The 278,705-nt window shown below is 37.3% G+C and overlaps 11 protein-coding genes across 12 annotated transcripts in view; 3 read left to right on the top strand and 8 right to left on the bottom strand.

The window, feature by feature from the left end:
* Positions 1-483: 483 nt before the first annotated feature.
* Positions 484-7,184, top strand: LOC125227755 (putative laccase-9). Its single transcript, XM_048132069.1, has 4 exons — positions 484-2,463; positions 3,321-3,533; positions 4,733-4,963; positions 5,498-7,184. The coding sequence occupies exons 1-4, from the start codon at positions 2,271-2,273 to the stop codon at positions 5,659-5,661; spliced, it is 801 nt and encodes a 266-aa protein (XP_047988026.1). The 5' UTR covers positions 484-2,270; the 3' UTR covers positions 5,662-7,184.
* A 3,726-nt stretch (positions 7,185-10,910) lies between these two features.
* Positions 10,911-25,237, top strand: LOC125228060 (lectizyme-like). Its single transcript, XM_048132507.1, has 5 exons — positions 10,911-10,959; positions 11,454-11,605; positions 19,940-20,106; positions 23,150-23,364; positions 24,694-25,237. The coding sequence occupies exons 1-5, from the start codon at positions 10,911-10,913 to the stop codon at positions 25,092-25,094; spliced, it is 984 nt and encodes a 327-aa protein (XP_047988464.1). The 3' UTR covers positions 25,095-25,237.
* Positions 25,238-25,802: 565 nt separating this feature from the next.
* LOC125228291 (laccase-2-like) lies at positions 25,803-47,282 on the bottom strand. Its single transcript, XM_048132788.1, is given in 10 exon segments — positions 25,803-26,058; positions 26,577-26,715; positions 28,248-28,448; positions 29,088-29,295; positions 32,999-33,150; positions 41,311-41,474; positions 42,733-42,943; positions 46,050-46,268; positions 46,271-46,399; positions 46,989-47,282. Coding segments are annotated over 10 exon segments (1,779 nt in total). The 5' UTR covers positions 47,113-47,282; the 3' UTR covers positions 25,803-25,826.
* Positions 47,283-52,322: 5,040 nt separating this feature from the next.
* On the bottom strand, positions 52,323-57,291 carry LOC125228059 (odorant receptor 10a-like). Its single transcript, XM_048132506.1, has 5 exons — positions 57,281-57,291; positions 56,752-56,864; positions 55,995-56,163; positions 55,087-55,301; positions 52,323-52,966 (listed from the first exon to the last, which is right to left on the bottom strand). Exons 1-5 carry the CDS (start codon positions 57,289-57,291, stop codon positions 52,323-52,325), a joined length of 1,152 nt encoding a protein of 383 aa, XP_047988463.1.
* A 453-nt stretch (positions 57,292-57,744) lies between these two features.
* Positions 57,745-60,880, bottom strand: LOC125228342. Its single transcript, XM_048132876.1, has 4 exons — positions 60,566-60,880; positions 59,601-59,769; positions 59,243-59,457; positions 57,745-58,388 (listed from the first exon to the last, which is right to left on the bottom strand). Exons 1-4 carry the CDS (start codon positions 60,696-60,698, stop codon positions 57,745-57,747), a joined length of 1,161 nt encoding a protein of 386 aa, XP_047988833.1. The 5' UTR covers positions 60,699-60,880.
* Positions 60,881-67,090: 6,210 nt separating this feature from the next.
* On the bottom strand, positions 67,091-269,818 carry LOC125227950 (adenosine receptor A2b-like). 2 transcript variants are annotated; one of them, XM_048132359.1, is made up of 3 exons: positions 269,229-269,818; positions 69,105-69,316; positions 67,091-68,136 (listed from the first exon to the last, which is right to left on the bottom strand). In XM_048132359.1, the coding sequence occupies exons 1-3, from the start codon at positions 269,653-269,655 to the stop codon at positions 67,438-67,440; spliced, it is 1,338 nt and encodes a 445-aa protein (XP_047988316.1). In that variant the 5' UTR covers positions 269,656-269,818; the 3' UTR covers positions 67,091-67,437. The 2 variants fall into 2 exon arrangements, with proteins under 2 accessions (XP_047988316.1, XP_047988317.1); XM_048132360.1 differs by lacking the exon at positions 269,229-269,818 and adding an exon at positions 98,585-99,236.
* LOC125227949 (hornerin-like) lies at positions 105,157-107,060 on the bottom strand. Its single transcript, XM_048132358.1, has 2 exons — positions 105,422-107,060; positions 105,157-105,291 (listed from the first exon to the last, which is right to left on the bottom strand). Exon 1 carries the CDS (start codon positions 106,950-106,952, stop codon positions 105,540-105,542), a length of 1,413 nt encoding a protein of 470 aa, XP_047988315.1. The 5' UTR covers positions 106,953-107,060; the 3' UTR covers positions 105,157-105,291; positions 105,422-105,539.
* Positions 108,308-110,895, top strand: LOC125227948. Its single transcript, XM_048132357.1, has 2 exons — positions 108,308-109,762; positions 110,005-110,895. The coding sequence occupies exons 1-2, from the start codon at positions 108,326-108,328 to the stop codon at positions 110,074-110,076; spliced, it is 1,509 nt and encodes a 502-aa protein (XP_047988314.1). The 5' UTR covers positions 108,308-108,325; the 3' UTR covers positions 110,077-110,895.
* On the bottom strand, positions 113,181-115,049 carry LOC125227951 (eukaryotic translation initiation factor 3 subunit D-like). The gene is made up of 2 exons (XM_048132362.1): positions 113,588-115,049; positions 113,181-113,259 (listed from the first exon to the last, which is right to left on the bottom strand). Exon 1 carries the CDS (start codon positions 114,735-114,737, stop codon positions 113,700-113,702), a length of 1,038 nt encoding a protein of 345 aa, XP_047988319.1. The 5' UTR covers positions 114,738-115,049; the 3' UTR covers positions 113,181-113,259; positions 113,588-113,699.
* Positions 269,819-274,684: 4,866 nt separating the features above from the next.
* Positions 274,685-277,373, bottom strand: LOC125228197 (kelch domain-containing protein 10 homolog). Its single transcript, XM_048132671.1, has 3 exons — positions 276,898-277,373; positions 276,527-276,738; positions 274,685-275,957 (listed from the first exon to the last, which is right to left on the bottom strand). The coding sequence occupies exons 1-3, from the start codon at positions 277,222-277,224 to the stop codon at positions 275,306-275,308; spliced, it is 1,191 nt and encodes a 396-aa protein (XP_047988628.1). The 5' UTR covers positions 277,225-277,373; the 3' UTR covers positions 274,685-275,305.
* Positions 277,374-278,546: 1,173 nt separating this feature from the next.
* LOC125228266 (RING finger protein 10) overlaps positions 278,547-278,705 on the bottom strand; it is a 6,601-nt gene continuing 6,442 nt past the window's right edge. Inside the window, exon 11 of the mRNA XM_048132764.1 lies at positions 278,547-278,705. This exon is cut by the window's right edge and continues 507 nt beyond it. The gene's annotated coding sequence lies outside the window, so the exon portion shown is untranslated.

Genomic DNA, 278,705 nt, shown 5'->3' with positions numbered 1-278,705 from the left:
ATTGCAAGTACCTATTGCAACTTATTTTGAACGAATGTCATATAATTATATACGAGTACATTAAGTACATACGTATGCTTGAAGTGGGAAGATGGTGAGCTTCACTCATTTGCAATTTTTTTTTATCCATCCCTTTTAAAATTCATTTTTACTGCCCATACATACATACATACAACCATGCCTTACAATCATGCCTGTATGCCATAAAGGGGTAGGTAGAGCACATGAAACTACTCAAGTTTCAGTGCCACTGCCCATGCTATTCTCGTTTCTCATGTATTATTATTTACAACAACATACAACAACATACAATCACGCCTGTATCCTATAAAGGGGAGGCAGAGCACATGAAACTACTAAAGCTTCAGGGCCACTCTTGGCAAATAAGGGGTTAAAAGAAAACGAAACTGTGGCATTGCAGTGACCGGTTGCCGGCCTACACCACAATTTAACCCATATCCCATAGTCGCCTTCTACGACACCCACGGGAAGAAAGGGGGTGGTGAAATTCTTAACCCGTCACCACACAGGCATTATTATTATTTTGTACACGTTAACTGAGTATGTGCTTTTATAACTTTCATACTCGATGGTTTGGCTGTTTTTATATTATCCTGATTTACTAAATACTTACGTTAGATTAGGATATTTAAACTTTATAATGTAAAAACCTTCCATTCCTTCAATTATGTATCTAATATACATACACAGTAACTAGATCCCAGACAGTATCGTCTGTGCAAGCTCGTTGCGAACTTGAAAACAGAAGTAGGAGCTGTTTGGTAACCACAAAAATAATAACACTGCGTTAGCGTTCCATTTTTAAGGATTCTGTCATAATGGAAAAAACGGAATGTCCGTCTGTCTGTCCTTATTTCCCAGTCATTTCGCAGCTAATTAAAAGAAGATGACCCAACAGGATTTGAATAGTTCCCAAGAATAGAACTGCATAACGGTCTAGGCATATTTTACAGTTTTTGAGCACATTCTCTCTTAATACAAATGCAAATATGTTTTCAGAATTATTTAATAGGTTTATGTATATACATTTCCTTGTGAAACGCTGTTAAGCTTAGATATTCCTACTTTTAGCCTAACAATTATGGACACAGGGTAGTGTTTTTGTATAAAAACATACACCTGTGGTGCGGCAGTTCGCGTCAATGAAAGTTTACATTTATCAACATCATCATCATCATATATATCATCACATATGTTCTATGTAATATTTACAGTGTGGGTTCTACTTATTTAAAATATTACAAAGTCTAATCGGGCTACTCTGAGTCACTTCCCATTTTTTTTTAAATAGTGATTATTTGATTTTTTGACTACCCTACTTTTGGATGTGATTCTGAATAATTTGCTCGATTAAAACTTAGTAGATACTCGTACTTGCTTTAGATATGAAGTGCATTATAAGTGGACGAAGTCATTTAGTTAAATAAATAAAAAAACTATATACCTAATAAAGTGTTCGTGTTTTTAATGCAGGTACAGAAATTTTTAGGTACAGAAATTTACTTTTTACTGGCTATCAGTTAAATCGGAGTGAATGATGTGTTCATAAACATCGGAGCACTACTCCGATATACCTGATGGTGAATTTTCTATGATTTTTTGTACCATCCTAATAACCTATAGTGGTACTTAGTATTGTATGTTCGAGTAATAATAAGTACATTTAGGTATATTAGTGTAAATATTTACCAATTAATATTACCTGTAGTTCGAAGTATTTAGTACCTAGTTCGTCTAACCCAGTTCCTCCTCTCTGTTCGTTATGCACTATCTATGTCTTCTTTTGTATGTTTTGTAAAAAAAATCTAAATTGTAGACAAATTTTTTTTAATTTTTTTCCAATAATCATTAATCCAATCTCCCTAAGATCAGTGTCATATTAGTATCATTATTACTCTTTTTTTTCTATGCTCTATTTAAGTACATGAAAAACATATTTTTAGCATTGAAAGTGCATAACGTGCCTTAGTTTTGGAAATGTGGACAATGAGTATTTGAGTAATGAGTATGTTGGTGTTTAGTAGAGACGAGTGCGATGCAACAGGTAGAAGCTTGTTTCTATTATCATAATTATGTTACTGCTTTTCTATTTATACTTTTTCTTTCTTTTCTTGCATGTAAATCGCTTAACGGTTTTATTTGACAAATTAAAAAAAAAACTTCTATACATCACTGATGTTTCAACGCTTGCTTTCTGAGAATTTTTAAAATGAAACATTTAAAAAAATTGTTGTATATGTTTCAAGGTAATGAATCCCCTGGACGCCATTTGCAACGTCCCCCGAAACGACGCAGTGTGTGTCAGCAACTTGAAATCGTCGAAACCTATCGACAAGGCCATTCTGCAAGAACGACCCGACGTCAAGATCTTTCTGCCGTTCCGGTTTCACTTCTACAAGCCCAAGGATCTGTTCAAGGAGAATAGTTACAAGAATTATTTAGGTAAGAGACACTCCACATGAAATCTGTTTTAGTTCATTTATAGTTCTTCTTATCGGTTGATCCGACCCTAGTGCATGTTTATCATTCAAGAAGATATGTTCAACCTTTGTTACTAATTGCTGGCTTAAATTAAACCTATTTTAAGTACTGTAGATACCTAGTATTTTATCCATTTACATTACATACTAAAGATAATTTATAGTCTATAGTTAGAGCAATTACACTGTTAAAAGTTGTACTATAAGCAGTTAAGAAGAAGAATCTCAGCGAGGATCTTCCTTCGTGGATAGCACAAACTATACTTAGCTTATTGACCTTGGAGGCTATTGCGATCGGAAAGGATGAGGCTTATTATATGACGTAAGAAGTCTCAAATTATAATATAAAACTATAACCCTGTTCGACGTATCCATGAAAGTAATCAATATCTACCTAATATATCATAGATTAAATATAAGAAGATCATACTATCGTATACATTAAAAACGCGACCGCCTAAAAACGCGCATACACTACACCACACATAGATGGCGCCTCAAGAAAAAGCCTTGTTGCCATCGATTATTTGTATATTAGCGTTAAGTGTTACTTTCGAGCCATACGTCATGTCAAAAGTGACACTTAACGCCATCTACAAGTATAATCTAAAGCTACAAGACATTTTTGTGGCGCCATCTATGTGTGGTGTAGTATGCACTTCTTAGGCGGCCGCATTTTAATGTATGGGACGGTATGATCCTCTTATATCTATTTAATCTATGCTAATATGAAAACTCATTGTGATGTGTTGTGATCGGCGCAGTATAACTGAGCTAATATTGAAATATTTATTTAACAAAGCACTTCTCAAATTCCAGTGGCACCTGGCGGAGATCACGTACTGAGCCTCGTCGACGAGATATCATTCAGCGCGCCGCCGGCGCCGCCTCTCTCGCAGATGCACGAGCTTTCCCCAGAACTGTTCTGCAACGGAGACAACCGACCCGCCAACTGCCCGGTCGACTGCAGATGCACGCATATGATTGATGTGCCCCTTAATTCTATTGTCGAGATTGTTCTTGTTGATGAAGGTAAACATTTTTTTTGCATCTTTGACAAATTCTGGAAGAAAGTTGGCTTCTTCTTGTTCACGCAAGAGACCTCAAATAAGTCACGTACCTACTCTAATGTCCTTTTTTTACGTTGGGGAAATGCTTTTCGTGCATCCCAGTCCGGACGAACGATGACGGACTAACCACTTTAAGACGAAACGAATTACGTCTCCGCCTTGGATGGAGTGCCGCAGGGTCACTATAAACATTCGACCAATGTACAATACTATAACCATAGTTGAATAAATTGTTCAAAACTTCACTAGCTTTGCTCCAAATATTTTAAAAATTCCACTTTGTCGCTTACCATAAAGATGAAATTTGAAATATGACCATCGTCAAAGAGCCCTCTTTCCTCTGACTTGACTTCATATTTTTCAGTAAGATAAGTTTATTTTACAAACCGTAACGTTAACTGGCAGCACAGAGAACCTCCTATAGAGTGGCAGTCTTGTATATTTGGTTCGCGATACGAGTCACCAGTGTTTGGGGTGCGAGGAGCGGGCGGGGAATGTGTTAAGCGCGCTGTGATTGGCCGTTTCAAGGACGGCGGGCAGTCGCGCCAGATGAAAAGGGACAGAAGTATGACTGTCCCTCTACTGACGCGTAAGTGGCCAATGTAAGTTGACCTATGCCGGCTCTGAATAAATTATAAATATGACTTATTTGTGGAATGTAATGCCGTCTGTTTTTAAATTTGAGCTTCTTGTTACCTTTCCACACCATTTCACACTACAGGTGGACATCTTTAAGGCATCAAAATACCCTTTTCCAATTTTTTTGTGCGAAAAACACGCGCTGCTTTCGGGTCTGTTACTTGGTCGATACTGATCGGGCACGGCGAGCGCCCGCGCTTATATCAGTGCAAATACTAGGAAGGCTGGCCACCGCGAGTCGTCTTGTAATAGATGTCTATAGGGGTTGGTCTGTGACTGGCAGTTTTACAAAACTTACCTTTTTATTCAGCGTTTCGCACTTAGTTTAACCACTCACATGCTTCCGAAGCTGATAGATAGATATATAGATAGAGCTACGAGCCTCCATACCTCTGAATTTCTGGCAGTAGCTGTGGCTACATAGAGTATTGAATTATTGATATGTTCGACAAATTTTGTGTCGAAGCAATTTAGAACGCCTTTTATGAAAATTCAAATTGATGTTCAACATAATTTTTCCAGTTCAATCACCCAATCTCTCTCACCCCTTCCACCTCCACGGGACAAGTTACAACGTCATCGGCATGGGTCGGTCTCCGGACAAGAACATCAAGAAGATCAACCTGAAGCACGCTCTGGACCTGGACAGGAAGGGTCTACTACATCGGCAGTACAATAGCCCGCCTCTTAAAGACACCTTAGCTGTGCCCAACAATGGCTACGTGGTGCTGAGGTTGAAAGCTGATAACCCTGGTGAGTTTTTGTTCTTATGAAGAATTTCAAGAAAATATCAACAGCTGTATAAGTAGAATTGAAATCATTTTCATTGAGTTCATGACTCAGTTTGAACTTTTCAAAGCAAAGGAATTACAGTTCATACCGGCATGGCCGGGCGCGGGCGGTCTAATCAGCCAGGCAAGCATCGGGTGCTTATACGCCTGCACGGGAAGCATGGTCGCGCGATAAATGATAAAACATCTGGCCGTCCCTATCGCACTTACTAATAGTGCGATAGGGACGGCCTGATGTTTTATCGTCTATCGCGCGACCAGCATGCTTATACGTGCAGGACGAGATACATAATTATTTACAAATACATCCGTTAATTCAGGATGTTAGTATAATTATTCTGAAGACGCCGGTTCGATTCCTGCCTTCACCTTGGGACAGGTCGTGGTATATTTCTACAGAGAACTGAACATTATCGTGCCTTGCCAAAATATGCGTTAAGACATAAAAATTCAACATTATCGTCATTATTAACAATAAATGTATGTTTCTTTTCAGGATATTGGCTATTCCACTGCCACTTCATATACCACATAGTGATCGGGATGAACTTAATATTGCATGTGGGGACGCAACGAGATTTGCCCCCCGTACCACCGAGCTTCCCTCGCTGCGGTAACCACCTTCCCGCCATCTCGCCTCCACTCTACCCCATACACTGATGTTCACCATCACAGGGCCCCTAGTGTAAACATTCGAAAACGTTACGTTCAAATGAAGAAGCTTAGATAAGATGTGTTTTCAAAATGCCCCGCTTGGTGCGCTATTCAAAATCCCATATAAAATAAGGCACCAAATTACGTCACGTTTTCGAATGAAGCTCAGACTAGCGGTACAGATACCCATTATACCATTCGATCTCACTGAATGTGAATGGATTCAGGAATCTCGTTTCCGAAAGCATTATTTTGAATGAGTACTGCCATATTTAATACTTGTACTTAGAGAAATATGAGGAAATGCGAAATAATATTATTGTTTGTTGATGCGTGAATGACGTTAGCTTTTAAAAGGAACGGTGCTGTTTCAAAGATTTTTGATAAATGTTTAATATGACCAAAGTTTCTTTTTCACATGTGATGTTTTATTACTCAACATGAAACATGTTAAATCATTTTTCATTTTCTGATTTGAAAAGTACTTCATTCACTTCGATTACCTATATGTATATCTCCTACCTATAAAATTATATCTCAATCTAATAATTTATTCGTTTTAAATTTTATTTAGAAGAGGAATTTTAAACACGTTTATAAATGTAATTACCTTAATCTTTTACCATCGTATTTTGCTCGACATTCGGATTTGTCAAGCTACTTTAGTCAATCTAGGTACTTTTTGTACTGACTAGCTGAAATAATATGACACATTCGTGCGGAAAATATAATGAGAAAGAATTTTATTATTCACTACAACCTACATTATTAGTGTTATCTATGTCTTGTCTAAATTCACACCAAGATTTTCTTTTAAAAAACCATTTGGTCGCCAAAGATCTTTACCGATATACCTACTGGTCTGTTTGAGATTTGATATTATGAATACTATTTGTTGTTGATTATTTTTTGTAAATAATTTACTCCCTGTTTTAGAATTTTAATGATTGTTTTTATAAGTGTAGATCTAAAATGTTAGTTAGTTACACTGATAAGTATAGTGCAATATAACAGTTCCAAATTGTAGAAATAATATTTAAAAACGCATTATCAATCAGTATGTTAATTACTTTTATTTTTAAAACTTTTTTGTTTTAAAGTTTCGAGACCATAAGAAGAACGTTACCCTTTATACCCTACTCGTAGATATTAAGCTTTGTACTTTGTTATTATTGCAAATTTTCGTGAATGAAAGAAATGTTGATATTGCTTGAAGTTGGAAGATGTCAAGCAATAAGAAGTAAGAATCATAAATTTGCAAGAAGTAGGTAAGTATCATATAACATCCCACTTAATTATTTCTAAATTATGGTGCGTATACGTTGAAATTGTATACAATATTGTTGTATGTTTTTATATACCTGGGCGTTTTCCAAAATAAATGTCAAATATCGAATTTCACCTGCTTTCACGATTCGGTCCTGTCGATAAAAAAACGTGTCCTCCTCATTTTTTTTCCTTTTACGTCACGATTTTAGTATGAACTTACTACGTGCGTGGCGTATTGTAAACTCGAATTTTGTATGGAAAATTTGGGACACATTTTCTTATCGTCGGGATCGAATCAGCTCGTGATTCTGAGAAGAATGAACCCAAACACGTCCAGATCTGGTGAAATTCGATATTCGAGATTTATTTTGGAAAACGCCCACCTAACTTTACCTTACGTGTCACAAACTTATAAAAAACCTTAAGCAAAAGTTTCTTTAGTTTCAGTCTTCAATAAGTAAATAATAAATTGTGATATTACAACTTTTATTTTTATTGTTGTAAAAGAATTCTAAAATATTGTTTTCTACTGAAGACTCAATATGAAATAATGATTAACATATATTACGAATCTTTTTGGAAAATGTTTTTATTACATTTTTATTTGTATTTTGCAAAATGTTGATTTATCTTTTCCGTTGCTTAGATATTCCAACTTCTAGCAAAAAAAAATTGACACAGGGTAGTATTTTTTATATAAAAATACATTTGATACACCTGTGGCGTGGCAGACTACTAAAATAAAGGCTTATAAATATATGTTGTTAACCTATTAAAGTATGAATTGAACCGCTTATACAATGTGTTACCAACAAGTGGGCTTTTTCAAACCTTTAATTTCATGAATAAATCGAATATTTCACTTTATAAACTTTCTAACAATATTTAATGCCAGCAATGTACAGCACAGTCAGTTGTCAATGAAAGCTAATAAAGTATGAGCGATGTAATAATGACATTAATCACTGTTACAAACTGCGTGTTTTAAAACATTGAATGTTAATTTCAATAACTATGATTTGATTGAATGTTAATTTCAATAACTATAATATGAATAGCAGTTAATTTCAATAACTATGATTTGATTCAATGTTAATTTCAATAACTATGATTTGCGTTAAAAGTTGCTAATCAATCATGTTATTATCAGTTTTAGTAAATTCCCGCATGGTGGTAACACACTGTCTAAAAGTATTGTAAGTTAATTGATGAAATATTTATAAAATCGTCTTTATTGACCAATTTAATGTTATCTTATTTAAGAGTAAGGATGATCTGTTTTGTTTCATTTTGAAATCTGAAACCTGTTAAGACGTCGGAAGGTGAAGTCATTTTATAATTAAATAAAAATATTAATAAAATATTAACGAATTTTATTACACTTCGATATTGAACATCATTACCAGAACCCGGCGAGCGGGTGGTCTAGTGGTCAGGACGTTAGCCGCGTAAACTGAAGACCCGGGTTCGATTCCCGGCTCGGCCACCAGTGGGCTTTGTCGTTTTTTGTTTCGTGTATGATATCTATTTCAGTTTATAATTTATATAGTAGTGTGACTACTTGAAACAACAAATCAAAAAATATTTAATAAAATAATTTGATTTGTTTCCTAGTCGGATCATTGGTTTTTGTCAAATATGTCACTGCAATGACACAATTTTGCTTTCTTTCCATCACTAAACTTGATCAGTGTCATGTGATCTACCTACCCTGTTTGGGAATAAAGGCGTGATTTCATGTATGTATGTAGGTGTAACAATTAGAATTTGTTACTTCTCAGTATCGAAAAGTACTCCTCTTATCGCTGTGCTAATATTATAAGCACCCGCATCCTGACTGCTTAGTTCGTCAGGCAGAAGCATGCAAAATAGAACATTATCATCGGCAGAGACGCTGAACTTATTGCTTTAAGAATTAGTATTTAGGTACTAGTATAAGGAATTAGTATTTAGGAGGCTAGCCAGTTTTTCGTACGATGTGAAAGTGCTAAGTATACGGCGAGAAAAAACTGTCAGTCCTCTGCCATGGCGATCGAAACGCAGAGTACTATCGGGTCGGTATCAAAACGACTGGATTCTCAAAACGACTAGAACCACATTAAGACTTGATCGCAAAATGACCACATCTGCAAAAAGCCTTTATCTCGTAATGACTTTCTAGTAAAACGACCACAAAGTATAAAGTCTGAATATCAGAACGGCTTACTATCAAAATTACTTGTTAGCAAAAATACCATCTCGTAGAAGGTATAGATCATAGAATGCCCTAATAGCAAAATAACTAGATCGCAAATGAACATAGTCTCAGAATGGCGTGGTAGCAATTAGTCTTGTTAGTGTAATAGCATGAAATGTATGATATCGTAATGAATAGGTACGTCTCGTGTTTCAACATTATAAAAGAGCCTGGAATCCGCTTTGGCACCTTATCCCAAGATTTTATTTCTGCTCTAGTTCTATGAAAGTGACTGTTGTTAACCATCATTTATAAAACTTAAAATATGTCCCTTTTCCTCTTTTCTCTTCCTGCAAAAACTCTACCTACTTATATTAGATACCTAAAACATAATCCAAGTACCTACCTATCATGGCACAGACACGTCATTCTAAGGTTCCAGCGGAAACCCACGCTCATCCTGTGGACAACTTGCTTCCATATTCTCCAAAACATTTCGGAGATCAAGTTAAATTTAAATATGCGTCAGCACTATGCGTTGTCAGTACTATGTTATGTTATGATATTTTTTCCTGTTATACTCAATTTAAGTTACCTATAATAAAGTTTTTTTTTTCTATTTGAAGTAAATATGTGTTTTATTGTACAAGTTTAGAAAAACCAGCAATTAAAAGAAAATAAAATATTGTCAGTATTTTCATTCAAAGTTTACTTAGTTATATAATAGTTCCCACAACCTAGACCTAGCTCACCCTGTGACCCTGCTCACGAAGCAAGATAAGTATTTATTTAATAAGTAGTACATATGGATGGATATTTTTGCTATTCTGATAACTAGCCGTTTTGATACCATAAATTGTAGTCGTTTCACTAGCAAGTTGTTTGAAGTTCTAGTTATTTTGCTATTAGGGCATCTTAAGATCTGTACCATATACGAGGTGATCTTTTCGCGAACAAGTAATTTTGATAGTAAGCCGTTCTGATTATTCAGACTTTATGCTTTGTGGTCGTTTTACTAGGAAGTCATTACGAGATAAAGGCTTTTTGCAGATGTGGTCGTTTTGCGATCATGTCTTTATGTGGTTCTGGTCGTTTTGAGAATCCAGTCGTTTTGATACCGACCCGTACTATCGTACAGTATGGTCACTCCCGCCCCCCACTGAAAGTGCCACCCACCTCCTCTCGGTTACCTCACAGTTACCGCCTGTCAAAAACGCGAACAGTCGACCTCTCATATTACGCATAGGTAGTACGCGTTCACCTACACGAGCTTAGACGCGCCTCTTTCAGATCGCTGCTGGTGTCCTAGAACTCCGAGGTGTGCTGGTGGTCTTGTCGGACGCGTAAACTGACAACACAGGTTCGTTTTCGGCCTCAACCGTTTGGTGGACTTGGTCATTTTTCTTCATAGACATAATATTTAATAAGATTGAAGGTAGGGAAAATTAATCTTAAGACTTAGTGAACAGTTACGCCGTGTCTTGCGTGGGCGACGGTTGCGCGACCATCGCGCGACCGTCACCGTCGCGTCTCATGCTTCCATATCGATAAGGTTTGATTTCGTATGCGTCGCATCGCCGTCGCGCGACCATCGCGCGACCGTCGCCCACGCAAGCCACGGCGTCAAAGTGCGATCACTTGAGGAACACAATCTAGGTGAACCTGAAATATTTTTTTAAATGGTTGTCCACCGCTGATGTTAATTTCAATGTTTACATTGATAGTAAGATTTCTGCATACAAAATGGTTCATTGCTATAAATATAACCATGTTGTTACACAATTGTGTGACAATAACCTTAGTCTTAAAGATGAAGTCGCACGTATTATTACTGCTGATGTTTTGTTCTGGCTTTAGAGGTAGGTCTTGATATAATATACATAATGTACGCTACTACTTACCTACTATTGATTTCGGCAACTTCGTTTATGTGACCTGGACTTTGGATTTGGCATTTTTCATTTGCCCACGCTTTCATTTGGCAAAGGCCTCCAGTTGCCCACGGCTGGAATTGAACCAGCACCCACTGCTATCGCAGGTGCCTGGGTGTGGTGTCCCAAATATAATTTCGATGTTTGCCAAGGTTTTGTTGTGTGTCTGTTCAAAAACAGACTTTTTGTAATTGTTCTCTTGTATTACAATAAATGGGGTGAATAGGGATGCCGAGGTGAATAGGGACGAGGCTTAAAACGTGATTTGCCCTCCAATTTCTTTAAAAAATACTACAGAAATTGCATCATTGAATTGTTATGATACACTTTGTGTAATTAGATATTTAGTGAATGTCCGATAAATCATATTTTAAGTCTCATCCTTATTCACCCCATTTGAGTGTACTCATTGATTTTCTCAGCACATAAAGCAGCGAATGAAAAGCCAGACGGTAAGCTGATTGGTGGGCTGAGCACTAAGCCTTCCAAGCACCCATACCTAGTCTCCATACAGACACGGTTCTTCAGGATTCGAGCGCATATATGCGGAGGGACATTACTTAGTGAAAGTTGGGTATGTAATACTTCCACGTACACTCAGTGTTATCATTTAATAATCACGGTGCACTATAAATTTAGTTAATAGACGGTCTCCATCTATTTAAAATTTGATTTTATTGTAATCTTCGGGATTTGGCGTCTAGTGCCAATTGTCATTTTGATAATATTTTACATTTAGAAAATACTTTAATTAAATCACAGGTGAATTTTAAATCAATTTTTTTGAACAAGCAGAAACGTCCGCTGACGATAGTTTTTATATTAATGGGAAAAAATTTAAAAATGTACGCTTCCGGCGGGTCTCGAACCCGCATCAGCCGCAGTCTAGGCGGCCGCTCTTAACCAATTGAGCTACGCTTGACCAAAGCATGAAACTTGGCACAGTTGTTCCTTATATCAAAATAAGCCAATTAAGATCGGGAGCCTTCGGGAGCCTCCCCCTGGGGCTCGGGAGGGGGGTCAAAGTACCGCTTCACCCGGCTTGCTTTGAAAAATTCTAACATACCCCGTTTAGTTCATAGGTCATGTTTGGTATCGTTTTCGAGTAAATCAATAACGTAGAATTCATTTTTGGTACTAAAATTATAATTTAATGGTAAATAAAATAAAAAAAATGAAAAGTTTGAAATTTTCATCTATGACTTACAAATTCAAGTCATCATAAATGTCAAACTGTTAGCTTTTTCTACAAATAAAAAATATGATATGAAAGCCTATTTAATATAGATTATGAATAATATAACTTTTACCCACCTTTACTAACGTTAAGTTTCATAAAAAAAACCTTTAAGCCGCGCGGCGTCGGGACGCCGCGAGCGTAATTTTAAAATGCCTTTATTTTAAAAAACTCTATTAGAACCCGTTTAGCTATTAGGTCATGTTTAGTATCATTTTCGAGTAAATAAATAACGTAGAATTTAGTTTTGGTACTAAAATTACCATTTAATGTTAAATGAAATAAAAAAAATAAAAAAAAATTCTGTGAGTTGCAAATTCAAGTCATCATAAATGTCAAACGGTTTGCTTTTTCTATAAATATAAAAATATGATATTAAAGCCTATTCACAAAGGATAGTACGCGTTCACTTTCATATATTTGATCGCCAGTATCAGAGGTGTGTTAATGCATAAATAGAAAAAGATTCATTATTATTGACTCCGGTGTCGACAACGGCAACACTCAGGTCGGACCACACGATCTAAAGACCGACTGTACCTGTTATTTATTCATTGTAGTGAATCCTGTAAGAAATTTAATTAATAGTATTTTATACAATCGTGATATAATACAAAACTTTTCAGTCGAGTACTATGTGTAGTACGGTACGAGAGTGAAAAGCTTAATTATATCACTATTGTATACAATACTTTTTCTACGAGTCATCACCTTCATCATCAATGGACGGAAATATCACCATTCATGCAAGTTAAAATTAATGTCAATAGAGTCGTTCACCGTTGTATCAACATCGAATTACCTATCAACCAATTGTTTGTAATAACCGTCTCTGATTGCCCGATAACGCGACAGATAAAAAAAATGTGTTTCAGATGCAGGAAAATTTGCCAGGTATCGCAAATTAGTATAGAAATTGTATGAAGTTCTATTTTTGAAATTATTATAGTTAACGAATGTCAATTATAATGAGCTTATTATAATTGAGTCGGAACTGCCATAGAGTATCCAACACTGAAAAGTTAGCACTAAGTTTAGTCTGTGGTGTCCTAATTAACAGATTACTCATACTCATACTATACATTCCCTTCACAGAGACATAGCTGGGTACATATGGAACTGCATAAGGAAGGCTCTACCCTCTTTATGCAGTTGCATCGGTTTTTGCAACCTGATTTACATTTACATCTTGTAACTTCTAAGCATATACTGGCCACTTCAGTGTTGCCTGACTGGGATGGAAGGAAGAAGGAGACGAATGGGTACCACACTACCCATTCGTCTCCTTCTTCCTTCCATCCCCAAGAAGACGGACTTGGCAAATTTTGGTGTGGCACCAACGCCTGACTCCAAACAAGAACGCCCTGAGTCCCATTTCTCAAAACTGAAAGTTACAAGTTACAAGCGGAAGTCTCTTTGCAACTTGTCATATTAGACATGGACAACCAGTTGAAAATGTAACTTGTAGCTTCGAGAAATGGGCCCCTGGTACACTGTGCGCAGTATATGCTGATGCAAGGCAGCCTCTGAAGGAGGTATGTTCTCCAATTGTCGATCTTTTCTGGTACCTAAAGAGGTAGGTACTTCGACCACTCATTCACCGTTACGCAACGACTTGGTCTGAAACAATATGTGCATTATCATTTTAGAGTCTACAACTATCAAATTACAACTTTTTGGTGGATCACGTAACCTTCAGTATTACCCACTTACGTTACGTATCATACAAAATTATTACAAACTTTAGTAGAATCTGATTTGCCTCTGATATTGCTCCATCTTGTAATAGTTTGACACCTTGGGTGGCCTGGCTAAGTTTCAAAATCAAAAGAAAACGTTTCTAGATTAGACATAGTATGGGATAGGTACGATAAACGCAGCTTGAAACGATCAACAAGGGAGAAACATGGCCACCCAAGGCTTCAAACTATTACGAGATGGAGCAATATCATAGATAGGCTAATCATATTCTACTAAAGTTTGTAATTATTTTGTATGATAGGTAAGTGTGTAATAGTGAAGGTGATCCACCAAAATGTTGTAATTTGATTAGTTGCAGAATCTGTTTAAATAAAATGACAATGCACATATTGTTTCAGATCAAGGTCCTTACGGAGCAGTGAATGAGTGCCGGAAGAACCTCTTTACTAGAAAAGATCGACACTTGGAGAACATACCTCCTTCCGAGGCTGCCTTACTTCATCATATACTGCCATTTGATTTGTCTAAGACTGGGGCTAAAGACATGCCAACCACACCCTTGCTGCCGACGCATTAGGACACCACGGACTCCACTGCCAGTCTAGTGCTGGCCGAATTTTGTGACACGCTGCACTTAACGATTTAATCCGCAAGGCTCTCGGCACACCGACAACCCTCGAACCTGTCGGCTTGTCAGCAGCAGACGGAAAGCGGCCTGATGGTTGCTCGCTTTTGCCTTGGTTTCTGGGACGACCCTTGGCGTGGGGCGTGACCTGTGTGGATACCTTGGCTCCGTCCAACGTCTAACGTTCGGCCCAGAAACCAGGGACTGCTGCTGCAAAACGCCCAGTTTAAACGCGCAAATATGCATTTTTAAAAGACAACTACATATTTGCGGCAATTGCATTTGAAACATTTGGACCATGGTCATCAGACACCAACCAGTTCGTGAAGGAAGTTTCCACCAAACTTGTCTGGGTGTTTGGTGACATAGGCATAGGCTTTTATATCATATTTTTTATTAAAAGAAAAAGCAAACAGTTGACATTTTTGTTGACTTGAATTTGCAAATCATAGATGAATATTTTTTTTTATTTATTTACCATTAAATTATAATTGTAGTGCCAAAAATAAATTCTTTGTTATTAATTTACTCGAAAACTATATCAAACATGACCTAATAGCTAAACCGGGTCTAATAGAGTTTTTAAAATAGAGGTATTTTAAAATTACGCTCACGGCGTCCCGACGCCGCGCGTTGTAAAGTAATTTTTTTGTGGAACTTAACGTTTGTGAAGGTGGATAAAGTTATATTTTTTATAATCTATATTAAATAGGCTTTCATATCATATTTTTTATTTTTAGAAAACGCAAACAGTTTGTCATTTATGATGACTTGAATTTGTAAATCATGGATGAAAATTTCAAATTTCGTCCCATTACTGCAAATACCGACTATGTGCAAAAAAGTGATTTTGAGATAATGCGATTTTAATGTTTGAAGGTACGATTTCATATGAAAACATGAAAAAACTTACTATTTGTATACAGCATTCTACAGCCCGTATTGTCTTGTTTAATACTTAATCGTAAAAAATATCCAGGCTGTATTTGATTGCCGATAAAACTACGATAAAAAAAAAATAGTAGCAAACTTAGTTGGTTTTTCCTGTAGAAATAAAAATTTGTATATTTCTCTTATTAATACATATAAAGCAGTGTTTCCCTTTGATTAAGCTTTGCTTTTCATACACTTTACTTATGATTTGCAAAAACAGAAAAAATATACAAAAGTTTTGAACTTATTTCAAAATATATTAAATATTCTCAATGACATAGGCGGTTTTAGCTGCAGGAAATATAGCTGCTCTAATTTTATGTTACAAAACTTCACTTATCATTGTTAATTAAAGTGGTACATTTGTAACAAAACGTTTTTTAACATTACTAACCATTAATTATACTTTATTTGAGGTTTTGAAGGGTTATTCTCAAAAAAAAATTTTTGAAAAAAATCCTCTTCAATCGGTTTTAGGAGATTTTTCACAAAATACTTTAACCGATTTCAGTAAAATTTAACAAGAAGTAACGCAATAGCATTCTCTTGAAATAACAAAAAGAATTTTACAAATCGGTTAATGCGTTTTTGGGTAATAGCATAATATGCATAGGTACTTACTACATACTAGTTCACTGTCTCGGCAATCCGAAGTCCGCCATAATTTATGTCCAAAATTTCACTATCTACACTGTTACATATAATATAGGTAAATAGTTTTTGTACGCTCAATAACCTGAAGTAATAGTTTATTTAAAGTTTTGTAGTAATCATTTACGCCAAAGTCATTAAAATGTAGGCATAGATGAGGTAATAAGTAAGAAAAAGTCATGTGTAACGGTAATTACATAGGTTTCTCGGGCGATTTAAAGAAATCATGTTTGCAATATTCTTACGCCCCCAGTTACATTTTCATCACACTTGCAATAAAAAGATAAAAAAGTATTTATGGTAGTCCAAAATACAAATTTAAACACTTTAAACAAAAGTTTTTTCTTTTACTTCTGATACGCCTGCGTGCGATTGCACACTTACTGCGCAAGAGTGATAAAAAGTTATTAAACAACATCTTCATCGCTGGTGGAATTCGATACAAACACATCCGTATCACGGCTGATAATGCTAGACTAACTAGGTATTAAGTGATTGGAAGCACTCGTGGTACTATTTAGTTATGATACCCTTGTCAAAAAGTCTGCGTAAGTCCATTTTCTTGAACGCAGAGATAGCTAGTTGTTTATCGAGATTTAGACCAAGATAGAAATATGGTATGATACGTTAAGAGGTTTGAGGTGGTTCTATTGAACTGGAGTTCAATTTGTGACGTTGATTTCCTTGCCTTGTGCTACATCCAGATCTCGACATGACTTAAGCCTGGTGCCCACTAAGCTCGCCGAGTCGAATCCCATTAATTCGCCTTCTGCATTTCTTATGAAACTACGTCCATTAGCGACGCGTCAAATCGGATTCATCGTTCATTGTAAATGTATGCAGGGCTCGATTCGACGCTGCTCGACTCCACCTAAGTGTCCTCAAGGCTTTATGCAGCCTTTGTGACAGAGATTTCATACCTAAAGAGTACCATGGGTGGTTTTAATCACTTACGCCGTGTCTTGCGTGGGCGACGGTCGTGCGACCGTCGCCGTCGCGTCTCATCGCATCGTCTACTTCCATATCGATAAGGTTTGATTTCGTATGCATCGCATCGCCGTCGCGCGACAATCGCGCGACCGTCGCCCACGCAAGCCACGGCGTTAATACTGCAGTTGGTGAAGTGGTACACAGTTGTGACATCTGAAGTCTACTCGTACCGTAGGTATGCCAGTAAGTAAAGTAAAGTAAAGTTTATTCATAATTAACTGTGTTATGTGTACATAAGATGGTATGATATACAGGAAATACAGTATCAACAGTTGCCCATTTCGAGCGTACAATATTCTTAAAAACTACTGACTATATTAGCTTACTACAATACAGTGACTTTGGCGCAGTGAATTTAGTGTCGTAGTAATTCCACTTCGAGTTGTTAAAACAACGATACATGTTATGCGATTACTCACAGACGTCTGAACCGATTTGTATTATTTTTAGTAATTCAAAGGTTAATTTAAGGTTATTTGCCAACCAGCTTAGGTTACCAAATTAAAATTAATATGAAATAACTTTGCACTAATGCAATCCACAAGATTCTGTGGACAAAATGCAACTCTCTCGTCCGTTTTCGAAGAACTAAGAGAGCCTTTACCAGTCGGTGAAGTGGCAAAGATTTGATTTAAATATAACACTGTAATTAGTAACGGTCATCGAAGTTATGAAACATAAAATTACACTAAATTGGATTCCTTCAGCTTTAACCGTTTGTGTTATTGTATTTTTAACCGATTTCAAAAAAAGGAGGAGGTTCTCAACGCACTTTTTGCTAATCACGAGAACATCATATGAAAAACGAAGCTTAATTTAAGACAAACAATGGTTTATATGTATAAAGAAGAGAAAAATGCAAACATTTATTTCTACAGGAAAAACCAACTAAGTAGGTATTCGACTGTTTCATTAAATCTTATTTGATCGCCAACTAAATACATTCTGAATATATATACGACAAAGTAGTAAACAAAAAAATATAGGTTTTAAAATGCCATACACATAACGTACATTTCTTCATGTTTTTATATAAAACGTGCCTTCAAACTTTAAAACCGCATTATCTCATAATCGCCTATTTACACATAGTCGGTATTTGCAGTAATAGACCGTTATCCTTTCCTTCGTCACATCACATGCAAAACCAATTATAGTCCCTATACAACTTTTTGGTAGAATGACATTGCTGATGTTTGTAAACAAACATCTTCTGGAAAAACATCTTAAAGACATTTGGTGTATTTAGCCTGACTTAAAATAAAGAATTTTGTTGATAGTTTTATTTGCAAAAATCAAATATGTACACATTAAACTTTTTTGTAGAACATAAGATGGCTACTTTAACAAAATGTTTAAATGCAAAAAAACACTATACACCATTAAAAGGTTCTACTTGGCGGATAAAGCATAAAAGTTTATATTAAATATTCATATCACATTCTGGCAGTTTATAATGCAACAAATTGACTATTAAGTAACTTTATGCGAAAGCTATCTTTTGAATGTAGCGTCGTATCAATACATGGGTTTTAACATATTGTAGCCCTTGAAAACCTTATTCTATAGGTGCTAAAAACTCGATTTCGTCAAAAAGTCACTTAGTCGGTATTTGCATTAATGGGACGATTTTTTAATTTTTTTAAATTTTACTTACCATTAAATTATAATTTTAGTACCAAAAATGAATTCTACGTTATTGATTAACTCGAAAACGATATCAAACATGACCTAATAGCTAAACGGGGTCTAATAGAGTTTCTAAAATAAAGGCATTTTAAAATTACGCTCGCGGCGTCCCGACGCCGCGCGTCTTAAAGTAATTTTTTTGTGGAACTTAACGTTAGTAAAGGTGGATAAAAGTTATATGTTTTATAATCTATATTAAATAGGCTATCATGTCATATTTTTTATTTATAGAAAAAGCAAACAGTTTGTCATTTATGATGACCTGAATTTGTAAATCATGGATGAAAATTTAATTTTTTTTACTTTTTTTTATTTTATTTACCATTAAATTATAATTTTAGTACTAAAAACTAATTCTACGTTATTGATTTACTCGAAAACGATACCAAACATGACCTATTAACTAAACGGGGTAAGTTAGAATTTTTCAAACCAAGCCGGGTGAAGCGGTACTTTGACCCCCCCTCCCGGGCCCCAGGGGGGAGGCTCCCGAAGGCTCCCGATCTTAATCGGCTTATTTTGATATAAGGAACAACTGTGCCAAGTTTCATGCTTTGGTCAAAAAATTTAAGGTTTTGCAATAAACTCCCCAGCTAGCAAGCCACCGCCGAACTTCGCAAATCTTTCCATTCCTTTCCTTATTATGAACACACACCTCTGGAGTGACCGCATCGGCTGATGCGGGTTCGAGTCCCGCCGGAAGCGTACATTTTTCCATTTTTTCCATTAATATAAAATTTAAGGTGAATTTTATTTGCTTATTTTGTAAAAGGTGGTTCGCAAGACATTTTTACATTTTGTCTGAAGCAGCACGCTTGAACGTTTGTTAAAGATCTTGCATGCGATTGTTGTTGTTTTTTTATTCGTATGGCTTAATTTTTCAGTCGTTTACAAAGGCATTCTAAGGTTCTGGATCATGTTGGCAGACGCGGGTTGTTGTCATTGTTGTTAGATTGTTGGATTTAGTCGACGACTTAATTAATTGTACTCTGTAGTTAGCAATGTATCAAATACTGTAAGTTCATGAACTATCTATGAATTAGGCCTAATATGTTGTTAAAGACCTATCAGTTATATTTAAGATTCTCTCAGCGGGGCACTGCGTGACAGAGTCCTTCATAGTGAAGTGGCTTCCAATGGATGCTGTAGCTGGATCGAATAATGCACACGAGATGCATGGTTTGGGCTTCGGTCCTGACGCGCAAATCGCCCCTGTTGACCGTCGTATAGCGCATCCTAATTATGCTGGGTATGTCATCTTTTCTCCTCATTTTAATGCTTTATCCAGTAGCACACTCAATGAAGCCTATTTCGCGGAAAAAAACTCGTGTATAAGCGAATTTTGGCATAGTTGTAAGCAATGGTGTTCTAATCCACATACTCAAAGTACTGATGGGTAGGGGAGAAGCTAACGGGTGGAGGGGGGTGTAAAGGTCCCTTTTTTTGTTTTTCGCGAATAACTCTTAAATTGTGGAACATAGCAAAAAATGTTCTGAAACACAAGTAATCATCATAAAATTCTCTACAAAAAAGTCTTATACACTTTTTATCTGGGATCAATAGTTCATGAGATATGGAAGGGAAAATATGGACAATAAAGGAATAAACTCATTTTTTTACGTACAATACGTTTATTCTTATAGAGACGTGGTAGCGTGTCAAGCCAAGTTCAAGTAACAAAAGTAGCAAGCAACACCGTGTGTAATATTACACGAACCATTTGGAGCCACATTTGACCTCCTTCTAACTCAAAAACTATTTCACATAAACGTGTTATAATGCAACGTAAAAAGACACCACCGCGCGTAGTAAAAATATGAGCTATAAGCGCTCCTCAATGAGCCCGGTACTAGCAGCCCGCCTTAGTGCGTTTTCACTTTATCCGATCCGATATCGGATGTTGGAAGGATTTCCAAGACGGCGCCTTAAATGTTCGGGATATCGATCCTACATCCGATATCGGATCGGGTAATGTGAAAACGCACTTACCCCGCGCGCGCGCAGCCCGCTCGTTCGCCCGCGCCAGGCCTTTATAAGCCACCGCGCGGCCGCCGCTCGCTCATCCCAGTCGTCCTCAAAACGTCGACGTAAAACCGCCCCACAAGGATGGGGCGCGACCAGATACCGCCAACAAACTCATACAGTTTGGCCCAGCGTGGTTTTTCTTTTTTCAATAAATTAAAAAAAAAAAAAAAAGATACAGCCCTCACAGCGCCCAGCGTGGAAGGGGCCACTCACACCCCAGCAGGGGTGTCGAACGACATCACAGCAGCGCTCGCTCAGTTTGTCTCTCGCAGCGATCCGATCACATTGACATGGGACGGAGTAGCTGACTTGACGAGCAAAGCATCGCGACCGCCCGGTATTGCTTTGATGGGATAAATAAAATTCCTAACTATCTTCCGTCTCTACTTCGATGGGAGTTCCGTTAGTGCATGCTCCCAAGCATACACCACAGACACAGGAGCAGGCAATTCCTGCTTTTCGGCAGCCGCATCGCACCCCACACCCGGTCTTGCATCGGCAAAATATAGTTTTGAGAATGGAGTCAAGTGCCACTGGGTCGTTGGTTGTCACTGGCTTTAATATGCCATCGTCTCTTCTAGTCCATCCCCATTCAGTAGGTGGTAAATAAATTGTACGTTAAATACTAAATATTTGACGCCTGCTTGAATATTGAATGCACGTGCTAAACTTATTTTAGGAAAATTTTACTTATTAAATCCGAAAAAAAATCCATGGCAATCATAATGATGATGATGACAATATTTTAGATGAAAAAGATAATTATGAATTATAATTTTAGAAATATACGAACTATTCTTATAGAAACGTGTTTATTCCTTTATTGTCCATCTTTTCCCTTCCATATCTCAGATAAAAAGTGTATAGGACTTTTTTGTAGAGAATTTTATGAAGATTACTTGTGTATCAAAATATTTTTTGCTATGTGCCAGAATTTAAGAGTTATTCGCGAAAAACTAAAAAACCGGCCAAGAGCGTGTCGGGCCACGCTCAGTGTAGGGTTCCGTAGTTTTCCGTATTTTTCTCAAAAACTACTGAACCTATGAAGTTCAAATCAATTTTCCTAGAAAGTCTTTATAAAGTTCTACTTTTGGGATTTTTTTCATATTTTTTAACCATATGGTTCAAAAGTTAGAGGGGAGGGGACGCACTTTTTTTTCCTTTAGGAGCGATTATTTCCGAAAATATTAATATTATCAAAAAACGATCTTAGTAAACCTTATTCATTTTTAAATATCTATCCAATAATATATCACACGTTGGGGTCAGAAAAAAATATCAGCCCCCACTTTACATGTAGGGGGTACCCTAATAAAACATTTTTTCCATTTTTTATTTTTGCACTTTGTCGGCGTGATTGATATACATATTGGCACCAAATTTCAGCTTTCTAGTGCTAACGGTTACTGAGATTATCCGCGGACGGACGGACGGACGGACGGACGGACGGACATGGCGAAACTATAAGGGTTCCTAGTGACTACGGAACCCTAAAAAGGGACCTTTACACCCCCCTCCACCCGATAGCTCCTCCTCTACCCATCAGTACTTTGAGTATGTGGATTAGAACACCATTCCCTACAACTGTGAAAAAATTCGCCTATACACGAATTATTTCCGCCGACGGACAGTTAAAAGTCTTCGTTAGGCGTGCTACAGTCCATCCGGCGTACTTCCAATTTTATCACTTATCTATGTAGATAAAGTATCCGTCACGCTTTGGCCTGTATGTCAGCGTGAGAGTGACAGATGAATCCACGTTGATAAGTGATAAAATTGGACGCATTAGCCTCGTATTATTAGCGACATTTTAAACGCCATTCGTCGTGCCCATAACGCCAATATATTATAATTATATTACGTTGTTTCCCTTCATAGGTCAAAGGCTTGAGAATATTTAGGCTCGGTTTTTCCAGTCTTTCATCTTTAAAACGTTTGAAACGGGTGGGAAATTTCATACCTATTTCATGTTGTTGGTGCAACTGGGCCTTTATCTAGGAATCTATTCTCATAAGCACTTGTGCCAAGAATTATTTCTGATTCAATAGCGTAAAATATTTGATCAAAGTGTAAAGTGTAGAGTCTGTGTGTAGTGTAGACTTTTGAAAACTTGAAAAAGACTGCTAACAAAAGTTTTCTAAAACAAAAATTCATATTATCATGCTCCACCATCAGTATAACATTGGGGTTTGGCCAGTTAGTGGGTACATCTAATCAGAGTTAAATACAGTTTTACTTTGCTTATAACCTTATCTATATTTTAACAGTGGCATCGGACCAAATGATATAGCAGTCCTTCACACTAGCAACCCATTCAAGTTTACAAAATTCATACAACCAGCAATGCTGCCTCTGATTTCGAAAGCAACGTACGAATCTCCACTGACGTTGACTGGGTGGGGTATATTGAAAACTACGTTCTTCTTTCCTGATCTGCCGAGGTATCTGCAAGAAGTCAATGTTACCTTCATTCCATACAAGGGTAAGTGAAAATTATACAAATTATACCTTGTACTTTTGGCACTTGAAAAAAGTGTAAACAAACCGGAGCCGTCAAATTTGACAGATCCAGGGATAGTGAACCTTTTAAGGCCAGAAACCTTTTCCTGTAAAATTTAGCTTAAAACCAATATTTCGTAAAAAGTCATAATTTTTCGTTGGTAAACTTCGGGAGATAAGGATTCTAACGATACCCCACTTGACCTAGTAACTTGACATTTACAGTTGGCCCCCCTTCCATTTTGGCCATTTTCTATAATTAATATTAATATATTTTTTAAAATAATAGTTTCAGCTTGTAGAGGTTTAAAATGTTCATAACTGTTCCAAATTTCAAATCGATAGCGTAAGTAGTTCTCGAGATATTTAGAAATGTGACAGACATACAGACAGACGGACAGAGCGTCGCCATAAGAGTTCCTTTTGTACCTTTTTGGTACGGAACCCTAAAAAACATAAATATAACAATCATCAACACAAATATCGAACTCGGAACAGATGATGATGATGATGATGATTGATAACAAGCAATGGCAAATGTTAGACATATAAAATTAAAAATCGCGTAAGTTGTACTACCTTTATATTTTAGTAGAGTTAGTGCGTTTTCACATTATCCGATCCGATATCGGATGTAGGACCGATATCCCATACATTACAGGCGCCATCTTGGATTTTTCCATCGAAATCCTTCCGACATCCGATATCGGATCGGATAATGTGAAACCGGAGTTACACCCAGATTAAAATGCAACCATAAGTTTTAAACCTCTGCAAAATTAGGTACTTTTTGGTTGATGATTACCTGAAGAAAATAATAATATTCATTAAATGTAATGACGATATTTTTATATTCGTGAAGGTGTATACGTTTCGTCAAATTAAACGAAATTACATGTTAGTGGAATGAAATGGAAAATAGTAGTGAGCTCAATTATTTTTAAATAGAGAAAAAAATTCAGGAACCAAACGTTACCTAATAAACAACCCTCAAATTTGACAGCTCAGGTTTGTTTACACTTTTTTCAAGTGCCAAAAGTACAAGGTATAGGTAGGTACATTGATTTGTGAAAAGCAAATACAATCATGCTCAAGAGATTCGCTGGTCCCTAAAATGTTTGGTGTTTGATAAGATAATCCAATTTATTACATTTAAAAGTCTACCTTGGATTGTGTAGATTATGTTATATATCCCAATAAAAAAAATCAATAATATCTCATAAATAAAATGTAATTGCTGTTAAAAAATGTTTTGTTTTTAAGTAAAGAAAGAACAAAAGGTGTAAGTAAATTATTCATATTCTTTTACCAGAATGCTACGAGGCTATAGAATCAATAAAAGACAAAGGTGAAACAAACCCCCTAGATGAAAAGTCCAACATCTGCACAGGACCCTTATCTGGCGGTGTCTCAGCCTGCAGCGGGGACTCCGGTGGACCTTTAATACAATTCATAAACGAATATGACAACATAATTAATGAAGATGAAGATGAAGATAATCTTACTGCGGAATTGAATGATAATTACCTGTTGAAGCTCCCTAATCGTAAAGGAGAAAAAAGGAAAAGTAAGGAAGAAACAGACACTAAAATAAGTCCAATGGTGGTCGGTGTTGTATCTTGGGGTTCAACACCTTGTGGTGATAAAGGCGCCCCAACAGTATACACTAAAGTAAATAACTTTTTAGATTTCATTAATACACATGTCATATAACATTTGTTTTATTTTATAAAATTAGTACAAAATAACTTATCACGATTACCCTACTTAAATCTACTAGGTGAAACCAAATTGGTAATAAAAAATTCTGGATGATTACGATCAACTTTTACTATGGGACTTATATGGAATTCGGCAGAAAAAAAAATCTGGTATCAAGTTCATTAATTAATATGTATACAAATTTGCAAGGGATCAGTACGGAGAAATAATGAATGACATCAAAATCAAAAGTTAGTTTCATAATTAGAATGGAGATGGAGATTTTATGTTTTCGAAGATGGGTCCCATCCCATAGGAAAAGTTGGCTGTAGTCATGAGTAGATCCAGAAAATATTATTTTGTATTAGCAATTTGATTTCACCCTGTACTTAGAATTGAATAGCAGTTCAGACCTTGCGATTAATGAATCATACGTACAATCCATGCACTTTTAAGTAGGTTGCTAATCTACTGTTATGTGAAGATTATTGCTGCCCTTAAGCATTACGAGCTATTGTTAAATGCACACCGAAACCTGAGCCAATAGATACACAGGTTTGGTTAAAATAGTCTCTAAATATACATTTTTAAAATCGCTCATATTCAAAAATGGCAAGATCAGTAAAACAGATTTGGTATTTATAAAACCTTATTCTAACGTACTCTTATTTACGATGCGACAGTTGAGTATCACTTTAACACTTTCAAAATGTTCCTGTATTTTAGTCAGTCTTATGAGTATTCTTAATTTAGAAGTACATCTGGTGGTCTGTAGTCTCCGCATTTAGGGAACGAGTCGAGGAGTGATTTCGGGAGTGACTCAGGGACGTTCACGACTATTGCTGCGGGTAAGGCGAGGCTGCAAGGCCGGCACTCGAGCAGCCAGCTGCCCCCTCTGTCCAGTTTTATCCGGACTATTGTGAAGCCCTTGTTTGGCACTGTCACTGTGTCTTTTAGTGGTGGCGTCTGGATATTCCTGCAAAATATAAATAAAAACTAAAGGATATAATAATAACTAGCTTTTGCCCGCAGCTCCCTACAAACTTCTGGCCCCCATTTTAGGGAAGTGGGGGTTTAGAAAGAGACAAAAGTAGCCTATGTCACTTCCATCCATTCAACTACCTCCACCTAAAAAATCACGTCAATTCATGGCTCCGTTTTTCCATGAAAGACGGACAAACAAACAGACACACACTTTCCCATTTATAATATTAGTATGGATTTACACGAAGTAGGATCAGAGTAATTTTGTGCAAGAGAAACACAAGCAGGGAATGTTTACACTATTTATCTCGACTACCTTTTTGGAGCAGTGAACTTACATAACAGTACAATATTTCAACTCATTTGTGTTTGATGCGCCCTTAAAATGTAACATTTGAACCAGAATTACCTGACATTAGGCAGCCCTAATTCAAGAGCGGTATTTCGACTACGTTATGTAGATTACATACTAGAAAGACAACTAGGGCATTGGACTTTCAATAATATTACCTCTGAATCTTCCCATCTCTATCAAGCTGCTCGAACATTTCCTTCAAAATTGGTTTTCCATCAGGTCCCTGCATGGTAGCTACTACCTGCATGCTGTGTCCATGCATATGTAATGTGTAAGACTCATTACTGCCAAAACCTGTAATCACAAACAAAAAAATAAACTTTCACGCAATAACGCGTAGGTATATAATTATCTCGATCATTCTAAAAATATATCTACGGTCATTACTGCGACCCATATTTTTTATTTAAATTGTATAAATAGGTTTGTTTTTTATCATGCAGAAACGTCTGCGAGCGATATTACATATTTTTAAATTAAAGGAAAAATGGAAAAATTCCATGGAAAATGGAATTTTTCCATTTTTTTTTTTTCATTTTTTTTTTCATTTTTCCTTTAATTTAAAAATTTGTATAAATAGGGTTTGTGGTATTTTGACGGCATTGCGGACAGATTATCAGATAATGATACTTCTATTAGTATGGCTTTTATTGTTTTTTTTTTTGCAATTTTGTTTAGCCTTTAGATCAATACCTAATTTAGGGCCAGTTGCATCAACCACATTTAACAGAAACATCATCGTCACGCAGCATGTCTATGAAACTTCCTATACAATAAAAATTTAACGAACGCTTTAACGGTGACAGAGGGTTTCCTGCAACCGGCCCTTAGTTTTTCCATCATCACATTTACATTGATTTATCGCGGTATTAAAATAAATAAATAAATTAGAAAATAAATTAGAAGTAGGGAATAAATCAGACTATTTTATTATCAAGTGGAAGGTTAATAAACATAAGAGCGGAAATATATTTACAACTAGAAAGTTTTCTCGATTAACTTGAACATGTGAAATTATTACGTCGTAAACAGAGTGAAAATATTTTCTCCTAACGAGCTAACCGATTACACATAATGTATGCCATAAAATCGTCAACAGTTTGGACGCCTAAATAAGCCATCATTGGAGTCGCCAAGCTGCAGAAATAATATCTGAACATTAACTAACCATATAAGGCCTTGGTAATGTAGGTTTAGTTCAGGTATCTGATAGCCATAGTGCCTAAATGTTCATCAGTCATCTAGGTAGTGCACTGAGAGAAATTTGCATTGTGAATTTAACAAGTTCGACTTGTTGCGGTTTATCCGTTTAAATCAGCCAAACGCATGTTTAAAACAATAATTATGTGTCAGGTTGTTTTTATAAAATCGACTTGTTGATTCAAATATATTGCCGATTCAAATGACAAGTAGCTTGTTGTTTGAACCAAAGAGCACGTAGGCGCTATTTAACCAAAAAACTTGTTGAACGAACATGAAAACTGGCTGTATTTTCTCTCAGTGTGGGAACATCTACAATAGAAACTGCGCGGAAAGAGTTGAAATAAATTGGATTCAATACATTTCACGACTCTTTTCTGCAGACTCTCATCCTCCTCCTTGCGTTATCCCGGCATTCACCACGGCTCATGGGAGCCTGGAGTCCGCTTTGACAACTAATCCCAAGTTTGACGAAGGCACTAGTTTTACACAAGCGACTGCCATTTGAGCTTCCAACCCGAAGGGTAACTAGGCCTCATTGGGATAAGTCCGGTTTCTCACGATGTTTTCCTCCACCGAAAAACAACTGGCAAATATCAAATTCATCCTCGCTATTTTACACGTACCTTCATTCAGCAACACTAGCTCCAATAATTCTCCTTGCTGAGCATTCAGTGCTAGCAAACACTGTGGATCCTTGCTCTGTTCCTTATCATCCATTGTGCATTTGATTTCTTTCTTGACAGCGTTTGGCCTCATTAGCAGAGGCACATTAGGATATAGGAAGTTCTTTTTGTTGATTTGTACTACACCTTTGTCTGCGAGCGCTGAAAATGTTAGCAAATTTTTGGAGGATGCATGACCAAATCCACTTAAACTGTGTGTTTCACCTTCGAAAGAATTCGAAACAAATCACTACCTAAGTATATTGTTCGACTTTAACTTCATGCAATTTAACAAAAATCTGTGGGATTATCCGGTCTCCTTATCTATTGTTAGGTAGGTATTTAATCCATCAATTTGGTACCGTACACACACGCAATTGGAATTTGGAAGGACTAGTTGCTAAGACTTGAAAATAATGTTTAACTTCTTAAATCTGCTTTCTCCCCAGTTTCTTCGTTGTATTCAAAAATGTTGTATAGCAAAGAAAATAATTACAGACTTTTTCGTCAAGTGACTATTAGACGTTAACTTACAACTAGGTCACATGCCACTGTTCTAAATAAATATAATTTATGTTCTTATCCTTTCACACAACTTTATAAATCACAGTTGTCAGGTCACCGACTAATTATACTCCTAGTTAGGTATAATGGACATAAATTGCAATTGCCTACCCAACCTGTCCCAAAAATGTGAAGATTATCTTTGACAAGCGTTAACACAAATGTCAAGATTTATAACAAACCATTACTCATTCTTACGTTTGCACGTCAGAAACAAAAATATAATTGTATACTTACATAACGAGGCTGGGAAAAATGGCTTCTTCGGTATTGCGTCACTGATGTATCGGAAGTCGTTATCAGTGTCTTTGAACTGCAATACTTGGCGGTCAATGCTTAAGATGACTGATCTGTCCACTATGCTGTTCGGCGCGTCTTGGATGGATTCCAGTTTTTGGCCGTAAATTTGAGTGACGGAATCCGAGTCCTTGGCAAATGTCTCCTTCTGAAAATAATGGTAAGATTAAAAGAAAGGATAAAACAAAGTTCTTTTACGTAGGTTGTATACAATTGTATTTAATTATTTTTGTAGTTTTTGGGCCGCTACTATACTAAACTTGTGGGTTCAACGTGTGATCAATAAAAACGTGAAACGTTTGATAAGACTAGAGATGGGTAACTACCCAGGTAAATACCCGACGGTGGGTATTTACCGGGTAAATACCCGATATTTACCTACCCGCGGGTAAATACGCGGGTATTTTCATTTTTCTTCCAAATTTGACGTTTTTAAATGGTGTTTGGGCTAAAATAGATTAATTTAAGTCAGTCTTTGTAATTGTACACATAATGATTATTCAAATTGGGAACGAAATAGGTTGCTATGAGATAAAATGTGATTTTAGTGTATCACTCCAACTATAAAAATCGTGTAATATCATTCTCTGACATACAGAAATAATTTCAAATGCTTTTAGTATAAATTATAAGTTTGATAAATTAAAACTGTAAATAAAAATATGTGAATAAAAATATTTTTAAAATCTCTTTTTCAAGCTCATAACTCATACATAGTATGTTTTATGACAAAAATGCATATAAACTGTTTTATAGGAAATTGTGTCTACTTTAGTTCGTACATACAATACTTTTCGATATTAATGATAGTTTCCATGAAATATGAAAAAAATATATTTTACCCCCCCTAACCCCACCATAACCCCCTCCAACCAGTACTAGGAAGTTTATCTTTATCGTATAAATACGACTAATTAATACAATCTAAAAAGCACACATAAAAAATATTTTTTAAATTATTTTTAAAAAATATACATTAAAACTTCTGTAAACTTAATTGTATATTTGACTGAACAGTTTTGTTTTAAATTGTGTATAAAAATTACAACCACTAACTTAATATTTATCTCCATTTTAACACAAATCAGCATGTCCAACATGAAATGAATCTACCCGTCAATTTGGGTAGATACGGGTAAATACCGGGTAGATAGGTATTTACCGGGTAAATACCTGGGTGGGTAGATTGGGTATTTACCCACGACCCATCTCTAGATAAGACTAAGAAAATTGCGCAGTAAGTACTCAGACAGCGATACATATCTAATAAATACTTAAATACATATAGAAAACATCCAGGCTTAGAAACAAAATATCTGTGCTCATCAGCAACACACAAATAAAGGCCCTTACTACTGCTCAAACAGCTAAGCATGCTAGGGTCACTAATTACATACTAAATAAGCCAGGCCGGTCTTCAAAACAAATGAATCAAACATAAACAATAGAAAATATTGGAAATTCGAGTCAACTGGATGTACAGATACACTCTAATATCGTAATACATATATGGTAGTCTATCACTATCACCACAGACACACATCATACTCCACCGTAATTCTATTATACAAGCAAACTCACGATTCTTGCGTAAATAATAGCGGCAAATTTGTACCCGTCTGACATAGTTCCTACAACTTCATTCTGCATCTGCACGCAGTTGAGTAAATCACATAAACGTGACCAAATTGTCGCCATTGTGCACAAGTCTGCAATATCTAAAGAAAACTATGGCGCCTTGGTCTCCAAACGAGTGTTTACATTGCCTGTACCTAAAGCAAACTCCAGTTTTGGCAGGCGCTTCGAGGATGTCTTTGGCTTCACTATTTACAACATAGTAGTTAATCGGTTAAATACAATAATTAACAGCTCTGTAATGGATGCGAAAAAATAAATATTTTCCTGGCTCTCTTCTTTATCATATAGCGAAACGGAGGCTCTACTTGTAAAATTAGTTTAAAATTAATATAAATTTTAATTTTAAGATTTTAACTTGCACACTTCTTTCTTCTTTTTTTTGTATTGTCACTTTGTGTTTTTTATTTTTATTTATACAGTAGTATAAGGCGGGTGTGTAATGATTGGTATAACTTTTTTTGGTATAATAACATTTGATATAACAACATTTCGTATATATTTAAAGGATGTAATCACTCGTTTGACATAATTAACATTTGGTATAACCACAAAATATATACTTTTATTTTGTATAATCATTATTTCGTATAACACTCTATTGATATACGACTAGTATAATATAACCAGCAAACAGTATAAAACATTTCATGAATTAATTTTATTCTTTTTTGAAGGGATCACAGTTCTAACCTAACCTAACCTACTTTTATTTATTTATTTATTTATTTAAACTTTATTGCACAAAATATACAAAAATGTACAAATGGCGGACTTAATGCCAAAAGGCATTCTCTACCAGTCAACCATAGGGCCAAACAGAGATTCAATACAAATGGTGCAGTGAGAAAACAAAAAGGTGATTTACTAAGAAGAAAAGCAAACTATATATATACATATACAGCATATACTACACATACTTTTACATAAATAGATATTTACAATAAATATTTTAAATATTACATATAATACATACAATGAAATACATATAATATTGATGGATTTTATTCGAATTCTTGTTTTAGCAAGTGCTTGCGTAACAAACGCTTAAATGAAAACTTACTTGGAGCTTGTCTGATATACAAAGGGAGTGAATTCCAAAGGCGACTAGCCTGAACGGCGAAAGAATTTGTCATAAAGCCAGTGCGATGCGGAGGTATGGTTAGTTTGAGAGTGCGGGATGTACGCAACTCGCATCCCAGGCGAGGAGCATCAAATGAGAATTTACTGTTTAGGTATCCAGGAGCAGAAGGCTCGAACAGGATGGAATATAGAATACAGAGGATTCGGAAAGATCTTCGGCGACGTATAGAAAGCCAATGGAGCTTCTTACGGTAAAAAGAGACATGATCGTATTTACGAAGTCCGAATATAAACTACTATACTTTTCTGATAGCAGTACATATGTTTGAGGGTCACAGTTCTAACTTAACCTAACCTATTTTTCTGGTAGCAGCGCGTTGTGTGTAGGGGTCACAGTTCTAACCTAATCTACTTTTCTGGTAAATGATGGATCTAATTTATTGTACAATTGTTTTTTATTCTAACTGTGCTTTAGAAAGAATTTGTGTTATACAATTTATTTATTATCGGAAATAAGCATTATACTCAAGGTATGTTATAATAAATGTTATTAGAAAAAATGATCATTATATGAAATAAGAATTATACAATTTGTTAGTATATTATTTGTCGTTATATAATACAATAATTATATCAAATGATCGTTATAACGACTAAAAATATATCAAAAAAAGTTATATCGATCGATACGCACCCGTATAAGGCATGGCACAGTACGATAAACTGGTCTCCCGTGATACAAGCCTGGCCTAGTGCGGGGACCTCTGCTAAATGCCAACTTTAGTCAGACTTCTCCGAATTGCTAATAACACTGAAAATTGGGCAGTTTCTTGTGCTCTGCGTATAATAAACGTAATTTATGTTTGTAAAAAATCTAATACCCGTGTATTGCCCGTGTGGTGACGGGTAAAAAATTTCACCTTTCTTCCCGTCGGTGTCGTAGAAGTCGACTGTGGGACGGGTTAAATTATGGCGTAGTCGAGAGGCTGGCAACCTGAAATGGCACAATTTTCGTTTTCTTGCAACCCCTTGTTTGCCAAGAGTGATAACTCTACTACTAGTTTTATGTACCCTGCCTACCCCTTTTATGGAAAACAGGCGTGATTGTATTTATGTATGTGTAAAAAATCTACCTCTCCATCGTGTAACATAGCAGTATAGTTGAATCCCTGGTGCAGCAGCATTGCTCTGGCGCTCACGTTATCGCAGGCGCCTTTTCCGCGCATGCGCACCCAGTTCCCACCCATCTCCTCGCTCGCGCGCACTATGACGTCCATACGCTCTCCTGAAATATTATCGACATTACTTAAAAATCGAAATAAAAATCGAAATCCGATATTTTATCGCATACATTACAATCTTGGATTGTTTCCATTGAAATGACATCCGATATCGGATCAGGCTTTAAACCTACTAGCTTTTGTCCGCGGTTTCGCTCGCGTTAAATTCGAAAGTTGCGGCTTAGAAATACACAAAAAGTAGCATATTATGTCACTCAAAAAATCACGTCAATTCGTCGCTCCATTTTGCCGTGAAAGACGGACAAACAAACAGACATACACACTTTCCCATTTACTATAGTAAGTACTAGTAAGTATGGATCTTCACTTTTATGCCCGAAGAAAGTAGAGTGTCGTTTAAAATAAGAAATAAAAACTTACACTTACATATAAAGCTAAAAATAAAAGACGTTCTACTAGTGGCATATCAAATATCTAGTCCATACTATACATACTATAATATTATAAATGGGAAAGTGTGTGTGTCTGTTTGTTTGTCCGTTTTTCACGCCAAAAGGGAGCGATGAATATACGTGATTTTTTAAATGGAAATAGTTGAAGGGATGGAGAGTGACATAGGCTACTTTTTGCCTCTTTTTAACCCCCTGTTTCCCTAAAATGGGGAAGTTTGTATGAAACATTCCGCAATTTTCGATTTAACGCGAGCAAAGCCGCGGGAAAAAGCTAGTACCTACACAAATAAATACATGTTTCAATAAAAACAATACCCATAAACTTAAGTACCTTATTAATGATAGAATTGCCGTTATGCAAGTAAATATCCGATAGGAAGTTCGTGTAGGTCACAATTATTTCTGCCTATTTTGCCTCACGCAACTTTGACGCAATACGGCACATGTAATTGACGTAATAGTATCATCAAACTTTACTCAAGGAAGCGTTCTTGGTCCGCTTCTCTTTTTGCTTTACGTTAACGACCTGCCTAGTGTCTCACCTGACAAATACATATTGTTTGCTGACGATACGTCGGTAATAATTAAAGCCAACCCAGGTGAATCACTTAAGGATAATATTAATACTACATTGGCGAAACTCCATCAGTGGCTATCTAAAAATAATCTTAAGTTAAATTTAGCTAAGACTAAAATTGTACAATTTAAAACACACAAGTCTAATCCGTCTCCAGTTGACATTGAATTTATGCAAGAAAATATAGAAGAAGTCGACACTACAACGTTTCTCGGATTAAGGCTAGAAAACGTGTTAACATATAAATCTCACGTAAAATACGTTTGTGACAAACTACACCGGTTCGTTTATGCATTAAGACGCTTAAAACAAATTGTTTCGCAGAAAGCAGCTATCACCGCATATTACGGTTATGTCTATTCGAGCCTTACCTATGGATTAATAATCTGGGGTAACTCAACCGAAATTGAAGATGCTTTTAAAGCTCAAAAGAAATGTGTTCGCGCTATTTGTAGTGGTGGACACAGGGAAAGCTGCAGGCAACACTTCAAAACATTAAACATTTTGCCCCTAGCTTGCATATATACTCGTATAAGGGAAATCTGTATTTTTGTAAAACAAAACTTGCAATTATTTAAATTACAATCTCAGGTCTCAAATCGTTCTTATAGGTATACTTATAAACTCGCAGCACCCTTTTATCGCCTAGTATGTAGCCAAAAAATGTATATTATATGTGCATTAGAATTTATAATAATCTACCGTTTGAATTTAAAGAACACTGTTTCCATGTCTTTAAGAAGAAAGTCACAGAATGGCTTCAGCAAAATTGCTTCTACAGCCTTAAGGAATATTTTAATTGTAACGCAATGTAATTATTTAATATTTAATTTAATATTGTATCATGTTTCAATCTTAATCTAAATTTGACATTAGTATATCCAGACATTAATAATTGACTTGTGTAGTAATTAATAATTCTTAATTTTGCAATACTTAAAATTCTGAAATCATGATAATATCTAGACATGTGTGTAATAATAGTGTAACAATCTTTTACTTGTTAGGACCTTGTATATTTGTATATTTATTAAGTTAGATTAAGCACACCTTCTTTGCATGCTTTGATAAGCAGAATGTACTATGGGACATAATGTATACTGTAAGAACTTGTTTTGTGTAAGTACTACATTCTTGCAAATGAATAAATGATTATTGATTATTGATTACTAAATTACAAACGATGTAATAAATGGCGGTATAAAAATAGCTTGGCTAGCCAAGCGTACAAATCGTACAATCGTTGACGATGCGTGGCGAACGAAACGCAAGTGAATCTCGCACCGATAGAAAGAGATAACTATGAAACTGTTCTGACTTCTTTTTCCAAATTCCGTATATTCCTTTCCTTTCCGCATGTATAATTTCCTACCCTTTTTAATCGACATTGGCTATGGGCAACACCGCCCTCAAGTTCATAAAAAAAAACTACAAAACCATACAGAGCGTCAAGGATTTAACGGTTGGCCTTCTGGCCAGGGCCAGCCAAATACACAAAGACACGATAATATATACACACGACACGATATAGGACCACTAGACAATCGGCAATGCGGCATCGCTTCATGGTCAGTATTCCAAAAATACGCACTAAGCGTTTCGCTTCAACATTTCTTTTGCGAACCGCCAAGGAGTGCAATGCCCTGCCTGAGTCTGTGTTTCCGCACGAGTACAATCCAGGTCTCTTTAAAGCAAGAGTAAATAGGTATCTCATAGGTAAGCGTGCTTCACCGTAGACCACATCATCACTTACCATTAGGTGTGATCGTGGTCAAACGTCTAGACCTATCCATACTAAATATATATATATATATATATCGTAATCGTAGCTAGCTGTCCCTATCGCTCTTCCGTATTGTCCCTACAGAGCCCAACTTCATTTCAATCGGCGTCTAGCGTCAACAATTGTCATTTTGGCTAGGCCCGCTGAGCCTGGCGTCCACTAAACTCGTTAATTCGCTTTCTGCATTTCTTATGAGACTGCGTCCATTACAGGCGGAATCTAGCGGCGTCGAATCGCATTCAAAATGTATAAGGACTCGATTCAACGCGGCTCGATTCCTTAGTGGACGCCAGGCTTTAGCCAAACATACTTATCAGCGTTGACGCTCCGAACGATACGCAACTGGCTCTGTCGCACAGGTCGCACTGATACGGGAGATCAATAGATATATATGGATACGATATAAAAATAGCGTCACCGATTGCAATCTCGGCTCTAGCCAATAGGTCTTTAAGACGATACAGGAGGGATCAATTCTTCATACAAACGCTCGCTGGTTTTAAAAGAAAGAGCAAAATTTTTTTCAAAAACCATTTTGATTTTTTTGATTTTTTTATTTTTAAAGACGCTAGAGCCCTACAAAAAATCCTAAAATCGGCGTTATTGATTATGGCGTAAAAAAGGTGTGGTCTTCAATATTGGTGACAATTTAATTAGCCAAAAAAAACTAAACGGTCTGAGACAGATTATTTCATTGTTATTCAGATTCTCAAATTTCGTTACGATTGATTAAGTTTTGAAAGAGGAAACAGTCGAGAGCGGAATCTCGATTTAAACTATTTTTTCGCAATATTTTTTAACTGAGTTGTTCTTAATGGACAATTTTTTTTCGATAAATCTAGTTGATAACATTATTTAGTAAGGTCAGTGCGGGCAAGACCGGCGATACTTTATTTAAAATAAAGTTTGAGTGGATAAAACTAGACTATTAAAGTAATCTGGAGTGATACGCATAGTCCTAATTATGGGCTAGCAAATTTAATATTCTACGCAGCTTTTATAATACTTTGGTGAATTAAAGTAAACTTATGTGATAAAAATCACTTTTTTTAAGGCTCGGCGGGTTGATTGTCCCCACACGCGTAGTACGGAAAGACCGTCTAGTGCTCGTTGTCGCGTAATTTCATATGGAAATAAGTATCGAAATGATGTTCATTGTTATATTCTGTAATAACAAGGAGTAATGTGATAGATATTAAAAAAATAACGTTGATATTTTCAACATATCAGCATTTATCTAGACTGACATATCAACGCACAGCCGAAACCGCTGGTCCTAGAGATGTCAAATTTGGCACATAGGTTCCTTATATAGTGTAGAGGAGCACTAAGAAAGGATTTTTCAAAATTCGCCTCCTAAGGGACTTAAATGGGGGTTCAAAGTTTGTATGGGGAAACAAGATTAGTTTGACTATTTTATTCGAAACTTAACAAGAAGATTCCTTAAGACATATGACTGAATACGTGTTTCAGGTTTTTTGAAAATTTAACCCCTAAAAGGGTGAAAAGGGGGTGATAAAGTCGAAAAATCAATATGGGTATCGTTTTTATGGTTTATCGGGTCGCTGATCACGATAAATACAACGTTTTTAAAATCTAACGAGGCGAAAGTGAAATACTTTCTCCCCTGGGTGGCTAGCCGAATGGCACAATCGCTCACGAAACGCTCACGAAACGAAGCGCTAGTAGATATCTATCTCTATCGCGCTTGCGTATTGGCGCGACAGAGCCAGCGGCGTATCGCTTTCGTTTGGCGTCGGAGAAATGCCATTCGGCTACGGGGCCTGGGTGGCTAGCCGAATGGCACAAACGCTCACGAAACGCTCACGAAACGAAGCGCTAGTAGATATCTATCTCTATCGCGCTTGCGTATTGGCGCGACAGAGCCAGCGGCGTATCGCTTTCGTTTGGCGTCGGAGAAATGCCATTCGGCTACGGGGCCTGTTGTGGTGCAATGGCGTTTAAATATCAAAAATATATACAACGTGTTTCCGGTAACACTCAAAACCTCAGACACCCCAACTGATTTTTTTTTTTTAAACTCATCTAGAGTATTCATCTTTTAATCTGATGGTTACTTTTTTTAAAATTGAATTTTTAATTTTCTGTACACCTCTACTTGACTTTTAGCTCTACACTCAATAAAATAATTGCTAACTTCCACCATAAACCATAAAACTATTTATTTGTGTACGTTACTGCAACGACATAAAGTTTAACGACATACGAGTTCAATTTGTTATGACTTATGATAAACATTAAGATTAAACTGACAAACAACGTCACACTCGTAGCGGAAAAAATAATCGTCCAAGTAACCAGCCAGTATTAATACCCCTAAATACTGAAAAAGGTAAACAACCTCTAGCAATGCGATATACACAATGTTGTCTTACGAGTACAATATAATAGGCACGTAAAAAATAACTAATAATACAAATTTAAATAAAAATATTACCCCCATCAAGATATAGCTCAATCGATTCTACTCTCGATTCTGAACAAACTGTTTTCAGGTTTTTAGTGTTAAGTGAAACACGGTGTATAAAAGAAGATATTGACTGACTGACTGACATATCAACGCACAGCCGAAAATTTGGCACGTAGGTTCCTTATATAGCGTAGAGGAGCACTAAGAAAGGATTTTTCAAAATTCGCCTCCTACGGGACTCAAATCGGTGTTCAAAGTTTGTATGGGGAAACAAGATTAGTTTGACTATTTTATACGAAACTTCACAGGAGGATTCCTAAAAACATATGACTAAATACATGTTTCAGGTTTTTTGAAAATTTGACCCCTAAAGGGGTGCAAAGGGGGTAAAGTCAAAAACACAATATGGGTATCGTTTTTATGGTTTATCGGGTCGCTGATTACGATAAATACAACGATTTTAAAATCTAATGAGGTGGAAAAGAAATTTTGTCCCCTGTCGTAGTGCAATAGGGTTAAAATATCCAAAATAGCCATAAGAGGAGCACTAAGAAAGGATTTTCACCTCCTAGCATGATCATTTGACAGGGGCAAGAACAGGGACAGGGACAGGGACAGGGACAGGGACAGGGACAGGGACAGGGACAGCGACAGCGACAGCGACAGCGACAGCGACAGCGACAGCGACAGCGACAGCGACAGCGACAGCGACAGCGACAGCGACAGCGACAGCGACAGCGACAGCGACAGCGACAGCGACAGCGACAGCGACAGCGACAGCGACAGCGACAGCGACAGCGACAGCGACAGCGACAGCGACAGCGACAGCGACAGCGACAGCGACAGCGACAGCGACAGCGACAGCGACAGCGACAGCGACAGCGACAGCGACAGCGACAGCGACAGCGACAGCGACAGCGACAGCGACAGCGACAGCGACAGCGACAGGGACAGGGACAGGGACAGGGATAGGGATGCAGTGTAAAATGCAGTGGGAAGGGATTAGTAAGTAGGCATCGGCGAGTATCCTGCATCCGTGATAACTATTATATTCTATGTGCTTGAAGAAGATCGTTGTTTGCTTGCCTTTTATAAATTTACGTTTGCAATAAGTATAAGCTAAAACGGGTAAAAGCTAGTCTATTTATAAGGCAAGACCGTCAGATGCCCCTTAAATGAGGTTGATAACCTTCTTTTTTCGGGTCCAGACAAAAGCAAAGCCGAAACTTATAATTAAAATTAACCTACAACACCCGTTTAAAAAGGTGCCTTACTATTATATGCCGGTCTTTCCGACTAGGCACAACGACGAGTTCAAGTTTTTCGTTAACTAGTACTAGTGTTCGTCCTAGGGATATCTATTGAAGACCAATGGATTAAGGATGAAAAACTGGTATGACATTCGGAGGTGTAAGAAGTGATAGATATATAAATATAAAAGTTATATTCAATAGACGGTTTTTCTGGGTAGACGATCTTTCCCACACTGACCTTATATTAATCTAGAATTCCCAAATCGAAAGGGGGGCTCCTTTCCATTTTAGCATTTTCGCTCCTGTAGCGTCTTAACATTGAAAGTGAAATGAAAACAAACGGAACCAGTTTCTCGATGACCTTAACTGTTGAATGAACCGAAGTAGCGCAGACGAACCTTTCTCTTGATGGACGCTAGTGAAAACCGACAACCGCAGACTTATCAACTTTCTCCGTGGATAGGCATAAATTATGCTTAATGAGCTAGTATTTTTAGTACCTAGTATTTTTAGTTAAACAACTATTATAATTTCATGAATTTATAAACATTTTTGGATGCTTATGTTTTCACGCTTTTACTCGCGGTAGGTACATTTATTTGTTTAATTACCTATGTCTAAAATACATCACTTAAAATTTGTAATATGGACTTTTATTGATATTGTAATATGGAGTGATCTATTAACTCAGTTGAAAGTTAATAAAATAAATAGAACTAGGCAAAAGACGTGTATATACACTATCAAAGGAAAAATATGGCAAATACAATATAAGGCAAAATCCATGAGTTTTTATAAACCTAATATTTCACATCTTGAGAAATCAATTCTCAAAATACCGTACCTACCGATTATAATTTCTAAAATAAGACTAGTAAAAAAGTAACATCACTGTTAATCCTATCAGACTCATTTTATAACTTTCACCGGACAATCTAAGTACAATAAACACAGGTAAATGTGACTTTTCAACTAAAAGGTACCACATTGTGCGTTGTCGATAAGTTCGTTTTCAAATTGAAGCTTTATGCAACTATAGCGCCTTATTGACAACCGACATTAAGTATCGGTAGTCGGTTGTCAGATACCGCTACCAATTAATTGTATGAAATGGCAACTGGTTTTTCTTTTAAAATACCAATGTCATGTACTTTTACTCGATATTGTACTTGACATCTTTGCGTTCAAGTGTTATTTTTGTCACCTGACGACCACGATATAAAATGTATAATTTACCTTTGCTTAATAATTTATTTTGATACGTAACTTTAATAAGTAAATTAAATTACAATTGTATGGTTCTCCGTAGTTTCATAATTTTGGCAGTATTAAAAATAATGATAGAAGACTATTTATTGAAAAATATAAAAGAAGAAACTGACTGACCGACTGACATAATTATTTATCGACGCACAGCCGAAACCGCTGATTCTAGAGATTTCAAATTTGCCATGTAGGTACTTAGAAAGGTGTTTTCAAAATTCACCTCCTATGGGGGTGAAATGGGGGGTCCAGAGTTTGAATTATTTTACTACGTGGGCGAAGCCTCGGGAAAAAGCTAATAGTTATTCAATAATTGAGTCCCTTATTAATTTTCTTATCTTTATATTTAAAGATTCAATGGTTGTATTGATTTTGAACATAAATAAGACAAATCAAAACAAATATAAACCAGTGTTTTATAAATTGCACTAAAAGATAAAGTTACCTGGATACAGCTGGACCCGGGAGGTCGACACAGGCTTGACTGGCATGCCGTCGGTTGCTATGACGACCATCTCGTGTTTATCGATGGTAACCACGATGGGGCATTCGATGGCTATCGCGTTGATCAGTCGCAGTCTATACGCGAAACTTGGGAGAACGAATATCCTGGAATAATGAACAACAATTTGTATTATTACTACAATATGGCAGATACATTAATAAAAGTTCAAATTACATTTTGTTTTCTACATGCGGTTATGTGTTAAACAGTCGATGTTTTCCCTAATAAGCTTCAAGACTTTGCGAGTTCGGTAATCTACAAAATGTTTGAATTTAGGTCGTGTTAGGTAAAACAAACATAACTTATATTATAGTACCCAGTATATACCCACAGTTCATCTTAACTCACCTTAAAAAGGTACAACATAGATTAATAATGATAAATAAATCGTCAATAACAAACTATACACGAAACTAGACTGTGTTTAATAATTTATTGAGTAAACGAGAGATAATAGAGTCAATACAAATGTTTTACAACAAAACAAACATAAAATTACTGTTAACATTGATTTCTCAATCTCTAGGAGGTCATTGGCAAAAGCAAAGCAATTATAATGATCATAATCACTACCTACTTCCGTTCGGATACCTGCGTGCGTAGCCGAATGCACAAACGTTCACGAAACGAAACGGTCGTAGATATCTATCTCTATCGCTCTTGCGTATTGGCGCGACAGAGCCAGACTGCCTTTCGCGGCGTTTCGTTTTCGTTTTGCATCGTAGAAATGCCATTCGGCTACAGGGCCTATAGTCAAATTATGAAGGCATCAGCCATTGAGAACGCCTTCACTTCACGCCGTGAAGTGAAGGCGTTCTCAATAGCTGAACGCGTGAAGTTCACGGTGTGTAATTAAATAACTGTTTAATAACCTTAACGTACTACTAACCACAAAACTGATAGTAATTTATCAATCTGGCGTACTAAACGACAGGTTCGGCAGTGGGCGATAAAGAGCTGATATGATGATGATGAATTTGTCAATCAGATAATAGACGAACAAGTCATAGAAGGAAAGCTATAAAAGTGATTTAACGATGATAAAAAAATCGTCGTTTAGGATGAAGGAATGATTATGTGAATTTATAACTGGATTAGTATTAAGAAGAATTGCTAAATTGTGAATTGAAAATATGTAAGTAGCTAATAGTAAGCTCATATGATTTAACGTAGTGTGCAGTTTTTAGTGTTTACATACATATTTTTGTCTCGTTTAAATATGCTGCGGTTAATATATGCAAAAACGTTTCAACCCACAAGCATTGAAACTCTTTGTTATTTAAAAGTAATCACAGTCGTTATTAAAACTTTTTCGCATAAACTCCATCCAATTCCTATATGTCCGTAAGTGGTTCTACTTACTTAAAATCTTCCTCCAATCCATTAACGAGCAAGGCACTGGGCTTCTGACTAGAGTTCTCCAGGTTGGCGGTCATGAGCTCCGGGAACTTGGCTGCCACGACCAGGGTGTTTTCCTGACTCCTGTCGAAGTCATACAGAGAGGAGTGGGCTTCTAAAGGCTGAGGCTGGTTCACTATCAACGCTCCGTATATGCCATCACTTTGGTGACGCACTGGAAATTAGGTAACAAATGTAAATAAATAGTCGATGGAATCAGGCGTTACTTTGCGGAAATCCATGTTAATCATAAACTACTTAGAACATTCCTTTGCTAATCCGCGATTAGATAACGTGCAAGTCAATCAGTGCTAATATCCTGTTATACTTACCTGCCTATTTTTTACATGCAATTAATTGTCCCACCCTCCCACCGCAAAAATAAATACGCAAATAAATGTAACAACCCACCACCAAAAATACAATAAATTTATAAATTGTTGCTGACTTGCACGTTATCTATTCGCGAATTAACAAAGGAATGTTCTAGTTTATGAGTAAACAAATAGGACTTGGAATATTCTCATACAAATTGTGTTCTACAACTTACAAATTCTATCATGTAGGGTCAAAAATGGTGACTTAATTAATACGACTATTAGAGCCTGTGTGGAAAAAGTCGTCGAATGCCTAAATTTATAGTTAAATACCCTCCACCCGTGCAGATTCACATCAATGGGTACTTAAATTCGCCATGCACTTTTGCAGCTGATAGTACATTACAGTAATCCAAGACAACTCTATTTAAATCTAAATCAGCCTTACAATAAGCATTATGCAATAGGGTCATGCAAATAAAAATGTTTTCAAAAAGTTTACTTAATTATTAAGTAAACTTTTTCTTAATCATAAGGATCATAACTAAAGACCATTGCAAAAGCAAATTCAAAAGTCTGCCTGAAACACTTTCAAATCCTAAATCACGACAAATTTAAAATCGCGTCTGGCATTGAAAAGATGTCATTATGCACTACATTTCTTAATACCTAGCTGCAGTGAGATTTGTAGCCACTGCAATGCACCGCAAATGGCAAAATAATCGCTCTCGTTGCCACAGATTCAAAACAAAAAGACGAAACAGATCGCTGAGGTCTACGGCAATGAACCGTCGGCTTGCTAAATGGTCAATGTTAACTTTTCAGCACAGACTGACATCTCCCGATGACCTTGAATTGATGTTGAATTGATATTGCTTAAACAGGTTTTTGTGAAAATCTATTTGTTTAAGCATTCGAATTATATACACGTTGTTTTTAACCCCGACGCAAAAACGACGGGGTGTTATAAGTTTCACGTCTCTGTCTGTCTGTCTGTTTGTTTGTATGTGTGTGTCTGTTTATGGCATCGTAGCTCCCGAACAGATGAACCGATTTTGATCTTTTGTTTGAAAGCCGAATGAGTGTTCTTAGCCATGTTTCATGAAAATCGGTCCACTACGTCGGGAGTTTTTACAAAAAAGGCTAGGTTATCAATTCATAATCTAGACGGAAATATATCTTATCAGCCAAGACACTACTAATTTTATAATTAATTTAATAAATAATATAATAAAATAAATAATAAAATAGCCTTTATTTCAGACGTTTTGTTACATTTCATTTTGTTGTTGACATACATGTACCTATTATACATACAACATACATACATACAATCACGCCTGTTTCCCAGAGGGGTAGGCAGAGATCACGGATTTCCATTTACTACGATCCTGACAAATCACTTTCGCTTCACACACTTTCATAACGTTTCTCATACACGCTCGTCGGTTTCGAGTACTTCTGACCTGGCCTTTTTGCAATATTTCCCCGATTTGAACAAGAAAAGTTCGCCTAGGTCTTCCACTTCCAACTGACCCTTCCACTCTTTTTTCATATACTTTCTTCGTTACTCTCCTCTCATCCCATTACTTACTTTATTACTTGCTTTGTACCTATTATATATTTTCTAATTTTGGTCTGTATGCCTTTTGCAGGCAAAGGCCTCCCCTAACTCTTTCCATTTGTCCCTGTCCTTTTTTATTGTAGTCCAGGAACTGCCTGCTGCACTCTTTATCTCATCTTCCCATCTTCTTCTTGGCCTGCCGCGTTTCCTCTTTTTGTATCTAGTGAACCAGTACATTATCGCTTTAGACCACTTTTCTTTCCCTCTTATTGTGTGACCTGCCCATTGCCATTTTAATTAATTTACATTCCAAATATTCTGTCATGTCCACCTTTCCATTAAGTTACACTTTCAGTCTATTTTTGTATCCGCTCACAGACAGCTTTCCTTTCTATTCAACGCCTCGGCGGCGCATGTCTTTATCTCGGATCAAATGCATTATAATTTATATAAATCACCTCGCACCAAGCAGCCGTCGTCTGAGATTTAGAAAAACTAGACACTTTCACTAAGTATGAAATCACTCAGCTACTTAAGTATAGATTCGTCGAGCGTAACTTCACATTTTTAAATTCAAGGGTAATGAACCTACCTATATACTACCTACTACCTTTTTGAAACATGGGACTGGTTTTCCAAGAAGTCGCGTTTTTCTTTTAATTATATAAATAATAGTACTCAACATTTTAGAGATTAATACATACTTAGCGTTAACCAAAATAGACTTAGGGTCCAGTTGCATCAACCACATTTGACAAACACATCATCGTCACGCAGCAGATGTCTATGGAACTTCCCATACAATCAAATTTAACGAACGCTTTAACGGTGACAGACGGTTTGATGCAACCGGCCCTTAGTAAACTTTTGTTCGATTAATGAATGAACACTTCAACTCTCCAAGTGTGATACTAAAACATTATTTATGTTTAAAATAAAATTAACCTAAATAAATCTAAAATTAAGCTTTAAAATAAAAATTAAACTAAAGAAATCTAAAATGAAACTAAAATAAATCTAAAACCGGCCCCTGTTACATAGTACCGAAGATGCTGGCAGCATTTCCTCGCTGGATTGTCAAGCTAATACGCTGAGCGAGAAAGCTGCCAGCTCTTCGGTCTTCAGTGGCGTCTCTTAGTCTCTTCGATAGGTCCTTGAAGAGACTCAGAGCGTCAGGGCCCCACGGACCAAGGGTCTCGACGCCGAATGGAATATAAGTGTAATACTTATATAATATTAAAACGGAACTCATATTAGAACAAAGTCTTCCCACACACAGGATCTGGTAGGTGCCTTCGCGGGCCCATGAAATAAGTACCTTGTATATTCATTTAGTTTGGTGCTAAGTAGAGTCAGATGCTCCCTAATTTGTAATAAATATGTATTTTTTAACAAATTACCTGAGTCCGCATGATAGAAGAAAGTCCCCGGAGAAGACGCTCTGAACGCATACTTGTACGATGATCCATAGCTAATAGGACACTGTGTAACCATCGGCACTCCATCCATGTACGGTGTTCCCTTCTGCTCCACCCCATGCCAATGTATCGCCATGTCCTGCCCGACCACCTTATTTTTAACTTCAACAACTACTATATCGTTCACGCAAACATGAATAGGGGCCCTGGAGTCATCCCGTTCACAGTCAACGCTGGTCTCCCATCTTCGAGAATCGTTGGTTCTATCTTAAACTCATAGTAACACCTTCGCGGTTTCACGTTGAATTTGCAAGGCCGATAGCATGATTTATCTGCAATGAAAATATAGTGTAAATGAGCGAGTAACCTTGTGAGTTGTGAGGTATGTAGTCTTGACCTTCGTCCATCTATGCCCAAGATCAGTTGTTGGGAAATGCGTTTTATAGGATTACGTTGAATACGATTTTCTTGAGCTCGTAGTATTTTATGTAGGTTCCTACTGAGTAGATTTGTAAATATTTATATTATTTAAAAAAATAATAAGATTTTAGTAGGTATCCAAAAGGCAAGATTTTTTTTGTTAATGTACTCGTATTGTTTATTGAAGGATTTGTTGAAAATTTCATTCATTAAGAACCTAAGCAGATCCTTTGGATAAACTCCCAAACTAGTTTTCGGCTCAATTCGAGTGTTCATATACGTCAGATATTAGGCTTAATTGTTTTCAAGTTTCGTATCAAATTACTTTTGTTTTACTATATAGCTCTATGTAGGTACGGTACGGTTTTGGCTAATAACGTATCTACAAGTTTGAATTGTGCCATAATCCACTTAAATCATTTCGAAAACTAACTCCAAACATTATTTTCTACAAAGCTCACTTAGCCATATTAGTTATTAATTATTATAACAAAATTTTACCTGCATTCTTCGTAGTATCCTCAAACAATATATTAGTACTCATAGGCACCAAACTGTCCAAAGACGCTTTCCCATTATCGCTTATATTGGCAACAACAAACAAAAAACAGACGAATATCTTCATTTTGACAGACCTTTCGGAACGCACTTTTACTTCGTAAGACCCAGGCCAATTCCGATTTTGAATTTGGAACTTGTTTTGAAAATCTGATTTCAAAATTGGAATATAATGTTGTTCTTGAACAAGTACACCGGGTTAGGAGGAAAACATTGCGACACGGCGCGACGCGTGCGCGGCCGGCGAGAGACTGGATGCAGGCAGAGGTTTCGTTTTCGGTGCATAGAGCCTTCGGTTTCTGTTGCAGAGATGTGTTCCGTTCTAAAAAGTAATTACCAAAATGAGTGCTAGCTCTTAGCTGAAATGTATATCCAAAATCATTTATACAAGTGCTTCATGGTTCAGAATTACATACATACATACAATCACGCCTGTATCCCATAATGGGGTAGGCAGAGCACATGAAACTACTAAAGCTTCAGAATTAGTAGGTAGTAAAAATACTTACATACTTAGTGCAGTCCGTTTTATCATAAATGTCATTGTGTAAGTAAATAGATACAGGACATTTGACACATATTGACATTTTGACACAGAATAACTGAGTCCAACGGTAAGCTCAAGAAGGTTTATGTTGTATGTAATCAGACAATATCCCTGATGCACAAATACTTAAATACTATAAAACACCCAATGCTTAGGAACAAATATTTTTGTTACCTCTATATTGTGATAAAACACAAATAAATGCCCTTTCCGAATTTAGTATCCCGGACAATCGACTAGCAGGGTCAGTAACCACTAGGGCAGACCGAACGTCAATACGTCATATAAGTAGTAAGTACAATCACGGAAGTATAACTAAAGCATGGAAGCCATGCTAAAATAAGAGCATGGTGACATGAATCTTACTCACAACACATTGTTACGTTTTGTTTATGAGCGAATGCGACAAAAATCCGGAACTTCTTTCGTTTTCCCGAAGGTGGTTACTAAACGATTGCCAAGTGGTTGCCTTTTGGTTGCCTTTTAGTAGTTACAATACGGCTAAATTAAATATGTGTTTAGCTTTCACAGGCGGTGTCCACCTTTGACAACTGTACATAGTCGTATTATATTAAGTCAAATATCTCGGCGGTCATCTGGCCGATTTTTAATTATATTGTGTTTATTCCTAATATATAGTTGATTAACCTGCTATGTTACTATTTGTGATGTGTCCAAGTTCCTTATGTGACTGTGGCCTGTGTGATTAAGGACTGTAATTCACGTACATGGTGAAAAGAAAACTGCCAAGAACATGTAACCTTTCATTAGTGAATTTCGTTCAATTAACGATAATATTATTTGTAGGATCTAAACGGAACATAAAAAACGACATTGATAGTTTATATATAACTAATGCCGTATTAAATTCTGCATAGTTTTATTCATGTTTTTTCGATATTTCTTCAAACTACTTTTAGGTTATGTTTATATCATAGTGATGTGTAAATTGTGTAATTTTTATCGACGTCAGGGATAATAACCCTATCGACATTCATTCAATAAAAAGGACATGAATGTTTATTGGTAGGCATCACGGACCTGGTAATGTAATAGGTCTAGCGAACTCAACCATGAATATTTTTTAGTTTTTCCAGATATTCTCATAGATGATTAAAAGAAACTAAAAATAGTTGAAACTATTGAAATAATAAATTATGTCACCTACACTGCCGTTTGTTTTATTTTCCATTTGATAGAGAATATGTTATTGAGGTATGTAGATTCTGAGTGGTGGACTTCACATAAGATAGATGCGAAATACCTAAAAGTATTTAACTTAGGTCTTTGCGTAAAGAGAGTAAAGAATGTATTGATTTCTCATATACTCGTATTTTTTACACATACTATTTAGGCCGATATTGCACTATCATAAAAATCACATGATCACAGACAACATGCCGTCCTTTTTCTTCGCGTCAAAGAAGAAGGGAGACATACACATCTATGATGAAATATATATGATAATGTGATATGGGCCTTAGTAAGAGAAGAATAATGAGCGGTTATGTATGTATTATGTAAGTACATGAACAAACCATTTATTTGCAATCCGTAGGTATGGTTAGATGGTTAGCCAAGAATACAGTATGAATATGTGACTTTCATGGTCAAAAAGCCATAATAATCCTAATGAAATATTTATAATAGATATTGTATGTTTTAGTTACTTTTATATGTATCAAGTTTATATTATTTTTAAGGTGAGAATATAAGTAAGTGTGTATTTTATCGATAATCGAATCGACAAAGTAGCATCCCTAGCAAAACAAGAACCTACTGACCACCTACCAAAAAGAGAAATAACTAGCATATATCCATCCCTTTTCAATACATTATCTAATTCATAAAGAAGTCAAGGATGAGTATATGCATTTCACAAGCTTTGTTATTAGGGAGGCTTGAGTACAATATTATAGTGAAATAAACAAGTTGCCGTTAGATGGCACTTATATCAAAATATTTTTCCCCTCACTAGCTCGGAAACACGTGTTTTGTCCTTTAATACCAGCGGGTAAAAACGCATTTTATCCACTAGTGGGTAAAGTAATTTGACCTTGAATAAAGTCAAATTAACTGCTTTAAAATTGCTAAAAGTAGGTGAATATAGTAATAAAGATGATTTACCACCTGTGGAACTACTGGAAGCAGTGATAAACGCATTTTTTGCGTTGTAGTTTCCTCGCTATAGTGAGGGGAAAAGTTTTGTGTTACACTCGGGTGCAAATGTATTTTACTTCTCGTGTGTTAAAAAACTCACAAGTTCAGGATTCTATTCTCGAACCACTCGCTTCGCTCGTGGTTCAACTATAGAACCCTTCCACTTGCTCGTTTTTCAATTCCACACTCGGCGTTAAAATACAACTTTGCCCCCTTGTATAACAAATAACTATTTATCAACTGGTAGGATTTTAATAAAATGTAGCGACAATAGAAATATGAGAAACATTGTAGCGAATCGCTACAGTAGTTAGTAGTTTAAGTACCTGTCTGTTATGATGATGATGAAGATGTGATCCTGTTATCCCTCACTAGCGACATTTTCTTCTAAGAGGCCTACCTCTTAGAAGAATCTGTCACCTTTCACGATCCTGGGCGACTGCTTTCAAATCCTTCCAGCCTAGTCCACTTGCGCCAGCCTCCTTCTCCACTGACGCCCTCCATGTGGTACAAGGCCGTCCCGACCGTCTACTGCCAGGTGATTGCCAGCAGAGACCCTGCTTGGCCACAGACAGACAACCCGTGCCCTAGCCATCGCCACTTCCGTGCGCATATTTCCTGGCCTATGGGTTTTTGTCCCGTCATCTGCCACAATCTAGCGTACATATGGCAGTACCTATCACCTATCTGTACGCACGATAAATAAGTAAGTAGTCTAGATTAAGTATAACAAAAGATCTCGCTAACCAAGCATAGTTTACACCACTACCGCGAAGTACCTACCTATTATTACTTTCCCTGTCTAACTTACATAATTTGCATGTATAACCTAACCGCTGTGTGAAGAGGATTAGTTTTCTTCCTGTTGCTTACAATTAGATAATGGAAAGTTGGTAATGTACAGGAAATCATTTCTGTTTGATCGCTGTCTACTTGCTAAGATAGCAAGTTTATAGTTTGTTATGGGCCTTATGACGTGGAACTCGTCTTGACTTAGCTTATAATAACATTTATTCAGGTGAGGCGTATCAAGTTTTTAAATAAGGGTGCTACACCTTGAGCCCCACAAGTTCAATATTGCTCTCGAAAATGGACGGCAAAATCCACTTTTTCGGTTAAAAACTAGAACACATTTGTAATTTTTTTTTTTAAGTTTAAAAAAAAAACTTTAGGTACAGTCTCGATTTCAGAACAAATATGTTGCATACAAATTCCATTATTTGTCGATGTTCAAACTTTTTTAGGTAATTTATGGGATAGGAGGCAAACGAGCAGACAGGTCGCCTGATGGTATGTGATCACTCCTGCCCATGGATACCCGAGACACCAAAAAGCAAGACCAATTACGCAAAAAAGAGAGACCAGTTAAGTATCCAAACTAAGTAAGATTAGGGTTTTCTTGTGACCCTTAAAAGCGAAAATAGGCAATCCATTTCGCGGGCTAGCGTCGACACGCTTACAAAACAAAAGAGATGGGTGTGCGCTCTTTTCTTGAAGGTCGTATCGGTCCGAAAATACCGCAGGCGACAATTCATTCCACAGTTAGCTGTGCGGGGCAGGAAGTTTCTGGAGAAATGCACAGTTGAGGACTGCCCGCCATCTAAATGATTGAGATGGAAATGTTGTCGCGTATGGAGATGGCGGAATGAAGCAGGTTGAAGTTACAAGCAAATTATTCCACTTACAGGCAAGGCATATAGCATTCAGACTCAAATAAGACACACGGGATTCATTTCTGCTGTCCACAAAAGTAGCAACGAACAGTTCTAAGGACGGGTCATTCTACTTATTGGTAACTTCCAAAATACCGTCGAAAACGGAAACTCTATTATTAAAATGAAGTGTGTCGCAATTCGTTCCGCACTTAGGCATTGGACCAAAATCATTTCAAAACACACGCAAACTGTATTTATGTTAAGGTCATCGTGAAACGTACATTGCGACACCGGAGACATTAACATTTTCAGTACAGTACAGACAAGTGCACTATATTTAGGCCTGATTCGGACGGCATGCGATTTAAGTTACATTGCAGGCTGTTGAGGTTGCATACAATGTTGCACAGCCATCAAATACCGCAATGTAATAAAATAAAACTTTTATGCGAGTTCTTGTACCGTCTTAATGTGCCCTTAGGCTTTGTTCCACTACAATATCATGAGTTTTGATAGGTTTAATGCGTTACTCGATATAGAAAACGCTCCGGCAAATGACATACATTGTATGGAAAAAATTAAGTGGGGTCAAACGATTACTTACTAGAACAAAAAACTAATAACGTATCAAACACAGGGTATCCACACAGATGTCTAAACTACGGAAAGATAGGTAATTTAACAGCCGCAGGCAGGTCGGTGGTGCATAGTAATTTGGGTGTGTGATCAAAGACAGAGTTTTTTTTTACAAATTCTTTTTTATTTCTTTATAATTCTTTATACTGGGTACTTCTTATAGACCTAATGTAAGTACCGAGTAAATACATATTAGTAGCCTTTATTTGAATAGTACACACTGTATAGGTAATACAGTACCTTCTACATTAAATCGGTAGGTATATATATCCACATTATCTACAATTTAAAAACAGTTACAAACTTATATATACCCTGAGACGTGCTCGCAAAAGTGCGCATGTTGACCGGAATCAAATCGGCCGCAAGCAAATCAACACTTTTCTGGGACTGCAGAATCATTATAAATATTGCTCTTTGCTCCTTAATATCCATCACTTCCCAGCCACAGCTGTACACAGCCCTAGAAAATACCTCCGCGGCATTCGTCAGCCGCTGCCCGAGGAAACAGTATAAGAAAAATACGAGGAAACAATACATGGCTATCGGCATAAAATTAAGATATTCCTCAGGTTTCAAAAAGAAAAAAAAGCAAATACACACCGCATTAGAACCAAAGTTAATTCCCATCGGTATACTGTATAGAACTCTAATGTCTTTTACTATATCTAAAATAAGAGTGTGCCGTTTTATAATAACACCAAGTCTTTCTTTTACAAAATCGTAGTTACTAGGATCTGTAAGCAAGGTATCAAATGTCATGATTTCATCGGAAAGCAGGTGGTACATGGCAGAGGTATGCGCTATGAGCAAAAGCATCATTGTCTGGAAGTTTAGTACAACGACAACAACCGTTAGTTCCTGAAGGGATGTAAGCGCTATACAGATTTCACGTTGAGGAAAAGACGTCAGATGCTTGAAACCTGAAAAAAAATGTAATCGTATGTAATTAATTATACTCATAAAAAACACCACACCAAATAATATTTGAAATGAATTGGCTTAAAAGGAACCATATTCTTTAAAATTATCCCTGTAATAATTACCCATATAGTAGTAGTAGTTATAGTAGTAGTAGCTCTTTATTGTACAAAAACACATTAAAAATAACATACATTGAGATGTGAAGTGCAAAGGCGAACTTACCCATATACCCATGACTCTAATAAGAATTTAGTTAGATTAGAACTGTTTGTTGAACATCTGCCATGCCCCGTAGAGTTCGTACCCAAACGGCTTCCATATCTCTAAATAGGCTGCTCATGCTCAATGATCATCTGACATTCTTTGATACATTTTGAGAACTAGCAATACTTTCCTAATTTAAAATAGCGTTCTTACCCACACACGGTGTCATTGAGAATGTGTTTTCGTTCAAGTCGGCGCGTTTTGGCAAATATGAAGTAAACTCGTTGGTACAATTGATAAAGTAGAATATAAACAAAATTCGTTTGATCATATATAAGGACTGCTTGTGTTTATCGACGAAAAGCCCGGCTTGGATAGTGCTCTTATCAGCCTCATTTGCCTTTCTCATTACATTTCTTAACAAATCCCTGAAAAAAAACGGTCTTGGAGGCAAGATTTAAGAAGTACCTAGTGTACAGTGAGCTAGAAAAGTGCATGGTGAATTTATCAATGAATTCATTCATGATTTATTCATGTAATTTTGCAGCTTAATATACCTGAGTTCAGTGCCCCATATTATAACCACATACTAATTGCATAGAAAAGTGATACTTATATTAGAGAACGTATTGTATTTGGTAGCAATCAATATTAATAAATCCATCATAAAAAAATATAATATAACAATTAGTCTGTTTTCGTTCCACTGCTGGACCCAGGTCCCAGGTAATAATACACACTAGTCCTAATAGGATTAGAGACTTCACATACATCTTTGTGTATGCAGATATAAAGAGGTTTCCTCGCGAGTTTTCCTCGGGTTACCTCTTTGCACCCCATCCCTTTTACCCTGAGCTCTTGCTTTACTGAACTGGATTTAGAACCCATGAATTCCGTTGGCTGAGTATGTTCCAGGGTACGTAGCCGAAGGGTACGTGGCACAAACGCTCACGAAACGAAACGCTCGATATCTATCTCTGTCGCTCGTGCGTATTGGCGCGACAGACCTTTCGCGGCGTTTCGTTTTCGTTTCGCGTCGCAGAAATGCCATTCGGCTACGGAACCAGGTCAGAGTATGATATTAGATCAAATACAAATAAATGCTATCCATCACCTATGAGTCAACCACCAGTAGCTATTATTCGCCGTAAGAAAAGAAAAAAAAGCAAATACATACCGCATTAGAACCAAAGTTAATTCCCATCGGTATACTGTATAGAACTCTGATGTCTTTTACTATATCTAAAATAAGACTGTGCCGTTTTATAATAACACCAAGTCTTTCTTTTACGAAATCGTAGTTACTAGGATCTGTAAGCAAGGTATCAAATGTCATGATTTCATCGGAAAGCAGGTGGTACATGGCAGAGGTATGCGCTATGAGCAAAAGCATCATTATCTGGAAGTTTAGTACAACGACAACAATCGTTAGTTCCTGAAGGGATGTAAGCGCTATACAGATTTCACGTTGAGGAAAAGACGTCAGATGCTTGAAACCTGAAAAAAAATGTAATCGTATGTAATTAATTATACTCATAAAAAACACCACACCAAATAATATTTGAAATGAATTGGCTTAAAAGGAACCATATTCTTTAAAATTATCCCTGTAATAATTACCCATATAGTAGTAGTAGTTATAGTAGTAGTAGCTCTTTATTGTACAAAAACACATTAAAAATAACATACATTGAGATGTGAAGTGCAAAGGCGAACTTACCCATATACCCATGACTCTAATAAGAATTTAGTTAGATTAGAACTGTTTGTTGAACATCTGCCATGCCCCGTAGAGTTCGTACCCAAACGGCTTCCATATCTCTAAATAGGCTGCTCATGCTCAATGATCATCTGACATTCTTTGATACATTTTGAGAACTAGCAATACTTTCCTAATTTAAAATAGCGTTCTTACCCACACACGGTGTCATTGAGAATGTGTTTTCGTTCAAGTCGGCGCGTTTTGGCAAATAGGAAGTAAACTCGTTGGTACAGTTGATAAAGTAGAATATAAACAAAATTCGTTTGATCATATATAAGGACTGCTTGTGTTTATCGACGAAAAGCCCGGCTTGGATAGTGCTCTTATCAGCCTCATTTGCCTTTCTTATTACATTTCTTAACAAATCCCTGAAAAAAAACGGTCTTGGAGGCAAGATGTAAGAAGTACTTAGTGTACAGTGAGCTGGAAAAGTGCATGGTGAATTTATCAAGGAATTCATTCATGATTTATTCATGTAATTTTCTAATTTTGCAGCACCTGCGCTCAGTGCCCAATATTATAACCACATACTAATTGCATAGAAAAGTGATACTTATATTAGAGAACGTACTGTATTTGGTAGCAATCAATATTAAATAAATCCATCATAAAAAAATATAATATAACAATTAGTCTGTTTTCGTTCCACTGCTGGACCCAGGTCCCAGGTAATAATACACACTAGTCCTATAGGATTAGAGACCACATACATTTTGTGTATGCAGATATAAAGAGGTTTCCTCGCGAGTTTTGCTCGGGTTACCTCTTTGCACCCCATCCCTTTTACCCTGAGCTCTTGCTTTACTGAACGACGGCAAGTGGATTTAGAACCCATGAATTCCGTTGGCTGAGTATGTTCCAGGGTACATAGCCGAAGGGTACGTGGCACAAACGCTCACGAAACGAAACGCTCGATATCTATCTCTGTCGCTCGTGCGTATTGGCGCGACAGACCTTTCGCGGCGTTTCGTTTTCGTTTCGCGTCGCAGAAATGCCATTCGGCTACGGAACCAGGTCAGAGTATGATATTAGATCAAATACAAATAAATGCTATCCATCACCTATGAGTCAACCACCAGTAGCTATTATTCGCCGTAAGCACCAAAATGGAGACGTTGACGTAACTTTTGATAAAGTCGCTAGCCACTCGCGCATGTTTAGCCTGAAACACCAGGCTACCCACGCCGTAAACATAGATGAGTAACGATAGATGTATTATCCAAAACGGAACTGAAAAAAACAGTTATATTAAAGATGCGTCACGCAAAGAATCTGTACTCGTAGTGGTTTCTTCCTGCATGATTGCATTTATTGCTCGTCGTTGACTTAAACCGTGGTCAGGCCCCGTAGCCGAATGGCATTTCTGCGACGCGAAACGCCACCGAAATGCCGGAGAAATGTAGTCTGGCTCTGTCGCGCCAATACGCAAGAGCGATAGAGATAGATAGCTACGAAAGAGATATTATCGTGAGCGTTTGTGCATTCGGCTACGCACACAGTAGTTGAAACGACCTATTTCGTTGAACGATTTCCACTTGTAACCACTATCCGAAAGCCTAACTCGAAATGATATTGAGCATGTAAGTAGCCAAATGCACAAAGGCTCACAATAATATCGTTCTCTAATCGCTCTTCTGTATTAGGTGGCCGATCTAAACTGCACTTTCGATAGCTAGAATCAACGGTTGTTATTTCATCTAGGCTGACTGATATCTCGCGGCTTTGAATTCCTAATCTATTATCTAAGTCTATTAGACGATTTGTTTAAACAAAATGGGTTCCCCCTATGCATACATGCCTATAGCAACTTCCACTTACCAGATATTTTCTTCCTGGTGATCTCAAATCCGACCAAACTGGGCAAGACCATAACGATGCTGACAAGGTTGTCGAAACTGTTGTCTCGCACCAGCTTCTTCAGCCGTTGGAATCTGTTCTAGTGCTCGCGCTAAAATTGTGCACTAGCCATGTTCTTCACCGTTGGAATCCTGTGCTCGGCTAAAATATAATGTTTACTAAGTAGATATGTCATAATAGCCGCAATATTTTTTTCTGTGCACGACACAACATAAGGATTGAGCACTTTAGTAAAGATTTCATCAGTTTCTTCGCTTCAGTTTCGCTATATACTCTTCAAATGCTTAACAACTCCACTAAAACATGTGATATTACCACTACCTACATAAATTAAGCATAATTTTTTCTTGTATTAGTAAGAAAGTCCTTTGAAACAGTAACTCTTGATAACTACCATTTCAATTTTATTATAGATTATTATAAAGTACCTATGTTTGTTTAATTAGTAGGCATCAACAAACATAATATAAATTATTCATTTCGTAAGTACTTATGCTTCATATAAACCTTGATTGGAAATTCTTAGAAAATTGTGGAAATGGTATGCATTAAAAACAAAACCTTACCTACAGTAGTTATTATTAGATTTTTGTTTTGTATATCATTGTTTTATTAACTTCGACGCAGATACGTTTCTAAATCCTATGCGTTGTACACAGAAAAAAACATTCAGTATTACTAATATGTACGAGTATATTACTGGCTGTCTTTGCAAGACTGTCAAGATTTTTAGTCGAACTACTAACCCAGCGATCAACTTTGCTATTTGCTGTTTCGCATTGATAGCAATTAAATACGATAAAATAATTCGATACGGTATTAAAGCAAAGGGTTCTGTTCGTTCTTTTATTAAGAGTCATGTAATTCATGTGTTTTTTATTTCGAGTTCTTTTTATGATAAACCTAGACCATTAATAATTATGGTCTAGAGACTTTTAATAATGCCTATTTTCTTTACAATTTAAAAACAGTGATAAATTTATACATAGCCTGGCAGGTGGTAGCAAAAGTACTCATGTTAACAGGAATTAAATCCGCAGCAAGCAAATCAACTTCTTTCTGAGACTGCAGCAGCATAGAAAAAATTGCCCTCCGTTCCTTTACGTGCATCATCTCCCAGCCACTGTTATAAACCGCCTGAGAGAACATCTCTGCGGCATTGGTCAGCCTCTGCCCAAGAAAACAGTACAAGAAGAACACAATGAAACAATACACGACTATCGGCATGAAACTAAAATATTCAGTAGGTTCTAAGAAGAAGAAAAAGCACATGCACACTGCATTTGAACCGAAGTTGATTCCCATTGGTATACTGTATAAGGCTCTCAGATCTTTTGTTATGTCCAAAATAAGCACGTGACGATATACAATGACAGACAGTCTTCGTTTCACGAAATCATAGTTTGCTGGATCGGCAAGCAGCGTACTGAATGTCATGATTTCCTCGGAAAGCAATCGATACAAGACAGAAGTATGCGCTATGAGGAGAAGCATCATTGACTGGAAACTGTGTGTAGTATTGAGAATAGTTATTTCTTGAATTGTTGCCAGTGCTATACAGACTTCACGTTGTGGAGACGACGTCAGTGGTTCAATGCCTAAAACAAAGTTTCTAAATATAACAGATTCGCAAGATCAAAGTGATCCCATAAGAGGTCTGTCAACAAAATGTTATACAGCAACAGAGTTCTAAATATCACAAAGAATTATATTATGTACACGTTAAACTTTCGTGATACATATTCAAATAGTTAATGAATCAACCGGCAGTACAACCATAGATTCTTTAATTATTTTAATTATATTCTGATACACTTTGCAAAGCTGGATCAAAGTGGATAGAAAGAGCCCAGAATAGAACAGAATGTCAAAAAATGAAGGAAAAGGAGAAGAAAAAATCTGATATATTTTTTTATAATTTTCAGCATCGATGCGGCTACCAATTATTAATTTAGTTTTACAGAGTTCATGCTGGCCCCATGGTTCAGCTCCAACTGAACACAAATCATAGAAATCTTTCTTGTAAAATAAATAATATAACAGCAAAACTCATTCTGAAAAAAAAAACTTATCATTTCACGATGTAGGGAACAAATCAAATTATTTTATTAAATATTTTTTGATTTGTTTTTTTTTTAAGTAGTACACTACTATACAGTGTGTGGCCCGGAACCAGGGATAATAATAAAAACAGAGGATCTATAGATCACCGGTAATTAAATTATAATGGTCTCACTTAATTAAAATCAGAATTTAACTTTCGCTTTTTTTCTTAAATACTTACTTTTATAAATTATAAATTGAAATAGATACCATACACTAAAGAAAAAGCGATCAAGCCCACTGGTGGCGAAGCCGGGAATCGAACCCGGGTCTCCAGCTAACGCGGCTGACGTGATAAACCGCTACACCACCCCGACCGCCGATTATCATTTCACGTTTAAATTCTTACCAACACATGGTGTCATTGCGAAGGTATCTGCGTTCAGATCAACACGTTTCGGCAAATACGATGTAAACTCGTTGATCGTATTGACGGAATAGAAAACAATCAGTATTCTCTTGATCATGGATAAGGAGCGCTCATATTTGTCGACGAATAATCCGGCTTGGATGGTGCTTGTGTCACTCTCTTTAGATTTTTTAAGTACACTTTTTAAAAGATCTCTGAAAATTAAAGTTCAAATGAAGAATGGTCAAGGAAGATTACAGCCTAACTCATTACACGGCCCAAAGTGTTCACGACCCGGCTCAATAAATGTTCATTTTTTTCATTGGCGGATGATTTACCTACCTAACGACATGGTTACCTTTTCTTTATCCACCAGTAGCTGTTGTTCACTATAAATACTAGGATGGAAACGTTGACGTAACTCTTTATGTAGTCGCTGGCCCCTTGCGCATAGTTGGCTTGGTAGACCACGATGCCCACGACATACACGTAGACAAGCAGCGATAGATGGATGATCCAGAAAGGGACTGTAATTGTATAAGCATTTGAAGTAGCGCTGAGATAAGGTAATTTATCTAGCAATAAAGCGTTTACTTTCAAGGCGAAGAGTCTCCTCTCTCAGGCGTTAGATTTTAAACGACTTTGTATGGCAGATCCTGCGCAACGTTGGCGTCAAAATATTATATTTAAATAAAACTTGCGCGTAAATAACTACCATCAGCTTTAGACTTATATTGACCCCTATAGACCGTGATTACTTTTTTGATTTTTGTCGAGCTCCCGATATTTCGACGCAGTTGCATGCATCATGATCACGGAAAACTCCCGGTCAATATAAGTCTAATGAAAATAACCGTGAATCATTTAAAACTGTAGATTACCATCAGCTTGATTTCTTTTTTTTTTAATTTATTTATATCATGAAGACAATTAAAAAATCTTAAGAACTAAGATGCGCCACAGAAACATAGCGTGGTGCAAATGCATTACTCCGCTCAACTGCACAGACACTTAGTAGGTACCTACACATATTATAGGTGAGTAAGTAATTGGTACTATGCCCCAATGGCTTATTCTAGGATTAGGCCAGTGCTAAATGTAATGATTACTAACAGCGATCGTTAGCCGGACTAGCAAAAATTTTAATTGTTTACCCTAACCGCAAATGCTGCTATGAGTGCTATGACCATCGACCATGACAAGACCACATCAAGTTGTAGCTTCTTTCGCTAAGCTACACTACGCTACTTGCCTCGTTGTCGGTTTGTCCGTTTTAACTACTATAAAGATTACAGAAACGAAATAAGTATATAAACATTTTACCGAATATATTTTTCCTGGTGATCTGATATCCAACTAAGCTTGGTCCGACCATGACCAGCCACAGCAGGTTATCGAAGCTGTTTTCCACCAGCCGATTTTTGATTCGACGAAGTTTGTTCCGGAGACTGACCATATTTGTGTCAGCCAGTTTACAAAATTTTTCTGCTAAAATTGAACTCTCAAATATGAAGAGAATGAGTGAAATCTCAAATTTTTGGACTTATGTCCAGACAGCAATTCTTTTCGCTGAGCTTTGCATACAAACTTCTATCCGGAGATGGTCACTCACTGTTCCTTGGAGCTGACTGTGGTGCTATGTGTACAACGTGGAGTCATCAGGAGACTACAACTACTCAGTTTATGCTTCGCCACAAATTCTTACTACAGGTACCAACAAAGTTATTACTTTAATTACTATAAATTATTTATTTAACAACTAAATAAGTAATTAAGTACTTACTGAATTGTTACAAGACATGTTAAAACTGCAGGTGTCAATATTCACATCGTAATAACGGATAAACAAAGTTTAAGTTATTTTATTACTTGTTGATTAGTTTCAATAGCTACCCTTACAGCAGTAAATAGAGACAATGTAAATCATATTTTTTTTTATTAGTCATAGTACTTGTGAGACGATTTTTGTTGTGCCCTTAGTACATAAATAATATTACAATAAAGGCCGGTTGCATCAAACCTTCTGTCACCGTCAAAGCGTTCGTTAAATTTGATTGTATGGGAAGTTCCATAGACTTCTGCTGCGTGACGATGATGTGTCTGTCAAATATGGTTAAAGTTTGACTTTGACACAAAGTTTGGAAAAAAAAAGCTTGAAAAACATGTCTAATGAGTAATGACGAATAACAAACAGTACGGGAGTAGAAGAAACAATACATTGAGTCGTTTGTTTACGATTTTATCGATCGGTGATGGGATTTAAATCCTAATATCTATCTCAATAAAACTTTCGACGGAACCCAAGTGAAAATACTATTCACATTTGTTCTAATTACACCCTCAAGTTACGGTGTAATTATACCTAGAAAAGGTATGTATTAATTAACTGTCATTAAAGTGTATCATCGCATTTTCTCCCGAGGGTGTTAGTTTATAACAATATAGGTGAAAAAAGGTCATACAAATTATTGACTACCAGATAACCAGACGTAACAACTTCTGCATTTTTAACTTATTGAATTTGATTTGCATACCCAAGCATTTACGGAGGAATACCATAGAGGGCATACTGTGCAACTTTTATTATGGAGCAGCCCAAAATTTTGAAAAACATTATTTGAAACAAAAATGTCTAGTGAACAGGTACTTTTATAGGCTTATTACCAAGGATAATTTATATAGGATTTACAATCTTCATACTAAGAATCGTACCTCATTTTTTTAACGCCACCTATTAAATACTAAAATAAAATAAAAATAAAATAAATAATTTTATTTACAAAAAATACTATCATAATTATACTGATGATGCCTCCATTTTTTTTTCAAAATGTGTATTAAAATAGAGAAATATGTCATTTGTTCTTATAAAAAATAAAAACGCAAAAATATGGGGAAAATATGATTTTGGCAACTTCCAGACTGCGAAGCAGCGCCATCTACGTTTAAGCTCAAATGGCTCATACATTTCAGGGGTACGCTGTTTTGTTATGGGCTTTGTCAGTCCCGTATTAAACGTCGTTGCTTATTACAAAGAAAGACTACTGTCGCCATCTTCCGGATTGGTATAAAAAAAAATAAACGGACTTCGGCATTGTTACTAGTATAACCATACGGAGTAAAGTGTACGGAAATGTACAGATGGCGCTTTACATGCAGTAATGGAATGTAAAGCTAGATGGCGCTGTCATCAGTGTTTATGACTTCATGTAAATGTAAACAAACAACTTACCCAATCACATGATTGAGAGTGAGGTCATTTGGGTTCTTTTTTTTTCAATAGGTAATCGGAAGACAATTACAAAATGACTTTGCCAGCTGTCTCGTTTATTATACGTAGTGTTGAAAACGTAGTGTTTATAACTAAATTCTTTTTCTGGTAATGATAAAACTACAGGTATTCACTACAACCACAGTATAATAAAGAGTACTATCGTACAGTATGGCCACTTCCGCTCCCCGCTGAAAGCGCCGCCCACCCCCTCTCGGTTACCTCACAGTTACCGCCTGTCAAAAACACGAACAGTCAACCTGTCATATGTCACTCATACAAGCATGGTAATACGCGTTCACCTACACGAGCTTAGAATGTGTGCTAGGAACAGTAGGAACGCGCCTCTTTTATATATTTGATCGCCAGTGTCCGATATGTGCTACAACACCGAATACGCGAATGAGAAAGTCGGCGCTATAAGGGCATTTTCAGAATTTGGGTCCCCCCAATTAGCGTAAGTTGTTAACAAAAATTAACTCGCTGTCAGTATTATGACGACAACTAAGCATAAAATCTGTATAAAAATTTCCTTTTTTTACATTTTGAATGGAGATTATCGCTTAAAGTTTATGTACCTAATTAGGTAACACAGAAACAATATTTTTATTGAAATTTCATGCTTATCGTCACAAAACTGACAATTAATTTTTGTTAACAACTTACGCTAATTGGGGGGTCTCAAATTCTGAAAACGCCCATAAACGCGAAATTGTTAAATCTTTCTGTTTAACTCCGAACTTGAATGGAGAAGATTACTTGGAGAAGATTGCAGTAGGCCTAGCACATGATGGCCGCGGGAGTATGTCGCCGCGAGATAGATCCACGTCTTCTTCTAACTGTATTAATGACATAAGGACGGGTAGTCTATCTCGCGGCGACATACTCCTGCGGCCATCATGTGCTAGGCCTACTGGAGAGAGTGACAGAAAAGGATCCCCACAATTGAAGAATATTTTCGCGGTTACAACTCAGGTTACTACTCTTAGGCACGATTTAAATGACCATTCGTAAACTTTATTGTAAGGAGATACGGTCTAATAACATTCATAAACATGACGCTGTACAATGAGCGACACGGACACGGTATAATCTTGCGCTTTCCCTTTTCAATTATCCATCGCCACTTTACTGTCTCCATGCATATCCATGAGGTAGTGGCTTCTTCCTTGTGCATTTTTTTTTAACTTAGCGACTATAATAGGTTATATAATAGTACATTACGATACAAGTGCGTAAAAATGGAAGTTCGAAACGAGTGGCGATAAATTAAAACACGACCGAAGGGAATGTTTAAATCGACACGAGTTACGAATTTCCTTTTCGCATGTGTATCGTACGACGTTTTTCAGTAAAGATGGCCCTCTGAAGTTTCGACCGACATAATTATAATGAACCACTTCTCGCACTAGTGCGTAAAAAAACACGTGCGAAAAGGAACATTGTAACTCGTGTCGATTTAAAACACTCCCTTCGTTCGTGTCGTCACTCACTTCCTTTTTTTCGCACTAGTATCGTAATGTAGGCGTAGGTAGGCGAATAAATGACATGGAAAAAATTACACAAAAATTTAACGAATATTTTGCTGATCACGTAACATCTAATACTAACAAGAATATTTTATCTGATAATTCCATTATTTCTAATTCTAAAATCAATTCTACCATGACATTTAAATCGCCAAATTCAATTTTTATGACACCAACAAATCCTTTTGACATTTTAAATATTATTAATTCATTGAAAAACACCAACAGCACCGGTCACGATGGCATATCATGTTAAATTGTAAAAACAGTAGCAACCATAATATCAACACCTTTAAGCTACATTGCGAACCTCTGTATTGAACAAGGTATATTTCCGGAAATGCTAAAACTTGCTGTAGTACAACCCCTTTTTAAAAAAGGCGATAGAGATAACATGGATAATTACCGGCCAATAGCACTTCTTTCAATATTTTCAAAAATATTTGAGAAGGTTATTTACAATCGATTGTATCAATATTTCGAGTCTCGTAATTTATTTGCAAACGAACAGAAAGGTTTCAGAAAAAACAAATGTATCAATATGGCCATTTTTGAGCTTTTGTAAAAAAATAATGAAAGAAATTGATGAAAAGAGACCTGTTGTTGCTTTGTATATGGACATGTCCAAAGCCTTCGACTTTGTTGATCATAATATTTTGCTAGAAAAATTATTTAACTATGGCATCCGCGGTAATGTTCACAATCTTATAAAATCTTATCTAATTGGTCGAAAGCAACTAGTTAAAATCAGCAAATTATGCTTCAAATCAAGGACTGAAATGTACGTGTCATCAAACTATAAAGATATTAAATATGGAGTACCTCAAGGCAGTGTGCTAGGTCCATTGCTTTTTCTTATTTATATAAACGACTTGCCGCAATGTATAGATCATCCCATGATTCTTTTTGCCGATGACAGCACAATTATATTTACCGGAAATGACCCACAATCACTAGAGGCAACTATAAACAAAGCCCTGGAGACGGTAATTGATTGGCTTAATATGAATAATTTACGAATTAACTTAACTAAAACTAATTACATGAAATTTAAGCAAAGAATTGACAAAATACCGAACCTCACTGTTTCATATAAAGACCACCTTATAGACGAGACAGATTTGACAAAATTTTTAGGATTAAGTTTAGATAATAAGTTGACATGGAAAGATCAGATTGACATTGTATGTAAAAAACTTAATTCACATTCTTATGCTTTATATAATCTAAGTAAAAAAGTAAATGAATCGGCAGTATTAACAGCTTATCAAGCTTATGTTACCTCAGCTTTGAGATATGGCGTCATATTTTGGGGTAACTCTACAGATCGACTAAGAGCTTTTAAAGCCCAGAAAAAATGTTTACGTTCGATGTGTAATTTACAAATAGATGATACATGCAAACCACATTTCATTAAATGTAATATTCTAACATTGCCTTGTCTGTATATCTTTGAATCAGCCGTCTATGTCAAAAATAATATAAGCCAATTCTCTGTTTCCAATAGCGCTCGGCGATGTAATCAAGTTTACACACGTTCAATATAACAAAAAATAAAACCGCCTTCAAAAAAAAAGCGTGTTACAAAACACGGAGAAACTAAAAAGCCAAAAATAATAAACCTTCGAATTCAGATTTCTTATCGGATTGCAATAATCTAAACATCCAAATTATAAACAAATCAATTATTTTTGTAGTCGGTACCAGACCTGTTCGTCGCCTTGCTATTTCCTGTTTGCCCTACCCAACCATACGCAGGCTGGTCCCGAGATCCCGACTCCAAAAATAATTGATTTGTTTATAATTTGGATGTTTAGATTATTGCAATCCGATAAGAAATCTGAATTCGAAGGTTTATTATTTTTGGCTTTTTAGTTTCTCCGTGTTTTGTAACACGCTTTTTTTTTGAAGGCGGTTTTATTTTTTGTTAAAAAGTTAATTTATTTGTTGATTTTTAGTGGTTCCTAGTGATATTATATGTATCAGTCCGAATATATGTACAGTAGTGAAAGAATTGTCCTTTAACTGCTAACCATTGAGGAGTTGACCTTCCATCATCAGCTCAGCCACATAAAATTATTACCATCAGGCGCAAATACTGGTGCACCTTTGAAAAATACACAAAAAACATTACATGTGCCTATAACATTTGAAGAGTTCCCTCGATTTCTCCAAGATCCCATCATCAGACCACGACTTGGTGCCAATGGGACCATCTCGGGGTTATACCCGTTCGATCAAAAAAAAAATTTTGAAAATCGGTCTACGATTCTCGGAGATATCGAGTAACATACATACAAAAAAAAAAAAAAAAAAAACACATTCAGTCGAATTGAGAACCTCCTCCTTTTTTGAAGTCGGTTAAAAAACGGCTCTTTTTGCGAAAAGTATTTTCGGTATGGCACCTAAGATTTACAATAAATTACCAAACAACATACTAGAATTAGGTGACATGGTAGATTTTAAAAAAAAGTCTATTTAAATTTTTGGCAAGGAAAGCCTACTATTCTATTAAAGAATTTCTCTCCGATTCTGAATTGTAGAATATCATTAAGATTAGGTTTAGTCTCAGGTCTTATTTGTTTAATATTTGCTGCATGCTCAATCGCCACAAAAAATATTTGTATGCCTACAGGCAAAGCATAGCGACACTGACACAACTCCATGTAAGATCTATATGTACCTATGTTTACAAATAAAATATTTATGATTTATGTACTATTTTGGTTGCGAGCACGCTACACTCAGTGATAGTGTCAGGAAAACATCAACCCACTGGATCTTAAACATACTTACAAATTACTAGGTACAGTCAATCAGTTGGAACCCTAGGCCACTCTACAACCATGTCAAAATGACAAGCAGTAAGAGATTTCTTACAATCTGACTTATAACGTCACTATGACATAGTTCTACAGTGGCCTAGGGTTCCAATTGGTTGACTGTACACTGTACACTCTGTACAGTGACCATTTTCAAACTGTGATATTGAGAACAAAACTATGAATGCCTTGTTGAGGAATAGAAATGAAATACAAATGATTAAACTTACTGCATGTTTAATTAACAAGCAACATTACAATTGACCGATTCTCTCAGGACAAGCATAACAGCAACATTAGATAATTAAATATAATGTCCATTCTTGCACTGCAACATATTTGCAATAACATCTACTCACATAGATTTTACGTTGTACTAGAAAAATCTCGTTTTAATATCTAAAAATATGACTTCAGCTAATAGTAAATTTCTTATAAATATAGATCATGTTGACAGCCGTAAAAGTAAATCTGCTCATAGCAGTCGTATTCTTTGGAATAGGTCGCCTTCGTGGCTTTAAAGCTTTGAGTTCAGGAGAAACTGTAGGCCGGGCGGTCCCGGCACGACTCGTGTCAGCTGTGGTCGGAGTTGACGCTGCGCACTCTGCGGAGGAGCTCCTCTACCCGTCTGTACGGGCTCTGACATCTCTCCTGATCGTTTTCTATGAGGTAAGGACTGCCTTCGCTTTCTCGGCCCTCTGGCGTGTGCCGCCCGCTGGAACTTTCAGCGACGGTCTTATTTAAAAACGGCTCCATATCTGCTGTCGCCGGAACTATCGCTTTGTTAGCTTGCTGCACCGCAGCTAACTCCGCTTCTTTCTGACGAAGCCAAACCGGTGAGTTCACATAAATTCTAGGCCTCTCTCTTAAAGCGTTGCATCTTTCTAACGCCGGTCGTCTAATTGGAACTGGTGGTCTGTACCCAGGTGGGATTGGTCCTCCTCGTCCTAGTATTGTACATATCAGTCCTTTCAACGCCGCTCGGAAGTCTTTGAGGTGGTATGCGTAAAGGAGTGGATTGATAGCGGAGTTGAGATGGGATAGAATAATGCAAAAGTCCGTGAGGAGATTTGGAATGTGGAGATCTGGTTTAAAGGCATTGATGGCGTTGATGGTGTAGAGGGGGATCCAGCAGACCATGAAGAAGAAGACGATGACGGCGAGGTTCTGCGTGGCCTTGACCTCGCGCTTCTGCGCCGCGCCGAGGACCCGCAGCATGGTCCCGCCCGTGACGCGCCCATTGGTTCCCTGCACCGTCATAACCTCGCTCAACTGAAACGAATTAAAGTCCCTATTAAATCCCTTTTATTAATATCAAATCAAACAAAAAATAAACAGATCTAACTATGATAGATACGTATCTACTAATAAATCTTAAGTTTAATTTTACCTGTTTCTGTATCACAAGCCATTCATTTGATTTGAAACGTTGCGTTAGATCAAAGTAAGTATAATATAAATGTTATACTTGAAATTGAAAACAAGTTTTTAGTTTCAAATTCAAATTACACCGTGTAAGAAGCGATACGGGTAATAACTGAGTCATACCAGTCAGTCAGAATTGAAGGAAAATATAAAGTTTAATACAGTTAATTCCCAAGATATGATTACAATTTTTAGTCATAGCTAAGGAAACGTAAACACTAATTACGTACATGATATTATATTATAATAAAAGATGTCTGTAGCGTCATCGTCAAAGATCGTGGTGAAATAAAGGAACAGCAGAATCCATCCATAACCTTAATTGACGAAATAATAGCAGACATCAGGATCCAAGGCCATATTAGGCCAACAGAGCCGATGAAGATTATAACTAGAATATAATTCACCTGTTTGACCACGACGCGGTAGATATGCGCGTAGAAGGCTGTCAGGAGTACACTAGGTGTCATGATCGTGGCAAAATACAGGAAGAGCAGAAAGTTGTAATCCATAACCTCGACGAATATCAGCCGACATCAGGATCCAAGCCCGCATTAGGCCAACAGAGCTGACGAAGATTATAACTAGAATATAATTCATCTGTTTGACCACGACGCGGTAGATATGCGCGTAGAAGGCTGCCAGGAGTACACAGGGCGTCATAATTGTGGCGAAGTACAGGAAGACCAGAAAGTTGTAATCCATAACCTCGACGAAGTAACAGCCGACATCAGGATCCAAGGCCGCATTAGGCCAACAGAGCTGACGATTTCTTATAACAGTTATAACTAGAATACGAGTATAATTTTATTCACCTGTTTGACCACGACGCGGTAGATGTGCGCGTAGAAGGCTGCCAGGAGTACACTAGGTGTCATGATTGTGGCGAAATACAGGAACAGCAGAAAGTTGTAATCCATAACCTCGACGAAATAACAGCCGACATCGGGGTCAACGGCCGCGTGCCAGCCCAGCAGCGGCAGGAAACCCACGCCGGCTCCGGCGACCCAGCACACGGAGATTATAACTGGAAAGAATGAAATTCTGGGTAAGAACTTGTATTCAAAGGGGTAAGTTATTTGATACTAGGAACAATATTCAAAGGAAAAGATTGCCTTTGTACAATTTGTTGAATTTTGGAAGTATTGTAATAAGAATAATTCCAAAATAACGACGCAATAAATAATGGTACATTTCTAGTAATTTCTCCCGACTCGAACCCCGACAGAAGGCCTGACTCTGTTAGAGATTTTTGTTAGCCAATCACTAATTATCATCTCTCAGCAAAGTATTTAGTTCCAAAGTTGGATATTGAATCATACCTACCTATATGCAGTGTAATCACAGACCAACCCCTAATCAAATTTTATAACTAGCAAATTACCATTCCAAATGCAGTTGTTTTGCCGTTTAATAAAGCAAACTCGTAAAATCTGATCGGTTTAGGATAACCTTGGCTATCGTACCCGAAACCAGTCCAACTGCGTTGTCGGACTTGTAGGTCTTGTTGGAATTGTTATTGAGGCTAAGCTCGTTAAAAACCATCTGTTGCAGGCAATTACTAGTGATTCCCAATACAGCGCAATGTAGACACAATACGTGCTCTTTCCAACCGTACAGTCAACCAATTAATAGTTATTTGTTATACAAGGGGGCAAAGTTGTATTTTAACGCCGAGTGTGGAATTGAAAAACGAGCAAGTGAAAGGATTCTATAGTTGAACCACGAGCGAAGCGAGTGGTTCGAGAATAGAATCCTGAACTTGCGAGTTTTTTAACACACGAGAAGTAAAATACATTTGCACCCGAGTGTAACACTAAACTTTTCCCCTCACTGTAGCGAGGAAACTACAACGCAAAAAATGCGTTTATCACTGCTTCCAGTAGTTCCACAAGTGGTAAATCATCTTTATTACTAGATTCACCTACTTTTATCAATTTTAAAACAGTAAATTTAACTTTATTCAAGGTCAAATTACTTTACCCACTATTGGATAAAATGCGTTTTTACCCGCTGATATTGAAGGACAAAACACGTGTTTCCGAGCTAGTGAGGGGAAAAATCCTAAATAGGGCCCTCTAGAACCCCGTCGTATTGACACCGTGCTTTATTTGCTATATAAGTCAGTGGCCTAGGATTCAGATTGGTTGACTGTACCTTTGAATGGGGTCCTTATAGAAACGGTTATTCATAAACAGGGTGTCCGGTAATTCATGGATAACCGTTTAAATGCGTAAATAAATACTAATAGAGCGCCTTAAACTGGACCAGAAAATCAACAAGTTTACCTCTAGTAAAAGTGATCTGGTTTTCCACACAGACAGAGGATATTTACTATTAAACAAACCTCATAAGCAATTTTCGGGACCAGTCTAAGCTGATCTATTGGTGGTTATAAGGTTATCCATTTATTACCGGCAGGGATGTAACGGATGTGGTTTTAACGGAACCGGAAGCGGAAGCGGAAGTTTGGAATTTAGTTTAACGGAAGCAGAAGCGGAACCGGAACCAGAAGCGGAAGTTATAGATGTTAAAAACGAAATGAAAAAATACCACATAGGTATAACATAAACCAAAACTACCTAAATTACCTAGAACTTTTAGGTGTTTACTGTTCAACCTGTAATCAGCAGTTTGTAATCAGCCTTTAGGCCCACTTAGGTTTTAAAAACGAAAAGAAAAGTTACCTGATATTTTATCTTAAGTATATCATTCATTACAATCCAAAAATTTAAATCACCTTGAACTTTAAGATGTTTAGTTGTTTAGGTAATCACTAAAAATCACATAAGAATCCTTTTAAACCTTTATTATGTCGTAAAAGGTTTTAGAAACGAAAAGAAAACTTACTCGTAGGTAGTACCTATAATACAATCCAAAACTAACCAGTAAAAATTATGCGTAATTGTTAGCACACAATTAAATTTTTAAATTAAATGGAGTGATTATAAAAGAAGTAAACTGTATTTAATAAACAAAAGCTTAGTAGCTTTATCTCCCGGCAGTTTGCTTCTAAGGGGATCGTAGATAAGCCCTGCACCACTGAATAGTTGTTCACTCGCTACTAACTAGGTGGACAGGACAAATATTGGCGCGCAATGGAATGAAGCGATTGATGTTTAGTATCGCAGCACGTGGCAAGCTGAGAGATGAGCGAATGACAGGTATAGACCTGTTGGTCTTTGATGTACGCCACTCATGTCCCACCGTCGCGCTAGGTTCCGACATCCGCTATAACTTCCGTTTGAAAAATAACAGAACCGGAACAGAAGCGGATGTGTAAAACAAAACGGAAGTTCCGCAGAAACGGAAGCAGAAGCAGAGCTCCGTTACATCCCTGATTACCGGACACTCTATATTACATGAATCGGATATGTCAGTGTTAAGAGACTATCTTTAGGTTCTGAAAATCCCAGCGGCTGAGATGGGCTGGTCACCTTGAAAGAATGCCATATATGAGGGCTCCTAAAATTATGCCCAGGTGGACACCACAGCAAAGGGCTAAACCTCGGGAAAAGTGGCTTGACTGTGTGGAAGAGGACCTTATGGGAATGAGGAAATTACCAACTGGAGAGATCGCGACAATTGGAGGAGGTCAAGACCCACAAAGGGTTGTAGCGCTATATCGGAAGTAAGAAGAAGTAAGTAATGTCAGTGTTAAATAATAGTTCTAGAGGTAGAAACTTTGATTTTTAATTTTCACTTTTACCCCCAAAAGTGGCCCCTATAATTAAATTTTCTTAATTTAAATTACATGTCCGTCTTTGGGTCACAGGTTTACATATGCGTGCCAATTTTCAAGTTAATCGGTTCAGCAGTTTCGTAGAAAATTTGCTGTGACAGTGGACAGACAGACGCACGAGTAATCCTATAAGGGTTCCGTTTTTCTGTTTTGAGGTACGGAACCCTAATAAAATAAGATTAGAAATAGGTAAGTATTCGTAGCGGCAGTTTACCAGCAAACTCATTTTGGCTGAAATGACTTTCTCTTAGATTAATCAATTTCGTCCGAGGGCAAAGAGACAGCAGTTTCAACCCAGAATTTATTTTGGCCTTAAAGCCTCCGCCACACGGGCGCGTTTCGAGAGCGTTGCGTCAGCTTAGCGGCACGCGAGCTGAACGCGCGCTGTTTCTGCGCGTTGGCAGAGCGCTCCGCCGGCGTCGCGCCGGCGCATCGCGAGCGGTCCGCCCTCGGAACGCTTGTGCAGTCACACATAACACAGCGCGCGTTGCGATCGGACGGATTTGCGGCATCATGAATTCGAACGTAGAAAGATAAATGCGAAAGTAACTCTGTCTGTCTGTCTGTCTGTCTGTCTGTCTGTCTGTTACACTTTCCCGCTTAAACCACGCAACCGATTTTGATGAAATTTGGAACAGACAATCTTTAGACCCTGAGACAGAACATAGGCTAATTTTTATTTCGAAAAAAAGGGATGAAGGGGTTGAAAAAGAGAGATAGCGATAGCGATAGGGATAGCGATAGCGATAGCGATAGCGGCACCTCTGGGTCGTCTTCCATCTGAAACTTATGACAGACTGTCTTAGAATAGTGTCTCTAGCACTTGAACAAGGGCATATCTCTCTACTCACGAGTAACTCCACATAAAATTCGACTCTACATAAAATTCGGCTCTACATAAAATTCGGCTCTACATAAATTCGGCTCTACATAAATTCGGCTCTACATAAATTCGGCTCTACATAAATTCGGCTCTACATATAATTCGGCTCTACATATAATTCGACTCTACATATAATTCGACTCTACATATAATTCGACTCTACATATAATTCGACTCTACATATAATTCTCTACATATAATTCGACTCTACATATAATTCGACTCTACATATAATTCGACTCTACATATAATTCGACTGCGATTGCGATTGCGATAGCGATAGCATCGCAATCGCTATCGCTATCGCTATCGCTGTCGCTGTCGCTGTCGCTGTCGCTGTCGCTGTCGCTGTCGCTGTCGCTGTCGCTGTCGCTATCGCTATCGCTATCGCTATCGCTATCGCTATCGCTATCGCTATCGCTATCCCTATCGCTATCCCTATCGCTCAGATCATGAGCGGATTGCGCGCGCATCGCGCGCTTCCCGCCAGCGTCCGGCGGGCGACACGCCGGCCGCCTGCCGGCGTCACGCCGGCCGCCTGCGGGCGTCACGCCGGCGTGTCGCTCCGCTGACGCGACGCCGACGCTCTCGAAACGCGCCCGTGTGGCGGAGGCTTAAAGTTTTTCCTAATCGTAACATCAAACATGATATAGGTGAAAAACTTAAGAAAGTCACCTGTTGTATGTGTGAGTGACGTGTTCGAATAGAACATAAATTTATGAAATTTTCACCAAACATGGCTATTATAAGGAATATTACAGGAAAAATAAAATCGTACACGTATCTTGAAAACTTTTTTTTTAATTTATAAAAAACCTTTCAGATTTACATTTTCAATTTCAACACCCTTGCGGGTGTTTATTGTACCTGTATTTTTTAACATAATAACAATGAAATTACCTGCTTTCAAATAGAGGCAAAATGGTTAAAATCGGTTTACGCAATAAACAATTATTCCATAAAAATCATCCTCCATACTAGCTCGCGCGCATTAGTTTACTCAATTTGCCGATAGATGTCGCTGTACGTTGAACGCTCATTTCCTACACCGCGTTTTTCCTGATATAATGAGGTCGGTTCAGGAGCGTCCTTGCGACATGTCGTAATAAGTCGTAAACTATTGAAGTCGAATAGTCTTGATTTTATTAGGACGTTGTCTAACAATAAAATTGTATATTAAAATATTACTTGTTATGTGGGAAATTGAGTCTTGAGGGATTTAGTCAAATCTGTAGAGTTCTATGAATAACATTTTGATGATTCAACTATTGAAAGTTTGTACGGAACCCTCGGTGAGCGAGTCCGACTCGCACTTGACCGGTTTTTTTAAATATGTGTTCTCTATTCGAACACGTCACTCACACATACAACAGGTGACTTTCTTAAGATTTTCACCTCTACTGAATATGTCCTTAAACAGAAACTCAGTATATTTATTTTATTAAGTACTAGCTTTTGCCCGCAGCTTCGCTCGAGTTAGAAACAGACAAAAAGTAGCTTATGTCACTCTCAATCGCTTCAACTCCATCTCCACTTAAAAAATCACGTCAATTCGTCGTTCCGTTTTGCCGTGAAAGATGGACAAACAAACAGACACACACACTTTCCCATTTATAACATTAAAGTACTAAGTACTAATGGATATCCAAAGGTATCCAAAGAGTAAAGTAATTAGAATATGTAAAACAACTATATTACCACGAAGATTCTCGGAATCGCAAATGACAAATGCGATATTCTACATTGTACGGGCAGGTGTGACGGCGACTATTGTCCTTGTGGTATGTACCTAGATATTAAGTAGCACACTTAAATAAACAGCAAACAAAAGTATTTTTCACGCTATGGTTGTTTGCTTACATAGCTGAATATGACTGTATTATCTACACGACATATTTTAAATAATATTATTCAGTCGTTCAATGATTAATATAACACTGAATCATACCACTGACTATCGAAAACAGTCCACGATATACTTATATACAGATATTATGTTTTTCAATGAAGAAAAAAATTGCATCTAAATCGAAATTCTTATAACTCCCTACACTACAAAATTAAACACAATAAATACCATTAAACTTATATCAGTCTTTCAGTCTTACTTCCTTAATCCTTATTCATAAACGTCCACTAAAGGTATCAACAGGATAAAGTTCGTTTGTGACTTTCTATCACACTAATACGTCGGAAAGGGACAAACGAACTTTATCGGCTTGATAACTTTACTGGACGTTTATGAATATGAATAAGGGGGCTAGTGTCTAAAATTTCCCTTGAAATATAAACTATCAAATGAAATCACCCAAATCCGATCCCTGCAGAAGGGTGTCCATAATGCTGGCTCTGGTGGTGTCAAGGAGCATTTTCTTTAAATCTTTAGACAAAGATTCATACTGTACTCATCATATGTGTCATCATAATGTACTGGCTGATTTCGGCCACGGCGCCTGCTAAGCACTACACACACATGGTGGCATTTATGAGTTCTCGAGTGGTAGGTGGCATTCTTAGAATTACCTAATAAGTGGACCCCAAACTCACATGTCCCTGCTAATAAAATGGCAGGTAAGAGCTACATAATAAGCTGACAGTAGTCGCCATTATCCCCACCACCAGTTTTACCCTTCCAGTTTTATCCCCTCACCACCGGGCGGTGGCGCCTACGGGCGCCGTTTGCCTCATTGGTTCTCAAATTATAACCAAAACAAAGTTGCAATAAGTGTACAATTTACTAAAAAGGTTGCAATAATTATTTTAATTATGTACATTTTAAATAAAAACAGGGACATATCAGTATACATTGGAGTGTATAGGTGTTGGATTTTGCAACCTGAATGGTGAAGGTGATAAAATACATTAGTGAGTTAAACCTACCCTCCATGGGTGTAATAAAAGTAAAGTGGTGTATTGCAACGGAGTACTTTAGCCACTGGCGGCCTAAAAACTATAGGCTTCAAATAAGGTACTTCGCTTAATATGCGTTTTATTGTAAGGTAAAACGCTGCTATTAAGCTTCCTACCGTTATTTGAAGCCTATTTTATTATATTTGAGACCTGTCTGTGACCGCCTGGTGGCCCGCATAACGCCAATGTGATTAATTCCTCATCATTAGTGAAACTGGTGGAAACAACTAGTGCACTTAATAATCTGCGTGTGTGGGTGAATCATTTCAATTCAACCAACTAAGTGGAATCTGCAGTGATACATGTTACTATTTTTGTGAATACTGTATTTTTAATAAATCAATGTGAATCAAGTTATAAGATTAAATCTTATTTCTAAAAGCGAGTTCATATTTTTATTTCATTTCACCCATCAAATCATAATTTTCGGTATTGTCTGTTTCTATTAATTTCAGGATCCTTTATCATTATGCATCGATCTACTTCGCTAAAAGAAAGTGAAATCTTGTTGAGGCATTACAAGCCACAATGCTATTTGTCTTTATCACAGCAAAGCATATATGTTAGATCTATAGATCTCAGTATAACTAAGGCATAATACTGTTTAGGTTACGTTACAGACACAAAGTTATCTTCATGGCTTATTCCTTTGTATTAATATTTATTTGAAAGTTCTTATAGTCTTTATGAGGAATCAAGTGCACTTATACAACATTTTACAAAAACAACGGGATCTCCCTTGAAGATATATAAAATCGACTACAATATTTCCTTACTTTGTTGTTAGCATATAATGGCTAAACAATGTCAAGTGTGTACGTACAAATTTGAACAAAGGTGATCATTGCGTGATGTCACAGTATGTACTTGTATTTCCAGGCCGATTTAAGTTGGCATATACGAACAAAAGACGAATTTCATGTGCCCACCTAAAGGTGAATAATAGTAGTATACAGAGTGCAGCTATTTAGGCAATAAATTATCTTTTAATTTATAAGATTTTCGTTTCAGTCCATTTTTAATATGTACCACCCTATAAGTGGTTTCATTTTGTTGTACATATACGTATTTGCAATTAGTTGGGTTGATATGGTAAGCAGCACTACCTTTGCTAATAAGTTGTAGTATAGCTAGAAAAACACTGGTTTTCACTTATCATTGTAATATTATACCAACTATATCTGCTGGATACCCATTATGGTAAGATAAATAAATAACTTGGACTGTAGGCCTAACTGAAGTTTTAGTTATATTTGGAACAAGACTAAAAATAGTTCCAAAATAGATTTTAGCATTGATTTGGCCCCATAAATTAGTTATGTCACAGGCGCGTAGCTCTAATATTAGTACATTTTATGTATTTTAGACGAGTAGCCAAGCAAGACACTAAATAATTCATAACTTATTTTTGTCAAAAACAAGGGAAGAATGTAGGCAGACTCGGCGATCAGTTCTTGTTGAACATTGGTAATATTCTTGCAGCAATAACCTTCGCGGTTATTTGCCTGAATGAAGCTCCCAGAATAATTAGTGTTTGATACTAAAAATCTTAAAGAGCCGTCTATTAGCGTTAGGAGCAGATTCAAGCTAATGAAGAGGTACATGTTGTATGTACATTCTTCTAACGTCACATTTAGGATTACGGTGCATCCCTTTTCTCGAAAAGAACTTTAGCCTCCTTCTTACCCAGAGAGCGGGTTTCTGTGGGATGTTAGACAAGTTGTCTAGGAAATCTAGAAGGTTCTTGATTTGGAATCGATATCAATAATTTGATTTAAAAGCCTTGTATAGCATGGCTTATTGTCGTTCGGACAGGTACCGTACAGATAAATTTTATTCATCTCTGATCATATCATACCCTATGTGGGTCATAGGTATTTACATACGGTAAACATCCAAATTGTTCTTATATATATTATACGTGGAAGGTTAAAGAATTCCAACGTTATATTCACATACAGCGGGGTACAACCTTATATATTATTATGTCCACAGAAGGAAGTGAAGTGTCTAACTCATAGGAAATTAATAAAGGGTTAAAGATCTGTCTTTGATGACGTGAATTTGATAGTCAACACAAATTGTCAGGTTTTTGCAAGCCAATTACTCAGTTCCAGTATAGATTACCACAATCTTAGATATAGGAACAATTTGGTTATTTACCACTTTTACCAGGCAAGCTGGATTACGAAGATTACACCCACTAATCCAACCTTTATTTAATAAGGAACTAGGCTCATCCCGTTCCACGTGACTTGTATTCAAAGTCATTGATTTGGTGCTGGCACAGAATATCGTCGCTGCGCGTGCAAAATTCGCTATGTGATTTTTAGCGATTTTTCGTTTTCAATGCCATTTTAAACCTTATTTCTAAATACATATGCTCCAAAAACAGCATCGAGCTCATTTCAGTATTACAGGTTTTATCAAAAGTAGATATGTGATGCCCATACATTGAATGTTCTTCCTATAATCGCTAACTGCAATAAATCACATAACTACATTATCTTCTTAATAACAGCAGTTTTGGAATTGCGCCTGCTATGTGAATTATGACACATAGCTATATTTTCGGAAATATTGTATAAAAAGATGTGTTAGATGTTTGTGCCCGATTTGTACAATCTCATACATAGCGATAATTTTGTACTATTTGTAGAAATCGTGGATGATTCCAGATCGTGTGTTTTGCGTCACATAGCAGGCTTTTCTTATAAAAATCTAGCCTACTCTCTTAAAACTTATACTTACTTACTTAAATAGTGTATGGTAGGTGGGTTTGTCGTCAAGTATAACCTCTATAAATGAGACAGAGAGTGTAGTTTCCCTTTTTATTGAGACTATGTCTGAAAATACTCACTCTGACCGAATAGTTATTTTTTAATATTTGTTAAAAATAAATCATTTCAAATTGATTTTTAAGATTAACTGTCAGAAATTTCTTAGTGTTTAGTATACTGACAAATTTCGTATAGGGTTCAGTGTGTGTAAACGTACTTATATTACAAAATATTGAAATAAGATAAATTTATGCTAAGTAACTCAAAAAAAAGAAAGTGATTTAACATTACCTTGAAGTGGTAAGACATCGTTTTGTATGAAATTTTGTGTGATAAGATCTATCTATGCTTTCTGGAAACATTTTAAAATAAATTAATGAAAATGAAATGTTTAATAAATGAAAAAACGCTGACTTGAGAAATCACATAAAGTTTTGAATGACAAAGATTTTTTATCTTTTTCGGATCAAAAGGGAAAAATGGAACCCTTATACAATTGTGTACTTTCTTGCCAATCCGTTTATCTATATGTCAATATTCTTTATTTCGGAAAAACCCTATACTCAAGTGTACTGTACTGTACCGTTCCTTGAAGCTGTAAAAAAGCCTCATTTTTAAGTAGGTAAATACAACATAAGTTAATTGAGTTGAAAAAAATACTACACTCTCAAGGAAGTCAAAATTAATAGGGTACTTCCGGTTGACCTAAACTATGAAATTTGGAAAATAAATCTTATTACACCATACATCAGGCCCCGTAGCCGAATGGCATTTCTCCGACGCCAAACGAAAGCGATACGCCGCTGGCTCTGTCGCGCCAATACGCAAGCGCGATAGAGATATCTACTAGCGCTTCGTTTCGTGAGCGTTTCGTGAGCGATTGTGCCATTCGGCTAGCCACCCAGTACATGATTATTTATATAGTTGTGAGAAAAAAAATAGTAAAATGTACACGTAACCTTCGGTGTTCGAGCCAGACTAGCATTATCCGGTTTTTTCAAGTTAAACATGCATAATGAAAACTTATTCAATACATAAATGTTTACATAATACCGCATTGAGCAACTTTGTAACTGAAATAACCACCATTCATAAAAAATAATGGAATAAATATATTATTATAGTTGTAATATATTGGTAGTAATATATTAATTTAATTGAGTTTTTTATTATGGTTAGTTAATACACAATTTAAGCGTATAGTTCTAATTCGTGGTTCTGAAATAATTCCAATAGTTATATAGTCATAGTTAATTCAAATCATATGATTAAATAACTATGTGACGATAAAGTGCACAAATTGTATTTTGTTCCTTAAGAATAAAATCTAGTTATGTGATTGTAAGACACATACCGGTTATTTACGACTCAAATTATAATCGCTATGTAACATATTTATGAAAAAATATTTTTTTAACCTTATAATAACTAAAATATAATTTCAAGTAATTTCTTAATGTATGCAAAAGTGAAAATACTTATTCCATAAAAATATTGATTTGTTTATGTTCAATAATTGCCGAAATAAACAGTTTTTTGTGTCTCCTGTAAAGTAGGTTAAAAACACATAGCGAAATTTGCACGCGCAGCGACGATATATAAAAGTACAAGTACAGAAGGCTCACTGTCAACAACCTGTCAATGGACTGCATACGACATTGAGTTCTATTGCGCAGCGACAAGGTCGTCAAACTTTATGAGCCGCGAACTCGCGGCCGCTGGAATGTATGGAAGAAATGCGGAGTGAGCCGCCCCTGGTGCTGGTTTCAGCGCTAGTGCGAGCTTCACGCTGCTAGCGGAGCCGGCAATACATATGTGGTTGAAAGGAGCCATTGACCGGTAAGTTCGCTTAGCTAGTCGCTGGCGGCTGAATAGGTTAGGTTAGATATTTCATGAATATGATGATTTGTATTTGAAATGTATATTTACTTAATAGCATGCGTTTTCGTGGTAGTAGCCCGATACGCAATAATACAGTATATGACTTGTGGTTGCTTTGCGGAAGCATACATTTATGTTATTGTAATATGGCCAGACGCTTAATTAACCACTTTGCGGGTCTTCCCTATACGCAGGGGCTATGCTAATATTCTGTCATTCCAATTTAAGTATATGTACTGCCGAAGCAAATACTACTTGCATTATCAAAGCACTTGTTTAGCGATATGTAACAGGCTAATACATATGTTTTATCATATCTTGCTTACCTACTTAAACCCTGCAAAAACAGTTTAAGAATGCTGTTTACATTAATTTAAGAATATCCGGTTCCTGATAGTTCTAGCAGAGAGCTGAGTTGTAAGTTTAACACGTCCTGCGGAGGCTATAGCCGTGACGGCCAAAATCTCTTCAGAGATTATGTTTCGTTGGCTGAATATTCACAATATATTCATAATATTCACACGCCTTACGCAGGCAAATTATGAATACTATGGAATGGCAGATAAAATTTTATAAAAAGGCAAGTTCTATGATCACGCTACATTGCGCAGGCCAGGACGGGCTTGCTATATTATTGGTAATTCATTACACTAGATAGATAGTCTCATAGGCTCCTTTCTTTTATTTCGTCTGCTAGTGTAGCAGTCAAATAACAAAAAATAACAAACAAAGGCCTTGCGCAGGCTTGTTATTTGTTGGGTAAGTAGAAATACTTCCACGTCTTGCGCAGACGGAAGTACGAGTAATTAAGATTAGATACATAGGCTTGGCGGAAACTTTCCTATTTACACGGATTTCCCGCTAACATTTGCCCAGCCTCGCAAATGGTCTCAATGGATATCCCAAGCAACAATGTTATTATAATGATGTCTCTTTACGCCTTGCGCAAGCGGAAATTATTAGCGTAGGTATTCGAATAAAAAACAAATTTCGGGTATTTTCTTTGTAACGGCAAATCTAGGATATGAGCTGATACAAATACTGCATAGTCAACACATCTGCTTGCGCAGCAGAATAATAATAAATTTATTGCACAACAACTTGTGTACTTAAATCAGCAGACAGCTACTTACTATTTATTTATAAATCCTATTTGGATAGAAGCAAAAGATCAATAGTGACTCTCCTGTATGTGGTAATTTACAACAGAGTAGGTACCTACTTTAAATAATAATGGTTATTCTGGTAAATCTCAGACCTCACACTATAGACATAGGGTGAAATACTTAGCCATTTTTTAGACATAGAAAAGCATGTATATCATCACATTACAATTTTATATCACATACGGGGGTTTCACTCAAAATCTTTTACTTTAGCTAGAGTAGCAAACTTCCAGTAAGTCTATTATTATTATTAGTACCGGAATTTTATTCAACGCCTACACTTAGAACGATGCACCAATAGTAGGCACTCTTTAATTAAGAATGAAGAAAATAACATAATAGACCGGACCCCAATAGGGAATCCAATATGACACTAGAACCTTTACAAGTTGATACAACAAGGTTTTAAACGTGTCCTCAAAATTTTGAAAGCAATCACTGTTACACGCCATAGCCTGCATAGTAATAATACTGGGGATATGCACGGAAAATATCAGGTCATAAAAATTTAAGCGTCCCTCACAAAATAGTAATCAAGTATCCTAATAGGATGCACTTTATCCTTGCGCAGGCTTGTGCAAAAAGTTTAATTACTTAGCAACCGTTAAGAACGTAAACTTTGCATCAAACAGACATTGCAAAATATGCTCATTCAGGAATGAGACCGCGACCATTTAACAACTTATAAATTATGACGACAAAGATGCGCCTTTCTTTTTATAACTAACGAACAATTTATGAAATCGTGGTCTAATTTAAACTGTCTCAATTCTCAATGACCTGATCCGTGCTTATGGCGAACCGATTCACTGTAAATAAAGTAAAACAAATGCTCGTCGCTTACTTACCGCGTAATATGAGAATTATATTGTAATGTAAAAATATTTTAGTTAGGTACCTATTAGGAAACAGTAGCGTAGTAATGGTAGCACAAATATCACTAAATATGTAGGTAGGTAGGATGCACTGATAATGATTTTGCCCCTGCACGTGTAAACAATACCTATCAACGGCATCAAATATGTGGTAAATTTATAACTATAGCGATTAACATCGACCACTAGCCATGGGAAGACCTAGCAACAAACCTGTTGAGTGGAGGGACAACCTTTTAAGAGGTCGTAAAACTCATGATGGATACATCTTTCAAAACGTGTCCCGGAAACGCAAAAAGATACGATAATCCGTCGTGCAAGCTCCTATTGTACTTATCGTTGTCAAAAATGTGGAAAATTATGACGATCATGAATTGGGTTTTGTTGCCAGTTCCTTATGCAAAAACGTGGAAAATTATGACTCATGGGGATTGGGGGTCATATTCGTTAGCTCAAGATCCCATGGGGGTCATTACCCTCCTGGAGCATAAGTTGTCCATACAAATGACCCCCCTGGGGCCTGGGCACTGACCACGCCCCCCCCTTCAGGGCAGGAAACCGGATCCGCCCTTGGCTAGTTCACAGATACCGTTAAAATCATCTGGAAAACTCGACTATATTCATGAAGTGCGACTATTATTTGACAAAAGGCAACACCAACAAGGTCAAGAATTGATTGATATTGATTTATTGATAGACGCTAAGTCCCATGGTTGTTGTTCTGTTGTGTTCCTGTCGGTGAGTAAGTCTGCCAGAGCTCAACGAGGGTGCGGTGTGCTGATGACGGGAGGACTTACGGAACTAACTTGTTCCGTCTATTGTCCTTTTAGTCGTCGGCAACCCGAACCCTCCTTAGAACTTGTACACTCCTTTTTGCTGTGTAATTAACACAGCAAAATGGAATGTACAAGTTTCTAATGGGGTGGCAACGCGCATGTGACACTGTTTGAGTTGCAGGCGTCCATAGGTTACGGTGACCGCTTTACATCAGGCGGGCCGTATGCTTGTTTGCCACCGAAAAAAAAAATCAACGTATTGCAGTTTGATTTATTAATTATTAATATAAAATGTAAATAATCTATCACGCCAAACCTCACAGACAGTAAAGGTTCAGATAAAAAGGTAAGCAGGTAAGTCTGTGGCCATGGGAAGCCCATTTATAATAGCAAAAAAAAGTTGTAACTACTTTTACTCTAAGGGTAGGTGGTTAGACATTATAGTTGTAATTGAAGGGTAGATAAGGTAGGAAAAGTGGTTGTTTGACACGCCCGTACAGCTTGGTGCTTGATGACGCATGGTGACAGACACAACTTGCGTGTTAATGAGACACACCTAACTTACTCACGAAAAAGTTATGATACCTAGACTGAAATTCAGTATTCCACAATGCATAGATACACCTTTGGATTTTCAAAATCTAAAATTAGACTTTATAGTCAAACCATCAAAACTTGAAAGAATTGAAATATTTTTTTTAGGTTAAATACTGCTAATTTCAGAATATCATCCGTAAGAGCGGTTTTGCACTGCGTCCAATCCGAATCCGTGTAAACCGGCCAAATGCGTGTCAGGCCACGCTCAATGTAGGGTTCCGTATGTTTCCCAAAAACTACTGAACCTATCAAGTTCAAAACAATTTTCCTAGAAAGTCTTTATAAAGTTCTACTTTTGTGATTTTTTTTCATATTTTTAAACATATGATACAAAAGTTAGAGGGAATATTTTCACTAACAAAAAACGATTGTAGTAAACCTTTATTCATTTTTAAATACATATCCAACAATATCACACGTTGGGTTTGGAATGAAAAAAAACAGTCCCCACTTTACATGTAGGAGGGGTACCCTAACAAAAAATTTTTTCCACTTTTTATTTTACCGCTTTGTCGGCGTGATAAATATACATATTGGTACCAAATTTCAGCTTTCTAGTGCTAACGGTCACTGAGATTATCCGCGGACGGACGGACAGACAGACATGGCGAAACTATAAGGGTTCCTAGTTGACTACGGAACCATAAAAATAAGATTTTTCATAGACGTAGAACTAAGTATTTGTATGTGAGTACTTTGCGTACCTACTCTCCGTCATTCTATCTAGTACGTAAACTGTCATACGAATAGTGCTATGGCTATGTCGGATCTTATTTTCAGGGATTCGGAGCACGAGTAGTGCAAAACCACTCTCAATAAGTCAATATGTCTCCTTACCCTAGATATTTTTACATCAGAATGACTAAATAGTCCCCAATTTAACCAATAAAACTGCAGATCCAACAGCCAACTAGCCTAGTTGGCGAGAATTAACCGAAAATTGTACATTGTGTCATTCTAGGACCACAATGTAATAAGAGCATTAAATTTAAAGTCCGGTCTTGAATCAAATGACAATTTAAAACTAGAGGAAGCGGATTCCGGCAGATGGTAAGCCAAGGGCAAAACTATAAGATTATAGATGACCAAGATCATGCAAGTTAATAGCACTACAACATATGACAGTATACCGTATGCGCGTCTTTAATGAATGATCTAAATAAACTCACGCCACTATTCCCAAAAGAGGTAGGCAGAGCACATGAAACTGTTCGGGTTTCAGTTCCTCCAGGCTTAGCAATTATGGGGCTGAAAGAAACATAAATTGTGATAATGCAGAAAATAGTTGCTAATAATAGCCCATAGTCCCGTCCCACATCACACTTTAAACTATTATCGCTCAGTCTCACACAGAGGATTCATGAGATCATGATTGTCAAAATGGAAGCAATGCGTACAATTTTTTAAAGACTGGATTAAACAGGGGAGCTCTTTAATTAAAGACTTAATCTTCTGCCTTTCGTTATTATTCTGTGACCACATTTAATAATTGTGTTGCCAATGAAGCTCATAATCAGCCGGGCCTTGAGTTCTGTTCTCGTGTAACAATTATTATGTGCGTAACGCTATGCGCTTAAAACTAGATGAGATAGATACTTTACTGGGATAATCATTTTCAGCAATTCAGAATTGAATTAAACTTGTTTTCTGTTTCAAACATATATTTTAAGAAAAATCTTTCACAAGGAAAAATTGCGCAAATAAAATCAACGTTATGTAACTTAAACTTCCAATCTGTTCAGTTTTGGAGTTTATCGGGGTTATGTGATGATAACATATGTACTTAGGTACTAATTTATGACTTCAATACATAAATTAGGACTGTTTACCCAGTGGCGGAGCGTCGATACAACTCGATTCCCAACGGGTTCCCTAAAATTCTCTAGTATCTGTAGAAGTCCATACAAAACAGATGCCAAAAACCCCTCCGGCTTTACCAACGAAAGTTTTCACGCCGCCAATGCTGTTTGCATAATTGATTGTAATTAATAACTGGTACACCACAGTATATTCCCGCTAAGTAGTTATTGTAAGCAGGGCCGGATTAAGGGTAGAGCGAGTGGAGCGGCCGCTCTAGGCGCCACATGGTAAGGGGGCGCCAAAATCGAGAATGTGAAAAAATCCATACAAAGAAATTATACATTGCGTGGGCGTGCACATATCACAAAATGGCGAGAGGAGTCGGGAATGAACCCAGTTATTGAAAATCTAGATTTGTAATTCAGATTAAGTGGAAAGTTGCACCACATTGCCAACATATACCAACACTCATAAGGGTGCTGTTGTTAGGGCGCCGTAAATGGAGGAGTCTCCCTTGACGAACCACATTTTTGTGCGGCCGAACGACAAAGTTACGTCGCTATCCAAATGCAAAAATATGAGTCTATCCGATAGTCCAAAGCGGAGTTCGATCCTCATAAAGTCAAAGGCGCAAATCGTCTCCGAGAGGTGCAACTTTGTGAGTCACAGGAGAAGATGAGCGAACTTCTAAGCACTAAGATCCCGAAGGGGGCTTAGTGGCAAAATACCGAAATGGGCATCCCGACGGTGACGATCGAGTCCGTAGTTAATCTCTTTATTTAGTCTTAGTATTATAAAAATAATAGTTATGGCGAACTATAAGGATTAAGGCCTAAAATTCGGGAACATAGGCGCCCTGTGAAGTCAAAATACCCCAAAATATGCCAACGACGCAGCTCGAGCAGGAGCTCAAAGCTTTAAAGTTCGCAAATTCCTCACTAGCGGGTTGAGTCTTAATAAATTGCGTCAATAGGAAAAAAAATCTTCGCTCGCGCTTATTATTTATATCAGTTTTCTTTTAGTTACTTAGGAAAATTTCCGCGCTCGCGTTTTCATTTCAAGTCTGCTTTCCTGACTTGGCCACTATAGTACTCCATTTTGTTTGTTATTTTATGTAGGTACATGATATCCACGTTCAGCCCCACGTATACTATGTATAACTCCTATTTTTAATTACCTAGCCGGAATTATTGTAAACAAAAGTGTGGCCGGTGCTATAAAAAATTTGCACCATTCGAGCTTTGAGTAATTATTACTTCATTCGAGGTATTAAAATTGCCGATATTTTACAGGTTTAATAAAAATCTTTACATATTCCACTACACAAATAATGACTCTTTTTAAACGAAAATAAATTGAAACACTAAACGTTTTGGTATATTTATTGAAATTAAAAAGCCATTTTTGTCGGGTAGTTTATATATTGCACTGGTATTACTGTGAACTGGAAATGTACCTGGGCGACCAAGTAGCGGGCCGCTAAACATTATTTTTTAGCAACTTTTGAGACTAGGTGGTAGTGATTTTTAATTACTAATGAAAACCGTCTTCTTCCAATGCGATGGTGGTAATAAGGTGGTTATAAATTAAATGATTGGTTTTGTGAGTATCTCATATGACAGGACATCGTCTATTTTGGACCGATTTCTATATTGACTTGCATGCATGGGATCATAACATAATATATACCCTGATCGAGTGCACGGGCCGGCGCTGATTGTAAATGGCGGTTATCGTTGTAAGGCCATAAAACCTACAGTTCATCGTTCCCAATAAGTCAACCGTTCAAAAACATAATACATGCTGCACGCTGATTTAACATTAATGCCGCTATAGAACTGTCCACAAATTAGCGTTATTACAATTTTTTCGCTTATTAGAAACTAATCTAACTTGTTCCGTCTATTGTCCTTTGAGTCGTCGGCAACCCGAACCCTCCTTAGAACTTGTACACTCCTTTTTGCTGTGTACTTAACACAGCAAAAGAGAATGTACAAGTTTCTTATGGGGTGGCAACGCGCTTGTGACACTATTTGTGTTGCATGCGTCCATAGGTTACGGTGACCGCTTTACATCAGGCGGGCCGTATGCTTGTTTGCCACCGACGTAGTATAAAAAAAAATCTCAATAAGTTATATCCCCACCTTATTTAGGGTGTCGTACCTCAAAAGGGAAAAGGAATTCTCTATAGGATCACCTTGTTGTCTGCCCGTCCGTCCGTCTATCTGATATGTTTGCCTTTATCTACCTACCTCTTATGTAGCATCTCTTTGTTTAGGGTTTCGTACCTCATAAGGGAAAAGTAACCTTTATAGAATCACTTGTTGCCCGTCCGTTCGTCTGTCTGCTGCTTTTATTTTCAGAAGTCAAGCATATTCTGGCCCCGTAGCCGAATGGCATTTCTCCGACGCCAAACGAAAGCGATACGCCGCTGGCTCTGTCGCGCCAATACGCAAGCGCGATAGAGATAGATATCTACTAGCGCTTCGTTTCGTGAGCGTTTCGTGAGCGATTGTGCCATTCGGCTAGCCACCCTGGTTTTAATAACATTATGAATTAGATTTGGAATGAATAAAAATACAATATATATTTTTACTCGTAATTCAGAAGTCACAAAACATAGCTAACAATGCCGTGATCACACTGAAAAAATTACTTCCAAGTAACAGACCGATCACCCTCCAGATTTGAGTGTTGATAGGAACCCTGAGCACGCAAGCGGCAGTGGCCATAGTACTACGAACTACGTAAATTCACCGCCAATAATATAGCACAAAAAGGCCGAAAAAATATCTGACACAATCGTATTTATAGAGCCACTAGCTTTTGCCACGCGGTTTCGCTGGCGTTAGAAATAGACAAAAAGTTGCATAATAATTATGTCACTCTCTATCCCTTCTACTATCTCCACTTAAAAATAACGTCATTTCGTCGCTCGGTTTCGACGTGAAAAGCGGACAAACAGAGACATACTCTTTCCCATTTATAATATTAGTTATTATGGATAACAGCGTCGGGTATTTAATAAATAAATAGATAAAAATAAAAATCATTTATTTCAGACACAAGGTCCATAAATGGTAAGCAGCCTTCTTTTTGTACGATATTATTGCCGGTGACTGTAAGCTAATATTCAATCTACATAATACGTTTCAGGCGTTTTATAGGTGTATGGTGCTTGTATGGCCGTTGGTCGGCTATAAATAGTACTACATTTCTATGACAAGGGTCAACGAATCAGGTCGCGAAACGAAGGCTGAATTAAATTAAACCCATGGTGACGTTAACATACGGCTAAAAGAAAGAATGGTGAATACCTGTTGGTGTTGAAACCAACTTTAAAAAGTAATTTTGACAAAATAATGGACAAATTTTGTACTTATAGGCAACAGGTATGATAGGTATGGATGAAATTCAAGAATAAATCTTTATTATGTGCAAAATACAAAATACAAAATACAAAATCATTTATTCAGCAAATAGGCCACGGGGGCACTTTTACATGTCAACATTACAGAGTATTCATTAAAGTTAAACAAATGAAATTAATAGAAATATTAACTAAAAATATTAATCATAAGCAAAGTAGCTATACACTGATATAGAATTAGAGATGTATAAAGTCTCTAAATGTCATATTATTACTAACTATAATCAATACATAAAGAAAGTGCAAACAGATACAAAGATAAAAGAAATCTATAATACTTCAATAGTTGTAAAAGACTGAATATTACAAGTAGTATAGATCATTTATTATTTAAAAGTAAAAACCTTTGTCAAATCTGTTTATTGAAATTTCTAAGATATTTATTATTTATTCATTTATTTAAATTTTATTGCACAATAATATTGTCTTCGGTTACCGCTATAGTTACTCATGAAATAAAACTACGGAACCCGTTGACCACGAATGTTGTTTTTAAGTGTTCGTAACTTCGGAGATGAATGGTAAGGTTTTTAAAAAGCGTATAAACCTCGTTCATAACTGCTGCACAAAATAAAATTAAAACCTCACAATGGTCAAGTGAGGTAAGAATGCAAGAATAAGTATCAACACTGGGTTAAGTACCCATTCTTTAAGGATAAAGCCAAGTCGCCGTCATAACAAGTGATTCTACCGCTGATCCAATCACAAAGCCTGTGTAAGGTAAAGTCAATTCCAATGAACGGGACAAACAAATGCTATTCGTGCCATTATTTGTACATTACCGTTGTGCATAATGGTCATTTACTGGTACTATCGTGCAAATTACTGCCGGCCTGGTCAAAGTGACAATAGTTGACGTTTCATGGCGACGAAACGCAGTCTGGCTCTGTCGCGCAACTATAGAAGAGCGATAATACTGCTACGAAACGCCTACGAAGCGTAAGTCGTTAGCTACTTTGGCTAAATAGGTACCCAGTGCATGCACACACGCAAACTACTTGTCGCTATATAAATTGTAGTGGGCACACGCTAATTATTAAACTCACTGTGGTTCAAGAGCGTAGTTTAGCGACAACAATGTCAAACCATTTGTGTTAGCCTTGAGTGCAAATAAGGAGCGAATTCGATTGTACTTTAACAGCAAGATGTAGTTGTTTAAACCAATATAAAAACTGTTTGATGCTCCAAAGTTTTTTCCGAGATGATTATCGGTATTACATAATGCTTACTGACATTCAAATAGGTAATGATTGGAGTGAAGTATAGGTATAAGGTACGGGGCAAATCTCGACTGGGAGACAATTGTGACTAATCCATTTTTTCCATTATTACACTATGATGTTGATTTCTACATGTATTCACTAAACACGCCTACCATATATAACCGGTGGACACTATTTAATAATGCAAGCATTGTAAAACATGGAAAAAATGGACCAGTTACATTTGACCCCCAGTCGAGATTTGCCCCGCTGTACCTTATGGTTAATTTGCGAAGTTGACATCTTGGGACGACCCCAGTCTGACAAGACGACCATTATGACCAATATGGTACGTTTTCAAGCAGATATATCGACAGAAATACTCGTCCATTTCATCACTTAACACTTTCGCTACCAAGAACCCGACTGTCGGGTACACCGCTCGTAGAAGCGTAGCCGATTACATGGGTTTCCCCGTATGTAGCGAAAATGTCGTAGCGCCGCGTAGAGCCCGGTTTCGAAAGTGTTAAAAACGCGATATATGTCTAGTCATTTATGTACATAACTACATAAACATAATTTTCTTTGAAAAAGGTCTTGCCTTTTGTACATTTCTTATTTTGTGTTAAGTTTAATTAAATATATCGTTACTAGTGCTCGACTGTATAAGACACTGGTGACTAAGTGCTTCATATTATAAAGTCATCTTTCAATAAACACTATCCTGACATCCTGAGGAAATTCAATTGGTTGCATGAGCAGATTCGCACTCAGAAACTCGGGTTTTAAAAAGTGACTCATGTAGTTTCCGAGAGATATGTTCATTGTTCATTATCAAAAAATCGGGAATCCCTGAAAATACTTACAAGTACTCTGTTGATCAGAATCATAATTTCACATAGTAATTAAAGAAGTATAAATAACATAACATGGTCACACTTGTAAACTCGGATTTTAAGGATTTTAAGAATCATTGACACCATTTTTTGTAACACAAATTATTCTTAGAACAAATTAAATTATTCTCATTTGAAAATATTTTAATTTGTTAACGGAGTACGCTGGTTCGATTCCAGCTCGGAACACTTGGAGGCCTTGGTCACTTTTTCTTTGTATATGACATTTATTTAATGTTTACACAAATTATTGTTTATTTACCTATCACTTTTGTCAATTATCTGATGCGAGTAGCAAGTGTAGGAACCCTTTGGTTTTAGGAGAAGACTGACAGATAAGTATTCGGCGTAGTGTATTTTTTTTTACATAACTTGGATATGGTGACAATTGTCGTCCTCCTATTTATGACCTTAATTATATTGAAACTGTCACCGTAACAAAGCTCTTTCTAATAACTTTATAGATTACTAGCATTTTCCCGTGGCTTCGCTCTCGTTAGAAAGAGATAAAAAGAAGCCTATGTCACTCTCCATCCCTTCAACTATCTCCACTTAAAAAAATCACGTCACGTCAATTCGTCGTTCCATTTTGCCGTGAAAGACGGACAAATAAACAGAAACACAGACACTTTCCTATTTATAATATCAGTATGGATGTTCGTTAGTATAAGAGACGTAGAATGTATGGGGCCCTATGCATTATGCGAATTTTCTCTTTCCGTACAAAATAGTACATTACGATACAAGTGCGTAAAAAAGGAAGTTCGAAACGAGTGGCGATAAATTAACGACCGAAGGGAGTGTTTTAAATCGACACGAGTTACGAATTTTCTTTTCGCACGTGTATCGTACGACGTTTTCAGTACATATGGCCATCCGAAGTTTCGACCTGACATATAATGAACCACTTCTCGCACTAGTGCGTGAAAAAATCACCATTTGTACTGAAAATTACTGTTATGCTTTATATGTCCAGCACGGGAAGCATGGTCGCGCGATAGACGATAAAATAGCAGGTCGTCCCTATCGCACTATTTGTAAGTGCGATAGGGACGGCCTGATATTTTATCGTCTATCGCGCGACCATGCTTCCCGTGCAGGACTTCTTAATTTTATTATCGAAGCATTCAAAACGCTGACCCCGACGCGTACTTCCCCGATAAGGTACCTTCGGGGCTGACCTTTCCTTACGAATAAATTAATGGTCTACGTCACACTGGATAACCCTGACTTATTTTAAGTTCACCAAATTGCAAAAAGGGCAACACCCCAAGATAATGAAAGTTATATTATATCCAGCGAGTATTTTTAGTGCAGCGTACCTAAACCGTAACATTTAACCAAGAACATTTTAATATATTTTATATGTTTGTATTATTTGTTTCAATTATTTCTAATTAATATGCTTTATTTATATGTATATAAGTGTAATAATTTCAAATACGATTTATATTGCTTGTGAATTAAATAAATGAAATGAAATGAAATACTGGACTGACAAAGCCCATACAAAAAAGCGTACCCCTGAAATGTATGGGGCTTTTAGGCTTAAAAGTAGATGGCGCTGTTTCGCAGCCTGAAAGTGGCCAAAATCATATTTTTCCCAAATATTTTTGCGTGTTTTTATTTTTCAAAAAGAACAAATGACACATTTCTTTATTTTAATATCATGATTTCACGTCAATACACATTTTGAAAAAAATTGTGGACATCATCAGTGTAGTTATGATAGTATTTAATAGGTGGCGCTAAAAAATCGAGGTACGATTCTTAGTATTAAGTATGTCAATCCTATATAAAATAATCCTTGATATAACGGAGCACGAAACTAATAAAAAAAATATAGTCCAGAAAACATACTGAGGTGCCTTTAACACAACTGTTTTTTTTTCTGATTCGAACTACAATAACGTGTAGTCTTCGATACATAGCTATCATTTGTATAATCACTTAGCCAGCCAACCGGTTTCAATAAAGCGTCGTGTCAACAAATTTAATGTTGTATGAGTGCGGCATCATCCAAATTTAATCATTGTTCATATTGAAGGATGTAGAACTATGTCATAGTGACGTTATAAATCAGATTGTAAGAAATCTCTTACTGCTTGTCATTTTGACATGGTTGTAGAGTGGCCTAGGGTTCCAATTGGTTGACTGTACCTAATTAGCTAATAGGCTACTTGCCTCCTAGTCAAATCAGCTTCTTTTTAAGAACGATCAAAACGAATTTGAACCAATTGCTAATATGGAATTTATATTAAATCGAATTCAGTGACGTCATAGTCAACTCAGTTACTTTATATCTTTCTACCTGACTTATCAAATAGAAATTGGATTTAAAAATAACTTCTGTCCATGTTTTTCTTATAATTATCTGATGCTTTATTTCGTGCAATTTATAAAATATTTTATTTTAACTACAGTCAAGTTCCCTATTACCATTACTTATTTAAGACAAAAACTAAATAAGGTATAGCGGGGCAAATCTCGACTGGGGGCAAATGTAACTGGTCCATTTTTTCCATGTTTTACAATGTTTGCTTTATTCAGTAGAGTGTCCACCGATTATATAGTGTTCAGTGGATACATGTAGAACTCAACATCATAGTGTAATAATGGAAAAAAATAATTAGTTATAATTGCTCCCCAGTCGAGATTTGCCCCGCTGTAGCTTAAAATTATACCTTTCATCATAGGTACCTAAATTTATCTTTTTGGAATAGGTAAAGGTCCAACGATTTTAAAGATTGTACAAGGAAAATGAGATTAAAACATACTCGCGTATGTACCTGAGACAAGGAAAACAGTAGTTTTAATGAAATCACTACAAAAAGGTATCTCTGCGGCTTGGCGGTCTTTAATAAATATTTTCCCGTTCTACTGACGCAAAATGACAAACTGACCGGGAAATGCTGCCATTCTCACTGTATACATACATAGTAAGTAAGCGTATGACTGTCCAACGTGCACGCAACTGTGCAGTACACTTCATACAGAGGTTTTCCCAGTAATACAATGCGTTCAACTTGTGACTAATCTGTTATCTCTCAGTTTTTAACCCCCGACGCAAAAACGACGGGGTGTTATAAGTTTGACGTGTCTGTCTGTCTGTCCGTCTGTCTGTCTGTCTGTCTGTCTGTTTGTCTGTCTGTGTGTGTGTCTGTCTGTGGCATCGTAGCTCCCGAACGGATGAACCGATTTAGATTTAGTTTTTTTTGTCTGAAAGCTGAGTTAGTCGGGAGTGTTCTTAGCCATGTTTCATGAAAATCGGTCCACTATGTCGCAGTCGGGGGTTTTTTCAAAATTTTAATTTTGTGGTTAGGTTAGGTTATATAGTAACAATATAAAACGGCCCCTACGTATTGTTGGCAAACCGGGATAAAAAAAATCTGGTGGCTAATTGTGTTTTTTTATACCACGTCGGTGGCAAACAGGTATACGGTCCGCCTGATGGAAAGCGGTCACCGTGACCTACGGACGCCCGCAACTCAAGGGGTGTCACGTGCGTCTTTTAAAATATATCTAAATTAAACCGACCATACGTTTTAGATCCAAATTAGCCGTTTACATTAAAACTTTAGTGACCAGACGCAATTAACCCTATTGACCTTAGTGCTTTACTCTCCGCATTGTTAGATCGACACATGTTGTAATGTGTAATTCACGATTTTTGATTTTTGACCTAATTTTAAATAAGGAACACTTTGAATTCCACATGTCCGAATACGAAACGTATCTTGACATGTTTACTCTTCTACAAGTGCACTGATAAGTGATAACATGCCTGAAACCGCTATCAAACGAAGTCACAGACCATATTCTAGTAAACAATAAACTTCGATTTCATCAATTCTTATCTAAAAAGTGATAAACAATAGTTGGAACCACAATACTGCGCAGAATGCGCATACGCATACTATTGTCCTTTTATACAAAAAAAACACAAAGCAGTAACGGTAAAAGGCACTTTTATTGAACAAAATACAAAATTTTTGGGTCCCATCGTAATCACATGTCATTATTCATTCATTACATTTGAACGGATGTTTCAACGAGATCAAACAAATGAGAGCATACATTTTCGCATAATATATTGAGTTTTGTGCCGACGTGACAATAGTATCTAAAGTACCAGTAAAGTGCTAAGTCGGTCAGATTAAAAGGTTAACATTTCGTGCTGAACCTTCATAAAAAAGTTGTAAAACACATAGGTGTGTGGGGAAAATCGATAAAAGGTACGTCTGCCTTTAAAACAATAACGCGTACATGAGCTAGGGCCCCCATGACACTAGATACCAGTCGAGGCAATTATCACAATTAGTCTTATTTCTACTTATTTTAATACAAATAATAATATTTACTCAGTGAAAAACATAGTTGCATTGTGGATTTGAATCCAGTGTGTTTTGGATGTTTATAATAAAAATGTGTGTACAGAGTGGTTGAGCATCAATTGGTCTTGAAATGTAGTAGGTACAAACAATTTCATAGTATGTGTTGATGCTGTAAATCTTCATACACGAATGAAAAAATGTTACAAGAGATTTAAGTACCTGTCACCACAATATACCATACTACAGTCTCTCGGTTTTAAACAACGATCGACTAAACGTCGTAAAATATCAAACATCGTATGTAACACGGCTCAATTGACCAAGTCTAATAAACGTAAAAAAATCCTAAGTTATGAGCAATTTCAAAAATGTTATTGCGGTCTTTGTCGCTTTATTTAATACATAACTATATCTTCGAAAAATAATATTTCTAACAAAACAATCAACATAATTAGATGACTTGATTCTACGTAAACTAAGAAACAGCCTTCTAAACATTTATTATTTTGCACAAATGTTGAATATGGTAAAAATGTGACATTTAAACATTTTACGTTTGAAGGAAGGATTGGTAGTATTTAAGTGCCATGAAGTAAGTACAAAAAGTTAAATACACTAAACTTATAAGTATGTATCTTTGACTGCACTTGCCTAAATGCTCTTGCCTGTAGGTACAAACATTAGGCATGTAGGTACATACTAGGGATAGGCATATAAGTAAGGCATTTGATTTAAGATAAATTTTTTTTGGCTTTGCGCACATGTATAAGATTTATCAAATAGACAAGTAACAAATTCGTGATATGTAAGTAATATCAGATCTTTGAAATTAATAAGCAACAAACACAGCACATATTAAAGCTAAAATAGTAAATGCCGGTACGTTTCGAGCAGCTGAATTAGGTTTTATTGATTTCTCTGCGTAAGTCTGTAGAAGTCCACATGGCACTTCATGCTTCATTCTAGAATTAGGCGTTTTCCTCACAACGTAACACTGCATTCCGGGAGTGACTCGGATCGGTGATCCCTTGACGTCCACAGCGTTGACGGCCGTAATGTTGGTGGTGGTGACGGTCACGGATGACGTCACAGTCCCACCGGCGGCTGGAGCCACATTAGTCACGTTGCCAGCCTCTGGTGCTGCTCCGGTCGAGACCAGAGTGCCGTTGGACGACAATACGTACGTATCCTGAGGAGTGTTATTAATGACGGTCGTATTTGTAACGGTAGTTGTAATAGTTTGGTTCTGCGAATTCTGCGGCTGTTGCTGTTTAGCCTGTTCGGCGTAAATAAAGCTACTTATCAGCTGACAGTCTATCTTAGTTTCATCGATGTCTCCGTTATCTTTCTTGATACCAAATAAGCATACTTCGCCGGGTTGTGCTCTGTAATTTTGGTAGTTGTTGTTGTTGTTGTTTGAGGATGAATGATGGCCTATGCCGTAGCCGGCAGCGCCACCAGCGAGGGCTCCAAGGTTGAACAATGCCAGACCAGTCAATAAAGAACTGTATTTGCTGCCAGAATCCTTATACTGGTAAACGTAAGTAGGGGGAGTTCCACGATACACGGGGTAGCTTATCGGTGGGCCGCCATGAGGCGAAGCGTAGTGTATTTGCTGCGGAGGATTGTAATGGTAGTGGTGATGAACGTTTGTAGTGCCACCGCTTGAACCGCCTCTGTTATTGTACCCGTGATTATTCGAGCCAGACAGGCCTGAACCAGAGTTGGGATAAGTGTGACCACCCGAGTTACCGCTTGGGTATTTATTTCCTCCGCTACTGGGGTAAGTGTGGCTTCCACCGCTACTGGGATAAGAGTGACTTCCTCCGCTACTGGGGTAAGAGTGACTTCCTCCGCCGCCGGGGTAGCCGTGACTCCCACCGCCACTTAATCCACCTGAAGACGGGTAGGTATGCCGTCCCCCACCACCTCCGGAGAGACCACCAGAACTGGGATAGGAATGTCTTCCGCCGCCTCCAAACCCGCCCGATCTGCTACCTCCTCCGCTGCCAAATCTTCCAGCTTGTATAAACTCTACATTATATAACACTAACACCGCACACAGAAACACAATTGAGTAACGAAACATGGCGTTATACGTTTTATTATTGCACAATGACACAAGTCCGCCTGCGCTCTAGCGCACCGCACTGAAGTTAGGAGCTGACTGGCGGCTGCACAAATAAACGCTCACTCGGTCGTGACGTGACACTCGCGCCTGCTGACTGAGGTATTGCGTGTTGCCACTCGGCAGATTACAAATACCCCAGGCCCCGTAGCCGAACGACATATCTGCGACGCGAAATGAAAACGAAACGCCGCGAAGGTAGTCTGGCTCTGTCGCGCCAATAAGCAAGAGCGATAGAGATAAATAGCTACTAAAGAGATATATTATCGTATGTGTTTGTGCATTCGGCTACGCACATAGTTGAGCGTACATAGGTACGCTCAACTATGTGCGTAGCCGTCAAACAAGTTTGTCAGTAAATAAGGACAAAGAAAACTATGTATAGGTATCCTTTTCTCTAGCACCCCCAAAGAAATAATGCATATAGTTTTCTTTGTTCTTATTTACTGACAGACTTGTTTGTCAGAGTTAAAATACAGTTGCTAGTTACCTTAGCCTTTATACACAACAACTTGAACGCAAAATTAGTAGACGGTACGTTCACTATTTCCAGTTAATAATGGTAAATCTTAAGTAATTACTTGAGTTACAAATTTATGAATCAGTAGTCGATTGTGAATATTTTAGATTATTATTTTTTAATTGAGTAGGTTATTTCATTTTGTACATAAATAGCATATTTGTCACAATTACCAGTCAGTTCGATACACTCCTTTGTCTGAAAATATAAAATGATTAACTTGAAATCCAGTTAGCTAAGATACTTAGTCTAGTAAGTAGTTGGTAGGGTTATCATTTCATTTTGGCTATTATTTATCGCCTTTAATTGACTCTCAAGCAAAGACTAACATTAGAGTTGCAAATTACCATCGCTGCGTAATAATGTTCAAATTACCCATAGTTGCAGGGATATTCAACAACTGGCAACACCTGGCGGTGTTTACCTGCGCCATCTCGACCGTTCGCGAAAGTATACAAATACACACACAGACACGTTTGAAACGCAAGATGCAACAGTTGCCTTGCACTGGGCGGGTTTATGAATGGGGACAGGATGGCAGCGAATTCCACGATTTTAGAGTACATAACATAGTGTTTTCGTTTTTTCTCGCACTGGTGCTCAATACGACGTACGGTTATTGTTGTTAACTTTTTGAAAGGGTATTTTATACAGCAACACTCTTTGATCAACGATTTTTATTCTTTTGCAATAAGGTTTATGATATGCGAGTTAAAACTGTTATTTGAACAACGAGAACGAATGAGCTGTCACTGCTATGCTATGAATCATCAAAGTGAGGCCAAGTCATGAAAAAACAAATGATTATCAATGAGAAAGGACCTACTATAACTATGTCATCATTCTCGCAGCCATAACGCTTTGCTAGTGAAGATTGTTAGGAGTAAAATATGGGTGGTTTTTCATCTCACCAATTTTTTTAAACCATATGGTAGCAAACAAGCATACAGCCCCTTGATGGTAAGCAATCACCGTAACCTATGAACGCTTGCAACTCCAGATCACTTGCGCGTCGCCGACCCTTTAGAAATCTACACTCCTTTTTTTTCCGTAGTCACTTTTTAAAAACTCCATACTGTAAACTTCCGGGAAAACCTCTGCAGGGAGCTCATTCCTCAGCCGGAGTGGTCGTGGGAGGAAATTCCTCTTAATTCGTTTTCACATTATTCGATCCGATATCGGATGTCGGAAGGGTTTCAAAGGCAAAAATCGAATATAGAATGGCGGCTTAAATGTATGGGATATCGGTCCTACATCCGATATCGGAACGGAAATGAATAAGTTCATTAGGTCTTTCAAAAATTCCAACAGAAATTTTGAAAGAGGCCATATAATAAAAAATAATAAATGGTGTCTTAGAAAAATTGACTATGGGTCAGTAGTATATTTGGTAAATCATCTGTTTTTATATAGGTTTTTTATTTAATTAGGGTTTTTTATGCCATAAGAGGCAAACGAGCAGACATGTCGTCGGATGGTAAGCGATCACTGTCGCCCATGGACACCCGAAACACCAGAAGGGTTAAGGGCGTGTTGCCGGCATTTAAGATGGGTGTACGATCTTTTCTTGAACGTTTGATGTCGTATTGGTTCAGAAATAGCACAGGTTAGTTCATTCCACAGTTCAGCCGTGTCAGGCAGAAAGTTTTTGGAACAACGTAGAGTCTAAAATAAAAAAAAAACATTTTGTATGGAGGGTCCAAATTTACAAAGTGCGGTAGCGACCTCTAAAATGTATTTCAAAATTCTGGATAAAAATTACATTGGTTTTTTAGGGGTAGATTTTACATTAAGCGGGTGTCCCGTAGAAAAATATAACATCGACGAAATAAGGACCACCCTAACGTAGACCTACTATTGAGCACTGCCAGCCATGTACCTAAGGGCCGGTTGTATCAAACCGTCTGTCACCGTTAAAGCATTCGTTAAATTTTATTGTATGGGAAGTTACATACGTCTGCTGCGTGACGATGATGTGTCTGTCAAATTTGGTTGATGCAACCTACCCTAAGTGATGGAGATGGAAAAGTTGTTGCGTAGGGCGATGGCAGAAAGAAGCGGCAGGGACTAATCCACTACAGTAGTGGATTAGTTACTTCGCATGACTTACACTGATAAGGGAAACTTAAAAAAATACAGGCATTGAAAAAAGAGGACAAATGTTATCTTTATCAACACGATCTTGAACTCATTTTAACGAAAAACGTATTAATATCTTACATTAAGTTATTTTGCGTCAATGTAGTCGTTACAAAAAAAAAGTGATTGAATAATCGACTAGTTTATTCCACATATCGTCACTACTTTTAAAAAATCTCGTATCTCACGCTGTTCCTCAAAGTTAAAACGCAGTAAGTCTATACATGCATTCCATACATACTTACTACAATTTTCTTTTCATTGACAGACGAAGATACAAGTTTTTTTAAAGTAGTGACGATATACTATTTATAAAGTTTTGCTAAACATATTTAATAATCCTGTTGTGTATTGTTTGCGTGGTGAGGTACTTTGAGTTTTAGTAGGTTCTTATCTTATAATGTTTAAACCAAACGGTTTAAACCGGACTCTGAATATATGTATGTTTATTGAATATGACTAAACGGTAACTTTACCAATGAAGAGGTGGTCGAAAAATAAAGTTAATAGCTTTTGTTTTTCTTATTTATCTGACTACAATTCTAACGTCCTTAAGGCCAACTTGCACCAGCACCAACCACTTGACTCAGGGTTAGTGGGCTATCTGTCAAATTCCATATAAAATGGTTAGTTAACCCTCGGGTTAACCCTCCATTTTCGTTGGTGCAAGTGGCCCTTAGGTGAAATATGCAAATTAAATAATTAACAAGTTAATTTTCATATGAACTAACTACAACACTGTTTAGTATCATATAAATGATTGTATCAAAATCTGCTAAGACTGGGATACTGATGGTTACCGCTTGAAGAATCACGAATAAAGCTGTTTGCACTGCCATCGCCATTTCCTCTAGGTATCAACGTTGCTTCTGTATTCGTCCTTTCTATATTGAAGTCAGATTTCGGTTTTATGTAAGACGCGTAAATCTCTAAAACGGCACACGGAATTTCTGCCCACCATGACGAACCGGAAGGGAAGCCTGACACCACTGCGAATCGCTCAGGCGCACATTGATAATAGACTCCAACGCAGATTTAATGGTATCATCCAATTTTAGAACATCATCCTCGTACAGCCAGGTAGGAGAAGTCCTTAGGATGTACAACATGCGTGGCATTCCTAAGCATCCGCAACAGGACAAGCGCTACATGCGCATTTCTGTAAACGCTCCTGAGCCCCAACAAAAGCCAATCTTTTCTCCTCAAGAGCACAGCTAATCCCTTCCGGAAAAATGGGTGCACCCAGCAAGCACAAGGATGACCTATCATTCTTTACCACAACTAAACAGACATTTACTAGCATTTCATTTCTTTAAGATGTTACTATCTTCATTCCAGATCATTCTTTTGACATAGCATTTCATTTCTGATGTTACTTCGATCGGACTTCCTTTAACGTCTATTGCTCGCAGGATCGATGTATTCCTTGTTGTTTCTGTCACAGATGGTGATAACGGCTCGACAGTCGTATTTGAAAAGTTAGATGTTGGTGGTACCAGAGTATTGTTACTATTAATAATTGACATGTTACCCGCTGACATCGTACTTTCACTTGAAAGTCCTGAAACCGAAACTCCGCCATTCTCATGGTTTGAAACATTAAACGTCGACAACTTGTACATATACATAATCATTTCCTCAGCTTTAGTTGTGTTGTCAAAAGTAGTGTTAGTTCCGGTAGTCGTGTTTATTGTATTTAATTTCTTAATATGTTCAGCGAAAACAATTCCACTTATCGCCTCCCGACAGTATATTTTAGTTTCTTCAAAATCTCCGTTATTTTTCTGGATACCAAAGGTACACTCTTCGCTCGGTAGTAAATAGGTGTTCGAGGGTAATAATGCAACACTGGAAACATTGCATATTGCATATAAATTAACTCCTTGGTCGAACAATGCCAATCCACATAACAAGGAACTGTATTTACTACCAGAGTCTTTGTATTTATATACAGCGAATGGTAAAGTACCACGGTAAACAGGATAGTTTATTTGTAACCCGGTTCGAGGCGATGCGTAAAGAATTTGTTGCGGAGGATAGTAACAATAGTTAGACCACGTCCCACAGCCCCGATTTGCTGTTTGTTGGTACCAATCACATATTTGCTTGCGGTTGTTGTACCTTGCGGGGCAGGGCCGACGTCTTCTACCACGTCGTTCGGGGCGCCTTCCTCGATGTATACAGTCATATGGGCTATATCTAGTAAATATATCTCGTTCAGAAGAACTACCCCAACTCCATAGATAGTTGTGCTCAGTGCCATCTCCACTCCTATTAAACGATGGACGTAAAGTTGTACGTTCCGCGTAAAGTTCAGAAATATTTTTAAAAGATTTGTCAGCGTACGCCTGTAATAACCCACAAGGGACTTTTTTCGTTATCGTAGAATATAAATTTTTCCTTTCAACGTAACATTCCATTCCGGGCTTTAATTCGATTGGAGGTCCTTTAACGTCAAATGCGTTGGCGATCGTTGTATTGGTGAGTGTGATATTCATGGATGACATTATAGTTTCACCGGCAGCTGGAGCTCCATTAGTTATATTTTCATCAGCCGATGATACCTGTAGCGGCATCAGAGTACCGTTTGGAGGCATTATGTGAGGAGAAATGTGCAACCTATCTTGAAATGACGTATTGGTCACAGCAGCAGAGTTGTGTATCTGATAATTCTGTTGTTGTTGTTTACCGAGTTCAGCCCTCATAAAGCTACTTATAAACTTACAGTCTATCCTGATTCTTTCACTGTCACCATTAACTTCCTGGATACTGAAGAAGCAAATTTCGTCAGGTTCGGCTTCGTAGTTAATATACTGTTTGTTGTCTACATATCCACTCGTTAAGGCTCCAAGGTTAAACAATCCTAGCCCAGCTAACAATATACCGTATCTGGTACCTGAAGACCTGAATTTGTATACGTATGTAGGTAATGTTCCGCGATACACTGGGTATGTCATCTGAGGGCCACCATGGGGTGAAACGTAGTATATTTTCGGAGGAGGATTATAATAGAGTTGCTGATTGTTTGTAGTTCCTGCGTAGAGTGTGTATACCGGATAGCCACTGCTGTTGACTCTGTTGCTAATTCCAACGAAGGGGTAGGAGTGAAGATTGCTCGAGTAAGAAACATTTTGAGTACTGGGGTAGCCGAGACTGCTGGGATAGTTATGCGAAGTTCCACCATTTAGCCCAGAGCTAGGGTAACTATGCTTTCCACCTCCACTGCCGTGCCATGTTGCGCCGAATCTTCCAGCTTCTATTGCGTTATATGAAACAGATAGCACTAACGTACAAAAATACACATTTTTGTAGCGAAACATGGCGAATAACCGCCTGCGCCTGAGAGCACCAAACTAGTGACCAAATAAATGTTCGCCAACGACACAGATTTGTCTTATCAAGCACAGATTTTGGAGCTGAGTAAGTTATTAAATATGGATGCGGACCTAGTTTATGTCGGCTGATTATATTATCTGCCTTTTGACACCAAATACGGGTTTTTATTTAAAAACAGGTGTATCCAGATATCAAATATACTTACTTTAGGTAAACTATTTTGAAAATGAGTGAAGAGGTAGGTAATAAATAATAATAAGAAAAAAGTCATTTAAGCAAAAACGCGCGATATTCGACCCCCAAGGGAATATAAAAAGGGAATGCAAGTTTGTAAGAGGAACAAGATTCATTCTAGGCTAGGGACAGTAGGGACTTGATACTTCATGAAAAGATAGTTACTAACTATCTTACAAGTATTACAAGTATAGTGGTTTCAGGCTTTTTGAAAATTCATACCTTAAGTGGGTTGAAAATAGAAATAAAGTTTTGTTTAAATTATGAAACTTGGAACATCCTAAAATGTTTAAATAAAATAAATTAAAAATAAATTCAGTGTTACTGGAATTTCCCTAGGGGGGTTGATTGGTGGATGAAAGTTTTATGGGGGGCTTTTACTTTAAATACGTATATGTATAACTATTCTAAATTAATTATAATTTGTAACGGTAATCAATGTTGGAAAATAATTCATGCAAAATCGTGAGCAACAGCTGGTAAAAGTCATAATTTGATGACGTTTAAAATTGTTATGCGTTATTATCTGTGGTATCAAATCGTATCCAACTTAACATGGACTGACTCTACGAGTATCACAAGAGTTAATGCTGCAACATGACATGATAGTTTAATGATAGTCGATCTTAAGGCAGCACTGCACAATGCACATAATATAAGTATCACATCAACATATTTAATGGGTATCTAACGAAAAAAGTATCTAGGCGGATTTGTTTACTTTTCTGGCTTGTTATTAGTCTTATAAGACTTTATTGGTTATCAAATCTTATACTTTTAAACGAGCAATTCTTGTATATTTATTTATTTATTTATATATAGTATATACCGAAGATCTCGGAAACCACTCTAACGATTTCGCCGAAATTTGTTATGTGGGGGTTTTCGGGGGTGAAAAATCGATCTAGCGTAGCCTTAGATCCCGGAAAACGCGAATTTTCGAGTTTTTATGAGTTTTTCTTTCGCGGTAGTAAACGTAAAATATGGTCGTTAATTTCGCCGCGCGCGCATAGATTCCGCTTAGCTCAGTCGTACGAGGTCGGTCTAATGTACGCAGATAGATCGTAGGTGTCAGGGTTTCGAATCCCGGCCAGAAATTAAATTTTTGTTTTTTGTCTTTTTTTTGTTTTTGTATTTATAAGAGTTTTTTTTATCTAAAGACGTGATATATTAAAATAGAACCGAGCGAAGCTCGGTCGCCCAGATATTTAGTACTTAAATAATAATCATATGACGCATATTTTTAAACATCTTTATTTGAAAATATGAAAAATATAATTGAGTGATATCAACTTAACGTATCACTTAACCTTTCAACTCATTTTGTAGATAAGATAGGAGTTTCGTGGTACCTATTTATTTATCATATTAAGGGCCAGTTGCACCAAACCGTCTGGCACCGTTAAAGCGTTCGTTAAATTTTATTGTATGAGAAATTCCATAGACGTCTGCTGCGTGACGATGATGTGTCTGTCAAATGTGGTTGGTGCAACTGGCCCTAAGTGTATTTAAGACAACTTATTTACATTATTAAGTTCTTATAATTATGCACGTAGCACGACATAGTTATATAACTTGTATATCTACATTTAAACTAAAATGTTATACATAGTTTAGTACATTACACAGCAATGAACAATGACATCCACCACGGTGGATTATGAAGAATCTGCTTCAATTTCTGTCTTTCAGGTAATATAGTGTTTTCCGACTTAGCGGGCTCCGGCATTCTCGAGTAACGCATCAAGGTGTTACAATCCACTTTATTAGTAGTACGGAGATCCCTAGTCCTAATCTCCACTTCGCACTCCATGTTCGACGGGTTTATAGGAGGTCCCTTCACTTTAAGAGGATCTGTCGCGTTGACAGTGAACGTGCAAGACGTGGAGTTGATCATTGTCACATTCGATGATACGGTCGCATTCACTGAGGTAGTATTCACAGGCGCAGTGCTGTTCACCGTAGTAGAGTTCGTCACACACGTTGTAGAATTAACTTGAGTTTGGGGAATTGAAACCTGCTTACCCTCATTAGTAAATGTCGAGACTATTTCGCAAGGAATTTTCAATACCTCAACCCTTCCGTTTTCCGTGATTCTCATGGTACAGACGGCTGCATTTTGAGGGGAATAGTTCCCATTCATATTTCCATTTGAATTGTAACGGTGTCTGTAATAGTCGTCATGGTAGTAGTGGTCGTCGTGATAATGGCTGTGGGAGCGCCCCAGGTTGTACAGCGCTAAACCTGTCAAAATGTCTCCGTAGCGGCTGCCGGAGTTTCTATATTCAGTCACATACACGTACTGTGGTGCTGAATAGTACGGATGGTATCCAGGAGTATGATAATTATTAGTGATGTGATTATTCACAACATGTGTTCCAGTATGATGCGGTGTGGCGTAATAGTTATTACCGTATTTGTTGTTGGTTTGTTTGTTTCCATAATTATTACTAGAACTTGAGGAAGAAGAGCCAGATCCCCACCAAGACCAACCAGATCCTGAAGATGAAGAGCTTCCAGATCCTGACAGGCCTGTTGACGACGATGGGTAGCTCGGCTTTTGTCCACTTCCTGACAATCCCGAATTAGACGTCGGATACCCATGACTACTGGACCCACCAGTTCCATATCCAGACAGCCCCCCTGATGAGGACGGGTAGCTAGGTTTGGACCCGGATCCATAGCCGGAGAGACCTCCAGACGACGAAGGATAACTCGGTTTGGAGTTCCATGATGACCAGCTGTTACTTCCTGATAGGCCTGAAGATGAGGACGGGTAGCTGGGTTTAGAGCCGGATCCATATCCGGAGAGGCCGCCAGACGATGGATAACTCGGTTTGGACCATGATGACCAACTCGACCCGGAGCTTGAAGACGACGACCCTCTCCCCCAACTTGAAGAGCTTCCTCCTCTGCTACCACCGCCTCTGCTGTATCCACCTCCTCCTCTTTTGGGAGAACCCGCCGCACTCTCAAAATAACACGCGAGCGATATAGAGAGCACTAGGCACAACAGAAATGTTCTGTTGGCCATGATCGGCCACTATTGTCCCAATTAAAAAGTACTGTTCCAATTAAAAGTAAGTAAATATTAATGCGCGCGCGCGTCCAGCCACTTGCCCGAGTTTGTTATAATCACTAACTTGTTTACGTACCTACAGCAACATGGCCCCGGCCTACCACGAACCATACACGACGTGTGTCCCCTGTCACACTTACGTACGAAGTTTCAAGTGCGACAGAGATACAATACGTCGAACGTGGTTCGCAGTAGGCCCTCGGCTATTCTGGGAACGGGTTCATGCGTTTCATTCCATCTCGCTTTACACATATCTTTCATTATCAGTCCGTGTTCAATTTTGAATCTTAATTCATTCCGTTTGAAATATTTTTACGTTTCGTCAGTATTATATGGAATTATGGGTGACTCACTGGTATCCCAAAACGCGATGTGGGCTTTCCTGTTGCAAACAAACGTTGCATACGAAGACGGTATTACCCATACAAACATAACAACACTTACATAATATAGAATACAAAGGCATGCATAAAATGTAGGACATTCGAAATTTATTTTTTTCCGCAAGCAGCAAATCGTTATCATGATGTTTTTAAATAAGTACATTTTAAATAAGTATTTAGCAGTGTTTAACTATAAGTAATACCTACTGTAACATATGTCTAATCATAAGTTTCACTGTATCAATAAACTATTTTCATTTTCATTTTCATTTTCATTTTCATTTTAAGTATAAGAATTTCATAAGGTATGCATAACGATTGTAAGGAGTAAACGTATATAGTTTGATTTTTCTCCATTCTCTCTATTCATTGTACTTAAGTTTTCTTCTCGTATGTAGGTATTTTTTTGTAATGCATGGATTGTGTTTTATGGAATTGTTATGTGCAAGCAAGACTAGTCTTCTGCATTATTCATTATTATTATAGGTACCTAGATTATTAGTCGTTCGTCGTTCCATATCATAGCCAGCCAATAGGCTAGTTTCCTACTAGTCAAATCAGCTTCTTTTTAAGAACTGCCAAAACGATTTGCTAATATGGAATTACTATGAAATACTGAGGAGTGACGTCACGGTCAATTCATTTACTTTATGTCTTTTTCTTTGACTTATTCAATAGAAATTATGTTTAAAAATAATTACTGTCCATATTTTTCGTCTAATTATGTGGTGCTTTATTTCGTGCATTTATTAAATATTTTATTTTAAGTAGGAAACTAGCTGTTTCCGAACGTGATTATTAGATATAAGTATTTCCGAACGTATCCTCGCTCTTGTTTATGTTTTTGCTCTATGCACATCGTGCGATTCTGTGGTCAGCCATTAAAAATCTGATTACATATAAAATAAAGATATTTTATTGCAGCAGTCTCAGCTCGTACAAGTCATGCAGCAGCAAATGCTCATGCTGCAAGAGCAAGTAAAAAATGTCACTTCTTCGGAGGTCAAAAGTCGCGTGTCCGTGCCCTGGCCGCAACCTTTAGAGGTAGATAATGGCGATCCTTACGAAAATCTTGTCTTCTTTAAGAGCCGATGGGAAGATTATTGCCTGGCTACGGGTATGAGTACCTGGCCTTCAGAAAAAGATGTCACAAAAGCGGGTCTTCTCCTGAGCGCTATAGGAAGTAAAGCCATGAAAAAATACATGGATTTTGGATTGTCTGAGGCGGAAAAGATGAGTGAAAATGCCATATTTGCTAAAATTGAAAAGACAATATTTCTTAAAACCAACATAATATACTCAAGGTATTTATTTAACATGAAAAACCAGAAGGCGGAAGAAAGCTTTGATGACTATTTACTGGCCCTAAAGAAACTAGCTAAGAGATGTAATTATAAGGAGTTTGAAGACGAAATTTTAAGAGACAGAATCGTGGTAGGAATAAAGGATGGTGAAGTCATAAAAGAGCTATTGAAAAAGCAAGACCTAACGTTAGAAACAGCCATAAATATTTGTCGTGCTTCTGAGGATGCTTCTGCTCAAGTTGCTGATTTACAGAAAGCAGAACCGGTCAACAAAATTACTAAGAACAATAAGCCTTTTAATAGTGACACACCTAAAAAGTGTAGATTTTGTGGAGGTGTTCATGTCTACCAAAAGAAATTATGCCCTGCCTGGGGACAGCGTTGTGAAGAATGTGGTGGCCGAAACCATTTTAAGAAGGTTTGCAAGAAGCGTGGAACTATAAAAGAAATACAAGAAGACTCAGATAGCAGTGTCATCATAGCTGAAGTAAGGTACAATGAAGAGTCAGGCCATGCTGAAGCACCACTTTTGTTTCATATTGGTGATAAAAAACATAAAATATACTGTGCTCTGGACACAGGAGCGGCAGTTAGTGTGATGGGGGCAGAATATTATAAAAGTTTAACAGGTCATAAGGACTTATCAGCTTTAACTCCGCCGTTGAGAAGTTTGAAAGCATTTAATGGTACTCCCATTATTAACTTGGGAAAAGCATCCTTTATAGTTACCAGGAAGAATAAAGATTACAAATTAAACTTTCACATTGTTAATGTTAAACATGAACCACTCTTGTCAGAGAAAGCTTGTTTAGCTCTGGGCATTATAAAATACTGTGATGAAGTATTAACAGAGTTGGACCGTTCTAAGGCAGAGCAAATTATGAAACAATATGAAGATGTCTTCGAGGGTTATGGCAGCCTTCCAGGGGAAGTTTCATTGGTGCTGGATGAATCGATTCCTGCCCATATTCAGCCTGCACGTCGAGTTCCAGTTGCTTTAAAAGAAAAATTAAGAACTGAACTGGCACAGCTAGAAGCCGACGGTATCATAGTAAAGGAGACACAGCACACTGATTGGGTAAATAACATATTAATTGTTAGTCGTGATTCAAAATTCAGATTATGCTTAGACCCTATTCCGTTAAACAAAGCATTAAAGAGGCCAAACTTTCAATTCACTACTCTAGATGAGATGTTGCCTGAGCTCAGTAAAGCAAAGGTTTTCAGCACTGTAGATGCTAAAAAAGGATTTTGGCAGTGCCGTCTTAATGAAAAAAGTAGTAAACTGACTACATTTTGGACCCCTTTTGGTCGTTACAGGTGGCTCCGTCTCCCATTCGGGCTCTCTTCATCGCCAGAGATCTTCCAGCAACAACTCACCAGTCTCCTTAAGGATTTAAAAGGCATTGAAATTATAGCAGATGATATCTTAATTTATGGCGTCGGAGAGACAGTTGAAGAAGCCAAAATGGATCATAATATCAAATTTGAAAAATTACTTATAAGATTAAGAGAAATAAATTGCAAGTTGAATAAAGATAAAGTAAATCTACTAAGAACATCAGTGAAATTTTATGGACATATGTTAACTAATGAAGGTTTGAAGGTGGACAAGTCAAAGGTTGATGCTATTAACAACATGCCTACTCCGACATCTAGTAAGGATGTTTTACGTTTTCTGGGAATGGTTGGATACCTCAGCAGATTTATAAATAATCTCAGCATTCAAGCTACACATCTTAGAAGGTTAACAAGAAAAGAGGTAGATTTTGTATGGACTGAGCAAGAAGAGAAAGAATTCAATATAATAAAAAAGAAGGTTAGTGATTTGCCTACATTGCAGTATTTTGATGTAAATAAAGAAGTTGTTTTAGAATGTGATGCTAGTGAATATGGATTGGGCGCTGCAATGTATCAGAACAACCAGGTAATAGCTTTTGCATCTAGATGTTTGACAAAGACAGAAAAGAAATATGCCCAAATAGAGAAGGAAATGTTGGCAGTGGTCTTTGCTTGCATCCGATTTAATCAATATGTAGCTGGAAACAGTAAAATTACTGTCAAGACAGATCACAGGCCATTAATTAATATTGCAAACAAACCTTTGATTGAAGCTCCAAAGAGACTGCAAATGATGCTTCTTACACTTCAGAAATATAATGTACAGTTACAATTCATTCAAGGAAAAGAAAACATAGTTGCGGATACTCTATCCAGGGTGGCTAGCCGAATGGCACAATCGCTCACGAAACGCTCACGAAACGAAGCGCTAGTAGATATCTATCTCTATCGCGCTTGCGTATTGGCGCGACAGAGCCAGCGGCGTATCGCTTTCGTTTGGCGTCGGAGAAATGCCATTCGGCTACGGGGCCAGAGCTCCAGTACATGATCTGTCTGACACTTATAATTTGGAAGATAAGATTAAGGAAAAGAAAGTTTATAAAATTATAAGTAAAATTTCAAATGTAAAATATTTAAAAATCACTGACAAGCTTTTGGAAAAAATTAAAGAAGAGTCAATAAAAGATAAAATTTGTCAGCAGTTAAGTAACTTTATTATTAATGGATTTCCCAGATACATATCAGACGTTCCTGCAGAGATCAAGATCTTTTACAAATTTAAACATGAACTGTCTACATCAGAGGGGCTTATCTTCAGAAACAACCAGGTTTTAATCCCAGAAGCATTAAGGCCAGAGATGATGCATAGAACGCATGTCAGTCACAATGGAGTTGCTAGTACACTTCGTTTGGCAAAGGGAAACATTTTCTGGCCGGGAATGTCAGGTGAAATAAAAGAATACATCGAGAAATGTATGTTTTGTATGTCACATGCTCCGTCTCAACAAAAACTGCCTCTTATGTGTCATGACATACCAACTTACCCTTTCCAATATGTATCCATGGATGTGTTTACAGTGGGAGATCTAAAGTATTTGATAACTGTAGATCATTACTCAGACTTCTTCGAATTGGATAAAATTTCTACTTTGACAGCTACTGAAATCATTTCCATCTGTAAGAAAAACTTTGCTCGTCATGGTATTCCACAGAGTGTGCACAGACAAAGCGACCAATTTTTCCAATGAATTATTTAAGAAGTTTGCAGATGTGTGGAACTTTGAGCATGTAACATCATCACCACATCATCCTGAGTCTAATGGAAAAGCTGAAGCCACAGTCAAAATTTCCAAGAAGTTAGTGCTTAACAGCTTAGAAACCAAGCAAGATTTATGGTACAGCCTACTACATCAACGTAATGTTCCTATAGAAAAAGACAACACCAGTCCCGCTCAAAAATTATTTTCTAGAAGAACACGGTCTGGACTGCCATGCTTGTTGAGACACTTAAAGCCAAAAGTAATTCCAGATGTTCCAGCAAACATAAAGCAGAAGAAAGAGAAGATAAAAAGAGAAAGTGATAAAAGATGTGCGGAGTTACCGGATTTGCAGGTGGGACAAAAAGTTGTTACTCAACTTCAACCGGAGACTGATAAAAGGTGGAGTTTTGGCACTATCAGTAAGAAAATAGATAAGAGATCTTACATTGTCCAGGTGAAGGATAAATCATACAGAAGAAGTAGAATTCACATAAGGCCTTACAGTGGCGACATCATTGAGTGCGGACAGACTAATCAGATACAGGAACCAGATCAGGCTATTGAGTGGCAGAGTACAACACCAGAGTTTTCGGGCGTTGAATTAGTTGAAGGTAATCAGAATTACAACCCGCCTTTACCCATTCAGCTACCAATCAGAGAACAGCCACCACCGATGGAACCTGAAGAGGCCGTGCGCCGCAGTGGGCGGACTAGGACACAACCAAGTCATCTAAGAGACTATGTTGTATCTTGTTTTGAGAAAGGGAGATGTTTCCGAACGTGATTATTAGATATAAGTATTTCCGAACGTATCCTGGCTCTTGTTTATGACGAAGGCGCGGTTTAATTTATTTATTTATTTATTTAAACTTTATTGCACAAATAAAACAAAAATGTACAAATGGCGAACTTAATGCCTAATGGCATTCTCTACCAGTCAACCATCGGGCCAAACAGAGACATGTAAAAATGGTGCAAGGAGAAAGAAAAATGACAATGACAATTATCGAAAACAACTGATTAACTTCATAAAAATACTTATATAATACATAAATATAAATATATGCAAACAAAAATAAATATACTTACTTATAATTGATATATATTCGCAAATATATACATGTATATATATATATATATATATATATATATATATATATATATATATATATATATATATATATATATATATATATTGATGGATTCTACTCGAACTCTTGTTTCAGCAGATACTGATGTAGTACCCGCTTGAAAGCTAACTTGCTTGGGGCTTGTTTAATGATTATGAATAGTATCTGCTGGCGTGTTATGCTTCCAATTTTATCACTTATTTAAAAAACAAAAAGTGCTAAGTTATATTTACCATAGTTTATTAATTTATTCCTTTCCTTTTTGCCCTGCATATCAAACCAAATAGTTCATTGCTAAACAAAACGGTTATTACTTATTATTCCAATATACTTGACAATATCATGTAAGTAATATTGTCTTCGGTTCCCGCGATAGTTACTCATGAAATAAAACTATGGAAACGGATTAAATCGCGTATAATGAATTTAAAATACATCCCGACGTTTCGAACTCTTTACAGCGTTCGTGGTCAACCTGCCTTAGAAATCTAGATTATTTGTGGTCATGGTTCGTTAATATTTCTTGTAAGTGGGTAGCTTTTGCACATTTTAATTTTTCCTCAGTCACCCGTTGACCACGAACGCTGTAAAGAGTTCGAAACGTCGGGATGTATTTTAAATTCATTATACGCGATTTAATCCGTTTCCATAGTTTTATTTCATGAATATCATGTAAGATTGAAACTACAGTGACTTACAAAATTTAACAAATTATATCTCCATACACCGTAAATATTTAAATAATGAAGGTGACGTCACTAGTAGACTCGAAAATCCAACTGAATCAAATAGCGAAAAAAAGAGCCGACCACCACGGCGGATGTTCCAACATTTCCTTCAGTTCTGATCGCGGGGGCATAATAATGGCATCCTTATTCTGAGGCACCGGCATCTTCGCATACTTCAACAGAATTTCACAGTCGACTTCATTGCTAATCACTTCTTCGCGAGTCCAGATCTCCACCGTACAATTCATACTAGTTGCGTTCAACGGCGAACCAGTCACTGACAAAGGATCAACAGATTTTATAGTAGATTTACAAATCATTTTGTTTGGCGCAACTGTGTTCGCTTCAGTCGTGTTCACATTGTCATCGGTATCCACATGCTCTTCTGATGTTAAATTAGCCACTGATGAATTAACACACACGACGGTTGTCGTATCACTAGCATAAGGTAATTTCCGCGTACCGTCAGCAAATGTCGTCACTATAGCACAGGGAATCTTTAACACTTCTTCTTTTTCGTCCTCTCTAACTCTCATAAGACAGGTTGCATCATCTTTATCTTCATTAGCCTTTTCTTCAGCTGAAGTTGAAGTGACAGCATGGTCCGCGTTTTTTGAAGCCGAATTGTTGCGTCTGTAGTAGCTGTCGTGATAGTAGTGATGGTAACCCACGTGTGAGCGCCCCATATTATACATTGTTAAGCCAATAAGGAGATTGTTAAATCGGCTACTCGACTGTCGGTATTGGTTCACGTATACGTACTGTGGGACCGTGTAATAGGAGGGCACTCTCGGTAGTCTCGGTACAGAAAACCTGTACGATCCGAATCTTTGTCCGTATCTGAAACCGGGTTGTTTGATGAGTCCGGAGAGGCCGTTGGAAGAAGGGTAGCCATGCGAGCCTCCGGGTCCAAAACCAGAATATCCATTAGACCCGGGATAAGTGTGTCGGGAAGAACTTTTCCCCCAAATGCTGCCGAATATACCGCCTCCTCCGCGACCGCCACCTCGACCACCCCCGCCTCTTCCACCACCTCTGCAATGTGCATTTGCAATAACAACGAACACGAAATACAACAATAACAAACGTTTCATAATATCCCGTTTGAAGGAGACGTGGTTCGTCTCCTTTGGCCCGGACGCTTATGCGCTGGAGCCCGGGTCGTAAAGGGGGCCCGATTATCGAGTAAGTGTCATCACGTGCAGAATGTTTCGTGCGCGTAGCAATCACCTGTTGACTATGATGGACAGGCGACTATTCGAATAGTAGTAGACCTCTGGACTGTAAAATTTAGGGCCAATTGTAATAAGAGTTGCCTTGACTCATATGCGGGACGGCAGACACTGCAGACAGTGAACGTCTTAATGCACTAAGGGTTTTACTAATTTAAAAAATATATATTATATACTGAAATAGATAGTTCTAGTTTTTGCAAAAAAAGAAACCGATGTGGCAAATAATAATTTCATAAATAAATCATCAAATAATTTGTTTTATTTATTACAAAATTTTCATCAAACTTTTGCGTTATGGTCAAAGTGACGATCAGAAATGGCCTGTCAGTAAGAACTTAAGAAGTCACTGGTCCGTAGAACTACTAGAACGGCCGTTTCCAAACTGAAAGTCTGCGGGTGCCATTAAAATATTGAACGCCAACGGCAATACCTATATCGCTCAGAAAAATAAATCTGTAATGAATGCAATTAAATAATTGTTCTTGGTCCATTCAATTGGATCTTAGGGTTTGTATGAATTAAATTGCTGTTTTCAATGGAATCATGTTTTATTTTATTATGTAACTAGGTGTAGGTACATAAGTAAGTACACATAAATTATTTTCTTTTAACTTAATACTATTATACATAATCAGCCTTTGCATTTCCGATGATGAAAATCATAGACTTATTATTAACATTCTTATCTACTTTTTGAATACCTACTTCTACAAATATTACACTTAATTAAATCAAATAACGACGAACGACAATGTTTATACAGGATGAAATAAAAAAAACCGTTCAAATTTTGCATATTGACTTTTGAGGTCATATTGAACGATTTTTATTATGGGACCAATGCTGAAATCGTGAAAAAAATTTGGCAGTTCCATAGAAATGAGTAGCATCATGAGTTCATGACAATCGGAATGTATAGATAAGCCTATTTTTTTTTTGCGATTTCAGTTATAGTCCCATATTAAAAGTTGTTCATTATGATCTCAAAATGCAAAGTTTAAACTGTCCTTTTTATTTCAACGTGTATATTTATAATTAATATAACGTTATAAATGCAAAACTTCTTTGTATTCTTTTATTCCTAAGTATTAGAATATTCTATAAAATGTATCCTATTGATCCTAAAAGCCAGCTTGCATAAAAACTGCACGTGGTAGGATGGTAGCATAATCAGTTTCATAATTGTCCTCAATTTACATTTGTACTCCTCTAAATCAACATGTTTTATAAAATATTGCTAGGTAGGATATAATTATTTCATTAAATACAGCGTGTGGTCTCCGAGTATAGTATCTGATAATACGAATCGTATATGATAATAATTTTGTTAAATAGTGTTATTAATTAACATTTAATATTTTTTAAATCTGACCAAGCGGCAATGTACGCCGTCCAACTTAATTTGACATGACATAAACGTCATGTCGAAATGACGATTAGGTAGGTACGCTAATTGATGTAGACGTAATACATTGCGTGCTGAATTATTATCTATGAAAAAAAGTCTCGTCTAATTTAAAAAAAACATGTATTAGACTCCTTAGGTCCGATACTAATCGTTATTAAGGTATGGAATACACACGCTGTATACAATCTAACATTTTGTCACACTACTTTATAACGGCACATAGACGTTTAGACGTATGTATAGGCACACGGCAATCAAAAAGTTATTCATTTTGTAGCGGCAGTCGGTTAATTTATAAATTTTATGACTAATCTATGCAAACGTTCACCTCTTATCTTTGAGTAATTATGTTAACTAGAGAGGGCACCTCAACTTGATTTTGTGTAACAACACTTAGAGCCGATCGGCAAAAACGCGCTTAGTCTGTGCCGAACGGCTGTGGTAGATTGACGTATCGCAATGAAAAATATTTCGTCTAAATAATGCCGTCATGTGTAGTGAGGTACTGTACAAACTGCTCAGGAAAATCTAACTAAAGCCAAGGAGTGACTTTTCATACGTAGGTTTACTGCATTTTTGTTTAAACACGCTTACTTTTTAAAAAATGTATCAATATAAACTCATGCCGAAGCGCCATGTTGCGGCGGCCATGTTTCGTTGAAACCAAAGAGTAAAAAATGCAACAAAAGCAGACGTGACAATATCGCAAGTTAGTTTAAGTTTCCTATCATACATTAAATTATATATATTTATCGACGCAAAAAAGGTTATTTAATTATTATTGTCAGAATTGCAGTTTTCCGACATGTCGGTCTATAACAGATTCTCAATGCGCGTGTCGAATTTCATGTGAGTGTGTAAATGTAAGTGCAGTACCTAACCTGCCTGAATGAATTTGGGTAGATAGACGGTCAAGCAAATTATGAGTGTAAAAACGCGCGAAATTCAAATTTTCTACGGGACGATAAACACGCGCCCATACATATTTACATGGATGTAGATAAAGTTATGTATGCGACTATACATAATTAGGCATTAAAACACTCATGTTATCTTATTAACGCAACAAAAACAACACTCATGTTTTAATGCCTACCATTATGCAAATGTCACATAAATAACTAATATCCAGTTGCGGCTACGTGTACACATGTACGCTTAGTCCTTATGTAGCTTTCTATGTGGGCATTTAAGAAAATTGGGACTCACAGAGTTAAGAAAAAGTTAAATCGCTGTCAGTTTTGCAACGATTAATTATCGCATTAAATTTAGCATGGAATTTCAATAAAAACATCGTTTTTGTTTTAATTATGTAAATTATACTAAGCTATAATCTAAATTCAGAACGTGAAAAAAGTTTAGTTTTAAATACAGATTTCAAGCTTGATTGTCGTTACAAAACTAACAGCGATTTATGTTTTTTGTTAACAACTCACGCTAAATGTAAACCCATGTCGCTTCTATACTACGACTTCTAATCTATGCACTCTATGCAGGGCTCATCATCGCGACCGAAAGGTCGTAAGCGCCGAGTAAAATCGTAGCGCTTGCGACGTTACGGAAGCAGGCCATTGGTTCGCACCCCGCCCCCTCGCCCCGCCTTCAGCTTGCAGGCTGTGACACGTTCGTTGTTTGCTATAGCTCCTCTATACGAAGTAATAATTACTCAATGTGTCAAGACTGCGCGTTATCGTGGATGAAACGAACTGTAATAAACTTAAAACGCACGAAGATAATTAAACTGCGATAAAAAGAGACATCCACCACGGTGGCTTGTTCAGCATAGTCTTCAGAGCTTCCCTTGGCGGTAACACATTGGTAGTTTTGTCTTCAGGAACAGACATTTTTGCATATTTCAGAAGAGCAGCACAATCTACAGAGTTCTGTATCACTTCTTGTTTAGTTCTGATTTCTACTGAGCATTCCATGTCGGTTGCCTCTGCTATTGGCGCTCCGGTTACTGACAAAGGATCCTTGATGTCCACCGTTTGATTAACACAAGGGTTAACGACTGTGTTATTGCTTGTCGTGTTATTTCCAAACAAAGAGCCGTTTAAATTGCTGTTGTTCACAGATGTTGAATTCATGTCCAATGTCATATTCATATTTACTGCGCTAGTACAATTATTAGTTACTGTTGTTTCCTTGGCGATATCGTTTGACGTATGATTTCCATTGTCGAAAGTAGACACTATAGCACATGGAATAGACAATACTTCTAATCTTCCGTTTTTCTTAATCTTCAACACACATTTGGCTTCTTCATTGGTACCACCGTTATTGTTATTTTGATTATAATTCGATCCGGTATTGTGGTGATAGTATCCTCCGGAACTTGTTCTCTGGTAATCATCATGGTAATAATGGTTATGATAATTATGAGAGCGTCCCAAGTTGTACATTGTGAGGCCGGTCAAAAGATCGCTGTACGGGCTTTGAGCTTGTCGGTATTGTGTGACATAAACATACTGCGGCGCCGTGTAGTATGTTGGTCGACTTGGTGTATACGAAGTGTGTGATGAGCTCCAATGTGAGCCTGAGCTTCCAGAACCGGATAATCCGTGCGAATTGGGGTAAGTGTGTGATCCACCCGATCCGTGTCCAGAGTATCCATTAGAGTTCGGGTAGCTGTGACTGCTGCTTGAGCTACCTGAGCTTTTGGAGCCTCCTGAGAACCACCCAGAAAACCATCCTCCTCCTCCATGGCTACTATGGCTTCCATGACTAGAATGGCTGCTGTGACTGCTATGACTGCTGTGACCATGACTCCCGCCATGGCCTCCGTGCCCGCCCCTACATTCTATTAGATTCACTGTTAACACCACCAACACAAAGCATAGGCATAATTTTACGTTATTCATTTATTATCTCGGAGCGAGACGTCTGGCGATCCTGAGTGCCGAATCGCGTGTACAGCGCCGGAGCCCGGAGCGGCCATTTAAAACTTGTTGATTATGAGCTTTAGTTGCTGTGTGTGTGAAAATGTGACGTAGTGTTTGTGGAATTTCCGCGGTAAAAACGTTCGTATAAACAGGAGCCTGTGACCCTTGCATATATGGTGAACTGTATAGTAATATTAGTAATAAACAGGAAAACAGCATTACTGAGAAAATTAAGATTCATTTAATATATTTAAAAACATACATTTCGTGTAGGTTTAGGTAATGATAAATTATTTGACAGTTGCTGAGTCAAATAAATATTATCAAATTATCATACATCTTTATTTAGCTTACTTACGACACAGTATAATAAAGAATGCTTACCTACGATAACATTTCTTACTTACAAAATACTATAAATGGGAAAGTGTGTGTGTCTGTTTGTTTGTCCGTCTTTCACGTCAAAACGGAGCGACGACGTATTGGCGTAATTTTTTAAGTGGGGATATTTAAAGGCATGGAGAGTGACATAGGTTACTTTGTGTCTTTTTCTAACCACCCATTTGCCTAAAAAGGGGGGTGATGGAAGTTTGTATGGAACATTCTGTAATTTTCGAACTTAATGCGAGCAAAGCCGGGGAAACCTGATAAATGATAATAAAATAATTCATTTTATTTGAGTAAAATATTAGTATTCCCTCCATTCAAAATCCTTTACCAGGGTCCTTAACCTATGAACAAACGCATGTTCATATTGTCGATTAGTGTAAGTCAAACCCATTTATAAAAGCATCATAACATTGATAGATACAGTAGTTAAAATAAAATTAGAAGTAACTAGTTTAATTACAGTTCCATCTTCTAAAATTTGTCATTAACAATTAACAAATTACTAGTGCTTAGAAATAACCCTTATGTAATTACAGACAATTGTCAGTATCAAATTATTAGTATTATTACTACAGAATCTACAGATACGGAATTTACGAAAGTAATAGGAAGGGGTTTTTTGATAATCATTTTGTTTTATTTATATTGGGGCTTATTTTCAATTTACCTCAATTTATTTTCTTAGTATGAAGTATGTAAATCTCAAATAAATAATCCTTGGGAGAAACTGATTGTCAAGATATATTATGTATTTTTTTTAGAATTAACAGATATTACATTGTCCGCATTATTTAGGTATGTATGTACCTACGGCTAAAATTTTTGTTTCAATTTTAAGTAAATGTTATCTAATTATATTTCTTATGTCCTATACTAACCACCGTTAGAATAATGATGACTCACATGCGTAAACAAAACAAGGAACTTAGTGCACGTTATCGTTAACATAACTTCATTAATAAATAATTACATGTATGTCAGGAGGTCTGTTTTGACAACCGATAAGAATATAATGAAATAATTATAATTAACATTGAGATTAATACGTTTCCTCAATTCCTCATTAGTGTTTGTCCAGCTGTCCGGATTGAGAGCGAACCATAACATAGGTACTTTACACACAGTATCAGCCAATAATAATTATGATACGATAGTACCTTTAACACCTCCATATGTGAGCGTGTACGGGAAAACGTCCCACTTTGTCGATTGCTATAAAGCCGCTTTGTCAGTGTATTCATATGTATAAAGATACAAGTAAATTTTGCCTTAATGGTAACCGACAAAGTGGGACGTTTTACTAAACAAACTCACATATGTGTTGTTTCAATAAAGTTTTTTTTTAAGTTGTGGTAGTGTTTCTTTGAAGTTAAGGAAAAACATTATGTACCGTAAAACGGGGTTACTTTGCTCCACCATGGGTAACTTTGCACCACCTTTAAATATGGTTAGATAGTAGGTACCTACATTTTTAGGGTTCCGTACCAAAAAGGTACAAACAGGAACCCTTATGGTGCGACTCTGTCCGTCTGTCTGTCCGTCTGTAATATTCATAAATATCTCGAGAACTACTAATGCTATCAACTTGAAATTTGGAATAGTTATGAACATTGTAAACCTCTACAAATAGAAAGTATTTTTTTTTTTAATTTATGAATTTTAATTGTAGAAAATGGCCAAAATGAATGGGGGGCAAACTGTAAATTTCAAGTTACTAGATCAAGTGGAATATCGTTAGAAAGAGCGCAAATTGAACGTAAATAAACTATATTTTATAATTTTTTTGTTGTGGAAAAAAAAGAATTTTGAAGGAAAATGTAAAAAAAAATACCGTTCCCCCCCCTTATCTCCGAAGTTTACCAACGAAAAATTATGAAAATTTTAGTAAACATTGGTTTTATGCTATATATTACAGGAAAAATATAATCGTGTTTGTATTTTGAATACTTTTTTTTTAATTCACAAAAAACTTTTCATATTTTTACTTTCAAGTTACCCACCCTTGCGAATGTATATCGTACTTCAAATTGATACAAGATGTTACGTAAACCGTCTTCTTTCCAATAAAGTAAAAACTGTTTAAATCGGTTAACATTATAAAGAATTATCCCTGAAAAACTAACATAGTATACAGGTCGCGCAAATTAGTTAGCGAATTCACGAAGAGATGGCGCTATACACAATAATGCTCATTAGTACCTATACTTTTGTCTTCTAGTCAAGTCATTAGAGTTATATGAAAACATGAGATTATTTTAACTAGGTAGTTTGAAAGAAAGTTTGTACGGGACCCTCGGAGGGCGAGTCCGACTCGCACTTGGCCGGTTTTTTTTTTATAAATTCAGTTCAGGAGCAATGTTACCCAGGTATAACAATGCTCCTAATTTATTTTTTGACATAGGGCTGATATTTTTATCATACCACAATTTAATAACATTGTCAGCTAGCATAGCTAAACGAAAGCGATTCCTTACCATCTTACTAGGAATATAATTATAATACGTTACTAGTTTAGTTATATAATTATATCACTGGATTAAACTTAGTCTAGGGATATAATTATAATACGTCTCTAGTTAAGTAATATAGTTATATTACTGGAGTAAGATGATAAGGAATCGCTTTCATTTAGCTATGTTACGGCATATAATTATATCCCTAGGGTTATAACTATACCTCCGCCGCGCCGCACCGCCACACTCCTGCCTACAATCATTTCACTAAACTGAATCCAGTCATATAACTATATGACTAAACTAGTAACGTATTATAGTTATATTCCTAGTAAGATAGCAATTAATCGCTTTCGTTTAACTATGTTACGACGTATAATTATATTCCTAGGGTTATAACTATATAACAGCTTTATCTATCTTACTGCGACATATACATATATGAATAAATATATTTCTCATTAAATTTTCTCAAAAATCAATGAGTAAAAAGTTTGGAGCAAATTCTGGAGCAAAGTAGCCCCGTTTTACGGTACTGATACAGAAGAAATCTGTTTCAGTACAAGGTACAGTACAAATCGGTCGATTTTTGAATTTCGAACGCTCGAATTCGCCATTCGAAAGTCTTTTTAAAACGACGAAATGCTATTTTCAGTACAGATGGTGTTTTTTTAACGCACTAATGCGAGAAGTGGTTCATTAGGTATATGCCAGGTCGAAACTTCGGAGGCTCATCTGTACTGAAAAACGTCGTACGATACACGTGCGAAAAGGAAATTCGTAACTCGTGTCGATTTAAAACACTCCTATCGGTCGTGTTTTAATTTATCGCCACTTGTTTCCAACTTCCTTTTTTACGCACTTGTATCGTAATGTATTATTTCGAGAAAGGACAGTTAGTAATTTAAAATCTAGTGGTAATGAATGACCACTCGTTTTCGATTCTGTTAGTGTAAAAGGTCCAAAAATGACACACACCACTTATAAAACACTTTACTTTATTACCACCAATAGTTACTTAACACTATGTATAACACTATGTATAACACTCACATATTGCTTGACTGGTTTGAGAACTGATTTGGAACTGATGACACCTTGTTCCTCGGACCTTATATATGAATGCTAAAAAATCTTAACACCGCGATTCAGACTTGCGTGCTCGGAACAAAGAGACATCTATTGAGTACATTTTAAATTAATTTTCAATAACCAAAATAATGTTAATTGTACATAAATGCACATATTTTCATACTCAGGTTATTTCTAATATTTTTAAAGTATTTTAGAGACATTTTTTACCTAAATAAACCAAATTAATATTACAAAATCGCTACCACTAATGCCATCTATTGGTGTACTGAACAAACTGTGAAATACATAAGAAATGTATGAAATAAAACTATACGGCGTCAACATACCGCCCACCAAGAACAAAGCAGTTTGTTCTTAACTCCGCCCACCATGGCATGATCTAACAGATAAATACAAAGGCAAGTGATTACATAAACACAACATTGACATGCCTATTACATTTAAGTACTGTTTTATTTTAAGGTTGGAAGTGTAATTTTTATATATTAAACATTAACTTTATCTAAAAAAAAAAACTTGTAGAATGTACTAGTTACACTTAACAAAATCTAACTTATTGTTTGAACCAAAGAGCGTAGGCGCTATTTTAACCAAAAAACTTGTTGAACGAGCATGAAAACTGATTGTTTATCTGAAACATTAAGGAATATGTTCTGAAATTAGTTACTCTATACAAGATTGAAACAATTAAAATAATATTATTTGATAAAAAAAAATGCTATTTTAATAACAATAAAATGAAGGAGGGATTTTACGTATTTTACACAAAACTGACTACTCGTGTGATGTTGTCCGTACCTGAACGTTTTTTATGCATTCCTCACAACCATCTAGATGCAAAATATTTAATCGTTTTTGAACAAAGCCACAACACCAATAGCTGACTCAGAAGTATGATGAGATTTCGCTGTCGTACAAAATTATTGACATTTAAATCACTAGAAGGTGGAGGTAATGGAACGTACTTTGGGATTCAGGTAGCTGGAATACTTACTACATGAAGGTGATGAGGATTGCTGTAGTAGAATAACTTCGGCCAGATAATAACTGGTGCTAGCCAAATAAACTCCAAGTTGCTTCCTATATTTCTAAAATAATGATGATTTACCATCAATCGTTGCTTGTTATTGTTCCAGGTTGCTTGTCTGAAGTTGTTAGAGGATCTATTTCTTGCCGAAGAAGAAGCATTGCCGTGGATGTGGGCAGCTGCTTTCTTGTACCTCTCTTTCAGCTGAGTTTCTTGTTTGGTTGCTGCAAAATCAAGTTTACCTTTGGCGCACCGTATATTTTCTTCGCGTAAAGGTAACTTGATTGAATACCTACCACTACACTCCCTGTTAGTAGCGGCAGCAAAAGTTTCTTCATGCTTCTTTTCTTCCTTAGTGTGTATTTTCTTCTTCTTCTTTGAATCTGGCGCAAAAAGATCAGCCTCGAGCTTCGAAGGCTTCCTCCGAACCTCGCTGTCAATGACATGAATGTGGTTAGCTCTGATCTTATTGTGTAATTCCGACTCACCTGAGTGAACCGGCCCGGAAATGATCCAGCCTAAGGAAGTTTTCTGAGCGATGGGTCCTCCTTGTGGAGCTTTGAATACACCGCTCATGAGTGTTTGACTATAAACTTCTCCACCAAGCATCAAGTCGATTTGTCCCGGTTCATTGAATGTTGGATCTGCTAGACTTAAACTCGAGAGCTCGGACCAAGACTCAACATTGACTCGTTTCTCTGGAAGATTCAATGTTAGTTTGTTTAACACAAAAGCATTGATGCTTACCTTAAAATCAGAGTCTACGCGAGATGTGATTGTTAACTTCACCGACGAGTTAGAGCTCACGGAACTCTCCTCTTCATCTTCACATAGTCTTGTGATTGTGCTTTTGTTGGGAATCCTGGGCAGTCCGAGCAGATGAACCGCAGACTCTTTGATGAACGACTCTTCTGATCCTTGGTCGATAAAGCACCTGAGTGTTATGAGTTTACCAGATTTCGATGTGGCATTAACTAATGCTGTTGGTAGTAAAACCAACCTACGAGATGTCGAAAAATGGCTTTTGATTTTAGTGGTAGTGGATTCATCATTCGGCGATGAGTGATATGTAGCTGTAGGTGCAACTACATTTGAGGCAGCTGAGTGATTTGTATTTTGAGTCTCCTGAGACTCAGCTGCTGGTGTGTTATTTCTGGAATGCAATAATGAATGATGTTTCTTTTGGCAAATTTGGCATCTAAACGATTGACGGCATGCATATACTGAGTGATGAGATCCTAGACAGTTAAAGCAAAGCTTGTGTGACTGGACAAAACCACGACGAGCATCAGTGTCAAGTTTAGCAAACTCTTTACAATGACTTATCTTATGGGCGTCAGAACAAAATGCACAAGATTGGGTTTTTACAACTGAAACATGATGCAGGTGCATGTAAAGGTTTACAGTAGAGCTGGAAGCTTGGTGAGCGTTGGTGCTGGGTCTGGAAAGCTTTGGGTCAATGAACTCCAATGCGCGAAAACGTGACTCTAAAAAAGCTTGAAATTGCTCATAAGTTGGAATCTCATTGTTGGTTTCAATTGACTTCAGTTCCCATTGCTTTCGCGACTCAGCATCTAACTTTAAACACATTAGATGCACAATAATAACGTCCCAACTCTTAACATCGATGCCTAAGTTCTTCAGCGCTTGTAGACACTCGTTGGTTGTATCTAATAACTCCTTAAGAGCTGTAGCAGATTCAGTAGCCAAATTGCGTTGACTCAACAATCGTTTCAGGATGCAGTTTGATAAATATTTCTTGTTGTTGTACCGCTTGTCAAGTTGCTCCCAACTGGTGATGTAGTTATACTTGGTGATTGGAATGTGTCTCAACAACTGTTCAGCTTCGCCAGTTAAATGCCCTTTTAAGTAATGTAACTTCTGAACATCATCAAGATCCTTGTTCTTATGAATCAACGAAACAAACATGTCCCGAAAACTCACCCATTCAGCATACTGGCCGGAGAACGTCGGTATTGTGATCTTGGGAAGTTTGATACGTTCTTCAACTTTGATGCTTGAAGTACCGGACTCAGAGACTCTCATGCTTGACGGTGTGGATGAGGAAGCTGGCTTGATGCTGCTGAGGATAGATTTGACAAGGCATTTGTAATTTATGTATGTTTCTTCAGTGTCATCATAGACATTATTCATAATATATGGGCTTTGGGTTAAAGCTTCCGATTCGCTGTTCTGAATAATATGCGTATGCGTGCGTGAAAATTGCAACCATAATTCCTCTAATAATTCCAATCTAGTATTTAGATAATCAATAGAGTTGCGTCGTTCTTTGGGAGACTTTTTGAAGTTTTCAAAATCGCGAACAATTCTAGACTGCAAGTCATCCTGTATTTTGATAAGTTTCTCCATTGTGATATTTCTAAGTGTTTGACAACAAAAAATATTCTAAGTCCTGGCTACTGATCTGAATTTTCTAAGTCTCGACTCGATCGGATTGAATTTTTTCTAAGTCCTAGATTATACGATTGAAATTTACTAAGTCCAGTTTCATATGAAATTTTCTAAGTCCTCACTCAGTAATGAATAATAAAGTACTCACAATTGACCACTGGCACTCACACTTTGACCACTACTGACGTCACACGATGTACACGCCGCTGACGAAGTCACCCGATGACGCCGCTTACGAAGTCACCCGATGTCGCCGCTCCCGTGACGTCACACGATGTTGTCGCTGCCGATGACGTCAGGCCGTGATTGACGTCGAGTTGCTGCACCCGAACAGTGCCCTCTGCCGTCGAGCACTAGAACCGAATAGCCATCTATCCGGTTCGAAGGACCATGTAAAAGGTCCAAAAATGACACACACCACTTATAAAACACTTTACTTTATTACCACCACTAGTTACTTAACACTATGTATAACACTATGTATAACACTCACATATTGCTTGACTGGTTTGAGAACTGATTTGGAACTGATGACACCTTGTTCCTCGGACCTTATATATGAATGCTAAAAAATCTTAACACCGCGATTCAGACTTGCGTGCTCGGAACAAAGAGACATCTATTGAGTACATTTTAAATTAATTTTCAATAACCAAAATAATGTTAATTGTACATAAATGCACATATTTTCATACTCAGGTTATTTCTAATATTTTTTGAAGTATTTTAGAGACATTTTTTACCTAAATAAACCAAATTAATATTACAAAATCGCTACCACTAATGCCATCTATTGGTGTACTGAACAAACTGTGAAATACATAAGAAATGTATGAAATAAAACTATACGGCGTCAACAGTTAGTAGAATTTAAATTTTTAGTAGAGGAGATATTAATGAACGAAATTCACGAATGGTCGACATTAAAAAATCGGCTCCCAGATGGCGCTTTCCTTTTTGGCCGCTCTAGTGTGCAAAGGTGGTTCATTTCTTGTCAGGGTGGCTAGCCGAATGGCACAATCGCTCACGAAACGCTCACGAAACGAAGCGCTAGTAGATATCTATCTCTATCGCGCTTGCGTATTGGCGCGACAGAGCCAGCGGCGTATCGCTTTCGTTTGGCGTCGGAGAAATGCCATTCGGCTACGGGGCCAGGTCGAAACTCCAGAAGGACATCTGTACTGAAAAACGTCGTACGATACACGTGCGAAAAGGAAAATCGTAACACGTGTCGATTTAAAATTCTTCGCTCGTGTTTTAATTAGTTTCATTTGTTGATTACAAATTTCGTCTTTTCCGCACTTGTATCGTAATGTAAGTACTATTATTTCCTAACGTCGCCGCTCCATTTTGTATTAAAAGACTAATCAATGCAGATTGATGTTATCAAGGTTGTTGACGATCTATTCTCAACTAGCCAAGCTCCTTATCCTGCGCGCTGGCTGTACCTAACATACCTACCTACTTAAAAAAAAAGCGCGCTTAAAATACACTGAACTGGCTCTATTTAATTTGCTTCCTATTTTCAGATTTTAGGGTCATTCTTCATTTCTATGCCTGAGGAAAAAGGTGCCGAAGATATTAAAAAAGTCACAAGGTATGTTTAATTTTTCAGTTATTTAATATTTTATTTTAAGTTGAAATGCATTACCTACAAAGAGAAATTGAGATAAGGTACAGCGGGACAAATCTCGACTGGGGGGCAATTGTAACTAATCAATTTTTTCCATAATTACACTATGATTTTGGGTTCTACATGTATCCACTGAACACGCCTACCGTATATAACCGATGGACACTCTTTTTAATAATGTAAACATTGTAAAACATGGAAAAAATGGACTAGTTAGTTATTTTGTCCCCCAGTCGAGATTCTCCCCGCTGTATCTTATTAAAATTCACTATTATAGAAATTTGGTATATTAAAATTTTTAGCTTTCTGGGAGTGGGAACTCACTCCTGGAAACGGTTTTATTATCTTATTTCTCTGGTCTACAAGGAAATATCTACAGCATTTTTATATTCTATATATCTTGCACATGCTTATAGCTGATACGAATGAGCGGTAGGTATGTGAGTGCCATTATAAATAACATAAATACCTAATCAGTTATAAATGATATGAATAGTTCATTAGATCTGAAAGAATCACCCTTTATTGATCTATGAAATCATTGCTACGTTTTCCTGCGCTTCGTGACTATAACAATGCGTTGTAAATCACAATCCGACCATCGTCCAACCTGCAATCACCTCTCGAGACTGCGATTCCGCATCTTTTACTCGCAGTTACGCCGCAAGACAGTCACGATCGCTTAGTCAACTCCATCTCGCCGCCGCCGCGGTACATTAAAAATGTTAATTATCATTGTGTTTGGAGCCATGTTGACTCAGGTGGCATCTAACATATTCGAGAAGGAAGGGAAATCTTACATAGTCGTCCAAGTGCCAGTCGAGATGCCGAACAGAAACGACCGCTCCGATCAATGCTGGCTAAGGGTCGAGGACGTTGAAGTCACCGCCATGATAACCGTATTCTGTTTCATATCACATGACTTCCTCGAAAGCTACATTTACGATTACAATAGAAGAAAGATGGACGAAGATAACTTCAATGACAGCCGATGGAATGAGGACCTGTTGGCACAAGACAAATGCTATTCATACAACATTAAACCCTTTGGGATGGATCACCAAATGTCAACGCTATTGGACACTATAACGCACAAGAGGATCTATGTCAGCCGCTCCGCAGATTGCAAGCTAGTGATGTACAGTAGGGAAGGAACAACGAACTATAATGTGGACTGCCAAAAAATATTATACTACTTCAATTGTAGAGGTAACAGTTCCGCCAGTGCGTTAAAAATAAATTTGATCACGATGATTAGTGCGTTTATTTGTTTAGTGAGCTATTGATGAGTTTTTCAGTGGTTAATTGTGAATATAATTTTTCCTGTAACAAGCAGTTTCAGTATTCAGGACAGTGAAGTGAGTTAAGAGTTGCATGATACACGACATTACGGCGAAGGTCGAACTCGCGGTAATGACTTACTTCCCATTTGCAACACAGTGGATTGTTATTCGATTTAATTAAAATTTATTATCATTAGCGGCAGAATCCTTTCTTTACAGGAAAGTAAGCATGGTACAAAAGAATAACGATATGAATATAATGATTATATAATTTTGATCATATTATAAAATGACCACGACATTATATTTTAATTTCTAACTCCCATTTGGAACATTGCCTGCCAACTAGGGAATAAAACAATAGTTATTTGTTATACAAGGGGGCAAAGTTGTATTTTAACGCCGAGTGTGGAATTGAAAAACGAGCAAGTGAAAGGATTCTATATTTGAACCACGAGCGAAGCGAGTGGTTCGAGAATAGAATCCTGAACTTGCGAGTTTTTTAACACACGAGAAGTAAAATACATTTGCACCCGAGTGTAACACAAAACTTTTCCCCTCACTATAGCGAGGAAACTACTACGCAAAAAATGCGTTTATCACTGTTTCCAGTAGTTGCACAGGTGGTAAATCATCTTTATTACTAGATTCACCTACTTTCATCAATTTTAAAGCAGGTAATGTGACTTTATTCAAGGTCAAATTACTTTACCCACTAGTGGATAAAGTGCGTTTTTACCCGCTGGTATTAAAGGACAAAACACGTGTTTCCGAGCTAGTGAGGGGAAAATTATTTTATGAATATTTTTTGATTTGTTCTTTTTCAAGTAGTCACACTACTATTTATAAATTATAAATTGAAATAGATATCAAACACGAAAGAAAAAACGACAAGGCCCACTGGTGGCCGAGCCGGGAATCGAACCCGAGTCTTCAGCTTACGCGGCTAACGTCATGCGGCCCGCCGTGGTACCCGACGAAATTTCTCAAGTGTAGGTAAGTCAGTGGGCCTTGTCGTTTTTTCTTTCGTATATATGATAGGTATCTACATAATTATTTCAATTCATTGCCTACCAGTTCTAAATAACTAGGTTGTTCTAGGTTGTCTGGTAGAGATCGCTCTTTAGCGATAAGACCGCCTGTTGTCTGCCTCTATTTATAATCATTTGTTTTGTCTCCACTGTATCTTTTGCTGAGGTGTGCCAATAAAGAGTATCTATCTATCTATAACTATACTATTTTTATATTTTATTAAATCTAAGCATCTGATCATACTACCTCTAGAGGTCAGCATAATAACACAGCGTCACTAAGTAAATAATTTTTAATAAAAAAAAACTATAATTCATAAAAAAAGAATGGTCACATCGGCATTGTTCTCATTGTAACACGACAGTTAAATTATGACTTATTGCCTTCATCATGTTACTAAATTATTATACTGTCTAGTTTACAAGACCGGGGTGGTGATTGTTAAAACATGTTGAAGGCTTCAGTTAGGTACTCCTTTTACTATAAGGCCGTTTTCACATTATCCGATCCGATATCGGATTTCGGAAGGATTTCAATGGAAAAAAATCAAGAAGGCGCCTGTAATGTACGGGATATCGATCCGACATCCGATATCGGATCGGATAATGTGAAAACGCACTAAAACTACTTTGCCCATAGCGCCAAAGTCAAAAAATGTTACTGATACATACATATTACGAGGTATAAATGAAAATTTCGTTAGGTATTTATTTTTAGATTAAGGTTTAGTTTATGATTTGTATTATTGCTTTTATTTATAATTATGTATCCAATAAACAACATTTATACTACTAAAAGATGAAAAAAGTAGTATCCGCTGTAGTGAGGTCACAGTCATAGCAGCGTCATACACCCACACATAGATAGATCGAATAGAATCAAAAATGTAAATGATACATAATATAATGATGACGATGGCCAAAACTATGTCAAAGTGGCAAATTTGTAAACTTTTGGGCAAGTACAAAGAAATAAAATGTAAGTACAGTCACCGTCAAATATATTGGAGCAACCAAGACACTTACAAAATATCAATACCGTGTAAATACCATAGGCCCTTTTTGACATTAGATATCCGATCCGATTGACATCCTTCCTACATCCGATATCAAAACGCTCTCTTAACGTGAATGTCCAGATATTTTCGAACACCTCGGCATCTCCGATATATTTGACGGCGACCATACATCAACGAATGCTTGACAGGTAGGTATGTCACGCGTTAACATGTCATGTTTTGAATGATTTAAACGCTGTCAATAATAGAATTTAAGGACAAAACAGCTGTGTGACCGTGTGGAATCGGAACAAATAATTGACTCATTAAAGCAGAATTTCAAGACACTCGTCTGGCCGTGACGACAAAAGCACTGAACCGTCGCTTTACCGAATAAATGGATTACTAAAAAAGCTAGAAATCTCTTTTATTGCGCGTATCTTAGAAGCGTACAGCCTGGTAAAAAAAAAGTAAAATTTAAAAGTGCCAACTTCGTAGTGTCGTTTTTTTTTATGGGATAGGAGGCAAACGAGCAGACAGGTCGCCTGATGGTAAGCGATCACCGCCGCCCATGGACACCCGAAACACCAGAGGTGTTGGAGGTGCGTTGCCGGCCTTTAAGATGGGTGTACGCTAGGATGGATCAAAAAAACACTTTTTTGGAATTAGCAAACCTAATAGTTATCAATCAATGACCCTTAGTCTATGAAGCCTTTGTGCAAAATTTCAGCTTTTTTAATCAACATCTTCAGCCCCCGCATTAGGTTTTAAATTTTGAAAACTCATACATACCTGAAAATTCAACTTTCAGATGAAAAAAAACTTTCGGCAGTATTATGTTCAGTATACATTATTGATACATATTATTACAAGAAACTACCAAAAGTTGCGAAAATAGCGTTAAAAATCGCAAATTTTCGGTATTTTAGCGGCTATTTCGGCAAATGTACTAAAACTAGGTGAACTTTTTAGCGATTTTTGATGCTATTTTCGCAACTTTTGGTAGTTTCTTATATTGATATGTATCAATAACATATACTTAACATAATACAGCCGAATTTTTTTTTAAATCTGAAAGTTGAATTTTCAGGTTTGTATGAGATTTTCAAAATTTCAAACCTAATGCGGGGGCTGAAGATGTTGATTAAAAAAGCTGAAATTTTGCACAAAGGCTTCATAGACTAAGGGTCATGCTAATTCCAAAAAAGTGTTTTTTTGATCCACCCTAGTGTACGCTCGTCCCGATTTCGGAAACATAATATTGATTTTAAAACTGAAAGCATTTCAATGTTGGCTGTTTTTAATTTCTACTCATTTTTGCTAGACTATACTAGAGGTATTGTATTTTTAATAATAAATATTGGGGACACCTTACACACATAAACTTAGCCCCAAACTAAGCAAAGCTTGTACTATGGGTGCTAAGCGACGATATACATACTTAAATAGATAAATACATACTTATATACATAAGTATGTATTTATCTAGACTCAAGAACCATACATAATAAATAAGGGAATGAAAATTAATAATTTTAAACAGTAGGCTTAGTACACTTCTAGCTCATTTTATACTGGAACGTCATAGCTTAACTATGCTTAACTATGAGATGTCCAGTATAAAAACCGCCTTCAAAAATAAGCGGGTTACAAAACACGGAGAAACTAAAAAGCCAAAAATAATAAACCTTTCAATTCAGATTTCTTATCGTATTGCAATAAGCTAAACATCCAAATTATAAACAAATCAATTATTTTTGTAGTCGGTACCAGACCTGTTCGTCGCCTTGCTATTGCCTGTTTGCCCCACCCAACCATACGCAGGCTGGTACCGACTCCAAAAATAATTGATTTGTTTATAATTTGGATGTTTAGCTTATTGCAATACGATAAGAAATCTGAATTGAAAGGTTTATTATTTTTGGCTTTTTAGTTTCTCCGTGTTTTGTAACCCGCTTATTTTTGAAGGCGGTTTTATTTTTTGTTAAAAAGTTTATTTATTTGTTGATTTTTAGTGGTTCCTAGTGATATTATATGTATCAGTCCGAATACATGTACAGTAGTGAAAGAATTATCCTTTAACTCCTAACCATTGAGGAGTTGACCTTCCATCATCAGCTCAGCCACATAAAATTATTACCATCAGACGTAAATACTGGTGTACCTTTGAAAAATAGACTAAAAACATTACATGTGCCTATAACATTTGAAGAGTTCCCTCGATTTCTCCAGGATCCCATCATCAGACCCTGACTTGGTGCCAATGGGACCATTTCGGGGTTATACCGGTTCGATCAAAAAAAAAATTTTGAAAATCGGTCCACGATTCTCGGAGATATCGAATAACATACATACAAAAAAAAAAAAAAAACATTCAGTCGAATTGAGAACCTCCTCCTTTTTTGAAGTCGGTTAAAAATGAGCTAGAAGTGGATCAACAATTAAAGTCCGTGACCGTACATGATTAGCGCGAGAATATGTCGCCGCGAGATAGATCATGCGTCTTCTTCTAATTCTAACTGTTGACATAAGGACGGGTAGTCTATCTCGCGGCGACATACTCTCGCGGCAATCATGTGCTAACCCTACAGCTCCGAATTTGAAACGATTAGCGTTTACATAGATATAAAGAGTTGATAGGTTAATAGTTTGTTCATATACACTTTTATCATTATTATGTCTAGAATTGAATGTACATATGAGGCGAACGATACGCAACGCAACTGACTGAGCCAGTGACCGATAGACAGTGATAAATGGGCCATTTTTTTCAAAGTTGTCCACCCCGCTTTTTTTGTACTTAACATGGGTATTTTTTACGCAATTAATACTCAGAATCGCGAGCTCTTTCGATCCTGGGGGCCGATTTTTGAGTCTCACGGCGTTCGAATTCAGAAAATTGTCACTGAAAATAATATGCAATTCACCGTTTTCAACCGGTATTTTAGTGACAGTGAGACTCAAAAATCGGCCCCCTGATAGGAGAAAGGAAATGTCCCAAGATTTCCATACATTTTTTCGAACACGAAAATGTATGAAAAAATGGTAACGGAATGGGAAAAAACGGGAAACTTTTTTTCTCCTATTAGAATTGAAAGAGCTCGCGATTCTGAGTGGAAACCATATAAAAATTTCCAAATCCAAAAAGAAGTGGGGTGGACAACTTTAAAAAAAATGGCCCAACTACGATACGCTACGGAAGCGTCAACGATTGCACCCTTGGCTACGTACAGGCTCAGGGTGCGTAGCCGAATGGCACAAACGCTCACGAAACGAGACGCTCGTAGATATCTATCTCTGTTCATCTTGCGTATTGGCGCGACCACAGAACTAAATCAAGATAGAAGGAAAATGCTCGGCGATTAACAGCGAAACCGAGCGTGTAACGTTTTGTGTCGAGCCTATGACGTCACGAGTGTACTTTAGTGATGGGAACGTTGTCGCCGCGTAACCCATTCGATCGATTGTGGAGATTGCGTGCGGGATGCCCGCCGAAGTTAAAAATATCGGATGTTCATCTTCGTTGTGAAATGAAGTAAGTATAAGTATACCTGTATTCGTGTGATGACAAACAATTCACTAGTAGGTATATAATTTGCCTAAGGCCAGGAACAAAGATTTTAGTAGGTAGGTATTAATATTTACTAGTTAATATTTCGTAATATTTTAAGAAAATCGACCATGTACTCACAGCATTATCCTCATGTTATTTGTTACAACTTTTAGTAATATATAAATATAATTAACCATTAACACATTTTTAGAGTTATTTTTATTCATAATAAATATAGAGCGTATTATGTTTGTATTTGTTTTTCTGCCGACCACAAATTCAACGTTAATACCGTAACTGTAACTGTAACCTATTTTAAAGTTAAATTTACTTTTCACTCGTACTTTATATGTATAGTTTCATAACAATATAAAAACATAATTATAATTTCCACTGCTTCGCAAAATCGATTTAAATCGAATAAGGAAATCGCAGCATACATGACGATATAGTTCCGTGGTGCACCACTATTCTTAAGTTCGACGTGAGTTCGACGGACAAAATATTGGGTTGGTAAGAATGTAATGAGCGAATCATAACCAATATTGTAATTTTTATTTAATTTATTACTTTAATCATTTATCAAAAATATAACGGCCTTCGTTATCTACTACTTGTCTCCATCGTTCTGGTAAAGAATGAATAGCATCGGCGAAGAAGTTCTTAAGTTTAGATTCAAAAAACTCAGCTATGTACTGTCGTAGATGGGCTTGATCATCGAACTTTTTTTTCATTCAAGGCATTGCTTAGCGATCTGAACAATGCGTAATCCGTAGGTGCCAAGTCTGGAGAGTACGGTGGATGAGGTATCACTTTTCAACCTAGCTCCAATAGCTTTAGCCGAGTCACTTTTGCAATGTGTGGGCGAGCATTGTCGTGTAAGAAAAAAACTTTAGCATGCTGTGGACGATTCTGACAGATTTTTTGGTTTAAATTATCAAGCTGATTACAGTATACTGATGCGGTAACAGTCATTCCACTTGGTAGGAGTTCCCAGTGAATAATACCATGAATATCCCACCAAACGGACAGCATAACTTTTTTCGGGTGAGGCTCTGTTTTTGGTGCCTCTATTCCTTTTTCGTTAGGAGCTAGCCACTGACGTTTGCGTGTGTGATTTATATATAAGACCCATTTTTCATCTCCAGTGATAAGATGGTCCAACCAGTTGAATGTGCGGCGAAAAGATAGAAGTTGTATGCAGATATCGGCACGGCGGTTTAGTTGATCTCTATCAAGTTCGTGCGGTATCCAAACACTGTATTTGTAGTTTTTTCCCAACTCGTGTAAATGTGTTTCTATGGTGACATGAGAGCAGCCTAACTCGGTAGCAAGAGTACGACTCGTTAGCCTCGGATCTCCTTCAATTAAGGTTTTTAATTTGGCTACATCAATCTTCACCGGTCGACCAGACTTAGGTTGATCTGATAATGAAAAGTCGCCACTACGAAACCGCTGGAACCATCGTTTCGCCGTGGCCTCAGACACAACTTCAGGAGCAACACGCTGACATATATTACGCACTGCTTCGGCGGCTGAATGGCCAGACTGAAATTCATATAGTAAGCAATGCCTTACATGCACTTTCAATTCGTCCATTTTCTTCCTTATATTAGCTCGGCGTAAGCTAGTGAATGACTGACGAGAAACTGTGCGACTCGCCCTTTATATACTTTCGACCATAGAAGATTCTGGAACTCTCTGAAAAATTTTATGTGGAATTCAATCGATCGCTCATTACTTTCTTACCAACCCAATAACAAATCTACCTTCACTTTGTCTCGACAGTTTGAATAGCCTATTTTTATATCGCTTGTTTTAAACGCACGCCAAGTCGGACTCGTCAAATTAAAGCCGCAATGGAAAACTAGTTTGACGCTTGCTTTTATTGGTGGTATTTGAACAGTTAATTATCGAATACCGACCCATTTTGTATTTTTCACTGTATGTCACTCGCGGGCAGCGGTCGAGAGCAGACTGACTTGCGCGGCGAACAATGTTGCTCGCTATTTAACTTTTTCGCACGCGAAGTAGATACACTTTTTCCTTCTATCTTGATTTAGTTCTGTGGGCGCGACAGAGCCAGACTACCTTTCGCGGCGTTTCGTTTTCGTTTCGCGTCGCAGAAATGCCATTCGGCTACGGCACCAGGATACGTAGTCGCATGCACAAATTACGCTTACGAATTACGCTAATATCGTTATCGGTCATCAGTGTCAGCACTACCGGTCTTCCGTATTGGCGCGACAGAGCCAGACTGCGTTTCGATCGGCGTTTAGCGTCAACGATTGTCATTTCGGCTAGGCCGGCTGTTAAGTATAAAAGCGCGCAAATAAAGCTGAGTTTAGACCAGCAAGTTATTGCTGCAAGTTTTGAGACAGAATTATACGCAAGAAAGAGATGAAGATATTTGCCATTCACTCTTACCTATAGTTGCGTCTCAAAACTTGCAGCAATAACTTGCTCGTCTAAACTCAGCTTATGACGTAACTAATTTCTGTCTCAATTTCAATAGCACAGCATTCAGATCAGTAGAAGCCAAAGCCTTTCACATTCATGAGCTGACGCAGGTAACGCAATTATAGTGAGCCGTGACGTCGATCGGGTGAAACTGACGTCATAGGACTTTTACACGAACTGTGAGTCACACAGAGGGGTTCTTTCACAACTTTACGCGTTTACGTTGTTGTTGTGAAAGAAATGTTTGTATTTACTGGCCCGGGCCAGTGGCATCCATAATGGATTCCCCCCTGGGTAAAAAAAGGTCCAATATATTTGAAGACGACTGTACAACTTCTCATTGTGACGACTTTTAACCAGTCTTAATATCTTAGGAGTTTGACAGTTAAACTATTTACTTAACAGCTTGGATACTCTCCATTTGTTACAGGTTCTGACACTGAATGCATTTACCTAACTGATTTGAAAAAAAAATGGAACGACGTATTTAACACGGTCAGCTAATTAAAATTAAATCGTGACAATAAAAACAACTAGATAAAATTACTGCATTTTTATCTGTAAGCAGAAACAGTTCAAGGCACCGCTTTTATCAGAAAGAAATAAAAAAACATTTGTGACAATTGTATGTAAATAAAATAAATAACTTGACAAGCAAGACAATTTAAATTCTTATAAAACTATTAAATTACCAGCTGTAATATGTTTCAATAGCTGTTTGTTGCATACCAAGTAACGTAAACAAGCTTCTACCATAAGTTTTTAAGTAAGTACTCGATTGCGTAAACGAGACGGAAAATGTTAAAATTTCTCCTGTACGACATGCAATTCTTCTAATACTTCTGAAGACGCTAAGAAAGCGAAGTTGTGTCTGACAACCTTTCATGACTTGGTTAACCAATTGGCAGTATTTTCTCGAGCTTTACGGATTTTATTGATATAGGAGGTGCGACGTAACCTTAGTCTTGACGTTTGCCGGACCCTGCGCGATGACTCGGAATGTCCAGAATTGGTAAATCGACTCGTGCGACTGTATGTGCCAGACGTCCCCAAGATACCCCTCAGACCACGGCGACACGGTCTGTTGGCAGTGCTTGCGAGACGCACCGTGTCGCGCTTCAACTCTCCGCTGCCCCGGGCACTCACACAATTGAATGCTCTCCTGGCATCAGCACCTGAATGCGATCTGTTTGCGTGGCGATGGATGGCTGTGAGAAATGAATTCTGTGAGGTGATGGATGGATGGTCTGTGGTCAAGAGTAAGCCCATTTATAATAATTAAAAAAAAAAAAACCTACCACTGTGAGAGTCTGATATTTGTTTAATTTATTCTTAACTTATAATTACTAACAGTTTGTAATAATTATAATGTTCTATTTAAGTTTTATGGCGCATTGGATTGTCTGTCAAGTCATCTAAACATGTTTTCCAAATAAAAAAATAAAAAATACTGCCATACAAGGCAAAAAAAGCATGTCGTAGGCGATTTCTCGTGGAATGCCCCTGTACAGCCTGGCCAAAAAGAGTAGAAATTTAAAAGTGGCAATATCGTCCTGACGTCTTGTTTCTGATCTGACACAGTATGATAAGAAACGGAGGACACGACGATAAAGCTAGGAACATATTACGCGGACGTCCACCGTCGCGCGACCGCGTACGCGGATCTAGACAATGAATGTACACTTAACCGTGCAAACTATCGGTCGACGGTCGTGGACGTGGCCTTGAGCGCACGGGCGTCCGATCGAAATCTGGCTCGCTGGATGTTTTGGTCAGCCGAAACCACGTCCCGAAGACCGTGCACACTGATCGGTCGCAGACGTCCGCGTAGTATGTTCCTAACTTAAATATTGGCACTTTTTAATTTGGACTCTTTTTTTCCAAGCTGTAATGGTGCTGTGCTCCCACACTGGCTTGGTTCTTATAAATGTTATAACATGGTGTGACAGGGACGGCGCTTGGCGCGATGGCGCGCTGTTCACCTCAGCCCATGTGGGAGCACCATAAGTAACCGTTTCGAGGCGTTGTTCCGTTTTCGTGATGTTTTCGAGTTAGATATTCGAAAACGTTAAAATCATAGTAGGGGCTCAGTAGTCTCAGAACTTAACATGAACTAAACGTGTGGACGAAGATGGATCATATTGAATCTCTAGGTCAAATTAATGTACCTAGTACCTACTTGAGTCAAACTCTTCTTAGAATGAACAAAGAATACACTGACCAATACATTCTTCTTATTAATGTTCGAAAGTAATATTTGGTCAAAACAAGATGATTAAGGACTAACCTAGCCGAAGTAACAATAGTTGACGCTACGTGGCGATCAAAGCGCAGTCTGTCTCTATCACGCCACTATAGAAGAGCGATAGGGAGAGCTATAGGGACGATGCGATAACGAAACGCGATTATGACTTTGGCTAGGTATTAGGTTCGATGGATGTTACAATGTAAACAAATAAGTAAAAGTCGTCTGACCATTCTCGGGGCACGTTTTTTCGTTTGCAATGTTACTCTAAGTTATAAGTAAAGTAAATGGGCTGGTAGATAAGTTTTGGTCATATAATAACTAATAAACAAAGCTTGAAAGAAGTACAGCCTACCAATTAGAATCCTAGGCCACTCTAGAACCCTGTCGTATTGACACCGTGCTTTATTTGCTATAGCAGTCACTTTGACTTTTACTGTGAAAGGGTTACAGTGGCCTATGATACAGATTGGTTGAATGTACAATAGTAGACGGTATTTTTATTTGACTTTTGAGGATACGGTAGCGAAAATGCTAAAATGGAAAGGAGCCCCCCTTTCAACTTGGGAACTTTAGTTAAATATACAAGTGTTATTAACGGCACGTATTTAACCGGGCGACTAAATAACCATAGAAATGGGTATCAAAAATAATAGTTTGGCGACTAAAATGGGGCCTCAAATTATTTCAATATGAGGTAGCATTTTAATGTCATTACGGCTACGGTTTATTCAGACGCGTGTACCAACTATTTATTTGGCAACTGAATTATTATATTGGAAACAATTTAAGAGATACAGTTTAATAGGAAAACGGCTGTCTATTAATATAAAATATACAATTCGTGTAATTAAAATATTTATATAGCAAATTAACATAAAAAGTACATTTAAAATTTATACATCGGCACTCATTACGAGCTATCATTTTAATAAAAAAAACCGGCCAAGAGCGTGTCGGGCCACGCTCAGTGTAGGGTTCCGTAGTTTTCCGTATTTTTCTCAAAAACTACTGAACCTATCAAGTTCAAAATAATTTTCCTAGAAAGTTTTTATAAAGATCTACTATTGTGATTTTTTTCATATTTTTTGAACATAGGGTTCAAAAGTTAGAGGGGGGGGGGACGCACTTTTTTTTCCTTTAGAAGCGATTATTTCCGAAAATATTGATATTATTAAAAAACGATCTTAGTAAACCCGTCTTCATTTTTAAATACCTATCCAACAATATATCACACGTTGGGGTTGGAATGAAAAAAAATATCCGCCCCCACTTTACATGTAGGGGGGGTACCCTAATAAAACATTTTTTCCATTTTTTATTTTTGCACTTTGTTGGCGTGATTGATATACATATTGGTACCAAATTTCAGCTTTCTAGTGCTTACAGTTACTGAGATTATCCGCGGACGGACGGACGGACGGACGGACAGACAGACATGGCGAAACTATAAGGGTTCCTAGTTGACTACGGAACCCTAAAAAAGGATTCTTATAAAATATAATGGTCGACAAAATATTATACTTATGGGTAAGAAATTAGGTGTTTGGGTGTGCTGGCAACTTCGTATCTATATAATGAATTTAACTTTTCACGACGTTTACTCTATCGAATCTAAGGCCGGCCTTACGCAGTCTTAACATTACTCTGAAAGATTCATTTTTTTGGCAGGAAAACCTTACTCAGAATATGCTTTGGCATAAATCGTTCCGCAGATTTTATCGAATCTTATGCTGGCATAATGTTAATGAGCAAACTAATCTTCTAAATTAAGAGTACTTCTGTAGATTTTTGTTTGCATAATATTTAGGCGGTAAAAAGTTGTCCATCTTCTTCCTATTTCTGTTATGATAGCGAGTCATGTGTGTTGGGGATGCAAGATACCTAACACTCCTCCTCGCTTCGCTCGTCGTCGTACCTAACGGTGCATCTGGGACTGTATTTCATTTCCTCTTTGCTATCGTTGTTTTGTTCACACAAAATACCTAAGAATTATGCCATAGCAAATTTGGTACGACTTATATTCTACTAAAAAAATAACCTAACCCTAACCCACTTTTCTGCTAGCAGAAAATAATTCTGCTCTTGTAATATTATAGTATACGATTATCATGGCATTTTTTTTAAATACCGCGTCGGTGGCAAACAAGCATACGATCGGCCTGATGGAAAGTGGTCACCGTAACCTATGGACGCCTGCAACTCAAGGGGTATCATATGCGCGTTACCGACCCATTAGAAGCTGATACACTCCTTTTTGATGTGTACTTATTATAATATGATTTGGTACGCGTTACCTTATAGAGATATTTAAATACTACTCGTGGTTTATGGGTCGCAAATACGATGTTTGAATAGAATAGAATAAACATTTATTCGTGAACACAGGCAAGACAAAATACACATAATAACAACAAGACAGAAAGGAATGAAGTGCCACGAAATGGCCTCATCTCAGCGTGTTGCTGGTGACTTCCAGCGCTGATCTTCCAATGAGACCATCGGTACGTAGCAACCTTCAACCCGTTTTCATAAAGAAACGATTTTATATGTGTTTTAAAAAAAACCTACTTCCCATTATTTTTTTTAGTTGCCTCCGCAATTTAAATACCTGCTACTTTAAACGATGAGCCAAGTATAATTATTTAGGTGCTAACATCTAGATGACTACAAATATTAAAAATCCTACGCTTTACAATACTAGGTGCCAATTATTATTTTACTCGCCAAAGTATTGTTTAATGTTCCTCGGCAATATTTTTGTCGCTTGAAATTTGCTGCCGTTTTTTCAATAATAATGATGCTTAATATTTGAGGCTCATATATTTTTTTTGTCGCCACAATATTAAAACACAGCCTAATTATATTATTGTATGCCCGACTTAACTTCCCGTTTAATATTTTAGTTGCCCGGTTAATTATATGCCGTTATTAACTAGATTTCTCGAAAAAAAATTGTCCATTAAGAACAACTCAGTCAAAAGATATTTAAAAAAATCTTTAAAATGGAGGTTCGCTCTCGACTCTTTCCTCCTTAAAAACTTAATCAATCGGAACGAAATTTGAGAATCTGAATAACAATGAAATAATGTATGTCGGACCGTTTAGCTTATTTGGTTAATTGCTACCAATCTTGAATATCACACCTTTTTTGCGCCACAATGAAAAAGGCCGTTTTTGGAAATTTTTGATTGGCTCTGGAGTTCTTAAATAGCAGAATATCAAAAAAATCAAAACGGTCCGATACAGATAAAAATAATAACAATCTGTGTTGAAAAAAATATTACTCTATCTTCAAAAACCAGGGAGGAAATAGTCGAGAGCGTTTGTATGGAGAATTGACCCCTACCGTATCGTCTTAAGTTTGAAGGGCTAGGTTACCTACGCAATTTGACAGTCGTTTTCAGAAGCATACTACTCAATCCAGGAATATTTGTCAGACTCAGGAAATTTTATAACATTATAATGACGTCCTTATAATACAGCAATGTTTTGTTAATTTATTATGTATTATTAAGTTTTAATTTTAAATGTACCCTACATGTCTGTAGCTAAAACTGTTTGTACCTATGCCATACGGCTAAACATAGCGATACGTTGTGATTGTTCAGTGAGCTGCCAAATTGCATGGAGAAAATTATGAATGAATTCATTGATAAATTCGCCATGCCCTTTTGCAGCTGATAGTGCTTTAAGACCTACAGACAGGGGCCCGTTTCTCGAAAGGTACAAGCCTTGTATTACAAGTGTGTTTCCATGACAACCCATACGATTTGACAGTTCACGCACTTGTAATACAAGGCTTGTACCTTTCGAGAAACGGGCCCCAGGTTGTACAGCTATGTTTAACAAATAAATGATCTGAAGTTGGAAGTTGAAGTTTGAATTACTTCTTACTTCCGATGGCGCTACATGTGGGTCTTGACCTCCTCCACTATCTTCCTCCAGTTCGCGATCCCTGGCAATCCTTCCCCAGTTGATATATTTTTCAGTTGTCTGAATAGGAAATGATAATAAGTAAAGTAAAATAAGTAAAGTATTTTATGCAAATAATTTCCATCTTACCTAAGGGCGCCTAGTTTTAAAGTTTTCATAACACGGTAAGACTCATCATCATTTCAGCCATTAATCGCCCACTGCTGAGCATAAGGCCTCCCTTCGTGTACGCCACTTATCCCGGTAAGACTAAAATGTTTAAACGTTATAATTATATTTTCTCAAACATGCAATGAAATATTGTCTTTACGTTCCTTGAAATGGGCTGGGAAGTATCGCTTTTTGGGCGCAACAACTCGAGAGGACTGTAAAGGGATTTCATATTATTTTTCAGGCCTAGGCCTGCAAAGTAACTTTTTTTTATAAAATATTGTCCTTTAGGGCTTTTTTTTTTATTTCATTGTATGTTTGAGAAAAGCACTATACATGCCTCGGCGTGAAAACGGATTCCCGGCCTCGTCTCCCTATCCGGCCTCGCTCGCACGCTCGCTCGGCCGTATATACCCACTTGGCCGGAAATCCTCATTTTCCCGGCCTCTGATGTAATGTACTATTATTGCCATTCTGAAAATTTTGCTTTTGTATAAACGCCATTCCTCGTGTGAATTCCTTATTAATAATTATATCCAATAACAAAACCGGCCAAGAGCGAGTCGGACTCGCCCACCGAGGGTTCCGTACAAACTTTCAATGGTAAAAATAATCATATACTCATATTCATATATTTGTAACGCCATTTTACACGTCAAGATTTGATTTAAAAAAATAATATTCATACAACAATAATACTTAGAGAATAAATAGACAGAAGATTGAAATTACAAAAAGTTAGGCAATATTCACATAAAAAATGCAAAAAAATATTTTTCTAATTAGGTAATAAAAAAATTGTCATAAGTGTAGAACGGGTGCTCGACCAGCCAAATTTTTAAGCGATACTTAAAGTTCGACACATTAGGCGCTTCAACCACATATTGCGGCAATTTATTTTTCCCCTCACTAGCTCGGAAACACGTTTTGTCCTTCAATACCAGCGGGTAAAAACGTATTTTATCCATTAGTGGATAAAGTAATTAGACCTTGAATAATAGTCATTTTTTATGCTTTAAAATTAATAAAAGTGAGTGAATCTAGTGATGACGATGATTTACCACCTGTGAAACTACTGGAAGCAGTGATAAACGCGCTTTTTGCGTTGTATTTTCCTCGCTATAGTGAGGGGAAAAGTTTTGTGTTACAGTCGGGTGCAAATGTATTTTACTTCTCGTGTGTTAAAAAACTCGCAAGTTCAGGATTCTATTCTCGAACCACTCGCTTCGCTCGTGGTTCAACTATAGAATCCATTCACTTGCTCGTTTTTCAATTCCACACTCGCCGTTAAAATACAACTTTGCACCCTTGTATAACAAATAACTAATAGACGGCAGGGTCCATCACATGTGTTAATTTGTTGGATTTCGCCAATTTACGGTCGATACCTACTATAACTTTACGGCATTTCGAGTGTTGTACTTGGAACACATGTTGTTCGTTTTGTCACAGAATAAATAATAGTACAAGTACAGAAGGCTCACTCCTTTGATGTTCACAAAATGCCGCCATTCTAAATTCTTACCTACATTAACAAACGGACCGCACGCGAGCAGCCAACATTGAATTTTATTGCGCCGCGCGAAGGTCGTCGCCAATGAATGGGCCGCGAACTCGCGGCCGCTGACATGTACACTGACATAACTCTAATACTAAATTGAATATACTCTAAGGCCGTTTTCACATTATCCGATCCGATATCGGATGTCGAACCGACATCCTACATCTGATAAACGCTTCCGATAATGTCGGATGTAGGTCCGATAAAACGCATTGTTCCAAATCAATGAAGGTTGATTTTGTATCAAAAAAATATTTAAAAAATAATTTATATTTAATAATTATAAGCACTATATTCCAAATATTATATTGTAAAATTAAAATAACGAACATAAAAAATATTCGGAGTGTCAGGCAAAATAAATAATTTTACATTCAACTATATAAATATATATATTATTATATATATATTCAATATTATATATTGTAAATAATATTGCTATACTTGTCAATAGTTGTCATGCTTTCTAAATTTATTTTTCTCACTGCACCCACATTTGCGAATTTCTGTTTGGCCCTATGGTTGACTGGTAGAGAATGCCTTAAGGCATTAAGTCCGCGATTTGTACTTTTTTCCAATTGTGCAATAAAGTTTAAATAAATAAATAAATAAATATATCGACTAAAAGATGAAAAAACTAGTATCCGCAATTCGGACCGATGCATTACAACCTTTTTTTTCAATGGAAATTGTCAACTAATTTGAATTTCGATCAATTAACAGCTGTTTAATAGACGCCATTTTTGTCACGCACACTACTACATACGTATTACCTACATTATATACGCACACAAACAAATATTATCGGCCGACAACTGGCGGGGGGTCCGGCATGCCAAAAATAGTCGGAAGCGTCCTGCCGATATCGGCAGTTCGATGGTGCCTCGGACAAAAACTGTTGTAGGAGAGTGCCATCGGCATTAAATCCGCAATTTTTGCGTTTTATATCGTTTTTTTAGTAATAATGATCTATTAAATACATAAATGAAGACCTGGAAGCGTATAAATCTTACATTTTACGTCCTTCCTACATCCGATATCGGATCGGATAATGTGAAAACGGCCTAAGGTAGAGCAGAGTCTAACTGGGGAAGTATACCTCCGCTTTACAAAAGACCGCAGTCAAGTAGCACTAGACCTTACTCATTGTTGTGTTCCTGTCGGTGAGTAAGGCAGCCAGAGCTCAACGAGGGTGCGGTATGCTGACAACGGAAGTAATTAGGACAATAGATTGTCCTTTGAGTCGTCGGCACCCAGGCCCCTTCTAAGTACAGATTTGTACAAGTTTCTAATGAGTCGAGTCGGCAACGCACATGTGCCACTCCTTGAGTGGCAGGCGTCCATAGGTTACAGTGACCGCTTTCCATCAGGCGGACCGTATGCCTGTTTGCCACCTACGTGGTATAAAAAAAACTCTCGACGAATTCACCTTAAACATTACAAACTAAATCAAAATCGATTGATTCGTTCGGGAGCTTCATAGCCACAGACATACAGACATGTCAAGCGTCAAACCTATTATTATTATAACACTTCGTCGTTTTTGCGTTGGTGGTTAAAAACAAGAAACCTCCTTCAAAACTATAATAAAACACAACTTTCTAAGAACATTGGTCAAGTGCGAGTCGGATTTCGACATTTCCATACAAAAAGGTCATGAGCGCCTGACGACATGTGATGGCAACGTAAACTAAATTTCGTACTTTAAAGATTTTGCGTATATTTTGGAAACTATAAGAGATAGAGCAAATAGACTTCAGATTTTGGTTGTCGGTGGCACAATTTTTTTGTTTTCGTATATATACACCTTTTTTTGGACCTATGTGGGCAATATTATGGTCAGTGAAGTTCTAAATGGTCTTAAGCGCCTCCTTTTTAGTAGGAACTTAAGTCATTTTGGAAAATGATTTTTTTTTAACAATTTCTAAAGCAAAACGAAACAGAAATTGATTTCTTTATACCTGTCCAACGCGCTTACACCATTTTAAGACGTTTAGTAACTACTTGCAGCGGCAGTGAGTGAAATTCGTAATCTGAGTTTTTTTCTCTTAAGTCCGACTTACGCTTGACTGTAGATTTCTAATAGGTTTTCCTGTAATCTACAGGTAGAGGGCTAACTCGTGTATTTTTTTGAAAATTTTACGCTAAGTAGTTTCGGAGATAAGGGGGGGGGAATGGTAATTTTTTGCTTATTTTCTTAAATTACTTCTAAATTACCAAAATAAAAAATATAAAAAAAATATATTTCAGATGCTGATAAAATGCTCTTTCATGTGATATGTAACACAATATAGTTTTAATAACTTTGATTTTTTATTTTCAATTTTACCCCCCAAAAGTGACCCCTGTGATTAAATTTCATTTAATTAAATTACATGTCCGTCTTTGGGCCACAGGTTTACATACGTGTGCCAAATTTCAAGTAAATCGGTCCAGTAGTTTCGGAGAAATCGGCTGTGACAGAGGGACAGACAGACACGCGAGTGATCCTATAAGGGTTCCGTTTTTCCTCTTTGAGGTACGGAACCCTAAAAACAGACACTCCAAATTACAAAACAAGAAAAGATCACTTAAATGAGCCGAGGAAACCAATAGAGCGCTAGATTAAATATTAACACAGTTGAGAAACCTCAAACCGTGAAAATAACAGTATTTTTCTTGGAACACGTAGGGAGGGAAGGTATTTGTACTAAACATTACTTTTCAGTACAGATGGTGTTTTTTTTACGCACTAGTGCGAGAAGTGGTTCATTATATGTCAGGTCGAAACTTCGGAGGTCCATCTGTACTGAAAAACGTCGTTCGATACACGTGCGAAAAGGCAATTCGTAACTCGTGTCGATTTAAAACACTCCCTTCGGTCGTGTTTTAATTTATCGCCACTCGTTTCGAACTTCCTTTTTTTCGCACTTGTATCGATATGTACTATTACCAAACAAAATGGAGTATTATAAATGATTATTATTGTCAAGGGAAATGTTGTGGTAAATGGTACATGCAACTTTTCGACACAGTATTAAAACTAGTAAAACCTCAATTAACAATTTGATCCACATATTTCACTGATTTATGATTTATGAAAGTTGCTAATAAACCAAGTTATACATTATATCTTTGATATAAGTACCTACTTGTAAAGTGTAAAAAACGTCCCATAGCTCTTAATTCGTTGACATAACAGCTTTGAAAAATATCAGCAACACTGATTTACACTTTCACGATTTTTAGGGTTCCGTAGACAACTAGGAACCCTTATAGTTTCGCCATGTCTGTCCGTTTGTCCATCCGTCCGTCCGTCCGTCCGTCCGTCCGTCCCTGCTGAAATTTGGTTCCAATATGTACATCAATCACGCCGACAAAGTGATAAAATAAAAAGTGGAAAAAAATGTTTCGTTAGGGTACCCCCCTACATGTAAAGTGGGGACTGATTTTTTTTTCATTCCAACCCCAACGTGTGATATATTGTTGGATAGATATTTAAAAATAAATAAGGGTTTACTAAAATCGTTTTTTGATAATATTCATATTTTCGAATATAATCGCTCCTAAAGGAAAAGAAAGTGTGTCCCCCCCCCCCTCTAACTTTTGAACCATAATATGTTTAAAAAATATGAAAAAAAATCAAAAAAGTAGAACTTTATAAAGACTTTATAGAAAAATTGTTTTGAACTTGATAGGTTCAGTAGTTTTTGAGAAATATACGGAAAACTACGGAACCCTACACTGACCGTGGCCCGACACGCTCTTGGCCGGTTTTACACATAGGTACTCAAAAATTGCAAACGAGACTTAACGGGACATAGTTATACCGGCTATACGCCGTTAGGTCCCATTTGTAATTATAAATTACTTTTTTGAGCACCTGTTGTTGTGTTTACATTCGCATGTAAATGTTGTGCTTAGCGCCATCTGGTGCGGGCACGGCACACTCGATAGTCAGAAGCAACACTGTGGCGATAACTCGTCAACGCCAACACACTGTTAACGTCAATGTTCGCCAGGTGGCGATACGAGCCATATCACGCAGGACCGGATAGTAAAATCAAGCAAAGCTAAATCTGCAGTGATTTGATAGCACAGATATAGTGCAAGTGATATTTTAAACATCATAATTATTTTAAAAGTTCGCGCATTCACACACTCTGTGCCAACATAATTTCTGCATCTGCATTAGTCAATTAGGTCAATTTCATTAACATATTTATTTGTAAATATAGTCTATCAGTATGTGAAAGCGCTGCTGGCCTAGCGGTAAGAGCGTGCACCTTTCGATCGCGGGTTCAAACCCCGGCTCGTACCAATGAGTTTTTAGGAACTTATGTGCGAAATGTCATTTGATATTGCCAGTCGCTTTTCGGTGAAGGAAAACATCGTGAGGAAACCGGACTAATTCCAATACGGCCTAGTTACCCTTCGGATTGGAAGGTCGGATAGCAGTCGCTTTCGTAAAACTAGTAGGTACCTTCGCCAAATCTTGGGATTAGTTGTCAAAGCGGACCCCAGGCTCCCATGAGCCATGGCAAATGCCGGGATAACGCAAGGAGGATGATGATGTATGTTTTCTCTGCTATTGAATTCTAAAATTCAACCCCTAATTAATTTGGATTTCTTTCAACCCCTTTTTGCCAAGAGTGGCACTGAAACTTAGTAATTCATGTGCTCTGCCTACCCCTTTATGGGATACAGGCGTGATTATATGTATGTATGAATTCAAAAAGGTGGATGTGAACATCTAAGCAAGTAAAAAAGATTCTGTATCGTTTCTGTTGTACCAAATTTTTTTTGTTTTGTGTAGCCCCTGATGACTGAGGACGACCGATTGGCGCGATCTCATGTAGGTACAACTTTATTTAATATCGCATGCACCACATTCGTTCAAGCAATTTTCAATGTCGTATCGAAACACGATCAAAATCGCAACAAGTAGTTAAATCTGCATTGGATTCTAAAAATACTAGCGTGTCCGAAACCAACACGCCCATTCAAACCAATAAAACGTGTTGTTTTCACGTCTCATCCTGGAAGTCGGTTTTAATTTCGACACGACACGTCGTAGATGAGCTAATATTGAGTCGGTTGTGTCAGCGACAGAAGCGTATTCAATTTTTTTTATCGTATGGCATTTATACATCTTACTGGATTTCAATTACATAATTATTTCCTTAAACACTAGAGACTGATGTATGTGTTCTTCAGATACTCAATTGCCGTTTCGCTGAGGTTTATGAGGTCTTCAATTCGTCCTTCGAATTTGGTGAGGGGGCATTACAGGACTATGTGTTGTTGGTTATTCAAATTTTTACAATATGACATTGATTTCTTAATACCTAATATAAGAAACTAGCAACCTACCCTAGTTTCGTAAGGTTATTTACGTATAAATTATAAACCTTCTCTTGTTGCGTAAATAATGCCTTTATACTCCTAACTGCCGTACCTAATACATGTAAACAATTACTGTAACAAACAAAACCAAAATCTAAATCGATTTGCCAAAACCCTACCAATATTTTGAATAATATTAAGGATTCTACCTAATTAAAAAGCTTTCCGGGGCGCACTCTCTGCACCTAATCAACATCATCTCATTAAATATTACGCGAGGAAAATAGCCTTTGTAAGGGTTCTTCCACAATATTTGACGACCCGTCTAGTAAGTAGTCCATAGTAGTCCTGCCTGCTAAATGATGAACCTGGTCCTCACCTCCTGGAGGAGTTTTTTTGAATGTTTTTTTTTATGTTACTCGATATCTCCGAGAATTCCGACCGACTATCAAATTTTTTTGATCGAACGGGTATAACCTCGATATGGTCCCATTGGCAGTATTGGCACCAAGTCGGGGTCTGATGATGGAATCTTGGAGAAATCGAGGGAACTCTTCAAATGTTATAGGCACATGAAATGTTTTTCGTGTATTTTTCAAAAGTACACCAGTATTTACGCCTGATGGTAATAATTTTATGTGGCTGAGCTGATGATGGAAGGTCAACTCCTCAATGGTTAGGAGTTAAAGGATAATTCTTTCACTACAGTACATATATTCGGACTGATACATATAGTATCAATAGGAACCACTAAAAATCAACAAATAAATAAATAAACTTTTTAACAAAAAATAAAACCGCCTTCAAAAATAAGCGTGTTACAAAACACGGAGAAACTAAAAAGCAAAAAATAATAAACCTTTGAATTCAGATTTCTTATCGTATTGCATTAATCAAAACATCCAAATTATAAACAAATCAATTATTTTTGGAGTCGGGGCCAGCCTGGGTATGGTTGGGTGGGGGCAACCAGGCAATAGCAAGATGACGAACAGGTCTGATACCGAATACAAAAATAATTGATTTGTTTATAATTTGGATGTTTAGATTATTGCAATACGTCACCTACACGAGCTTAGACTGTGTGCTAGGAACGCGCCTCTTTCATATATTTGATCGCCAGTGTCGTAAGTTTGACCACAGTATGTATACTCAACTGACACGAAAGAACCCTTAACGATAGCCCGGTCTCATTCGTATTTGGAAATAATAAAAATGTAAGGTGGATGTACCACTGCTCGGCAGGTTAAGGGAAAATATTTATGTGTTTCGTGATATTACGATAATTTACCCATCTATACAAAACATATCCATCTTTTTTGGGAGATGTGACCTTTAACTTTATTAAATGCAATTAGTTTCATACAGTGATAATATAAAAAAATCTCAAAATTAAATAAAACGTAAGTCAATACGCTTGTCCGAATAACTGACAGCTGCTTTTGCTGGCAGTCCTAATAGATGACATCTAAGTATGATTCAGGAAAAACAGTAAAAAAACAAGTGTTTTGGGTTAAAATTTACTACAAAATTAAATAATTTAATAAAAAAAAACGTATTCTGTTGATAACATTTACTTTTTACGTGCTACTATTATGTAATAAAATAGAATAAGTCGGCTCCGCATTTTGAGCAAAATAAATTATGTAATGAACTAAAATAGTGATTCCCCAAAATAAAAATTGTATTCCACAGGTTCTGCAATACTTTGCCGGCTCCACTTCTTCGTCGTTTAAATCCACCTCTGTATCTGGAAGCATCACGAAGAACAGATCCAGGAAAATGTTTTGTGAAAAATGACATGTCAAGCACTACCCAAAGAAATTATACAGATTTCACTACATTTAACGAGAAAACATATCAATAAAACCGTAAAAGATATACAAAAAACTGTCTATGTGCATGTACTCGTAATTTGTTTTTTTCAGTAATGTGACTTACAGAAAAATATGCTGATAATATGAAACTGTAAACGATTCGTTTTGGCTACTTTAATCGTGATATCCTGAAAAAACGGCTCGACAAACATTGGGACTTGGAAAATAACGTAACAGTCCCAATAAATGCCAGCCGTGTCGAGTTTTAGACTTGCGACGGTTTTCAGTCCTAATAAATGACACGCTTGTTTATCACAGTAACAATGAACGAAATCGACATTTAATTACTTAAATATCTTCCCGCACATTCTAGCACCAACACAATTATAGAATATGTTCACAACTTACCGTGAAAGTATTTTAAATAAGTCAGCAAATACGAGCAAAGCTTAACCAAATCGCTAACAAAATTGAGAGATTGATTGCTCATGACAATGTCATCACATATATTATTCATTAATTGAAAAAAGTTTCTATATTTCATAATATGGCGTATGAAATGTGAAGGCTACAAACATTTCTCATCTAATAAATCTAATTGCGATGAATGTAACGGTAATCTTATCTTATTAATCGCTATTTAAACCATGGGTGACGAGTACTAGTACCGCGTCGAGCACTAGTACATCCACCTTATTCGATTCAAAGTAAACAAGTCCCGTTGATTGAATCACATATCGAAAGGGAACCAAGTATATTATCCACTCCCCGCCACGTGTATAATTATAGAGGATAACTCCGCATTCACTGGCTGTTTTTAAATTTAATACAGAAAGCATGTGACCTGGAAAAGTTATAGGTAAACAAACAGATACTATGTTTACTTTCTGCAGGTAAATGAAACAGTACCTAGACTTATATATATTGACCGATATATAGACCGTGATTACCTTTTTGCGTTTAGTCGAGGTCCCGATATTTCGACGCAGTTACATTGCATCATGGTCACATAGTCTATGTTATAGTAGACAGCGGGTAAGATAATTTTACAGTAAATAGTTAAAAAAATACGCAAATGTTTGGCGATGCCAAATGTATGAGAATGAGGAACATTTTATCCCGCCAGGCGGCGCCTGTGCAAGTGCCCAGGCATGTCACTGTCATTCATATGTGTAAGAGAGAAAAAAAATCTTCTCGCTCTTACGTATGGAATTCTTTATCTGTGCAATGGACTAATAGGGTGGCGCCATCTGTCATAACCTTTGAGTGGGCCTCCTCATTGATAAAGTAGACAAGACATTGAGGAACAATAATGTGATAGGCTGAAAATCCTTCTAAGGCTTCTAATCTAACATCGAGTTTTTTATAAGTAACATCCTTACCAGCTCAGATTAATTATAACACAATAGTGTGTTAATGTGTAATATTACTATGCTTACAAGGATAAGAAGTCAAACTGTGGTCTAGAAAATATGCATACGATACAGTTGTAGAGTGGTGGTAAATTATTAGGTACAGTCAAATGGGGTGAAAAAGGATGCCGGGGTGAATAGGGACGAGGCTTAAAATGTGATTTGCTCTCCAAGTTCTTTAAAAAATACTACAGATTGTGAGCCAAGCATTGTGATGCTTACAAGATGTTGTATCATTCAACTGTTATTACTAATTGTTACTTTGTGTAAGAAGATATTTTGTAATTATTGTCCGGTAAATCAGATTTACTTCGGCATCCATATTCGCCCCATTTTAGGTAGGTACCTACGATCTTTGAATAAAGCTCACTTCAGATGGCACACTTAACTCACTGTTGAATTCGAACATCGGATCCCAGAAAGAATGAAACTTACCTGAAAAAAAAAACATAACATTAGCATAGTGAATTCATCATATTCCCAAGTAACTTTATGCAACCTGGAGGAAAAATGTATCAAGCTGCAGTCCAATAAGAAATTGTAGAAATTAAAAAGTGGCGACACTGTAAAGTCGTCCTTTTCAAATTAATTATGTGTAAGAAAACGGGAGGGCACTAAAATGATGCAACTAACTCCTAATACAAGTTATTTTCGGACTGTATGCTCGTACACACAGGGCTTGAAACGGATATTCTTTGAAAACAAATTCATATTTTGAATATTTTTTATGTAATTAATACTAGGACTACATCTTGCTGATATCAAAATCGACTTCTCAACTCACAAAATAATAAGCCAAAAAATAAAAGAAAGAACGTGCTGACATTTTTCTACGAAGTAAAAACTAGTTTCCCACCCCTGCTCATACATAACACCTATGGGTAATAAACTAATGAAATTAGCCAACGACGACTCATTTACAAGGCTAGCACCAGGGCACAGCTAATGAATTACCACTGTCAGCTGGTAATTGTTTTGCTGTACTGGGAAACTCTCTAACTGACAGCGGAACGGTGGACATTAATAGGTACCTACTGCTAGATGCAAATACACCATGGGCCCAACACGCACGCAATTTTATGTAAAAAAAAAATTGTGACTTTTGTAATACTTGGAGAATTTTTTTTTCTGTAATTTTTTTACCAATTTGAATGTATTTTCACATAAAAAGCCATTGTTATTCATATAACTGACACTGAAAATGGGTTTTAACTTTTTTTTTCTAAAAACCTAATTTTTATAGGCTTTACTTCTTACTTTTTGACATCTATCAATGAGGACAGTGAGAGTAGTGAGACTATTCTCTACAATAGCATCAACGCCGTTAAAAAGGCCTTTGTACAAGATTTTTTTTTCAATTGATAATAACTCTGAAACTGGGCGATATCTAGAAAAGTTTATATGACATTAAAGTCTCTAAATATGGTCGGAAATACGCTGCTAATAATTTCTTTCCGGTTATTCGAGCTCACGGTGTATAACTAAGCTAGTACTTAAACGATCACAATGTTTACCATATTATTGTACTTTATATAAGTACCCGCGAGTATTGAATCAAGATATAAAAAGATATTTTACTTTCAAGAACGGTTAAACTGTTGTAAGTACTTAGTTCTCTCTCGTTCTCTCGTTGACGGATATATTGAATAATTTGATAGATAATCTTCTGTGAATCGACCTTTAGAGCATGGCGTCAAGAGCGTTTACAGCATGTACAAACGAGCGTGCTCCACCGTAGACCGCATCATCACTTACCATCAGGTGTGATCGTGGTCAAACGTCTACCTACCCATATAACCATAATCGGTCGTCGTTCCTACGCAAATCGTCCTATTTTGTGTACACACAGGTCTTCGGGTCTCAATGCTTAGTCGCAGTACGGTCGACGTTTAGTCGAGGCGACCCAAATGGGGACGATTGGTAACAGGCACAAATGGTCACAGAAGTGACAGAATTGTGCACTACGCGTGCACACATTGTTACCGTTTGGCGACTACTTTCCCAAAATCATTCGTTCATTTCATTCTTTTCAAATGGCGACTGTCAGAGACGTCAAAGTAAAAAATAAATAAAATCTTTTGACATTAAAATGTAATGGCGTAAGAATTTGTTAAAGACAAATATTGTTTGCATTTGTAATATAATGTGGGCTAATTACCTTGGCCAATTAAATTGCTCGAGTGATTTCATAAAATAAGTCTAAATTTATCAACGCGCCATCAATTTACCTCAGTTTAACCAGTAATAATATTATTGACTACTCGGTGTTTGCGTAGTTTGGTGAAGTTTTAGTGCTCCGGTGCATATACTACACTGAAATAATAAAAATAATGCCTAGAAAACCAATAAAGTTGTTAAAATATGGATTAAGACTGGGTAATATTCCATGTAAAAAACAGTCGCCAAACGGTCAACAAACGGTCGCAAAATGGTCGCAGCGTACACGCGTGACCGAAAGCAGTGAATATTTATTGGATTTACAAAATGGCTTCTTGTATTCATTTTTAACCGACTTCAAAAAAGGAGGAGGTTCTCAATTCGACTGAATGTTTTTTTTTTTTTTTTTTTTTTTTTTTTTTTTTGTATGTATGTTACTCGATATCTCCGAGAATCGTGGACCGATTTTCAAAATTTTTTTTTTGATCGAACCGGTATAACCCCGAGATGGTCCCATTGGCACCAAGTCAGGGTCTGATGATGGGATCCTGGAGAAATCGAGGGAACTCTTCAAATGTTATAGGCACATGTAATGTTTTTACTCTATTTTTCAAAGGTACACCAGTATTTACGTCTGATGGTAATAATTTTATGTGGCTGAGCTGATGATGGAAGGTCAACTCCTCAATGGTTAGGAGTTTAAGGATAATTCTTTCACTACTGTACATGTATTCGGACTGATACATATAATATCACTAGGAACCACTAAAAATCAACTGAGCTGATGATGGAAGGTCAACTCCTCAATGGTTAGGAGTTAAAGGATAATTCTTTCACTACTGTACATGTATTCGGACTGATACATATAATATCACTAGGAACCACTAAAAATCAACAAATAAATAAACTTTTTAACAAAAAATAAAACCGCCTTCAAAAATAAGCGCGTTACAAAACACGGAGAAACTAAAAAGCCAAAAATAATAAACCTTTCAATTCAGATTTCTTATCGTATTGCAATAAGCTAAACATCCAAATTATAAACAAATCAATTATTTTTGGAGTCGGTACCAGCCTGTGTATGGTTGGGTGGGGCAAACAGGCAATAGCAAGGCGACGAACAGGTCTGGTACCGACTACAAAAATAATTGATTTGTTTATAATTTGGGTGTTTAGCTTATTGCAATACGATAAGAAATCTGAATTGAAAGGTTTATTATTTTTGGCTTTTTAGTTTCTCCGTGTTTTGTAACGCGCTTATTTTTGAAGGCGGTTTTATTTTTTGTTAAAAAGTTTTTTCCAGGTATCCTCAAACTTTATAAACAATTAAATATGCCGTCGTACTCAGTTGTCCTCACTAGAGAGAGAAGATTAAAAAAAATTGTAACGTGCGTACCGAGCTGCTGGGTTGTAAAGGATCGGGGATCAATGATCATATTATTATGGTCTTCTATAGAGCAACTAGTATTTTGCGGCATTTCACAATTGACACTTGTTGAAGTAGTCGTCATTAAGATTACTATCAACATTAATTTCAGCGATCTGTACTTCTTTTGTCAAGATTTTTGTAGAGATAAGTGTCCACAAATTTGTAATGTTAAAGAGACAAATAAAACGTAGTAGAGTAAATAATGTGTTTTTTTTTGTAACCCAAACAAAATACTTGTAGATACGAGTGCGGAAAAGAGGAAAATCGATACGAGTAGCGATAAATTAATACACGAACGAAGGGAGTGTTTTAAATCGACACGAGTTGTGAATGTCCTTTTCGCACGAGTATCGTACGATGATTTTCAGTACCTAAATCTAAGCTAAGAGTTTCGACCAGACAAGAAATGAATCATTGCTTGATTTGCTCGCACTACTGCGTTAAAAAAAAGCAGCATCTGTACTGAAAAAAACTATCATTGCGCAACAGAAATTCTATTAATATCACAGTAAATACTCTATTTCATTTGATACCTACTTTTATTGTGTAAAGCAACACTACACATCATTTTTATCAATAAGAATTAAAAATTATATATTTAATACATTAAGTAACTATAAAGTGCTTATCTATTTGTATAATCATTCTGCATCTGCACTTTTCTTAACTTTCCCACATTTCTATAAAATGTCGAAGAGTGCTTAAATGGTCGTCGTTGTTTATTATTATTTAATTCGCTCATATTTAAATGATTCAAAGCAACCAGTCCACAACTTTACAAGACAGTTTGAGAAACCTTCGTATTTCAGATTGTCATTTGCGGTTACAGTGGTTTAGGAGCAGTTCGTTAATCAGACCTACACATGTGTGTACAAATTCTGTCAATGTCACTGTCAGAAACCGTTCTGACAGTGACAATGACAGCTACAAATTCGTCCACTTGTTGTTACCGTTATGTGTGCATACGTCGACTAATAAAGTGTCGTTAAAAATCGTTCTGACAGTGACATTGACAGCCACAGATTCGTACACATTTTGTTACCGTAACAAGTGCACACGCCGACTACATTTTGTTATTGTATCAATACGGTCGCATTGTTTGCACGACGTTACCACGCGTTATGTCACATTTGAAAGTTAGTTACTGATTTGAAGATTTTGCGACCGAAATGGTTGTATGGGTATTCATACTAAAAAAAAAAGATAATTTAACTGAACTTCTGAAATAAAGCACTAAATTAATTTGAGCTGAACTAGCGGATGGAGGAGATACCTACACCAAGTGGAGCTCTTCATTTGAACCTTTTTATTCGCGAACTACTCATGTCTAATGCAGTAACTTTGTCTGTAAAAAGTCAGAAATAATTCGTATAATTTTGAAATATTATGTTTGTCCGATGTTTCATTTGTCAAATTTTCAAATCAATACCTACCAAGTGTCCCGATAAGAAATGAGGGAATGTTGAGACTGGCGCCGAAACCCCAAGTTTCGTAACTAAATAAAGAGAGGAGTGTCTGATAAGTCGCAGGAACTTTATTGCCGTGTACCTAAGTCAGATAAGTCGATGAATGGATTCATAGGTAGGTTAGTAGGGTAGGTAACTACATGAAATTTTTACAATTCGATAATAATTGAAGAATTAAAAATTATATCTTCTTCCTGTTCGTCGAAACCTCATGACTGAGGGTCGTGACCACCATAAGTCGCTATACTTAAAAATTACATATTGTCCGCTCGAATAAGTGTCTATTTGAAAAGCTACCTTTTATAGACTTATATTTTATTCGAAATCTCACTCCCTCTGTTGATAAGTGTTTAATTTTTTAAACATTACATTAAACTGAAAAGATAGATACAACTCGGAGCTATGTTTATCTTTTACCGACAATGCAGTTGTGCTAAAGCTGAACTTTCACTAAACAAACGCTTCCCTCAAATTAACTCGAGGCGCCTTTCTCAGTCGTCCTTGGAAAACTTTAGCTAGATGTTTTCCAAGTCGCGCCAGCCCAGCTGAAACCACCCACTACCACTGCGTGGCTAGACTGTCTAGTGTCCTAACCTACCCTTATTGTGCGCGGGGTTTCACCGAAGATCGTCAATGTCAGCCATCTTCTCGCATGAGCACCAAACTACCTAGGTAGGAGTCGTTGAAGTAGTTGACATGGTGAAAAATCATCAGTATCTGCTTAAAAATAGATCACTTTACCGTGTGTTTAGTCACAAAGAAGACCCGGAAAGCAGCAATTTCGACTTTAACTTCGTTTAGCTCAGTATGAGGAAACGTGAAGTTACCCGCACGAAGTTCGAATATACATATTGGCACAAAGATTTAAAACAGTCCTTGTTTATATATTTTAAAAATATGTAATATCGCTCGCAGACACTTCTGCATGATAAAAAAAAAACATTCCTTGTTATTAATTTTTATAATGTGTAACTTTGATGTTAGCTCAGTTGATGTTTCCATTACACAAAGCTACAGAAGTTTAACTTGAGATCACTGGAATCATGGACGCATTATAAAACCAGGACACATCGCCGAAACTTTTATCAAGTTTTATCAGAGCTTATAAATTAATTTTTGGTGCAGTCGGCTACAAAGAGATGTATCCACTTTTCCACCTTATTACAATGCGAAAAGGTGTAAAAACCGGCCAAGAGCGTGTCGGGCCACGCTCAGTGTAGGGTTCCGTAGTTTTCCGTATTTTTCTCAAAAACTACTGAACCTATCAAGTTCAAAACAATTTTCCTAAATAGAAAGTCTTTATAAAGTTCTACTTCTGTGATTTTTTTCATATTTTTGAAACAGATGGTTCAAAAGTTAGAGGGGGGGGGACACACTTTTTTTTCCTTTAGGAGCGATTATTTCCGAAAATATTAATATTATCAAAAAACGAATTTAGTAAATCCGTATTCATTTTTAAATACCTATCCAACAATATATCACACATTGGGGTGGGAATGAAAAAAAAATCAGTCCCCACTTTACATGTAAGGGGGTACTCTAACTAAACATTTTTTTTCCACTTTTTATTTTACCACTTTGTCGGCGTGATGGATATACATATTGGTACCAAATTTCAGCTTTCTAGTGCTAACGGTTACTGAGATTATCCGTGGACGGACGGACGGACGGACAGACAGACATGGCGAAACTATAAGGGTTCCTAGTTGACTACGGAACCCTCGGAACCCTAAAAAGTGGATACATCTCTTTGTAGTCGACTGTACAATATTTACACGTAGATTTGGTAGGTTGGTACAATGCCTCGAGGGCTTATTTTAGATATTGTTAATGTAAATAAAAAAATATAAAGAGATGATTTCATTTATGTTTAAGTTTAGTCTATAAATAGTATTTTAGGTATCTATTTATGTTCTGATTGATGAAGATACAACTGTTTAGTTTATATTTAATATTAAATAAAAACCGGCCAAGTGCGAGTCGGATTCGCCCACCGAGGGTTCCGTACAAACTTTCTTTCAAACTACCTAGTAAAAATAATCTCATATTTTCATATAACTCTAATGACTTGACTAGAAGACAAAAGTATAGGCACTAATGAGTATTATAGTGTATAGCGCCATCTCCCGGTCAATTTGCTAACTAATTTGCGCGACCTGGTTTTTCAGGGATAATTCTTTATAATGTTAACCGATTTAAACAGTTTATACTTTATTGGACAGAAGATGGTTTACATAACATCTCGTATTAATTTGAAGTACGTTATACATCCGCAAGGGTGGGTAAATTGAAAGTAAAAATCTGAAAAGTTTTTTGTGAATTAAAAAAAAAGTATTCAAAATAGAAACACGATTATATTTTTCCTGTAATATATAGTATAAAACCAATGTTTACTAAAATTTTCATAATTTTTCGTTGGTAAACTTCGGAGATAAGGGGGGGGGGAACGGTATTTTTTTTTTACATTTTCCTTCAAAATTCTTTTTTTTTCCACAACAAAAAAATTATAAAAAATAGCTTATTTACGTTCAATTTGAGCTCTTTCCAACGATAGCCCACTTGCCCTAGTAACTTGAAATTTACAGTTTGCCCCCCTTTCATTTTGGCCATTTTCTACAATTAAAATTAATATATTTAAAAAAAAATATACTTTCTATTTGTAGAGGTTTACAATGTTCACAACTATTCCAAATTTCAAGTTGATAGCATTAGTAGTTCTCGAGATATTTAGGAATGTGACAGACGGACAGAGTCGCACCATAAGGGTTCCTGTTGTACCTTTTTGGTACGGAACCCTAAAAATGATGTACCCACATTTTGTATCAACAACATATAGGCGTATTATTTTATACAGACGCGTAGTACGTAGCGGTCTGCAAATTTTGCGGCAGGGTCACACATGCGTAAAGTGTACATACGTATTTCCTCCAAACAAAATAAAATTATCGGTGGTTTAAGGGTATTTTGTTTATTATTTAATTGATATATATGTCGCAGGGAAATGGCCAAAACAGATATTTGATCAAATCTCTAAGGGATATGATCAAATCACGCAGGATGTCAAAATGGCGAATCCATTTCATCATGTCTCTAGAAAATTTCAGTCATTTGACTAAATCCCTGACTCTGTTTAGTGAAATCACAAAATCGGCCAATAGACATGGCACGTTTTGTCATTTCACTAGATTTGTTCAGCGATTTGACAAAATCCCTGAACCAACCAAAGTCAAAACTTGTTTTATCATTTCGCGACGAAACCTGTCCAGAGATTTGATCAAATCACCATATTTATTATATGTATACCATATTTCAGTTAAGAGTTTATCATTTCCCTTCGTTTAGCGAAATGTTAAAAGAATTTGACTTTTTGAGTTCGTTTCGTCAACTTACTGCCGTGGTTCAGGGATTTTATCAAATCCCTAAACAAATCTAGTGAAATGAGGAAACGTGGCGTGTCTATTGGCCGATTTTGTGATTTCACTAAACAGAGTCAGGGATTTAGTGAAATGACTGAAATTTTCTAGATAAATGATGAAATGGATTCGTCATTTTGGCATTTTGCGTGATTTGATCATATCCTTTAGAGATTTGATCAAATCTCTGTTTTGACCATTTTCCTGCGACATATATATAAATACAAGATTCAGCTCTACGTAAAGCTAGTTCAAAATTAACATGTATGATTAATACTTCAACGAAGGGGGGTCAAAAATGTGACACATAGGTCACGCAGCATAGCGGATTAGCGGTCCCCATACTCGCTAAGTATACCCACACGGAGCGCTTATGCTGTAATTTGTTATTAATGATCTAAAATAACGGTCATCTAAGATAATGGAATCTTTGATAAATGATAAAGCAGCAACAATATCCTGACATTTTAGCCACATTCCGCTGTGTCACGTTCGAGGTTACTTTGTTTGTACGCACTCTCGGGACCGTGATAAAACGCGCTTTTAGACGGGAGTAAAACTTACTATGATTTATGAAGAAGGATATAAAGTGTGGAGTGGAAGTGTTCCGTGTAGTGGTGTGGTATAAGGAACGTGTCACCGTATAAAATACGGCAACGGGAAATATTTTGCAAGTCACGGGATTTTTTGTAGCCTATTAGTGTGTTCAACTGGGTCAATCTGCGGCAAGAGTAACATAAGTTCAAGTGATAATATATGTTTAAATTTTTTTTTTTTTTTTCAAACCACAATATCTGCAACACGCTTCGTCAACACACAAAAACTAACATAACTACAAACTATTTCCATCCCCTCTCTGCATCGTGCCCGGCCCGAAAGTTCCCATCACACTGGCCGCATTCCCACGCTGTATAGCGATGGAAACTTGTTGGACCAGCCAAGACCCAGAGCGGGGATCACTACCCCTGTCCCGCAAACGTTTGCCCAACTCCCTAAATAGCCCTAACGCCTCAATACCCCAGGGTCTGGACCCTGGGGTATTGAGGCGTTAGGGCTATTGCATCCCTGCATGACTGCTGGCAGTCATGCAGGGATGTTTAAATAAATGTTACTTTCCCGACGTATGCATAGATCCTTTCGTTTGTAGCTGTAGTTCAAATAAACACTCAATGAAGTCGTGACTCACGTTACTATTGCGTGGATTCACCCAACTGCTGACCAAAGGCCTCCCCTGTTTTCCTATAAAAATACCTCTATAGAAGCAGAGTTAATTTCATCGTGAATTTTTATCTTATGGTGATTCTTAGGTATAATAAAAATCTGACTAAACAATTAAAACTATAATATTAAAACTAATATTAAACCTAAAAATAAACCTAAATATCAAGCTACCTATAAATACTTAATTACAAAAATAAAACTGTTATTAAGAGAAAACCCCGTCCAAAAGTTCGACCTGCGGCATATCGCGGCAAGGACCCAATGACACTGGCGGCGTTACCTCTTTGTATTGTAGGAGAAATACGTTGGCAGAGTCACGCGCCAGCCTGTGGTGTCGACCAGCCGTACCGACAGTGCCACGACAGGGTTGCAACTTCCAACACCGCAGACAAAGAGACGGTGGCAAGCGCGCGACGGACCAAATCGTTGATTGTGCCGTGGGGGAACATTCGGCCGGCGCTTCGGGAACATGAGAGGAACTGGTGATTCTTAGCTGAGTATCATAATTGACTAAATCACTTTAGCAACAAAAGCATTTTTTTTAATATGTAATAGCTAGCCAAAAATTGTTAAAATCACAATTTTGAGTAGACAAATTCTATAAAATCCAAATATACGAGAAGTGAATAAGACAATAAAATAAACAATAATAGCACATTAAATTTAATTAGAATTTTGTAAAATGCAAACTTTGAGCATATTGAGATCAATATTATACTTTTTTTTGTAATTTCGTGAAATTTGGGAAACAATGCCATATTATCAGTGAACATAAGAATATCATATATATATAGTTGAGAGCGCTGAACACTAAAGACTGTATCGTTAAGTATGAAGACAACTTTGAGTAGCCGTATTTATTTGCTATTATATTTTTTTCTTATAACAAGCCATGGGCTTAATAAGGCACATAATAAGGTACACATTTTGTCCTAGAAACTCGACGTAAAGCATATGGTTTAGACAGTATTGACTTAATCCTCCCGAGTACCAATTACGATTCCGGACAAATGCTACTAGAAAATTCACAAAGTGCGTAAAAGACGATACGATTGCGAAAAAAAATTGTATGGTGCGAACCTCAACGACACATGATCCACAAAGCAGAATATCTGGACATAGTCTAGCCACTGTTATTTAAAAAAAATATAGTTCAGGATCTGTGTATGGCGGCCATTTAGAGAATGTGGCATGGTGCTTATTCTAACTCCGACTTTGATGTCGAATTTGACTATCATACATTATTTATATCGATCTGGTTTAAGCACTGTTCAAACACCATGAATGTCAATTAGACTTTGGCCTATGGCTAATTTTTTTATCTGTTTCTCTCATCCTGCTAGCATCAAAAATTTACGGCAATCCGGAACGTTGCTCAAAATTGCGTTTTTTTTAAATTATATAACTTCGCCGCATTTATTCTACAAGTACCCAATTGGAAAAACCATGGAGACGACTCTTAAAGAATATATTTTGGCAGCATATTAACCTTTGTTTGTTGAAATCGTACAAAGAGTCATTGAAATATTCTCAAATTAAGCCAGATAGGGGTTGTCCGAAATTTATTTGCTAGACCTTAATGAAAGTACCATAAAGTCCCTAAAATAAAAAAAATATCAGACCTTCTTATATCAAATAGTACTTACCAATACCTTAAGATCATACTCTCGGAACATAATAATACAAAATTATGCACATGTCAACATTTAGACGAGGTTTGTTTTGTCCTTATACTTAACGATACAGTCCTTAGTCCTGTGACCGCAAATCTACAAGCAAGGACATCTATAAAAACCCGGGAATAATTGCGGCAGTCAAGGTCACAGGAAAACGAGAAATACCAAAGGACCTACTAAAAAAGAGTGTAAGCGCATTTACTCTAAGATACAGTTAGTACCTTTTTCTCATAGAGATTTATCCATCCAGTGAGCATAGCAAGCGAATCACGATATGAAACTTTATTACTAGCTCTTGTATTGCTTCAGTCCACTGAAAGAACTGAATAAGAATGAGATTATTAGCACTCATTTCTTCTATTGTATAACAAATTCTCGTAGGTCTCAATTGAATATGACTTTAATATAATACGCAGTGCGAATACTAGGACCACATAATGATAGACATGCAAACGTGCAGGGGCCCATTTCTCAAAGTTACAATTTACAAGTGGTTGTCAATGACTAATATGACAAGTTGGAAAGAGACTCCCGCTTTTAACTTGTAACTTTCAGTTTTGAGAAATGGGCCCCAGAGGCCCGTTTCTCGAGAGGTACGCCTTGTATTACAAGTGCGCGAACTGTCAAATCGTATGGATTGTCATGGGAACACACTTGTAATACAAGGCTTGTACCTTTCGAGAAACGGGCCCCAGGTCGTACCCTGAAAACTGTGTAATTTTTTCAGGGCCTGTCATTTAGAGACGCTCCGTGGCGAACGATACACAACTGGCTCTCTCACACCAATACTCTTGACTTTATTACTCTTGGCTACAGACCCTGGCTTATCGTAAACAAAAAATAGTTATTTGTTTCACAAGGGGGCAAAGTTGTTGTTTAACCGCACGTGCCAATTGATACCCGAGCAAGCGAAAGATTCCAATATTGAACCGCGAGCCTAGCGTGTGGTTCAAAAAGTGGTATCTTGAGCGTTGCGAGGGTATCAAGGTACGAAGGTTAAACAAACTTTGCCACCGAGTGAAACACAGCATTTTTCATCACACCAACACGAACAAAATACTGACTATAAAACATCAAAATAAATCAAATCCATCAATTTGTTCAATATTTATTATTCAAAATCATCATTTATAGGTAAAATCTAGCAGCCAGATTAAGACATCGAGTTAAAATTTGTATGAAATTACTTTGCCCCCTTAAGGATTAAATTCAATTTTGCTATCTGTTTTCGAATAGCAAAGAAAGCCTTTACCAGTTGGTGTGGTGAAAAAAACATTTTCCTTCTCAAAATTTCCCGTGTTATTTATATTTAGCAATCTGCATCCTTTTATGCCTTCCACTACATAAATATTAGCCATATTTACATACCCCTAAAAATATTCCAACCACAGTCCTCTAGTGAATACAACTAATGAAAATGCTAATCCAAATGTACCTATCTAAGTTTGCAATCCTGTAAATTAAACATGAATCTTTATTTTCAAGTCAGACGCAATAACCTCCGCAGACAGATAACACTAGCAGGCTGCCTAGCAACGCTAACACTTCGTAATCTTATTATAGCTAGCTCTTCTTACCACACTGATGTAGTGATAGATAGATAGATAGATAAATTCTTTATTCAACCACAAACTTACATGCTTTGCAACACAAGTGGAGCGACCCGCGCGACAGCAGGTATCAATATTGGCACGTGCGGTTAAACAACTGGCAAATAACTATTATTCAACCACAAACTTACATGCTTTGCAACACATTGCCCCGCGCGACAGTAGGGCGTCGCCCGCGAGATAGACTACCCGTCCTTATGTCATTTATACAGTTAGAAGAAGACGTGTGATCTATCTCGCGGCGACATACTCTCACGGCCATCATGTGCTAGGCCTACAGATCCAGATTGCGTCTCGATCGCCACGCCACGTAGCGTCAACGATGGTCACTTCGGCTAGACGGGCCGGGGTTGCTTGGACTCGTTATTGCCTCTAGCGGGACACCAATTCACTATCTACCCTTGAAACCCTCGACCAACTCCGTTTCAGTCACACTAACGCAACCCAACATAAGAACGAAAGGGACAGAGCATTAAATTCAAGGTCAGATTTAGGTTTATTGTTAAAACTTAAAAGTCGAGAAAATGAATTTCGGGCAACAAATAATCCCGCAAGTGGCCTGTTTTGTTATCTTATACGCAATTAATTTTGTTTCATTGCATGATAAGACTGTTCCAAAATATACGAATTTTAGTTGAATAAGAAAATTCAATGCTAGTAATAAGAAGTCACATTATTTAACAAAGACTGTTGAATAGAGTAATGTCAATAACAGTTCAATCGGGTTTGGAACATTCATTTTGAGAATCAACGAATAACGATATAAAATATTAGGAAACTGGTTACACAAATACACCAATCACATATTCCAAATTTTATTCCAAAAATATTTCTACATTTGTACCAATAAATCGCACCTAGAAGGAATTGAATAGAATTCAACCACGTTCTGACACTTTACTCGTACAATAGACTATTTCCATCTGCTCGCGTAGCGTCTTCTCAGGTAATATTTACACACAGTCTATATGACTACGGCATTCATGAAAAGCATTTGAGTGTCTATTGATAAAGTTAGGCCAAGATAAAGCCTGACCAGGCATATAATGAGCACTGTCAAGAGGGCGCTGTTCATCTCATGCATGTGGTGAGAGTTCAATATACTTATTTTTTTTTATGCTACGTCGGTGGCAAACAAGTATACGGTCCGCCTGATGGAAAGCGGTCACCGTAACCTATGGACGCCTGCAACTCAAAGAGTGTCACATGCGCGTTGCCACCCCAAAAAGGAGTGTACAAGTTCAAAAGATGGTTTGGGTTGTTGACGACTCAAAGAACAATAGACGGAACAAATTAGTTCCGTAAGTCCTCCCGTCGTCAGCACCCCGCACCCTCGTTGAGCTCTAGCAGCCTTACTCACCGGCAGGAACACAACACTATGATAATTCCGCAACATGGCGCGTAGTCATTATATTGTAGGTCAGGCTAAAAGTTGGCGACAATGTTGATCCTGCCTTTGAATTGAAAGGGGTAAACGTCATAATTTCATCGGAGTTTGCACCAGCGAAACTACAGAAGGTCCTTAAGAGGCTTAAGGTACATTTGAAGAGCTAAAGACAAATTCGTGATTCGAATTTGATAGATATTGTAGATTGCTTTCAGTTATATGTATAAACATCTGCCATCCTCTTCAATCCATCGATTCCATCCATCGATTTGTTTAAATTTAATATCATTTATGTATGAAGACGAAAAGAAGCACGGTGTAGACATACATTTGGCAGCAAAATGTGGCGATATATTTGGCTGCAAAATAGAGATAACTTTTTCTTAATCAGTCTTAACAATATTTGGCATAAAGAATTATTTTAATTTGCTTTCTGCTAAAAGGGTTAGGTAAACATTCGTCCCTAAACAAGCGTAACGTTGTCAAACGTAATTCCTAGTTACGATATTCAAGGACACGGGTTCATATAATGAGTTTTGGGTCTTTTGGGACTTCTAAGAGTATACTTGTAAGTATAGTATGTACCTTTAGAACAACTTTTCAAAATTTAATTATATTTGAAACTAACTTATCAGAGAACTTACTAAATAAGATTAGTATTCTTTATTTAAGTACAATGTTATAAAGTTTTGCATGGGTACGTCTTCTTAAACATCACTTTTATCGCTGCCCTCACCTAAAATATACTAGTTTAAATAAACTTTTAAAAATAATAATTGTACCTATCCACTAATCAAATAGAATAAATTTAATAACCTAACCACAACATTAAAATTTTGAAAAAATCCCCGACCGCGACATAGTGGACCGATTTTCATGAAACATGGCTAAGAACAGTAAGAACACTCCCGACATAGCCTCCCCACAGACGAGTCTTAATTTTCATAATCTTAAAAAAAAATTGTATGCAAACTGACACTGACAGATCTGTCAGTGTCAGTTTGAACTGTCAATTTGCATACAAGTTTTTTTTAAGATTATGAAAATTAAGACTCGTCTGTGGGGAGGCTTACTCAGCTTTCAAACAAAACTTATAACACCCCGTTATTTTTACGTCGGGGTGTATATAATAGTATTTATAAAAAGAACGCCTACCAGCACTTTTAGGGTTCCTTAGTCAACTAGGAACCTTTATTACTTATTTTTTATTTAAGACAAGCCATTTTATTGATTATGTTTTATTTTTCGGGAACATTAATTAAAACAAGAATTATTTTAACAACTTAAAATCATCTATTTGTTTATTTTTGGGCTCCAACAATGTTATTAACTTGCAATAATTTCTAATTAAGTTTGAATGGGAAAATAAATTACGTTTCAAGTAATTTTTCACTGCGACTGCTTTTAAAAGGTTTCTTGCTCCAAGTCGCAAAAAGTTAAAACTTCAAAGTCAACCTTTTTTACCGTGCGTCATAATAACCCAATAATTAAAATTGTTGTTATTCGCAAAAATATTTAAAATGGGTTTCGTGATTTCACAAATATCTTATAAGCCCGCTTGCACCAACCACATAACTCAGGGTTAGTGGGCTGTCATCTGTCAAATTCCACATAAAATTGTGGTTTAACCCGCGGGTTAACCTTCCATTTTCGTTGGTGCAAGTGGCCCTAAGATTCTAACATTTTAAATTTTCCTCATTACATACGTTTCCTAATACCAGCGGGGAAAATTAAAAAGGTACTCTTTTTAACTCTCGACGCAAAAACGACGGGGTGTTATTTATGTTTGACATGTGTGTCTGTTTGTCTGTCCATCTGTCTGTTTGTCTATCTGCCTGTGACATCGTAGCTCCCGAACGGATGAACCGATTTAGATTTAGTTTTTTTTTTGTTTGAAAGCTGAGTTAGTCGGGAGTGTTCTTAGCCATGTTTCATGAAAGTCGGTCCACTGTGTCGGGATTTTTTTCAAAAATTTTTTTTTTTAGGCAAAAGAGTTCAATAACACATCACCTGAATAACTTAGTCAGCGCTGCCTTTAGGTTTAATTTATAATAAATTAATTAGTTATCCCAAACTCTCTACCCATTTAAAAAAAGCGAAATAAAGACGTTATACTTATTTACTTATTTTTTAATACAGTTGCTCAAAAAGTGCCCGTTTTTTGGCTGTTTAGCGTGCGAAAAGTTGGTTTTTACGCACTAGTGCGTAAAAAGTATACGTTCCATTTTACGACTACTTACCGAGTTGTTTTAATATTAGTCTAGTTTACTAAGACGGAATAAAACTATAAACATTCTATTAAGGCATTAATATTTATGACATTGATATTTCCTATATAATTGTTAACTTTTAGTCATATTATACATAATTTATAAAATGGTTTATATTTTGAAAAAATAGGTCACAATGAGTCGTGTAAACAGAATGGAACGAAACGCGTCTTCTGTCAAAATAGTTGTCTCTTAATGCAAGCACGTTCAAAAACCTTAATATGTTACGCGATTTGTCATAATTATTTAATGTTATTTGCAATATATCGAGGCATAAATGGGTCGACTGAATTAAAATATTAGTACCTATACATTAAACAATCGTCCCAAAACGTAAATGTTTATGTTTTTATGGTACCCAATGAAATAAATTGTATTGGATGAATAGCAAAATCGAAAATGTGCCCGCAAGTTTAAAAGCTTCAAAAATACGCCTTTGAATTGTCAAATATACTGCGTCAATGTCAATGCGAAAATTCGGAGTTCGGATTCTTTTATTTCGTTGTAATAGTGTTTTTCGCAACTGTGTTAAAAAACGTCGTTCGTCACACGTGCGAGAATGTCATTCTTCACTCGTCCCGAGATTTGCCACTCGCGTGCCGCTCGGGGCAAAATGTCTCGGGACTCGTGAAGTAATGACATACTTCTCGCACTTATAACGAAATGTACTATTACATACAGTAAACATACCTTTTCAGTACAGATGATGTTTTTTTTTCGCACTAGTGCGAGAAGTGGTTCATTATATGCCAGGTCGAAACTTCAGAGGCTCATCTGTACTGAAAAACGTCGTACGGTACACGTGCGAAAAGGAAATTCGTAACTCGTGTCGATTTAAAACACTCCCTTCGGTCGTGTTTTATTTTATCTCCACTGGTTTCGAACTTCCTTTTTTATACACTTGTATCATTTCAGTACAGATGGTGTTTTTTACGCACTAGTGCGAGAAGTGGTTAATGATAGTTATGACAGGTCAAAACTTCGCCCTTGTAGTATTCTGCGTAGTGGGGACGTTTATCGACAAAAAGAGGCCAAACCTTTTTTTTCTTGACCAAAGCATGAAACTTGGCACAGTTGTTCCTTATATCAAAATAAGCCGATTAAGATCGGGAGCCTTCGGGAGCCTCCCCCCTGGGGCTCGGGAGGGGGGGTCAAAGTACCGCTTCACCCGGCTTGCTTTGAAAAATTCTAACATAGCCCGTTTAGTTAATAGGTCATGTTTGGTATCGTTTTCGAGTAAATCAATAACGTAGAATTCATTTTTGGTACTAAAATTATAATTTAATGGTAAATAAAATAAAAAAAAATTAGAAGTTTGAAATTTTCATCTATGATTTACAAATTCAAGTCATCATAAATGTCAAACTGTTTGCTTTTTCTACAAATAAAAAATATGATATGAAAGCCTATTTAATATAGATTATGAATAATATAACTTTTACCCACCTTTACTAACGTTAGGTTTCATAAAAAAAACTTTAAGCCGCGCGGCGTCGGGACGCCGCGAGCGTAATTTTAAAATGCCTTTATTTTAAAAAACTCTATTAGAACCCGTTTAGCTATTAGGTCATGTTTAGTATCGTTTTCGAGTAAATTAATAACGTAGAATTTAGTTTTGGTACTAAAATGACCATTTAATGTTAAATGAATTTTTTTTTTAATTTTCTGTGATTTGCAAAGTACGTAGTTGTGTAGTACGGTACGAGAGTGTAATTATATCACTATTGTATACAATACTTTTTCTACGAGTCATCATCTTCATCATCAATGGACGGAAATATCACATGCAAGTTAAAATTAATGTCAATAAAGTCGTTCACCGTTGTATCAACATCGAATTACCTAGCAACCAATTGTTTGTAATAACCGTCTCTGATTGGCCGATAACGCGACAGTTAAAAAAATGTGTTTCAGATGCAGGAAAATTTGCCAGGTATCGCAAATTAGTATAGAAATTGTATGAAGTTCTATTTTGGAAATTATTATAGTTAACTAAAGTCAATTATAATGAGCTTATTATAATTTAGTCGGAACTGCCATAGAGTATCCAACACTGAAAAGTTAGCAATTATAGTTTAGTCTGTGGTGTCCTAATTGACAGATTACTCATACTCATACTATACATTCCCTTCACAGAGACATAGCTGGGTACATATGGAACTGCATAAAGAAGGCTCTACCCTCTTTATGCAGTTGCATCGGTTTTTGCAACCTGATTTACATTTACGTCTTATAACTTCTAAGCATATACTGGCCACTTCAGTGTTGTCTGACCAGTGTGGTACCCATTCGTCTCCTTCTTCCTTCCATCTCCAAGAAGACGGACTTGGCAAATTTTGGTGTGGCACCAACGCCTGACTCCAAACAAGAACGCCCTGAGTCCCATTTCTCAAAACTGAAAGTTACAAGTTACAAGCGGAAGTCTCTTTCCAACTTGTCATATTAGACATTGACAACCAGTTGAAAATTGTAACTTGTAGCTTCGAGAAATGGGCTTCTGGTACACTGTGCGCAGTATATGCTGATGCAAGGCAGCCTCTGAAGGAGGTATGTCCTCCAATTGTCGATCTTTTCTGGTACCTAAAGAGGTAGGTACTTCGATCACTCATTCACCGTTGCGCAACGACTTGGTCTGAAACAATATGTGCATTATCATTTTAGAGTCTACAACTATCAAATTACAACTTTTTGGTGGATCACGTAACCTTCAGTATTACCCACATACAAAATTATTACAAACTTTAGTAGAATCTGATTTGCCTCTGATATTGCTCCATCTTGTAATAGTTTGACACCTCGAGTGGCCTGGCTAAGCTTCAAAGCCAAAAGAAAACGTTTCTAGATTAGACATAGTATGGGATAGGTACGATAAACGCAGCTTGAAACGATCAACAAGGGAGAAACATGGTCAACCAAGGCTTCAAACTATTACGAGATGGAGCAATATCATAGATAGGCTAATCAGATTCTACTAAAGTTTGTAATTATTTTGTATGATAGGTAAGTGTGTAATAGTGAAGGTGATCCACCAAAATGTTGTAATTTGATAGTTGCAGAATCTGTTTAAATAAAATGACAATGCACATATTGTTTCAGATCAAGGGTCCTTACGCAACAGTGAATGAGTGCCGGAAGAACCTCTTTACTAGAAAAGATCGACAGTTGGAGAAAATACCTCCTTCCGAGGCTGCCTTACTTCATCATATACTGCCATTTGTCTAAGACTGGGGCTAAAGACATGCCAACCACACCCTTGCTGCCGACGCATTAGGTACCGACCACATCAGAGCGTCGCGTGTCTCGGGGCGCGCAACGGACGTCCGCGCCACGCCACCTGAGTGTAATTCAAAAAGCGTCTCCTCAGTACATTTTGTATAGGAAGGACGTAAGGCGCGCCGCCAAGCTCTGGTGTGGTCGGTCACTGAGGACACCACGGACTCCACTGCCAGTCTATTGCTGGCCGAATTTTGTGAAACGCTGCACTTAACGATTTAATTCGCAAGGCTCTCGGCACAGCGAACATACCGACAACCCTCGAACCTGTCGGCTTGTCAGCAGCAGACGGAAAGCGGCCTGATGGTTGCTCGCTTTTGCCTTGGTTTCTGGGACGACCCTTGGCGTGGGACGTGACCTGTGTGGATACCTTGGCTCCGTCCAACGTCTAACGCTCGGCCCAGAAACCAGGGACTGCTGCTGCAAAACGCCCAGTTTAAACGCGCAAATATGCATTTTTAAAAAACAACTACATATTTGCGGCAATTGCATTTGAAACATTTGGACCATGGTCATCAGACACCAAGCAGTTCGTGAAGGAAGTTTCCACCAAACTTGTCTGGGTGTTTGGTGACATACGCATAGGCTTTTACATCATATTTTTATTTAAAGAAAAAGCAAACAGTTGACATTTTTGTTGACTTGAATTTGCAAATTATAGATGTTTTTTTTTTTATTTATTTATTTACCATTAAATTATAATTGTAGTACCAAAAATAAATTCTTTGTTATTAATTTACTCGAAAACTATATCAAACATGACCTAATAGCTAAACCGGGTCTAATAGAGTTTTTAAAATAGAGGTATTTTAAAATTACGCTCGCGGCGTCCCGACGCCGCGCGTCTTAAAAGTAATTTTTTTGTGGAACTTAACGTTTGTGAAGGTGGATAAAAGTTATATTTTTTATAATCTATATTAAATAGGCTTTCATATCATATTTTTTATTTATAGAAAAAGCAAACAGTTTGTCATTTATGATGACTTGAATTTGTAAATCATGGATGAAAATTTCAAATTTTTTAATTTTTTTTAATTTTACTTACCTTTAAATTATAATTTTAGTACCAAAAATTAATTCTACGTTATTGATTTACTCGAAAACGATATCAAACATGACCTAATAGCTAAACGGGGTCCAATAGAGTTTCTAAAATAAAGGCATTTTAAAATTACGCTCGCGGCGTACCGACGCCGCGCGTCTTAAAGTAATTTTTTTGTGGAACTTAACGTTAGTAAAGGTAGATAAAAGTTATATTTTTTATAATCTATATTAAATAGGCTATCATGAAATATTTTTTATTTATAGAAAAAGCAAACAGTTTGTCATTTATGATGTCTTGAATATGTAAATCATGGATGAAAATTTCAAATTTTTTATTTTTTTTTTATTTTATTTACCATTAAATGATAATTTTAGTACTAAAAACGAATTCTACGTTATTGATTTACTCGAAAACGATACCAAACATGACCTATTAACTAAACGGGGTAAGTTAGAATTTTTCAAACCAAGCCGGGTGAAGCGGTACTTTGACCCCCCCTCCCGGGCCCCAGGGGGGAGGCTCCCGAAGGCTCCCGATCTTAATCGGCTTATTTTGATATAAGGAACAACTGTGCCAAGTTTCATGCTTTGGTCAAAAAATTTAAGGTTTTTCAATAAACTCCCCAGCTAGCGCGCCCATCCTGACTGAAAAATAATTGCAACTTACTACAATGTTTACCATGTCATCTGTGTCTAGTCATTGAAAACATTTCGATTAAACGGGATTGACTGCACCTTATACATGTTTTAGTAAATAGAAAATAGTACATTTCGTTATAATATAAGTGCGAGAAGTAGGTATGTCTACTTCACGAGTCTCGAGACATTTTGGGCAATACTCGAGACGAGTGAAGAATGACATTCTCGCACGTGTCACGAACGACGTTTTTTAATACAGTTGCAAAAAAACACTACTATAACGAAATAATAGTTATTTGTTATACAAGGGGGCAAAGTTGTATTTTAACGTCGAATGTGGAATTGAAAAACGAGCAAGCGAAAGGATTCTATAGTTGAACCACGAGCGAAGCGAGTGGTTCGAGAATAGAATCCTGAACTTGCGAGTTTTTTAACACCCGAGAAGTAAAATACATTTGCACCCGAGTGTAACACAAAACTTTTCCCCTCACTATAGCGAGGAAACTACAACGCAAAAAATGCGTTTATCACTGCTTCCAGTTGTTCCACAGGTGGTAAATCATCTTTATAACTAGATTCACCTACTGTTATCAATTTTAAAGCAGTTAATTTGACTTTATTCAAGGTCAAATTACTTTACCCACTAGTGGATAAAATGCGTTTTTACCCGCTGCTATTAAAGGACAAAACACGTGTTTCCGAGCGAGTGAGGGGAAAAACAATAAACAATCCGAACTCCCAATTTTCGCAGTGACATTGACGCATTTTTTGACAATTCAAGCTTTGAAGCTTTTAAACTTGCGTTCATATTATCGATTTTGCTATCTATCCAACACAATTTATTCATTTCATTGTGTGCCATAAAAAAAATAAACATTTACGATTTGGGACGACTGTTTAATTATACCTACATTTTAATTCAATCGGCCATTTATGCCTCGAAGTATTGCAAATAACATAAAATTATTATGACAAATCGCGTAACATATTAAGGTTTTTGAACGTGCTTGCATGAAAGTTGGTAATATTGGTAAGACGCCACTACTTTAAATGACAGACGACGCGTTTCGTTCCATTTCACGTTCTGTTTACACGACTCATTATGAGCCACTTTTTCAAAGTATAAACCATTTTATAAATTATGTTTAGTATGACTAAAAATAATCAATTACATATGAAATATCAATGTTTTAAACATTAATCACTTAATAGTGTGTTTATAGTTTTATTCCGTCTTAGTAAAATATACTAATATTAAAACAGCTCCGTATGTAGTCGTAAAATGGAACGCATGATTACGAAAAAGTCATCTTCTCGCACATTAAACAGCAGGGAACTTATTAAAAAATACATTATATTGGAAGCAGTGTAACTTTGCTTTGAGTGTAACCTCTGAGTTCTGACGTCGTACGTCAAAAGCATTGCCCGTGCCTGGGCTTTGACCGATTTTAGTACTATCGGTATAATACAGCGTGTTTTGTCCAAAAATTATAAGCGAAATGCTTCAAACAATACACCTATTAGCATAACAAAGGACTAATGTAGCACAAAGGCGTGCTTTATCCCATTAGGGCAGCTTCTTCCAGGTTGAAAGTTTGAAAGGTCAGAAGACATTCGCTTTTTCCTTGCTACCTAAATCAATGGTATCACCATACACCATTCCAGATGATGTTGACATTTTTTATTATTTTTTTCATCACACCCGCACTTTAAATGTGCTATTACACGCAGGCGGAGCGTTTTTCGTTCTCCCAAGGGAATAATGAAATTTCTTGTACCGTACTTAACTTTTTTACATCTATTTACATATTTTTTACATTGCAACTGTGATGAAAAACATTGTGTGTAACTCGGGGACTATGAATATTACTAACGAGAGTAAGTTAAATCGCGACGGCTCACAATGTACTATTAATGTTAGCCAAATAGCCATACACTATACAGTCTGGTAATAAACGAGTTTAGAAAATTGTTTTTTGGAACTTTTAAATTTCTTTGGCAAAATTAAATTAGGCTACTATGGAAATTTTCATCAGTTTTTTTTTTAGTTTTGTACATTTGTCCCCATAATCATTGTATTTGATATACATTAATGTGAGTATATCTACATATATTTAAAAGTTTAATATCGAAATACATTCGTAGTTATATTATTAATCTATTTATGAAAATTAAAAATAAATATAGTTATCGACAGCATATATACATATACCTATTTATTTGTTTTACAAGGAGGCAAAGTTGTTGTAACAGCACGTGCCAATATTGATACCCGAGCAAGCGAAAGATTCCAATATTGAACCGCGAGCGTAGCGAGAAGTGGAATCTTGAGCGTTGCGAGGAAAATTTTTCACCACACCAACACGAAGAAAATACTGATTATATTAAAATTTTGAAAAAACCCCCGACCGCGACCTTGTGGACCGATTTTCATGAAACATGGCTAAGAACACTCCCGACTAACACAGCTTTCAAATATTAAAAACATGAAACTAAATCAAATCCATCAATTTATTCAATATTTATGATTGAAAATTATCATTTATAGGTAAAATCTACCTGCCCGCTTAAGACATCAAGTTAAAATTTGTATGAAATTACTTTGCACTCTTTTGGATAAAGTGCAATTTTGCTATCCGTTTTCAAATAGCAAAGAATGCCTTTATTAATTGGTGTGGTGAAAATTAAATTATTATTTTCCCCTTGAAACAAAATACATCTTGTATCCTTTGCATCGTATCGTAATATTCGTATTGTAAAATAAAGAACACATTAACTATTACACGTAAACTAAAGTAAAAAGTAACTGGCCCGAATTAAATAGTTTAATTAGTTTGTTCAAGCTTCCTGTAAATTGGCTGAACTTAAATCAAAGTGTCGCGACTAACTATATTAATCGCTTGTAACATGTTATGGAAGTATACAGTCGAGTTTATAAACATGTGTACAGTTATTCACCTTAACTCGTTGCAAGAAGGCATATATTTATGAACTTGACTGTACTAGGAAACGCGTTATAAAACCAGCCTATTGTTAGCCATGTCATTTGGATAAAGAAGCTGCGGGCCGATTTTTTAGTCTCACGTGTTCGAACACGTGAATTGAAATTGAATTTGAATTTGAATTCGATTTCAGAAAATTGTCACTGAAAATAATAGCAAGTCACCGTTTTCAACCGTATGCTCGAGTGACGTGATTGATATACAGGTAAAATCGCTTTCGAAAGTGAATTTACTGCGTATATCGGGACGGACGGACGGTACGGACAAAGACATATGTAACTCCGTATAGACAGATAAAGTCTAAGAAAAAAACGTACCTCAGTACCATACAGAAAAAGGTACGGTAGCCTCTAGATGGCATTACATCTTCGGGGTACGCTCAGCTAGATGGCGCTAATATTAATATTTGTCATTTTAACACATACCAAGCTAAGAATATGGGCCAAATTGTCAAAACTGAGGTTCAATAGTTTTAAGCCCGTGTCAAGAGATGGCAGTCTATGCACTGTGGTTACACATTTTACTTCGACAGTAGGTAACTCTCTATAATACTCGATCCTGTTTGAAGGTACCAAATTTAGAAATTTTAGAATCAAACCGAAAATAGTTTATATTTTACTTGAAAAACTAGAATCCATAGTCATTTGTGTAAAGAAACTTTAACATTTTTCATTTCAAAAAAATTATATAAAGTGCTATTTTTTATTAAAAAAAAAAATCTGAAGTTTTTGTACTGATGCATTAAAATTAAAAAATCGCGTTATAGTGAATCCGCGCTATACGGGGTCGCCTCGGAGGAAATTTAGACTGGAGTAGCCTTTCAGTTACTTACCCCTCTGCCAAAAAACTTGAACAAATGTTCATAAAGTCACGTAAATACAATTTCACAATCGATTCATGCTCATTCACAGAATCGCCACGACACAACACATATCACTGGTAATTAAAAATGCCCGCGTGTGCTGTGAACACTTGTAATAAGCGCTCAAATACCTTAAGTTTGCAAAAAGATGGCATAATATTCCATTTGTAAGTAATTTTAATATTGTTGTATTACAGTTTTTATTATCTAAATGATAATATTTTTGTCATACGTCATCGAATATCGATTTATGTGATCGAATGCAATCGATTTGAAATTTGTTGGTGGGTAGAAATTACGTCACGAAATAATGAACACTCCCCACGGAACTTCGATTTTTTGCTGTTTAAGAAGTTACCTAATGTGGTTTAAAATAGGGTCGATATTTATATATCAATTTATTCATAAAAATCTAGAAAAGGCGCACTCCCCACGAGACTTCATTATTATATTTTGTAAGAATTAACCTAATTGCAATTAGAATAGAGCATATCAATAGCAATCACCTGCCTCAGACTTGGTCGTAGAGATGTGGGCATGGTCGATGAAATACCAACTATCGATAGAAAAGTATGATTTGCAAACCTTGATCACACAATTCATTTGAAATATATTTGCAATTTTCCGAAAGAGAATGATTTGAGTTTTATTAGATGTACTTAATAAACTTTTCACTTTGAACCAGTATTGATAACAGTTAATGAAGACTAAACCATTTCTAGTTTATTTATTTAACCAAGTTTGTCTATAATGATTTAGTACCACCAACCGCAGTAAACGTTGTTGATTAGTTAGTCTGGAAAAATAAATTAATGTTTTGTCAAAATGTCAAATATTTCTTTACCTACTAATCCTATTATCCATCGCTAGTCCACCCGCGTGATACCTACTACCCAGGATTGTCATTAGTGAATTTTAATATGATTATAATAGTGCCAAACATTAAACAGATCTAGAAAAAACAACGACATCATTAAAATTATAATTTGCTTGATTAATTATTATCGACTTCAGTTATCGATGCCTGCTTCATCCCTATAGTTTGAGACACACACGTGCGCATTTAGTGTCCGTATACACTGTGTTCCTACGAAGTATTTCCATGTGTGATATGTCTGTGTGCATCATAATGAGCATGTGTTATTTTTTTATCATAATGTGCGTGTGTATTGACAATAATATTTTTTGCATTTGTGAGTACTCCTTTACATGTGTTATTTCCTCACCTCCCGCGAATCTTGGCAGAATTATTTGTACGTAGACGCAACATGAAGGCTACTCCAGTTTATATTTCCTCCGAGGGGGTCGCGTAAAGCCCCATTACTGTACTTCCTGAAATCAATTTTTCATACACATATATGACCTCAAGTATTGGCACTAACAATTTATCTTAACACACACATTCATAACCCCACACCTATGTTACCAAAAGGGTTAGGCAGAGCACATGAAACTCAAATTTCGATTGACGGGTTGAATGTTAACGAAATTGTTGCAGTGACATGTTGCCATTGCCAGCCCATCGCCCACACCACAAATAGACCCAAATCCCACAGTCGACTTATACATTACCCACGGGAGAAAAGGGAGTGGTGAAATTCTTACCCCCTTATTCATAAACGTACACTAAAGTTATCAAGCCGATAAAGTTCGTTTGTCCCTTTCTATCACACCAATACGTCGGAAAGGGACAAACGAAGTTTATCGGCTTGATAACTTTAGAGTACGTTTATGAATAAGGGAGTTAGTCCTGAACCGTGTGGGTGTCATAAACATAACCCCAAATATCGACACTATCAGCTTCATCATATCAACAATAAATATACTTGTATTGTCCGAGTTCACACTCACACACAATCAGTGTCACAATTTCGTTTTCTTTCAACCCCTTATTTGCGAAGAGTGGCACTGAAACGAGTAGTTTCATGTGCTCTGCCTACCCCTTTAATGGGACACAGGCGTGATTGTATGTATGTATGTATGTCCGAGTTTGTATAGGATAACCAAACAAGTCTGGACCAAGACGTTTTTGTATACAACAATTGGCACAATTTTGTTTTAGTTCTCACACGTCCTATATTGCTGAATTTTCATACATTCCTTACATACTGAATCAATAAAGCGAATTTAAGACAAAAACCAACGAGTATGTAGGGTAAGTATGTAACAGACGTTTAAAGATGTATGGAACTCCTATCCATTATCGCTATCAATCAGTCGCTTGACATCCAGACTCGATTACAAGTTTACTACGCACGAGTCTACACAACGTACTTGCTATTACAAACCAACCCTAATCGTAGTCCCTTAGTGCGTTTTCACATTATCCGATCCAATATCGGATGTCGAACAGAAATCCCATACATTACAGGCGCCATCTTGGATTTTTTCTATTGAAGTCCTTCCGACATCCGATATCGGATCGGATAATGTGAAAACGGCCTTAAAGTTCACAGTTCCAACCTAGCTGCCATAGAGTTCAGTCAACAATAAAAATATACATACGTTTAAAGTGCCAAAAATATGTACCTACACAGGACTTTTTTGCCTAAACATTTAAGTCGTGTATACATATTTTTACACTTTGTCTGTATTCATATTAATGTTGCTGACTGTTCAAGAAAAATACAAATGGAAAAGTGGCACAAGTAATTTGGCCGCTGTTTGGCAATAAAGCGCGCCGTATGTGCCGACACAAGTTTGGTCTGGCCTTTAGGCAAAGTTTTATCTGGTCGAGGGGTTTATTAAAAACCGGCCAAGAGCGTGTCGGGCCACGCTCAGTGTAGGGTTCCGTAGTTTTCCGTATTTTTCTCAAAAACTACTGAACACAATTTTCCTAGAAAGTCTTTATAAAGTTCTACTTTTGTGATTTTTTTCATATTTTTTAAACATATGGTTCAAAAGTTAGAGGGGGGGGGGACGCACTTTTTTTCCTTTAGGAGCGATTATTTCCGAAAATATAAATATTATCAACCCTTATTTATTTTTAAATACCTATCCAACAATATATCACACGTTGGGGTTGGAAGGAAAATAAATATCAGCCCCCACTTTACATGTAGGGGACTACCCTAATAAAACATTTTTTTCCATTTTTTATTTTTGCACTTTGTTGGCCTGATTGATATACATATTAGTACCAAATTTCAGCTTTCTAGTGCTTACGGTTACTGAGATTATCCGCGGACGGACGGACGGACGGACGGACAGACAGACATAGCGAAACTATAAGGGTTCCTAGTTGACTACGAAACCCTAAAAAGTACTGATTAAGTATACTTCTTTTCTGTCCTGCGTGCTTTTTTATGCCGCACTAATAGTTATTTGTTATACAAGGGGGCAAAGTTGTATTTTAACGCCGAGTGTGGAATTGAAAAACGAGCAAGTGAGAGGATTCTATAGTTGAACCACGAGCGAAGCGAGTGGTTCGAGATTAGAATCCTGAACTTGCGAGTTTTTTAACAAACGAGAAGTAAAATACATTTGCACCCGAGTGGAACACAAAACTTTTCCCCTCACTATAGCGAGGAAACTACAACGCAAAAAAATGCGTTTATCACTGCTTCCAGTAGTTCCACAGGTGGTAAATCATCTTTATTACTAGATTCACCTATTTTTATCAATTTGAAAGCAGTTAATTTGACTTTATTCAAGGTCAAATTACTTTACCCACTAGTGGATAAAATGCGTTTTTACCCGCTGGTATTAAAGGACAAAACACGTGTTCCCGAGATAGTGAGGGGAAAAAGAAGTTATCACTTCCCGGCTCCGTTGAACAGATAAATACAAGTAGTATACCTACACACCGTGCACAACAGTAAATAAGAAAGCCTTAGATCACATGTATGTTGACCTCGGCCCCGCCTCGGCCGGCAATTGCAAATGATATTAGGCATTTCTTACGTTACTGGCTTACCACAACGATTTGCCAAAGAGGCACTGTTGCGTCTTTCGTGTGTCTATCTCTTCTGCAGGGTTCACATTTATTATCGTCCTATTCTCGTGAAAGTTATGACCAAGTTAATGATGAAAGATTGCTTGAAATTTATTTCAGGGAAATATTACAAAATTTAGGTGCTATATGTACCTTCTGAATTAAAAATTTGAAGCTGTAAATTTTCGAGAGTTCAACAGAACTGCTATTTTTAGTCATAACAACTAAATTTTCAATTAGTCCGTAAGGTGTACTCGGGTAATTCCGAACGTCAAAAACCGTCGGTAAATTCCGAAAAGGGACCCTTATTACTATGGAATCACGGGTGATTATCATTTGAATTTCGGAATTATCCGATTAACGGCATTACCCGAATACACCTTATAGCTGACCTAGAACGTTTCTATTTAAGACGATACAGGAGGGGTCAATTCTCCATACAAACGCTCTTGACTATTTCCTCCCTGGTTTTTGACGATAGAGCAATGAGTTTTTCAACACAGATTATTATAATTTTTATCTCTGTCGGACCGTCTTGATTTTTTTGATATTCCTATTTTTAAAGACGCTTGAACTCATCAAAAATTTACAAAAACGGCTTTATTGATTATGGCGCAAAAAAAGGAATGGTTTTAAAAATTGGTAACAATTAGCCATAAAAACTAAACGGTCCGACACAGATTATTTCATTGTTAGTCAGATTCTCAAATTTCGTTACGATTGATTAAGTTTTGAAGGAAGAACGAGAGTGGAACCTCGATTTAAAAATGTTTTTCGCAACATCTTTTATCGGAGTTGTTGTGTAGGGTGTAATTTTTTTTTTTCAATAAATCTAGTTAATAACACTAGTATATTTAACTAAAATTCTCAAAATGAAAGGGGCTCCTTTCCATTTTAGCATGTTCGTTCCTGTAGCCTCTTAAAACGTTGTAGTTGTCATAAATGTGGGAGAGTAGGTGTATAATCCAAGGTATATAGAGGTAAGTTCTACTCGTATTTCAACAATAGTTATTTGTTATACAAGGGGGCAAAGTTGTATTTTAACGCCGAGTGTGGAATTGAGAATTTGCGAGTTTTTTAACACACGAGAAGTAAAATACATTTGCACCCGAGTGTAACACAAAACTTTTCCCCTCACTATAGCGAGGAAACTACAACGCAAAAAATGCGTTTTTAACACTGCTTCCAGTAGTTCCACAGGTGGTAAATCATCTTTATTACTAGATTTACCTAATTTTAAAGGAGTTAATTTGACTTTATTCAAGGTCAAATTACTTTACCCACTAGTGGATAAAATGCGTTTTTACCCGCTGGTATTAAAGGAACACGTGTTTCCGAGCTAGTGAGGGCAAAATGTTTTTTTAGTTATTCTAACCTAGTTCTATTGTGAATGGTAGTCTAATTGCTAGACAGTGGCAATAACATGATCGTCATTTGTCTATTTGCCTTTATACTGCCTGCTAAAGAAATACATATGTGAGTGTGCACGGGGAAGCGTCCCACTTTGTTGATTGCTACAAAGCCGCTTTGTCAGTTTATTCATATAAAGATACAAGTAAATCTTGACTTAATGGTAACCAACAAAGTGGGACGTTTTACTAAACACACTCACATATGAAGGGTCTAGGTAGGTACTTACCTACCTAAACCTAACTTATAGGTGTAAGAGAAAATCGTGGACTAAATATTTACACATTACTTTATCTGTAACAAGATCCCACTTAACATCAATTGTGTCGCTTAACTTCAAACCTGGGTAAATCCATTCTGCCTTAAGGTTGAATGTATAAAAATGTAAAATATGATCTGAAAGATAATCAACCTTATAGCAGAATGCCGATTTACCCAGTTTTAAAGCTTTATCGACACAATATCCCACTAACGTCAAATGTTCGACTAGAAGTACGAATACCTACTTCAAAATACTGTTAAATACAGCACACGAGTTTAGAGTAGATTTTCAAACTAATTCCAGGATTCCAGGAACAAACGTGGCACGATTCAATATTTAAGATACGTCAATAACCACTCTACGGGCAAAAACATCTAGATGGATCAAAGATGTCAGTACCCAAATAAAAGACGTTTCATCAGACAAGGTCACTTTCGACTTTCTCTATCTTGATCAAAAAAAATCGACATTTTAAGTATTTGTAATGCCGAGATCGAGGTGTTAGTGGCCCAACCCAATATCATCGGCGAAACGAAAGCCCACAGACTTCGCTGGTTCGGTCACTTGCTTGCGTTCTTGGGTCGACCGGCTGGTAGCCGTCCGGCGGGTCGACCCAGGTATCGCTGGGAGGACAGTGTGGCGGCGGATCTGAGTCAGCTTCAAATCAGTTACTGGCAAGAGGCTGCGCAGGATCGGGACAGGAGGCTCTCATTTCGGAGGCCAGGATTTACTTTGGATCGTTGAGCCAAAATAGGCAGTTAGTTTAGTTAAGTATACTGTGTAAGTTTGAATCGGACCGTAGGCTTATAAGACAGTAGCATTATGCAAACTAAACTAACTACGAGTACATATAGTCGAATTAGCAGTCAAGCCTGGGTAGAATAGGTTCTGGCCTTCTGGCGTATATTCCCTTTGGTTGTCCATGTCAAGAGAACGTCAGGCAAAGGCTTTTTATCTAATATAGGGTAACCAGAGTAAACATTAGCTAGATATCCGAAATTGTGAGAATAATCCGAGATCGTACTGATTTCATCACGCCGGAAAATTCGATTATATCATATTGCAATATTGTCCCCGTGGGGTGACGAGCTAAGAATTCACCACCCATTTTCCTCCCGTGGGTGTCGTAGGTAGAAGTCTACAGTGGGATTTGGCTTCAATTGTGGTGAGAGCGATGGGCACTGATATATAACAATTTCGATTTCTTTCAACCCGTTAATCGCTAAAAGTGGTACTGAAACTTGAGCAGTTTCATATGAAATATATACCCTTTTTGGGAATACATGCCTGAATTGATGTATGTTGCAATAATGTATCCGTCGATAAGTTTTCCATTAGTAGTGAAACTGTGTACTAGTTGTGTGTGTCGAACGTGATCGAGATCTAAGTGAGATAGAGGACGGTTGTAATTATGTCTTTTACTGTTTGAAAAAGCTGACCCGGAAGAGGGTAATACATTATTAAGGTTTTAACACATTCATTGCCCTCTTTTCCTGGCCATTTGCCAGGTGCCACACTTTGCTGTGTGCCCCAAATGCACATGTGAGTTCAGCCGACTATTGCCCACACCCAGTGCCTCCAACGCACATGTGAATCCATACTAATATGATGTTTACATACAAATTCAGGACTCACATGTGCATCGAAGGCACTGGATAAAAGTCACTAACGAGTCTGGGCGTTGAAGGCACTGGGGTGAAAGTAACGAAAACGCGTATATGCGTTGGTGGCAGTGAATGTAGCAATGCAGTATCATCAAAAACATTGTGAAGATTCTATAGTGCCAAAGTATCTACCTATCTATTTATTAGAACTTGCAAATTTATGCCGTGAGTGACGTCTTTTATTTTGACTCGAATGAACGCTTTTGGTTACGGGTACCTAGCTCCAAGAATGGATATTGAATAATCTTCCAAGTAATTTAGAAATAAAGGGTGTTTCGTACAAATGTCATTAGACGCACGCCTTGTTCCAATTTACATGTTACGTCATATTTGATTTGGGTTGAAATTGATATCACATGTCAGTAACATTTATACCTCAATAGGTTTAATCCGCCTACGCGGAGCAGATATCTAAAAAGACAGATAAAGAATGGGAGCTGTCTTATTGAGTTCATAAATCATCACATTTTGTTAATGTATGTAACTTATTTGTTTTTTATCATGCAGAAACGTCTGCGACCAGAGATGGGTCGTGGGTAAATACCCAATCTACCCACCCAGGTATTTACCCGGTAAATACCTATCTACCCGGTATTTACCCGTATCTACCCAAATTGACGGGTAGATTCATTTCATGTTGGACATGCTGATTTGTGTTAAAATGGAGATAAATACTAAGTTAGTGGTTGTAATTTTTATACACAATTTAAAACAAAACTGTTCAGTCAAATAGACAATTAATTTTACAGAAGTTTTAATGCATATTTTTAAAAATAATTAAAAAAATATGTTTTATATGTGCTTTTTAGATTGTATTAATTAGTCGTATTTATACGATAAAGATAAACTTCCTAGTACTGGTTGGAGGGGGTTATGGTGGGGTTAGGGGGGGTAAAATGTATTTTTTTCATATTTCATGGAAACTATCATTAATATCGAAAAGTATTGTATGTACGAACTAAAGTAGACACAATTTCCTACAAAAAAGTTTATATGCATTTTTGTCATAAAACATACTATGTATGAGTTATGAGCTTGAAAAAGATTTTTTTTTAATATTTTTATTCACATATTTTTATTTACAGTTTTAATTTATCAAACTTATAATTTATATTAAAAGCATTTAAAATTATTTCCGTATGTCAGAGAATGATATTACACGATTTTTATAGTTGGAGTGATACACTAAAATCACATTTTATCTCATAGCAACCTATTCGTTCCCAATTTGAATAAACATTATGTGTACAATTACAAAGACTGACTTAAATTAATCTATTTTAGCCCAAACACCATTTAAAAACGTCAAATTTGGAAGAAAAATGAAAATACCCGCGTATTTACCCGCGGGTAGGTAAATATCGGGTATTTACCCGGTAAATACCCACCGTCGGGTATTTACCTGAGTAGTTACCCATCTCTATCTGTGACCGATATTACATATTTTTAAATTAAAGGAAAAATGGAAAAATTCACACCAGCCAGAAAGCCAAGAACAAACGGGCCTCCCGCTCGTTTTTGCCCAGAACGTGCCAGTTGTGGAATGAGCTACCTTCTGAGGTGTTTCCCTTGCGCTATGACATGGGGGTTCTCAAAGGTTGGCAACACATAAGTGGCTCCCCTGATGTTGCTTATGTCCATGGGCGGCGATGACTGCTTACCATCAGGCGGCTCGTCTGCTCGTTTGCTGCCTTTTTCATAAAAAAAAAGCCAGAGGTCGCAAGTTCGAGTCCTGCCGGAGGTGTGAATATAATTAATATGTTATTAAGTATATATTTATTTTAAATTGACTTGTTATTTTGCTTAATAAATTAGTATGAGTATTATTTTCTCGTTGACTATTATTTGAACAGAATCTCGATTAATTATACACGACGTAACATGAGGAAACCGAATCATTTTAACAGCGTATTCCTCATCAATTATAAGAGTAAAATGTCATATAAACCCGTCGTCGTTTTTTTGGATTTCGCCTACTTTCAGAGTTACAAGCTAAGCATTTAAAAAATAACAAATTTGTCAGAACAAAACGCTGTTTTGATGGCGATTATGCCGTTATCAGACATAATCTAACTATCATTGATAGATATAAAAAAATCAAAAAGTAACTATAAGTGACTAATTGCAAAAAAGTGCCAATTTTAAAAGCAACATTAATTTTTTATAGAGATGGGCCGACTGTGGACTTTGCCGAATACGAATATTCGGCCGAACATTCGCTTCAGATCTTACGGCACTGAACATTCGACCGAATATTCTGTGCGCTAAATTTTTAAAGCTGATGTAGAGTTAAAAACTTTTAAACGAATGGTAATGAAAATATATCATTGCCAGTATTACTGCGGCGCCTACTGTTCTTATCAACAGATAGATACTTAAAATTTTGTTTTTCTTGACCTATATTTTTAACCGACTTCAAAAAAAGGAGGAGGTTCTCAATTCGACTGAATGTTTTTTTTTGTATGTATGTTACTCGATATCTCCGAGAATCGTGGACCGATTTTCAAAATTTTTTTTTGATCGATTTTTCAAAGGTACACCAGTATTTACGCCTGATGGTAATAATGTTATGTGGCTGAGCTGATGATGGAAGGTCAACTCCTCAATGGTTAGGAGTTAAAGGATAATTCTTTCACTATTGTACATATATTCGGACTGATATAATATCACTAGGAACCACTAAAAATCAACAAATAAATAAACTTTTTAACAAAAAATAAAACCTCCTCCTTTTTTTGAAGTCAGTTAAAAATACGAAATGTTATTGATATTTTTAAGCATATATTTAGCTCTTTTTTTGTAGTTCCTTGGAATGCTGAAACAGGATGGCATTATCCGATGAATTACGAAATAACTTACGTCATTTAACACTTTGTTTATTCGGTAAATATTCGGCAATGTAGCCGAACTATTCGGCGAAATACGAACATTGACAAAATTGCCAAATATGCCGAAAACCGAACATTTACCGAATATTCGGCCCATCTCTAATTTTTTTTGTGAAAATATATCCAAAAATAACAAAAAAAAAATACACAAATTTTTTTGGCGAAATTTGCTTGACGTCATATAACATTTTATCTTTATTTTGCCCACAGAAATCCGTCGTTAAAATCGTTATAAGTTGTATTAGGTACTGAAGGACATAACAATCATTTGTAAATGAATATCCTACCTTCAGGAAATCCATTAATTAATAATTACCGTACCAAATGTACTTGACACTATCTTAAATTAGCAATGGTCCTCTTCAGTGAGCACGCATAGTCTACGCCAAACAATTTTCAGCTAATGTAAACAAGACACGGAGGGCGCGCAATCATTTTAATTAAAAGTTTGTTTACATTTTGAGGCTGTGAAAACGACGAAGATTATATCTGAACTATAATAGTACATTTCAATAGGAAGTTCGAAACGAGTGGCATAAATTAAAACACGACCGAAGGGAGTGTTTTAAATCGACACGAATTACGAATTCCCTTTTCGCACGTGTATCGAACAACGTTTTTCAGTACAGATGGACCTCCGAAGTTTCGACCTGCCATATAATGAACCACTTCTCGCACTAGTGCGTAAAAAAACACCATCTGTACTGAAAAGATATTTATTGTTGTGATCCCATACTGGATGTAATAAAATGTCGTATACATGCATAGCATTGCATAATAAAACACAATCAATAATGTCATGTTATTCCTGCCACGTGCACTAACTTACGTAAACACCATAGTTTCGCCTATGTAGGATGAATAATACACCTATCATCGGCTGATTTTATAAAAGTTGTAATCCCCACAGAGTTTTAAGTGCAAATTCCGCAAATTTTACTAAACATATCCATACTAATATGATAAATGGGAAAGCGTGTGTGTCTATATGCTTGTCAGTCTTCCACGGCAAAACGGAGCGACGAATTGACGTGATTTTTAGGTGGAGATAAGTAGTTGAAGGGATGGAGAGTGACATAGGCTACTTTTTGTCTCTTTCTAACGCGAGCGAAGCCGCGGGCACAAGCTAGTATTTATAATTTACATATAAAACCTCTTAGCTCTTGTGCTCCAAATGTAATGTTCAATTTAACCAACGCGTACGAATAAAACTACCAAATCCAGCCAAAGAAAATTGCGGCGGTTCCATAACTTCCGAACTACGTGTTATATTCCGAAAGGATCTCAATGTAACGGCTGCCTTCAATTTTATTATAATGTGGGTTGACGCCTGCGACTCGGGGCAAAATGAGAACATTGACTATATTTGATTGGCATAACAAGTAGGGTACTCGTGTACAGTCAACCAATTGGAACCCTAGGCCACTGTAGAACAGAACTATGTCATAGTGACGTTATAGAGGTATATTTAAAATTGCAAACGGGACTTAATCGCGTATTTACTGTGTTTTAAACACTAACCTCCGACGTTTCAAGGACGGCATCCCCGACACCTGCAATCAGTAGTCAGCTCACTGATGAACAGAGCACGCGACTTGTGTGACCCTGAATATTTACAGAGTGAGATGTCGCATATTCAGGAGGCACTTAGGTGGAACGGGTATGGGGTGAGAAAGTGGCAACCCAGACGAAAAGCGAGAGTGAAGCGCCCTGATGTCGCCAGGCAGCCAGCATTTTTACCTTATGTCAAAGGAGTAACGGATAAGGTTGGCACGGTACTAGACAGATACTCTATAAAAACGGTCTACACCCTTTATCCAAAATTGCAGGAAGCCTGAGGTCCCCGAAGGACGTTATTCCCTACCAGTCACCTGGCGTTTATAAGATTGATTGCAGTTGTGGTAGTTCCTACATTGGTGAGACGAAACGTACCATAGCGGAAAGGATCAAGGAACATATCGCAGCTGTTAAAAATCGCCAGGTAAACAAGTCTGCCGTTGCTGAGCACTTGCTAGTTGCTACAGTCAGGGCCTAACCATTGGATTGAGCTTCACAACCCTAAAATTCTCTCTACAGATCGTGGGTATTATAGTAGGAAAATACGTGAAGCCATTGAAATTAAGAAGTATAAAAATTTCAATCGAGACGAAGGTTTTAATACTCGTATCTCATCCACATGGAACCCGGTCATTAGTAAATGCAAGAAGAAACAAATATCGCAGGTTGAAAAACCGAATATCGTGAGTGTTGTGTGTCGACAAGGTGACATCAGTGCACAAACTGATCAAGTGAGTAGTCAGAACCAAGTGCGGGTAGTTCGAAAAACTCGTACAGCTAGAAGATGTTGATGTCAACTTCAGCCAGTCTGCTCCGAGACCACGGGGACAATGCCGTCCTTGAAACGTCGGAGGTTAGTGTTTAAAACATAGTAAATACGCGATTAAGTCCCGTTTGCAATTTTAAATATGTGTAAAAATCGTGAAAGTTTGAATCAGTGTTATAGAGGTAAATCAGATTGTAAGAAATCTCTAACTGCTTGTCATTTTAACATGGTTGTAGAGTGGCCTAGGGTTCCAATTGGTTGACTGTACACGAGAACATCTGACGTCACATTAACGAAAGAACGCGTTTTTCTTAAATAAATAAACTTGCCCTGTATAAGCAATTTATATAAACAGGACGTTTCATGTAATGTAAACGGTTAATAGTTACGTAGAACTGAATTTAGACTAATCGAAATTGATTTTTGTAGTTGTAATCGCCTTATTATTACTTTACAATACAGTGGTACTATTCAATTATTGAGGGTCCGTCCAGCCATTATTTCCTTCAGCATAGGCCCCTCTTAGGGCCAGTTGCATCAACCACATTTGACAGACACATCATCGTCACGCAGCAGACGTCTATGCAATTTCTCATACAATAAAATGAAACGAACGCTTTAATGGTGACAGACGGTTTGATGCAACCGGCCCTTAGTCTGATGGGTACGCCACTTATCCTGAACTATAGTATCACCCAGAAGTGTACATCTACGACCTTCATAATCAAAATAACAACTTTAAAAGGATTTGGAGGATTTTAAAGAAAATTAAACTTACTAAGGAAATGCATGTTAAAATAGTGGATCTCAGGTTTACCACCAGTAATAAATAGGCGGAACCGTTCCTAGATTCTCCCCACGTAGCGCTGGCCTTGGTATGAGGGAGAATTGAAACAAATGGAGTCGTGCTAAGTGTCAAGTTAGCTCATTAAAGCAATTGGTAAGGGAAGCCGTTGAAGAATTCAGCTTGACGTCATTGTATGACCGGCTAGTTGCAGATATAGAATGACTAGCTTTTGTCCGCGGCTTCGCTCACGTTAGAAAGAGACTAAAAGTGACCTATGTCACTCTCCATCCCTTCAACTATCTCCACCTAAAAAATCACGTCGATTCGTAGCTCCGTATTGCCGTGAAAGACGGACAAACAAACAGACACACACACTTTCCCATTTATAATATTAGTATGGATAATTATGATACAGTCTATCTTTTCTTTAAGGCCTTACTCGTACACATTGATTAGGGGGATAATGAATACCTACGCATTGAAATGGACGGGTTATGAAACAGACACTATCGAGTTTTTGTATTGTTAATTCTATGACCTCAGTTCGGATTCTACCAAAATAATTTCCTTATTAAAATATCCCGCATTTCCCGCGATTGGAAAGTACGCTGGTTCGATTCCAGCCTCAGGCACCAGAGGACTTGGTCACTTTTTCTTTCATATGTGTAATTTATTTCGGTTTTAATTTATATACATAGTAGTGTGACTACTTTAAGACAGCACAAGTTGAAATATTTTCAATAGATTATAATTTAACTTGTGTTCATTAGAATTTATTAAAATATGTTTCATTATGAGTGACTTTGTGAAAAATTGAGTATTTATGTGCCTCAAAGTAAGGCAATTGGTTCCTTGTCCGTTTCAAGACACCCACTGTCCGATTCACTACATGCGTTATGAAGCGGACATAATTTGGTGGCCGCTTTTTAAATAAATTTCGACCGCTCGATTACCTACATCACTAAAAAATCTGTGAAAAACGGTTGTTCATGGAATACAAGCGATAGAAACTGAAAACCTAGCGATATCAACCACTCGTTTCCGCCGAAAAATCGTGTCGTGAATAAAAAAACACAAATCCGTTCTTCTGTTCTTGCTTACTGTGCGACAATGTGTGATACGAAAAAACATCTTAATTCAAACACTAACTAATATGTAAAGTGGCTGTAAGTATGAGCACAAAATAAAATAGGTATATTCTGGAATATTGTCCGTCTCTAAAACCAATTAATCATCAATGTTGTGTAGACACTTTTGACACAAATAATAACGATGATATTTTGATAAATGATGTAAAAAAGTGTTAAAAATGGCGTCGTTACTGTTACATAGTCATTTAAAAGCAACGCGATCGCCGTAACACCATTTCCTCTTTTATAAATACCTAATAATTCACGAGAGCGGGATGTTATTATTTAATGCTAATACCTGAGTATTAAATAATATCTAATGACGGTAACTGCGTTTAGTAAAATAGTTACGAGAATCTTTTTACTGTAATTTTGACAAAGAAAAAAGATTTTACCCGTGGGCATTATAAAAGAATCTAAGAATTATATTGATCCTGACAATTCTAAACAAGACAGTTGAAACTATTCTATGAGACATATTAAATACATTACCTATTTACCTATGTAAATTTATTCTAAGAGAAAAAATAATATCACCTAAGAAATATACGACCTATCGTAAGTAAGTGGAAAGATTTCTCATTTACGACTTGTCGTACCGAGATTGGTTGTAAGATTTCTTTTTTTTTTTTTTTATTAGCCTCTTTTGTGTCCCACTGCTGGGCAAAGGCCTCCCCTCGCTTTCTCCACTCGACCCTGTTGTTGGCATTTTCCCACCATTTCGGGTAGAATGCGTCCAGGTCGTCCCGCCATCTCCTTTTTGGTCTGCCTGCACCCCGGCCTGCCCCGTCTATGGTGTTTCGCGGGTCCCAGTCTGTAAATATTTTGGCCCACCTTTCCGGGTGCATGCGGCAGACATGTCCAGCCCAGTCCCACTTTAGCTTAGCGGTTTTTTTTCTTTTTCTTTTTCTTATTCTTATGATTTATTTTTGGCTCGCCAAGAAAATTTTCCAGATATACTTACATACCTAAAAGAGTACACTACTTGTAAAAACAGGGCCTCAGCAAAGGGGATCGTTAAATAGAAAATTACTTACTGTCAAAGTAAAATATGTCACAGTATGTGTACCTCTAGTTTAGCCCATCCGGTGAGCGGTAACTTCGTTTAGCGCAGCGATCTGAAATTTGACACTTTCCGACCGGAGGACAGAAAATGTTACATTTATAGCCCTAAAACCTGCAGAGCAGCACACAAGTCAAACAAGTATGTAGCTAATGTGGATTAATTGAAATTTCAGTACGAATAGGTATTTAGGTACTCCAATATCCAAACTTCTTTTATATTATTGGAATTTAATATCATAATACTTCAAAGCCGACGAAGGAAAAGTTTACTAATTTGGTGCCTGCTTCAAACGAGGCCCTTTGTGATGAACTCTGAAGGACCACGTAGAATGCGTAGTCTTACCAGTCCGTCTAATTCACTTACAGCTCCGTGAACTACGTGAAAATAACTTCACACCCAAAGGAATGAGAAATGCACTATTTCTTGCTTGTATTTAAATTTAAGACTTTAATTTAACTTTTTTTTCCATAGTTTTTAATACTATGTCTGTGGCAAGCAAACATACAGCCCTCTCGGTTGTAAGCAGTCTGTAATGTTTGTCCATTAGGACTGCAGCTATGCCCGTTGCCGGCCTTTACACTATGCACCCGCTTTGTACTCTGAGAAACTTACGAAATCACATTGACCCTAATATGTACCTCTATTTTGGACGCATACTTTAAGGACAAAATTGTAATTTATTTGTACAGCAGAATCTGATTTTAGATCGTTGTAAACATTGAGCGAACACTGGTCAATAAAAAATAAGCACCTACCTACTTCGGTATGCATTGGAACGAGTAAGCGTTATTGCGTTCAACCGCAAAGCATATTAACCAATGTTGGTTAAGACGCTACAGGAGCGAAAATGCTAAAATGGAAAGGAGCCCCCCTTTCAATTTGGGAATTCTAGTTTAATATACTAGTGTTATTATTAACTAGATTTATCGAAAGAAAATTGTCCATTAAGACCGTTTAGTTTTTTTGCCTAATTATTATCAATTTTGAACACCACACCTTTTTTTGCGCCATAATCAATAAGGCCGTTTTTGGAAATTTTTGTTGGGCTCTAGCGTTTTTAAAAATAAGAATGTCAAAAAAATCAAAACGGTCTGACACAGATCACACAGATAAAAATAATAATAATCTGTGTTGAAAAAATCATTGCTCTATCGTCAAAAATCAGAGAGGAAATAGTCGAGAGCGTTTGTATGGAGAATTGACCCCTCCTGTATCGTCTTAAACATTGGCCCAGCGTGTAGAGGATTTTACTGTAACCCGACCCTAAAAGGTTCCGTACTTTTATTACAGAGTTTGGCTATCAAGTGTGTTTATTGCGAGATCATAAAATAAAATACTCGTAAAATAAATATGTTACGTTATTTTCCAAGTCCCAATGTTTGTCGAGCCGTTTTTTCAGGATATCACGATTAAAGTAGCCAAAACGAATCGTTTACAGTTTCATATTATCAGCATATTTTTCTGTAAGTCACATTAACTTTACTGAAAAAAACAAATTACATGCACATAGACAGTTTTTTGTATATCTTTTACGGTTTTATTGATATGTTTTCTCGTTAAATGTAGTGAAATCTGTATAATTTCTTTGGGTAGTGCTTGACATGTCATTTTTCACAAAACATTTTCCTGGATCTGTTCTTCGTGATGCTTCCAGATACAGAGGTGGATTTAAACGACGAAGAAGTGGAGCCGGCAAAGTATTGCAGAACCTGTGGAATACAATTTTTATTTTGGGGGAATCCTATTTTAGTTCATTACATAATTTATTTTGCTCAAAATGCGGAGCCGACTTATTCTATTTTATTACATATATGTAACACGTAAAAAGTAAATGTTATCAACAGAATACGTAAATACTAAGACTGTGTACATTTCTACACCTCACTGTTACCGTCAGCTGTCAACGTTGCCCGTGACATGGCCACCTTGCAGAGTTTAGAGTTACAGTGCTGCCGCTATATTTACTGCCCGTCAGCATACTGAGCTGAGATAAATTAGTCCTATTATATAAAGTAACTACACAAAATATTATAATAATAACGACCTCATGTGATGTCGAGATATGAAGTAGTAAGTGTAACATAATTCTTAGAAGTCTTCCCGAGTATAAAAGGAAAATACCTCAAAGATTTGGCTCGACCAAAAAAATTGTGCGAATACCCGACTCCTTAATTATTTGGCGTTGACAACGGTCAGCTTTCAATAAACTCAGCTAACTGGATATATTTCCGAACGAAAAATAAGCGCCCGAGATTTTCCGTGGCGATGTCAACAGAAATGGTTGTGAAAATAAGCATAATCACGTTATATTTCGTTAATTTGAATTCCTTTATCTGATACTATCATTTTCCCGCGGCTTCGCCCGCGTAACGCCGTGTCTTGCGTGGGCGACGGTCGCGCGACCGTATAATTGATTTGTTTATAATTTGGATGTTTAGAATGTTTAGATTATTGCAATCCGATAAGAAATCTGAATTCGAAGGTTTATTATTTTTGGCTTTTTAGTTTCTCTGTGTTTTGTAACAGGCTTTTTTGAAGGCGGTTTTATTTTTTGTGTCATATAAACTTTGGACCCCCTAAGGAGGTGAATTGTGGAAAATCCTTTCTTAGTGATCCTCGTTACCTTATAAGGAACCTACGTGCCAAATTTGGAATCTCTAGGACCAGATTAGATTTTTATTTAGATTGCCCATTCTTATAAGATCAATAAATGTATACTATTCATCGGATGTCAGAAAACAATTGAATTTCCAGAGCAAACAAACGATGGGCGCGACAGTATTTTGCCTGCAAGTTCAACTACCTTTCTTTCTCTGACCGTATTAATTGGAAAGGAACGGATAGTATATATCGTCCACTGCTTGCCCTACAGCTAAATTCAGTAGGTATATAATCATGTTAAAGGCTCCAATTCATTAAGATATACAGGTTTTCTTCTCACGCCGCTGTTCGCCCTTTACCTTTGCTTTAGGAGATTACTAAAGCTCGTACTTTATTATTATTTATTGTTTACTGGCTTCCCTGTCCATAGGGGATACTTGTGCTTTCGGAGAATGCTATAAATCTGTATAAAGTGACAAAGGCTTAGGGTTAGTATGTTTTATTTTTATGGAGTACTTTATACTTTCAATATTAACCCTTTAATCGGTAGCGGCAAAATAGTTGCCATCATACTTAAAACAAAAACGCATCTTTGCAATAAAAATTACAGTTCGAAGTCGAATGAGTAGAATAAACGTCAAAATGGTTAAAGGGTTAAATATCTTGCGCTTCTTTCCCGATCACATGCATATGAATTTTCATTGTTTTTTTTGTTAATAATAAATACCATTTCAGAAACAAGTTTTTATCGCAACAGGTTATGTGGTAACAGAATTATGGCCACCATCCATCTCTATCATCAGAGCAGCTCCATATCATCATGTATTGCAATGTCATCGTCTCATCATTTTTACATATTATTTACATGCAAAATTTGAGCTTCAATGGAAACCAATAATTAGGTCAAATTTAACTCTCAAGGTGTACCTCTACAGACATAGTTTATTACAAATTATACAAAAGCTTGTAAAAATAGATTCACAGAATACCCAGATAAGTAAAGGTTGACAGTTCCACATATCTTACTGAAAAGACTGACCTATGTGTGAAATTATTTTCGTCCGCGACCGAGGGAGCGTGTCACGCTGTCGGACATGACAGTCTGCCGATATATAGCGACAGCTGTGGCTTACTTGTCCAACCTTGCACATAAATAGGGTTTAAAATGTAAGTAATCAGTTTATAGCTAAGCTAAAAACATCATGTTCAATTTAGTATTCCCTCTTGAGACATACAAGCTTGAAAATTTGTTAACGACGCGTTTGTAATCTTGAGAAATTTAAAATTTCGGGGCTTATTAATTGTATTTTTTTTAATGAAATAGGCAGCAAACGAGCAGACGAGCCGCCGGATGGGAAGCAGTCATCGCCGCCCATGGACACAAGCAACATCAGGGGAGTCACTTATGCGTTGCCGACCTTTGAGAACCCTAAATACCTGCTTCTTGAAGAACCTCATGTCATAGCGCAAGGGGAACACCTCAGAAGGTATTTTTTTAATTTTTATCATGTAAATATATTTCAAATATTGGTGAAACGCTGCACTGCTCCAAATACATGTACTAATAGATAGTTGTACGCTATTTTGTGTAAAACCTTTGGAAAACTATGATAATAGGATACATGCAGTGTATTAGGTAGGTACACACCAGCAAAAATGTATGCGATGTCGATACATTTTCGGTACGATCCTTACAAGGTAAATGCCCTTTTAATAGAGGTATGTAAAACAGATATTCACCTTTAGCAATTATCCTGAAAATGTAGCCGAAAAGGTAAAATCCTAGCCATTTAAACTGCCGCCATTACTATTCGACTTACGCGGTCACATAGAATAACGGCCGCCATCAAGTTCCGGCTCCGGTGCTAGGTCACACTGGGGTTATTTCATCTCTAAAGTACTTAGAATGATTTAAATGAAATTTTTAAAACTTTCGAGTTTTAACACAATATTATATTAAAACATAACCATTATATATTTTATACCTACGCGTTTTACGAAGCCTGCGCTGTGGATTTTAATGATGGTTTGTATTTAATGTGAAATAAATTTAAATACTTACAGAAAAAAAAAACATGACTGTGGTATGTATGTCGCGAATCCGTTCTCGATCGTGGTCACGGTTGACTAATGTTCCAAGACTTCTGAAAATGGTGATAACCTTCGTAGGTAAGTTACGTGGCAAAACGCAAAGCAAAGGTAAAATATTCACGCTAGACTTTGGACTTAGGACTTAGAACCGATATGATTTGAAGTAAATTAACACCTTTAAATATGGTTCGGCCTTCTGAGACAAACTTCATCAAGCGGTAAGAACTACAAGAGATCGAGACCGATGAAATAAAAAAAATACAAATCCAAGTGGCCACGATTTTCTTCTTTCACGATTTTCTGGCGCAGTCGGTAGTGACCCTGCCTGCTGCGCCGCGGTCCCGGGTTCGAATCCCGGTAAGGGCATTTATTTGTGTAATGACCATATATTATGTGTCCTACATAACGTACTTTTACTGCAACTTGAACACATTGGAGTTAGAGGTAATGCATTGCAGCTAATCAAAAGTTATTTGACAAATAGACAGCAAGCTGTGCTTATTGAAAATTATGACAGGCAAAACAAAACGATTGAGTACATCCAATCTACTTTTCAAAAGGTTGTTCTGGGGGTACCCCAAGGAAGTGTGTTGGGACCACTTCTTTTCCTTATTTATTTGAATGAACTTCCAAATCAAATGGAAGAACCATGTGTGATGTTTGCGGATGACGCAACTATATTGTTCACAAGTGAAAATAGGGACACAGATATGAACGACATAATTAAGCGCAGCCTTAGATCACTTCTGGAGTGGCTGGACACTCTAAATCTAAAAGTCAATCTGTGTAAAACGAAGCTGATTCAATTTAGGCACTATAAAACTCCAGCAATTCCACTAGATGTATCGGATGCAGGAACTCCTATTGAAGAAATTACCAGTGCTAGTTTTCTTGGGATGAAAATAGACTCTCACTTAAATTGGAAGTCTCATATTGAGCATATAAATAATAAGATATCCAGTACTTGCTATGCCTTATCTCTACTTGCTCAAACATGTTCCGAAAATATTGTACTAAATGCTTACTATGGAAATGTCTATCCCTTACTTACATACGGAGTTATCTACTGGGGTAATTCTGTAGATGTTCATACGACATTCAAATTACAGAAAAAATGCTTAAGAACTGTATATCGTATGTACACAGAAGATTCACTTCGTGACGTATTTAAAGAAAAACGTATTTTGACATTAGCAAGTATTTACATCTTAGAGCTATGTATATTTATAAAGAGTCAAGCTGCATATTTTGTTAAAAAGTCTTCATTAAAAAATAATATAAGAGACCAATACAAATATGACCTATATCTTCCACGGGTTAACAACTCTATGTACAAAAAGAGCACGTTTATTATGGCTATCCGTATTTTCAATCATCTTCCTCTCAATATCAAAGCGCTAGACGGAATTATGTTTAAATGTAAGCTCTATACATATCGTTGTCTGAGTCTCCGCCTCCGTCAATCTGTGTAAGAATGTCCTATAATATTTATTTATTTACTTTTTTTTTCTTCTTCTTTCCTACACAGAATACTATGTCAAAGACACAGAAACTTTCAAAGATGTAAATATTGAACTAGAAAACCACCGCCGAGATTGAATATTTAATGAAGTAGTCAGATATTTTTTTCTTAACTTCTATATGGAGGCTGAAGCGGGACAGGAAAAGTTTTCGTTATACGTATATTTTTCCACAAAACAATTTTCCTTAAATGTTTTCTAGCCAGGTTAATTGTAGTTATTTTAAATATCGATTTAAAAGGTCAAGATCGAGTTGTGCCCGTCCAGTTTTGCATTTCATGAATAACAATTTCCTTGTTTATGTAAATGGCCGGTAGGAAATACCCCGGTAGAGATTGATTAAATTAATTGGAAGGACAAATCTAGAGGGTGTCGGGTTACTGTTTATTTATTTATAAAACAATCTAATAGAGAGTACTTTAAGGTTAGAATAATTGATTCGACTTTTGTGTCTGAAATTAGTGTGATTTCTGTAAACTGCCCTACTCTCTGCCATATTTTTTATATTTTGGTTCGAATGATAGAATCAGGCGTTCATTTGCGAAATCCATATTCTTTCCTTTGTTAATATAAGAAGACAATCAGTGCAGTACCAACAATATTTTTGAATGGTGAAGCGCTGGTAGCCTAGCGGTGTGTACGTGCGACTTTTGTTCCGAAGGTCGCGGGTTCAAACCCCGGCTCGCACCAATGAGTTTTTCGGAATTTATGTGCGAAATGTCATTTGATATTTGCCAGTCGCTTTTCGGTGAAGGAAAACATCGTGAGGAAACCGGACTTATTCCAATAAGGTCTAGTTTACGCTTCGGGTTGGAAGGTCAAATGGCAGTCGCTTTCGTAAAAACTAGTGTCTATGCCAAATTTCCAAGACCCCAGGCTCCCATGAACCGTGGCAAATACCGGGATAACGCAAGTAGGATGATGATGATGATGATTTTTGAATGCCATGAATGCTGCTCCTCCTCCTCCACTCCTATTTGCTGTGTACTTAACACAGCAAAAGGGAGTGTACAAGTTTCTAATGGGGTGGCAACGCGCATGTGACACTGTTTGAGTTGCAGGCGTCCATAGGTTACGGTGACCGCTTTACATCAGGCGGACCGTATACTTGTTTGCCACCGACGTAGTATTAAAAAAAAAAAAAAAATGCTGCCGCACTTCGCCGCGAAAGTAACTACACAAATAAATATTAGAACCAAAATAATAAATCTCAACACGTCACGTTTCGCCTCTACGAGGCATCATGAGTCGGTCACGCAGAGCAGACACGCAGGCAGAGATATACTTTTATTATTATAATAAATTGTATCATATAAGTACATTTTGATCTTCATAATTCATGAAAATTAATAACATTCCGATTGCATACTATTTACTTAAATAAAAAAAATAAAAATAGTTTATTGACAATATTAATACAATTTTCCAGGCATCATGTATACGAGTGGATCCCAAACTAGGCGATGCCTGTGACTTGGGCTCCTAGAGATCAGTTGACAACAGAATTTTTTTTTGTGTGTTTCATTATCTGATGTTTTTCATACCTATTCTGTACTTAGACTTTTATGTTTAAAATTTTTACGGATGTTTAAAAAATCCTTAGCATATATTATTTAATTGTTACTTCTTTTGGACTTCTCTCACGATTCAAATCTCCTTGTAATCACCGTTAAGTAACAAAAAAAAATCTTATCAGTCAAAGTCGCCGGCCGACGCTTAGTAATTAGAGGTAATATCGAATCTGCGTCTTTACAAAACAAAAACCCGATATCGATATCTAATACAGGAAATTAGTGAAGGTGACTGCGTCATTTAAATAAATTCGGACAACCTAAAACACCGGATGCTGTCAGATATATAGGTCGTTAGTATCATATCATATAACACGTAATATATGTATTATAAATATTGGACGAGAAAAATGCTTGGTTTATAGTGGACAGATTTCCGCACCAGCATGTTTAATACACCAGCGGCACACCTCGGACACTGGCGATCAAATATATGAAAGAGGCGCGTTCCTAGCACACAGTCTAAGCTCGTATAGATGAACGCGTACTATACTTGTGTGAGTGAGATATGACAGATCGACTGTTCGCGTTTTTGACAGGCGGTAACTGTGAGGGAACCGTGCCAATCCGAGGGAATACTGTACGATAGTACTCTTTATTATACTGTGCCAGCGGGGTAAGCCAAATGCCCAAACGCTTACGAATATAATTACTTATCGTAGGTAGCTGCTATCCATCTCTTCCGTATTGGCGCGACAGAGCCAGGTTGCGTTTCTATCGACGTCTAGACTCAACGATTGTAATTTCGGCTTGGCTGGTAGGAGATCTCGGCGTCAAAAAAAATCAGAACAGCGATCATCAACTACTAACTTTTGCCCGCGGCTTCGCTCGCGTTAGAAAGAGAAAAAAAGTAGCCTATGTCCCTCTCCATCCCTTCAACTATCTCTACTTAAAAAATCACGTCAATTCGTCGCTCCGTTTTGCCGTGAAAGACGGACAAACAAACAGAGACACAAACTTTCTCCTTTTTGTAATATTAGTATGGATAGTCGCGCATACTGTAGTACTTTGGACATGTCTCTAGGCGAAATAGCGACTCAATAGAGCAGCTGGTAGTACAAGACAGAGTTGATGGAGCCAGATCTACGCTGGACTGACCAAATAGGATCCGCAGTTGAAAACGGTGTATCTGACTGTGTCTGACTGTTTACCAAAGAAAGACGTGACAGGAGATGGCGAAGCTGTGTCCGCCTTTACTATCGATGGGTTTGCCTCAACGTGAGCACAACCACACTGTCAAGAGCGAAACTAGAAGAGAAATGTGGTGTTCCATATTTAAGAGGTCCTTATGCAACCAGCATATTGGTCCTTTATCCTTTAGGTATAAGCGCCCTTATCCAATGGAAAAACACAAATATCGGGCACTAAATTGCGTCGGTTCCACTAACGACGTCACGTCGCCACGCCGCCATTTGAACAATGTCTCCAACTCTCTTTGCAGCTTCAAACTTGTGAGTGGCCAATAAAACTTTCATTAACTCTTAGTCTTTTGTATTAACAACTTCTTAAGGCTCAAGTGACACAATTATAGTGAATTAAGGGTGAATTGAAAGACTGAATTGCTAATAAGGGAGCGATTCTGATTTAATCTGATTTTGAATTATTCTTACATAAATAAACACATGTATTCAAAATTCAAAAAGTGTAAGGACATGAAACCGTTCAAGCATCAGTGCCTACATTGTAATCTTGTAAAATAAAGGGTTGAAAGAATTCGGAATTGTGATATTGCAGTGACAAGTTGCCAGCCCATTGCCAACACATCACAATGGAACCCATCCAACAGTCGACATCTACAACACCCACGAGAGGTCAGGAGATGATAAAATTCTTAGCCCGCCACCACATGGGGCTTTTATCTTTATAAATATTTAGATAACAATTTAGGCAGTTTTAGCTCTTAGGGAACATGGAAACAATTTAGAAATTAAAATATCTGTTACGTACGTCACAAACTTTTAGAACAGATGTTATTTTCTACGTGAAAATTAAATAAGTCTCGACAAAGTGGTTTATCTGTAACATTTTAATTTTTAGAACATAATATTGTATACATATCACCATTGTTTTCCACAATTATTATGGATGCCGTATAAGCCTGTAACGAAGAAAAATTGATTAACGGTTACAATGGCTAAAACAATATGAAACGTGATCTGGCCTACAATTAGGGAACCCTATAAAATTCTTTCGGGAAAATGGCAGGATTTGCCCTCCATTTTGATATTTTTACTTAATTGAAATGACTACGCAGTTTTGAGTAACGAGAATTTTCACATCCATGTTTACGTATGAGATTATCTCTATGTAAACCCTCTCAAATAAAGTGGTTCCATTATTTTTTGATTGTAACTAGCTTTTACCCGCGGCTTCGCCCGCGTAATAAAAGTATTCTTATTGAAACGTTTACAAAAAATAAGATTTTCATTTGGATCCGTAGGTTTCTTTGTAGGTACATCTGTCCGCGATTATTTCGATTAAGGTAAAGCGGGGCAATTCTCTACTGGGGGGCCATTGTAACTGATCTATTTGCTGTACGGTCAGCCAAGAACCTTACACTGCTTTTTGGCTGACTGTACCTTACACATTCTACTATTGTTTTAAAAGAAATTCTTGCAATGATTGTAAAATTGTTATACAGCGACCACAGCGTAGGTAGTAGGTACGAATATGTATGAATTTACCTATATAAATATTTATACTGGGGAAACTTCATACAACCCACATAGCCAGTATCTCGACGCTATGGTCGGTAGGGTAAAAAGTTCTTCCTTGCATTATCGCTTACAATTTTTTCCATTTTGCTTATACTTATTGAAAATGTAAACATATAAAAGGCAAGCAAACAACGATCTTCTTACAGCACATTGAATATAATAGTTATCACGGATGCAGGATACTCGCCGATGCCTACTTACTAATCCCTTCCCACTGAGCCACCTGCATTTTACACTGCCTATATATCGATTGCCGACCGATTATTCCGACCCCAATCCCTATTCTTATCCCCGTCCCTATCTCTATCCTTGTCCTCGTCCCCGTCCCCGTCCCGTCCCTGTCCCCGTCCCTCCCCTATCCCTATCACCGTCCCCGTCCCCGTCCCCTATTCCTATCCCTATTTCTATCCCTATCCCTATCTATACCTATCCCTATCCCTATACCTATCCCAATCCCTATCCCCGTCCCAGTCCCCTATTCCTATCCCTATTTCTATCCCTATCCCTATCTATACCTATCCCTATCCCTATCCCTATCCCTATCCCCGTCCCTCCCCTATCCCTATCCCCATCCCCGTCCCCTATCCCTATCCCTATCCCTATCCCCGTCCCAGTCCCCTATTCCTATCCCTATTTCTATCCCTATCCCTATCTATACCTATCCCTATCCCCGTCCCTCCCCTATCCCTATCCCCGTCCCCGTCCCCTATCCCTATTTCTATCCCTATCCCTATCCCTATCCCTATCCCTATACCTATCCCAATCCCTATCCCCGTCCCAGTCCCCTATTCCTATCCCTATTTCTATCCCTATCCCTATCTATACCTATCCCTATCCCCGTCCCTCCCCTATCCCTATCCCCGTCCCCTATCCCTATCCCTATCCCTATCCCCGTCCCAGTCCCCTATTCCTATCCCTATTTCTATCCCTATCCCTATCTATACCTATCCCTATCCCTATCCCTATCCCCGTCCCTCCCCTATCCCTATCCCCGTCCCCGTCCCCTATCCCTATTTGTATCCCTATCCCTATCCCTATCCCTATCCCCGTCCCTCCGCTATCCCTATCCCCGTCTCCGTCCCCTATTCCTATCCCTATTTCTATCCCTATCCCTATCTATACCTATCCCTATCCCTATCCCTATCCCCGTCCCTCCCCTATCCCCGTCTCCGTCCCCTATTCCTATTTCTATCCCTATTTCTACCCCTATCCCTATCCCTAACCCTAACCGTAACCCTATCCCGTTCCTGTCCCTGTCCCTGTCCCTGTCCCTATCCCTGTCCCTGTCCTTGCCCCTGTCAAATTATCATGCTAGGAGGTGTACTTTGAAAAATCCTTTCTTAGTTAGACTTATATTGACCGGGATATAGACCGTGATTACCTTTTTATATCCCGGTCAATATAAGTCTAATGAAAATAACCGTGAATCATTCAAAACTCTTATCCTTTCTTAGTGCTCTCTTAACCCTATTGCACTACAACAGGGGAGAAAATTTATTTTCCACCTCATTAGATTTTAAAATCGTTGTATTTATCGTGATCAGCGACCCAATAAACCATAAAAACGATACCCATATTGTGTTTTTGACTTTACCCCCTTTGCACCCCTTTAGGGGTCAAATTTTCAAAAAACCTGAAACATGTATTTAGTCATATGTCTTCAGGAATCCTCCTGTGAAGTTTCGTATAAAATAGTCAAACTAATCTTGTTTCCCCATACAAACTTTGAACCCCCATTTGAGCCCCTTAGGAGGCGAATTTTGAAAAATCCTTTCTTAGTGCTCCTCTACACTGTATAAGGAACCTACGTGCCAAATTTGACATCTCTAGGACCAGCGGTTTCGGCTGTGCGTTGATATGTCAGTCAGTCAATATCTACTTTTATATATATTTTTGATATTTAAACTCCATTGCAACACAACAGGGGAGAAGGTATTTCACTTCCGCCTCGTTAGATTTTAAAAACGTTGTATTTATCATGATCAGCGACCCGATAAACCATAAAAACGATACCCATATTGATTTTTTGACTTTATCACACCCTTTTAGGAGTTATATTTTCAAAAAACCTGAAACACGTATTCAGTCATATGTATTAAGGAATCTTCCTGTGAATTTTCGAATAAAATAGTCAAACTAATCTTGTTTCCCCATACAAACTTTGAACCCCCATTTGACCCCCTTAGGAGGTGAATTTTGGAAAATCCTTTCTTAGTGCTCCTCTACACTACATAAGGAACCTACGTGCCAAATTTGAAATCTCTAGGACCAGCGGTTTCGGCTGTGCGTTGATATGTCAGTCAGTCAGTCAGTCAGTCAGCTTCTTCTTTTATATATTTAGATTACACGAAAAACCGTTATTATGAAGCATGTAACCGCGTCAAAATATCGGACGCTCGACATAAATCAAACAAGTAATCACGGTATATATCCCGGTCAATCTAAGTCCAACTTACATTACTTATATCATAAACTAAAATAAATGTAATATACTAAGAAAAAGTAACCAAGGATTTCTGCTGTCCATGGCTGGAATTGTATCAGCGTCCACAGCAGTGGACACTATCGCGGCAGGTGTCTGAGTTATTCGGCCGCATGGGCGAATTTTTCGAAGTTTATGTATGTCTGTTACTGAAGGTTACAGCATATTATCAGCCAAGATACTGCTATCGAATGTAATAATAATAAAGATATCTCGAAATGAGTAAGCTGGAGTGTATTCTCGTATGGTTGGACGGATGGATTTATAGTGCTCCTGTAGTTTTACAACCCCAGTTCAGTGCCCCAGCAATGCGAGGCGAAACGCTATAAAACACCTGTTGGATATTTATTACTGCTATAGATTCTTACGAGTTCCTACTCTCTGATCAATTCGACGATTATTATTAACTATAGTGCCCGGCGAGTTACAGAAAACCTTAACAAATTACACACTTGAAGCAAATCTCAAATACGTAGGTACAGTAAGCGGCAAAGCGGCGAACTTGCATGGATAATAAAATTATAAATTAATTAATTGATAAAGTTGCCACTTTTACAGATCACGTAGGTACATATAATAGATAAACAGACGCGGCGGCGATTGGCGGGATGAGTCGAGGTGTAATGTTATGTCGAGTTACTGATGATATATATTTTCTTCTGGCAGATCTAGAAAGTCAATATCATCATCATGTATTGAAGAGTTAAGATCCTTAACAGCCCGGTACACGTCGTTGACTTTTTCCATTACATGAATATGAAACATATATGTAGGCTCTGCTTCTCTTGTTTCTTTGAAAGTATTTTCATTGATATTTATCTTTAAATATCTGCATCTACGAGTAGATATAGCTCGTTGTATAACTTGGTAAGCGCCTGGTATTATAGTTAGTCCATTATAGTTTAAGCCTCCAAAGTTCGTGGGATCAATAGCGTGGATACTGGCAACAATCTCGGGCTGTGTAACCTAATCTCCTCAGAGTAAACATAGGGTTATGTCTATTTTCTGATGACAAGTTTATAGCTGCTGTAGATAGTTATTCAAGCCTCAGTATTAAACCAGAATAAGGTTTGTTTTGTACCAGAATACACCATTGGGTTTGGGTATGTTAGGTACCTATATTTTGTTCACTCGACCACTGTACGTTACACAAACCTTCAGATAATCTCTCTATACATACATATTACATATATTCCGTAGTTTAAGGTTGATATGTCAACAATAGATAAAGTTTTCACCCACGTTGTTTGTCTCAACGGTATTTACATGGCGTTCCTAGGATTCGAACCTATAACCTTCTGATAATAAGCATGACGAAATTGGTTTCATTGACCTTGGAGATAAGGTGACAGACAACTAGGAATAAAATCATGCGTAGCCCGACATGCTCGTGTACTGGTTTTGTAAACTTCAGAATCAGTTAGGTACATTACACTGATTTAAACATTCACGATTTTTACTCACACTTAATAGAGTAGGTAAACGGGACTTAATCCCGTATAACTAAGTTTTTAACAAGCTTCCTACGTTTCAAGGATGGCATTGTCCTTGTGGGCTCCGTTGCAGTCTGCTCCGAGACCATGGGACGCGATTGAGTCCCGTTTACTATTATAATATCAGTTACGTATCAATATTAACTTTGCCTGGGGTGTAAATTTAATACAAACAGTGAATCAACCTCTCCTCCACTCAACATTTCTCAAACACAAATCAGAAAGTTATACGCCTTAATCAAAATCAAGAAAACATTTCTTATGCATAAATAGGTCATCCAATCGAAGTTGCCGGAAACTTAATACGTACCTAACTGAATTTGTACAAAAGTACTAGAAAATATGCAATCTACAAACGAACTTACGTTGCTTGCCCTATACATGGATCAAATATGATGTACCCGTATTAATTATTGTATTTGCCGGTACTGACCTTAATTATGTGACCACTTACTTTAAAATGACACAAGTTATAACAGTCATTAGAGAATAAATTTAACATGTGTTCTTAGAAGTCAGGTAAATTTAGTTGCAAATAATTATTTATTCTTAAGAGTTGGCACGGCGTATGCACTAATTCAGGCAGGTCTTGTGAATCAGTCTACATCACATAATTTATTACATAAATATACACCTACATATCTTAAAGTTTAATTATTTGTCACTAGTTTTTAGAAAACCACAACCAAAATTAATTTTCGTAGGATTGAAATAAAACTATGGAGACGGATTATACAATATAATGAATTTACAATTCATGAATTTACAATTCATTATATGCCTTAAAAATCCATATTTATGATTTATGAATACTTATTTCTTGTATGTGGGTAGTTTTTGCACATTGTAATTTTTCCTCAGTCCCCCGTTGACCACGAACGCTGTAAAGTGTAATATACGCGATACAATCCGTTTCCACTTTATTTCATGAGTAACTATTGCGGTAACCGAAGACAATATTTCGTAGGATTTTTTTTGTTAAGATAGGTAGGTACGCCAGTATATACTTAACACAGTGTGTACTTAACACAGCAAAAGGGAGTGTACAACTGTACAAGTTTCTAATAGGGTGGCAACGCGCTTGTGACACTGTTTGAGTTGCAGGCGTCCATAGGTTACGGTGACCGCTTTACATCAGGCGGGCCGTATGCTTGTTTGCCACCGACGTAGTATAAAAAAATAAAAAAAATTCCTACCTTGACCCAAATGTGTTCCAGGCAATGAAATGTGTTACAACCACATGTGTATTTAACATATATTCTAAAGAAGAAATCTTATTCATCTCGTTTGTACCAAAACATATTGACAATATTAATCTTGTTATTTTTTATAGAATTGCAGCAATATATGCGTCATTACATTATCAATATGCATAGATATTGCGACAGATCGCAACTGTTTCTAATTTACCGAATCCCAAGTCTAGACGTTTATGAGGATTCCTGATTTACTATTTGGAGTGTCGCCAGAGTAAGGGCCACGCCACACAATTTTTTTGAGCGGCGGAGTCTTGTCAGCTGTGACAAGTGCCGGTATAGCCAAAGATAGAAACGTTAAAGACCGGTCTGGCGCAGTCGGTAGTGACCCTGTCTGCTACGCCGCGGTCCCGGGTTCGAATCCCGGTAAAGGCATTTATTTGTGTGATGAGCACAGATATTTGTTCCTGAGTCATGGATGTTTTCTATGTATATAAGTATTTATAAAAATATACATGTATCGTTGTCTGAGTACCCACAACACAAGCTTACCGTGCTTCTTGAGCTTACCGTGGGCTAAAAGAAAACTCGTATTTCCTAGTATACGCGTTGCAGTCATATAGTGGCCGTCTCGTAAGCGAAGTAAGTTATGGAGACGGCCGCTCCATATTTCCTACCAGTAAAAAGAAGGTAATTGCGAAGTATGGAGACGTCCTTACAATTCACATCCTAGTAAACGAGAGCATAACCAAGCAACTTGATCTGTTATACCAATACTTCCATATAGTTACTTGCGTTTTGGTGCGTGCTTGCGCAAAGCATGATCGATTTGCACCTTATCTACGCATCCGGATCTACGGAACTGCGTAGCAATAGCGACGCCATTTACGAAAACGCTGGCTAGACGCCGACGACGCTCAAAACGCTAGTGTGGGGATACTTTAATGCTGCAGTTACATACGCCAGTTTCCGTATTTCTATTCTTATCTTGTATCAAAGAGATCTTCCATCATATAAAATGTAAATCATACTTGTTCGTCATAAACTTGTCAACATCGTTCTGTGTTTTTAAAATGGATCTGATGTTATGAATAGAGCACTTTGTTAAGACGCGCAAAAACGTATTTCAAATGAAATGTCGCTGCAAGCAAATTGGTACTTTGTCAAATTTGTTCATTAGAATTGGCCTTGCTGATACTAAAATACGATTGAAAAAGAAAATTGTACATACATTTTAATTCTGAAGTATTTGCTAATAATATTAAACATACAACATACAATCACGCCTGTATCCCATAAAGGGGTAGGCAGAGCACATGAACTAGGTACTCAAGTTTCAGTGCCACTCTTGGGGTTGAAAAATGGGGTTGAAAAAAAAAAACGAAAACAGAACAGAAAACAAAATAAATATTAATATTAAACAGAAAAGAAAATAAGGTACACTAAACATTATATATCACAGAGTTCACAGATATAAAATACTATTACATTAGCTCATTACGTGCTTGAATTCGAAGCAGCGCCATCTATCATTCGCGTGACGGTGACACCCGTCAGATGCAGGGTGTCGATCGGAGCATAATCTGTGATAAATTCTATGTGGGTCGAGAGAGTAGCGTCATCGGAAAATTGGTTTATTTATCTTATTCGAAAAATGTTTTTTCGAATGTTTCGAACCAATCTTATTAACAAAAGTACTTCAGTATTTACATGTATATTTGCGAGTGCTGGACCATTAACATAAATTATGCGCTTTTTTTTTAATTTAGTTTGTTTTATAATTTGGAATTACTCAAAAACTGGGATATGACAATTGGGACTAATTTATAAAGCGTGCTGTTGTTTTATGCGATAAACATAGTATTCAGCGCTGTATGTTCGCCGCACACTACACCATTTCACACCAGCCCCTCTAGCACAACTTGCCTTGTCGCGCGCGAGTCCATACTTGAAGTCGCCCTTGATGTATGAACTCGCGCGCGACAAGGCAAGTTGTGCTAAAGGGTCAGATTATTCCATAATTTTGCAATCGCTTTGTATTTTTCCTACATTGTGTGGAACCCATACTTTGTAACAACCGCGCGCTAAACACATTCAATGCCAAAGTATGCTACGCGCTACGAGCGAAGCCGATAACAAGGAAAATGCGTGTGTAGCGAAAAGCTACTACGGGCACAGTACTAAGCGTCTACGCTGACAATAAATGTTGTATACTGTCTTCGGTTACCGCGATAGTTACTCATGAAATAAAACTATGGAAACGGATTAAATCGCGTATAATGAATTTAAAATTCATCCCGACGTTTCGGACTCTTTACAGCGTTCGTGGTCAACGGGTGACTGAGGAAAAAATGAAATTTGATTGATTGAAATGATGGATGAATTTTAAATTCATTATACGCGATTTAATCCGTTTCTATAGTTTTATTTCATGTTGTATACTGGTTAAGTTGTATTTAGCAGGCTAAACTCGCTTCATTCGGTGACACACCTATAATTCGGTGATATAGGTGAAAAACTTAAGAAAGTCACCTGCTGTATGTGTGAGTGACGTGTTCGAATAGGCGTTTGTTTTGTTTGTGTTACTAATTTTAAATATGTGTTCTCTATTCGAACACGTCACTCACACATACAACAGGTGACTTTCTTAAGTTTTTCACCTATACAAGCTTTGAAGCACTATTCCGAAAGACGATTTTTGGTTGTTTCACCGAATTAGGCATGTCACCGAATGAGATGACTTTACCCTACCCGTATCATTATCAAAGTATAGGTAATTATTTAAAGTCTTTTATTAACATCTCATTTATGACCGAGTTCTTTTTCTGTTCTTTAAATCGGAAATTCGTTAAATTCCTGAATAAGTAATTAGAATGTATTAACAGCCAAAAGTAGAAAGGTTCGTCCTAAGTGGATTACTTTTGGATTAACGATGTGATTTTATGTGGAAAACAGTTTCATCTCGGAATACAATTTCGGGCGTCTTTTTGGGATCACAGTTTCATAACAAAGTTTTTCTACTCCCGTGTTGTTATTCGTCATTTACCGTGTCGTGCATAGATCGTTAAAACCCTACATAAAAGATGCCCGCCCCCGGCCGGCGCCCCGCGTACCCACGCATACGATATAGCTCTTACAGCATTGTTAGGTAGCCGTTAAGGGATATAGCGGGCCGCGGGGCGCCGGCCGGGGGCGGGCGGCGGCGCGGGGGAGTGCGAGCGTCAGGGTGAGTGCAGAAACATTGCAGAAGACAAGTCAAAATACTTGTAGGAAACAGTGCGGATTTCACGAAAGTTATTCTAGAAAACTATTCAAAAGTATGTGCATGGTCGTAGAAAAAGTATTGTATGCAACGGTGTTTAACTGAGTCAAAAAATACTCGTGACGTCTTTATAACAATTTTCGGCTTCGCCTCAAATTGTTACCCACGCCACTCGTCTTTTTTGACCTCCTTTAAACGCCTGTTGCATAAAATACTATAATTAAGCACTCCGCGTTTCATGGATTATTTATTGTTCATTAACGAAAATGTCACCAAAAATGTTTTAATATTTGAACATCTCTAAATTGCAGTTCAGTTTGAAATAAAAGTAAACTTTTCGTAAATTTGTGCTTGCGGCAACATTTTGGTATATTAATTCGTTTGCACTGGTTTGCGTATATTTACTGAGTAAATGAATATCAGGCGACATTTTATAAAAGGACTCACCTTGAAATCTGTATGAAAAATAGTCTCGTGCTTCATATTTACATTTGAGCTTTAACGAAGACATATGTGAGTGTGTTTAGTAAAACTTCCCACTTTGTCAGTCACCATTAAGGCGAGATCTACTTATATCTTTATTTAAATAAACTGACAAAGTTGCTCAGTATACATAACAGCATACGTATGAGCATAAATTATTGCGATTATAGACCCTGTATACATAACAGGAATACATTCTCGAAGCACAAGAGTGAAATAAAAAAAGCGCTGGTAGCCTAGCGGTAAGTACGTGCGACTTTCGTTCCGGAGATCGCGGGTTCGAACCCCGACTCACACCAATGACTTTCGGAATTTATGTGCGAAATGTCATTTGATATTTCCCAGTCGCTTTTCAGCGAAGGAAAACATCGTGAGGAAACCGGACTAATACTACTAATTCCAGTAAGGTCTAGTTTACCCTTCGGATTGGAAGGTCAGAGGCAGTCGCTTTCGTAAAAACTGGTGTCTACGCCGGTGTCTTGGGATTAGTTGCCAAAGCGGACCCCAAGCTCCCATGAGCCGTAGCAAATGCCGGGAGATGATGAGTGAAATAGATAAAAAAAGAATTTCATTGATTGATTCATATCACGGATTTAGCGTTTTAAGAAACAGATTATGCCTAATTTTATATTCCCACGAAGTTTATCAATAAAACATTATTTCAAGCTTACCCATATTGCAGATCTGAGAATGCAAAATATTTTCGCAAAATATGGTGTAGCTCATTTAAATGATTCAATTACGGAGTTCTTATTGAGATCCTTTTTATTTTTAAAATTATTGAGAAACGCATTTGTGTCTAATGAGAAAATATATTCTGGAGCTGTTTTTTAACCCCCGACGCAAAAACGACGGGGTGTTATAAGTTTGACGTGTCTGTCTGTCTGTTTGTCTGTTTGTCTGTCTGTGTGTGTGTCTGTCTGTGGCATCGTAGCTCCCGAACGGATGAACTGATTTCGATTTAGTTTTTTTTTGTCTGAAAGCTGAGTTAGTCGGGAGTGTTCTTAGCCATGTTTCATGAAAATCGGTCTACTGTGTCGCAGGCGGGGGTTTTTTCAAAATTTTAATAAAATTATTGAGAAACGCATTTTTGTCTAATGAGAAAATATATTCTGGAACAGTTTTTTCAGTTAGGGTATTGAACGAATAACTTAAGTTTAACATGAAAAAAAAAGTCATGCAAGGTTAAGGTTGGAAAATTGTGAATTTTAAACACCTAACCTAAGTCATTATCTTTAGGTACAATACTCTGCATTTGTATGCAAGGGGGTCTACTTTTCTCTGCAGCTGACTGTACCTGCATAGGTGTACTTCGTGTAAATTGATGTCTGAATAAGGCAACTGTATAATTATTAAGCTATAGACAAAAAAATATCTAAATGTAATACTTAGATATCATTTTACTATTTATGAGAGAAAAGAATTTTCTTCTCACGTACAAGGTTAAAAGATAACCAAAGTGTGACACGTTAGACAGGTAGTTAAAAAAATGTGTCTGACACTTGACCTATCGGCAGAGGCGTATTTACCCTAGGGCCATCTGGGCCAAGGCCCGGGGCACCAAACCTCCAGGGGCGGTTTTTTAATGCCATTCAACCAAGTTTTTCTTCTCGAAGATTTTTTTCCATAGTAGTATGTAAAGTAACGGCTCCCTCTTCTACGGTGTTTAAAAATTTCGTTCTTCGCAATTCGCTTAAAATAAATCAAAGTACAGGGGCGGCAAAATTTGTTGGCCCTGGGCGCCAACTTCCAAAATACGCCTCTGCTTTAATTATCGGTATCGTATCAATGTGAGATCTTATAAGCATTGTTAGAATAGGCTAGTTTCCTATACTTCAAATATTTTATGCAGTGCACGAAATAAAGCACCACATAATTAGAAGATAAGTATGGACAGTAGTTATTTTTAAACATAATTTCTGTATCTATTAATAAGTCAAAGAGAAAGATATAAAGTAAATATATTGACCGTGATGTCACTCCTCAATATTTCATAGTAATTCTATATTAGCAAATCATTTTGACAGTTCATAAAAAGAAGCCGATTTGACTAGTAGGAAACTATAGCTTATTGTGCCGTAAGTATAAATAAATTTCAGTTGCAAATAAATTTCAGTATGACTCATGTCCAGCCCGCTCTAGGCAATGAAGTGCTAACATAGTAAATCGCTTGGTTTCATACCTCCGTGATAATTAAGTAAACAAGTTCAATTAGGTACTGTCAAGGATGTGATAGGACAATCATAGGTTACACGTGAAAATGTACTGCAATGACTATGATAAATAAGATCCATTTAGATATATTATGTACCCTGAAAATGTTATTTATCTGGAATTCTGCAGGCCCAATTTGTGAGGGTGAGAAATAGTATTTTATACAATCGTGATATAATACAAAGCTTTTCAGTCGAGTACCATGTTTAGGCCACGAAGCTTGCTGAGTGGCCTAATAGTACGGTACGAGAGTGAAAAGCTTAATTATATCACTATTGTATACAATATTTTTTCTATGAGTCATCATCTTCATCATCAATGGACGAAAAATATCATCATTCAAGTTAAAATTAATGTTAATGGCGTCGTTCACCGTTGTATCAACATCGAATTACTTGGCAACCAATTGTTTGTAATAACCGTCTGTGATTGGTCGATAACGCGATAGATAAAAAAAATGTGTTTCAGATGCAGAAAAATTAGCCAGGTATCGCAAATTAATATAGAACTTGTATGAAGTTCTATTTTTGAATTTTTTTCAGTTAACTAAAGTGAAGTGTAATGAAATATTATAGTTAACTAAGTGTCAAAGACTATCCAACACTGAAAAGTCAGCACTTATAGTTTAGTCTGTGGTGTCCTAATTGACAGATTAAAGTCGACGAGTAGAAAAAGATATGTAGTGCCCTTGCGCATCGCTAGGTTACTTGGCGGGGGCACTAGCGTGCCCTCAGATTTTTTACGGTGACACTGTTTTTTCTTTTTTAGGGTTCCGTACCTCAAAAGGAAAAAACGGAACCCTTATAGGATCACTTTGTTGTCCGTCTGTCCGTCCGTCCGTCTGTCAAGACCCTTTTTCTCAGGAACGCGTGGAGGTATGAAGCTGAAATTTATATCAATTACTCAGGTCTACTGTCCCGTCTGTCCCTTGAAGCTGTGAAAAAATCAAACTTCTAAGCCAACGCAATCAAAAGATACAGCCGTTTATGCCGCAAATTTTCGACACTTGCAAAGGAATCAAAACCTACAGGGTGCTTCCCGTGAACTCAGAATCTTGAAATTTGGTACGAAGCAACGTCTTATAGCATAGATAAAGGAAAAATTACGAAAACCATAAATTTTTAGTTACATCACATAATATATTTTTTTTTAATAATTTTAACCTTACTACCCATTTCCTCATAAACGCGTAGAGGTATTAAATTGAAATTCATACCAAATATTCAGGTCTATAATACCTTTAAGCTGTAACAAAATCAAACTTCTATGTCAACGCAATCAAAAGAAACAGCAATTTAAGCTGCATATTTTGAAACTCGCAAGTACTCGCAAGGGAATCAAAACCTAAAGGGTACTTCCAGTCGACCTAGAATCTTGAAATTTGGCATGAAGCAACGTTTTATAGCACACATAAAGGAAAAATTCCGAAAACCTTAAATTTTTAGTTACATTACAAAATATATATTTTTAGGGTTTTTAATAAATATAAACTTATTACTTTTTTCCTCATGAACGCGTAGAGCTATCAAGTTGAAATTCATACGTTTGTACGGAACCCTCGGTGCGCGAGTCCGACTCGCACTTGGCCGGTTTTTTCTCACATAGCGACTGTCGATGTCGTGAACACTAAAATCTAGTCAGGCCACGATCGCTTACTACTAAGGCCCCCCCCCCCCCACATCAAGAGTCTCGCGAGCGTAGCGTCGGGCCAACTGTATGAAAAAAGACGTCGCGTCGACGTTACGCGGCGTCAGGCTTTGCCATACAGTTGTAAATACAACGAATTGCTTTGTCTCTCTTTAATTCTTCTATATCAGTGCGACAGTGAGTTCACTACGGAGCATACGTGATTGGAATATTGGTTACGCAACCATACATAATTTAGGAAAATCTGATTTCATTCACGAACCTTAGCTTTTTTGTCTTTGCTTGAATTTTACACAAAGGTTTTTACATGTATCGTATATGAAAAATACTATTAACCCCGCGTACATGATAAAACAGATGGACATTAATATCGAGTGGCGATATTGCTCGATAATGGCTATCGCAGTCACCCTAATCACCATAGCTGGGCACCGTTAATCAAATAGTTAACTTCGATAATCGTCAATCCGTTACTTAAAAAGTTAACTTCGTTAATCGTTAAAGCGATACATTTCGGTAGATTTAACGGAAGTTAAAGTTAATCGATAATCCGTTAACACGTCATAAAAATAGGACTCCACTGTAGGTATTATGTATTTCTATTTACTTAAGTATCCACCAAAAACCATTAAAACCTGTGACGCCAATCGGCAAAAAACCGAAATGTAACAATTACGGTCTCTTCGGGCTTTTACCGCCGTTGGTTGGCTAAATCCTAGGTTTTACTTCGGATTGGGTCATTCATGCGGTCGCGATCGTGGTGCGTCGGTTCTTCAGTTGAGATGACAACTCGATGCTGTGGGTCACGATAATTTGGTAGAGAAATCTAAAGCCCGCGCCGGACTCTAACTCGATGCGTCGGTTGCGCGATTTGTCTGTCATGCCTGATGATTGCACTCTATTCCCAGGTTAGTGATCGATCTAGCATGCCTAATAAGATTTAGAAGATCTCGAATAGGTAAGTGATCCAAAGTCGCCAATTGGTCTTTAGACTGTTTATAACCGACGGATCTGCTTTTACCGATAAAACCTAGGTTTTGCCGTACTACTTATGGGCTTTTACAGCAGCAGTAAGAACGTGGTTTTCACGGCGCAGCGAGCCGCTTGGGGTGCTGGATTAACGATTAACGGACTCGATGAAATTTAACGGAAGTTAACGAAACCGTTAACATTTTTTAAAGTTAACTTAAAAGTTAATCCGTTAATCGAAATGTTAACTTCGTTAATTAACGATTAACGGATTAACGAGTTAATGCCCAGCTATGCTAATCACTGCCAGCGAATTGACTGGCTATCTCCATTGATTTTAGATGCGAACTACTCATTTACACCCACACTCGAGATAAGAGTAGTAACAGACGATGACGACACTCTCATACATTTAGTAGCTGATCACAGCCTCTAAGCCAAACGTACAGTCGTATATGCTTCGTCGCCACCGATACGCGACCTAGCTGTGGCCACCAATACGGAAGAGGTATGTTGTTGTTGTCTTAAGGCACCCCAGGGCCCAGAGGTGCAAAGAGCTTTCACGAGCTCGCGCCACACTTTCCTATTTTCAGCGATGCTTGTGATTGTGACCACGCTCTAGCTCAATCCAATCGCTCGTAGCTCATTAACCCCCGACGCAAAAACGAAGGGATGTTATAAGTTTGACGTGTCTGTCTGTGTGTCTGTCTGTCTGTCTGTCTGTCTGTCTGTTTGTCAGTCTGTCTGTCTGTATGTGTCCGTCTGTGGCATCGTAGCTCCCGAACGGATGAACCGATTTACATTTATTTTTTTTGTCTGAAAGCTGAGTTAGTCGGGAGTGTTTACAATCGGTTTACTTTGTCGCGGTCGGGGTTTTTTTTTTTTTTTTAATTTTGTGGTTAGGTTAGGTTATTTTACACGGACCGTTTCCATTAGTGTAGAGGTTTCCATACCCATCCATCTACATTTTCGTAAGGCGGTTTCCTCGTCAACGGGTATTTGCTGGCATACACTCCATAGGTTTTTATTAGGGTTCCGTAGTCAACTAGGAACCCTTATAGTTTCGCCATGTCTGTCTGTCCGTCCGTCCGTCCGTCCGTCCGTCCGCGGATAATCTCAGTAACCGTAAGCACTAGAAAGCTGAAATTTGGTACCAATATCAATATCAATCACGCCGACAAAGTGCAAAAATAAAAAATGGAAAAAAATGTTTTATTAGGGTACCCCCCTACATGTAAAGTGGGGGCTGATATTTTTTTTCATTCCAACCCCAACGTGTGATATATTGTTGGATAGGTATTTAAAAATGAATAAGGGTTTACTAAGATTGTTTTTTGATAATATTCATATTTTTGGAAATAATCGCTCCTAAAGGAAAAAAAAGTGCGCCCCCCTCCCCTCTAACTTTTGAACCATATGTTTAAAGTGGGGGCTGATATTTTTTTTCATTCCAACCCCAACGTGTGATATATTGTTGGATAGGTATTTAAAAATGAATAAGGGTTTACTAAGATTGTTTTTTGATAATATTCATATTTTTGGAAATAATCGCTCCTAAAGGAAAAAAAGTGCGCCCCCCCCCCCCTCTAACTTTTGAACCATATGTTTAAAAAATATGAAAAAAATCACAAAAGTAGAACTTTATAAAGACTTTCTAGGAAAATTGTTTTGAACTTGATAGGTTCAGTAGTTTTTGAGAAAAATACGGAAAACTACGGAACCCTACACTGAGCGTGGCCCGACACGCTCTTGGCCGGTTTTTTTTGGATAGTTTTTGGCCAGAAAACGCGAAGGATCGACTTCAGGAACTTGTTGACGAAGACTTGGGATTGTCTGAGAGGAGAAGGATAACTACGACACGATTGGCTAGAGGATCAGTACCTTCCGTCTACCTCTACTACTATGCTATCTACTGACGTATACGTCTAGACCTGAAAATGTGCATGTAGGAGTATTGATAACCAAAACGTGACAATGTAATATTCGCTAGCATGAGCAAATTACTCAATGGCACATTAGCGCGAGCAAGATGTAATTAAAAAGTAAATTACACAGACGTTGCGAATACACCGTGGGCTTGAATAACCCGAAAGATTTTACCACGCATTTTTGATGTGAAAACAAACAAAAAATACTAAACAATTTTTGTAATTTTTGGACATTTTTTTTAACTATTTTTCATACATATTAGTAAAACTCGTAATAAGGTTTCTGAAACATAGAATGAGATACAAAATTTGATAGAGAGAATTTAAATGTATTCATAAAGAGACCATTTTGCTGTCGCAGGTTCAAATGTGAGTGAACTAGCAGAGATTACCTACCAGGCCAATTAAAACGTACAAAGGCATCAGAACGATATTCGAAATATGTAATTCAGTCATCTTGCATCTCGTTCGCGCCAACATCACACGAGCGAAAAGCGAGATATCCGAATGACATCCTTCAGATGTTTTAATGATATCAGAGTAAGTTAAAATTGGCCTGTACGTTAGTGTTCAACATCTCAGTGGTAATGTACTTTGGATTTAGTTTCCTGAGTAGAATTGTCCCTAAACTTATGAACAACGCCACGTGCAGTGCATATAAATTATAAAGTTGCGTCAATGGAAATGGAAATCCACTACGTAGTTACAGGGAACTCAAATGCGTTGAAATTAATATACCCAGCAATCTAATATTGGTACTTATCGCCTGTGCGTTTTCACATTATCCGATCCGATATCGGATGTTCGACCGATTTCCCATACATTTAAGCCGCCATCTTTGATGTTTGCCTTTGAAATCCTTCCGACATCCGATACCAGATCGGATAATGTGAAAACAGACTAAGGAGCAGAAATTCACATGGTACAGGTACGAGTTCTTCCACAACTGCCTTAATTCCACCATTTGTACTTATTTTAAAGTATAAAGAAATAAATTGCCAAAAAATATCCGTTTTACATGAGACTCGTCTCTTTTTCAAATACAGCCAGATAACTCACAAAACGTCCATCCTGGCTACTATAGCCAGCCGATATGACTCACCTATAGCACGGCATTTTGAGTGTGTCATGACCGCCACTAGGTGAGTGTTTTATTGCTGTATTGTTGTGTTGTCTACTTTCTGTTGTATGTTATACTAACAATTAGCTTTAAAATATTCAATAATGTATAAGTACTAACCATTATGGGCCATTTGTTGTCTGTGATAATAAATAAATTAAATTAAATTAAAACAAACGAGAGGTATTTGCAGAAATTTTCTGACTGTTAAAAACTTTTTAAAAATACCACAGCGCGTGTGCCATAAATATATTCTCCAAAAATAAATTGTGAATGAAATGCGTGGGCGTCGTTTCCCTCTGAATGAAGTGTGATTGAAAGATAATTCATATTGGTAGTAAGTCCATTTTGGCACAACCCATTTAGAAGTAAATTTGATATCAGTGGATCCAGTGACATGTCCGGAACACAAATACACTAGAGCAGCTCAAAGTCAAGTCATATTGTGAAAAGTTTGAACGTTTTCTGATAATTTATTAAACCAAATATTTAGTGGACATCTCATAGTCTGTTCTGTCTGTGAGCCCTAAGCATTTGATGGTCTGGTTTGTATTGTATGGTATGTTTAAAAGAAAACTATTTGTACCGTAGACTTCATGACGTCACGTCAGTTCCTACAATTTGCCCTTTTACCATATATATGTCTTTAATATGTATGTACACGGTGTTTCCGGTATCACTCAAAACCTCAGACACCCCAACTGATTTTTATTTTTTTAAACTCATCTAGAGTATTCATCTTTTAATCTGATCGTTACTTTTTTTTAAAATGAATTTTTAATTTTCTGTACAGCTCTACTTGACTTTTAGCTCTACACTCAATGAAATAATTGCTAACTACCATCATAAACCATAAGACTATTTATTTGTGTACGTTACTGCAACGACATAAGGTTTACCAATAGACAGCTAAGATGTCACTGTAAAACACTTTAAAGCTTTGTCACAGTAAACTTCAAATTGGACAGGTAATCGCAGTAAGCAAATAAACTCAATATTCAAAATGACAAGGTTGTAATTAGGTACGAGTTCAATTTGTTATACATTAAGATTAAACTGACAAACAACGTCAAACTAGTAGCAGAAAAAATAATCGTCCAAGTAACCGGCCAGTATTAATACCCCTAAATACTGAAAAAAGGTAAACAACCTCTAGCAATGCGATATACACAATGTTGTATTACGAGTACAATAGAATGGGCACGTAAAAAATAACTAATAATACTAATTTAAATAAAAATATTACCCCCATCAAGATATAGCTCAATCGATTCTACTCTCGATTCTGAACAAACTGTTTTCAGGTTTTTAGTGTTAAGTGAAACACGGTGTATATGTCTTTAGGGATAAGGGCAAGAGAATGATGATGTCTTTGTGTTCATAGTTATAAGCACAGTCGTGTAATATAACCTATCGCATCGGTGCGTGTTTTCGCACTTACTAACAGTGTGCTAGAACCGCAGGAGGTCACATTGAATACAAGTATACCAAATTCATCAATATCCGAGAGAGGTTTTTAAAGGAAAAGTAAAACAAATCCATGCTTGGCCGCCCTACTATACCATTTGTTGCCCCAGTGGGCACGACAGGCACGTGCTAACGATCAAATGGACTTATATGGCATGGTCGCTTTAAACTTTAAGAGCATTTTGTTCTTAAATAACTGCGGTCAATGTCTATCTCTGTAGACATCCTGCTTTGAAATTGCTGACACAATTGTTGATAAGTTGAGCTCATTTTCAGTGTTAGAAATAGAAGATCTGCGTTTGAGGGTTTGTAATATAAATAGAATAAAGAGAACAATTAACTCAGGGAGACTAAAGTAATTATACACCGTTAACTGTAAGCCTAATTAATGTGAATGTGCCTTATCTACTGCCATCAGTAGTCTGATAAGACATATGACATAGGTCTAAAGTTGTTATAGCCAGACGACTCACATAAACACTAATAGGGTTTCTGCTCGAGAATTCCCGCGCGATAGGAGTGAAAACTCGAGATATTCGTCTTTGACGAGACGGGGAAAAATTTAATTGATGCATAAATTACCTCGAGAAATAATTAAAAAGGCCGAGAAATCAGAAACCCTAAGTTATCAAATCACAGGGGATTTAATGATAAGGCATAGGCGTAGACATCTTTTTTTTTCATGGAAAGACCAAAAAAGCTCGACAAATCAGGAATTAGGTACAGTACACCTTAAATTCACACTGACCAAGATCGTACCTAACTCGAGTAAAGAGCATCATAAGCAGAGGTCGGCGAGGACGAACTATTTTCCTATTAATTTGACAAGTCTGACGTCATATTATAAGACAAATAGAATAGCCCACCCTTTCTGAACTCTGATCACAAGTTTGTTGACTTCTATATAAAAATATCACACAAACAAAACACAGAAGCCAAACAATACGTCATTTGCGTCAATTAGAAAGTCCATCTCGGTAACTTTGCATAAAAACTCCCAGTGTCCTGTTACGAAGTTATCAGATTTCCATTTAAGTACGCCGTGGATTGTCCACGTCTTGCAACTGACGCTTATCGTCCTATTAAGCTTAAGTTTATTAAAAAGTCGTCCTCCAGTTACAAGTCCTTGGGAAAAATGGATATTGCAGACGATTTAGGTTCTCATTAACCGGCTGGAACGGTAACAGGCAGATCTAGTTATTAAGGAAATGGATGGGGAGCCTGTGTTTCGTTACTTACAGATCTAGTGAGAAAAAAATTTGCTTCGTATTGTTACGGAAATGTTCGAACGTGTCATGCTATTTCAGTCAGTCTCAGTGCAAGCTACTAACTAGTATGACAAATACGAACTTATCCGGAAAAACACGAAGGAAACCATTTTCGCACTACATCTGTTGTACGCGAAAGATATGCAAAGTGTTGGATGGTCGTATTAGCCAAATTATTTAAAGGGCTAGCCAAGATAGTCAAAATTCTTCGACAAACATAAAATAAAAATCGCTAATGGCAGATGCCACGAATAGTCGCGTCGCGTGACTATTTCCATCCCTTCAGTATATGCTGGCTAAGATGTTAAAAAGTCTGGACACAAAAATAGTCTAGAATGGGTATTATGTACCTATTTCATACTCTAGTCTAGCATGTTGTACTACTTCTTGCTTTTAAAAGTCATTTTTATTTACCAATAAATATGCTTTTTTATATGAACTTGAAAGGTTAAATCATTCAATTCAAACGTTTACTAAAGACAATAAGCAAGCAATAATCGTTTGTCCCTTTCCGACGTGTTGTATGATAGAAAAGGACAAACGATTTTTATCGAATTCTCAACTTTAATAAATGTTTATAAAAATAGATTTCTCATCTCGGAATTGTTTCTTTTCCAGCGCCTGGTAATGGATGAAAGCGTTTTGATCAAATTGAATTATTATTGCCTTTAATTTTTTTCAGGCGCTATCCAAATAACTAATTCCACGCCGATGAAGTCGCGGGCAAATGTATAATTTATATTTTACAAATTCTCGCGTTCAATAGGTAGGTACGAATAAAGCGAAAGTGAATTTATTTCATTATCCTAATTCTCTACATCCATTACCTAATGTTCGCTGAATATACATCGGGGATAAAAATATTAGCGCGGTTCTTTATATTGGTTTCGTTTGATCCGTACTGAGCGTGACACTGCGAATTTATATCAGTCGAAAATTGACGTTGTTAGGAGCTAATCAACTTTTTTATTTTTGCTATTTTGTGATTTACATAAATTATCAATAAATAAGATAATGGGCAGGGTGAATCTGAAAAGAATCTCTTAATAATAAGAAGAATATTATGACTTCCAATCGAAAAATCGCGAGTTTGAACAACAGAATTCGATTTAGACACTTATTTTGAGGCGATTTTTCGAGCCAGTGTGCGTAGCCGAATGCACAAACGCTCACGATAATATCTCTTTCGTAGCTATCTATCTCTATCGCTCTTGCGTATTGGCGCGATAGAGCCAGACTACCTTTCGCGGCGTTTCGTTTTCGTTTCGCGTCGCAGAAATGTCATTCGGCTACGGGGCCAGACCGAATGTTAGACGAAGGATACGCCGCTGGCTCTGTCGCGCCAATACGCAAGCGCGATAGAGATAGATATCTACTAGCGCTTCGTTTCGTGAGCGTTTCGTGAGCGATTGTGCCATTCGGCTAGCCACCCTGGCAATGTTAGGAAGGGGCAAAGCTGGAGCACTTGACGGTAGGCAAAGCTAAAAAAGTGATGTACAAATTATAATATAAGAATGTAATGTAAAGTATTATAAGTTGATGAAGATTTATTCAAAGAGACTGGGCGCACATCGCTCCACTTACATAATAGACAGGGCTCACGCGGCCACGTGACTGAGTTTAGAAATGTTTGAAAACTGAGTTAAAGACCGTGTTCGGACTCTTAAAATTTGATTAGTACTTATATTGATACCAACTTGATTGTACATACATTTATCAATTACTCAATTATAGGCGATCAACCAAATATTGTCACTAAAAAAAGCGGCAAATTGAAAAATTGTAGGGCTCTAGGCTCTAGCCAATTGTCTTTATAAAGCGCGTGCCTTTCTAAACCTTGACGTTGTTGGTTGGAATCATCATCGACCCAACACTTAAATCATCCTCATTAATCCTCCTTGCGTTATCCCGGCATTTGCCACGGCTCATGGGAGCCTGGGGTCCGCTTTGACAACTAATCCCAAGATTTGGCGTAGGCACTAGTTTTTACGAAAGCGACTGCCATCTGACCTTCCGACCCGAAGGGTAACTAGGCCTCATTGGAATGAGTCCGGTTTCCTCAAGATGTTTTCCTTCACCGAAAAGCGACAGGCAAATATCAAATGACATTTCGCACATAAATTCCGAAAATCTCATTGGTGCGAGCCGGGGTTCGAACCCGCGACCTCCGAAACGAAAGTCACACGTACTTACCGCTAGACTACCAGCGCTACTTAAATATGACAATTAATTGAAGCATCTTATTTATTTTACTAAGACGGCACTACTAATTTCAGATATAAGTAATGTCTTTGTTATATTTAAAGGCTAGTCGGAACATCACTTTCCAATCTGATTAAATTGTTTGATCAAATCAGGTAGTGTGCACGCTAAGCTGTTTGTGACTAGATTTCGAACGCACCAATTTGTGACACTAGCATTCCCGTTTGGGACATTTTTTTAATTTATGGCGCTCAAATATCACCCATACATCTAATAATCGGTCCATTTGATCACCCCGTCTGAACTGGTCTTAGTTAGTTGTATTGGGCATTCCCCGATTCCCGCAAGTCGATATCCATCGTGCCTATTTAGGAATGGTCTTATGTTTGTTGTGGTTTTTTAAGTCACTAGCTTTTTCCCGCGGCTTCGCATGCGTACTAAAAACTAATCTTGTTTTCCCATAGAAACTTTGGACCCCCATTTCACCCCCTTAGGAGGTGAATTTTGAAAAATTCTTTCTTAGTGCTCCTCTACATCTTCTAAGGAACCTACGTGCCAAATTTGGAATCTCTATACTTCGTTTCTTTTCAGATTAGAATTATCTGTCAAACGGGTAAACAAAGAAGCAGTGGTCGTAGACCTTCCTTCTTCGATTTCGGCCGATACCTCTGATTTCTTGGAACTTATGTACATAGTATTATAAGTTATAAGTTCCAAGAAATCAGTGGTATCGGCCGAAATCGAAGAAGGAAGGTCTACGACCACGCTTCTTTGTTTACCCGTTTGACAGATAATTCTAATCTTAAAAGAAACGAAGTATAGGACCAGCTGTTTTGGCTGTGCGTTGATATGTCAGTCAGTCAGTGAGTCAGTTTCTTCTTTTATATATTATATTTAGATTATAAGTTAGGTAAATATACCACCTTATAAGTATTGATAAAAAATTGGTATTAAGTATTCGTTTGTGAATAAGCCCAAGTATACAAGTTAACAGTATACAATACACGTGTTGACCGAAAAACTTCCACGACCCTGAAACAAGGAAACTTGGAGTATTTTTACCCCTTTTTTTTAGATGTTCACTCGCCAAGTCGTAAATTCGTTACAAACTTGTCGAATCTTTTATATCGCACCACAGAAACTGGGCGCATAGGCAATGGGCCATCGCTAACGATCCGTAACAAACGATACAACTGTTTTTATAAGCCTGCATCGCACTAGGTATAATACTGAACAGAAAGAAAGAGAAAGAGAGAGAGAAAGAGAATTGTTGCGAATCGTATAACTTATCTCTGAAAGTCGTTTATATTTTCAGGTCAGGATCGTGATTTGAGAAGAGCATTTGTGGAGCAACCGGGCAAGATACGTCCTCCTGGGCGTAGAAAAACTAAATGACCTGACCGCCCACAGAATACCTACCAATCAAAACGCCGCAGAAAGGCAGTCTGGCTCTGTCGCGCCTAGGGTTGCAAAAAAACGTTTTAAAACATGATAAAAAACAGTTTTTTTTTTCTGGAGTATGTTTTTTTTCATAATTCTGAAAAAAAAAATTGTTTTTTTTTCTATTTGCAACCCTAGTCGCGCCAATACGCAAGAGCGATAGAGAGCTACGAGCTATACGAAACAGATATTATCGTGAGCGTTTCGTGAGCATTTGTGCATTCAGCTACGCACACTGATCTTGTTTTATATTTAAGTAAAATAAAATAAATATCGTTGTTACATTTTATTGTCTACCAATTATAAAATACCCAATAGGGTCGACAGAATAAGAATAACATAAATTTCGCCTAAAGTATTAATTATTATTCTAAGTTACAGCTATTATATATTCTGTGGTTACAGTTCTACCTTGAAATTAAATTTCATACGTATGTATGTATGTTCAGTATACTAATTCATACAATACCTTGTGTGCGTAATCAGCTAATTACCTGCGTGGGGCATATTAATTAATTTAGAATACAGTACAATATTTTTTGATAATGTTTATGCTGTCTCTACTTCGCATTACGAGCTCTTTCGATTTTAACCGTGGAAAAAGTGTTAAATGATGTTTATTACCATTATTTTACTATAAGTATTTTAAGAACATAAATAAATTAAATACAACAAAGGCAAAATTATCACTGTATATAACATTTTCGAGTTAACCTTGCCTGTAACGAAATGGAAATATATAGGAGGAATTTTGCGACACATTTCTCCTGTTAGGGTCGAAAGAGCACATGATTTTGAATTTAACTGATACATAATAATTAATGTTATATTATTCCAGATTAAAAATATAGCCACGAAGGGCATAACATACCAAGCCGAAGATTTGCCGTTTTTATTGTAATAAACTAAAACGTCATGAGCTACAGTCTGGTCAAAAAAAGGAGAAATTAAAAAGTGGCAACATAGTAGTGTTGTCCCGTTTTCTCACACATATTGACGACCGGTCTGGCCTAGCGCGTAGTGACCCTGCCTGCTAAGCCGCGGTCCCGGGTTCGAATCCCGGTAAGGGCATTTATTTGTGTGACGAACACAAATATTTGTTCCTGAGTCATGGATGCTTTCTATGTATATATGTACCTATGCATTTATCTATATAAGTAAATATATCGTCGCCTAGCACCCATAGTACAAGCTTTGCTTATATAGTTTAGGGCTAGGTTGATCTGTGTAGGGTGTCCCCCAATATTTATTAATTTTTTTATTTATTGATTTGAAAAGGATCACACTACAATGTTGCCACTTTTTAATTTCTACTCTTTTTGATCAGACCTGTAGAGAGGTTGCTGTCATCTGGCTTACATGCCCTGACCTTGCTCTGACCCCTACATGTTTTGCTATTCGCCACGTGTATGACCGGTGCTGCCCTCATTTTGTGTGCTTTTCCATGTTACATTTTATGGTGTCATATTAGTTCCAAAGGCCGCCGCTAGTATTAATGTTGGACATGCCCAAAAGATGGCGTGTAGTTGTGACTCTGTCACGCACGTTGCCAATATTTATCTAAATAAGGCAAATTATTACATCTGCACAAGTAATATAGGTAGTTACTGTAAATATACATATACATAATATCTAAATTTCTAGCAAACTATGTCATACATTTTGTTAATACACTCGTATATCGCACTTTAAATATGAAGACCATACATTTTCAAACAGTGGCAGTTGTAATACAATTTTAAGGCAAATATGTAGATCTCATAAATTCTAAGACAGAATAATCTAAGCTTAAATGGAACCGCAACTTACTACGGATTTCTACGAAACATATTATATTTGTTGAATCACCCAACCCTTACGCCACCTCCCTCCGTTTTTTTGCCAAATATGTGTTCATTGTTATACATATTATATTATACACCTACTCTTTAACAGTCCTGGCAATACAGTCTAGAATTGTTTACAGCACCTTGTGAGCTGTTTGAATAGGATTACATTTAAAATTAGTATGAAATATAAATGAAAGTTGCTTTGGAAAGTCAGTTCTTTTCAGGCTAGTCTGAATTCGGAAATAAGCAGAAAATATAAAAACTATTATTTTTATTTTCGCTTCCCGCCTAATTTTGAGAATTGCCAATAATTGTTTTTAAGGAGTTAACAACATTTATGTACCTAAAAATTTTACACTATTATTTTGTAAGGGATTACTTTTAAAAAAACGCAAAAAGAGCTGGGGATTCCTAGGATAGCGGTGCCGTCATATAGCGGCCATCTCTACACTTCCTACTAGTACCAAAACTTAACCTTATCCTTGCAAAAGGACGTATCTAAGTGTCTATGAATCACCTCTCTAAATCACCTTTACTTAACAAGTCAATTGATGTGAATACAATTGGTGGAAATGAACGGACAAAACAAGTATGAATGAAGTCCAAAGCGTAAATACACAGCAGGCACAAATGTTTACTTGATAAGTCCAGTCGTTAAATATTGACCGCATTACTTCATACTAATTAGTGTAAAAAAAATACGCCCCTATCATTTAACATGATCCTATCCTAACTTTTTCATGAACACTTTCATACGAATAACACGAATTGAATCAACACATCACAATGCACGCACTTAATGAGAGCAATACCCCATAATTGCAGATTGATTGAGCGGCACTTCTTCTTTGTGGTCCTTTTTCTTTCGACAAATACATTGACATGTAATATACAGTGTCAAAACAATAGCTAAAGTCATCGGCAACCAGATATACACGGGGACACCGCCAGGCTTCATTGTGTCAGCGTACTCTTTTAACAAAGCGCAGTCAAAATGAGCATTCTTTTGAGCTGTAGATGTATTATGCCAAATTATACAATCTTGGTGCCTATTTATTGGTATTGGGTAGCCAGTGTTATTGATAAATGATTTCACGTCTATTAGAGATGATGTGACGTCGAATGTGTTTGAGTCATCGCGGTTTATCTTTGTTTTTCTCTCAATGAACGTAGACATTATGAAGCACGGGAAAGTTGTTTGTTCAAAGTGATGCCAATCTCGAATCTGCAGATTGCACTTTTCTTCGGGATCCTGCACGTGATAAGGTAGACTTGGAGATCTTCCTAGATTGTACAAAGCTAGTCCGGTAAGTAGCACTCCATATCGGCTCACAGTCTCTCTATATTTGTAGACGTAGCTCGGTGGTTGGCCGTGGAAGACGGGATACGTCACTGGTGAAGAACAATGGCGGCACATAAAAGTGATGTGTGTCGGCGGATGGTAGGTGAAATGCGTGTGTTTGGAGCTGACGTGGTAATAATTCGGGGCTCGCAGAGCGGAGTGGTTGGCGAAGCGTCCGCGGGGTCCGCCGTGTATTTTCGCATGGGTAAATATGTTGATAACGGAGAAGTAAATAAATATTGTATGAAGCGTCTTCATTGCAACGCGAAGGGCGGGTCCCGGCGCGCGACTGGCGCTGTTCGGGGGAAAGGGGACGCTTGGCGCCAACGCAGACTGGCCGTCGCCGTCGCCTGGCTGGCGCCCTACCCTCCCCATAAACCATGTTTCACCCGAAAATGTTTTAGCTCATGACATGACATGCAGGGACATTTTTCATTTATTTAAAGAAACTATGTTTTTCGTGGTTATTCATAATTAAGTATTTAGTTTTATATGTTCTATGTTATTGAAATTATTGTTTGTTGTATGTCAATAAATTTTTATCCATAAACCTACGTAGGAATTTCTGAACATTGTAGGTAGGTATTTAATAACATATTTACTTACCATGAATTTCACAAAGTCTTCTAACTACATAAATTATCTTAAGTACTTTATTTTTGTAAACAATTTGTCTTACACGCGTAGACTACGCTACGCTAAAGTCAAGGCACCAAATAAGGGGTTGAAAACATTGGTTGAAAAAAGAAACGAAAACAAGAAATGGGCAATCAATATATGTTTTGCTATGCCTGAATTACCTACTAAACTTCTGAACATATACGTTACAAAGTCAGTGTTAATAGAGCAGAATCAAGGTTGGATCGCCTTAGCGGCGTCAGACACAATGGTCAGGAAATTGTCCATAACGATATCTCGCAGGAAGAGCTACTTGCGCGCGCTTTGTGTCGCGATCGTCACTGTCATCAGCGAAATCTACACCGCGATAGCACGCGATACGTTGGTCAGATTATGTCGCAGTGTCTTTAGGTAACTCTTATGGCGCCATACAAACTGTAAGATTCGTAAAATATTCGTTCTAGGATCGGATAGGTACGGATTGGATAATTCAGAGCCAAAATAGTATTTTATACAATCGTGATATAATACAAAGCTTTTCAGGCGAGTACCATGTTTAGGCCACGAAGCTTTGCTGAGTGGCCTAACAGTACGGTACGAGAGTCAAAAGCTTAATTATATCACTATTGTATACAATACTTTTTCTACGAGTCATCATCTTCATCATCAATGGACGGAAATATCATCATTCATGCAAGTTAAAATTAATGTTAATAGCGTCGTTCACCGTTGTATCAACATCGAATTACCTAGCAACCAATTTATTACATTATTACAACCGTCTCTGATTGGCCAATAACGCGACAGATAAAAAAAAATGTGTTTCAGATGCCGACAAATTTGCCAGGTATCGCAAATTAGTATAGAAATTGCATGAAGTTCTAGTTTTTGAAATTATTACAGTTAACTAAAAGTCAACTATAATGAGATTATTATAGTTGAGTTGGAGCTGCCATAGAGTATCCAACACTGAAAAGTTAGCACTTATAGTTTAGTCTGTGGTGTCCTAATTGACAGATTACAGTCGACGAGTAGAAAAATGACGTTTTTTTGACCAAAAACGTCACTTTTGACACTGTTATATCGGATCCATATCTATTATTTGACGTATCTTGAAGTTGGAATCGGGCTTTTAGATTCTTAGTTACGTAAATTTTCAAGCGCTACGAGACTTGTCGTTTTCGTGTAAGTTTAAATTAAAACATGTGTGATAATCAAGGATCGTTAACTGCGAGCGAAATCCATTGAAGTACTAGGGTTGCTAACTGGTTGTCATACGTCATTTCAATGGATTTCGCTCGCAGTTAACGATCCTTGGTGATAATGTTAGTTTTTCGGTTCTTAGTATTTGATCACGGTCAACTAAACGCGCTTCCCCACTTCACTCGCCATCACATATCTCAGCATACCGTGAAAACTATATAGTTCTAACTAATAAATACGCATTTTCCTAGTGAAACTTGTAGTAATTCTTTATAACGCCTTAAGAAAAAAAGCCAAGGCAATACAAAGCTTGACTAGTGATTCTAGTGAATAACGAGTGTTCACTAATGCCACTGGTTTTAACTAGGGAAAACGTGTTTATTGTAAAAGCGTTTTTTACGTTTCTGTCTCAAATACACGGATGTTATTGAGGCAAGTTAAAACAGATATACACGTGCTTGTCTGAATTCGGCAAACTCTAGTCTCTGTGTTACCTTGATCGTCCACTATACTCCTGCAACTGTTCAATATAAACAGAAAATTCCTCACGTAATGTAAACCAACGCTAAGTATTACATCAGTTGAGAACTGAACAATAAATTATTATAGTTCCGCGTAAATAAATATAATAAATAAACACATATATTTCTATTAAACTAGGAACGATAAACACATTAGTGTCAGTCATGGCAAATTTATCAGGAGATCACTATTTTCACTTTCGTTCGTAAATATTTCTAATGTGCATCCGATGAATGAATGATTCGCTATTTATACGTTGCCTGTCGTGCCCTGAATCGTAAGGCCGGCCTTACACAGTCTGAATCAGACCAATCTGATGAATTTATAATGAGAAAAAAATCAGAACGTGTGCACGCTATTGTCCACGCACATTTTGATTTTTCAGATTAGGAATTCCTCAGGTTTATTTGATTCAGACTGATGTGAAACTTGAGCAAACTTCAAAAAAAATTGGAAAGTACTTAGCCTACACCTTTCGGCTTTGCAATAAAACTTTGCCATGATCAATATGTACTGCCGTCCTAACCAAAGTCACACTCGTTAGAGGCGTTAAAGCAACTGGTTATATCGGACCAATACGGAGGAGCTAAGAGAGATAACTAAGTACGATACGCCACGGAGCATAACTGAATTGCAACTTGTCTACGGACAGTGAACATGTTAAAGGATGTGGTACTTCTTTTTGCTCGAAGGGTGACATGTGTGAAACTTTGTATCTTAATATCTACTCGTACTTTACATTTCAAAAGCGCTATTATCGCAAATTAGTGTTTATTTTAACTTCTGATTAGCAGAAACGTCTGCAATCGATGCAACTAGGCTTAGAATAAATTTAAAAGTGGAAAATGTCTGCCTTGGGTGAGACTTGAACTCACGGCCTCTGGATAGATACTCAGCGCTAAATTTATTCTAAGCTTAGTGTTTATTGCCCTACACTAATTTATTCATCGAAATAGCTTCACACAAAGTCGCTTCCCGCTGCCTGTCTGTCTGTCTGTCCCTGTGTATGCTGACATGTCTAAAACTAAGCAACGGTATTTGTAGCGGATATAAGTTTGAAGTTTCTCTCCTGTTTCTTATTAACTACTTATATTATAAAACTAATTTCTGAAACAAGTGGTCAAATCGCAACACATCCTTATTTCTATGTTAAAATATATTTTACTTTGAGTGGCACTCGCTGTTTAGTACTAATAATACTAAGCAAAGACATACGTAACTCCGTATAGATAGATAAAGTCTAAGAAAAAAACGTACCTCAGTACCATACAGAAACAGGTACGGTGGCCTAGATGGCATTACACCTTTGGGGAACGCTCAGGTCGCTCAGTTAGATGGCGCTAATATTATAATATTTGACATTTTAAAACATATCAAGCTAAGAATATGGGCCAAATTGTCAAAACTGAGGTTCTAAAGTTTTAAGGCTGTGTCAAGAGATGGCATTCTATGCTCTCTATAATACTTCGATCCTCTTTGATACTAAGTTAATAGGTAGGAAACAAGAGGTCTCAACACTACTCGACTACTCGCATCTTCGCAGGTACACTTAAGGGAAAGCCACTTAAAAGCGAAGCGTATAACGTCAACTTGAGTGTCGCAGTCAAGCAGAGATCAATTAAGAAAATGGCCGTTACAAGGGCACGAGTAAAACCTCTTAATAATCGGGTGTTAACAGGGTGTGGCTCGTAACGTAATATGGATCATAAAGTGTCGATCCCATTCATTGAGGAATTAGTGAAAAGTGTTTTGCTAAATAAATTATTAGCAAGGATCGCGGAGTGAGCCGCCCCTGTTATTAGCTAAAAAATACAAAGGCCAACGCGGGAGCTATGTGTTTTATCTCTAAACAGAGCTTCATGTATGAAATTGCGTATTATGTGTTTGGGCCATTTTATTCAAAGTTGTCCATCCCACTTCTTTTTTAATTTGGAAATGTTCAGTTTTAGAAAACATAAAGAATTTTCTACATTTGGTAGACAACAACTTTCCTAACTTACTTAATAATTCCCTAGACCATTGATATGAACCGTGAAAAAAAAACAGTTTTTTTTCTGGAGTATGTTTTTTTTCTAAAGTATGAAATCTCAAAATTTGCAAAGTAGTTAATACTTTTATACGGTTTTTTAGACTTAATGTTAACTATTAAACGAATTTAGTCAAATAACTTTAATTTCTGGTCTTATAAAAGTAACATTTATGAAATCTGTAGTTGGTAGTTATCACTATTTACTGTTGGCAACACCACCGCCTCTCCACGCTACATGCAGCATCGGGGATTCCCCAATAAACGTTTGTATACTGAATGTTAATTGAATTAAAATGTACGTTATTGTTATCGAAACACGTTACAACTCACGAAAAACCGTTATTGTCGTATTATTTGTTCATCTGAAAAAAAACCATATTTAGAAAAAAAACCATGGTGCTCGGTTTTTTTTCATGTTTTTTTTTCATAATTCTGAAAAAAAACATTTGGTTTTTTTTCTATTTACAACCCTATGTCAGTGTAACGAGGTTTCCGAAAAACACGAAGTTGTGAATGTTGTGATACGAATACGTAAATTGAATAATGAATGCAGGCACCCAAAACTTGTCTTGATCAAGAATTTCGTATCTCATTTGGACTTGGGAAGTTGAAATATCTCATTACCATGTAAAATAGAGCGGTAAAATAAACAAAGAATACACTACTTCAGTATTAATATAAATATTTGTGTTTCGCGTAGTTGAGATGAACTGTTTTAATCATTTTGGCGTATGTTATACCTATCTGAATAATTTTTTTGGAATACCTACTCAATTATGTAGATTTTCTTTAGGTATTTTTAACAGTATTTTGGTGAAGGAAAACATCTTGAAGAAATCTGGAGGCGTTAACTTATACAGGTCATGAATTTATATTTAACTCATCTCTCAAGTTAAAAATACTTAATTAAATCTTACAACCCATTTTTAAGGGCCTATACAGACTGACTGCAACTTAACTACAACATATATTAACTGCATGCCGAATGCATGCCAATAGCAGTAGGGTCGTATCTAAAAATATATTCATTGAAACAAAAATAACTCTATATTACTTATGTAGTAAGGTAATGTAAATAAATATTTAAGGTGTGGAATTTATTTTTGCATGCTATAAATAAGGTCTCATGTGTGATACTTGCAATTATCATGAGAACTTTTACCACATTTAATAGAAATAAAAAAAATACTTTCACTTTTTAAGAAGTCGAAGTCATAGTCCGCAATAAATTAACTTATCCGTTCGTCTAGATGCATGCATCAAATGTACAGAGATATCCCGTTTAAAAATATCAGCGCTAAGCTGAAAATGCAAAGAGTTTTCCTCAGAGTGCTTTTCAAGATTATGCTAATGCTCCAAGGAGGTCACATAAGCGTATTTCAATAGTACATTACATCAGAGGCCGGGAAAATGAGGATTTCCGGCCAAGTGGGTATATACCGGATAGGGATACGAGACCGGGAATCCGTTTTCACGCCGAGGCATGTATAGTGCTTTTCTCAAACATACAGTGAAATAAAAAAAAATGCTCTAAAGGACAATATTTTATTTATTAAGTGACAAAATACAAATACACTCAAACGTCAAGTGTGACAAGTATCCAGGTCACACAGAAATTAAAAAAAAAGTGACATGACAGTACTGACAGCTTACTTCAAAAAGTTACTTTGCAGGCCTAGGCCTAAAAAATAATATGAAATCCCTTTACAGTCCTCTCGAGTTGTTGCGCCCAAAAAGCGATACTTCCCAGCCCATTTTAAGGAACGTAAAGACAATATTTCCCAGCCCTACTCTCCCAGTTATCTGAAATGTAAATTCACTTTCATTACCCCCCGTCCAGGCTGTGAACTACGTTCCTCCCGCTCTCTCAAACTCTCCATTCCTTCTCACCGTTCTGGTTTCGTCTCTAACTCCTTCGCCGTCGAGGCAATCCGCCTTTGGAATTCTCTCCCCCTCTCTATTCGACAAGCCCCAAGCAAACTCGTTTTCAAACGACTGCTCCGCAAGCATCTTCTGGCAGAAGAATTCAAATAATGTTCACCATCATATATATGTAATTATATATATTAGTCTATCTTTATATAAATTTATATAAGTATTAGTATTCAACCTGAGTTTAGTAAATTTATGTTTGATGTCACGATTATATTTGTCTCTGTTAGCTATTATTTCTCCTGCGCCAACATATATGTCTCTGTTTAACCCAATGGTTGACTGGTAGAGAATGCCTTTTGGCATTAAGTCCGCCATTTGTACATGTTTCTTTAGTTGTGCAATAAAGTTTAAATAAATAAATAAATAAATAAATAAATAAATATTTCATTGCATGTTTGAGAAAAACTTACTTATTTTCTCTGCTGTTTTCAGTTGCATAATGAAGTGATAACCTCTTAATAATATCTTAAGTTGTTGATTATGATCACAATAAAAATAATTTGGTGTTCCCGTATGGTGTCGGGTTAAGAATTCCACCACCGCTTTTCCTCCCGTGGGTGTCGTAGAAGTCGACTGGCGGGATATGCGTTTAATTGTGTTGTAAGCAACGCCCATATAACCATAATCGGTCGCCGTTCCTACGCAAATCCTCCTATTTTGTGTACACACAGGTCTTCGGGTCTCAATGCTTAGTCGCAGTACGGTCGACGTTTAGTCGCGGCGACCCAAATGGGGACGATTGGTAACAGGCACAAATGGTCACAGAAGTGACAGAAGTGTGCACTACGCGTGCACACATTGTTACCGTTTGGCGACTACTTTCCCAAAATCATTCGTTCATTTCATTCTTTTCAAATGGCGACTGTCAGAGACGTCAAAGTAAAAAAGAAATAAAATCATTTGACATTAAAATGTAATGGCGTAAGAATTTGTTAAAGATAAAATATTGTTTGCATTTGTAATATAATGTGGGCTAATTACCATGGCCAATTAAATTGCTCGAGTGATTTCATAAAATAAGTCTAAATTTATCAACGCGCCATCAATTTACCTCAGTTTAACCAGTAATAATATTATTGACTACTCGGTGTTTGCGTGTTATGTATATTGATTGGTGAAGTTTTAGTGCTCCGGTGCATATACTATACTGAAATAATAAAAATAATGCCTAGAAAACCAATAAAGTTGTTAAAATATGGATTAAGACGGTAATATTCCATGTAAAAAACAGTCGCCAAACGGTCACCAAACGGTCGACAAACGGTCGCAAAATGGTCGCAGCGTACACGCGTGACCGAAAGCAGTGAATATTTATTATATTTTGAAAATGGCTTCATGTTTTAATTTTTTCCAGGTATCCTCAAACTTTATAAACAATTAAATATGCCGTCGTACTCAGTTGCCCTCACTAAAGAAGATTAAAAAAAAATTGGAACGTGCGTACCGAGCTGCTGGGTTGTAAAGGATCGGGGATCATATTATTATGGTCTTCTATAGAGCAACTAGTATTTTGCGGCATTTCACAATTGACACTTGTTGAAGTAGTCGTCATTAATATTACTATCATCATTAATTTCAGCGATCTGTACTTCTTAAGTCAAGATTTTTGTATAGATAAGTGTCTACAAATTTGTAATGTTAAAGAGACATAAATAAAACGTAGTAGAGTAAATAATGTGTTTTTTTTGTAACCCAAACAAAATACTTGTAGATACGAGTGCGGAAAAGAGGAAAATCGATACGAGTAGCGATAAATTAATACACGAACGAAGGGAGTGTTTTACTTCGACACGAGTTGTGAATGTCCTTTTCGCACGTGTATCGTACGACGATTTTCAGTACCTAAATCTAAGCTAAGAGTTTCGACCAGACAAGAAATGAATCATTGCTTGATTTGCTCGCACTACTGCGTTAGAAAAAGCAGCATCTGTACTGAAAAAATACTATCATTGCGCAACAGAAATTCTATTAATATCACAGTAAATACTCTATTTCATTTGATTCCTACTTTTATTGTGTAAAGCAACACTACACTTCATTTTTATCAATAAGAATTAAAAATTATATATTTAATACATTAAGTAACTATAAAGTGCTTATCTATTTGTATTATCATTCTGCACTTTTCTTAACTTTCCCACATTTCTATAAAATGTCGAAGAGTGCTTAAATGGTCGTCGTCGTTTATTATTATTTAATTCGCTCATATTTAAATGATTCAAAGCAACCAGTCCACAACTTCACAAGACAGTTTGAGAAACCTTCGTATTTCAGATTGTCATTTACGGATACAGTGGTTTAGGAGCAGTTCGGTAATCAGACCTACACATGTGTGTACAAATTCTGTCAATGTCACTGTCAGAAACCGTTCTGACAGTGACAATGACAGCCACAAATTCGTCCACATGTTGTTACCGTTATGTGTGCAAACGTCGACTAATAAAGTGTCGTTAAAAGTCATTCTGACAGTGACATTGAGAGCCACAAATTCGTACACATTTTGTTACCGTAACGAGTGCACACGACGACTACATTTTGTTATTGTATCAATACGGTCGCATTGTTTGCACGACGCTACCACGCGTTATGTCACATTTGACAGTTAGTTACTGATTTGAAGATTTTGCGACTGAAATGGTTGTATGGGCGGGCTAGTAGCCGGCCACTGCAATATCACAATTTCGTTTTCCTCCAACCCCTATTAAGGGTATTAAGGGCCTAAATCTTCAGTGTCACTCTTAACAATTATGTTAAGAGTGACACTGAAGATTTAGCAGTTTCATGTGCTCTGCCTACCTCTTTTTGAGAATACAGACGAGCGTGAGTTTATGTATGTGTACTCGTATGTACATTCGTATAATTTTGTTGGCGCGCCTCGCTACCTAAACTTGGAACGAACAGTCGTCAAATAAGTAAATTTGGTAACTTTACTTTACGTAAATATAATTTGTTTAACATTATGATCCCCTAAAATTCTTCTGCCGTATGAACGTTTGTAAATCCAGACATCGTACATTTTCTAGCCTTTACGTTAAAGGCATATGAAGGGCATACGTACCTATGTCCGAATCTAGCTGCAATAGTTAAGTAGAATTAATAACAATAATAATGAATCTTACCACAGAAAATACCACATACAGTAATTAGAAAGAAAACCAAAGACAGAGACGCCCTGTTTCACTGCAAAAAACTAAAGTGGGGTTGGACCGGACACGTCGCCAGAATGACAGACGATCGATGTACTCATAGACTAACCACCTGGAAGGGACCATCAGTAGGCCTAGCACATGATTGCCGCGGGAGTATGTCGCCGCGAGATAGATCACAGTACGTCTTCTTCTAACTGTATTAATGACAATATCTGGGCGACCGAGCTTCGCTCGGTTCTATTTTAATATATCACGTCTTTAGATAAAAAAAAAACTCTTATAAATACAAAAACAAAAAAAAAAGACAAAAAACAAAAACTTAATTTCTGACCGGGATTCGAAACCCTGACACCTACGATCTATCTGCGTACATTAGACCGACCTCGTGCGACTGAGCTAAGCGGAATCGATGCGCGCGCGGCGAAATTAAGGACCATATTTTACGTTTACAAATGCGAAAGAAAAACTCATGAAAACTCGAAAATTTGCGTTTTCCGGGATCTAAGGCTACGCTAGATCGATTTTTCACCCCCGAAAACCCCCACAAAACAAATTTCAGCGAAATCGTTAGAGCGGTTTCCGAGATCGTCGGTATATATAAATAAATAAATAAATAAATAAATATACAAGAATTGCTCGTTTAATAGTATAAGATAAGGACGGGTAGTCTATCTCGCGGCGACATACTCCCGCGGCAATCATGTGCTAGGCCTAGGTACGAGAAAGCAAGGTAAACCCAAAGCCCGATGGACTGACGACATAGTAAGACTTGCTGGTGATCAATGGTTGCATAAAGCAAACAATAGAGACGCTTGGAGATCACTAGAGGAGGCCTTCACCTTCGAGTAGCGAGTGGTTCTTACAAACTACAACAGTTAAAAGTAATGTAAAATGTATTAAATTAGATTATGTAGAAATAAGTTTAAGTTGTATTTTATTGTCCTATAATTTGTAAGAAATATAAGGCTCTTTTATTTTTATTTATTTTATTTTATTTAATTTAATATGAACTAGAGATGGGCCGAATATTCGGTAAATATTCGGTATTCGGCATATTCGGCAAGTTTTTCAATGTTCGTATTCGGCCGAATAGTTCGGTTATATTGCCGAATATTTACCGAATAAACAAAGTAAATAAATAGCGTAAGTTTTTTCGTAATTCATCGGATAATGACATCCTATTTCAGCATTCTAAGAAACCACCAAAGGAAGTTAAAAATGCGTTAAAATAAAAGTACCTACAATAATTAATTAATTATGTTAGAAATTAAAATAACGTAGCTTAGGATACAAAACCAAAATTTTCTTATGCACTAAATTATAGGAACATTAAGAGCCTTAGTACCCATTACTTACCAATCATTGAAAAGTTTTTAACTCTAAGCCAGGATTTAAAATACGGCGGAACCGAATATTCGGCCGAATGTTCGGTTCGGTAACAGCTGAACCGAATCTTCGGCCGAATATTCGTATTCGGCAAAGTCCGTATTCGGCCCATCTCTAATATGAACCTTAATTCATCATCCTGGAAAATAATAATTTATTTTATTTATTTTAGCATAGAAATTGCTACAAAATTTACTATGTCTATGTGTGTAATAAGGAACTAGGAAGTCTACCTATCGTTCTAAGAATAGACGATATAGGTTGACTATATTTTCTTACTTACATTGTGCACTAACCACAAAGGTTACGAAGGCTGTGGTAGGTTTAATGGAATGATAATATATTTCATAGGTTAGGTATTAACATTACTCTTATATAACAAGTTCATTATAACCAACTCAGGACCCAATCAAATTACGCTATGCAATATTTTTTGAATTTTGTTTATTTTTTAAAGTAGGTTGTCAATACTACTTTGACACACTAAAAATGTAACAAGTCCATCGGCCCAGCGCGGAATCGAACACAGGCCTTCAGCTTAAGCGGCTAACGTCATTACCTCTAAACCAATCTTCAAACTTCAAATTTTTTTTTATTGCCACAATAACTTACTAAACTACTACATATAAGTACTTAACCACCCGGTCACTTGGCTGGCTTGGCATTATTTGTCACCGATGAGCATGGTCAAAGCAGACCCCATGCTCCCATGAGCCGTCGTAAATGCCGGGATAACGTAAGGAGGATGATGATGATGGACATATGGTCACTTCTTCTTCATACTCCCTACCCTCTGATATACCTACCAATATATACAACTACACAAATACGTAAAGGCATAGATTTTATTTACGAAAACATGAGTTCATAAAACACGAGTGTTTGCCTAGAACAAACACTCCCTTTGCGGCAATCAGCAACTGTTTGGATCTCGCATTTTATGGCTGATGAGATTTAATCATCAATTTAATTTTGCTTTATTGCATGAAAGGTTTTTTGTTTATAAAATTAATATTTTATTTTGAAATAAAACTTACACTTGCGCAACATTTTAGATTATCATGATCGTTCTAAATCGCCTTATAATTCCCGCCATATCATGAATTATGTAGCGCACGTACCGTGATTTGGAAATTACAATGACATTGGCACCTTTTAAGACCCCATTAAATTAGCATTTACTTTTACCAAACAGCTTTTCTAGCGACAATGGATTACGGTTATTTGAAACACATTTGTGTACGTTCAAGTTCAAGTTCACAAGCCAGCATGCCAAAATAATATACCGGGTGGATAGGCTTGTGTCGTTCACGAACTATGAACTGTTAGGAATAAAATCCCATCAATGACCGAAATGAACTGAATCTTTCCGTGCTCTGAGAATCGGTCTTTGCTCATTTAGTTCAGTATAGGATCGGCGAGCGCGAGCGGTTTGGATCGAGAACGAATGTGTGACTGCGCCGACCGAGAGCGAGAGCTATTTAGCAGAGCAACAAAAAAAATCAAGTTTTCATATTAAACTTCGGTTACTTACAACCTTTCGGCCCGGAATGTTACTATCTGTGGACTATTCGTATCATTTTGACACTATTCGGTCCCATTCGTTCTGATCTTTCCGACCGCAGTGGTCGCTGGTCTGGCTGAACTAAAAGAGCGAACTAGTTCGTGGGAGCGATTGAACGAGATCGGAGCGCTCCGATCAACGAACGAAACGGCACAAGCCTACGGGTGGACCCTTTCACAAAAGCCAAAAATTAAACTGTAGCCTACCTTTACTCCTTAAAATGACGAACATATGTTCAGCGACCTTTAAAAATTACTTTTATTTTGATTTTTATCACCATTATATGCATCATATATTTGATGGCCCGTGGCTCGATATGTAGCTATCCAAATCACATTTATTGCTTCATTATTATTCATTATTATTTAATAAACAATTTAATAAATTAAATAATATAATGATTTACTATTTATTACTAAAGGATTAAGATGAAATGGCGGAAAAGTGTGAAAAAACAGGACGATGGCGATTTTTAGTATGTGATTTAGGCTGAATTTTTCGGAGTTAGTAATTAGTTTATGTTTAAACATTTTATCATAGAGGTTTCACAAATAATACCTTTTTAATAGTAGTCATTTTTTTTAATAAAACTTACCAATTACGATATATTAATATAAATAAGATTTGGCCTATTTAACTTCTAACACTGATTTAGTAAAAAAATCGATCTTAAATTTTTTTTTTATTATTTTTCCCAGAATCAGAAAACCATTGTCTATCACATATATTAATATCTCGTTAAAAGAAAATTCATGCATATAAGGGTTAATGCTAAAAGGTACTATGTTTGTGAACCCGACTGTACAAGCGTTAGCATAACATGAGCAGTCGTCCTGCATAAAAACTAGCCTCATGTGTCGCGAGCCTCGCATGGTAATAGCTTCTTATGGTATTAAAAAGCAAATACAGACGCAATATTTATTTTTTAATAAACGTACAATTTTATTAAAAGACTAGACTCTTTATTGCTGCTTTAAAAAGTCCACATCAAACTTTTATTGGCCTATTTTTTTGCACAGTTATGTTTATGTGTTTGTCTTATATACCAACCTAGAATTACCTACTATTTACTACCTATTTATAATCCACAATCAAGAAAGGAAAACTTTAATTAAGTGGGCATTCCTTGGAAGATTCTGCAAGAAATAACATTTTAAAGTAAGGAGATTCCAGAAGGGAGTCCTTGGCGGCCTAAGTTTGTTTACTTTTTCCCCGTACGATCGTAAAGTTAACAGTTGACTTGTATACAACTCTACTCAAAAGTTGAAACATTAATCATAAAGCTCATTAACCTGAAAGTTGGCGAAATGCTGGGCATTAACTCGTTAATCCGTTAATCGTTAATTAACGAAGTTAACATTTCGATTAACGGATTAACTTTTAAGTTAACTTTAAAAAATGTTAACGGACTCGTTAACTTTCGTTAAATTTATCCGAGTCCGTTAATCGTTAATCCAGCCGGGCAGCGCCAACTGCGCTGCTAAAAAAAACAAATAAAAACGTCCTGAACGCTACTATAAAAGCTCGAAGTACGGCAAATCCTAGGTTTTACCGATGTCGATTGGTAAAAGCCCGAAATATTACCTAAAAAAGTACGGATTGTTCACGTGGGTTCGCTTTTACAAACGTTGATTCGGTGAATCCTAAGTTTTACCATGGCGACTGTTATAGTGATAAGGCAGCAAATCCGAGCCCTATTTACGACCACATTCACTTCCCTAGCCTCTACCGCCCCAAGTGCCCCAACAGTCCTATTAACACCACCAGCATCACGCTTCCGCCTGCTGTGATCTTGCAGCTCTCCTGACATAGCTCTCGGCTAGGGAATGCAATCTCGTTCTCGCGAGATCTCTTTTGTACGAGATCTCGGTCATTTTTAGCGAGATTGATCTCGGCCGAAAAATCGACGAGATCTCGCGAGATCAACGAGATTGAACTAAAGCATAAAACGTTTTATTCGAAGCTCGCGAAATGACTAGACATGTTTCGTTCGCTAGTTGTAAGTGATTTATATGAACTACATCATTTAACTGAACTTGCCAACTCGTTAACTCAGTAGAGATCTAGAGATTCAACTCGCTTATTTCGCTCAATAATTTACCTATCTCAGTTCGGAATGACAAATGACAGATTCAGACCGTTTCGAAATAATTCGAAGGGTGTCAGCCAGGGCTATTTGCGTGATTCGCCATTATGATATTACACTTATGGCTGTGTGTATATAACCATCTATTTTACGAAATTTCGTGCACAGAGTTTTGTTGGATGTCGAGAGAGCAGAAGCCTACAACAACCTTACTACGACTGTCGTTAGTTAGAAAACCAATAACAATTTCTATTTAACACTCAAAAAATCAAATTATTCTATTTTTTTTACTTCTTTTTTAAATAGTCACACTACTATGTATTATTATATGTATTAAGACCGGTATGGCCTAGCCCAGCGGATAGTGACCCTGACTGCTACGCCGCGGTCTTGGATTCGAATCCCGGTAAGGGCATTTATTTGTGTGATGAACACAGATTTTTGTTCCTGTCGTGAATGTTCTCTATGTATCTAAGTACTTGTATATTATGTATGCCGTTGTCTGAGTACCCACAACACAAGCCTTCTTGAGCTTACCGAAGAATGTCCTGTAATATTTATTTAATAATATTTATACATATATGTATTTCTGTTTTTCTTTCTATTTTAGTTTCTTATTTAACTGTCGGGTTTAAGAAGCGTATTGTATTGGTAGTCTAATATTTTTATGTAATTTATTAGTAGTCAACTGGTCTGTTTAATGATGGTAGGGATAACCTTAACTTTAATAATGTAACATTTTTATCCTTTCATCAATAAAGGCATACGATGCGGAATTTTTAAGTAGTCTCTACTGTGTACTGTTCGCGGTTGCCATGGCAATGAATTCTAATTTGTCACGCTTCTACTCATTCGTGAAGTATTTTATTTTATTTTCTTACATGATAATCTATACTTCAAAGTTTAAAAAAAATGTGAGTTGTGAGGTACATAATTTATGTTAAACAATGTAAAATACATAAAAAAAATATGAAAAACTAGTCAAGATAAATATTTGTTTCATAATAGCAATCATACTTATTATTGTTATCCTTATTCATTGCTATATTGTGATTATTTACAAGAATAAACCCACAAACCGGCCAATCTCGCGAGATCTCGCCAATTTCGATTGGTTGGTTGGTTTGGTTTGCACGACAGATTGGTTTCATGAATTCACGAGATCTCGCCTGGGCCCCAATCTCGTCGAGATTGCATTCCCTACTCTCGGCAGTAGCTCAGGCGATCACAGCCTTCCACATGCAGCCTAGAGTTCAATAGGCTTGCTGTACTTCGGGCTTTTACAGTAATACTTATAAAATACATTATAATTGATTACAGATACAACTAAATACCTGCAGTAAAATTCAATTTTTTTTCACGTGTTAACGGATTATCGATTAACTTTAACTTACGTTAAATTTTTCGAAATGTATCGCTTTAACGATTAACGAAGTTAACTTTTTTAGTAACGGATTAGCTGTTATCGAAGTTAACTATTTGATTAACGGTGCCCAGCTATGGGTATTTGTTTTACAAGTGGCCAAATTTGTTTAACCGCACATCGCACATGCCAATATTGACACCGGAGCAAGAGAAAGACTATTACTCGTACAATATTCAGAATGTGGAATTTTTAACGCTGCGAGGGCTTTAAGACTTTTAAGGCACGTAGGTTAAACAAATTCTGCCACCGAGTGAAACACATCATTTTTTCACCACACACACACAAGGAAAATATCACTGTAAAACATCAAACTAAATCACATTCATTTTTGTCATTCGTTTTTGAAGAATTAAAAGAGCCTTTACCAGTTATTGTAGTGAAATGGAGATACTTTCAGTTCATCAGAGTATCCATACTAATATCATAAATAGGAAAGTGTGTGTGTCTGTTTGTGTTTCCGTCTTTCACGGCAAAATGGAGCGACGAATTGACATGATTTTTTTAGTGGAGATAGTTGAAGGGATGGAGAGTGACATAGGCCACTTTTTGTCTTTTTCTAAAGCGAGCGAAGCCGCGTGCAAAAGCTAGTTTTTTATAATTTTTATCTTATGACTTTGATTGATAGGATGTCATCAATCAAAAAACTGTTTAAAATTTAGTAATGCCCGTACAGCAACTTCAGAAATGCTGAAAATTCAAAACTTAAGTAAAAGAAAAATTGAAGCTGTTGTAACTACAACACTTAATCAGATACAACAAAGTTTTAATCTGGATGCGAACTAGTTACTCTTTTCTTGGCCGATTTTTTTACTTGTAATAAATAGGTAGATACCGCTCGATTTCGTGAATGGTAAAAATTCACAATTTAACGTACAACAAGATTCCCAATTTCTAGCGCACGCAAATTATAAGAAATAGGGTTTCAATTTTGTTGTCTATGCTTTTCTCAGACTATCAAGTGGCAAAATCATGTAGTCGAAATTAAAAATCGCCCCCCGGGTGACACTTTATGATCTAGACTTCAGATCGAACCAGTTATTACAATTAGAATAAGCCTCAATATATGTTTTCACATTGGTACAGGTCATCACTTTATAAACCACGATGTTGGCACACCAGCGTGCTGCCTAATCGCCATAGCCTACGGACGCCTGCAACTCCAAAGGTGTTACATGCATGATGACAACCCTTAAATAACAGCAAGATAAATAGATGTTACCTATGTGTTTCAAACTTTTTTCATAACCAGGTCCATGACTTTATTGCCGATGGTAAGGTCAACGATATCATCTAAGCATTTAAGTATTTATGTTAGTAAATACATAATAATATCGTCGAACTTAAAATCATGGTCCAGATTATGAAACAGGTTGCATAGAGCAACTACATGAACAACCTCAAATGACCCGACTCTTTGACCTGAATCGCTGACGTCACTGAGTTGATTTGACGCCCGACGCTTCATCAAATCGACACCCGGTGACGAGGGATCAAAGGACACTCAATCCAATTTGTATGATTTTCTATAACTCAAAAGAGACATAAAATGATTTGGTCGTAATTGAGTGGATCGGGTGTCTGAAGGTTTTCTTCATTAGGCAGAAAAAAAAAGTTCCGATGGAATGCAGGTCTGGCCTAGCGCGTAGTGACCCTGCCTGCTACGCGGCTGTCCCGGATTCAAATCCCGGTAAGGGCATTTATTTGTGTGATGAGCATAAAATCTCCTATATTATAAAAAATATACATATAATGTTCAGGAAAAAATGTACTAAGGGTTCCAATTTAAATTATTATTTCAGTACAGATGGTGTTTTTATACGCACTAGTGCGAGAAGTGGTTAATTATATGCCAGGTCGAAACTTCGGATGGCCATCCGTACTGAAAAACGTCGTACAATACACGTGCGAAAAGGAAATTCGTAACTCGTGTCGATTCGTTTCGTTCTTTCTTTTTTACGCACTTGTAGGTATCGTAATGTACTATTTCGTTGCGAATGGATGCAAATAGTATATGCACTCTAAACACACGGTTTCTGTGTTTCATATATGTATTTATCTTACAGTAAATAAATAAATATTATAGACATTCTTACACATATTGACGTCCCATCAATAAGCTCAAGAAGACTTGGGTTGTGAGTACTCAGACAACAGAGTATAACACCCATGACTCAAGAACAAATGTCAGTGCTCATCACACAAATTCTCTTAGCGGGATTTGAACACAGGACCATTGTCTTAGCAGGCAGTCACTACCAATTACAGATGTAGTGCGAAAGTCTTTTCCTTCGTATTGTTACGGAAACGTACGAACGTATGCTGTTTCAGTCAGTCAGTGACAGTACAAGAAGTACTGCCACTGCCTGAACTAGCATGGCAAATATTATACGAACTAGATCTGTAGGCCATTCAAACCCAGCAGCTTACGCCGTGGCTTGCGTGGGCGACGGTCGCGCGATGGTCGCGCGACGCGACGGCGATGCGACGCATACGAAATCAAACCTTATCGATATGGAAGTATGAGACGCAACGGCGACGGTCGCACGACCGTCGCCCACGCAAGACACGGCGTTAGCAGGCAGTTTGATAATTGATTACCAACTAAGCCAGACCGGTCATCAAATAATGTAATATTTGTCGTCGTCACCGAAGGACATATCCACCGAAAACTTGTGCAATAAAGCTGACGATATAACATGATTGTGAATGTTTGCAACTTTATCAATATTGCCGTTTAACGCCCACAATGGATCGGTTCTGGAATCGTTATACGAACCATAAACTAAATTCGATACCCATGAATCTAAAACGTAGGATCATAAATGTTGTTTTGAATAACGGATTATTACGTCAGTTCTGTGACACGATAGAGTAGAATAAGTTGTTTCTTTTGAAGTAATGCATCAACATATTACCACATAATAAATTCAGAAAGGAAACTTCTTACAAAACCGAAGTTTGACAGTGGATCAGTGACGAACTGTGTTGTCCTTTTCTAAAACATAGCATTATCCTTTTCGCCTATTCAGGGTTGTCAAACATCGAGTAATGATCTTAACTGTGGTAGCGCACGCAAAGGGATGTCAAATTGTGCCAACCTAATAATTGCTACGTAGCAATAAGGGCTGAACGGAGCCGGATTCGCCCGATCGGGAGAGTGTCCAACCGCTGATAAGAATTATAATAATTTCCCTTCAGACTCAAACAAGAGCTAGAACTCATCGTACATAAACTTTCAAAATCCTAGCTCGTCATTAAAATTATAAAGGTTACGATAATATACTCACGAACTTCGAAGGTTCCCTAGGAAACGTATCTCCGTAATGAATTCGGTTTGAAGTTAATTAGTCACAAAATGCTTGAGATAAGTAACATACTCTTAATTAGTTACCTAATAAGTTGCGTAAGTATATAGAATACAAAATATTAAAGTAACATTACATAAATTAATTTCTTTAACATGGCAAAAGCGAGCACGACGCGTACTATCAGCTGTAAAAGTGCATGGCGAATTTATCAATAAATTCATTCATAATTTCTCCATGTAATTTTGCAGCTGATAGTAAATGAAAACACAATCGTATCGTATTTCGAACTTCCGAGTAAATAATACCGCATCGAAATATCCGTGATATTTCGTACGCTGAAAGTACACTATCATATGTTTATCACAGACATATGATCATAGCTCTGTATGCCTCCCTTTTTCTCCAACGTGAAGAAAAAGGACGGCATGTTGCCTATGATCATAATATTTCTATGATAAACATGATAGTGGACTATCGGCCGTAGACTGCTACGCCGTAGCAAGTTAGTATACGATTTGCATGATCATGTTATATTTCGCACTGCAATACATAACATACTATGCAAGATCCTTGACCTAAGGCTTGATTGCAACACGTGTGTACCAAAGATTCCATGCTAGATTGAAACAGTAACCGAACTAACGGTTTAAACGTTAGATGGCAATATTTATTTATGTAAATCAAGGAAAGTATCATCTATTCTGAATAGCGTGATATTTTAGTCTTTAGCCGTATTTAGTTTTGAAAGTATGGCGTATGATTCCAATAATTTCAAGTTTTGCGTCACAAACTATCACTAGTTGAGTATAGGTGCTACGCGTTATGACTTAGCACTACTACGTGCAACCTCGTAGTGAAAGAGTAGTACACACATGAGAAACATATACCGTGAATGTTTTTGGTCCTCTGTACTATATTATAGCTACTTAACAAAAATCATATTTCTTCGCAATTTTTTTTAGTGTCAACTAAATTTTACATAACCAGACTGTCAAAACGGGAGTTTCAAAAATACGCGCAGGTGCACGCTCGGCGGTACAAAACATGGTCATTGAAATTAGGGACTTAAATTGTAAGTTAGGTACTTAACCCTTAAATGCATGACCTTGACAAAGATTTACTCAAATTTGAATTTTGACATGCTGTCAATAGAGTCAAAAATAGATGATGCATATATACATCACTATGCATTTAAGGGTTAAAATAAAAAGTTTCAAAGAGCTGAGTTTAAAAAACGTGATATTGGCTGGGCCTGATAATGTCACCAAAGATCACCATGGGGGAGGGGGGGGGTCTAAAATAAGCCTTAAACGTATGACGTGATTAATGGACGCTCCCTAAGGGGTTGAAAGACGATGGAATCGTGGCAGTGACATGTTGTAAGTAATCCATACTAATATTATAAATGGGAAAGTGTGTGTGTGTCTGTTTGTTTGTCCGTCTTTCACGGCAAAACAGAGCGAAGAATTGGCTTGATTTTTTAAGTGGATATAGTTGAAAGGATGGAGAGTGCCATAGGCTATTTTTTGTCTCTTTCTAACGCGAGCGAAGCCGCGGGCAAAAGCTAGTAAATACTATAAAAATAATTACTATAATATGGCCCACATGGAACCTCGCCCACACAACCTCAGTGGCGACTAGTTCGAAGGTAAACGCTAATCAAATTATAGCAAAGTAATTAGTACAAACACCAGGGAATGGTTGTACTAGATAAATTATCCCTTCGTTTGAGAAGCCCCCGAGAGAGCCACGCTTTATCGAGCTCGGGCCCTTAAATCTTAATGATATTACCCATAAACTCCAAATACATTCCGGATATTTTTAGAACCAATAAAAATACTCAGATATAAGAAAAATATGTCATATGTAAAATCTTACGATATTGAGCCTCTTTCGGGTTGATATCTTGGATTGTTATTAAAATATTTTCGCCAAGATACCTTCAAACATAACTTAGTCTTAAATGAAAATGTTACCTAAGAAATCAAACATATATTATTACTAGCTTTTTCCCGCGGCTTCGCTCGCGTTAGAAAGAGACAAAAAGTAGCCTATGTCACTCTCCATCCCTTCAACTATCTCCACTAAAAAAATACGTCAATTCGTCGCTCCGTTTTGCCGTGAAAGAAGGAGAAACAAACAGACACACACTTTCCCACTTATAATATTGGTATGGATAATTATGTACCACATAAGAAATTCGAGCAATATGTGATATTTCGATATTGATTTTATTTCGACCTATACTTTAATTTTAAATAGGTGCCTATTAACTTAGGTAAGGTTAATCTTAATTGACAATATAACTTAGTTATTCAACTTAGTCATAGAAAAACGAAAACCTAAGTATTTAGTGATAATTTTGTGAAAATCCAACCTTTCGAAACTTTAGTGTATAAGGCCTGATTTAGACGGCGTGCGAACTCTCATGCGATTTTAGTTACATTGCGGGCTGTTGAGAGTGTTGAGGTCACATACAATTTTGCACAGCCATCAAATACCGCAATGTAATAAAACTCGTATGCGAGTTCTCGTAAATATCGTCTAAATGGGCCCTAATTGTATATGTAGGTACTATACTGTATAGTTGTACCGCGTTTCTAAGTGTACACAAACTCATGTATTACAATTTACCTCACGTTGCGGGTGAAATAGGGCAAATTAAGAGTCTTTGGCGAGTTAACTGAGCCATAAAATGTTCTTTTTAGTTTTATTATATTAACTAGCTTTTGCCCGCAGCTTCGCTCGCGTTAAATTCGAAAATTGGGCAATGCTCCATTCAAACGTTCACCCCCCATTTTAGAGAAGTGGGGGGTTAGAAAGAGACAAAAAGTAGCCTATGTCACTCTCCGTCCCTTCAACTAGTTCGACGTAAAAAATCACGTCAATTCGTCGTTCCGTTTTGCCGTGAAAGACGGACAAACAAACAGACACACATTTTCCCATTTATAATATTATAAGTATGGATTCTATACTAGTACTACCTACTACGTGTATATAGTACAGCACAAATTTATTTTTATATTTTCGACAATGCAATCTTATATCGTACCAGGGGCGGCTCACTCCGCGATTCTATCGCCGCGCTACAAGTACATGTCGGCGGCCGCGAGTTCGCGGCCCATTCAGTGGCGACGATCTTCGCGCAGCGAAATAAAATTCAATGTCGGCTGCTCGCATGTGGTCCGTTTATTAATGTAGGTAAGAATTTAGAATGGCGGCATTTTGTGAACATCAAAAGAGTGAGCCTTCTGTTCTTGTACATACTATTATATATTCTGTGATAGTACCTATCTTTTTTAATGAAATAGGAGGCAAACAAGCAGACGATGATGGTAGGTGATTACCGCCGCTCATGGACACCAGGGTACGTAGCCGAATGGCATAAACGCTCACGAAACGAAAGGCTCGTAGATATCTATCTCTATCGCTCTTGCGTATTGGCGCGACAGAGCCAGACTACTTTTCGCGGCGTTTCGTTTTCGTTTCGCGTCGGAGAAATGGCATTCGGCTACGGGGCCTGAGCTACTGCCTAGGAATAGCCCTATTTTATACCGGACAGTTTCCAAAAATATCTTGCCCTAGGCTTGACCGAAGGCAAATATACTCGGTTGCTTATTATTACTTTGATAATATTCGTTACTTCCGATCATAAAGCCGCAAACTTTATGGCTATTTTATAACCCTATAAACGTAATCCTTATCCGTAATAATTACGACGCATTGTCACTCTATATTATGACATTTATTACACATTATAACTACTAGTTTATAATACAAGATACATTCTTTACAATACAGTCACCGGTAATAACGTCGCATAAAAAGAAGGCCGCAAAAGTATCTGACATAATCTTATTTCTAGAGCCAAAAGAACGAGTCAGATATTTACCCAGCCTTCTTTTTTGTGCGATGTTATTGCCGGTGACTGTACCATCTGTGAGTTTGACTTAAATTAACAAAAACGATAGTGAATTCTGGTGCTTACGCATAGTTTTCAATCGCTGCGAATTCACATCTGCTCTTAATACAGTTGAGCATCCATCAGTGCTGACAGGGAAGACTGGAAGCGATGAAATGTGTGAAACTTCTGAAATATAAACGTAGACCAGCATGCGTAGCCAAATGCACAAACGCTCACGATAACATCGCTTTCGTAGCTAGCTATCTCCATCGCTCTTCCGTACAGGGTACGTAGCCGAATGGCACAAACGCTCACGAAACGAAACGCTCGTAGATATATATCTCTATCGCTCTTGCGTATTGGCGCGACAGAGCCAGACTACCTTTCGCGGCGACCGCGGCGTTTCGTTTTCGTTTCGCGTCGCAGAAATGCCATTCGGCTACGGCACCAGAGCGCGAGTGCGTTTCGATCAGCGTCTGGCGTCACCGATTGCCATTCTGCTAGGCCGGCATTGTATCACAAATTGATAAACGTTTCTTCAAATGAAATGTTTGTTAGCATACCATTTGATTTATATTGTTTTATAAACGTTATGAAGAATTAATTTACAACTAATAATATAACAATAAATATAAATACACAACAAAAAAATAAAATTAATGCTAAAACTAAATATAAAAAATCTCACCTAGAGAACCGACCTCTGGAAGTGAACCCAGGATGCTGGCGGCGTTGCCCCTTTGCACCGCTAAACTTATTTTTTGGGCAAAGAAAGACCCTGCCCTGTAGTCCCCTGAGACACCTTTTAGTGTGACCGACACTTGTTTTATAAACTGTTTTATATGTATAGTTGCATGTCTGCCGAATGCCGGACGACTTGTGGGCCAAGATAAGAGCCCCACGAGCCAAACCGGGGATCCGGCAGACCACACCGGCGATGGCGGGATAACCTGGACTCATTTTTGATTGGCTGGCCAGAAATAGCACTAGACAGAGAAGATTGGAAAAAGAGGGGGGGAGGCCTTTGCCCAGCAGTGGGACACAGTAGGCTCTGAATAATATAGAGGTATTAATATAATATGTATAGTTTGACATTCCTTATACAGTATGTTGGAATCATAGATGCGTGCGAAGAAGTGCAACTGTGTGCAGAAAATGGAGCAAAAATACTTAAAGAATAGTATTAGACGGATGAAGGTAAACGAAGGATACGGAGTACATATAATATATCCTTTCTTGCGCCCTCGTGAATACAATCGCTTTTACATCCTTTTCAAGTATATTTTATTGTACACAAACATATAAAAAAAGCTGTGAAAGTATTTATGGCTAGAAAAATAAAGTAATGTAATATCAATTTGCCCTAATACCATCAACATTTAGGTAGAGTTTTCACACGTTTAGTGCGTTTTCGCATTATCCGATCCGATATCGGATATCGGACTCGATATCCCGTGAAACATTACACGGCGATCTTGGATTTTTGTGATTATTAAATGAAAACCATTGAAATCCTTCCGACATCCTGATAATCGGATCGGATAATGTGAAAACGGACTTGACCAGTGTTAGTCGACGTATTTTTTTTAGGCATGTTAATGCGACTAAAAATAATTTATATTTAAAGTTAATTATTTTAATGTAAAGTATCTATCAAAATATCTGCAACTCATAAATTAGTATATAGCGTAGTTATCATTTTACCCTCTACTCTCCGAATATTAGCAAGAGAATTTCGAGAGAGCGTAGGCTGGTTTAATCAAAGTCAGGGGATACCTAACAAGAGTTGAGTTAAAGATAATTATAGCAGATTGGTGGTTTTCACTTGTTCAAAGTTTCAACTAGGGATAACAGCTAAATGGTTACACGATAGCAAATCTGCCCGATTACAGGCGACAGTAATAAATATACCTAGATATTGTTCTGGCACGAACGTCAAGTTGTAAGTACTTGACAAAATAAAAACATCGACAATTTTCTATTTCACAATTTTCTATTTATTTTTAAACATGTGACATTAGTATAAAATATTAATGTTATATACACCCTAAATTCAAGCCTATATTCCCTAAACAGGGTAGGCAGAGCACATGAAACTACTCAAGATCCAGTGCCACGGCAAAAATTCATGACATAATTATAATAATTAATGACATATTAGAATGTAAGTTATCGATGAACTAATTATCGGAAGGAAGTCACTACTGTCACTTCGTTCGTGCTAGAAAAATATCTAGGTATAGTAATAAAGTTTCACTAGTTGGCAGTGTTTTTTTATGTGATGAGACTGATGAGTACAGATTTGTTCCTGAGTCATGGATGTTTTCTATGTATATAAATGTATGTAATCATTTATCTATATAAGTAACTATATCCTCGCCTAGCACCTAGCTAGCGCCTAGCACTATATATAATACAAGCTTTACTTAGTTTGGGGCTAGGTTGATCTGTGTAAGTTGTCCCCCCCCAATATTTTTTCTTGTCATGTCGAAATCGAAACTTCATAGGGTCACATGTACTAAGTATTAGGTACCGTAAAACGTCTTACGATACACGAGCAATGAGCAAATTCGTAACTCGTGTCGATCTTTCTCTTTTCCGTGCTTGTATTGTAATGTACTATTACAATTCAAGTTCGAAAAGTAGGAACATCCTAATATGTAAGTTCAAATTACACCAAAACGAGGCGCGAATACCTATTGCTAGTTAAGCTAGGAACATACTACGCGGACGTCCGTCGTAAAACGACCGCGACCGCGACCTATCAGTGTGCACGGAACAAAACATCCAGAGAGCCAGATTTCGATCGGACGTCCGTGCGCTCAAGGCCACGTCCGCGTCCGTCGACCGATAGTTTGCACGGTTATGTGTATTTCCATTGTCCAGATTCCCGTCCGCGGTCGATTTACGACGGACGTCCGCGTAGTGTGTTCCTAGCTTTATTAGGAAATACTGCTTAGCCAAAGAGTAAACCGGAAGGTTTAGTCCATTTACAATATAGGCACTTACCGACGTCGAAGCGGTCGAAGCCAAACCTTTCCTGTCTCCTGTCTCGTGGTTTTCACATAAAAAAAAACACATTTTTATCACTGAAATAAAATAACCACTCTCCCACTGAAATCATATTACGCGTACCGTACACATTTTTTTACACGATTATTTATGTAGACACAAGATGTAATAATTATTTTCCACTAATCGTTCCGAATATATTGTTCCGAAGTCTGACATTGACGTTGTAAGGATTTTTCTGTCATTGATTACATAGTAAATTGAATAGTCACCAAAACGGCCAGCAATCTTCATCATTGAGGTTTGTCTAGCATGCATCTAGCATGTCGAGATTGTCGAGAATATAACGCTCCTAGTGAGTATTATATTATTTGATATAACGTCTGATATAAATGCATATAACTATTATTGTACTAGCCTTTTCCCGCGGCTTCCCTCGTGAAAATTGCGGAATACTCCATACAAACGTCCACCCCCCATTTTAGGCAAGTGGGAGGTTAGATAGAGGCAAAAAGTAGCCGACGTCACTCTCCAATCCCTTCAACTATCTCCACATAAAAATCACGTCAATTCGTCACTCCGTTTTGCCGTGAAAAATGGACAAACAAACGGACACACACACTTCCCATTTATAATATTAGTATGGATAACACGGTATTTGTGGGAGACGTGGGAGTAACTATACTTTTATTAGAGTACCACAATATTATGAATATTACTTAGCTTATCTTTTACAAAACGTATACGATTTTAGAAAGTCCCAAATATTATTAACATATGATCGTTACAATGTAAAATTGTATGAGAAACATTTTCGGACTTATCCTAACATTACAGTCTGACTAAAAACATATTATCCTAATATTAAGTCTGACTAAAAGGAGTTGAAATTAAAAGATTGCAACATCGTAACGTCGTCGTGTCGTTTTCTCACACATATTGATTTGAAAGGGACGACACTACAATGTTGCACTTTTTAATGTCTACCCTTTTTAGCCAAACCAGCTTTTCTGTAGGCCTAGCACATGATTGCCGCGGGAGTATGTCGCCGCGATAGATCACACGTCTTCTTCTAACTGTATTAATGACATAAGGATGGGTAGTTATCTCGCGGCGACATACTCTCGATTGCCGAATCATGTGCTGACCCTGCTGCTTAACTTATTTGTCGCGATCTCGCAGTATATTTTATTTTTGCTACATGAACGTCATGTGGAAATTGCGCTGGTTTCGATTAGAAAACCACAAAGCATATGTACATGTAGGTAAACATACATTACATACACAAGTTCATTCGTAGTCATATCACTAGTAAATCTGGTATTGTTAATCTAATTCATGAACAGATTGTCGTACGTCAGTGACCAGCGTCGATTAATTTAATCAAATTGCTTGAGCGTTGGCAGCTTGGCACAAGGACGACACATCCTTAACTAATTACGTAGCCAAATGCACAAACGCTCACGATAATATCGTTATCTTAGCTAGCTATCTCTATCGCTGTTCGATATTGGCGCGACAAAGCCAAACTGCGTTTCGATCGGCGTTTATCGACAACGATTGTCATTTCGACTAGGCCGGCTGACCCGCGGTTCTATCTATTGTGATTTTATGTCCGTGATGAATGCATACATGATCAGATATGGGCAGTCAATGGGTATCAAATTGACACAACTATACAATAAAACTATACAAGAAACGCCTGGCTGACGGCTTGTCCGAGTCAAAATTTACCTAAAAAATTACATATCCAACGTTGCTGGGACGACACCATTTGTAAAATTACCTTCGATGAACTCCTTTCCAGTCCTGGCCCCGTAGCCGAATGGCATTTCTCCGACGCCAAACGAAAGCGATACGCCGCTGGCTCTGTCGCGCCAATACGCAAGCGCGATAGAGATAGATATCTACTAGCGCTTCGTTTCGTGAGCGTTTCGTGAGCGATTGTGTCCCGGCTCTGACGCCAAACGAAAACGAAACGTCGCGCCAATACGCAAGAGCGATAGGGATAGATATCTACCTAGCGTTTCGTTTCGTGAGCGTTTGTGCCATTCGGCTACGCACCCTGGTACCACTGCTACAACGCGGGCGCGGCTGTTAGCAGCCGCAGAAAAGGAATCCGGCCAGTGGCTGCACGCTTACCCCTCGCCTCCCAGTGGTACCTACCTAGAGCCCGATACCCTGCGCCTAATAGCCGTGAGCCTCAGGCTCGGAGTAAAGGTCTGCACCCCTCATAGGTGCCCCTGCGGCACAACCGTCGACGAGCTTGGACACCATGGCCTTTCTTGTCAACTGAGCGCCGGTCGCTTCTCCAGACACTCAGCCCTGAATGATATTATACGCCGGTCTCTTGCGCCAACGCGCCGGCCATCCTTGAACCAAACGGCGTTTCGAAGGACGATGGCAAGAGACCGGACGGTATGACCCTAGTTCCTTGGAAGATGGGACGGGTGCTAGTCTGGGACGCCACATGCGTCGATACACTAGCACCTTCCCATCTTCCAGGAACCTCAAACAGGGCTGGGGCAGCTGCAGAGGCGGCTGAAAATAAGAAGGTGGCAAAATATCGGGGTCTCGGACACCAATACCACTTTATGGCAGTTGGTGTCGAGACCCTAGGGCCATGGGGTCCAAGCGCAAATATACTTTTGAAAGAGCTGAGCGCAAAGCTCATTGAAACCACCGGTGACCAGAGAGCTGGCACTGGCAGCTTTCTCTCGCAACGCATAAGCATTGCTATTCAGCGAGGGAATGCTGCCAGCATCTTTGGCACAATGCCGCGGGCGCCCTTCTTAGATATATTTTAGTTTAGATTAGCTTTTAATTTAATTTTAAATTGTTTTATTATTGTTTTAGAGTTAGCTTGTTACGGGATATATATAGACCGTGATTACCTTTTTGATTTTTGTCGAGCTCCCGATATTTCGACGCAGTTGCAGTGGTAACGCTGAAAGTGAACGCAGCCGACGCGCGCGAAGGAGGGTAGATCGCGCGCTGTCTATACAACTTTAACATCCACCCGCCTTCGTCAGTTTTCCGTGATCATGATGCATGCAACTGCGTCGAAATATCGGGAGCTCGACAAAAATCAAAAAGGTAATCACGGTCTATATCCCGGTCAATATAAGTCTAGTTAGCTTGTTATTTATTTGTTATTTAAGTTTTAATAGTCCTTGAGTTGCGGGCGTCCATAGGTTACGGTGACCGCTTTCCATCAGGCGGGCCGTATACCTGTTTGCCACCGACGTGGTATAATACCTTATTAAATTGTTATCCACTAAAAAAAAAAAAAAAAACTTCTCGTACTTTTATTAGGATTGCAACCCAACATTATTTTTTATGGGAACTACTTCTATGTCCAAAACGAATAATAGGTAAGTAGTTATTTGTTTTACAAGGGGACTAAGTTGTTGTTTAACCGCACGACCGATATTGATATCCGAGCAAGCGAAAGATTATAATATTGAACCGCGAGCGTAGCGAGAGAATTTGTATGAAAAACTTTGCGCTCTTGTGGATAAAATGCAATTTTGCAATCTATTTTCGAATAGCAAAGAGAGCTTTTACCAGTTGATGTGGTGAAAATAATATGAATATTATTTACTTAGGTGTGACTCAACCGAGACTATTAAAATCCAACATGTGTGACAAGAAGTTCTAAGAGGAATTTTCATCACAAATACGAGGAAAAACTCAAAACCAAAAACGGTTAAAGCATCGATAAAGTGAAACCACACTAAGTTAATATACCAAATCAATCCATGTTATGCTTAATCATACCAAAGTTCTATCAAATTCGTTTAAAATAATACATTCACATTTATTTTCGAAATCGCTGCAGAGTTAGCTTGGTCTGAATTCTGAATCTACACGTGTTCCTTGTTTACATAAAGGTACCTATGCGTCCCTTTTTGTATGCTATTGTAACACATCCTCATGCAGTATCCAAAAGATTATTTTTGATTTCCAAGTCATGAGTCATGACCGGCTATGGGCTATGGCATACATTTAAATATTTTCAACATTTGATTTAACAAATAGGTCACTTTTGTTACAAATCACTTGCTGAATGATAAAGTAAATGTTTGTGAATTAGACAGTATTGTTTTCTAATGATTATTCGTAAGGTAGGCATTCTTTAGTGGGTTTTAAAAACTTAAAAAGAGCTCGAGTAGCAGTAAAAATGAGAGATTTGGAACATTTTGCCTTACAATTGATTCCAATGCACCAAATATGGTTTATGCACATATTTATGAAGTCAGCTAAATATTTAAATATGGGAATCCAAAAGTGGATGTGTTTTTACAGGCCAAAAAACAGAATCATTTCTGAGAACGTGAACGAACTTTATTTAGAACTTATGTCATCGGCCTAGCTCTATTTTGTATTAGGTAAACTTCTTTAAGCGTTAAGTATTAGAGGTAGTTTTTTTTCATCGGAAATAAATATATATCTAAACACAAATCATCATCCTCCTTGCGTTATCCCGACGTTCGCCGCGGCTCATGGGAGCCTAAGGGTTCGCTTTTGACAACTAATCCCGAGATTTGACGTAGGCACTAGTTTTACGAAAGCGACTGCCATCTGACCTTCCAACCCGAATTAAAGGAAAAAATGGAAAAATTTACTTCCGGCGGGACTTGAACCTGCATCATTTGCAATCCGTGCAAGGCTTATAGGAGTTCGTCCGGTTTCCTCACGATGTTTTCCTTCACCGAAAAGCGACTAGCAAACATCAAATGACATTTCGCACATATAACCCAGATAACCCTATGCAAAAAGTCTTACCCCCGGATTTTTCGGGATATTTTGGTATATTGTCACTTACCCACTAGAAAAATCCAAAAAAAAGAATCGGTGTTATAACACCTGGTAGGGTTAAGTGGGATAAGTTCCGAAAAACTCATGGGTTCGAACCCGCCACCTCCGAATTGAAAGTCGCACGTCGCACGCTCTTACAGGCTCTACCATACCACAGTATTACTCTTTATTATTATACCTATTTTCGGCACGAACGTCAAGTTGTAAGTGCTTGACAAAATAAAAATCCTTTTTATCGATAAAATAGCCTTACATAAGGTTAATAATTACCCCTAATAATAACCTCTAAAATCTTGAATAATAATGTAAGAACTTATGTAAACTATTAAGATATGGTTCGTTTTATTATTATTTGTTGGAACTTACGTAAGGTTATAAGTTTATTAACTATGAAGTTCGTATGTGTACCACTATAAACTCTACTGGTTGAATAGAATCGTTTTCTAGACAATGTCACATTATGTAAACATGTCAGTTTGGTTCAGTTCGTTTGCCTGTGCGGTCGGCCGGCCGCACAAATATACATTGGAAAACTATCTAGTATTTTATTTACTGTGTCCACGGATATTTCCAAGTTGGTAGCAGATCATGCAGTAAATTTGCTACGATAGTAATAATTTTCCGAAGTGTTCGCGTGAAATTTCATCAAATTATTTTCAAAATTTTCGCAACAAAAACAAAAGATGGCATCTGCCAGTCAGAATGGTTTCATCGAAAAACTGTCTGGAATACAGAATTATTCATCTTGGAAGTTTATGATGCGGATGGTGCTTATCCACGATGATCTTTGGGAATGTATAAGCACGCCTGAAAATAAAAATGAAGACGCGAAGAAGCAGGAGAAGGCGCTCGCTAAAATCGCCTTAAACGTACAGCCTTGTGTGTTTCCACAAATTAGAAATGCCAAGACTGCTCGCGTCGCGAAGCGTGGAGCAACCTGCAAAAGGCATACGAGGACCGAGGCTTGTCACGACGGCTCGGACTGCTACGCACATTGTTCGCCATCAAACTGAGCGAATGTGGTAGCATGGAGGTTTACGTCAACAAGGTCATGGATATATCGCAACAGCTGAGCGACATCGGGAAGGCATTGGAAGATGACTTCGTGGCCGTGATTTTACTCAGTGGCTTGACAAGCGATTACGACCCGTTGATAATGGCTCTAGAAAATTCGAACACGTCACTGTCAAGTGAAAATGTCAAAGCTAAATTGCTTCTAGAAAATTCAAGACGCAATGAGAAAAGTGAAGATGATACGGCTTTTGCAACTCGGAAAGCACGCAACCCAATTAAATGCTTCAGATGCAAAAAGAGTGGACACACCAAGAAGGATTGTCCAGAAAACTCTGACGGCAAGAAGAGTGGCATGAAAAGCCAGACGATGCTTACTGCATTGGCCGCAGGAGCCAACCGTGACGTTTGGTACGTCGACAGTGGTGCGGCACAGCATTTCTGCAACGATCGCAGCTTTTTATCAGATTTTACTACTGATAAACCAAAGAAGGTATACATCGCGAATGGTGAAGCCTTATTGACAGCTGGGAAAGGAACTGCTCAAGCTTTGTTAAAGGACAATAGTGTGAGATCTATAAGTAATGTGTATTTAGTACCAAAATTGTCTGCAAATTTATTATCTGTTAGTGCTATGGATAGGAAAGGTTACGAAATTGTGTTTCGTTCCGGCGTATGTAAAGTTTACGACAAAGGGCAGGTTTTAGCTACAGCTACTCTAAGAGATGGTATTTATCAACTCGATGCCATCGAAACTCTTTCTGCTTTGTGTAGCGAGCCATCTTCGCAGGCTATGTCTTTGTCTTTGGGTACAGGTGACAGCGTAGCGGTGCCGGCTGCTGCCGTGAGCGTGAAGCAAGCGCCGCAGTTCCCTGCTACTGAAAGCCAGTCAACACAACAAGCTTGGCATCGACGTCTATCTCATCTGAACGCCCGCAGTATGGAGTTACTGAGAAAAGGTATGGTTACTGGTATTTCTTATGACAACAATAATTTTAAGTCGTGTGTTTCCTGTATTTTAGAAACAGACTGCCATTCGGCTAAATCTGAGACCAGGGCTAAGGAAATCCTTGGGTTAGTTCATAGTGACGTCATGGGACCACTACCGTGTCCGTCCATAGGTGGGAAAAGATATTTTCTGTTGTTCATTGATGACTTGTCAAGAAAAACATTTGTTTATTTTCTTAGGCGGAAGGATGAGGTTTTTGAGATGTTTAAAGAATTCAAAGCTCTCGTGGAAAACCAAACCAATAAGAAAATAAAAGTTCTTCGTAGTGACAATGGTGGTGAATATGTCAATTCTAAATTTCAGAAGTTCCTGAAGGCGCATGGAATTCGACATCAGACCACGGTTCCAAGGTCATCAGCTCAGAACGGAGTCGCGGAGCGCGCGATAAGAAGCGTTACGGACTGGGCAGAAGCGGTTAACACCGCCGTCTACCTTAAGAATCGCTCTCCGACTAAGGCTGTGATGGGCAGTACACCAGAAGAAAAGTGGACAGGTAAAAAGGAGAATCTTAGCTACCTGCGCATTTTTGGCTGTCAAGCGTATGCCCTTCAGCACAAACGGGACAAACTGGATCCCAAAAGTAAGAAGTATATTTTTGCCGGATACTGTGATGACACCAAAGGTTACAGATTGATAGATCCGGAGAACCCGAAGACTGTCATAAAAGCTAGAAACGTGATTTTTCTAGAACATGCTTTTTGGAATGACACTTCATCAGATGCGTATGACAGTTCACGTTACACTCAAAACAGTTTGACGAACAATGTAACTGTCACTGATAATACTCAGGTGCAACCCGCTTTACCCATTTTACCCCAAGAGCCCGCAGAAATATCTGATGAAAACGCTCAAGATAACAGCGTCATTACAACAGATGATTCCGAGAACAGCAGTGAGACCCCAGATGACCCTGCGGATGAGACATATGTCCCAGAGATTCAACACTGGAAGACTTTGAAAACTCTACGGATGGAACGAGTGAGTTTGAGTCTGCTAATATAGCAAAACTGCATGCAGTGACAACGGGGACCCTCAAACAGTTCGCGAGGCGCTGAGTGGCCCGGATGCGAGTAAGTGGAAAGCCGCGATGGCGGAAGAGTATAAATCCTTCATCGATAACAAGTGTTGGACTCTGACTGACCGCGATGCGAAGCAACGGCCTGTCAAATGCAAGTGGATCTTTAAAAGAAAGCTTGGCCTCGATGGGGAAATACTGAGATACAAAGCGCGCCTTGTTGCAAAAGGTTATACCCAGAAATACGGTATTGATTACGAGGAAACGTTTTCTCCTGTAGTAAGATATTCCACTATACGTACGTTACTAGCTTTAGCAACGGAACATAACATGAATATCGAGCATCTTGATGTAAAAACGGCGTTTTTGAATGGAGATTTAAAATAAACCGTTTTTATGGAGCAGCCAGAAGGTTATAAGATTAAGGGCCAAGAAGATAAAGTTTACAAGTTGAATAAGGCCATATACGGACTGAAGCAAGCTTCGAAGTCTTGGTATGAGAAAATAAATGGCGTTTTGACAAACAAAATGAAGTTTAAACGTTTATCTTCCGAACCTTGTGTTTATGTCAAGTCGAGCGGGAAATCCATTATTATAATATATGTTATTTTCTTCAGCTGATTGCCGAGATACGGCTGGAATCAAAGAAGAATTAAAGAAGGCCTTTGAAATCAAAGATCATCACATTCTTGGAATGAGGCTTTGCAGACAGAATGACGAGATTACTCTAGACCAGTCAAGCTATATTAAAAAGGTACTAGAACGATTTCATATGTCGGACTGCAAACCTGCGCGAACACCTATGGAAACAGGTCTGACGCTCGTGAAATCTACAAAGAAAGATTGTAAACACGACTACAGAGGCCTGATAGGATGTCTAATGTACATAGCGGTATGTACGCGACCAAATATTGCGCATGCTGTCAGCTCACTCAGCCAGTTTAACGACGCGTACGACGAGAACCACTGGAAAGCGGCGAAACGCGTTCTTCGCTATCTGAAAGGTACGCTTAATCATTGTTTAACTTTTCAGAAGTCAGGTTTAGACATCGTCGCATATGCTGATGCTGATTTTGCGTCAAATGAGGTCGATCGCCGATCTTATACCGGTTTTGTGTTCAAAATCGGAAATTCTACGATCTCATGGGAGAGTAAAAGACAAAAGACAGTCGCTCTTTCAAGCACGGAAAGTGAGTACATGTGTCTGTCAGATGCTTGTAAAGAGGCTCTCTTTCTACGCAAGTTTCTGTTCGAAATTTACGGGGTACAGTATAGGATTACTTTGTTTAATGACAATCAGTCTGCACTGAAATTGTATGCTAATTCTATGTACCACGCCAGAACGAAGCACATCGATGTACGGCATCACTTCATCAGGGAAATCGTTGAGGAAGGTACTTACTGTCGTTTTGAAATACCTATCAACTGATGAAATGGTGGCCGATGTTTTAACGAAACCATTGGCAAAAGAAAAACATGATATGTTTGTTAGTCATTTATTTGTATCATTAAATAAGTGACTTGGCTCTAAGCAATACATTATATACTTGTGAAGGTATAGTTTGATTTGGATCCGTTTCATGTATGTTTTGACTATTTGTAGTTTTATATGTTACGGATTTATCGATACCTTTTCTATGCCTATTTTTGTGTTGTAGGTAATGTTTTGTTTTTAGACAGCGGATGTGTCTAATATCTTTGCTTAAACTATTATGTGTTTAATGTATGTGATGTACATGAGTTTATATTGGTTCAAGGGCCAATGTTGGAACTTACGTAAGGTTATATTTTTACGTAAGGTTATTATAGTTTATTAACTATGAAGTTCGTATGTGTACCACTATAAACTCTACTGGTTGAATAGAATCGTTTTCTAGACAATGTCACATTATGTAAACATGTCAGTTTGGTTCAGTTCGTTTGCCTGTGCGGTCGGCCGGCCGCACAAATATACATTGGAAAACTATCTAGTATTTTATTTACTGTGTTCACGGATATTTCCAAGTTTATTGTCCATTTATTTTCAAACATGTGACAGTTGTATAAAAAATTAATGTTATATACACCTAAATTCAAGCCTATATTCCCTAAACGGGGTAGGAAGAGCACATGAAACTATTCTCAAGATCCATCAGTTCCACGGCAATAATTAATGACATTATTATAATAATTAATGACATATAGGCTACTTGACCCTTTTTCAAAGTATGTCTTATATTATTAATTACTGTCTAATTAAACGAAAAAAAATAGTACCATATTTTATTACGACTTAAAAACCCGCAAAAAAATTATTTAAAGTTTACTTTTACGTGATCAGGCAAAAACAACATCAGCCATATTAATATATAGAATATCTATGACATGACGTCAGTATATTTAGAAAAAATATTTCACATTGTGACACCCGTCAACGACTATGAATTTTAATACAATAGAGGTTGCTTCTATGGAGATCAGATTACTACCTCTAATTTCCATAGTTGATCTGAATTATGTGACGTCACTCCATTGGCCAACACCGTTTTCGGAGTCCATAATTAAAAAAACATACACACATCTTTAATTAAAAATACGCAGTCATCACGCACTTTTAATTCCCGCAAGCTATAAATATTGATTTCTTAAGTCAAATACTACAGAAAACAATAACTTGATGTGCTAAATTCGATACGAGTCTAGTAGCCTATTATAATGTAAGTTATCGATGAAATAATATCGCAAGGAAGTCACTAGTGTCACTTCGTTCGTGCTAAAAAATATCTAGGTATATTTATTATACTGTGGGTCTACCATAATTTTTTGACTTTTAAGAATGCGTTACCTACTGGATAGCGTAAACGATGTCGTTTACCAGCGAGGAAAATGACATTCATTTACAAAAAAAAAACATCCATGAAGTCGCAATCCTCTTAGTGCGTTTTCACATTATCCGATCCGATATCGGATGTCGGAAGGATTTCAATAGAATTATCCGATCCAATATCGGATGTCGGAAGGATTTCAATAGAAAAAATCCAAGATGGCGCCTGTAATGTATGGGATATCGGTCCGACATCCGATATCGGATCGGATAATGTGAAAACGCACTTAGCCGGCTCCTATTAGCGGCCAGCGGCGACGCAGGTGTTACGGATGTACATAATAATATTGTATTAAATTGGTACCGCGAGTTAAGAGAATACAAATTGAACTTGTCAAATTGTTGATTACCATACAAATAATTAATGCGATATATACCTAAAACAGACGAGACTTGTAACTTATAATATTTCCAGTTCTTCGACCTACGCTTCAGTATTAATGTAACCCAATATTCTATACCCAACAATCGCAGGATCACGATTTTCAATAATACATAATACGCAACTTAGGCACCTAACTAGATACATATTCATACTATTCTTTAATAAGACGTCACTAACAATAGCGAAACAACTGACGCACGAATCGGTAACCGATAACACGTCACACAATGCTTGAAATATACTTAATTTCGAACATAAAGATAAGTTCAAGTACTCACTTATAGCCGTTTTGGTGCGCACATTCCGCGAGTAGCACATCGGGTGCAGGATGGCCCAGTACCGGTCCACTGATACAGCTACCAGGCAGAAGATGCTGATGGTACAAAGCATCACCAGTAGCGACACGGTAAACAGACAGGCATGGAGGTTCCGCGGAAGCCCAACAGAAGCTAGGATCGCGAAAGGGATCCCCAAGAGCCCAACCAACAGATCCGCCACAGCCAAAGACACTATATAATAGTTCGTGCGACGTCTCAACCGCCTGTCCCTTCTAAACACATGTATCACCATAGCATTCCCGATGATCGCCACTAAAGCCACCAGGATCTCCAAAGTCGTGTAAGCCGCGTATAGCTCCGGGGTAGGAGACCGGTGCCCCGGCGCCGCGGTTATCGCCTCAGGAAACTCTGTCACCGGGTCTTCCATACCGTCGTCAGTTTAACCCATTTTGCAAAACAAACTTTACAAATAAATAAAAACTACACTGAACTGTACTAAAGTTTCGCACGATAGTGGAATGTAGTCGTATGTTTTATCGTAAACTTTCGCCGTGTTATCGCGGTGTCACGGCGGTGTTAGCGCGACGCGTGTCCCGGCCGCGAGTGTTCCCGCCACTGCGGCTAGCGCCAACACGCGCCGACGGGACGCACGCCCGAGATCACTTGTTGCCATTGCTACCGCGGATGTTGGTTACGTATCAGGGAAATGTATGCTAGAAAAACAAAAATATTGTGTAATAGAAATAGGACAATTTAGGAATAGGTTGTAGCTACACTGGTCTAATTCCTCCGAGTCACAAGAGTGAAAATGCATAACATTTCCTATACACACCTAACACTAACCTAACGTCTCAAATTAGTCGTATCAAATTATAATAAAATAAAAAAGTTTAAAAATCTCTAAAATGTTTTTGACAAATTACTGAGGTAGGTACAGTTTACATCAAATTATTGAGGTAGGTACAATTTAAAACAAATTATTGAGGTAATTAGGTACAGTGTCTTTCAAAGACCTGATACCACCATTTGGGAAACACCCACGCAACCACGCCAAGTCCAACGCAGATACGATCCAAGGCCGCCTTTACACCTTCAAGTTTCAGGTACAGTACAGCTGTAAAACTGTAAGCGACTTATGCAAAACTTTAAATGTAGGTAAACGCTCTTTGTAAGCAGTTTAAGGTAAGTTCTTGCAACTTTCGCAAATTGGAAAATTACAAGTCTAATGGATTCGACTTTTCGGACTTTTCTCACTGAAGCGAGCAGTCACAGCTTATCGAAATTTTAAATGAATGAGTTTTGAACTTAAAAGTTAGTAACTATAACATTTTTACATAAGATTTATGTACAGGTGTAAAAGCGGCCTATAAGTAGGTACTAGATACTCGTAAATACTCGTATAAATTCGAAGCAAAGAACCCTTATATACTGATTCTCATAAAAGAAAATTCGCCATCCAGTACTTGTTCATCTAAAATTGACTGCTGGAAAAATATCTAAAAACACACGCAAACATCATCTTTTACGCAGACAGCAGTTATAAATATAAACTAATAAAAATATGTCGCTCAACGACAAAGGACGGTAACGTAAATTAAGCATAAATTCCAAAGATCTCACCAGAATTTCAATTCATACGGAGCCAGTATACAAAATGTATTTATTTAAAATATAAAAACAAAATAATTCCCCGTGTGGTGAGGGTTCAAGAATTTTACCACCCCTTTTCCTCTCGTGGGTGTCGTAGAAGTAGAAATCAAGCGTGGGACATGGATTTAATTGTGGTGTGGGCGATGAAATAGCCTGTCACTGCAATATCACAGTTCGTATTGCTTCTTCAACCCCTTATTGCTAATCATCATCATCATTTCAGCCGTTAATCGCCCACTGCTGACCATCGGCCTCCCTTCGTGTACGCCACTTATCCCGGTCCTGGGCTAATCTCATCCAGAAGTGCCCCGCAGTTTTTCGAATGTCGTCCACCCAACGAGCCAACGGATGCCAGGCGCTTGTGACATCCGATAGCGGCCACTATTCGGTCAACATATTGCTAATAGTGGTACCTACTGAAACTCGAGCTGTTTCATGACCTCCATGACCTTTATGCTCTCCAGTCGGAGGAAAGAAAGATATTTCAAAAATACGGTCAAAGCTACGGCAAAAACACCGTAGATAATAATACAATATGTTCAAGTAACTGATAAACTGAGATTCCCTCATATTATCATTTTTAAGGTCGGCGCAGTGACCCCGCAACCGTGATTTGATTCGACGTCGACAAACGATATTTGATGAATCTCGACGCCGATTACGCATACAGATGAAAGCGGGTTTACAAAGGGCATAAAAATGGTTTCAAATAGGTATCGGTACTAATTTATAATCAGAATACAAAAAAATGTAGAGAATAGTAAAATTAGGGTCCCTGATTGGCCAACGCGTTGTCATTTCGGAGGCAGCCTTAGTGCACAAAATAAATGATAGTGCCGATGCGTAAGGAATCGGAAGTTTACGAATCATCCTCCTTGCGTTATCCCCGCATTAGCCACGGCTCATGGGAGCCTGGGTCCGCTTTGACAACTAATCCCAAGATTTGGCGTAGGCGCTAGTTTTTACGAAAGCGATTGCCATCTAACCTTCCAACCCGGAGGGTAAACTAGACCTTATTGGAATTAGTTCGGTTTCCTCACGATGTTTTCGTTCACCGAAAAGCGACTGGCAAATATCAAATGACATTTCGCACATAAAATCCGAAAAACTCATTGGTGCGAGCCGGAGTTCGAAACTTCGAACCCGCGACCTCCGGACGAAAGTCGCACGTACTTACCGCTAGGCTACCTAGTGCGGGCTACGTAATCGTAAGTTTACGAATGAAAATACATATTTCAGTAGTTACCAAAAATGGTATGGGGTATAAAACATTTCATTCAGTAATAATTGAGCATTACCGATAAGTTCATATGAGTCTTACTTTGAGTTCAACTCATATTTCAAGTAAATAAAAAACATTAGGTATTATTATATTATTATGATAGGAAGAACACTAAATACAAATTATTATCATCATATTCATTACAGTAATAATTACTTACTTGATGGCATAACCCAGAATGACCGCCATTTTGCTCGGTCTTGAATCGTTCATATGAGTCTTACTTTGAGTTCAACTCATATTTCAAGTAAATAAAAAACATTAGGTATTATTATATTATTATGATAGGAAGAACACACATAAATACAATATTAAATTATCATTAACATATTCATTACAGTCAACCAGAAAATAGTTTACTTACTTACTTGGATGGCGCGATAACCCAGAATGAGTTTTGGCCGCCATTTTGCTCGGTCTTGAGCGGTATCGCGCCAGCTTTCGCCGACGCCGAGCTCACGGAGGTCTACTCTATCCGCCCAACGATATTTTGGGTCTCCAGCAGTACGGCGTCCAATTGGTCTCCCCAAGTAGGCCCTATTGACTGCCCTCTTCGCCCATTCTCTCAAGGTGACCTAGCCAACGGAGATACTAAGACGGAGAAATAGTTTAGATACTTATTTAGAATTAATTATTTACCATAAAGCTTGCAAATAAATATAACAACTATGTCAAGGTTGCAATTGAGCTTAACCCTTAAATGCATGATTTTTTCTTTTAACAGAAATTAATATACATATGTGATGATAGACAATGTTTTGATTCTAAGGGAAAAGGGATTTTCATAGGGGGATTCTAGCGGTCCTGGGTTCTAATCCCGGTAAGGGCATTTATTTGTGTGATGAGCACAGATATATTTTGTTTCTGAATCATGAATGTTTTCTATGTATATAAGTATGTATTTATCTATTTAAGTATGTATATCGTCGCTTAGCACCCCTAAGTATAAGCTTTGCTTAGTTTGGGACTAAGTCGATCTGTGTAAGGTGTCCCCAATATTTATTTATTTTATTTACAAATTTAAATAAAATATTTAACATCCATTTTAATACCTACTAAATCAGTGTTAGAAGTTAAATAAGCTGAATCTTATTTATATAAATAAATAATTATTGGTAAATTTTATATGAAAAAAGTTACTATTAGAGTGGTACTATTTGTAAATCCCGAATGATAAAATGTTTAAACATAAAATAATTACTAACTCTATTTACTATCTCATGCGGACCGCATGCTCGTTTGCCACCATGATATAAAAAGTGTGCCTTCCATATATGATAGTTGTCACAATTTTATTAAAAGGGTGAATCAACTTTTTCCTGCCTGTTATTGCCATGGTTACGACTGTTACGAGGTCCCCTGAGTCACGCTGGTTTTATGCAAAATTATGCTACTTAAACTATGCAAACATTCATTTTTCTGGTGTTAATAATAATAATGCATAATTTTGCATAAAACCAGCGTGACTCAGGGCATCGTAACCATGGCAATAACACAGGCAAGAAAAAGTTGATTGACACATAAGCAAATTATACTAATAATGAATATGTTAACAATAAATCAGTTAAATGCTATGATCATCATTTGCAAAATTCAATTGGTACCTATTCTCATTACTCATACAATAAAAGGTTATAATATATATACAAAGTGACCCTTATTGATTGCTTTTCAGTATATGTACAGTCAACCAATTAGAATCATAGGCCACTCTAGAACCCTGTCGTTTTGACACCGTGCTTTATTTGCTATGCAGTCACTTTGAATTTTACTGTGAAAGGGTTCTACAGTGGCCTTGGATTCAGATTGGTTGATTGGTTGATTCAGATGGCTAGAAATAACTTTTTCCCCTCACTAGCTCGGAAACACGTGTTTTGTCCTTTAATACCAGCGGGTAAAAACGCATTTTATCCACTAGTGGATAAAGTAATTTGACCTTGAATAGAGGCAAATTTTCTGCTTTAAATTGATAAAAGTGGGTTAATCTAGTGATGAAGATGTTTTACTACCTGTGGAACCACTGAAAGCAGTGATAAACGCGTTTTTTGCGTTGTACTTTCCTCGCTATAGTGAGGGGAAAAGTTTTGTGTTACACTCGAGTGCAAATGTATTTTACTTCTCGTGTGTTGAAAAACTCGCAAGCTCAGGATTCTATTGTCGAACCACTCGCTTCGCTCGTGGTTCAACTATAGAGTCCTTTCGCTTGCTCGTTTTTCAATTCCACACTCGGCGTTAAAATACAACTTTGCACTCTTGTATAACAAATAACTATTTCTCTAGGCTAGGCTAGACTTTGCTTTAGTGCGTTTTCACATTATTCGATCCGATATCGGATGTAGGACCGATATCCCAAACATTGAAGCCGCCATCTTTGATTTTTGCCTTTGAAATCCTTCCGACATCCGACATCGGATCGGATAATGTGAAAACGGTCTTAGGCACTGGTCCCACCGCGAGCTAGTAAGCTATGAGCTATCGGCTATAAAAACGAACAAAAGATAAGAACTGCCGTGCAAATAAAAGAGACACCGGCGATTTTGATAGCTCACCGCCGCAGTAACTATGAACATCGCCAAGTCTCTTTTATTTACACGGGGGTGCTTATCTTTTGTTCGTTTTTATAGCCGATAGCTCATAGCTTACTATCTCGCGGTGGGACCAGTGCCTAAGGCTCTCAGCGGGCATAGCACACTAGTTGGATCAATTTTATCGCATCAGTGCGGTGCGTCCCTATCGCACTTACAAATAGTGCGAAAAGGACGGCCTGACGTTATATGGTTTATCACACGACCGTGCTTGCCTGCCTGATCTCTTCTCTATTAATTTGAATAAGATATTTGATAATGGGTTAAAAATGTTAAAATAACCAGGTGGATATATTTAACAGTCATAACCATCACAAACTTAAGGTTCTACAATCAATATCGAAAAAAACGAAAATGGAGACTTCTCTATAACTCTTGCACATATGGAGTGAAAAAAAGCAAGAAATCTTGATACTGCCGGTAAGCCCTCTAATGTATGATCATCCATGTCAAACATCATACATTTTATCACAAAAGTGACAAACATGGCCTTATTAACATAACTTCATCTTTCAAGCAAAAACAAAATGCTCTGTCATGTAATGCTAAATAAATAAATACTATGGACACAACCTATCCACCAGGTGTATAGGTATCCCCATGTCTAGTAACCTCACCCTAGGCATTGAATCTAGAGTTGGATATAAATGCAAAATAGCCTCCCAACAAATCTCACTCAATTTTGGTATACAAAGCCAAACTTTATACAAAATATTGTTCCTACTAGCCGCATCCTCCTTAGGCTCAATACCTCCAAATACATACATGCAACCCTGAGAAGTAACTGTAGACGAATGAAAATAAAGAGGGTTTGGTAACACAGTCTTTTGCATTTTGTACCATGTCATTTCTGACACATTAAGCTTCCATATGTCTTCAAACACAGAATTGCCATCAGATCCACCCGCCACAAATACTTGAACACCGGTTGGTGTGTCTATCTGGACCGCACTGTGGCATTTCCGTGGTAAAGGAGCCACAGCCACTCCCTGTGTATCATCAGCTTTTGGTGTTAACATAGACCAGGTTCTACTTTGTAGGTCAAATACTGGTATCTCCATGAGTTCAAAGGCCCATTCGCCAGTCCCTCCCCCTATTATGTATAATTTGTCACCAACTCTAGCAACTTCATGTCTGTACCTTCCTATAGGCTCTCCTTCACCGCCAGTGCCTACAAAAACTGACTCCCAGACCAATGTTCGGAGATCTAACCTGAAAAAATAATAATATAAATTAAATCTACAGAAAACTAAACTAATTTCAATAAGGTCTAGTTTTCCTTCTTGTTTCGAATGGTTAGATGGCAATTGCTATCAATAATGCTTAAAATCGCCATCAATAGAAATTGTCAACAATGTAAAAAACCATTCTATAAAATATTAATATTTTAGCACAATTTTATTATTTTAAAGGTTGAGGATCATAATATGATATGAATTGATTATAATAACACATGGATTTAGCCATTATCTGATGAGTTAGAATGGAAATGAAAGACATTTTGACTACAAGGTTTGTTGGTGTGTACATTGTTCACAAATTCTATTGACATCAACTTTTCATCCATTCTAAAATAATAAGAAGCCAACAGAATTAAATTTTCTGCTCAATACATCACAACTGACACTTGAGCACAGTTCTGCCTACCAAGCTCATATGATTAAATCTTATGAAAATTCAGAAAGCAGATGAGGACAAAAACTATCTCTATTACATTATTATTTAAGTGTTATTAATAAAGGTTATTTAAGTTATTGATTATCTCTATTACATATATTGACCTGTAAATATCACTATTGTAAGCAAAGCCATTGGTGCCGCCAATAGTATAGAAGTATCCGTCATAGCATAATATGGCCTGCCCATACTGTCCTGGTGGTTTTGAACCTGTTGCTTCCAACACTAGCAGCCTTGCGTCGCCCGGACTCGCCTTCCATGCAATCACATCATTACTACACTTATTTCCAAATGGTGCACCAGTCCCTCCGAATATCTAAAAAATACAATGTTGTCAGTCAAAATATGGCACCTTTTCAGTATAAATATGCGCTTTTCGCACCAAGATGCAATTAAAAATGAATATATTAGCAACCGACCGAAAACTACTTTAGCAATATGGTAGAAAACATAGTTATTTAGGTTTGATACAAACCATTAAGTATCTGCCATTCATACACATAGCATTAGATGCTAACTCGTCTGGCATATTCTCCACAACTTCATGTTCCGTCCATTTGCAAGTCGCTATCGAATAACTCCAGAGCTCTTTGAAAAGCGGTCTCTCCGGTGTCCAAGTCGGATTTTGTCTCTGTATACTTGTCCGAGGGAGTGAAGGGTTATAACCGCCAAAACAGTAGATATTTACATCGTCACATGCTATTCTATGTCCACTTCGTGGTCTGGGACACTCTGCACTACGAAACTTAACTTCGGTAACCTTAAAAGGTTTGAAAACAAAGTCTCTTCTCGATGAAGTCATTTTGAAGAGTGTAACAGCATGTAGATGGATATTTTGGTATATGAGAATTTCGATACAGTAAAGAATGTTGATTTAACTAATTAAATCCGCATAATAATGTTCAAATCACAATATTCTATCGGATAGATTTACGATATATTTTAATAGGAATTAAAATTCCAATTTCACAAAATGTGAACATGACATTTCTAAAGGTATTGATAGTTTCAAAAATGTTACATATACAGTTAGTACGTAGTGTGTTTCAAATTTAGCACTTAATGTTAAGTTGTTAAAACACATAATTGGAATTCAAGGTTACCAGTACATTAAATTAAAATAGCGAATTAGGCCAGGTTTACCTGCGTTTTGTTATTCCTCCAATTGGTATTAACAAACACTATAGTCAGATACACCCATTATGTCAGTAAAAAGGGCGCGAAATTCCAATTGTTTGTATACTCACAAATCTTTAGAGATATAGTCGGTCAAGCTATGTCCGTCACTGAAAAAGGGGCAAGTTTAAAAAATCTTTGCTTCCCTTAGAAATATAATATTACATGGACTCGGGGAACAAATAATGTCCTTTGCCTCGTTCCGTGGCAGGTGGCGTGGCGCGCGCCGCGCCGCTTGGCGGCGCTACTTACGTCCTTCCTATACAAAATGTACTGAGGAGACGTTTTTTGAATTACACTGAAGCGGCGTGGCGCAGACGTCCGTTGCGCGCCCCGAGACACGCGACGCTCTGATGTGGCCGGTCCCTAAGGGCACGAATTCAGTCCATTCCAAAGAGCATTGAATCACTACGGCATCGATTTTGGTAGAACAGGTGCCGTAGCCGGATGGCATTTTTGCAACGCGAAAGGTAGTCTGGCTCTATCGCGCCAATACGCAAGAGCAACTACGAGCGATCTACGAGCGTTTCGTTTCGTGAGCGTTTGTGCCATTCGGCTACGTACCCAGGCCACAGTATAATAAAGAGTACTATCGTACAGTATGGCCACTCCTTCTCCCCGCTGAAAGTGCCGCCCACCCCCTCTCGGTTACCTCACAGTTACCGCCTGTTAAAAACGCGACCAGTTGACCTGTCATATCCCACTCATACAAGCGTAGTACGCGTTCACCTACACGAGCTTAGACTGTGTGCTAGGAACGCGCCTCTTTCATATATTTGATCGCCAGTGTCCGAGGTGTGCCCAGGCCGTAATCGTTACGTACATGGAATAATTTTCACGTCTTTCTCTAACACAAATATCTCATAGATAGAGAAATGAAACTATTCCAATCTGTGTGATAAGCTGAATCAGGTTTTCGGGTACCTATTATTAAAATAAAACAAAAAATCCTGTCATTTTTTTATTTCAATAGACGTCACGGTACATGTACGTTTTTTGAATAAAAGTACAAATATAATGTAAACATACACTACATAACTTTGTTAAAATTCCAGTTCACTAATTCGACAGGGAACAGGAAAGATTTGTTAACTTTAAGTTAATTTG

This window comes from Leguminivora glycinivorella, chromosome 7 (assembly GCF_023078275.1).
Source record: "Leguminivora glycinivorella isolate SPB_JAAS2020 chromosome 7, LegGlyc_1.1, whole genome shotgun sequence".
In the NCBI taxonomy this organism is placed as follows: domain Eukaryota; kingdom Metazoa; phylum Arthropoda; class Insecta; order Lepidoptera; family Tortricidae; genus Leguminivora; species Leguminivora glycinivorella.
The sequence above is the reverse complement of the archived record's forward strand: the minus strand, read 5'-3'. Positions and strand labels throughout refer to the sequence as shown.

Excerpts from the sequence above, each read along its gene's own strand:
- LOC125227755 (XM_048132069.1), top strand. The coding sequence starts at position 2,271 with ATGAATCCCCTGGACGCCATTTGCAACGTCCCCCGAAACGACGCAGTG. Across the intron at positions 2,464-3,320 it reads TAGTTACAAGAATTATTTAG|TGGCACCTGGCGGAGATCAC; the intron begins GTAAGAGACACT and ends CTCAAATTCCAG. Across the intron at positions 3,534-4,732 it reads GATTGTTCTTGTTGATGAAG|TTCAATCACCCAATCTCTCT; the intron begins GTAAACATTTTT and ends TAATTTTTCCAG.
- LOC125228060 (XM_048132507.1), top strand. The coding sequence starts at position 10,911 with ATGAAGTCGCACGTATTATTACTGCTGATGTTTTGTTCTGGCTTTAGA. Across the intron at positions 10,960-11,453 it reads GTTTTGTTCTGGCTTTAGAG|CACATAAAGCAGCGAATGAA; the intron begins GTAGGTCTTGAT and ends TGATTTTCTCAG. Across the intron at positions 20,107-23,149 it reads GCGCATCCTAATTATGCTGG|TGGCATCGGACCAAATGATA; the intron begins GTATGTCATCTT and ends ATATTTTAACAG.
- LOC125228059 (XM_048132506.1), bottom strand. Across the intron at positions 55,302-55,994 it reads TACTGGTGGTTGACTCATAG|GGATTTGTTAAGAAATGTAA; the intron begins GTGATGGATAGC and ends GTTTTTTTTCAG. Across the intron at positions 52,967-55,086 it reads CTCAATGACACCGTGTGTGG|GTTTCAAGCATCTGACGTCT; the intron begins GTAAGAACGCTA and ends ATTTTTTTTCAG.
- LOC125228342 (XM_048132876.1), bottom strand. The coding sequence starts at position 60,698 with ATGGTCAGTCTCCGGAACAAACTTCGTCGAATCAAAAATCGGCTGGTG. Across the intron at positions 59,770-60,565 it reads CACCAGGAAAAATATATTCG|TCCCTTTCTGGATCATCCAT; the intron begins GTAAAATGTTTA and ends ATACAATTACAG. Across the intron at positions 59,458-59,600 it reads TACTGGTGGATAAAGAAAAG|AGATCTTTTAAAAAGTGTAC; the intron begins GTAACCATGTCG and ends TTTAATTTTCAG.
- LOC125227949 (XM_048132358.1), bottom strand. The coding sequence starts at position 106,952 with ATGGCCAACAGAACATTTCTGTTGTGCCTAGTGCTCTCTATATCGCTC.
- LOC125227948 (XM_048132357.1), top strand. The coding sequence starts at position 108,326 with ATGCAGCAGCAAATGCTCATGCTGCAAGAGCAAGTAAAAAATGTCACT. Across the intron at positions 109,763-110,004 it reads AGACACAGCACACTGATTGG|GTGGCTCCGTCTCCCATTCG; the intron begins GTAAATAACATA and ends TGGTCGTTACAG.
- LOC125227951 (XM_048132362.1), bottom strand. The coding sequence starts at position 114,737 with ATGAAACGTTTGTTATTGTTGTATTTCGTGTTCGTTGTTATTGCAAAT.
- LOC125227950 (XM_048132359.1), bottom strand. The coding sequence starts at position 269,655 with ATGGAAGACCCGGTGACAGAGTTTCCTGAGGCGATAACCGCGGCGCCG. Across the intron at positions 69,317-269,228 it reads GCGCACCAAAACGGCTATAA|TTATAATCTCCGTGTGCTGG; the intron begins GTGAGTACTTGA and ends CATTCTTTCCAG. Across the intron at positions 68,137-69,104 it reads ACCGCGTCGTGGTCAAACAG|TTGAGCGAGGTTATGACGGT; the intron begins GTGAATAAAATT and ends AATTCGTTTCAG.
- LOC125228197 (XM_048132671.1), bottom strand. The coding sequence starts at position 277,224 with ATGACTTCATCGAGAAGAGACTTTGTTTTCAAACCTTTTAAGGTTACC. Across the intron at positions 276,739-276,897 it reads TGAATGGCAGATACTTAATG|ATATTCGGAGGGACTGGTGC; the intron begins GTTTGTATCAAA and ends TGTATTTTTTAG. Across the intron at positions 275,958-276,526 it reads TACAATAGTGATATTTACAG|GTTAGATCTCCGAACATTGG; the intron begins GTCAATATATGT and ends TTATTTTTTCAG.